We start from the raw sequence: 253,152 nt of genomic DNA, 5'->3' as shown, positions 1-253,152 counted from the left end.
TAAACATTTTCATTTAGGAAATATCAGGGAAAGTCTTTAAACCTGTCTTGCTTTCTAGCTATTTTTTTTTTCTGCCTCATATGTAAAACTATTCATGGAGTTTAAAACAAGTTTCCAAATAGCTGTAATTCCTTTGAAATTGTTTGGTTTTCTGGTGAATAATTTGAGGTGGGATGGAAGGAGGAGTGGGGTAATGTCCTTGGCTATAGCCTGGAAATATTTAAGTTTCCACTTCTTTCAGGTTGATATTAGAGCCTCCAGATTCAATAAGGACCATGCCATACATTCATTATGGCATTGAATTATGTACATCCAGCCTGGAGAAATGGAGAATAAAACTATCTCAGATGCTGCATTGTTTCTTATCCCCCATTGCTTGAGCCCCTCTGGCCTCAAATAGCCGTTCTAGGCCAGATCCCTAGCTCTACCCTCAGGATACTGTGCTCTGCTTACCTACAAGCTCATTGCAGGCAATGTTTGAAGATGGGATGCAAACTCTTCTCTAGTGGTTGCCACCTCCTCTTACTGCTGGCTTCCTGAATAGTATGGTTACCTGCTGTGTATGGTGAGAAAGGGATTTTACATGCTATGCCATATTGTAATAGGGCCACAATAGTTTTGTAGGCAGTCAGTACAGATCATACTGTTCTACATTGAGCTCTGGTCCCAGTGACTTAACTGTACATATTCTTAAAGAGGTTTTCCTACACAGATTTTTTTGTGTGTTTGTGATAAGCGCAAATATGTACCAAGACAGATTGAGAGGGATCAGCTTTGAGTCAGGGATACAAGCATCTGGCCAAGTCAGTGATGAGATGCTGGTCTTTGTCTCTTGTTCTCATCTGGACTTCCTTGCCCCCTCTCTCAAGCCTTGGGAGTTTGCTGCTTCCTCTTACTGCATGAACAGACTGTAGGACGGTTTGAATGAATTACAGAATCACTCAGGTTGGAAAAGGCCTTAAAGATCATCGAGCCCAACCTTGACCTAACCATACTACCTTAACTCTAACCAATCATGTCCCTGAGCACCACATCCAGACAATGTGTTTTTAAACACATCCACGGATGGTGACTCAACCACCTCCCTGGGGAGCCTGTTCCAGTGCTTAACAATCCTTTCAGTAAAGAAGTGTTTTCTGATATCCAACCTAAACTTACCCTGTTGCAACTTGAGGACATTTCCCCTCATCCTGTCATCAGTGAGAACAACCCCACACTTGCTGCAAGCACCTTTCAGGTATTGGAAGAGAGCAATAAGGTCTCCCCTCAGCCTCCTCTTCCCCAGATTAAACAGCCCCAGATCCTTCAGGCTCTCATTGGAGGGCACGTTCTCCAAGCCTTTCACAAGACTTGTTACCCTTCTTTGGACCTGCTCGAGCACCTCAATGTCTTTGAATGTAGTGGGAACAAGTGTTTTCTCCATCTAATTTCAGCCAGATTAAAGCCATGGCACTGAGTTACTGCTGTTACAGTCAGGAGGTGAGGGAATGTGCAATGTGTGGTGCTCCTTCTGACAACTGAGGTATGGCCAGCGACATCCAGTGTTTTTTATCTCCTGTCATGAGTAGCTAACACTGGAAGTGTTATGTATGGGGAGCTCCAGGTGGGATAGAATTGTACATGAGCTCCTTGTTGGAAGTGTATTTTGAAGTTTATATACACATACTTTTAAGGAGGTAGGGGAGAAGGCAGACGGAAAAACCTTACAAAAATTAGAAACTGCTGGTTACCTTAACTTCATGGAGCATGGTTTCTGCCTTTGATCAAGTATCTTTGTTTCTTTTTCATAAGATATCAGCCTCTAAAAGAGGGAACCCAGCTCAGTGACATCATGCACTCTTCTGAGAGACAAATTTCCTCATTCATAATATTTTCTGTTCCCTGACATAGCCAATCTGAGCATTTAAGCTCAGATGCATGTGAGGGTTACCTGGGCTACATTAGGTCTAAGATAAGTGGCTGCATCCCCAATCTGTCATCTGCACAGAAGAAATAAGCTAAAGAAAGATCAGAGATAGCAAGTTCATAGAACTGCAGAATGGTTTAGGTTGGAAGGGACTTCAAAACCCATCTGGTTCTAATCCCCTTCTGTGAGCAGGGCTGCCCCCCACCAGCTCAGGCTGCCAAGGGCCCCATCCAACCTGGCCTTGAGTGCTTCCAGAGATAGGGCACCCACAGCTTCCCTGGGGAGCCTGTGCCAGGACCTCGCCAACCTCTGAGTAAATAATTTCTTCCTAACATCTCACTTAATTTCCTCTTTAAATTTAATAACGTTCCCCCTTGCCCTATCACTATTAGTGTAAAAAAAGTGCATACCAAGTTCCTCTTCATATGCAACACTGTGGAATGGGGAGCATGCATGCTGCTTGTCTTCCACAAATAAAAAGCAAAGTGATTTAAATAATCTCTCTCTCTCAACTGATAAAGTGGCTGGATTATCTTGTCTTTGCAGTGGAAAGTTTTTGCATACAACATCAGCATGGCTCAGAAGACATGTTGGACTGTGCTGGCATGATTATTTGTCCCAAATTTATTGGAACTGACACCTGCTCTAAAAGAATATTTAACAACAGCCCATACCTAAATTTCTTCATTAACATGTATGGAGTCTGCTTAAAAAAGTAAGATATATATCTTCTTGATTTTACTTAACATTAGTAATGCATTACCTTACTTAGAAGACTTTTGTATGTACTTAGTAAGATGTTTTTAAGTTTGATTTCCATGGGAAGATTTGGCTTATCTTTCTTATTGGAGTCACTCTGGGGCAGATTTTTTCTTTTACCAACTTGTCTGCTTTACAATTCTCCAAGTTTAATATTTGAAATGTCTATATCTTTGAAGAAGTTAAATTTCAGACTTGTATCTGGAACTCTCCCAAAGTTCAGTGAGCAGATCACCAGAAATATTTGAAGACTTCCCATCCTCCCGCTTTCTTTTTGACTCTTCACTTCTTCCCTCATTAGAAACAAAGGCAGCTCCTACAGACAAGGCTTTTCCCTTCCTGCTGACAATCTTGGAAGCACCTTTAGTGTTTATTGGTCATTCAGGTGACCATTCCTTACTATGACATGCTGAGCCACTGCTGCATGTCTGCCCAATGGATCAGTAGAACCACCAGCCATCAGCTTCTCTTCAGCCCAGTGTCTTTCTTATGGGGCTTTGCAGCAACTTAGAAATGGTGTTTGAAGCAAGTTATTCTTTTTTTTAAAGTCACCATCTCCCGCTCTGCTGGCGAATGGACAGGCATGTGCAGCCACATATGTATTTGTACCACATCAGATCTAAAATCTGGTACCCAAGCTCCACCACAGAAGAGTTTGGTCTTCCTTGAGGGCATCCTTAAACTTGCTCATCCTTGGCTCCCAGTCAAGGCAGTGTGAAACACATGAGATTGTTCACTTCTGGGAAAGGGCAGTTTATGTGATAATAGGCTTTGAGCTGAGCTCACTGTGCAGTCCAGTGGAAGTTTAAGTGAGTTTTTAAGCTGGACTTCACAGTCCACAGTATGGATATCTTTCTCTTTTTGAGGTCTGGAGAAACAAGGAGGTCTGTATTTCTAGCTTAGTTTTACAGCACCGACTGGCTGGAAAGGAGACGCTTAGAAGGCATCAGTAATAGCCAAAAATGTTATTGGATTACTTGGCAAGCCTCTCAGCATAATCGTAATAAATATTAAGCTTAAGGAATCACATGGAACTTTTTAGCCGCTCTTAGGTTTTTGGGAAAGCTTTCAGCTGTAGAGTCAACCATATGTTGATAGAAGGTAAAGCCCTGGAAGATGATACTTTCTGTTATTGTTTTCTTTCTTTTTTTTTGTTTTATATCCTGATGGCTTTGAGTTTTAAACTGTGACCTGATGCATCAAATGCTTTGTCTTTACTTTTTTTCCAATCTTGCCTTCTATCCCTGCCGAAGGACCCTGAAGACTGGTGAAATCTCTGTCAGGTTATACTATTTTTGAAAGAAAATTGACCTTATTAGCATTTTGAGATGAGTGTTACTTCATACAATCATTAAGGATGGAAAAAGACCTCTAAGACCACCTAGTCCAACCACAAACCCATCACCACCATGCCTACTAACCGTGTCCCTCAGTGTGACATCCACACATTTCTTGAACACCTCCAAGAACAGTGACTCCATCATCTCCCTGAGCAGCCTGTTCCACTACTTCACCACTTCTTCTGGGAAGAAATATTTCTTGATATCCAACATGAACCTCCTCTGGTACAACGTAAGGCCATTCTCTCGCTGTTGTCCGGGACAAGAAGCTGGCCTCCATCTTGCTGCAATCTCCTTTCAGGCAGTTGTAGAGAGCAATAAGATCTCCCCTGTGCCTCCTCTTCTTCACACTAAACAATTCCAGTTCCTTCAACTGTTCTTTGTGCTCCAGACCTTTCCTGGATTGCCATTTATTCCTGGGCTCCCATATGCCTTTCGTCACCCTGGATATGAACAAAGCAGTCCAAATGAAGGTCGTCTTCTTGCTCAATAGTTACTAGCATTGCAAAGGATCTAATTTTTGGAATTTGTCTGCATATCTAAGTTAATTTAATGCTCTCAAATAATCTGCTTTGATACAGTTGATAGAGCTAGAAAATTATTTCCAATATAGAACATGAACTGCTTGAAAGCTTATAAGATAATGCATCATGTTCGGTTTATGTGCTTTTAGTTAGCTATCTTCAGGCACCAAAGAACCTTTGATTTTAGGCCAATTGAATAATCTATGGAACTGTTTGTTCTTTTTGGTTCTCTGGTTTGTCCCTCAAGAGAAAATTCTGTTAGACTTGCAGCAAGCCAGGGAAATGACATTTTCTACACAATGTTATGCGATGCAGTCAAAATATTGTGGTGAAGTCCTTCCAAGAGTAAGAATAAGGGTATTGGTAATTTCTAAAAGTAGGAAGTATAAAATGTTTTCATTATGGATTCCTAAAAACAACTTTAAAAGAATATTTTTGCAGAAATTTCTGGTATTGTTTATGTCAGTGATGTAGAACCAAACTCAAAATAGACTTTGTTTTATATTTTATGCTCATCTTCTCTAGTCTCTCCGATAACTCTTCACTAGTCTTAGGTAAAGTAAAATTAAAGGAATGGAGTGGTAATGGGGTTGTCTGGAACCTTGTGAGGTACACAGCATACAACATCATAAATATTGTGATCCTTTGAATGACAAGCATCAGAAAATCACCTTTGATAAATCATTATCATATCTGTTTTAATCTCAGAGTGGCTGTTTTGCAAAGATTACTGTCAGGACTCATCACCCTGTATAGTAAAAATTTCATTAATTTCAGCGTGATGAATAGTACCTCCTCAAGGGTACTGTGCATGTGCCACCTAGCTATGCATTTGGATCCTGTTCATTGGCTGATGAGGAGAGATTGTCCGACTGCTTTTTGCCCTTGTCAAGTACATTACAAAAAAATAGCAACCTTAAAGAGTAGATAGGATGGGTGAGAGCTATACTTTCAGCAACACCTGTTGAATGTTACTCAATACTTCCTTAAGACGTTCACACAAATAGAATTGGGAATGAATGAAAAGCTGTACAGATTAAAAATAATAAGTCAATGCAAGTGTTAGGGTGACTCAAGTGTGGAAGGGGACAGAGGAGTGGGCAGAAGTGTGAAAAGTGAAATATTGCAAACTGTGTTTATTTTCAGGTTCTATGATTATGGGTTTTTCTTTTCTTTTTTTTTTAACATTTCTTGGCTTTTTTTTTTTTTTAATGCAGGCATCTTCTTTTAGATCTTAGGTGGAAAGAGGAAGTAGATGGACACTGGAAGTGAGGTTGGGTGATGTGGGAGAATTCAGAGATGTTTCTCACCATTGCAGAGAGAAAATTAGCATGACTAAAGCTCAGTTAGAGTTGAGGCTTGCCAGTACTATTGGGAGATGATTAAAATAGCTTTTAAAAATATGTTATCAGCAAGAGGAGGAATAATAGAAATAATATTTCTTGATGAGAATAGTCATCTCACAAATTGGTGTCCAGTTAATGCGTAGATGTTAGTTATTCTTCAACGTTGATAATGGTCCTGCAACTGAAGATTCCTGAGTTGGAGGACTGTGACTGTGGTAAAGATAAACTCACAGCCAATGTCTAACTTGTATAGGATTTGCTGTTCCAGCTGGATTTATTTAGGTCTACAGATCTCAGTGGAATTCATCCCAGGGTTCAAAGATCTGGTTGATGTCATCTTCTCATTTATTTGTCAGTGTTCTGGAGAGGTCCCAGTCAGCTAGCTGAAACTAGCAAATGTTATCCCAGTTTTCAAGGACAAGGAAGAAGATCCTGGTAATTATAGGCCTGTCAGTCTCAATTTGGTGCCTGGAAAAATTATGTATAAGGTTATTCTGGGAGTTATTGAAAAAACCTGAAACACCTGTGTTCTTCTGGGTGCCACAGTGTAAGAAGTAGATAAAGCTATTAAAAAGTATCTAGAGTAGGGATGTAAAGATGGGGTAGGGTCTGGAGGGCAAGGAGGAGTGCCTAAGATCCCTGGGTTTGTTCAGCCCGGAGCAAAGGAGAGGCTTCATGGGGGCTGCAGCTCCTCACAGGGGGCGGATGGTCAGCGCTGAGCTCTGCTCTGTGTGACAGCGACGGGGCCCGAGAGAACGGCATGGAGCTGTGTCAGGGGAGGGGCAGGTTGCACATCAAGAAAAGGTTTTTCACCATGGCACCAAGCTGCTAGTGTTCAGGAAGCGTTTGGACCAGAAATATGGATGAAATTTTGAGTGGTCCTGTGTGGAGCCAGGAGTTGGATGATGATTCCTGTGGGTCCTTTTCAACTTGAGATACTCTATAGTTCCTTTATTTCATGTGACGTTACGCTACAGGTTTTTGTTAGCTGCAGTTTCAATGCAATATACTAGCTTTTATAGTGTGAATCAACTTAGAGCTTAAAAAACTAATTTTATGTCTGACAAATGCATACTATTTGTTCTTCCTATGTGTGACAACATAATCCTCCTCCCTATAGTCACAGAATTGCTGAAAAACTGAAGTGGGGAGGGATCTCCGGAGTTTGTTGGTTTCAGTTCTCTTTGCTGAAGTTGGACAAATAGAGGCAGTTCCCTAGCATCATGTTCCAAATGGCTTTTGAATATCACCAAGGAGGGACAACCCACAAACTCTCTGGGAAACCTGTGTCAGTGCTCAGTCACCTTGCACTTTCACAGTGCTTTCTGATCTTATGGTGATACCTCCTGTATTTCAGTGTGTGTCCCTTGTCCTGTCACTCAGCATCACTGAAAAGATCAGAGCAGTGTCTTCAGCTATTTGTAACTATTGATTATTTTTCCTTGACCCTCCTCTATCTCCATCTGGACGAAGTCAGCTTTCTTAGCCCTTCCTCACCTGTGAAATGCTTCAGTTCCTGTACCTAAATGTATCTTCTGTTTCGTTATATAGATGCCTTCACTTTTCATCCTTTGGCTCAAGAGCGTGGTAACACTTCTGGAGGGTAAGACATAATTGTGAGAGGAGCTCATAAATCTTCTTTTCTCTGGACTTCCCTCAGGTATAAATGTGCTTCAGTCTAAGCTGCACGTGTCCCATGGAAGAGAGTTGTTCCAGGGTCAGTCTTAACTATGAAGAATATAAATCATTAATCTTTATTTTGAAGAATTGTGATACCATGCATCATTGCTTCTGGTGGAACATTGCAACAGAGAGAGGAGAGCAGAGACTTCAGGGCAGACATGTTTAAAGCTTTTGTGTGAGTAGCTGAAGGTTACTAGTATTTTATAGCCTTTGATACTTAAGAGTCCTTCCCCCAACACAGTGTGTAGTATGTCACTAATGGTAAAAGCTAAAACACCTGTGAAGTTTAAGAAAATAAAATATTCAGAGACTAGAAAAAGCTTGTCTTCTCCCGAAGTTAAATTTGTAGTGGCCCTACAACCAAATTCACTTATTTACAAAACAGAGTAACCATACCTGTTTGTAATCTTAGGTAAATCAAGGAGAAGTAAAAGTACTTTGATTTGCAGCTATGAGGAGAGAGGTTGTATCTTCCAGAGACACAGAACGAAGTTCTGGCTCTACAAAAAGAGCAGGGAACTGGTTACTATTCCAGTGGGACCAGTTTTTCACTTTTAGTCTTTAAATATTTTAAAACAAGCTTATCCTTTTAAGCAAATGAGCAATACATTTTTGCAAAACTCTAATGTTTCATGTGCAATGTCTTACTATTCTTTAATTAGTGTTTGTCCTCTTTACCTCTTAATCAGGAAGGCTGGCATGACCTAGCTTTCTGAAAGCACTACTACAGTCCACATATCCCAGGTCAGTACATTTGTGAAGAAGGGGGAAAATATGCAAAAGAAAAGCAAATTAGTAGAGCATAGCTAGGCTAAAAAAAGTTACATTTAAGCAGTATTTGATAAATGCTTTCCTTATATGCTCCAAGGAGAAAATATGTATGCATAATTTCCATGTTTACAAATCTGTAAAGTAAGAAAATCACCCACTCATCTTCCTATAAGGAAGAAAAGAAGTGAAAGAAAAACAAGAGTGAAAATTAGGCAAATAAATTTAATTACAATCTTGGGGAAAAGAAACCACAAGGGTGTATTATTTGCACTCAGTCAGCTCACAAGAAGTTTACAGCAGGTTTTCTCTGATGTTATGTTATGGTCTACATGAAGTTGAAGCTGTTGCCCATCAGCCTGTGGGATATGTCAATAGGAAGACAGATGTAAAAATCACTGAACGGATTCAGTCTAAATCTACTTATCCACATAGACACTTTCACCACTGTGTCTAAATATAAGACTAAGTGCAAAAACACATTCTCAATTTGTGGATGAAAGAGCTTGGTAGGCTTGTGGATTTTTCTGCATGGAATGGAAAGGATTTCTATGCTGTGGTGCTTCCATCTGAAGAATTAGTTAAGGAAATACTAAACCTCAAGAAAATATCTTCATTGAGTTCGAGGAATGTTAAGGTCTGAAATGATCTGTAAGGAGTGAGTTTCTAGAATTTCATTGCCTATAAAATCTTGTGTTTTTCTTCTCAGGTTGGAAGGTCCTGTATTTCTTTGCAGTTGTAGCTTTCTGTATCAAGTTAGGATCATAAAGGGAAGACAAATGTTATAATTGCCTATAATACTTTCTCAATAAATTGTTCTTTGTCTTATTCAGCCGTATGCATTCTCAGTCCATGAAATACTGCTTTTGAATTTTTGGCTGCAACATCGATATTGCATTCAGCTGTCATAGTGTACTGTATGATAGAAAACATTAAGAAAAAGTGTCCTACATACCTTATTCCTTTGCGACTTCTTTCTTCCCACTGAGCACTGTACTGGCTGGGGAGGCTATGACACCTCTGGCATTATTGTAGGAGTCTGTTGAGTAAAAGTATAGTTTTCTTTTTGTGAGTCATCCAAATGATATGGACTCATGAAAGCCACAAGAGGTTTCCTCCATGAAGTACGTACAAGAGTAGACTATAATGTAAGGCGTGTTTGTGGCATTTTTCAGTTACCCACTGATACATCCACTAAAACGTGTACTTTCAGATTGTTGTGCTGTAGAAGAGGATTTTGATCCTGTTTTCCTATAGGTCTCTTTGTCACCTAATCAGATTTGAGGTATTGGTAATAGTGAAGATGAATGTATCTTGCATAACAGTAAAGCTCTTCTCTTAGCTTATTCCATTGTGTCTGAGAAATTGCTCCTGCTGTCCATACCTTTGTAGAAACTTCACTGGACTTCAAGGAATACTAGTATGTATGACTGAATTTATGGTATACCAGAGGCAGAATTAACACCAGTAATCTAAATGTTAAATGGTTACGTTAATCAAATCAGCTGATCATCCTCTATATTCAGGGAAAATAGAGAGACCATATCTAAATAAGCATGCTGAATCACACAGTGCCTATCAGCAGTGCCTATCTCTTGATTTTTTGCACACTGGTGGTAAGTTAGATGGTCAGCATAGACTAGGTTCTCACACCTTTTGAAGAGGTAAAGTCAGATCTCAGCCTTGCAAGTTATGAAGTCAGGATGGAACTGATGCACTTGTTTCTGCTATAGCCTACCAGTATCTGTTACTATACACTTACTCCTTTATCTATTAGCATTTCATGAGTTAGATTAACTCTGAGACTACTTAAAGTAGGTACGAGCTTGTCACTTGGTAACCTACCAAGTAAGCATGTCAGTAAGCTAACTTGAAATCATAATAATAGAAGTACTCTTTGCTTATTTTTGCATTTTGCCAAGCTAATTGATTTGTATCACATACTTGAAGAAAGTCTAGATGTCTATTCCTCTTTGATGCAGAACAGCTCCACACCAAGAGGGACTAGAAACCAGGTCACTATTGTTATCCACTTCACAGATGAAACCCCCTGATACACATGTAGTTGGAAAGACAAACCTTTCCATCTCACAGTAAAACAACAGTGGCACTGTGGACTCTTGTAAAGTTTTTTTCACAGTTTGGAACTTGAGCTATTGCTTTGCTGTGTGCAAATGAGTAGCAAGTTGGACAAGGTGACCTTCCGAAGTTCTTTCTAATCTGAACATTCCATGATCTTTGATACACAAAACTGAGATAACAGCTGAATAATCTTTAGAGTGAAAGAACTAAGAATGGTTAACATTTGGAGAGACATAACACCTTCATTATGTAGGTTCTTTGGAATTTTTTGCTAGGTAAATGATTTCATGTATTAAAATATGGTCTTTAGTTGTTTTTTGTTTGCATTAACTTGCAAATGGGACAGACATTGAAAGTGATCTTTAATGTTTGTTTTTTACCTCTGAAGCTTCAGCTTACTAGAATTTCAGAATTGTACAGTTTGAATGGGACCACTGGAGAAAACTCAGTCCAGTTCCCCTGATAAGGCAGATTCTTTACAGTTGGTCACACAGATATGTGTCCAGGTCTATCTTGAATATGTCTGGAGAAGAAAACTCCATGGCCTCACTGGGCAGCCTGTTCCAGTGTCGTCCTCAAAGTAAAGAAGTTCTTCCTTGTTAGTTAGTATGGAACTTCCTGCATTTTAGTTTCTGCCCACTGCCCCTTGTTCTATTGCTGCCTGCCACCAAAAGAAGTCTGCCCTCATCAACTTGACTCCTGTACTTTAGATATTTATAAACAGTGGCGATATCCCCCTCAGTGTTATTTCTCAGAAAAACCATGCCAAATTTTTTTTGTGAAAGAAAATTCTGACCAACTGGGATTTAGATATCAAACTGCAGTTCCCCTAGGAGTAAGTTTACCTAGAAGTAGACTGTATTTTCAGTGACATGTTGCATTGCAGAAGAAGTTATCTCTGCTTGTATTTTTTTTTAGAAGAGATAAACTGGAATGTCTGTGACAGCTCTAAAATGAATTTGTAGAGGAGATGTGACGTACCTCTAACATGGCAGTTATAGCACTGATGTTTATTTAGCTGAAACCAGTGTTAAGTCTGTACTAGAAATCACTTAGGAGCCACATGTTTCTTATAGACAATTAATTTTCAGAATTAGTGCTGCAGTGCCAAGAGCACAACCTATGTAAGTAGTGGTTTTTATTCTTTTTTTTATTTTCCCCCTACAAAGGATGTAGTTATTTGCTCTTTTACAAAAACACCTCTAGCAAGTTGAGTCCCAACCCTCAGGGAGAGCTTGAAATGCTCAGCCACAGTATAAGGATGTTTCCCCCTCAGAGAGAAACCAGTTTAATGTCTTAGTAATAATATCTGGAACCTGTAGAGCTTGGGTGCATGCCCTACGGTAAGTGTGAGATTGAACCACATACTTGAATTGCAGTTCTTCTTAAAATCATTGGTAAAACTCATAGCTCTCTTACAAAAATGGTAATATTTTTAGTAAACCCCTCTAAGAATATATGCTTATGCATGTTTATGTATCTGAGACTGGAGGGTCCTTCCAACTGAATAAGCTTAAAAAAAAAAATTACACTTATGCTCCTTTCCCTACTTTTTAAAATCATTATTGCAAGCTTGAAAATGTATTAAGAATAGCTGTTAAAAAAAATGAAGTAGAAAATGCTCCTTTACTTTTTAAGTAGAAAGAAAGAAAAGAATTACATTTCTCCGTAGTGGTTAGGAATTATAAATGTGAATGTGGTCTGGAATGCAAGAAGCAAAGATCAACTGGCAGCAAGATGAAACATTCCCAACGCAACCATCTCCCACCATAGGAGAAAGTGACCCAGTGTCTTCTGTGAACACGGATGAAGAGATCCTGGTATTGAACATGGCAGAGATATACTGGTTCTTCATTTGAATTTGTGAAATCAACAGGCCAGTACAAAATCTGAGTATTAGTCTTGCTTTTTTGACCCAATGTCATTGTCAAACAATCATTTTATCTATGTGCAGAGATACTGATAAAGATTGAAATTAAGAAACTTCCAAAAGTTTTAGAAGTGCAAAAGCATATCAGAAAATGGCTTCATCTGAAATTTGGTTTGAGATGTATGGTAATTTATAGGGCCAGCCTTTACTGTCTAGGACTGTTTTAGCTCTTGCTGTGTGGTTACTTACTTTGACATCCTTCTGACAAATGAAACAGTTGACCTTTTCTTCTTGAAAGATAGAAGGGAGAAAGGAGCTGTCAGTTTTTGGAAACACTTTTGGTGCAACGTGACTGAGTTTAATTTTGAATTAAGATGCTGTGGCACTTGAAGACATGCTTGAAATTATGTACATGGTTAAATGCTTTGTTGCCTTTGAGCATAAATGAATACAGATCAATACAATGATGAAAACAGATAACATGATTTAGTGGTTTTCTGACATACTTTTCTTTAAAAGGGGAACAAAACTTAGCATAACAGATTACTTCAGTCATGATTTCTTAAATCCTGAAATTGTGGCAACTTATTCATCCTTCCCGTTATCTTGATGTGTTAGAATGTCAAGGATCTTGTTGCAATTTCAAGGATTTAAGCAATCTCTTATTAAAATTGATTTAAAAAAAAAAAAGTTATTTTGTAGTTGTAATGTATATTGTAACAAGATATGCATGCCTATGTCTTCATATGCTTTCGTAATACATCAGGAGCAACTCCTTATAACCAAGTAGGCCACCCAAGTCCATGGTGCGTAGTAATCTACAATGTGTCTCAGATGTCTGTGTCATACTGCAAAAACTTTTAAGGCACAGTTTTGCCTTGCAGATTATCAATGTCTGAGCATTCTCCCTTGAGACATGAAAATATTTCCATTTGATTTCCATTTAATTTTAAATAGAAGGTTATTCAAATCAGGCTGCTAAACTCAGTGCTGTGCATTGATGTGGGAACCACTGACATGAAAGTTAAAGGAGCTCATCTCAAATGAGCAGGAGTTCCAGTGTGGTAGCTCTAGTGGAAAGTGTGGCCAGATTAAGTTTTGGTCTATTACTTATGTGTTCTGAGAATGAAAAGTTAAACAGAATAAAAATAGAAAGCTAGTGGTAGTGAAATTACTTCCTAGAAGAATCAACACTGTGATGGAGCGGTTTTGCTCTTCCATGGGCCACATCCTTGGCTGTTTGCAGTCTCAGAACAATGCTGTTGCAAATACAGGCTTGGCTGATATGTTGGAGTAATCTTGGAAGGAAGGCATATGTTTCCAACTGCCTTTTAATATAAGCAAAGGGGGGCAAAATCATGGTCCCCTATATCGGTTCTTAAAGAGTCCAACTGGCTTTGGAGGGATTGGTTAAAATACAGCCTGAGTATTTCCATGTTTAAATCTCAGTGAGACTTCTCACATGCTGGTAATCAAGCAGCTTTTCTATACTTTGTTATGCTGTTGCCTGAATGTCTTGAAAGCCAAGACTTATGACTTAATCTACCTTACACTAGAATGAAAAGACAAGAGTCTTTCCCTTATAAGTGATTGTGCAGGCAAGCCCACCTTTAATTATAGGTGATTACAGGGCACAGTAACGGCTGTATTTACATCTTTTCCTTTCTCTCTCTGTTTTTCTTTTTCTAACCTGAAGTTAGAAGAGAAAATACATGTACTTATCTCTTTACATGTAAAATACACAATGCTTCAGTTCTTTTCAATATCACACAGTGTCTAATTTACTGTCATGCTGTTCTGAAGATGCCATAAATGTCAGTTTAATAAGCAGGGCCACATGACACAGAAAGAGATGCCCAGAAGAACACATGATCACTCTAAAATTATATAGCCTACAGTACCCTTTAAGTAAACCTTTTGTACCCTTTAAGTAAACCTTCTTGTAAGATTCTGTCATCAGGATAAATTATTCAAAAAAAACTACACTGTCTTCTAGATTTAATTTTGAGAATATTCAGAGGCTGCTATTTAAACAGGTTTATAACTGTTTAAAAAAAATAACAAAGGAAAAGACAGGTTTCACTATTCCTTTGTACATAACCAGATATAATTTCCCAATTACTGGTCTTTAAAAGTACAAGCCAGGAATGTTCCACATTTGGTAACGGCACCTAACATTTACTCTTTATTGCTGCATCTCTGTCTTCCTTGACTGCCTTTTTCATGATGAAGTGATTTTTTTTTTTTTTTTTTCTTCAAGACAATTTTCTGTCAGATTCTTGTATAGCGACTGCTTCATGCTGATGGCTGTGCTTCCAAATACCTGCTTCCAAAATGCAGACATACCTGAGCCTCTTTCATTCTCTGCTCAGTTCTCTTATTTTCACATGCCCCTCACTGCAACGTGGTCTGTGATTTAACTAGTACATATAACTTTTGGATTTACTACAGAATTCTTTTCAGTAGGAAAAAATGTAAAAACCCATGCAAAGGGAATGTTTGTGTCCTGTTAAAAAGTTGAAATGATAAGTAAAGAGCATTTAACATTCCTAGAATCATTTAAACACAGATTTATTTCAAATATGAAATATTTTCTTTCCCTCATTTTGTTTCATTTTGCAGATATATATGTAAAAAGGTGATGTGTGTTATGGAAAAGCTTCAATATATTTTTCTTCATCGATACTCCTGGTCTCTCCTAAAAGAAAAGTCCTAACTCCACTCATTCCCTTAACTCCAACTACCTCTTTCAACCCACTGCTTTAACCTCTCCTGCTCCACTTTCTTAATTCCTTTCCCTACAACTTTTATAATGATCTGAAATTGTCTTGACAAAGTTCTCTTGCTACCTCTATGGATAAATTCTTCATCTTCTCAGGACCTCACTGCTAGTTTGGCTGTTGGTCATCATCTTTCTTTCTCTCTTGTTGGTTTATTTGTTTTGTACAGCTCATGATGTGAATGTCATTATTTGCAGAATCAGGACTAATATGATGAGAACTTGTACTGTTTATTTGTGCGATGTGGCCAAGAAAGCAGTGCTGTAAAACTCCTTTTTCATACACTCAAACAATTTGAAAAAATGATACTATGTGATCTTTTGACACAGATAAACACAATTGTATGAAATACTACAACAACTTCACTGGAAATGAAAGAAAGCTTTAATTACATGGGCAGACTTGTGGATAAGCTTTAGTTTTAAAATGACTGTTTTGTACACTTGTCTTGTTATTCGTGGTTAATCTTTTTTGGATTAGCAGCAAAGATACTGCTGCTGAAAAGTATGTCCTGATGTGTATTTAGTAAGATAGGAAATATGCAAGGGCTGAAAAGTTAGCATGGGAATTCAATTGTTGTAAGTCATCCTGTTGAAATAATGATGTGCACGTTTTTTCTTTTTTATCGAGAGTAGCAAGACATCAGAAGTGCCAATTGAGTCAGTTCTCAAAACCTTGTCTTGTTGCCAGCTGCACCAGTGCTTGCCTGCCTTGCTTGTCGGCCTGTATCGTGCAGCGCTGTTGGCCATGGCAGCGCGCACTGAGCGCGTTTCCACGGGGCAGCGCGGCTCGGGGAGCTGGTGCTGTCCATGGTGCTGAACCCCGGCGTGGTGCCGGAGCTGCGGGTCCTCACAGGGGTGCGATGGATTCGGTGATCCTGCCACCAGCAAACGAAGCTCACTCGTTCGTAGAGTGTGAAACTGGTTTCTTCGTGATTTATAGCAGCCTATTGCACGTGCCGGATCTGTTGTGAGAATTTCTTGCCCTTGCTTGGCCATTACTTGCCAGGATGATTTTCTTTTGGAAATAGATGTCGCAATTCCTTTTGTCAAGCATGAAATGAGTAAGAAGGGATATCCAGAAAAGGAATATGGCTTGTGCTGAAACTTTTAAGCTACGTGCTTGTCCTTTAACAATCTGATGATATGAACAAAGCTTAAACCAAAGTAGCCTGTTCCTTAGCAGATGCAAAAGAGTTTCACTGAATTTGCCTTTTGTTTCTCACTCAGATTTTGATTAGTCAGAGGATGAGCCATAGCTGTTCACTCCTAGACAAAATTTCTTCATCTACAATGGAACAATTTTTTTTTCTATCAAAGTATTTTCTGATAGACATACTAGTAATTTAAATAGTATTTTAAACAGTGTCTTGTTCAATTTATGTGCTTAAAAATGCAGCGCCTACAGTACTGAACAGACTGCAGTGAAAAGAGTTTGAGATGCAGCTTGGAAAGCAATTTTTAAACTTGGCCACTTATTTTAGAAACAGCCCACAGGTCAGCTGGACACTTTTGTTCCCCCCCCCCCCCCACTCCCTCCTCCCCAACTCTTCTATTTGCAGGGAGGAAGTTAATTCTTTGCTTTCTCTTCATTTAAGTTCTTAATTCTCCTTATAGGAGACATGCAAGAGAGGAGAAAATAAGTATATCAAGTTTCTGTAATTTACCTCTTGCATAAAATGGTTCTTTTGTTCTTGTTTCTTAGATTTTGTGTTTCTTGCATTGTTCTATGTCACCTTCTATTCTTAATTATACTAGTTATTTTCTACTAGCCAAATTCTCATGAAAATCTTTCAGAAGGACAGTGTGCACTGATAAAGTGTACTCTCTGTTATGCACTCTAGATTTTTCTCTTTACAGTTTGGGCAGTCATCTCTGCCCCATGGCCTGCATATGACCTGGCCCAGCTTGCAATGCAGCCACTCCTTGCTCTGCACCATCATGGCAATGGTTCAGCTCCACCAACCAGAATAGAATGGCAATGAAGGAAAGCCTATTTCAAGCTCAGTGTGGAGAAAGCATTGAAATTGGAGCCACTACAGGGGATTAGTAGATAAGGAGACTAGAACTGAGGAGGAAAACGTAAAGATGAATAAGGGCGAAAACAAGTTTACAGCCAAAACTTCCTGTGGCAAAATAGGAATGTTTTGGACAGAGCAAGGCCATCCTGTTGTTTATAGGATTCCTTTTTCTAGCCTTCAATTTGTTGACATGGTAAAGGCCTTATCTTGCAAGTGTTTGAGACAACTTCAGGCATACCACAGATAAAATATTTTCTGCTGCTACAGACCTCACCATTACTGGGTAAAAGGGAAGGATCACCACTTTTGACCTTCTGGGAATACTTTGCCTAATGCAGATCAGGCTAACATTAGCTTTCTTTGCAGAAAGGGCACGCTGCTGAAGGTATACTCTGCCAGTTTGCCTAGACTGTTAATGAAGATGTTAAATAGGACTGATCTCAATACTGATCTGAGGGATACACAGCTATATATTGGTCTCCAAATAGATTGTTACACTGAGCACTGCCCTGTGGGACTGACCACTCAGCCATTTCTCACTTTACCTCACTGTCTGCTCATCCAGCCCATGCAACAATCGCTTGTAAAGATAGTGTGAAAGCATTAGTGAAGTCCAGTTAGACAATAACCACTATTTTCTTCTCATCCATTAGACCATTCATTTCATTTCATTTCATCAAAGAATTGTATCAAATTCTTTGAGAAATATGTGCTTCTCAATTTAACTTCTTTGCTTCTGCTGGTCTTGATGCTAATGAGTCACTTAGAAGTCACAAAAAAGTAGTTTGTTTTTCACTTACTGCATGAGAACCAGTAGAGTCCTGCCTGCCTATGTAAATTGTCATATAGTGATAAATATGCAAAGAGTCATATCCTAGGAACTGCCAGGTAAGCATTCATAATTAATGTTAATAACCTTGGTCTCTCTTTGCCTCCTTTCCCACTTGTAAGATCCCTTTCTCATTTATCATCCATTTACATGGGTATTATGAAAATGCATGATTTATGAAGCACTGAGCTATTTAAGAGATTAAAGCTTTAGAAAATTTAATGAGCAAATTCATATAAAGGTTTAAATAATGTTCAGCAAATAAGGCTAAGTGCCATGTGTTGTATGAGAGTAAACAAAATAATTATCAATATCAAAATACATGACAGTCAGTCAATATATTCTAAGTCAAACAAGACTGGTAATGGAAAGAAACACCACCAGGCTATCATAATGAAATTAAAGACTAGCAGAATTTGTAGGCTCAAAGCAATGGAATTAATGGCTCATGAGTAACCTTAATTTTGGTATTTCCTGACTCAGATACGTTCGGCTAAGTAACCTAAGGAGGTTGTTTTAGGATTTTCTTTTGTATATGATACATAATTTGCCTTCATTTTCAAAAAACCTATCTTTCTTCATATTGGCACAAAAAATTACCCTGGAAAAGGTTAAAAATGCTTCCTTGTTAACAAAAATTCCAAATCCTCATAGACTAAACAGACTGACGCAGTTAACAAGACTTCCATATGCTATCAGAAACGCTAGCTTAGTGGAACAAAGCCTTGTCTGATTCAAGAATAAGGTTATTTTATCTTCCTCTTCTTAACCACAAAGTTCAGAACAGTGAGAAATTTCCCTCAAAGCTTTACACTTACAGTATGTCTTGAGCAACAAAAATGCATAGAGTAATATAGGTACCCCCATGGTACCCATTTTGGCATGGCCTTAAACCCTCAAAATCAACTCCATATGCAGAAAATCCATCCAAAGTTGAGGTCATGCAGCTTTTAAGAGGTTGTATGGATTTTGAGTGTAGTCTTTACAACTGCCTTGAAAACAAAGACGCTCAGAGCCACTAAACCTTGTCTAATCCTACATACTATTCATCCAGAACTCTAAAAAGTAACAGGACTCAGGGACTGATAGTGTCTGCTGACATATTGTTGGAAGGTATTATAGACCTGTTTAGTCAGTGAGTGATGAAAGTGAAAATAAAACTAGAAATTCTGAATCCATGGCCGTGAGATCTGAATACCATCATACGTATCTGGTGGCCTCTGTATTTCAGGTGTTACAAGATTGTATTGGATTTGAAACCCCCTTATAAAAAGGCTTAATAGATCGTTGTTCTCTACTACATTAATAACATACATTCTGATTTGTGGTGAGAAAACAGTAATCATATGTGGCTAATGTAATGGCTGATTACCAACACTTGGTGACATTGTATGTAATGATTATTTTTCACGTAATCATCTACACTGCTGGAGATTTTCAAGACCTCATTCAGTGTGCATGGACACGGTACTGAGTGCTACTAAAATAGGAAAAGAGACTGTCATGTCCCACTGAACTTCTTGCCTAAAACAAGAATTTAGTTTTCTGGATTTTTACAATCGAATTTCTTTGTCTATATTGACTCCAGAAAGAGTGTCTGAGGTGGGATAAAACAGCAGAGAAACACAGAGAATATACTTAAAACATAAGTGTATTTCTGGTCTTATGGCTGAAAAATCTGATGTTTCAGGTAGTTAATGAAATAGGAAAGAGATTGCTGCTTCCACTATGATATTTATCTTATTTGTCATAAAGCGGGGTTATCAGATATCATAATTATCATGCCCATGGTTATAAATTGATGGCCTTGTTCTTCAGAAAGGATGGTGCTATGATCCTGCTACAAAGGAAGGATAAACTTATTTGTTCATTTGCTCTCATTTGTTTTGAATTATTTTTTTAAATCTGCTCCATCAAACTCTTGAAAATATATATTGTTTGGGGAAATCAGTGTATGTCAAGGATAACAGCATGTACTATACAAATTTGCAGTGCACCTTGCCATTGAGGTCTAGATTTGCAGCCAGCTGGGCGCTATGTGCAAAATCATGTTTTGAAGTGCCATCTAGTGGTTCCCTCGGCGGTACATGTCGGAAAGGCAAATTGATCTTTGTGAAAATCAGGGTCTGACTGTGAGCAGTGCTAGTCAAGATGGTCAGCAGTGAGGCCTCAGCTGGTGTTTGCAGCCCACAATAAGCATTGTAAATGCTGCAGTCTGGCCCTGATAAAAGTTATGATTGGAGCATTAAAGCCTGTACAAACGCCTCCAGGAATGTGGATGTGAACCTAGCTGCTGCATCTGGATGTGAAATAAAAGTGCACGCACAGATGTAGAGATGAAGAGCACATAAGGATAACTGATTTTTTTTTTTTTTTTCCTGGAAGACAATCTAATCTTTTTCCAAGAAGAATATGGCTCCTCAATGCCCAGATTAAGCTGATTAGAAATAGAAATGCTTTCCTTAATTGTATTTCTTGAACTTCTTAAAATCACCCTGCAAACCAGAAGGGTCTTCAGAGACAAGGGAAAATTTCGGATACATTAATTTTCTTAGAAATACAGGGACACATTAACTGGGTCAAAATGGATGGGACAGATTCTTTAGCAAATCAGTGGTGGATTTGTTCAGACATAGCCTACAGCTTTGTGACCAGAAAATGAGAGAAAGGAAACCAAACTTTGCTTTCAATCAGATTCTATTGAAGCAAACCCAAAAGCTTTGTAGCTCAATTTCAAAATAAATTCATTGTTTCCTAAGAGCTGCTGAATTCTATATGGGCTCAGGGTGACTTTACTACTGCTATGGTGAAGTATTCTTAGTCTGGCTTTAGTTCCTCACAGAAATCATCACTTTTGACTACTGATCCTTTTCTGCAGCTGACAAAGGAGCAGTAAACCAACATAAATCAGTGTGCTTCTTCATCTTTTTACAACTTCAGAAGACCACAAATCAGCCTCAGAAGTTACAATTTTAATTCACTTTCCTCTAATTTATGACTCAAATTGTCTTCCAGATTGTTCTCTTGTGGTTGGAATAAACGGACCATTCACTCCTGGTTCCATTTATGCATATCTGTCATAATGACTGAAGCTGTGCAGAAGGATACAAACTTTGCAAGAAGCAGTTAGATAAGCTGAAATCTAATTCTCATTTTTAACTTAAAGGAAATGTATAACTGACTTGAAACCGGCTCTGTAATGTATTTTATTCAATAGAAGGTTTTTTTCTTCAGTTCTTTCTTGTGGCTCTAGTAGGTAAACGTCAGATGAAATATATTATTCGTATAAATACCTTGTTTAGCTTCAGATGTGCTTAAGTCTCTCCACTTCAATGTGGTTCATAGAAATGTTTAGTTAAGCATATGCTGAGGTTTTTTTTAATTTTTTTTTTTTTTTAATGGGGGTCACTAATCATTGCACTGTACGTAAAAATAGATGTTGATGTTGTTGCTTGATCTGTTTTTAATAATTTGAGAGACACTCAGGCACCATGGTTTTGGGGCCCAGACGTATTTCTGAACCTTCTAAGACCAAAATAAATGATACAACATATGATAAAAACCCCAGCAGAAAGAAAAATAACCCACAAAGAATCATCAGTACAGGAACCTTAGTGCATATAGTTCTGTTAACTTAGCTCAAGATTATAAATTCCTGATCTTTACAGTTGAAACAAGTTACAACTGGAACATTAAATTTTCATTTTTGATAGACTTTTTAGTATTAAACAGTATGATGTCCCTTCAAATCAGGATGTGAGAGTACTAAGGGGTCATATGGACATAGAGGAACGTTGTTATTTCTTAATTATACCAATACATAAAATGATGCTAACATTTGACACGTTCTTGCTTCTCCCACGTAAGCGTTTTGGTGATTCATTCTCTAATCAGAAGTACTAGTAAATGAAAAGAACTTTTCTAAGAAATTGTTACCAAAAAGCAAAGGGTTTTCCAGAAAGTTTCAAAAAACTCTTCCCCTCACCACAAAACATTTGCAAAAGCAAAATACAGATGCTTCCCCAAGTTCCCGTCATATGACCATTAATTTAAAATGTGTTTCTTTTCAGAACGTGGCCTATAAAGATGCTTAGGGGGGAGCTCAACAAAGTCATTTAAGAAACAGAAACTTTGGACATATGGTTGAAATATGGTGGGAGAAAAATAGAATGCATCCAATTAATAACATTGAGAGCAATTTCAAATGCAGTTTTCCAATTATCTTCTCTTCAAATTGGATTCTGGAGGGCCAGAAGACAAAGGCTAATTAGCCTTGCAGTTTGTCATTTATTGTTTGTATTTAGCTTTAAGTTTGTAACGCAAACTCTTCTGAGATAAAGCACTACGCAGAACAACTCTTTATCTGGTGTTATGATCTACAGGATGACCAGGAAAACGGTGTTTTTTTGTGGAGAATTACTGCCTATATGTGATTAACGCATGAACTGATAGTTTGTTAAATTAGTTGATGTATTACACATGCACACAGAGCAACAAGTACAAAATTTTATACCAAGATATTGCATTTTGAGTCCCTTTTAATTGTTGCACTAATTGTTAGTCTCAACAGAGGAAGGATTAAATGGGTGATAAAGCAGGGCAACATTGAATCTCTTGTTGCTGAAGAGCTGTTTTGTTTAAGGATATATCATTGCCTTTGGCACTGTGGAGAAAAGAAGGGAAAAAAAAAAAAGCTTTTCTAATGGAAGCCTGCTGTCAGTATATCCAACACTGAGAACTGAGAGACAGAAATGTACTATAAAATACATTTTTCTTTAGGTTTTACACAGTTCACGGTTGCCAGTCCGCACTGAGCTGCATGCTTTATGACACGGCTTATCCAGTAGAGCTCTTTAAAACTGCACACACACACACACACAAACAAAAAACCATAATGATGAGGGATAGGTCAAGAAAGCTAACAGGAAGGAGTGAATAAAACTTAGGAGATAGAATTTAAAGTACTGTGGATTCAGAAGAATTTTTTCCTTGTCAAAGAGTATGCGAAGGGATCATAGTGGTTAACACAAGGCACACTTTCTCTGGACCTGAGTTGATATTCCCCAGCTGAAGTATCTGATTAGGAATGTGCCACATTTACACAGAGACTTGACTGGATCTAGCAGGACTTCACATAATATCCTGGGCTGGAAGGAACCTACAAGGATCATTGAGTTCAACTCCTTATCACTTAGCCGTTACATGCTGCAAGAATGTTGAGTCAGGAAAGACATGATTCCTTGGCATACTACCACACAACCACACAAATAGAGATCCTGTTAATGCTCTCTTGGGCACTCCCTGCCTGCTCTGGTTCTGCAAAATGGGAGAGGGACGTATGGACAGAAAACTGTGCTCTTTTCCTACTTAGTCGTTCCCAAAGGGAAGGCATCTGAGGAGCAGATTAATTTCCTCCATGCTGGGGTTGTTATGTTTTCCAGACATAAAAAGCAGGAACAAGGAAAACTTCAGGTTCCATGTTTAGCCTTATTAGCCAGTGGCAGTCTTGCCCTGGGAAGCCTTAGCCAGAAGTGCTCTAAACACTCTGTGTATTGCTCTGTTGTTTGAAAAGGTAGCTGTGTTAATAATTTGGACAGAAGTCCAAGTTTCTGCCCCTACTATTTTCTTAGGATATTTTCTGGGCTTGTATGTCAAAATTTTCTCACTCGCATTTAAAATAAAACACTACTCTATACATCTTTCTTAAATCACTTTCCCAAAGCTCACTATCAATCTAAGTTACATATGCTGCTAGCTCCTTGCTTTCAGAGATCTGCTCTAGGTCATAGCCAAACCCTTGCTAATAAAATTCTTGGTGGTTTTCTGCAGGCAGTAAAGAGAAACTAATGTAGTCATCCTTGTTACTTATCAGTTAATTTACTGAAATCTGGATACTTCTGCAACTGACCAAATATTCTTTCTGGAGTCGCACATTTCCCAAAATAAAATAATAAAAAAGACATTATAATCTGCCAAATAACGCATCCAGGTTTATAGCAAAGGAGAGTATTTTTATTCTTATGTCGTTTAACAAGATTACAAATTCTTCCATAAGGTTACCAAAAGCAGTAGGAAATGACAACAGGTATTTAGTCATGCTGAAGATGAGAACTCTGGATCAAATTTGGGGTATTGAAATGAAGAACATTGTTCCTTCTCTTATTACTTGAAGGACTCATCCTCTTTTGTTTACAGGATAATTTAATTGTATTACAAATTCAGAAGGTGAAGGTAAATTTAAGAAATCTGATATGAAGAATTTTAAGGGATTCTTTTGTGCATTTTGTTCCTCATATATTGATGGAATAAAAGGGCATAGATTCATTGCAACAAGTATGTAGTGTGCTAAAGACAAGAAATGTAGCAGCACTAAGAGTAAGACAAATACGTATTTTACAGCAGATATTGGGACGGTACCTGGAAGTTATATTTGAAATCTAATCCAGACTTGCTACAGAGTGCATATGGATTGCAGAATATACAAGGAAGAGCATTCACTGAAAAAGCAAACAGGAAACCACATTTTAAAAATGATAGCTGAACATATGGAACTTTTCACATGCATGATGTGAAGCGAGGACTGTGCGTGTATACATTAACAGGCGGTGCTATAGCTGACCCTGTATCACAACAGGCTTGTATTCTAACAGACTCTGAAGCACTATCTTAGAATTAAGCGTAGTAAAGAGTACGTGCCTTAGATGAGAGGCTGGTTACGATAGCTGAGGAGCTGCCCTGATACACTGTACAAATACAAGTGTTTTTACCTGCAATGTTTATTACATGGATGCATTTCTTCTACCCAGAAGGAGGCTATGGAGAAAAACCAAGCAGGGGTAATTACACATGGACTAAAGAAGGCCATCTGCCAGCAAACTCTTGAAATTTCATGAAGGAAAACGATGAAAATATTGGCTTTGGGAACTTTTGCTCTTTCACTGGTTGAAAGCAACAGTAACGTGGGTATTTCTGGACCAGAGTTTTTTGAAAGGATCTTTGTTCAGGAGGAGAGGGCTTTGGAAAAAAACAAGCTTAAGGTATCTGTAGAAGGCATAAAATTTTCCTTTGCAGAGACACAGCATTATGTGCTGTCTGCAGCTGCAGATACATCCCTGCTGGGACATCTGAATCGTAGGCTATCTGCCCAAGCTGTTACGCAGAAGTGATAAGAGCGCTAGATCTAGCAGGAGGACACTCTGCAGGCCATTCGGCACCTTGATGACCTAAATGGTTTGCTCGTTCTGGACACCACCAGAAGATACCAAGAAAACAAAGGTATGGATGTGAGGTACAGAACAAGGGTTCTGTAGGGTTGCATAGGGACTGAAGTCAGGATCCCTGGGTTGCCCCCAGCTGGGGCCACTTGCATCTACCAGCCCACCACAGAGGCTGTGGCAGAGGCGGGCGCCCAGTAGGGGGCGCTGCTGAGACGGCGGGCGCTCGTTGAACTCAATCACATTGACGCACAGCATGGCGGCCTCTGGCCTTGGGGAAGTTCTCAGAGGGATGGGGATGGCGCACGGATGTCGTCCATACGACAGAGGATTTCGTGTGGCAGTTTTTCAGCTTGCTACTAATAACTTATAAGAAGAAAGTCTGCCCTTTGTGCAGTTTTGGGGCAGCTGTGAACTGTCACAAGAGTGTTTTATGGAGGCTGATTTTAATTTTGCCACCCAGGAGAGTAATAGTCCCAAGGAAATGAAGTATCTTTCTGCTATTGTTACATATCCGAAGGAAAAAATCCTGGCACATCACTGGCTAAAAAATAGTAGTGTGATGAGTCAATAAATTTCTATTGTGTAGCTTTCTCTGGGTGAACAATACTATGTTCTGGGGTAGTGTTAAACAATTAGTTCACATATCATACAAATAAGCACATCCTAGATGGATGCATCTGGGGGTAGTAGAAATTATTCATCTCTAGCCAATCAGACAGCAGTTTTTATTTATTTCAGTGTTTAAGAAAATACCTCTCTGGGCTCCAGGAGACCTTGCGAGCAATTTAAAATACAATAACTTGAGAAGGAAAGCCAGCAGTTTTTCCTCACTCTCAATCCAGAATAATAATATATGACAAAATATCCTGTTCCCACAACTATTAGTCTTTCTATCCCCAAGTGTGTAAATAGATAGCTATGCAGGATCAACGGACCTCTTCACAGAATATGTCCTGCCATGGGGCTCCCTGTCCTTTTTCCCTGATGGAAGAGTTTTCAGCGTTAATGTTTCCATCATTTGGAGCTCTACCATTGCTAGACAGAGATAGGAGACCATCATGAAACTGCCAGAACTGTGTGAGAAGGCCGGAGCCTGGTTGTATACATCCAGCTTGTTATGTTGAGGAAAATAGGATGAAACAGTTTAAAAATATCTAAAAATCAGCCATATTTTTTAATGAATTTCAGACATTACCTTCCTATACAGTATTATTTAAAGCAAAATTCTGTATTTTCAACTATGTGCAGTAAAAACATTTACAAGGAATGTACCTTTGTCTTCAAATGACACCATTGTGCTTGAGTTGTTTGGAGTAGTTCTGTGTAAATTCCTGCTGTTATTTTTATTGTTTTGTGTTACAATAGTGCCTAGAAATCTAAACCATTTTGCTAGATGCTGTTCAAACACGTACCAAATGACAATTCCTTCCCATAAGGTTTGCAGGCCAGTTACTTTCCCTGAGAACAGAATTTTATTCCTGGACTTCATTTCTTTATAGATTTGAATTCTTGTATCTCACGAAAACTCTGTTTTACTATGTTGTCATTTAATCTTAATCACTGCCTAATTAGACAGTAATGTTTTTGAAGAGGGACTACCTAAAGAGATTTCAAACAACTTGAAATATGCAGAATTGTGTGAATTAAGTCGCAGATGTTACATGTCTGCAGTGCTGACCAAATCTGTCCAAGGCATTAAGGCAAAGTTTAATATCTTTCATTTTGTACAGAGAGATTAGTGGTCCCCAGCTGTGCCTCAGACCATCCATTCTTCACAGCTGGTCTTTCTTATTAATCCCCAGGAAATGGCCTATGTTCTGATTTGTTGATTTTTAAATAGAGGCTGAGCAAAATCCACTTAAATACAGCAGTGTAAAAATTGAAATCATACTTCATGATGGATCATGCTCATGAAGAAGTAACTTCTGGGAGCAGGGGGAGTAATACCTTAGATTCACCTCTGGTGTTTATTTTGAAGTGTCATGGTAAATGTAATAGGAGAAGGTAAGCATCCCAGACACCCTTGTTAATGAACCAAGTGCATTTTTAGTCTGGCTGTTGTGTTTTGTCTTCACATGAGAAGGCAGATATCATCACAGAAAAGCACAGAGCCATTATGGCAGTTGGGATTAACAGACCAGAAGTTAGTAATGCTCTAAACAAAAGAGTTCAGCTTTATTTTTGCTGATGTTCAGTACATTTGAAGTGGATGACTCTGGCTGTATCTTTTAAAATAGGTGAGGTTTCTTATAGCTGTCAACCCTAATATTAATGGTCAGCAGATGGCTACAGTAACTACATTTTAGTGCGTTTTCTAACTCAAATGAATATTCTCCAATTGTACACGCTGTACCCAACCATCTTTGTAGTAATGTAGATCCTAAGGCCTAGAAAGAGATGCTAAATGCCTCCTACTTTCCTCTCTTCTGGTATTTGGCTTTTCCCTGAGTTCTAATGACTTTATCGCTCTTAAATTATCATCCTGCTGGTCAGGAACACATCACAGTAAAAGCAGAAAAGGCATATCATGCAAATGAACTTGCTAAAAGCAGAGACTTTTCTCATGAGCAATATTAAGATGATTACAGATATAACAGAACAAGCAGCAGGGGGATACAATCTCCCAGCCTTGGCCTAGCTACTCCAGAGACTTCTGAGTGCTTTGATCATTGCGTTTGAGAAAAATGCAGAACTGTTCTCATTCCTTTTTCTCCAGCTGCATTACTTCTCACAAGTCCTAGACAACCTCTCTTCCATATATCTGAGACCTCTGTGTAAAAGTGGTACTTCTATGAATGCACTTTGCATTCTGAATCCCTTTCTTCCACTGTGGCAGAGCTGTTCTGTTGGTGCTTACAAATGATTGCTCAATTTTACTTCACTGGATGTAATGGACAAACGATATGACCAGCGTTAGCTGTTAAAACAGTGCTTTAACACAGTGATTTCTGTAATTGTAAATGGTATTTCTCCAGGAAAGGAAAATGAGAGAATTATTCTTGTAAAAGTTATTTTTAATTTTTTGCCAAAAGCAAGATTGCAATTTGGACTTCTCAGTATAAAAAACCTCTGTAACGACACATTCATAATTGGTGCAACGGCTGATACTAGAAAAAAAAAATGAAACAAGCTAATTTTACAACTGCATTTTCTCCTTGTTCTTCCTAAAACATGAGTACTGAAATGAATAATGACATTTGATCTAAATCCTCTTCGTTTTTTTTCACAATTGGATTGTGGATAGCTTAGGTTGTTAGATAGATACTCAACATTTTTATTGGAAGTTCACTAATATTGAAAATAAAATTGAAGATAGGCAAAAGAGTTAGAAACATTGCAATTATTCTTCTTTGTACTTGTTGTAAAACACAATTTTGAATTGTTTTTGAGGAGTAAATCTTATTTTTGTTCTCTTTGAAGATTTGGAGTAGCACGGTAATTGGAAAACTCAGCGTCTCAGATATGATAAAAGAGTGTGGCTTCCTTAATCATATCCAGCAGAGTCTTGTTTCTTAACTGATGTAATTATAGTGATTGGAGTATGTAGTGGAAATGCTAAGTCACTGCTTGTACCAGTGATTGATCTCCTGGTAGGAAAGCAGAGCCAACCCAGGGGAGCAAAGGTGCAAACAGTGAATGGCCAGAAGGGTGGAGCCAGGATCCACCCCTTCCCAGACCTCATTTAAGGGTTGGCAGTGAGGGCAAGGTGCATCTTGCTGCAGATCCCTGTTTACTTGAGGTCTTCTAAGAGTAAGCAGTTTTTCTTTGTTTCTGCATCCATGTCTGCTGCATTTGAATTTATTCTCATTTGTTGCAGCCTAGGTTTGTGGTAATCTGATATTATTGTTATACTTTCTATCATATTCTGATATTACAGCATTACACTGTAAAGTATGACTCAAGAATGTCCCTTATCCTTGCATGGAGACATAGTTTATATGGAGTTGCAGAAAACTGTAGGGCTTATTTCATTTTGTGATAGCGCATCTGTGAGTGTGATCCATAGGGTGCATCTCAATTAATGTGTTAGTTTGGAGCAAAGGGGCACTCCTGAAGCTGAATTCCTGAATATCCTCTGATTCATGCACTTTTTTTCTCATGCTTTGCAGCATTCAAGTTAGGTTGCTTCTATGTGGCAGTGAGCAGGAAGATGCAGTGCAGGAGTGTAGTGGGTGTGCTTTAACCGTGGATTGAAGTTCTTTCCATGGAACCATATAACTAAAGGAACTTGAAAATGCTTTGAAATGTGTATAGTACAGACAATGGATCCTTAGTATGAGTAATTTTGATGTGCACTACTTGCTAATACAGGTACAATAAGAGTCCTGTGAGTATGGCTTCATGGGAGCCTACTCCTCATGAGGGGAGTGAAGGGGCAGCACTGATTGTTACTCTTTGTTGACAGTGGCAGGACCCAAGGAAATGGCATGGAGCTGAGTCAGGGGAGGGTCAGGTTGTAGGTTAGGAAAAGATACTTCACCAGAGGGTGGTCAGGCCCCGGAAGGGCTCCCCTGGGCTGTGGGCATGGCCCCAAGCTGCTGGAGTTCAAGAAGTGTTTGGACACTGCTCTCAGACATACAGTCTGATTTTTGTGTGGTCCTGTGTGGAGCCAGGAGTTGGACTTAATATTCCTCGTGGGTCCCTTCTAACTTGGGATGTTCTATGATTCTATGGTTCTATGAAGCCCCAAATAAGGAAAGAGGGCATGCATGTTATTTAATGCCTGCTTTATCATACTGCATTCGTTTATCTTGAAAGTTAGCTGCTGAATAGTGGGTCGATGCTAAATAAAACCCATGTCTGGAAAATGAAACTCTAAGCCTTTTTTGAAGGATTTATCAAGGAACTTTTGTGAGTTATCAAAAAGAGATAGTAAAACAAGGAGAGACATTATTAACTGTTAATTAGAAGTAAGAGTTCTGCAGTTGTATAGGTGGGAAACATCTGTATTAATTATTTACCATAAAAACATGAAGAAGGCTTGCCTCAGCTCCTACAGTGTCATTTCAAAGGCAGATATTTTACACTTTACAGATGTAAAATATTGAGAATTGCATCTAGCATATACATTTGAATCTTTCTGTGCTTTAAAATACTAGCATATAGATGTGCAGAAACTCAGAACTGTAAAGTATCAAATATTGATTATTAGCTCTTAAATTGTCATTTTAATTTTTTTTTTTAATGAGGTCTGATATAACCTCATTTAATATAACCATTTGAGCCCAACTCATCAACCAATTGTTCACGCATTGCATTATGTTTTCGAGTAGCTATATGCTGGACATTTTGTCCACAGTGATATTGTGAGAAATGATATTGAACGCTTAGCTGAAATCCCAAAAGATTACATTAGCTGGTTTCCCTTGGTCAACACGATAACTAACCTTGCCATAAAAGGATGTTAAGTTTGTTAAACAAGACTTTCTCCTTGCGAACTTTTGTTGACTGTGACCAGTGGCTGCACTGTCTTTCAGATATTTTTCAGTAACTCCCAGAATAACCTCCATAACTTTTCCAGGCTCCAGAAATGAGACTGACAGGCCTGTAATTACCTGGGTGGTCTTGCCCTTCTTGAAAACTGGGACACCTGCCAGCTTCCCATTGACAAAGACCACTCCAGATTCCCAAAGCCATTGAAAAATTATTATTCATCTCACAATATCTTTATCCAGCTATGAATGAATCCCATCAGGCCCCATAGACTTGTAGGCATCCAGTTGGAGCAGCAAATCCTGCACAGTGATAGGCAACAATCCTTTTAAAGGCAGTTTCCCAGGGGACCTTGTTAACTACTTCCCTGAGTGGTGGCAGAGGGCAGGGGATCCTTTAATTCTTGTGCTGTGACTGATGCATCTGTCTCAATGATGGCAAAGTATGATTCCACCATCTGCCATTAGAAGGGACAGAGTGAAAGAGCCCTCCCACTAACTGCTATGTGAAATCCTAGCTGTTTACCCTGGTCATACAACTCCCCAGGTCCCCTTTGTTTTGCTGGCAATGGCTGCCATCACTGCTGGCTCCCCATAACTCATCAGCTGCTCTCTGAACACTGCCATTTTGCAGCAGGTCTCTACACTCCTGTGCCACCATCCTCATACTGCTGAGGGATGTGCCTGCACTGGAAATGGTGGCCTTGGTGATTAGGAGAGATGTATTTTTAGAATGCACTGTCAAAACTCTCAGGAAATAAATTAAATTAAACTTTCAATTCTATGTATGCAATCTTAAAATTCAAGGCATGTGACAATTTCATGCCTGCAGTCTCCTTTTGTATTGTGGTGTACGTGTGACTTTGAGAAGCATGCCCTACTCCCTTGCTTAAAACACACAAATTGCATTTGCCTAACCTCCTTTTGGATATACATCCATCTTGGACCCAGTGATTTCAAAACTTGCTTTGTCTCTGTGCTTATTTCATTTCTAATGACGTATCTTTACAGGGAATAATCAGGGTACAAGAAAAGGTCATGGTGCAGATAATCAGAAAAATCAGTGCAATTCTGATGCTACACAAGAATCTTCACCATCAAGAGGCTAAGCACCTTACTTCATTTAATTGTTATATTTACTTTTTGGGAAGTGATATAAGGATGTGTTGTAGTCTGATCACAGCTCTGATGGCAGCAGCACCAGAACGTGTCTACCTTTCAGAAGCAATGCTTTTTTTGTGAACACTCTACAGTGGCAATTATTTCTTCCCACTGCTTCTTTGGAGGGATAATAGGAATTTCAGACAGAGAAACTTTGTAAGTACTGTAATTCAGATGTATCATATGGTGGGCACAGTCCCTTTGTGCCTTAGACATCTTGTCCTCCTACAGAATTGTTCAAGATACCAACTAGGTGTATTGTCAGTAGAACCGCGACTCCACAGCCATCTTGGAGAGGTTAGGTTTATTCCAGCTCTGTTGTTGCTGTTGGCCTACATCTGGAAGAATATTCTGTCTTTCATGCCACTCTTGGATATCAATTTGTTCTTTAAAATGTGTTTCTGGAGTCCTGCACGTATGCATATTTATGAACTAAGAATTTGGGCCTCGTTTTGTATCATCTGTTATAACCCTCTGGTTTTGAATAGCTGTGGAACAAACGGTGCTGTGGCACTAAGCTATGAATTCTGCAGTGTTAAACACAGATCTAAACTCAAGAATAGAGGTGAGGAGTGCATTGCAGAGAACTACTTTTGACTTTCATTCACAAAGTACTTTGTCTTGGATGACCTCTATGTTTGTTGGCCAAAACACTTTAGACCTCCTTTGGTACATTACATTGTTTTCCCCAGTTCAGACAACTGGGTTTAATTTTCAGCACATAGTTATTCTATGCTTCTTTGTGTATTTCCTCTTCATCTCCCCTAAACTAAATGCACTTTGACAGTTACCACCAAGGAAAAAAAAAAGATTTTCCATTCTGTGCCTCATCGGATGCAATACTGGAAAGTGAACCATTCCCTCCTGCATGAGTACTACTATAATCTGCTGTATTGACTGTTGATTTGGAACATATAATTGCACTTTGTTTGACCCTGTAATTCCCAATGAATCTTTCACAATTTTGGAGGCTCTGGTTAAGTACACGCGTTCTAATGTTACTTGGTCTGGTCCACGAGTGGCATAAGAACCCTAGACCCTATTTCACATACACTCAGAAACAGGTTTTTAAAATCTTCTACCTATAATAGTTGAACCCTATTATATAGCTTTCAAATACAAGGTTTAGTATTCTAGAACAAGAATTTTATCTTTTTTTTTTTTTTTTTTTTCCCTTTTACACTTCTACACCTGATATTTTCTTCACCTTCATCATACTACAAGCTTGAATAAAAAGTTAATTTTGTATCAGCACTTGCCACTACTAGTTAGGGTGAATTTAGCATTTGTGGATGAAAAAAATCGTGCTTATCTTTTAATTTATTTTCAGTTTGAAATGTAGGTATATATTTAGCTTAATACAGCTGTTGTTGACTCAGTGTTCATGAAGTGCTCCTTTTTAATGTCTTCCAATGTCTTTTAATGTCTGATTTTGTGAAAGATTTCATATGCTTTTATTAATCTGCTGGAACCCTGGGACCATCTCATGCCCTGAGATATTTCTATCTTATCTCTAGGTCATTTTGGAGTTCTGTTTTCACCACCTTGAAAATAAAGAAACAGCTCTGCTTGCTTGTGTGTTTCCACTTTCAATTGAAGGATATTGTCCTGTGCTCAGGGGAATACATCCTCATCTTTTGCAACATGTCCAAGAAAGTTTCAGGAGGTAGTCCAAAAGTATGGATTAATCTATTGACAGATAAAACCCCTCACTGGTAGTCAAAATATTGTCTTTCCAGGGGAATTCCTTTTCTGAAGAAGAACATCCTTTGTTTTGGGGGGGGGGAGAAGGGGGATGGACAGCTTTGTGTTTTTTCTGCACTAGCACCAACACCCAAGACTCTGTTTCATCTTCTGTTCTTGATCTCATATATACAATGACATAACTTCTATCTCAACATTCACTTACGCTTTTTGTGCTTTTTTTTTCTTTTTGTTTTAAAGATAGAAATGGCTGTTTGTATCTTCATTTGTAAAGTGGATCTAAAAGCTGATAGCACTTGGAGACAGGCATTCAGACATTCCAGGCTTCCTTCTTTTGACTTGCCTTTATGCATTGGTGTCTTGAGAGGGTGCTTCATTCCTCAGAGGAAGATGAAGTACTTCACTTTCTTCTTTTACTGTGATATATTATCATAGCTGTAGTAGCTGAGCAGTAGATATCCTAACAACTAGAAACAGTGTCATTAATCTGTGAAAGAAGTTCTTTGGATTTTACTATTCCCAGAAGATGCATATTTTTTTTCCATCCTTGCTCCATCCCTCTGTTTTCAGATCATAGATTCAGAGCTGTCAGTTTGCAAAGTATCAACCCAAGTTTTCTGCTGGAATAAATTGGTATGTCCCCTTTGTACCTTAAGGGATATGCTGAATGCTGCTGGGGCAGGGCCTTGTGCTGAACTTCTTAGGCCAATAGATAGGGCTGTTTGTCTGGGGCAAATGCAAAGGTGCTCACTGAAAGGTTTGGGAATTCTGATTCATGAGTCTCACATAATGAGATACATGCTTATCCAGTGATAAAGGCTCTCAGAAGGTGGTGAACATCTGGCCAAAAAAACCTCAAACAAACATTTCTGTCTTGGTGATGGAGCATTGAAATGAGACGTGGAAAGTAGTGCTTTCAGGCTGTGGGTGAGAAGAATTCAGGATGCCTGTACAACTTTCTCCTCTTTTATCACCGTCAATGCTTACAGTTTTCTCAGTTACCTCTCAATAGTTCTACAACAAGATATATAATAAATACACATGAGAAAAAAAACTTAGGAGAGCATCTAATGTGTTGCAGGTGTTGCAGGCTTTAGGAAATGAATGTCACTGAACACATAGTAGTATTAATGAGAAATAGAGTGTTGCTACAAGTTGCTTAGAGTAGCCTATGGTTTTTCCCTACGGTTGTGATGTATGTTATACCCTTGTAAGGACCATTGAATATCCACAGCGATGTAAACAGTCAGTATTTTAAGTAAGAATGATGTACTTTGTTTTCTTTTGCTTGTATTTTATACAGCCAATGATCAAAGTCATTGATAAAGATGTTGAACAGGAGTGGCCCCAGTACTGAGCCCTGGAGGACACCACTTGTGACTGGCTGCCAACTGGGTTTAACTCCATTCACCACAACTCTTTGGGCCTGGACATCCAGCCAGTGTTTCACCTAGCAGGGTGTACACCCATCCAAACCATGGGCAGCCAGCTTTTCCATGAGGATGTTGTGGGGGACAGTGTCAAAGGCTTTAGTGAAGTCCAGATAGACCACATCAACAGCCTTACCTTCATCCACAAGGGTTACCTTGTCACAGAAGAAAATCAGGTTTGTCAAATGGGATCTACCATTCGTAAACCCATGCTGACTGGGCCTGATCCCCTGGTAGACCTTTAATTGATCCATGATGGCTGCTGAGATTATCTGTTCCATAATCTTCCCTGGCACCAAGGTGAGACTGATAGGTCTGTAGCTATCAGGATCATCTTTCTGTCCCTTTTTGAAGATGGGCATCACATTTGTATTTAGGGAACAACTAGTCTTATTATTAAAGACTGAGGGAAAGGAGGCATTAAGTACCTCAGCCTTATCTTCATCCTTGGTCACTGTGTTCCCCTCTGCTTCCAACAGGGGATGAAGATTCTCCTTAGACCTCCTCTTACTGCTGATGTGTTTATAGAAATATTTCTTGTTGTTTTTCACCTTAGTGGCCATGTTCAGTTCTAGCTGGGCTTTGGCCTTTCTAATTTTCTCCCTGTGCAGCTTCCCTACATATCTGTAATCCTCATAAGATGCTTGCTCCTTCTTCCAAAGACCACAAATTTTCCTTTTGTTCCTGAGTTCCAGCCAGTTCCCTGGCTTGTGTAATGTATTTGTGGATTTTTAAAATTGGGAGAGTTTGACTTTCTATGAATTAGCCTTGATATTTCATTATAGATAACAGACGTCGCTGAACTTTTTCTTTTAATTCCCTTTGAAAATAGTGCTTTCCTCATTCTGTGCCACAGAGAGAGCTTGGGTTGAATGGGCTAAAACAATGTGACGATTGCCTAGGATTTATATGTAAAGTTTCTTAAATCCAAAATGGTTACTTAGAATGTTCATACATTTTCTCCTACACCCCCAAGAAATTCTAAGCTTGTCAATCAGGGCAACATGGTTTTCCAAATAAAGGCAAACAGTGTCCCCTCAGCCTTCCTCAGAACTTCTTCAGATGAAATCTGAGAGGAAAAAAAATATTATCAATGTTTAAAGCTGTACTGACCTCCAAAATAAGCTTTCCAAGATTCACTGCTGCATGATCTATCTTTTCTGTGGTGTTTTGTAGGAGGTAATTTCTGAACTGGTTATGATTTGGACGAGTTGGCCCATAAGCCAACCTCAATCAAATTGGAACAACATGTCACCGACGGCCCTCATCCCATGGTATGTACTTGGAAATACAACTTGCCAGTGTGGAGAGGGCTCTGTCAATTCAGTGAAACTAAACTCAATTACCATGGATAGAAATTGCTGCAGGAACTTTTCATTGTGTTGCAGTTGTTTTGCTGTGTATGTTCGTGTGGGTGGTTGGGTGTGCACTTTGCGTGTGTGTGTGTTGCTGCTTTACATTTAAGTTAGAGCAACTCTGACGGTTTGATTTGTGGAGAGAAATGACAGTTTTCTGTTAAATTATTGACACAGAAGGGAAAATACTTTTCTCCTTTGAAGTTAACTAAAACCAAATGGAATTGTTTCCCCAAGGGAAAAGTAGGAGTTTAGTTATGATGCATCCCCTCCCAGAAATCTTTCAAATTATATATACTGTACCCTCTGTTTATATAAATATGAATTACATGATTGTGTGTACAGGGTCATTTGTAGTTCAAATGGAAATGCAGTGCTGCTAGGCAGAGGCTATTGAAAAATAGACAGGGTTCTGAGGTCTGCTACTTAACCCTTTTCTAACATGATCTGTTGTGTGACTTTGCACAGACCTGACAGGAAAATCTGGCCCTGTGTCATGTGGAGATGTCCCAGTTTTGCTGGTAAATCTGTGTTTCCATGAGGCTTGAAATGGATGTAGAGAGGCACGTTGTTTCTCATTTACTTGGTGAGCTCTGCTTGTACATTGTTGTTGACGGTGACAACCAACAGTTTATGCTCTGTATTAAATTTGCTTATGTGTTCTCATCCAGCTGTGAAATTCAAATTTTGCAAGGGATGTTTTTCCCACAAGCAGGATAACAAATTTGTCAGATTGACCTAAGGGTTGTTCTTCTCCAATTTGCCAGTCATTTCTTTTTTATTTCGGCTAACTTAGTAATAGCTATTTTAAATGTCATTAAACCATAAATAAATTGTGTTTTGAAACTTTTTTCTATGTCAGATCATCATGTCTCTGTATGTCAATGGAAATCTATTTTGGCTGAGTGTCTTTCTGTCTTTTAATCTGAGTAAGTGTTTATCAAATTTAATTTTACCACAGGGCATTGAATTACATTTGTACTCTTATTGTCTATATCCTTGGACTTAGTTTCTGCTGCCCTATGTTTCTTGCCAGTTCTCTGTGGAAATGAGACAGAAATGTGGAAAAAAACAGAAGTGATAGAGTTCCTCTTGGTAGCTCTGAGCGGTTCAAATGTGACACACATAAAGTAGGAATGCCACAACTACTGCCTTGTAGACAAAAAAAAAAAAAAAAAAAAAAAAAAAAAAAGTTCCTAATCTGTTGCTCTTCATCTCCCACCTCCCAGATTTCATCACGGTTTTCCCAAAAGCTCTGCAAGCTTTGGGTACTCTGGAACTTGTTTTATCTCTGTGAATGCCTCCTCTGCACAAAATTTTCTTCTGAGATGAACTTTTTTTTACTATAAATGGGGAGTAATCAACACTGAACATGTGTGATGTCGTCTATTGTCAGAATAAGTTTAGCGTGCATGTTCTGTCTTTGTGAGAAAAAGAAGTTGAACTGAAGCCCCTGAGAAGCAGTCCATGTTGTTCTGGAGATACTCTTTAGTCCAGGCAAAGATGACACGGCACTCAGCAAGACCTCTTGAACCAGTTCTTCATATGATTTCTTTTTGCATTGTTGGTAGCAAGCAGAATGCACAGTTTAACAGATGTGTTAAAACACATCTTTTATCCCTCTACTCCTGTTGACTGAAAGCTTTCTGTGGATCTGCTGCAAAGGTGATAGGAGTGCTGCCTCTGTTTCCAGTTGTAGAGTCAAATGCATCATACTGCTCCTAAAAGTAACTTGTATACCAGAGTTGCTGTGGTTGGTGGTTGGGCAGTAGAGTAACTTTGTTTTACTGAAGAGGGTTTAAATAAACTGGTCAAACTCGGACAAATAATGTTAGGCAAGTGACTTTTTCCTCTGTTTCCTGGATTTGGACTTGATTATCCCTATGGGTTCCTTCCAATTTGGGATATTCTATGTTTCTCTGATTCTGACATCTTCACTGCTGTGTGTCCCATCATTGTTCTCAATTCTTTATAAATCATTTTACACAGTATCAAGAGATGTTTACATTTCCATAAGCAGCAAATTTGCAAAAGGTACATCAATAATGGCCTGTTAATAAAAAGCAATGCAAAGGGATACAGTTTCAGAAAGCAAACTGTTGAATTAGATACACGGGTATCAGTATTGGATTCGCAGGTATCACTATCTATCAGCCCAACACTATATCTCTTCTGGTCTCACCTTAGGTAATGCTAGATCCAGTAAGGTCAGTAGGCTTTTCCAGTTGAAATGGAAACAGGGCAGTTGTATCACCTGAAATTTGTAGCAGCTTCTCTCATTTGAAGATTGTTCTTGGTGGTTTGTTTGTTTGTTTGTTTTTGATAGATAAAGCTATGTAAATAATACAGACGTTTTGCTTTCTGAAAGTAAGTTTTCCAGATGCTTTAATCATGCAGTCCTGAGAATTTTAGCTTCACCATACTTCCACTGAGTAAAATATTTCTATTACTCACAGTTGTGCAGTGATCAGTACAAATAGTATCGCACTTTTGGTCTTCCCTGTTTTGCTGAAGGCAATGATAAATCTGCTGCAGCCTTTTAAGGTTTGAGATTGTCTAATGAAAGGCACAGCTTAGGAGCTGCATCTTGTTTTTAAAGTACTGACCTGTTCACAATACAGATTGAATTTTTGTGACTCTTTACTCTCCACCTGCAATCTGTAGCGTCAAGAAATAGCATGAGTATACCCTGACCATTAATAATTTTAGGCTGGTTCCCAGAATCAGAGCTTTGGGCTTTTGGAGAAGCCTTCTAATTGGAGTGGTGGAGTGGGGAAAGAACAAACTGGTTAAGTTCTTTAAAGATGAATCCTGGTAAATAAGTTATTACTCTCTTCCCCTACAACAGTATTATAGGGCTGTATGATATCTAGTCATACCAAAGTGCATACAATATCTTAGTTATATGAATTCATTGAGTAGTCATTAGTGTTATTCAGCATTTTTAGGTCATTCCCTACTAACCTTTGGATTTTATATGATAGCTTTGATCTTCCTCTGCAGCCCAATATCCTGCCCATGCTGAGCCTTCCAACTCGAAACTGTCCTTTCCAAAAATCTTGCCCTCTGATATAAGCTTGAGAAGACATGGCTTGCAGCTTATATCCTCTGGAATCCAATGCTCTTTTTTTCCCCCTGCTGTTTACCTGCAGTCCTTCCTAACCTGCCTGGTTAGCCCAGCAAATCTCACCAGACTCCAGGAGACATTACCCCAATCCTCACGTTCCCCTACCTCTGTAGCATCCATACTGACCCCAGTCCCTCACAGACCTGCTCGTCCTAATGGGTGAGAAATAGTTCCACTACCCTGCCTATGGCACTGCTGATGTCATGGCACAGCCTCTCTTGGCTGTTAGGCATTGCTTGGAGAAGTGGGGAACGAGAAGGCAAGGAAAGACAAGCTGTACCCAGCCTGGAAGTTTCTATGTGTTCACAGGATGTGCTGGGCTCTGAGCTGCTTTTCTGCCCTATCCCTGCTGCTTTGCAAGGGACAGCTTTTCATGAAGGCTTGTCAAAGATGTTGCAAAAATTATAAGATTTACTTTGTGAACAAAGAGATGCTAGGAAAAATGAAGGTAGGTAGGAAACACAGACATAAAGACCCAAATTTTAAAAAATACTATTTGCATATTTTAAAAACTTTTGCATAGCAGCACACTGAATCAACTTGTCTTCTCTTTCATTATTTATCTCTAGAGCATTAAAGGAATACCTTCTTAATGAATCACAACAGAAGAAGTCACTACTTTTGGCTTGGCCTTATTAAGGGTAATTTAATTTGTTCTTTTGTCCTTTGTCAGATTTGCACATTAATTCAAAGCTTGATTCTGTTCTAAGGAGTGAATTATGGAAAAGGCACTGAGGAAAATGTTCACATTTACGGACTTTCTTCTTATGTTTGCAAGTGAGAAAATACATTTTTCTAGATGTTGGCACCTGAAGATGAAGGTTTGTAAAGTTAGACAGGATTCTCTCTGTTGTCTACAGTACTACCATTCACAAAGTCCCCATTGTCCAATCTGTGGTTTGTGCAGCTGCATTTTCTAAAAAAAAGATCTTCAACTTGTGATACTCAGATCCTAGGGGGTGCACACATCTCTTTCAAGACTCTGAGAAGAGTAGCTAAGAAAACCATGTCTGCTAATAACCTTCAATTTGCTTGCAGAGCTGCACTTATCCTACTGGGAAAAGAAATAAACAAAGTAAAAACCCAACCCCCAAAACTTTAAACATTTCCAAATTAAAAAGAATTGAAAGCCACTTGTCTAAAATTTGTCCTATAGTTATGTGAATGTAGAAAGTCAAAATTTACAGAGTTGTTCCTAGGGAGGGAAGTGGGACTGTGGCCATGCACCTAAGGATATGTTTGGGCTTGTTCTATTTAGTCTTTGTAGGGAAGCTGCTAAATCATCCATTAAATCCTGGTGAGTGTTTGTTGGATTGTCTTTTTTTCTGGTACAGTTCTGATTAAGTAGAAATTGCTCTCATTCAGCCTCATTGCACTGATAGATGCTTGGGATGTGGCACATTAGAGCTGTCTCCAATAAGCAAAACAAACTGTACTGATACAAATATGAACTGATCAAAACAAATCCAGCATCAGCTGAAGTGCAATAGCTATAAACAGAATTACTGAAAATTACAAATGTGCAAATATTAATTTTAATTAATTAATTTTCAAGTCTTTTACTGGCATCTTTGCATCCATCATCTGGTTTATCCACTGAAGTGTATTTCTGCAGAATTAGGCCCTGTATAAAGATAGTATAAAAATGTATATGTGTATGTATTTTCTTTTTTTAATTCATTTTTTTAAGTTTTTGTTAGGCATCTTTCCTAGATGAGGTTCCTTTAAGCAGTGGCTGTTTAATTACACTGGTATGCAGTGCTGCTGGACTTGACGAATCTTTTCTTGGCTGACTGACACACTTTGGAGGAAAGAGCATTTTGAATTGTTCTGCACCACTCTGTTGCACTTGTGATGAAATGTCTATAGGAAGATCAGATGCTGAATATCTAAAAAAGTTGTCTGATTTGCTCTTTTCTTTGGATATATGCATACATACAGATTTTATGTTGTTAAAACCTTTATCGTGTTGCAAATTGCATTCCTAAACCCACAGGCATCTTTTTTGTATGTGCTCTGGGTTTACAAATGTAAGGTTACATGTCTGCATGAGAACAAGACCTAATCCCTCATGATTTGCAACACCTATTTTTTCTTTTTCTTCTTTTACAATTGCTGGAGCTTAAAGGCGGATCTGAAAGACAAGACAGCTCACAAAGAGTACAGTTAATTTAGAGTGAAGTGCAAAAAGGCTAAATTTGAATGGACCTTAAACATGTGCCAGCAATTAGCAAGGGATTTTTTTAAATATATATTAATACAGGATGGCTGTAAATTGTAATCAGCCAGAGACTTTCACAGGGAAACGGGGAGCGAAAAAAAAGAGAGGAGATAAAAGACAACACCATTTCGAAATGCAGTTATGCTGGGTTTGGTAGAAGTGAGACTTGTCTGCGGTGGACTGAATGAAGCCATGATGATGCTAAAAAGGCCAAATGTACTCAGAGTGCAGCAACACAGAACCAGTTATTAGGTCAGCTAGACACCCTAAGCTGTTAGTTTAAATATAGTGATAAAAGTGTATTTTCAAGTTTGTAATTTGAACATACCGATTTGCAGTGGCGAGGTGTAAAAAAGACAACTTTGGGAAGCTACATATTTGAAGTGTTTTTTGCATGGAGATATACACATACACATGGAATTCTTTGAAATTAAGTCATCCAATTTCTATTTAAATTAATTAGCATGCCTGACGTGGTTCTGGAAATTCTTTTAGTTGCATCCCAGTATGTTCGGTCCTTAAGTGTGTTTGAAAATCCATACCAAGTGATTGAGCTAATATTATTTCATGCACTTATTTGCCATTGGGGAAAATAACTCATAATTTTCATTTGGATGTTATATTTATGGCTAATACTGATACGATTGCAGTCACTAAACAAATGTCAGGGGCTACCAAGACAGGCATCCTAGTGAAGTAGCAGTCATGAACTCGGGGTAACTTGACCATAGTGTCAAGGGACTGTAGCAGGTGTAAGCTGTGGAGCAAGTTTTTAGAGTCATTTGGAGAGCAGGCTATGATTTCACTGGTTCTACTGAACCAGCTGTAATAGCATCCACTGCATCTGTGCATAGGCACAATTACAGTGGAAACTAAATATGTAAAATGTGTTTAAAGTTTTGGCTCAGTGGATTATGATACCTTATCCACAACTAAACCTATATGTAACATTCAATTTCAATAAGCAAGCAAAGCAAACCCTCTGTCTCAGTGTTCTCCATACCACATCTTTTGAAGACAGAGGTATGAACTAAATCCTGTAAAAGCAGAGTGCCTAAAAGTGTTTTACTAAAGCATTTTCTTTAGCAGTCCTTGTAAAAAAATTAAAAATAAAAATAAAAAAATGCTGTTAGAGGTGAGAGTAGAGATTATTGTAAGATTATAGAGCCTTTACAGATCAAAGTAAAGTTTGAGGAATGGGCTGTGTAGAAGGCATGATGCTCAAGGAAGAGGGCAGAAAGGCTCAGTGCCACAGCCTTGTGCAACTTCCTATGCTGAGGGCAGTACTGTTGCACCATTCAAACTGTAATTTGTAGTAGAAAAGCTCATGTTCCTTTTGGAAGGGGGCTGGGATGATACACAAGGAGCCATATGACAACTGCTGAAAATAATCTGAGAGCAGGGAAGTGGTGGATATCTATCCCTTTATTTCCTGTCTGTTATTTGGAGGAACTTCTTCCTGGCTCATGCCTGGCTTTGATTTTCCCATCAAGCTATGCACTGACAGCTCAAACATATCATCACACATGGAGACATGCTCACCAACAAGTGGAGAGAACTGCTCAGTGATTGTCAGAGTAGCTAACAGATTGTTACCAAGCATGCATTTATCTGTATTTGACCGGTCATTTAGCGAGAAATTTTATGGAGTTTACACCATTTTGAGACACTTGAAGAAAAAATATTTTTTCAAGAGCAAGAAATGTAGGAATTCCTGACTTTTGGAAGTCCTTTGGTGGGAGAAAAAGGGAATTAGTTGTTGTCATTTGCTTAGTGTACCTTAACTGAATTAAATTTACGTATGGCTTGAAAACAGCCATCTTTGGGAATAGCTGTCATGTTGTGGTGAAGTCTGTCTTAAATAGCCCAAAATTTTATTGATGGCATTGTAATGTATTCAAGATAAGGGTCTCTTTGTACAGGAAGCAGCTGAGCAAGGATACATCTAATTCTTCATTTGTTAGCAGCAAGGTTTGTTCCAACACTGTCTTGGATCTGAGTTATGGTCAGATATTGAGGATGATGACAATCTTAGGATGCCTGGAAATACAAAGCACTTTCACCACTGGTTTCAATATGTTGTCATGTTACAATTACAGCCGTTTATTCATTGTCACTAACCTGTTTAAGTATTTGAGAACAAAGTGTTGTGGTTGTATAAAGCTTGATGTGAGAAAACACAGCTCTTAAGATCTCTTCTAAGTGCTGCTGTTGTCATATGCAGTCCTCTTTGATCCCAACCACTTAGCTCCATAGTAGCTCTGGGGATCTGTGAACCATTACTCCCTTCCTCCCTGTTTCAGATTGTGGCTGATGCTCGTTAGAACAGCTCAGAATATCTCTTTGAAGAAATGTGGTGGTGACAGTGGCTGATCAAAAACCAAATACTTAAAAACTTTAATGGAGAAAAGAGTCCCTATGTCAGAATTCCTTTAATCTGTTACTGGAGGGAAAATAGATTAATGTTTAGGACACTAGATGGGATTAGAAACACAAGATTCAGCTCTTAGCTTTCTTTCCTTAAAAGAATTGTACTATGAGACCTGTTCCTTTATTCTTCAGGAGAGAATATTGGATCTTCTCTTTCCTGCAGAGGCCTGTAAGCATGATTTCCTCAAGTGTTGGGACAGTTAGACACGGATGGTGGTAGGAGATCAGATAGGTGCTATTGGAGAGCTGGGGTAGGGATGTCCTTTGGTTCTTCAGAGATTCAGCCCTGAATGACCACCTTACTGTAGAACAGGTGTTGACTATATTTGCTGTTCCTCAGAGCTTTGGTGTCAGAGCAGAGTGTAATCACTTACCAAGTCACAGAGCAACCACATGAACGATAGCACTAATCCCTGGGAATTATTCCTGCCAACATCAACTCATTTCAGCATGTAATTATGGTACAGCCATAATCTGGAGAGTTGTTGTAGGAAATAGATTTCTCCATGGATTTATAAAATACCTAGAAGATATCTAGTAGATCTCTGTTCTGTGCTTCTGAGTTTCATAGAGACAACTAGATGGAGAGGATGTGGGCTGGAAAACTCCTGTTCCTGAACCACTGGACTAACTATTCCCTGAATTACCTCTTCTGTAAAATGCTGCTGATGGCAGCAAGACTACAGAAATGTTTGAAGGCATAATATGAACCAGCAGCAATGTATTTTCAATGATGGAAGCCTGTGGTGAAATGGTAACTGTGTCTAAAAATCCCAGCTGGGTTCATACTACTGGCTAATAACCAGGGAATGAGTATCAGCTATCAATCCTGGGAGGAAAATACAGAAGTCAACCCTGTCATTTTCAGTTTTGTTTCTATAAAATGAACCTGCTATTGACATTTCACAGAACTTTTTTTCTCTTCAAATATGAAAATGAAAGGCAAATATTAAAAAAGCTTTCTAAAATTAGTGTTCAATTGTGTATACCATTCCTGGCATTTATCAAATTCAAAGAGCCTGAAATATTCATACACTTTCTTTCTTGGAAATGGTACCTCTGCCCAGTAGCACTGTCTGACTGCCCAAATGAACTGATTCTGCAGGAGCTTTGGATCTTGGTCCAGGCAGCCATTCTGGAGTCCTCACCTCACCAAGCCATGTTCCCAGTGGCCAAGGTTACTTCTGTGTAACCTTGTGGGAAAACAGATGGTTTTTCTTATAAATCTTTCAACAGTGCCACCTCTAGGGCAGCGCTCTGAAGACTAGCCCATGCAAAAAAACATTGATATGTCTGATGAAAATAAGTTGCCATTTATATTTTTATGGAAGAGTTGAATATTTGTTTGCAGAATCCAGGACATGAATCCAAAACTGAGGCCTCTTGGCCCTTCTGGGATGCAAACAGTAATCTGAAATATACATCTGGCACTGTGCAAAGGGAGAACATCCAACATCTGTCATATCCCATTACGTTGCCTTGCTGCTGTTAAGCTATTATTAGTATTTAAACTAAATATATATTCTAGCGTAATACCTCATTCAAGTTCAAGTACCCATTCCTTTTATTGCCATAAACTGTTCTGAACATCATATAAACAAAGCTGGAACATCACTCGATGGGTAATTATCATCCTTTATTATTTTATATAAGTGGGAGGAAACAAAACTTACCAAGTGTTGTCATATGGTTTGAAGAAAGTGAAAGAGATTTTCCTATCACTTTAGGTGAGAGAAGTGAACAGAAGCTTTTCTAATGCAGTTCAGCTGTAGGTGTTTGATTCCACACTAGCAAGGGCCCATAAGCTGTCAGTGGTGTATCAGTTTTGTCTTTAGGGGATTTAAGACTCTGGAATGACTGATTTCTTTTTTTTAACTGTCTTTTATAATTAATTATCTGCCTCCTCTATCTCTTCAAAGCCAAGTGAAATAAAGACGTTGCAAGATACTAGAATTACTCTAAGTGAGAAGTTAGCTTAGAAATGTCTGTCACAAGTTGGATGCTATGTTTCCACTCAGAGATCTCAGCTGTTAGAAAGACCTAATCAAACTTTAGGGAGCCTTTTGAAATGAGCAGAGTTTTTACAGCATAGATCCAAGAAAAAAAGTACCATCCTTTCCTAACTTGTCACTAGGGGTGTTCATGAAGCAACCCTGCTATCTCAGTTTGGCAGGGTTTTACCTCTGTCCCTGTACATTGAGCAGTGTCCCGTTATGATCATAGGTATTGGATCTGCATAATTGAACATAAGCCTTATTTTGGACAGCTAGTGTCATCAAGGATGCTTCCCTAGATGTGTAAGCACAGACCAGCAGTAGCTCTGAAGAGTAATAGAGTGGACATGAGCTTTCCCTGTCCAGGAAGTTGGTCCCAGAGGGAGGTCTTGGCAGCATTTATTTTAGAAGCAAGAAATATTAGGGTCCTGCAGCCATAAGCATCTTCAGATGCAGCCATAAACATCTTATGATCTTCCCTCCTCAGCTCATGCTGAATGAGCTTGAGAGCAGCCAGAGAACTGGCTAGAAAGCCTAAGCAGAGCATGATGTTAATGCAACTGTATCTGAACAGAGAAGATTCCAGTGTCTAAAAAGTGCCTGGATAAATGACCTTTCTGCTTCTTGTTTCTAAGGCTGTCTTTTGCTGCAAGAGTCCCCTGAGACAAAGAAGAATAATCAGTTCAGAGTTGTCCATGTGTCAGTTTGACAGCCAAGAACCAGTACAGAGCTAAGACCTTTGCTCTGAAAGTTCCTATCTGTGTGGTACAAAAAGGTGGAATGCGGCTTGGGAGCTGTTTTCCCCAAAACTCCATGGAGCTAAGCTGGCTTCTAAGAGCAGGCAAGGTGCTTCTATGCACGAGAGGTACTTGTTTTTAAGCTAATCTTCTAGTTGACATTATTTATTTATTGTTTTACATTATTAATTATAGTACTCTACTTGTTAAATATGAAAAGAGCAACAATACATCACGTGCTGCCCTTTCCACCCCATGCAAGCCACTCTTTTACCTATGGGAAAAGACCCATGTGGATGCAAAGCAGATGACTGCCTGGGTCCCTCAGAAACAGCTTGCAGAAGCTGGAGTTGGGAAGAGGAGGTTTTCATAACTAGGGTTGTAAACCTGCTTTGTACCTCCAGTCGTGCTGTGCCCCAGTTTTGCGCAGGCCTGTGTACGCAGCCTAGCTTGAAGGAATGGCCTTGCTGCACAACAACAGCTCAATGACACCAAGTCAACCCATCCCAATCAGCTGCCATGGCCTCAGCTCCAGCAGCCACAACCTCTTGGCCCACAGTCCCTGGGGATCTACAAGCTTTTTTCCCAGCAGGGATGGAGGCCTCAGAGCTGGTGCGTGAGCTGGCCCAGGCAAAACATGGGAGCTCTGCTGTGGGCCAGCACTGTAACAAAGGCAAGGCTGGCTGTGTTGACATGCTGTTGCTTTGGAAACTTGAAGCCTCTCATAAGCAATGCTGTTAGGAGTTGGTTATCGGTTTTGCTTCACCAAGGAGTAGTTTTTGTTAATTGAGAGAAGGCTAAGAATGTACAAACAGATTTTTTTTGGTAAGGCTTTCTTCAAACAGCCCTTACAGAAGCTACTTCTCTTTCTCTTTGTGATCACTGTAGAACCGACCTCTGGCAGGCAAGTGTATAAAACCTTCCCTAGCAATCTCAAAGCATTTCCTGTAGAAAGCAAAGGAAGACTCTTTCTTCTGAGTTACCTCATCCTGAGCTGGCACAGAAACTGATCTGATGCACAGTAGCAGCTGCTTCTCTTCACTCTAAACTGGCTGTTGCTTACCCCAACTGGTCTCCTAACTTGATCACCAAAACGTTATAGCAGTGTTTACTTCTCATATATGAATGTTAAATGGCATTTGGGACAACAGTTCCCCTTCGTCCTGGCTGAAAACCATTCCTTTAAAAGAACTAATCTGTAAGTTCATCAGACCAACCAAAGTTAGTACAGGTGTTGAAATATATCCTCTGTGGGGGATGAGGGATTGCTAAAATCTTGTATGTTTGTATGAAAAAAAGATAGTAAGTTTTTAAAAGCTCCTCAAGCTTCTAGAGTTCTTAATGCCTGTAAATGCCTTTGCAGACTGGCTGTCCTGCACAGAGTGCCTTCTGAGACCCTGCTTTTTCCAAAATTACATGTATTTAGGTTGGCACTCTATGAGGTGTCTCCTAAAGCAAATGTGAATGAACCCACGCTGTGTTTACTGAATGTCTGTAAGCAGCAAAAAGCTATAGGGAATGTGTTTTATCCTCAAGAGCTTCAGTAGGACACAGGACAAAAACTCCTTGATGGTTGTTCAGAAGCAAGAAGGAAGTGTGCTCCTTGGCAGCCCCAGGGGGGCATTGGAGATGACAGGGAGAAGGTACCAAGCTGTCCTGGCACAGCCCACCTGCTGCTCTGGGACAAAATGTCCCCTTCTACTCCCAGAGCACTGTTTCTGCTGCATGGCAGATGGGCTGTGGGCATGCAGAGAGACATGCCCACTAGGGCCTGGGTGGAATGGGTGCAAGGCTTTCTTGTGTGAAAACAGCTGCTGAGCCTAATGCAGCATAGTGCAGTGATGTCAGGGATTTATTTTTGGAGAGTGTTATGGGACAGTCACCTTCGAAGGCTCACCCCCATGTGCAATAGGTGAGATGAAAGCAGCTCAAGTGCAGCTGCCTCCGCAGCAGGATGCTGCTGGGAACAGATTTTCAGACTGAAATCTGGAGGTCCCTACTATGGCCTCATGCTATTTGGATCTATCCCAATTTTATTGAAAACTGTTGCTGAGAAAACATATTTTGCACACTGGTTGGAGCAGAACTCAACAGAGTTGCTCCAAATAAGATTTCAGAATTCTTCTTTTTTTCTTTTTTTCCTTTTTCTTTTTTTTCTTTTTCTTTTTTCTTTTTTCTTTTTTTCCTTTTCCTTTTTCTCTTTTTCTCTTTTTCTCTTTTTCTCTTTTTCTTTTTTCTTTTTTCTTTTTTCTTTTTTTCTTTTTTTCTTTTTTTCTTTTTTCTTTTTTCTTTTTTCTTTTTTCTTTTTTCTTTCTTTCTTTCTTTCTTTCTTTCTTTCTTTCTTTCTTTCTTTCTTTCTTTCTTTCTTTCTTTCTTTCTTTCTTTCTTTCTTTCTTTCTTTCTTTCTTTCTTTCTTTCTTTCTTTCTCTTTTTTTTTCTGATTCTGTTCTCATCAGGATCTTAGTTCCTGTTCTGCAATATTTGTTAGGAATTTTAACAGCTGTTTTTTCTCTTTCTTTTTCTCTTTCCATCTCTCTTTCTCTTTTTCTCCTTCCCTTCCTTCTCCTTTCTCTTTTTCTCTTCCCTTTCTCCCTCTTCTTTTTCTCTTTCTTCTGTTCTAAAGCAGAAGGTGACGTTCTGGACCTTGTATCTCAAAAATACACTTTTTTCCTATATCTCTATAAAATTGACAACCCTGCCTGCAGCAGATGAGTTAGAAATAGATGGTCTTTGAAGTCTCTTCCAACCAAGGCATTTTATGATTCTAGGTATAAAAATGATTGGGAGAGCACTCCTGAACCTCATCTTTATCACACTGAGAAAAAAATTATTCGCTAATTTGTTAACTGTGCAATGCAGATTAATGCATTGTCTTGAGATTCTTTCCCCTTTCAAGAAAATACGTAGAATTAAAATGGAAATCCAGGTGTTTTGGATATTTGGCTTCACAATGGATAGATTGTTTGTGTTAAAACCTTCCTAAGCCTGTGAAATTTAACTCTCATGTGATAACCTACAGCACATTCTGAGGTTATAAATGGTATTTGAAACCATTTATGTTTCCTCAAATTTCTGGCTTCTTTACTCAATTACAACAGCTTCATGGGATTCACCATATGAAACATCCAGGCACACAAGGGAAGAAATGACTCGACAGGGCCTGTAAGATTTTGCTCACATCACGAGCAAAATCATTGTGGTTTTTTTTCCTGCTTACTACTCCAGACAGTGTAAATGGAGGGACATCAGATGGCATTTTGCCAGCCAGCACTTACAGAGGATTGCACGAAGATGTCTCATTCTCTCATCATCTTTTTTCAGTGCTAAAGAAGCGCTGTCAGTGAGGCACCTGTTTACTGATGCTGATCAGAAGAAATGCAGTACTTTCTCTGAGATGCCACTGGAGGATACAAATACCATGACTTTTATCCAGTACACAAGGCCATGCTGAATGCTGTGTAGGCTGGACACAGCACAGCATATTGTACTCATGGAACAAGTATACAATGGATGTGGGCTGAACTGCATATAGTGTTTGCAACACAGGTACACCTGCAATCCATCTTGTATGGATTACAGGTTCAGCTTTACTGCTGTTGTTTCTTAGGACACCTGAAGTTGTTTCTTAGGACACCTGAAGTAATGGGTGCCCAGTATTGTTAAAATCTTGCCTTTGCTCTATGTAGGCTAAAAGTAGACTCCTTTTGCTGGCTGATGAATTTGTATATATTTTGAGTTTTGTCTTTCAATAACCTCAATTCTTCATAGAACAAGCAACTTTTCTAATTTTCAAAGTCTAATTCATGGCCTATACAGAGAAGATTTTGTTCTTTTCCTTGTACAGTCAACGATTGGACAGTACAAGGACTTATCTCAGCCTTAAGCCTTAAGCAGAAAGTAACTAGTAAAGACGAAATGACAAGTAAAGGTTGACTAGAAAGATGAAATGAAAAACAAATGCCATGAAAAGACTCAGGAAAAAATAGGTTAATGATACAATATAAAATATTAATATTTATTTAATTACTGCTGTCCCAGGACAGTTTCCCTTAATACTTGATACCATTGACTTCAAATAAAGTTTAAGCTATAATTATTAGCGCATAAGTATATTTTTGATAGGGTGTAGGTGATGGATGGGATTAGGACAGAGTTATAATTGTTTGTGAAATGCATACTGTGGTTTATTTCACTTTTAACTGCTTTTTCAAGGACAGCAGTCCAGTTGTGTTATTGAATTAATATTTATAACCACTTTTTATAGTATTCTGGTCTGGGAAATCATCACTACATATTTTTAGCTGAGATTTCTAGGTAAGGAAAGCAGTGGTTTGGTATGTGCAAATAAGATGTTACTATTTTCCAAATGTCCCTACTTGCAGTGGAGAAAGTAAGTTCATCAAGTGAAAGGAAAATTTGAGCTTTCATAGCATGTGCTGTTTTTAGCTTACTTCGATCTTTCAGCTAAGATTATACTAAACCACTCTTTCCCTTTTCACAAGTAGGCCTTGGAAACAGGCATGCTAAAATTAGTAGGCATGTTTGCATTTATGGCCTCTCCAAGCACAGCACTGCAAATAGCCTATTCCAGCTATGTCATTATTGTATAACGTAGTTGCTTTTTTTGGTTCTTTGTTTTGTTTTTAAGAAAGCAAATGCCATTCTTTACTACTTTTTATACATATCTTGAGGGAGGTGGGAGGCAAATGGATGAGGCCATGCTCTTCTCAGTGGTGCGTACTGATAGGACAAGGAGCGATGGCCTAAAACCTGAACATAGGAAGTTCTGTACTAATGTGTGGAAGAGGAAATGGAAGTGGGGAATGGTTTTAAGTTGAGGGAGGGAAGATTTAGGTTGGATGTCAGGGGGAAGTTCTTTACAGAGAGAGTGGTGAGATTCTGGAACAGGCTGCCCAGAGAGGTTGTGGATGCCCCATCCCTAGAGGTGTTCAAGGCCAGATTGGATGCGGCTCTGGGCAGCCTGGTCTAGTATTAAATGGGGAAGTTGGTGGCCCTGCATGTGACAGGGGGTTTGGAGATTCATGATCCTTGAGGTCCCTTCCAACCCTGGCCATTCTGTGATTCTTAGTGGTAAAGTTTATGGAGCACTGGAACAGGTTGCTATGAGGGGTTCTGGATTCTCCTTCTATGGAAATATTTAAGGCCTGGCTGGATGCCTACCTGTGTGACCTGCTGTAGGCAACCTGCTTTAGCAGACATTGCTGGACTCAATGATCTCTTGAGGTCCCTTCCAACCCCTGCAATTCTGTCATTCTGTGACCCCTCGGAGCAGAGGCCTGTCTCGGTGAGGGCACTTTGCTGGCCTGGCTCTTGCTTCAGCTTGCAGGAAAGTGGGAGGGAAGCATTATAAAAGTCAAATGCCTTTTTTACTTAAGTAAGATTGATGAGTGATTTGCTAGATGAAGACATCTGTAAAGCGAATAAATCATTTTCAACTAGAAATAGGTAGCAAGGCTTTAGTTGCATATAGTGTAAACACCAACACTGCAGAAGAAATTAACTGCTGCAGCTAATCCTTGCTGGCCACATGCCATATTCTTGGAACAGGATTCCTGGGGACAAACAGGTCTGCTGGTGGCCACGCTCACAATACTTGACAGACAAAGGACCCAGCAGGTGCAAGGCTTTGAATACAGGTTGAAGTTTGGCTTATGGGCAGAAAATTAAATGAGGATTTTTCTGGAGGATGTAAGAGACGCGTTTGTATTATTAGGGTTTTTGTTGTGTTTGGGGTTTTAAAAAGCATTTATTATTTACTTTCCAACGAGGAAAATCTTCAAGGAGAAGACACGATTTTCTCCCTTCTGCCACCAGATGTCCCTCCTGAGCAGGGAAATCTGCTGATCTGAAAGCAATGGAGGCGCTGTATACACAACGTTTTTTGAAGACAGCAGAGGGAAAGGAAAGTCTGAGTGAAAGCAACAGTTACTGCAGAGTTTTGGATGGAGTAAGTGTCGAGATGTTTCCTTGGCAAGAGAAACATTTTGTCGGTAGCACTGTAACGTATGTTTAATTAACTCCTAAAATGTGTCATAGCTTGCAGCATAATATACAGCTATCCTCCAGAGAACTAGATATTCACTTCTCTTCTGAAGTGGGAACATCTTTGGCAGAAATGTGCACTTTCAGATGGAAGGGATGTCAGAAACCCATAGCTGCAAATGACCAACATAGGAAGACTTAATTCGTTCCTCCCCGAGTTGCTGGGTGCTGCAGTGACTTCTGGGTCTGGTAACGTTAGCTGAAACCCAAAGTGCAGCATTCATGTCTACACGTAAGAGGCATTTCCAGGGATTAGGAATCTACATCTCTGGGAAGCACTGCTGAAGAAAAGCCAAAGACTCAACAAAAAGGGCGATGACTTATGAAGGAGTGTGGTTAGCTTCCTGGAACCACACAGGAACTTACCAAGAAGATAATTTAATGGGGAAGTACTTTAAGGCTCATTGTGTGCCCATGGCCCCAGACTGCACCAAGCTCAGATGCTCAAACGCTGTTATTACACCCAACTGTTATTACAGCTGCTATTTACTTCAGAAACACACATGCAAGTGGAAATGCTCAAAATGTTTTTTCTTTTGGAGGAAAAACATACAGGTGATGCACATTTGCTACTTAGCAGAAACGTGTGACATCTGCCCTGGAGTGTAAAGTCATCTGCCTGACTTCAAGGGGAACTGGGGACAGTCATACTGGAGAGCTTGCTCTTCACAGATAGATACATAATATGGAATGTTCCTTTGTAGCTGTAAAAACAGAAAGCAGCAGCAATGAAGCTTTGCTGGAGAAAGCAGTGTAAGCTACAGCTGAATAGTCATGTCAGCTGGGAAATGAATGGCACAGAAGTGGCTCCTTGCTTCCTTGACCACTCTGGGGTTGAAGTACTCACATGGGAAATCTCCTTGTGACCTCGTGCTGATACCAGAGCTCCTCCACTTCTTCCCTGTCCTCTGAATGCCTCTCACAAAACAGACAGAGAAAAGACCTCTTTGTTTGGTTTAGGAGTGGTGTGGGAAAGTGTGTGCATTGAGTCCTCCTTTGGAGAGATCTTAAAATTGAGTTTTTTTTCGTTCCCCAAAAAGCTTTTAAGTAACAGCAAAGATGTTCCTTGACTGGTGGAGTTAAAACACCCATGCATAACCTAACTTGCATACGAGCAAATGCTCGGTGCAACCTCTTTGTGAACATAACATCTTCTGTCTTGAACATTCTCAGATGTGTTTGTGGGATACTGAATATGAGCTTATTGCCAGATTCTGATTGTAATAAAGCTAATGGAAGTGTTGCCAGTGACTTCAAATGGTCCAGATACTACTCTCAGGGCCAACTCCCATGAAATTCTCCCTGAGCATTTCCACTGATTTTTGTGGGGCTGGCCTGCCTTTACTCATCCACCCGAAGCAAGACCCATGAAGTCAGAGACATGTGGAAGAGCTGTCTCTTGGTATCCCAATGGCCACTAAAGAGTGGTGGTTCCCTTCCCTCTATTTTATGAAGGAGCTGAAATCAGAGCTGTGATCTACCAGCTTTGCTATCAGAACGGGTATGTTCTTACACAGCAGTGCACCTGTGCAGATCAGCACTTTGTTGACCAAGGCAGGAGGGGGTTACCTGTGCTTAGGATGTACCAAGGGTCTGCGATAGGTTGTGTTTGCTATTCTAGGAAAAGGTGATAGCGAACAGCTCATCTATCTATCTTCGTAACGAAGGCTCCACCCTCCCTAAAGGTAGCAGAAGAGATGTGACGGCTCTAACGGCCCAAATCCCGCATTTCATCTCGAAGCCCAAACCGCAGACGACGCAGCCGGGCCGCCCCGCTCAGAAGCAGCGAACTTCTGGCGGCTCACGGGGCCGCCCCTCCGCAACCTGCTGCTGCTGCCGGCACGGCGCTGCGCCCACCGCTCCGCCCCGGGGCTGCGCTACCTGCGCCCTCGGTCGCTCCCCGCCCCGGAGGAGCGGCCCCCGCCCCGCCGAGAGGCGGGCGCGCTGGTGATTTGCCTCCGCCGCCAGCAGCCCGGCTCCGGCCAGCCCGCGGGGACCGGGGCTGCGGCCGCAGGCGGCAGCCGCTCGCTCCCTCGCTCGCAGCCCGGCTGCGCTGGGGAAAAGTTTGCTCCTCGTCCACCTCGTCGTCGTCGTCCCCGTCGCGCAGCAGCAGCCCCCGGGCATGGCGAGCTGAGCTCAGCTCTGCAGCCGGGCCGGGGGCGGCCCCGGCGCACCTGAGCGGCGGCGGCGGGGGGCTCGCAGCGCGCTGCCCCGCGGGCGGCCATGCGCGGCGGGGGCGGGGGCGAGCGCTGAGCCCCGCCGGCCTGGCTGCCCCCCGCCGGCCCATGCGCTAGGAGGGCCGAGGGCGGCGGGGAGCCCCCGGGGAGAGGGGGAAGCGGGGAGCTCGCCCGGCCCAGCGCCATGCCGCGGCGGCTGGCCTGGCTGTGCTGCTGCTGGGCGCTACTGAGCGGCGCCTGCCGCCCCGCCGAGCCGCCGCCCGCCGCCGCCGCCCCGGGCTTCCTCTACCGGCGGCTGAAGTCGCACGAGAAGCGGGAGATGCAGCGGGAGATCCTCTCCGTGCTGGGGCTGCCGCACCGTCCTCGCCCGCCTCCGCGGGAACCGCCGGCTCCGCCGCCGGGACGGCTGCCGGCAGCGCCGCGCTTCATGCTGGACCTGTATCACGCGCTGGCCGAGGGCGCGGAGGGAGCCGCGGGCGCGGAGAGGGGCGGCCGCCCGCAGCCCCCCGCTCCGGCGCCGCCGCTGCCGCCGGTGCCCAGCGCGCAGGACAGCGCCTTCCTCAACGACGCCGACATGGTGATGAGCTTCGTCAACCTGGGTGAGTGCCGAGCGCAAATAAAGCGAAACTCAAAAAGAAAAGGAGTATTTTGGCTGTCCGGGGTTAAGTCCGTGCGAGGTGCGGCCGCCGGTGCTCAGGGAGCGGCCCTCGGCTGTGCCTCGTGTCCCCGCAGCTCCTCTGGGGCCGGCGGAGGCGCCGCGGGGTGGGTACGGGACAGCTCTTCTGGTGTCCGAGCCGGGGAAAGCGGTAGAAATCTTGCAGAAGTTCTGCCAGATGCCAGCCCTGCTCTTCGGGTGAAGCGTGGTCCTGATGCGAAGGGCTCCGTGATGGGAATTTCGGTGGGAAAGCCGCTTAACTTATCACTTGAAGGAGCCTTGAACGCTAGCCCGCAATTAGAAGGGAACAACGTAATTAGATTCAGCCTAATGTGGAGAGGGAAAATATTTCAGTTGGCAAGTGGCAGTTCCTTTTTAAGCGAGTTCCTGTGAAGCTCGAGCGTCTCAGCGCGGCGGCCGAGAGCCGGACAGGGCTGCGCATCGGGCACCTGCATGCAGCTCGCACCGACATTAGTGTGTTGTTTCCTCACACATAGCAGTGGTGTGTTGCTGCAGTGGGAAATGTATCCAGGCTAGCAGGGTGCTAGGTGTATTTGCTAGCTCGGTACTGCCATGTAGGTATTTGGAGCGAAGCTAAATCTGCTCTCTGGGCTGGGAGATTTCGGTATTCAATGGGAATCCCTCTCTCCTGCCGTGCCCTCCGTGAATACGAGCGTTCTTGGGGCAAGCAGAGCTGCTGCTCATGACTCTCTCAATTGCCTTGGGGGCTTTGAGGACTGATGTGAAGTTGATAAGCGCGGTGGCTTTCTGTGAGCCATCCCCATTGTATAACTGTGAGGTGCAGGGCAGCTCCCAGAGGGGCTGATATCAGGGAGAGATGTGGGCATGAAGCGTTTGCTGGTGTGTAGCACCCTGCATAATGGGGCAGCTGGTGAGCAGTATTAGACAGTAGACCTGGAAATATTTGGGTTTTGTTATTATTATTAGGAAACAAAAACATCCATACGACTCAGATCGGTTCTAATAATTTGGGTCTAGACACTTATGTAACAGCAAGGAAAATTATTCCTGTAGCATAGTAGAGCAGCGCAATAGAAACACTGATTCCGAGTCTCAGGAAGTATGAATCAACCGCAGAAATTTCTCATCGACTTCCAAGTTCCGAGTCATAAACCTTCGTGTCATTGAACGCGATTGTTTGTTACCAATGAGTTCACAGATTGACGGATGGAAACCAAACAATGGCTCAGTTGTTCTCTGTTAGGTTCGAATAAGGTTCTGAAGAGCTTCGCCTGTGTCCAGCCTTGAAGAGTTGCCCTTCCATTACTGAGATGACAGCTACCAAAGACATTTTTTCCTTCTTTTTTTCAGTCAGAAGGGTATATCGCCTTCAGTACTGCATCTGCTGCAGCACAGATCTGGCCAGGCGAGTGCTTCACCTGATAGCTGGAGGTTCTGCTTGGTTGTGTGGACTTGTGAGGTGTGGGCAGTGTTTCCCTGAGGAAACGTGGGAAATTCACATTTTCTAGGATGTGCTCAGCACTTTGCTTTGAGAGACACCTGCTAAGTATCAGGTTCTATTACAAGTGAAGAGATGCACGAGATTCAAACCAGGTCAGGTAATTTAAAGAATAAATTTCATTTGCCGAGTTAGATTTAAAAAAAAATTATAATAATAAAAAAAAATTGATACAAAATAGTGGTTACAGCAGGTAAACCTGCTTCCTACTATGGGAAGATAATCTCCAAGGCATCTATTTCAGGCATATTGCCTGGGATAAAGCACTCAGAAAACACATATTTCTGTCAGTTTCCCACTTAAGAGGGCTCAATATTGAACTCAGATAAAAGCACATGTGTTTTTAATCTCTCTCTTTGAGAGATATCAGGCCAGCCAGAGTATCTAAATTCTGTGCTGAGGGTATGGTTGTACATGTTGCCGGGGCAGCACAGTGGATCAGACAATATCCCAGTGAAACTGTTCCTCTTCAGGAGCATCCTTGGATGAATGTAGACACTGGCATGGCTTGACACAGTACTACTGGCGATAACAAACTGTGTTAATGTTTCCCGTTTGTATGATATACCTTCCTCATGGCACTAGCAGGGTTCTCTCCCCTTTATCCTCTTGGAATGGCTTGGTGTAGGCGTGGACATGGCTCTTTGAGGGAGTGACGCTAGGCTGACAGCTAGACTTAGGCTAGTGTCCCCCTGTTTTACTTCTAGGACTGTCTTAGTGAGGGATGTACCAAGCTCCTCACAGCAAACCTACTCTAAGCTCAGGAAGATGAGGGCAAAGGCCTCATGCTTGGACCTGCAGGCTCGAGCTGGGGCTGTGACTGTCCAAACTCCTTTTAGTTTCTTTTGAATCCTCGTGGCTAAAACAGGAAGGAGATGCTCTCCAGACTGTATTTTGCTAGCTGGCGCCTTTAGAGAGTAGTGCATGCCATGTGTAGCAGCAGAAAGAAGACCCTCAAAGGCTCTGTTACTTTAAATGTATCCAGAGTTACTCTCTGTATAATGAGAGGAACAGTGTGGATCAAGACAGGGAAGAATCTTATCTGGTCCCTCATCCATGCAGGTCACTATGCAGGCATCCACAGTGGGAAGAAAATGTGTCCTTCCACTAAGGGAAAAAGGGAATGCAGTAACAATCTTTGTGGATCTCTAGTATGGCCCAAATCTATTGCTATCAACAGCTAAACAACAATGCCAGAAAAATCTGAACTAATACAAATTCCAGTGGCAAGCACTGTAGAAAGTGCACTTTTGAAGCGTGGTGCTGGGTCATTATTGTTATGTATTGTTCCTTCTTGGGCAAACTACCGGCGTGGATTCAGTGTATCTCTTTACTTTGGGGAGAAAAGGCTCTCTGCTTTCTCTCAAAACCCAAATCTTCCCTTACGCTCTTCTGCATGATTTGAGTTGTGACTGTGATGAAAAGTTTCTTGAATGTTTGAATCCTTAAAACCTAGGCAATCACAGTCTTCCCTGTATGGTTTCACATACCTGGGAGCAAGAGAGCTGCGTTTCAGTGCCAGGAAGCCAGTGCATGGCTGGCTGTGCAAATACTCTCTCTCTCCTTGCCTGCAAAGCAGTAGCTTACGGATGTGGTGTCCTCTGAGCCATCTCTTCATCTTTTTTTGGCAGCAGTCTCCTACCAGATTTACTTCTAGGAATGATCTTGCATAAATCCATGGCAAGCAAGCACTTACGCACAGTCACTATGGCTTTTGATAGGAAGGAAGCAGTGCTAAAGCACTCCAAATTCATTTCTAAAGCAGATCTTTTTTTTTTTTTCTTTCTTTCTTTTCTTTTGAAGCATCTGATCAGCCTACCTGCCTTTTTTTTTTTTTTTTTTTTTGTGGTATCACACATGGTGTCAGGGGATGTGGAATTTGGCAACGCAGATGTATCAGGGACATTGTACGATTGTAGCGATGGGACCACACCATTCATACTGTCATCCCATCTGTTTATACTCTTGGCCACATGTTGTAAAGGTCATGACATCTACTCACAGGGAATAACGGGAGTGTGTGATGCTGCATATCTGGCTATGCAGCCAGCTGGCTGTGCAAAGCCTTGCTCTCGGCATGCAAACAGCATCCTCCACGTGTGTCTGGAGCAGGCCAGTATTAGAAATCACAGAGCTGATGATGGGAATGAGTTTACTGATGTCTGCCAAACCTAGTATGCTGGGTTTCGGCGCCAAGACGCATCCCAAGCATCAGAGATCAGCTTTATATTTGCTGCTCAACTGATGCAGACGAAGACCCTTTTGAATGTAATCCCCTTGAAGTTGTTGCTTGCTGGCTGTTGCTGGTGTGGAGCTGAAGGATGGCAGGATGAAAGAAAAGGCAAGCGGTCCTCCATTATCCTTTGATTGCCTTTTTAGAAGCCCTCAGCTTCTTCAGGCAGTGAATTTGAGGTCTTTCTGCTTTGCACAGGAGCCCTGACAGATGTGTGGTTCCAAGAACAGCTGCTGATCAAGATCTGCAGTATTGAAGTTAGTGGAGGGTCATGTTTGAGTGTCATCTAGACTCTCCAGAGCCAGGAACTTTTAATGGATTGAAAGTTTACACTATCCTAAATTTATGTGAGAGGAAGAAAGAAAACAGTGATTGTAATTGGAAAAAGTGTAATTGGAAAAGTTCTTGATTAATTCAAGACAAATTTTTTATGTATAAATTAATAGGAAGTTGTTTGTTGGAATACAAAACTAGGTGTGGATTTGTTTGTTGAAAATCCAAATGCAGCATTTCCCAATTGTTTTCCCTGTGCTAGCAGCCTGCAACCAACCTACTTCTTCTAAAAAGGCGTTCTTTTCAAAGTTTCCGTCAGGTGAATGTCTTGTCAGCAGGTAGATTCCTTGGAGAGCTGCCATGGATGCCCTGTGCTGAGCTCCTGGAGGGCATTTGTGCTGCAGCTTTCGCTGAAGAGCTGCAGGTCTGTGCCAAGCCTGGCTGAGCCCATTGCAGTCTTGATGCTCCCTCTTGCAGTTTTAAATGTAAACTTTTAAGTGGTGTTTGTGATTTAGGAGGAAGGAAGGTGGTGTTTAGACTTTCCATGCTGTGGAGGCATGGTTCTCTTTAAGTCATCTTGCATCATTTCTAACTTGCGTGGCGCTAGAGGGAAGTATGAATTACTTAAGACATAAACAGTCCCATTGTGTGTTTCTGCTGTTTCCCAGCAGTGGCACAGCAATGCTCCTAAGTGGAGTCCACCTACTAACAGTTTAGCATTTCCATTTGACTATTTATATAGTGATGTTAAACAGAGAACAGACAATATACAGATATTCAGTAGCTATCTGGGCATCGTTCTAGGCATCCTGCTGTGGGTGTTGCTGCTAGAGCAAGAGTCAGACTAGCTGGACCCTGAGGGCCCTTCCATCCTCAGCTCTTCTGGGATTCTGTGATCTGTATGGATGGAAAAAATGCTCATGGTTGAGAGATTCCCATTTGCTTTCAAAGGATCAGACCAGTGTATGGGAGACCACAGTTGAGGTCCAGTCTTCTCCATGTGAACAGTTCGGAGGATGACATTGGGTCATACCAAGATTTCCCATTTGATGTGTGGAGAGAGCATTTTGGGCTGTGATTCCGTAGCCAGTGGGTTCTCTTTGAACCTTTCTTGTGCCAGGGAACTCCTTGATTCTGCACCTTGCACTTGGGGCTGGTTCCCTGCGGCTTTGGGGACAGCACAGGGACACAGCTACTGCAGGAACTGTGCAGGGGGAAGAAGGCTTAAATGTACTGAGATGAGCCTTACTGGGATTGCAGGGGTCATGCTGGAGTTTGATTTATAAAACTGACTTCAGACTGCAGCCAGCATTTCCTGAATGCTCAGCTCAGCTCCCAGGGCAGGAGATGTGTAGGGTTGGATGGGTTTTTAGGCCATGTTGGGGGCCGGTATTTTTTTGTTTTCTTGTTTTATTTTTTCTTGTTTTTTTTTTTCCCTTTTTTGAGACATGAGATGATTTTTGTTGTGTTTTTAAGGGCACAAAGATTTTGACAGAGCTGCCTGTAGCTTTTTTTTTTTTTTTTTTTTTAAGGTTGCCGTGTTGATCACAGCACAATGACAGAATTGAATCAGTGGTAGCAACAGTACGAATTTTTTGGCAAAAAAGTATAATGTAGACAGAGCCGAAGTGTTCTGCTAACTAAAACAGTAGCTGTATTTTAAGAGAGCTAGACATGACTGTTTTGATCCAACATGGTGTTAATCACAAGAATACATAACTGCTTTCCTATTCCCCTTAAAAATATCCAGTGATATCACCTGGTGTTTTGCACGAGTATAACCAGAATTTAGAATAGCTGGCTCCATGTAAACTTGGAATATTCATAGGTCAAATATTAGTGTATAAATGAAAACATTTTGAAAATGAAAGCAGAAGCACAGTATTTGAAATATTCTCTGAGTGCAGATGTACTTCATGGCTTGAATAGCTTTACAAATTAATCGGGACACTTAGCACTTGTTCAGAAGAAGTCAAATTTCCTGATCATAAGTGGGAGTGTTTTTCAAGCAGTATTCCAAAGATGTGTTATTTTATATAATTTAATGGTCATTTGCAGTGAGAAAGACTCAGGGATCAGCTGTTTGAAGCTCTCATGTAAACAAGACAAATTTGATCAAACCAAAATCTTAATAGGAGCAAATGGAGAGCCACATTTTTATTTATCAGGTGTGAGCTGTTAAATATGCTGTGTTGCAGAGACAATATTCTTATCTTGTCATTTACTGCATTACGTGTGGCTGGTGTGTATGGTGAAGGTATTAGACACTGTGTTTGTGTAAGGGTGTAAAGGGTGACATAATGTCTATTGAAGCATAGTCATTTTGCTTCACATCAGGCAACAAGGATCATGTAAAAATGAGAACAGATTAAAGCCTGTGGGCAGATTAGGATATCTATACCTGTAAGCAAACAGGTGATGGTGAAAAGGGTCTGTAGTTTTTTTCTGAAATGGAGGTGCCGTATGTCTCCTGATTGCTTGAGATGAATCAGGGAGAGTAGAACTGTCAGCAGTTAGGCCCTGTCATTTTACTGGGAGTAAAATTGTTCAAATGAGCTGGAAAAAATGTTGAACTCTAACAAGCACATACAAAATGCATAGTATTTTTCTGCCTCCATCTTCATAAACTTTGTAATAAAAGCTGTTTAGACGTGAATTCTTACTGTAGTCTAAATTCTGTACTTTTCAAACCTTGATAAAAGAAGGGTAATAAGGGGAATAAGGAAGTGGTTTAGGCTTTAATTCTGCTTAAGCACAGTTGAGATGGATTCTGAGAATGATTTGGGTTGGAAGGGACCTCAGTTCCAGTCCTCCTGCTGTGGACATTGTTGCCACCTGCTAGGTCAGGTTGCTCAGTGCCCCATCTAAGTCCAAGTTGAACAACTCCAGAGATAGGGCATCCTCAACTTCTCTGGGCAACCTGCTCCAGTATCTCACTACCCTACTGTGAAATATTTCTTCCTTATATACAAAGGAGATTTGTGTTAAAAATACCTGTTTTTCCATCATGATGCCAAACCCGGTTCCTCAGGGTGCTTGCATACAAGCAGTGAGAGGCTCCAGCTCCTCTACTAACTTCCCTTTGACCTTGCTTGCCTTTCCAGGGTCTGTTTTGGTTCCCTGGGGATCTTAGATGGAGGTGCCACACACTAAGGGGTATGTGGGGCCTCACACTGCAAAGGGTCAGTGTGCAGGTCCCCTTCTGCACCTGAGAACTAGGGATCAAAACTACGTCTCAGGCATGTCTCTGTGGGTTAGTGAGGGATGCTGAGCAGTGTTTCACCAGGCTGGACTTGCAAAATCTCAATAACAGATGTGGAGATCCAGAAGATCCTGAATCCCAATTATATACACGAGTAAGAAAAGATGCATGCTCATTTCTAAGTATCAGCTTTATAATGAACAGACAAAATTGATTTGGTAGTGGCTCCTATTACTAAATAAGCATTTGTCATGGCAGAGCGCATGTCAGCTGTACACAATTTTTAGTGCTAAATGATGGGAGCATAGTTCTAAAATTTAAGCCGAGTATGTAATTTGTATCTGCGCAAAGATTTGGTCTGCAAGTCCAAAGTCCAGGTGCCTGATTGAAACAATGCAGTCTGGAGAAGAAACCCTTCATTGTAGAAAAGCAGCAATCTCTCTTGCCCACAAACCATCATCCTGAGACCACATTTCAGGCGTGTAGCCCCTTTTACTTCATTACCATAACATCAAACGTTCTCGACATGAAAGGGACCAAGCAGTGGCTATGCAAGATAATGGCTTGTTTATAAAAATAATTTAAACAGCATATGAGAAGGATAAACATGCATGTCCTGCCAAAATTTCACTGTATGTTCTGCAAGCTTTAGTGATTGTGAATCTCTTGGCTTGCCCTTTCAGTGCTTTAAAAAAAAAATTCCTCTCCTCCTCCCCCCCTTCCCCAGCAAAAAGAAGAGAGGGAGTGAAGAAAGACAGGAGGAAAAAAAAAGAAAAAGTTCTCATATGTAAGGAAGTTCCTACTTATGCTATGGAAGATAACTGGAGAGAAAATACATATACTTTACACAGGGCAAGAGATATTTTTGCTTTGAGATGTCTGTGTTTCGTCTCTTGCATATGATGGTTTTTACACTTTAATGACTGTAGCAGCCGTCCTCTCCAAAAATGTTCCATTCTGCAGGATGTGGAGGGCTCCTCGTCTGTTCAACAATGCAAGGATATGACTCTATCTTTTATCCAGGGCCTGAAAACACTTCATAAGCATTGAATTGCTTATGGGGTTTGGAACTAGATGATCCTTAAGGTCCCTTCTAGCCCAAGCCATTTGATGACTCTATGAAATCTCACAGCATGCTCTGACTAAATTTAATGGCCGTTTGAATCATTTTCTGAACGTCTGGACTGAAGCTCAGAGGGCATGACCAGGCCTGGGGACTGTGATGAGGTCTGTGAGGTTATTGCTGTGATCTAACCACAAAACTACATCACTGGCCTGGCAGGCCTCCAAGTGGCTCATACGGTGCACTCTTACTTGGCAAACCGCATCCTACCTCAGGTTCCTTGGGTATCAGTCTGATGGAGACCACAGTTTCTTGCTCTGAGTGCATTTTGTCCCTACCTTACAGTGAAACTTCTTCACTGACTTTGCCTGATTTTCTGTGGGCACCCTTCATTAGGGGCATGGCCTCTCATCTGTGCATGTGTTGGTATCACCTCCTGCCTTTGTGTGTGCTGTTTGAACCCAAATATTCACCATGGCAATTCACCATGTCTACTATTTGCCCTGTCCCGTGGGAGCACATGGGATGTAGCAGAGGTGACCTTATGTGGCAGCTGGGCCACCCTGAACCAAACCGGGAGGGGAAGGATTTGAGGACACCTTGCTCTGAGTTCTCCCTGCTTTTGAGGGCTTTCTCAATGGATGCCAATGTCTGGGGAGCTAAGATTATGTTTGAATGTGGCTCTATTTTATAGTTGTTTTGCAAATAGCTCTGTTTTTATACGTGTCTTGAAGCTCTGCAATTGCATACGCTGGCATCCAAGAAGTGTTGAATGGGGAAGGTGAAAGAGGCCACAGACACACATTTTTCTCTTGAAACTGTTGCAGAGCCAAGAAAAGGTTTGGTTAGCTTTTGGTTACGTGAAGGCAGTGAAAGGCGTGTGCTTGGGTTAAGTGGTATTCATGTTGCGGGGAGGCTAAAAGTATGTGTTCTGAGTTAGCTGATAGTTTTGTTAAGGAACTCTGAAAAAAAATGCACTGCAATGGCTGAAATTCTTATAATGACTCCTTTATGTTGCAGGAGCTATTGGCATTGGGTCCGTCTGATGCTTTTGCTATCACTAGTCTCAGTAAAAACAATTTTATGGGGTCCCAAAACATTCTGTTGCTTCTGGCAGCTGTTGAGCTGGCAGCTTGGCTTCACTGGGGCTTGAAGAGATAGTTCATTAACTCGTGGCACTTTCCAGAATAAACATGGCAAACCTCCTCTGAAATAACAGACGGTAAATCCTCCTTGTCACTCAAGACTGCACGTTTGTCTTCGGAAAGGGGCAGTGAAAGAAGCTGTCCATCTCTTAATGAATGAGAAAATAAATAGCAGATGAATTGTGCATTGTATCATACTTGACATGGCAAGGCTTCGGGTAGAATAACAACAAACTTTCCCTCCTGTGCTTTGCCTGTTAAACATGGACCTAAACTAAGCAGACCCACCAGGCAGTCTATCGGACGGCGCAAATATTGCAGCTCTCTGGCAGATCTCCGGTGGGAACTGCTGCCTGATTAACCTCTGCTGTGGGCTTGCTCTCTTAATCCCCTGTGCTTCAACTCGTTTAGGAGGGTGGATTCCAGCATCTCTTCAGTTTGGGGACCAGGCTCCCTCATTTTTTGACACTACAAGGTTTTGGAGGTTGTTGCAAGGCTGCGTTGCTCGGAGCGCACAGATGTTTTAAGAAGCTTGTTATTTTCTATGTTGGAGGTTATGAGTCAGATTGCTGTTACCAAAATGTTTATGTGAAATCATTTCTGAGTCATATATTTGCATCATATACAACCTGTCTGACAATCAAAACATTCAGTGCTCAGCTAATGATTATACTAAGTTTTCCAATGCTCTGCTCCAACATAACATAATTACACAGCAAAGTGCAATATATTACTTTGACAGGGTTCTTCACATGTCTTGTGATGTCAGAACATCCCGATTGCTATTATTGGAATTATCAGTTAAATATGTACTTTGTTATATGCAGCAAAGTTAAAAATAGTGAGATGCAGTCCCTTAGAAATAAAATGCCCCTCAACTGTTCCCGAAAATGTGCTTTTTCAGTTCCCAAGAAAATAAGAAAATCAAGTTTCATAGTGCTTTAAACTTCTTTCTGTCCAGAGGGGTGCCCTATGAGGGTGGTGGTGAACTAATGAACAGTAGTGAACATTTGCGTGGAGAAATTGTTTGAATACCAGGATTTCAGCAGCTGCTTGGAAGGCTGTTTGGTAGTTTCTGTATAACTCAGTTTATAAGATGGGACTGGAGTGTTTGTAGCAGAGTGGAAGACATAAACAGTCTGTAAACTACAACTTGATGCATGCTGTGTTTATATGTTGTGTAAATTCTAGCGTAAATAGGGGTCACTTGCAAGAATATTCTGAATAATTAGGGCAAAGATTTAAAATTACATTTACCTGCGTGACTCTGAGAGCTAGTGCAGGACTATTCATTTCCACATCAACAGAAATGTATGTCCAGCAACTCCTCTTTAAGTGTTTATTGTGAAATGGGATAGGAGAAAATCTGGTGACCTTCTACCATGAAGTGATGGCATTGGTGGTCAAAAGAAGGGAAAACTGATGTTGTCTACCTGAACGTTTGACATGGTCCCACACTGCATCTGTATCTCTAATTTGCAGCAATATGGGTTAGAATATTGTCTATTCGATGGGTAAGAAATTTGTTGGATTGTCTAGAGGGTTGTGCTCGATGGTTCTGTGTTCAGTCGGACACTCGTAATGAATGGTGTTCCCCAGGGGTCTATCATGGGACCTGTAATCTTTAACTTCTTTATCAGTGACATAGATGATGGGATCAAACGCACCTCAGCAAGTTTGCTGATGACACCGAGCTGAGCAGTGCAGTTAATAGATAGAAGGAAGGGATGCCATCTAAAGGGACTTGAACAAGCTCAAAAAGTGGGTCCATGTGAAGCTAATGAGGTTCAACAAGGTCAAGTGCAAGGTGTTGCACTTGGGCCTGGGCAATCTCAGATATGCATACAGATTGTGAGAAAAACTCCTTGAGAACAGCTCTGTGGAGAAGGACACGGGATTCCTGGTGGATGAAAAGCTGGACATGAGCCAGCAGTGTGTGCTTAGAGACAGGAAGGCCAGCAGTATCCTGGGCTGCATCAGGAGAGCTGGAACTAGATGATCTTTGGGGTCCCCTCCGACCCAAGGCATTATGTGACTAAAGGACTCCCTGAACTCTGTGAGAAGAAAACTGTCAAGGAGATTAAAAATACACAGTGGCTGAGGGCTGCATGTTTATTTGCTTTTAAATAATTTTCTGCTACAAAACATGTGGATTTTGAAATGGGAAATTATTTTAGGACTGTCTCATCTGAAGTTTGGCTTACAGACCTTTGGAAGTGGCTTTGAGAGCTCAGATACTAGTGTGAAGGGCATGGGCAGATCCCTTTAAGTACAAAGTATCATCAGATTTCATCACTCTCACTGAACTGGCTCATTGCATGATGGGTTATGATAACATTCTTTACATTTGCAGTGAAAAAGTACAGACAGTATAGCAGTGGACTTCCTTGGCTACATGTGTCTGAACCATGCTTAGTTGGCAGCTTGCAGTTGGAGCAATAAGGAGCTTCCCCATGCTGTATTTGCGAACAGTTCCTTTGCTTATCCACTCTCCTTGGCTAGCATCAGTGGCAAATACATAATTGGACTGTGAGGACCAATATATTGTGAAGTGTAGTGGAAAATGCAAAAAATAAAAATAAAAAAAAATCAGTTGGATGAAGTCCATTTTCCTGTGTTAATTTCTAGCCCTGTAAACAAACACAGCTGTTGAGTGTAGAATCAGTGCTCAGAGTGGTTAAAGAACAGTGATGCATTGCTAGTGAGATCACAGCAGAAAAAATATGTAACATAAGAGGCTGCAGTAGAGATCAAGACTATCCTCAGCTCTGATTAATTGTTTCTGTTGATGTGTTTTCATCTACTTATGATGCCTTAGGGTAGCTAGAATTTGAAGATGGCTTTTTAGTTGCCAGACTATTTAGCTGAAACTGTCAGAGTATGGAGTATTGATGAGCCAACTGTTGTACACTTCTGCAAAAGGGCCTGAATTGGTGACCGAAGACTTAACAAATCTATGCATACATATTCTACATCACTATTCTTCATAACAATGTCATCAGTTTGGTCACCTGGGCTTTGTTATTATTTGTATATATTTATCACGAATCTGTGCAGGGAGGTTTGTCTGTCATTTTGTCATTATTAAAATGTGCTTAGAAGTCCTGCATTACGGAACAGGGGACATGAGGCTTCAAACATCAGAAACCTTGGGGCCAGGCAAGTGCAGCCGCACTTACACTGTAATTTATCTTCCTGCCCAGTTATATATTTTGACATTCTTGAGCTGACTAATTGCTCTGGGGAAAAAAGAAGTAAGGAGCGGTCTTGGTTAGTCTAGTAGAAAAGACAGCTTCCAATTTCTTCTGTCCATCACATCAGTTATTTTAGTCACATTGCTATGTGTGACACTACGGTCATCCTAAGCACAGTAGGCCTCCTATGGCTTGGAGGACGGATGAAGTGGAATAAAGTTGTTGATGTCATAAAGTGCATCACCTATCCTAAGCAAGGATTAAAGAGATTTCTTTTCCTCCTTGGCTTTGAGAAAAGAGAAGCTAAAGAAGCTGGATAGTTCATGTGAAAAGCGACAGGGTAGATAAGACAACATATGAATCACCAAGTGTTATTTGTTGGAGTTGTTAGTGAATCCTCCAGTGAGATACACTTTTTTGTATATTTTGTGTTGAAGATGTTTGAGTGAACAAGGTCCATGTGCAAATTTTGACAGAGTTCTGGGGGCACCTTTTGTGAGCATTTTGTCAAGAGATCTGCCTGGTGCCTGGCCAACTTGGCTTCACATGTCTTGCCGGGAGGATGTAAATCTGAGATAGAGGTCCTGGCTTCTCCATGATCTGCTTGGGGCTCTGCAATTTGCAAGGCCGGTTTCTGTTAGCCTCTGTCTCTCTGTTGCTTGTTCTTCCTGTCCAGAGAATCTTGGCAAGTAACCTAGAAGACCTGAGAGTGGCAGGTTATCACTTTCTGCAAATCTATGTGAGTTTTGCGTAGCTAAAATGTTATATGAGATAGACTTCTTCCTCTGAACAGCTCCGGTTTGAAAGTTTCAGGCATACTGTAGCCGTCTGGGGTTTTACTTCAAATTGCACAAGGTGTTTCACTGCATACTTTCCCATGACACGTGGTGGTGCTACCTCTCCAGAAGCCTCTTTGCTCTTGAGAAATAATGGGGTGTTTGACTTGACGTGTACTCAACTGTGCTATCTGGAATTTTGTCATGTCTGCAGAATATGACTGAGGCACAGCAGTGGCCCAAGTTCTAGAAATTCCCTTTGCTGTTGCCCCTACGAAACTACATTCTGGCATGAAGAATTTAATTCGTGAACTGTCAGTCCAGCACTTTCCATAAACACTAAATTGACTCAGAGTGGCTAGGTCTAGTGCTATAAAACGGTATGTTCAGGTCTTATTGCCAAGAAAAAAAATTACCTGTAAATAGCAGACTTACAGCATAGGGGCTCATTTCTGCACTTACGCTTTTTACATTTCCATTTTTGCGCCGGCTTGGCAAGAAGTTAACTTAAACGTCAAAACTATTTTTATGTAAATATATGCATTATTGAATCTCTTACTCATAAAGCAAATACCACTTTAAACCCACACAAAACAGCTGAAGCTATATATATTTTCTCACTACTGAATTTGGCTTTTAATAACTTGGAGTTGACTGTCCAAAATAAAGTTAGGAATCAAGGGCACTTTATTTTCCAGCTAGCAACATACGTACTCTTGGCTTTGGATTGCACCAGTCTGAGGTGGAATAAAACCTGAATTTGTACAACAGGTCGTCTTAGCAATTAAAAGAGAGAGATCATGATTAAATAAGCAGATTATTTTCAATTTAGCCAAATTTTCTAAAATTTTACAAAGGTAAAGAAAAATGTGAAGAAATAGTAAGAAATCTTGAAAGCTTTGGCCTGAACAGTGGCTTTCTAATGTGTTTTTCCTGCTGAAAATACTGCCTAGTGCCAGCTTCAGAGGCAGTAGTTATCTCAAATAAAGGCTGTAGTATGCAAATAGTCCCGCAGATTACACTGATGCTATTTGAAGAGTAAGGACAGCAAAACCTGCACTTATCCAATACAAACTAAAACAAAGCCAAGCACAGGGATTGTGCACTAAGCCCAGATCGTAATAACCTAGAAGGACGTCTTGCAGCTCTCCTTCCTGGAATTCATTGCTTTTCTCCACTGCTTGTCCTACTGCCTCCTCTCTTTGGGAAGTCACCTTATGTCAATATCAGTTCCCCACATCAGAAGTGAGTGCAAACAATAACTCATTCCTGAATCCAAGATAGCCACTCACTGGTGCTCTGCCACAGTCTCTTCGTGAGACTCACTGTTACCTCTTTGCAAGTTAATATTAAGGCAGCTATAGCAAAGATGTACGTTGGTTTTGCCTTCTGCTACTGTAAGAGTCTGCCAAGCACCTCCTGTCAGCACCTTCATGCTTGCTGGAATCCAAAGAAACAAGGTGGAGGGTGTAGGGAATCCTTCATAGAACTGCATGTGATCTGCCAATCCAGGCTTGAGTTGAAGGTTTTAAGTTAGTTATCCAGGCAGCCCAGGCAAAGGAATTTCAGTGTAAACTGTTGGAAAATGGTGTCATTGAGTTGCAGAGTATGTGTGCTGTGAAGTGTGTACGTCGCCATTTCTGCTCTTTCTGGTTGAATAAACCCAAGGTGTACTTGAGGAGAAAAGAAATCAGTATGGTTTGAGGCTGAAGGGCTGTGAAAGCAGCCGTAATTGTCTGGGACTGAAGTTATGAGGAGCACAACTGGGAAAAACCCTGCAAAGAAAGCCATAAATCACCTGATAATATCCCAAGAAAAATTTGGAAGACTGCACTGGTGTCAAAGCAAATGCTGCAGTTGGTCATGGTGTCCCTTGTACAGCTTATAATAGGCTGGCCACTCCGTCTGACTACACAGCACAGAGAGGGAGAAGAGATCCTGGGGGCAGGAGGAACAAGCTGGGCAGGGGTGAAGTGGACACACGTGGGTCCTTGCTCTCAAACCTGCAGTCTTGGGGAGGAGCACACAAGTGAGCTTGAAGGATGATGCCTGGCAGAGTCGAGTTTTCTAAAAATAATGTTTCCAGCTGGATGAAACTGCATCTCTAGTTGATGCAGTTTTTGAACATTTTACCTCTTTTTTCATGTCTCCTAGCTTGCATGATTCAGACCTGTGTAAACACTTGTAGCAGCGTCTCATTGCTGTGAAAGTGGAGCAGTAATGGAGGAGACAAGGTTTGTGGGAGCAGGAGGTTTACCTCCTTCACTAGGCCAAACGATGGAGCTAGGAAACAGGCAGGCTCTCCACCACTATTTGCTTGTCACATCCTCTGAGTCTTGTCCCATTTCAGGAGTATTCTCTTCACTCCAGTGTCCATGTGATGTTCAGTCTTTTGGCTGGAAGTGCCTGGGAGGGACATCTGGCAGAGCTGCCAAAGGGGAAGTGAAGTTTATTACGCTTCTCTTGTGGTGTCCTGCTCTAGGAAAACTGATCATAAAGTTCTTTATTCTCCCATTTAAGCATAATGTGTGTTAAGAGGCTTGAGAGTAGGCTGGTCTGAGTTGTCTTTAAAATCAAACCTAAACGAAAAAGTGAAATAAAAGATGAATAAAATGATTGTGGTTTAGCTTACACCATAAATACTTATTTCCTTTTTAAATGCATTTTTGGAAGCGAGGGGAAACTAATTACAATTGAGTTTAAAGCTAGCAGACTTTCCAATGCTTGTCTAAATTGTATGATTCATTGCAACTGGGCCTTTGCTTCATTTTTAAGTGGTTGTGCTTGTGCAACATTAATTCCCTGAGTTTATTTTGTTAAACTTGCCACCTGAACAAATTAAACCCATGTCACTGTTGTGGGGTGTTTCTTTAATTAGGCACCTGCTGGTCACAGTTGGGACATCTAAATTTTCAGCTGCTTTTTTTGTGTGTAGCCAGAAGAGAATTCATCCTGCAGATTTTTTTATTTCAGCCTTTGAAACCTTTTTTGTTCTGTTGTGTAAATTATGTAAATACACTTAGATGCCTCCTTTTCAGTACTTTGGTGCTCATGTGTGTACTTAGAGTGCAGAGCTGGGTATAATAATTGGTACTTTCATTATCAGTGATGGTGCACACAAAAAGCCCAAATCTGGGCAGGAAAGTTAAAATGATTTTTTAGTCAGGGATTCTCAGGGCCAACACAAAGAACTATGTTGTAGCTCCACAGAAATCCTGCCCAATTTCTCACAGGTCTCCTGACCTGGAAAAAAAAAAGAAAAACAAAAATCTAACAGCAAAGAACTAAAAGATCTTTCATCTGCTGAAGGAGATGTGTCTGGGAGCAGGAGAGATCAGTGGTGACACAGACCCTTCCAGATGTGAAACATCTGCTGGATGACATCTCCAGGTGCAGTGTGGATTGTTGTTGGTCTTACAGAGGGAAGTTCGCTGTTTACTTTGCCCATGAGACATTGTCAGTAATTCAGTAATTGGTCCCTACAAGCTCCTTTGCCATGAGAGGTGTTCAGATTCTTTCTCTAGTTGGGATCAGTCCTGATGTTTCACAAGAGGATGGAATAAACTATTGTCCAAAAGAGTGATGATCACATCCCACTTCATTGCACTGGCAGCAGTAACAAATTGAGTGGCTCTGGCCTTGTTTCACAAGTTTCAGTTTCTAGTTTCAGGGGGCTACAGCAATGATGGTCAAGTAGGACAAAACATCTCCCGCATCCTCTCCCAGCTTTTCCTGTGGATATGTAGGTGTATGTATGTGCTCCTATGTTTTTCTCCCTCATTCTCAACATGATCAGCTTTCCTTCAGGAAAATCTAGAATTTGAAGAGGAGAACATTGGGTGTAGCTTGTGAGAGATGCAAAATGCAGGTACCATTGGCTGTGGTAGAAGGATCTGCTTTTGATGAGATTTGTTTTTTTGGACTGACTTGTGATGTCTCTACTGGAATAATGGTATGCATTAATATTTGGAGAAGCCCTCGCCAAATGTTACTGCTCAGTGGTCACCCTTCACATCCTCAGACGTCACCCTTGAAACATTTAGATGAAGTTTGAAATTGTATCTTTATTGCATAACGCTGAAAGTGAACTCAGAAGACCTCCAACTCTTTGCAAAATGATTTCAAATGATATTCAGCCAGTAAGTACCCTTTTTCAAGGTAGTTGGTTTAAATAAGGTTGGCTTTTTTTTTTTTTTTTTCATGAAAATGATTTAGTTTAATGACAAGGATGGAAAATCTAGAGTTTAACTGAAATAGCATAAAGAGATTATTTGTCTCTTGGATTGCAATCAGTGAGTATAAGGGCTGTTAAATAGATACAAACTTTCAGTGTCTGTACTCTTAATAAAGAAGCAGCTAAATAAATATTTCAAGAAAATGGTGAAGTCAAATTGCAATAAATTTTATTATTTAGTGCACTTTTAAGGCCCCAGGGCAGGAGTATATCTATATTCAGGAAAGCACTTAAGCACGCGCTTTCCTGAATAGAGACAGTCTAAGGCTTGCACTTAAGTGCTTTCCTGAACATGGGCCAAAGCCTTCTTCTATGAGTCTGTTTTAACGACACTCTTCCCTCAGTAAAAATACCTGATCAAATTTAACAATTAGTTGTCAATTTTCTTACGGTCATACTACAGTTTTCTGGAATAACAGGCAGTGTTGTTCCAATGAGGCTAGCAAGCAAAGACTGCTTAATCAGTTAACACAAAAAAAGGAAACTTAATTTTATGGGCTACCCAGCAGTTCCCTATGGCAACTACTGGTGGTCTAAAATAAATGGATGAGCTCTGTCAAGATGGCCTAGAACTATTCAGAGGATCTGCTGCCCAAGGAACCAGCCCAAGCTTGAGCTCTTGCCCATTGTAGCTGACTAACACTGCAGCTTCTGCTGATGCCACTAACAGATGTGGTTATTGGGCCATCATGATCCCCACCATATGTTTTGGTCTGTTTATGTAGAGCTTAAAGTTTTTGATCATTCTTCTCTTCTATGGATGGAGGCCAGTTGTACTAATTAAAGATGACTTAGAGAAAGTCAAGTTGCTGTAATGCTACTTTTTACCCTCCACCCCAGGATCCTGGCTGGTCCCTCTTGCTCTGAAATGTAGGACTGGAACATTATTCACTCCTTCTGGCCTTCCCCACGTTTGTTGTTCACAGTTTCCTGCCTGGAGTAGCAAGTTGCTGAAGCATTTGGGAAGTTGCATCACTGGGAAATAGAAGTGGAACATGATCATGCTAATGACAGTGCCTGATGCTATTTACATCAGTATTGATAAAAATTAAGCTCTTCTGGAATGCATTACAAAGAAGTTTTACTCCTCCCTGAAGAAGTGCCCTTCAAGTACCTCTTACCATGTCAGACAAACACAGAGAAATAAAATTTTTGAGCAGTTTGGACAAAAATGAGCAACTTTTATGAGAGAATTTCCTTACAGAGCCCACCCAAGGTCTGGCACTTTTGGCACACCTATCCAAAGGCCATGTTGGAGAAGAGCTGAAAGAGGTAGTAGTTTCTTGTCTTGTACCTCCTTTACTAGATGCATAAGAGGAGATTCAGTCTGGTTTTCATGTGGAGATAGACTTCAAACAAGGTCTGTATGATTGCAAACTCAGTGGTATTTTCTTCCTTTCTTTTTAGGTTCACTGGCCCTGCCCTTTGCCTCATAACTAAAACAGTTCAGTTCCTTCCCCTGTCCTGCTGCTTGAATTGGCTCCATTGCTACAATGGTTGTCATCTGCAGCTCATTTGTATTTTCTTTGTTCCGTAATTTGATATCTGTAATTGTGGCATAGCACATAGCTAAGCCATTGTCTTTGTGTGGGTGTCTTCTAAGTCAAATCTGTGTAGGCTTTTCCTCATGTCAAAATACCACTGCTTTGTAAATCAGCATTTAAGTCCTCAAATTGACAGATGTTAGCTGTGGCCAGCTTTTCAAATGCAACACACCTTGCATTTTCTCCCTTTTGTCATCAAAACAGAGGACTGAGAGGAAAGCAAATCTGTGATGTGTTCAAAACTGCTTCCTTCTCCTGCCTGGCAGACAACATTCACTGCTACCAGGGTTGTCTTTGCCCCAGTGGTTATAAGCTCTTGCCTAAATGGGGGAAAGGGACTGTCCCTTCCGCTATTAGTTTTTAGGGGCACAAAGCTTTTTGTTGTGAACTTGGGAAGACTTGAGGCTGCTCTTGCCATTGGAACACAAGATTATCAGGTCTGTCCAGTTCTCTTGGCAAGGAGATAAGGAACAAAGGAGAAATTGATTTTGAAAAAGGGAAGAAGACTTTAATGTGTGGTAAGCAAAGATTGCCAGTTAGATCCCTGATAAGTTGAATTTTCCATTTTTTTCTGGAAAATGTGTCAAAATACTACAATAAAATACACTATGCATTTCCCCTGCTTTCCCATTGTAAAACTTGAGAGTCATGGTGTACTAACCAGAAGCAGATACATCAATCAAGTTTCCATACTCTGAAGCAGTATAGGGTGGGGTGAAGCTGGTATTAATAGGTCCATTCATCACAATAAATTTTCCTGGTAGATGTGGGTGGTTCAGACTCTGAAGAAATGGCTCAGAAGCCATCAGTCTCCACCCAGATGAGCAGGAATTTTGAGCTGGGAGTGTTCCACATACCGGTAATAAAAAAATGATGGCCAGCTGAAAAGTGTTTTCTTCAAGGGTTATATTTTAATTTCAGGTGAACTGAGATTTGGTTAGCACCAAGATTCATTTTGATTTCACAGCTATTTTCTGCTGTAATTTGCACTGGTTTGTGCCCCATAGGTAAATCTGCATTTGATTAAGAGCTGGCTTCAGGCTGTCATCTTCTCAGTTTTGTCCAAGCGCGCCATAAAAAGCACTGTAAAATATGGAAGTTCTGTAGGGATTTAGCATTTGCAGTTCTGACCAACACGAAACAAGCATTTTTGTGAATTTGTGTCATTATGTAAATTGTACGTTCTCTTCAGAAATTTATCTGTGTAGTTCTGAGCTTAATTGCCGTTGCTTTTACAGCAGTGCTTGGAGTTAGTTATGAGAATTGCTCTGTGCTGGGCGTTGTACCGGTACAGAACAGAGAAGACAAGATCTGCCCTTGACAGCTAAAGAGACATGATGGAATGATGGCAAAGGATAAAGTAACAAAATGTGCAGTGATTAGCAGATAAAGACGTGGCTCTGCACATTAAACAAGTTATTTGAAAAATGGTTTTATGTCCCAGCTATGTGGAAACATTAATTTAATGGTATTTCATATTGAAATATTTTTTCTCTCTAAGGACAAGTAACAATCAGACAAAATTTATTTGTATATACATGCACTGTAGTCTTCTGTACCTAATCTTGCTTCCGTGTCCCTTGGAGGAGTGAAATTGAAACAGAAGATGAAGCATTGGTGATGTCTTGGTTTAGAACTTGGATATTCAATCACAAAATGCAAATGGATGAATGATTTGAACTGTTGGCTTGGTGGAGAGCAGAAGGATTGTTTGTGTTTCTGGACATTTATTGACAGCTATTCTCAGTGTAATATCCAGAATCACCGCATCACTGTGCTACTAGGCAGCTTGCCATTTCCTTCCCACACTGTTTGCTATGGACATCTCAGGAGGTGGCAGATTCTGCTGAGGAGCTTATGGGCTCCCCTACATGAAGAGCACAGCCTTCCTTCGTATGATGGATGGGCTCTCTGGCCTTTCTCCTCTGGAAAGTTGTTTGGATGTCAGCACTGTGAAATCATTGTGTCTAGATAGGCCAAAAAGTACACCAAAGTTATCTGAGGTGATCAGAAAGGATAATGTCCCACTTCTTGCAGTGAAGCTGATGCTAATCTCAGGTCTGCATTTGTCTGCCGTGGGGCATCTGCAGCAATTGAAGGCAATGCAGAATCCAATTGGAGGAATGCTGTCTGTTTGGCTGGGGCATAGCTCATCATCTGGTAAAGTAATTTTGGGACAGGCACATTTTTGTGGATGGGTGTGAGAGGTCACGTGCAGTATAGCACCCTTACTTGTATCATGTTTTACTTTTCAAGTCTCCAGTTTGCTGGTCATGCAAAGGCTGAGGTTTCATTCTTAGGTTTGGGGCCTCATCTTCTTTGCTCCAAAGAAAACATTCAAGATGCATCTTCTAGACTTGCTTTGTACACCCTGTGGTTGGCACAGACAAGTTACTGTCCCTCGCGGGTTAGACTCGTCAGGGTGAGCGTGGATGGTGGTGGACTCTCCCAAAATATGTTCCTCTGATGTGGAAGTGAGGAATTCAGACAGTAAATGAGACCCTTGGTCCCTGGTGGCAACCACAGACCAGCAGTAAGCCAGGCTGGGGTGGAAAGCTGCCAGAGGCTGTGGGTGGGTACCCATGTAGGCCGAGGAGAGATGGGGAGAGATGAATGGGTGGGCAGGGCTGGTAAAATGGGTGAACAAGAGCCCTTCTGCAGCAGTCCCTTGGTGTAGTGAGCCTGGGAGTGAGAGATGTGACTTATGAGAGCTGGAGCAGGTTGGATTTATGCCCCTTATACAAAAGTACTGCTGTGTGTCTGTAGGTAACTGGGGCAGCGCCAGTACGAGGGCTTTCCTGCAAAGAATGGATGAATCATATATATATATGTACACACATGCTTTGAAGAATTATATAGTTCCAGAAATTGAATGCTTTTTGTAAAAAGGCTTAGTAAATTGTGTACCTACCTAATTTTAAAGAGTGTTCTTAAGAGTTGCGAGATGCTGTATTTACTCCAGGAACAGTGTTTTGTGAAAGCAGACAAATTTCAAAAGCAAGTTGCAGTAACTTTGTTGCCATTGACTTTCAGCAGTGCTCCAGCATAAATCTGAAGCACATCTACAAGAAGGAGAAAGAGGCCCTTGGGCTTCGGATGCTGGGATTCCTGCTGTGGGTTGTCTCTCTGTGATTAATTGAGGTTAGCCTCTGTAGCTTTCCTCCCTTTGTCTAGCTGGAGGTTTTAGTTTGCCCTTTTTAGATGTATAGCTGAAGACACCATATGGGAACATTGTACATATCTGCATCTTTTTTGACAGAATTAAAGAATTTGGATTTTTTTCCTCAGTTCTGTACTATTTCTATATATTTTTTTGATTGTAAGGTGTAAGTAAAGTGGGTCAAGTTTCCCAAAAGAAGGAATGTGGGCTGAAATGTTACAGGTAAAATTATGGCATAGTAACTGCTAGCACTGACAAGACATAATTTGGCTCACCTCCATAGGTGAGAAATAGCTTTATGATTCATTCTGTTGAATACTGATTTTGATTTTATTTAAGTTCTTGTGAGTTGCACTGCTGGATGTCGTCATCATTTTTTGTCATTTCTGGGGAAAAATTAACATCTTAGCTTCTTTTTTAACAAAAGAGCTGAAGTGTTAAGATTAGAGCTTTTTAAGGTCATTATTCAATTTCTATTGAAAGGGAAATGAAAACAAGAAAGGTGGGGAAAGAAAATAGAAAAAAATAAGAATGCCTTTGCCATTATGAAATCATTTTTTTCCTATCTTTTTACTGGATTGTGTAGTGGATATTTGTAAAAATTTATTTCATTTTTTCAATAGTCCCCAGCCTTTTTTTTTGTGTGTGTGTGTGCGTGTATGTGGAAAATATTTCAAGTATGAAAAATATCATTTTTCATTTATTGAATTTTGGAATTTTTTTATTGTCATGAGCCCAGTTCACCAGTGAGGTCTATGCAGTTGGTATCTCGAATCTGTTTTTGTCAGTGGATCTCTGCATAGCAGTTGTCCTCTTTGTTGTTGGTGGTTGTTGGGGTTTTTTTTTTTTGTTTGTTTGTTTGTTTTTGGCAAGAGAAGGATTGTAATGAGAGCCATCTGAAAAGTACACAGTGGGCATAAATAAACTATTTAGACCAATACAGATATGCAGAAAATGTGCATCTCATGCATTATGAGAAAAGCCAGGGACAAAGTATCATCTTCTGAAGACTGGTTTGTAGAACACGAAGAAAATAACCAGCTTACTGTAGTTTGGGGGCAAATTTCTTGCTTTTTTGTTGAAAATAATTGGAAAATCAGTTCTTTTTGTAAATTCATGCATAACCATTTCTTTCATAGTGTTTATCTTGCCTTTTCATAACTTCTTGCACAGTACTTCAAAAATTCTATAGCTGTCTTTCTCAGATTTTATCTCCTCACATATGGTTTTCTCATTAATTTTGTTCTTCATTGCATGCATTGTTTTACCAACTTTTGTTTGGCAAATGGTCTGTCTGCATGCTGCCTGTATCTTCTTATCAACCTATGTTTATGTTCAGTTTATCTTGCAAGTGTTATTCCCCCTCTCTTCAGAAAGAATCCATTTGTATGTGCATCAGTGTTATATTATTAAATTCATTACCAAAGGATGTTGGTGAAACCAGAAGTATGAATAGAGTGTAAAAGGGATAGAGAACAATGTATCTATTGGTAGCTGTTAAATGTGATGTTCTGCATCTCCCAGGAAGCTGCTAAGCTTCTCATGGCTGGAAGAATATGTGCTCAGGTCCTACTGCATCTTTTTTTTTCTTATTTTCATTCCTAAGCATATCCTACAGATCAGCCCTGGAAACATTGATGCTGGGCTGTTTGAATCTTTGCTGTAACTCATTGTGGCTACCTCATAATCTTGTGAAACTGGATAATGACATGGTCTTGTTGGTGCTCTCCAGTTCATGGTGCAAGCAACACAAAGCAACGTGAGGATGAAAACCTGTAGGGAGATGCTACTTATCCTTTAATTTATCCAGTGCAAAGTTCACATTTAAAAAAGCTGAAAGAACACAGTCATGGAGTTCCCTCTCTGGAGGTGTTTAAGACATCTGTGGACATGGCAGTAAGGGACATAATTTAGTGATGGCACTTGAAAAGTCAGGTTGGACTTGATGATATTTTGAAGATCTTTTCCAGCCTAAATGATTCTATGATTTTATGAACAGAGGAGCCATCAGTTGAAAAAGAATCGTGGTTTTGAACCTACTGTGGTCTCTGAGATAATGCCTGAGAGAACATTTTGTTGTGTACCAGACTGGTTTTCAGGTGAGCCAGCACAGTTTCTCCAGAGTGAGTTCATTGTGCACCTAAGGGAAGGGTTTCGCTGCTATGTGATGAATCATTCAGAGCTCAACAGAAGTGACAGGTCATTTATGGCTATACACAGCCTTCTATCCAAGGTACTTTACATGCAACCAGAGACCAAGAAGGCCTAAGAGGTAGCAAATTGCTTTGCATGGGTGTAAGCTGAGAGATGCAAGTAAATAAGTATGATTTACTTGGTATAGATTAACAGACTGAAGAATCAGTCTCAGCCTTCAGTGGCTGAATATTTTGATTGAAGTGGGAAGATCCTTTTGTTTTCTAGCTTGTTGTAGAGCAATGTTTGAAGCATATTGGAAGCAGTCCCTTCACACACCTGCTGGTCTCTGTTTCTGGGAAAATTCATTTTGAATTCATGGAGTTTTTGGGCAGTGCTCTCAGGAATATGGTTTGAATGTTGGGTGATCTTGTGTGAGGCCAGGAGTTGGTATTGATGATCCTTGTGGCTCCCTTCCAATTCGGCATATCTACAAGACTCATGATAATACTTCTCAAAGGGACGTGCAACAGAGACGTTGGCAGCACTGTGACTGCAGAAAAGCCCTTCATGTTAGTCAGTTGGGCAGAATCTGCACCAGATAGTCAGAAATATGAGAGGTACTCCAAAAGTAATGCCTTCTATTTTTTTTTTTAATAGTGATCCACAGAGGTGGATGTTGGTGGTATGGGATGGTATTTCTACCAGTATTCTGTTGCATTTTGTGTGTACATTGTATTACAGATGTCAGCACAGGGGCAATTTGACAAAATGGTGTATAATATGGAAGTGCAGATGGAGCAAAGGTGTGGAATCGAATTCCTTCATGTGGAAAAAGTGGTACCTATTGACATTCATTGATGCTTGCCGAATGTTTATGAAGACCAAACGATGGATGTGAGCACAGTGAGGCAGTGGGTGGTGCGTTTCAGCAGTGGTGACTGTGAAGTAAAAGACAAGCCACACTCTGGACAGCTATGCAGAATTTCGTGAGCATGGCATGCAGGCTCTTGTTCATCACTGGTGAAAATGCATAACTAGTGGTGGTGGCTGTGTTGAAAAATAATGATTTGTATCTGAGAATTTGCTCAACAGAATAATGTTATTGTTCTCTTTGTATCTGTTGTAGTTTCCATGGAAATAAATAGGAGGCATTACTTTCAGAGCAACCTATGCATGTAGGTGACAGTAGCAATATTTAATTTCCAGACTTGTTCATCAAAGGTCCATGAGTTTATACCTAAATGGTAGGCTATAGGCCTATAAAAAAGTAAATACACTCTTAATATTGGCTTTAGGTTATGAGAACGCGCACAAACGGTAACCTTTTGAGGCAAGATTGTTTGGTTTGGACATACCTAAACTAGGAAAAAAAAAAGCACAAACAGCTGTTTCAAGGTTTTGTTTTGCTTTGAATAAAATATCCATTCCTAGTTCAAGGTTGCTGTATGCCAAGTTCTGGTCAAGGCTGGAGGGAGACCTTACGACTGATTTAGAAAGTCCTGAAATGACTCTTTAAGCTGGTGCCAGCGCATGTGGGCACTGCTGACCTTTGGGTGCAAGGCCCGAGGTCTTGGTGCCCCAACAGAGCCACAGTCCTGGGACATGGCTGCTTCAGCTGGCCCAAGTCCCCACACGGCACGTTGTGTTTTGGGCGTGACTCTGTGCTTTTGTGTGTTTTTTGGAGCCTGCAAGAATGTGCTTGTTTTGCGGGTTTTTATTTTTTTTTTTTGGTCAAGTGAGTTGACAATTGGGAATCTACTGACAAGAGAGACAAATACTGATGCTTGAGTTGCTGGGACCTGGGTTCCAAATATTTGTCTTGGAAAATGTGAATCATGGTGATGCTAGATACTGCGAATAGGAGTGCCTTTTTAATTATGTTGACTTCAATTAAATAGAAGGGATAAAGAAAAGAAGTTCCACAAGTACTCTCTCGTTCTTACGCAGTACATTTTTTTAACTGTATTTATACCTCCTTCTGTGTTGTTATCCAGAAACAAATGAGTACGTCAGCAGAGGTGTTGGTAAAAGGGGTTAAAACTTGGCTGAATATGAAATAGTGAAAAAGGAATTTTGAATTTTAAGTGTTTGTACTGGAAAACCATTACAGCAAATCAGGAGAAAGAAACATTCCTGTCCGGCAGCCTGCACAAATTTCCATATTGCTGATGCTAAGCGCAAGAGCAGAAGATTTTGGTATGATTGTGCATGTGGATGTTAAAAAGGTGCAGATTTGGCATGCACTAGAAAAACTAGTAGGTCGACCACTGAACAGTAGCTGTGAGCTGTCTGCAGCTGACAGCCCCGGGCAATCAGTTGGAGAAAAAACAGGATGGGTTATACCAACTAACAGCTTTGAGGTGTTTACAAACTGCTGATTTTTGACAATGGCAAGTGGAGGTTGGCAAAAGCAGAAATATATTTTGGCTACATGTAAGGTCAGTAATTCTGAGAACTCTGAGGGGCAGCTCCCTGAGGGATAGCACTTGCCACTAAATATTAGTTCAAGAGATTATTTTTATTTTTTGTCTTTCACAAAGTTCAAAAAGGTATAATTCATGGCTACTTTCAGGAAAAGCAGGTGTGATATGAATTGTCATGGCACTGACCCTAAAAGACAATTTCTAACACTTTTTTTAATGAAATTCCAGTACACACAAGCATCTCTCAGAGATTTTTGGTGGTCTCTGCCTCTGCTGAAGACAGCAAGCAAGCAAAAAATCACACTGAGGTGGAATTGGCTCGCACTGGCCCTCCCCAGTTTACCCATGAGGAATCTGCAACCAAGTACATGTTGCTCCTCTGCTGCCTGGACCAGTGAACTTCCAGGAGGCAGGATCTGCTGCTTCCACCTGCTTCTCTGAGGTGCTTCTGATAGTTTATCTCAGACCTTCGTTTGTCTTGTGGCCATTTATTACTTGCATGTGCTCTTAACAGGCCTGATGAAAGTTTGTTGCCTGAGTGGGGGGCTACAAAAGGCGATGTTAACTTTGGAGAACACCACTGTATATGTCTCCGTACCACGTATGGATAATTCCACTGTAAATCAGGTGCATCATCTGAGGAAATACTCATCAAGAGCAAGTAGGAATGCCAGCAGCTGAGCCTGAATTTTTTCACTGGGAATATATTGGGCTGCTGGCTGTGGACTCAGGAGATGCTGGGAGGACTTTTCAGATCCCGGTGCAGATATAACTGGAGGATACTGACCATCATCCGCAGCCGCAGAATGAGTACATACAACTCAGTCCAAAGCCATACTTGAAAGAAATGAAAATTTCCTGACAAGTGGAAATCCTTTATTTCTGCCAGCTCTATACCTGGCTCTGATTTCGTCTCCTAATGGAAACAACCTGCAAGATCCTAATTACTGGCTGACAGCTTGGGACAGAGGAGGTAATGGCACTGTTAAAAGCAGGAAGCAGATTTCATCAGTGCTTTGTGGACTGTCCGGCTTACTCATTCATGTGAGGCGATGACTCAGCCCAGGACTGCGGTGCTGTCCCAGGTCTCTCACTGGAACAGATCACTTGCCAGTGAGGGTGCAATCTAGATCAGAATAAACAAAGTGGGATTTAACGTTACCTTGGTGCTTCCATGTTGGTGCTGTGTTGCCTGTAGGAGGCACAGGCTGACAGATGACCTGGCTGGGAGCCTGCCAATACAAAGTCAAACTGGTAGCAGAGGGCAAGCTTGAACTACCAAAGGAAATTTTTACCGTATCTTGGTTCTTTGTCACATTTTTTATTTGTAGTAGTAGGTTTTTTAAGCTGGATTCACAGTAACAACAAACCACGGCGTCAGCATTAATACCGATTTTTTTTCAGCCCTGTTCCCTCTTCCTTTATTAGCCTGATCTTTTTGCAGATCTGATGTGGAACTTGGCTCCACAGATTCTTCACTCGGCGCAATGAGGGGCTGATAACAGCCATCAGAGGTGAGGGAATGTCTGGAATGGCATCCTGGAAGCAGACAGGCAGACAAAAGCCTCCACATTGCCTCTGTTACCAGAGGATGTGGGACATGGGCCTCAGAGCCAGGATCTGCTGGTCTTTTTCTTTAGATGGCCTTAGAGGTGCTTCACCTGCTGCTGGCTGGTCCTCTCTTTAAAGTATGGCTTGTCTTTCTTTTTTTTTTTTTTTTTTTTCTTTTGGTGTTTCAAAACAGTTCTACATTTCTGCTGATATTCTTGACCGTTCATGATTAGGGGCACAAATTATATTTTTGTTTTGAAGCTGAGCCTACGAGTTCTCTCTTGTTCTGATGAGCCTGGAAAAGTTAACATAAACTGCTTAGTAATACCATATAGTGCCTTTAAGTGGTTTTTGCAAGACCTTGGCTTTGCAGTGTGTTCACAAAAAGTAACCCCAAGTGTTCTTGATTAAATCTACATCTCAGAAAATGACCAGAAGACATGGCCTACATCTCCCTCTCCCAGAATTTCCCTTCCCTTTTCTGTATGTGTGTGTATACACACCTAGGGGTAGGCTTGCTTTGTGCAGCAGCCAAATTGTTAGGTGATTTTTTAGCAGCTCTTGAAAATGTCTGTCTTTCCTGCTTTCTGCACTGCCAGAAGTCTAGTTGTTTCTTTCATTTTAAGGAAAAATTAAATATAGGTAAACCTAATATAGATATTGCACATACGAAAATGTATGGATATGTATGTAAAAAAAAAAAAAAAAATAGAAGGAATGAAGTAAAGTTGTGTGGAAGGCAGAGTGTTGCTTTTTGTTTTGGGAGATCCACTACTCTGATACATTAAAAAAAAAAAAAAAAAAGCATACACCCTAAGCCTTCTGTGGTTTGAAGACCCTCTGGGCTTTGTTCATCTCTAAGTCTGGGTGAGAAGAGACTTGGAGATTTGTTCTCTCTTAACTTCTTTTAAGAGGGTTTCCTTTAAAAATCTGTTTATGGTTGGGGAGGACATGCCTGAAAAAACATTTGCACATAAAACAGCTGTTAAGTGAATCTCCACACACTGAGATCAAGAGAACGTGAAGAAATATGTACTTCCAAGGACCTCTCTGCCAACTTGGAGCGTCCTTCAGAAAATAAATACAATCTCCCTACAAGTCTCTGGTAACTTAGTTACTGAAAAATAAATTGAGCTACTTAGACCCTTGAACCATCCTTCCTCCCCCCACCCCCCAAGTATGAAGCAAATGCATAAAATTGTGTTGGAATGATGCACGCCGAAGCCAAATAGATTGATTTGAATGTTCTTTGGTATGTTGTCAGCTAGCGGAGTGCAGGCGGTGGTGAAGCTGTCTGTGTGTGAACTAACTGCTCCCAGTAGTGCTGCCATCCTTCCACAGTACACTAAAACCCCACCAAGCCCTCCGTCAACCATCCTTCAGTGCCATTCACGAGACAAAGCTTCAACTGAAGGGACTCTCGCAGGTTCAGGATGATGTTGTTAAGGACTTATGGTTTAATACCTCTTTCCTTCTTTTGCATGGCCCCACACGCAGAAGGGGAGGGCTCACTGCAGGGGCACAGCTTTGTGTCCTCTGATTTCGCTTGTTTAGCTTTAGGGAGCTGGTTGGTGCCAGTGTGTGTTGTGTTGGAGTAGCTGCAAAGCCGTAGTCCCCTGCTGCTGTGCCCCTTTAAAACCCCCCACTGTCACGGCAAAGGAAGATCGGTTGTGCGCTACAGATGTTTTTACAGTTTGTTTCCAAACAGCTGCTTTTCCCTTCTTTCGTCTGTTTTTCCTTTATTTATCAAATCCCTTAGGACAGCTCACAGCTCACAGCCCTGGCAGTGGCTTTCTCTGTGAAAGTCCTCACACGAGGCCCAGGATGGAGCAAGAGGTGGCACCTGCTGTCCCAGCGGGGCTTCAGCTCCACAGGTTGCAGCCCTCACACATGGGGAGGGGATGGACATGGCTCCTCCATGATGGTGGAGCCCCGGGGACATACATTTTAGTAAGCTATGTCTCCCATTTCTGGTGTTTAAATGCATTCAGATCCCCGCATCTGTCGTCCTGGAGCGCACACATTCACCCAGTGCCCTGACGCATCCTGGTACTTCCCAGTGCACAGAAATTTGTGTGGTTTTGGTACTAAATCCCAGGTAGCAGGAAGCGGGAAGAATGAAAGCAAGCCATGGAGCCCTATTTGGCCAGCAGTCAAAAATGTGACGGCAGTTGCGACTCAAGCCTTGGCTCAGGAGCGGGATTTTTTCCCATTCATATACTCCTTCAGCTGACAGATTTCTGTGGACAGTCTAAGGGGGGGAAAAAGCGAAGAGTCAAGAGATGAATCCTTTCTTCACCCACTCTTTACTCAGTTTCTTTGTTCCTCAACTTGTTCATAAAATCAGAAATGAATATGCTTCATCTGCTGCTTTTCTTTTTATTTCTGTGTGGCCGTTCCTTGGCTTTGGAAGAGCGTAGGCAAGCGTGTGCTGCAGGGGGCTGCTGGCTCCTTGCCGCCCTGCCCCTGCTTGCTGTCCTGCAAGGCCAATAAACCTAGGTTTACCTCTTGTCTAAACACAGCTTCCAATTTTCTAGTTCCAGGTTTCAAAGACTGCCTCGGTGGCTGGGTGCTGGGGTTTAGGTCTGGCTGTGTTAGCTTGGAAGGGCTGTCAGCTGTTTCATCATCACATTGTCAAAGCTGGGCAAGTAATTGTTGATGACAAGTTAGCAACTCCAAGAAATAAGGTTAATTTTTCAGCGCAGATAATTGTGGGTAAGGAAACAAGATTAAATGAGATTGCATTTTGTGCAGCTCTTTTGTAGAAGGACTCCATTCGTTGCCCCTCACGCTGAGTTGAATTAACCACATGATCTTGCAAAATCAGGCAGAAGATGCTATAATTTTCTTTTTATGAGCTATCACTGCTCCTGCTTTTCATATGAGTGAAACTAGAGGGTTGTGGAGATTGTTGCTGGGATAGTTGAGGTGGAAGTGTGATCTGGGTTCAGAGAACCTGTAAAAAAGAGGAGGATGTATGTAATCCCCAGGAGACATCATAGAATAATAGAGTTGTAGGAGTTGGAAGGGACCTCTGGAGATCATCCAGTCCAACCGTCCAGCTAAAGCAGGTTCCCTACAATAGGTCACACAGGAAAGCATTCAGGAAAGTCTTGAATATCTCTAGAGAAGACTCCACAACCTCTCTGGGCAGCCAGTTACAGTGCTCTGCCACCCACAAAGTATAGAAGTTCTTTCTCGTGTTCAGATGAAAATTCCTGTGTTCTACTTTCTGTCCATTGCTCCTTGTCCAGTCTCTGGGCTCCACTGAAAAGATCCTGGCTTCATCCGCTTGACTCCCGCCCTTTAGATTTTAATAAGTGTTAGTAAGTTCCCCTCCCAGCCTTCCCTTCTCTGGACTGAACAGCCCCAGATCTCTCTGTCTTTTCTTACAAGGGAGATGCTCCAGGACCCTCATCATCTTTGCAGCCGTCAAGTGGATTCTCTCCAGTAGTTTTCTGTCTTTCTTGAACAGAAGAACTTACAAATGTCTGAGCACCTTTCTTCCACAACGGAGTACCTTTGCCCCTGTATGGTTAAATCTGCCTTGGAGATTTTCCTCTCCCACTTGTGCAGCTTTGCAAGTGGTTGGGAGTCCTAAGGCTTTACAGGGGCTGGTGTTGAATTCCCATTTGAGACCTCTTGTAGCTTAGCTCTTGAAAATAAAACAGTTAAGCAGGTCATAATAACCAGAAGTGGGCTTGGATGGAGCAAGAATGGTTGCATGGAATGCAATCTAGAGCTGAGCAAGATGTTCAGAAACCATTAACTTTGACAGGATTAGTGTATCACAAAATATGTAATCTTGACGAGTTCTCAGATTTAATTTTTCTTTACTTCTGCAACTTATTTTTTTGTTGGCCTTTGAGAAGCTTCACTTCTATTAGGAGTATATTATGTATCAAGTTTTCCTGTTACTTCTTTGAAGATATTGCATTTGTAGCACTAGCATGTGTGACATGAAAGTCACTATAAGGCTAGAAAGGTATATTTGGTTTTCAATATTTGCAGAGGTGTTCTTTAGAACAAAACCACTTGTTGAGGCTTGTTCAGCATTAACATTCAGATTTATTTACATCTTAAAGGCAACTTTTATTCCTGATAAGTGAGTGGTCTAATTTCTTTTTTTCAATTTGTTTAGACCTACAGCTTTGCCTAGATGCTAGCTTGATAAAGGAGCTTTTTTTTTTTTTCTTTAAAACCAACTTGCTTTTGATTTAGCCTTGAATTCCACAAAAGCTCAAACTGATGCTTAAACCTGTTATTGGAAGAAATTCCTTAAAGTTTGGGTGGAATTTGTGTGACTTGAATACCATCTTGCAGGGCTGAGGCATTGATGCATTGACAAAGCAATTTGAAGTTATGTTCAACGTAATGAAAACACTCTTTTCTTTTGTTTAGCTTGGGATGAACAACCGTGAATCTTCCTGATAACTTCTTTCAGCAAACTCCTGTCTTAAAGTTGTTACTGTCTGACTTGAGGGGAGCTCTGCACTAAGGGAGTTTGTCGTCCATGATAGCTGCCTTTCGTGACTGTCAAAAAAGTATTGTACGTAAATGCATCCTTAGAAAAGATGGTGGGAAGGCGATTAATTTCTCTTCTGTTTGGGATTATTTTTTTGCCTGGTTTTTGACCAAAAAGGGCTTAGTTTCTGAATACTAAATGTGAAAATCTGTACTGCATGACTTCATTTATTAACAACAGAAAAACTATCCCATATGTTTTACTGGCAGAGAAAACATATTTTTACATAATAGAATTAGAACAGAAAATATTATTCCCTCTTGGAAACATTATAGTATATTAAAAATGGACTTGGAAGCTATATTTCCAAACAATTTGATTCCAAAAACTTATTAAAATTTGATGTATGCTCCAGTACCTTTTATTTATGTTGGTTGTATGTGTCCTAATTAGCTAGGAAAATGTCAATTGACAGCTGTAAAGCTTTGAATGCGCAAATTGCCACTCCTGGGTCTTCAAGCAATTTGCAGGGATACCATCACTTATTTAAGGTTTACAGCTGCAAGTGCAGAATTTTTTTCATCTGAATATGAGAAGAAAGTGTGCACATGAAAGGCCCTTTACCATTTTGAGAGCTGACTCATCTGCTCGGTCGTAACTTCCATACCAGTACAAATGCTTATATTCGTGAATGTTCTGTTTTGTTTGTGCTATGATGACATCTGGAAGCCTTGATCTGGACTCTTGTTGTGCAAGGCAGTCTGCATAGGGATCAATCTTGTCTTGAGGAGTTTACAGTCTAAGACAAAAAAAAAAAAAGAAGAAAGTTTAATTGCAGTAAGGAGCTGTGCGTAAATGCTAAAAAAGAATGGGAAGAGAGAGAGCATACTGTGTTGCTTCCAGATTCATATTAAAATAACAAAATTCATAGCAAAAGTGTGAAAGGAGTATTTTAAACTATAGACTTGTAGTTTTCCTGGTATGTTTTGTGTTATTTCACACTAAGAATCCGTAGCAGCTATGTTTAGATGAAGGTTCCATTGGTAGGAGGATCTCCTGGTGGGAGTCAAGATAAGTGCAAAGCTAATACAGACACCTCTGCTGGAGTCCTGGGCCTGAATGCTGTGGCCTCCACTGCCATCTGCTTGGTCTGCAGATAAACATAGGCAGGACATTAACAAAGGTCTCTGCACTGGTAACACTCTATTGTGCTTCCTCCAGCAGACATTAAAGACCTTTTCCTGTCAATGATCCCAGGTTAATACTTGCCTCTTACCTCACTGTGACAAAAGGCAAGTTGCAGCTCATGGCAGTGGCAGGAGTGAGCCCTGTTGGAAGAATGAATGTATTTCAAACTAATTCAAGAGAGCTAAACCACTGGCTGATCCTCCTTTGCAGTCCCAAAAAACAGATTTAAGATGGGCACCAGCAATGCACACTTTGCTGCGCTGTGCCACTGGGATCCTCTCTCGGGAGCTTTTCCGCAGAGGTTGTTAGACTCCACCTGGGATGGTTTCCAGATGTTCACATTTCTTCCTAAACCTGTACTGGGAACAAGCATTCCTCTTCTTATCATGTCCCCCTTGAGAATGGTTGCAAACATTTCAACTGGACTTTATTTGTTCAGGGCATGCTTCAATGCTGCAGTGCAGTTAAATAGAAATCGTTGTGAAAACTGATGGAAATGTCCCCTTTTCAGAAGTGCACCTGCATCATAGTACACTTAACTATTGTTATGAAAAGAAAGACATTTCTTGCAACTCTGGATATATATCTAATCATCTTCTTAAAGAAAGAACTTTTAGACATAGGTCAGGAGTAGAGGCAGGAGGAGGAAAGAATTCTTTTCTTTCCAGAGATGCCTTCGGTAATTGGAGATCAGAAAAATATTTAAAGACCAGTATAGGCACTTTTTAACAATACTAGAAGAAACCAAAAGCAAAAACATGGTGTTTCCTTTTTTTTTTTTTTTTTTTTTTTTTTTGGTAGTTGTTGTTGGCATGTGCTCTTTTTTTTTTTCTTTTCTATCATCATGACTGTCTGGTCAGCGGGCTTTCTGTATACACATTCAGTAGGTAGGGCAAGTCCGAATATAACTTTTTTTTAGCCTTTGTGTTGCATTGTGTGTGATGTTCACATGTGCTTTACTGAACATTCAAGCTGGTATCTTGACTTGGACTACAAGTCAGTTAAGATTTGATTTAAGATACTTGACGTGGAACATGAACAGAAGAAGACTAATGAATTCCTGTGTCAGCTGGGATCACAGGACCTCCGTGGCTTCAGGCATTCTTAAAAATCCCACCCATAAATAATTCTGCAAAATGCCTCTTCCCTCTGTACATAGCAGAAATCTAGGAAGCAGAGTGATTTCTCATGAAGCTATTCCAGGCTCCCTGGGTGAGCAGCAAGCTTGCAGGCAGATGGGTGCTCTTTTGCTTTTCTCTTGCGCCGCCCAACACTTACCAAAAGCCAAATGAGACTGTGAGAAGAGTGAATTTAGGAGAATTGGAAAGCCAGCCTGTCTGGCTCAACTTGAGGTTGATCTGGGCTCCTACAGCCATCCTTGGCATGGGTAGGGCTTATGTGCAGCACTGCTGCTCGGGATACGCCCCAGTATTTGTAATGAAGCCCTTGCTGAGGCTGTGAACGGGATCTTTGGCCAATGATGGAAAAGCTTCCACTCGTTTTGTTGGCCTTTGGGTTAGACCCTGTGTTTTGCAGCTGTTCCTTAATCATACTCTCACTGAAGAACAGTCTGTTTGTTCTTACCAGTCTTCCCATTACTACCCTTGTTTATGGACTGGTGGCAAATGCATTCGTCGGCTAGCTGCCTCATTATGCCCACGCCATCTTCATCACCAAATATTTCCGTAGCAGAAAAGAGGATTAGTCACAGGAGGAAGCAGGTGTGTCAGATGTATAGGAAAGAGCATGATTAAACAGCGGTATTTTCTGCTTAACTCTTCTCCAGTGTAATGACAGAGTCATCCTTAGTACAGCATCCCCTGCGGTTCAGCTGCCAAGCTCAGGAAAATGACTAGCCCTCAGGCTAACACCTGATGGACCATCAGCTGCATTCTTTTTACAGAAAAAAGCAGCCTTTAATTGCCCTGGAGGAGATTTTCTCCTTCCTGTATATGAGCCTTCAGAAAAGGGGGGAAAAAATAAGACCTCTTCAATGACTGTCATTTCCCATGAAACGCTTTTTTTTTTTCTTTCTTTTTTTTGGGGGGGAGGCTAACTTTTTCCCATGATGGGTTCTGGCCACTCATTTTGTTGTGACTATAAGTGGGTTCAGCAGCATTTTTCCTCATAGATTGGACTGCCAAAGCTTGCAGAGAAGTGTGTATCTTGCCTAAAGTTGCACCTTAGAATCCTATTTACCTCTGAATAAATCAGAATGACCAGAAATTTGTGCTTTTCAAACCTGCCTTGCAATTGCTATGGGACAGTTAATTTTGTTTTCTTAACCCTCTAAAAAGTATTATCATATGATTTTATCGTATGTTGCTAGACCTAATTTGAGCTCTTCATCATAGCTCTTTGATACTTTGACACCTGGCAGAGAGATACCTTTGATATCTGACATTGAAATTGAATTTTGCCTGTTTGGATCTGAGTGCTGCTTAAGGGAAGGAATGAAAATTGTTTTCCCTTTATCAACATTTAGTCACACCTATTGTGACTAAATACCGAGTCAGGGTAGAAACGATTTCTGCCAAGTCATGTGTTGCTTACATATTTGTTTTTCTAAAATCATTGCAAATAATTTTAAGCGGTGGCTGAAAACACTGGGCATGAAGACAGAATGGTTTCAGTTTATTGTTATGCTGCTTTTCACACAATTTAGAGTAAAATCTATGTATATTTTGGAGGAGACAAAATAGGCGATAAGGACTTTGTGTCTTACTCCCCTTCTGCAGTTACTCTGCATACAGCCTGCAGCAGTAAAGAAATAAAACCTACAGTTATCCACTTTCGTGCTCTGGTTTCCAACACACAAACAGAATTCATGGAGGTACCTTGCTCAGGGAACTATTTTCTCCATAGCAGGTACCACAGCTAAGCTACAGAATAGTAATGTGTTGCTAAAAATAATCCCCATGTGTTTTGACAACAGCTTCAGAAAAACCCTATCTAGTCAGGGGATTATCTTAATCTAGGTCAAGAGATACTGCTGAAAATTTGCAGGAGTCAAAAGCATTTGGGGTGGCATTATTTACTTCAAGCAGTTACAGAGAGGTCACAGACAAATTCCGTAGATAGTCTAATTACAGAGGAAAGTCAGTATATCCAAAATGGGCAAGTACAGATGCTGTGTTTAATGTATGCACTGTCTTCTGATGTGAACAGACTTTTGCTAGCAAAGTAGCTCTTCTGTCTGGTGGTCACCCTGGAAGGACTCTGTCACACACCTGGAGAAAGAAAATGGTGATATAAGCATCAGGGGTTTTGCATTTGGGGATGGAATTAAGAGCTGACAGCACTGTTCAGAGGAGGCAGGGGAAGGTGATGGTGAGCTTAGTGACCTGTTTCTAAATCCCACAGTTTGGACACTAATATCATGAAGAGTTGGCCAAAATTTTAAGTCATTGACAAATGGAAGATGATTAGGAAAAGCGTGAGAAGACAGAGATCATCTGGTGACATCTGAATTGAGTGGTCTTTCACATGTTAGTGCAAACTGAGTAATTTTGTTCATAAACAGAGTGGTGAGGCATAACTGGTCAGATAGTAGGATGCACAGTATTCAAAGATGAACATGAAGTAATTTTATATTCTTTCTGTTATAGGCAGAATTACTTTGGTCTTATCTGTCAGTAAACATTTTTTTTTTAATAGAGATTTCATCCAGCTGGTGAGAGGGCCAGCACTATCCTTTAAGTAATTGTATCCACTAAAAATCTTTTTTTTGTGTCAGAGGATTCATCAGATGGCTGAGGGGCTTCTTTAATTGGCCTGAAATGATGATTTCAATGATAGACATGGATAGCAATGATGTTAGGCTTGGCTAATTACAGGCTTTCTGAGTAGCAATTAACATGTCAGAAGCGTCGTTATGCTTAAGGGAAATGCTGAAACTTTCCTTGCCTCCTATTAAAAAGCACAAATGGAAGTCTCCTGTAAACTAATGAAAACAATCTGGCAGTGCTTGGGGAAACATTTTGAGAGAACCTGTTTGTCACTAGTGTGACCTGATCCTTGCCTGTGATGGTTTTAAAGAGGGCTGCCAGCAGCTGTAGGTTTGCTGAAAACAAAGGAGATAATGCTGTGTGTATGAGGCTCATTAATGCCCCTGGCAGCTGTAAGAGTTTCCAAGACTGTAAAAGCAGCTTATCTCTTGAGAAGGACAGCCCTATCCCCTCCTGTCCCTGTACCCATCCCAATTAACCCTCCCAGCCCCCCAAATTAGATTAACTTCCTAAGAAATGGAGAGTTATTCCATCCTAAAGTGATGCTGCTCACTCAAGCTAATCTCTGGAGGGCTGAAAGGCCTCTAGTCTGTGATTGGAATCATATGATAAAGCCCTGCTTGCTTTCTGTTTTATTGTGCCAAAAAGTTTGTCTTGCTTTTTGATCTAGCTGAGAGCTAAAGCAGCTTTTAATGCATATGTCATATGGAGCATTTTGAGACAGGGTCTTGGACTTGTCTTGCTGTCCTCCTGGCTTAGTATGTCGACGTGTCAAACGTGGTGCTCTCCTCAGGCCTCTACCATACCTTCTCCTTCTTATTGACAGTTAATAGCACCTCTGATGGGGCCTCTTCATGGACAGAGGGAGATTTTCAGACCCTTTGCAGAGTACTGGCAACAGGCCTTTTTAACCCTGGTCAAATAATGCAAGGCCTGGTTGAACAGCCTTGTCACGTGGGCTCCTGCAGTGCTTCCAGGCTTTGCAACCAGCTGGAGTCTCAAGTCAGCTGTACTGAGGATTCAATTTAAGAGGCTGTTATGTCCTCTTAAAGCAGTGATGGCTTGAGAAGATTGCGTCCTCGTCCCTAGAGGTTGGGAAAAATGAAGCCATGCCACCAAGCTCCACAAGAAAAGCTTCTGCAGAGAGAGGAGTAGGATGGCAACCAGATGCAGGATGATGGCTGAAATAAATTCAGAAGCCATAGTAAAGAGGCAGAAAATGTCACATCTTGATATAAAATAATAGCTTACATTTAATCACCCATAGGTTCCTTCTGCTCCTGCATAGAGGTGGACTGAATAGGAATTAAAGCTGCCATCTTAATTTGCAGATTGTATTTTGAAGGCTGGAGAGAAGAGAATGCTGCAGGCCAGCAAAGTCATGTCTGCCCTCCTGCATTATGGTCCCAGACTGGGGATGGCCCTCAAATTCACCACTGCTGTCCTTCACAGCTGTACTCAGGCATGACCTGTAGAAAGTACGAGTGACAAGCACTGCTTTGGGCTACCTACATAGTAATCAATAGATGTGATGGATAATCTTTGCTCTGCCCTTCCCTGTAATCCACTAATCCTCACCTGATGGATGCTGATTTTAATTCTGAAGAAGAGGTCTGGCTTTGGTGTATGCACTGTTGAAGGCTATACATAATGTTGGTTTTGGTGTTTGTTTGTTTCAAAAAAAAAAAAAAAAAAAGAGAGACTGATTTTTCCACTTTATTAAACATTCAGTAGCGTCTTACATTAAAAATTTCTCACAGTACTTTTTCCAAATTGCAAGCAGTCTTTCCTCCTCTGACCCCCAAAAAAGTCCCAAGTTAAAAAAGAAGTCTTTCCAGTGTTCAATACATCAGGGTTGTAAAACTGCAACTAACCATTGGCACAGAGGTAAAGTTTGTGCTCCCCAGAACTGAATCCCCACGGCTCTGCAGAGCTAAAGCATGTAGGCTTTGCTTGGATAGGGAAAGATGGCATTTAAGAAGGGGGAGTAGTACTTCTTCCACACCATATTTTCAGAGCTGATGCTGATGTTGAGGTATCCTCTGCACTGCTGCTGCTGTAGGTGGTCGTTGTGGGAACAGTCTTCCCATTTTAGCATGAGGAGCCAGGCTGGTGGGCTTATGACACAGCATGGGAGTGCTAATGCCAGGCTAGTGCTAGTGGAAGCTTATGGAAATTGTGTGGATTACAGAGGGACCCCCAGATGGTAATTCTGTGCTTTCCCATGGTGCATAGATTGATACCACTCCCACTTTATTTATTGCTGGCTGGGATTGAGAGTCCTGGGAAAAAACTTGTCCCTGAAAGCCCTGAAGGGAGGAGGAAAAGAGGAATTGCAGGGCATGTGGTTAGCTGAGCACTCTTTAATTTGGAAACGCCAAGGCAGGCTCCCAAGCTCTCTACTGATAAGATGAAACTTTCCAATCCGTGTCAAAAAATGAGGCTTCCAAAAACATCTGAATTCAAATCACAGCTCAGACTGTGGCTCCCTTTCGACCTAATGTAAATCATGTAATCTCCCCTAAGAAGCATAAGGGGCCTTGCCCTTTGAAACAGTTCTTGGCTCATCCCCTTTGTGTCTTTCCTGTTAAAACTTCTGGAAGCCATTCTTGTTTGCGTTCGAGTTATGAAGCTGACTGCTCTGTCTTCAGAATGTTTCTCAGAACAATGGGGAAAGATTCATTCATTCACTCAAAAGATATATCTTGTTTCTGTCACAACTCATATTTTGAGTTCTTCATTTTCTGTCTGTTTTGCTGAAGTCTATGAGTGAGTGACAATTCAGTCACAGTCTATTTAGTTTCTGTCATGCGTAGAATAAAACATTTGGATGATATTGATAGGGAGGTTTGGTATTGTTTTCTTGCACCTTGGGAAAATGTGATGCAGGGGAGCCTGCATCCCCCACTGGACATCCCAATGCTCCTCTCCATACCAGGAGACAAATGCAAGAGAGCATAGTATGGGCTTCATCATTTGAAAGAAACAAAAACAGAATGGAAAACAGGTAGCACATAGTCTGTGCCACACACACCTAGTTATATTCTGTGGTTTTTAGTTTGGTAGATTTTGATTGTTTGTTTGTTTGTTCATTTTTAACTTCGCCAGTTTGCATTCACTGGACAGAGATTTGATAACCAGTTTCACTTACTGGCTTTTGCATCCTCCATCCATTCTGCAGGGGTCAACATGGATGTTATGAAGACTGCTGAAGTGGAAGCGGTCACTGAGGGCTTCTCTTTATTTTCTCTTTCTGTGATGATCATAAAAACTTCATGTTTGTTAAAACATCTGTGGCATTTAATGCCTCACTGTTTTACTGCTTTACCATCAGGAAGAGAGAAATGTGTATTTTTCTTTATAACACACCAGCCTTTGTCAGTTGCTGACTTTCTTGATCTTGTACTGAACCACTATAAGTGACTTCATTGTAAATGCTTAACAATGTGTGGCTCAGGCCTCTAGTTTTTGGGAATATGAAATCATATACTGATATACAGGTATGTGAATGCCTCTGCATCCATTCAACACAGGTAAGATTGTTATCTGGGGCTGTGATTAGCTTGAATAGAAGATTGGATTTAACTGTTTCCCTATGATAACTTCAAGACATTCAGATGCTAATATTTTTTTCACATTCACAGGTTCCTTTTTTTCTCGTAGCTTATTTCTCTTTTAAGTGGTTCGAAATACATGGCATTTTAATTGTGCAGATGCAGCAGCTACTCTAGAATGAAACCAGAAGTTTCCTTCTAGAAACATCTAGGGCCATGCAGTTCTCTTGTAATGCGAATCACTATGAATCAATTACATGATACTTCGTTATGATGAAAGAAAACAAACATGGATTCAGCAGTCTTTGTTTCAAAAGAGAACTTGCAGAACCATTTAAGGCAAAATAAAATCCTAGAGAAGATCACCAAGGAGCTCAAATGAGAGCATAAAGTACTATACAACGAAAAATGTCACAAAGGCTTCAATGTCTTAGACATGTATGTGAAAAATTTCAGGCTGAGCCTTCCCACACTATGGGAGGTCATCAAGTAATAGCAGAGCTAGCACTGTTTATCGCCAGTCAAAACGACACATGACTTCGTTTGGGTCTTAGTCTCATTACTGCTGAAGTGTGAAGTGTCAAGTTAAAAAGACTACACGCTTTTTACCCATAGGGATTGGTCTGTTTTAATGGGTCAGGTCAGTGCAGTGGCTCAAAGCATTGCAAACAGTTAATGTGTAATACATTTACAACATAAGTCCTTGAGAATACCAAGTTAACCCTGTGAATGCCTATGAATAGGACTTGTAAATATTCCCCTTGTTTCAAGGATGACTGTGTGTGCCACAACTGCTGGCAGTGGAAAACTGAAATAAAATCAGAAGAACATCTTTTTTTTTTCTCTCAAATCCTATTGTTCTTCACAAAGTGGCCCTGGTAATCATTGCTCTTCCATCTTTGCACATTGCCAGGGTGAATTACATTATGCAAACATGTCTTGGGCAAGTCTTGGAGCAAGTGACTAGTTTAGGTCAAGCAGGAAAGAACTGACCTTTTTTTTTCCTTTTCTTTCCCCAACACTTTTCCTTTTCTGACTCTACTTTCAACATCTCTCATATTGCATACCAAAGCTTTGGGAGAGGGAAGGGGGAGGGGAAAACAACTTGTCCAGAAGAGAGGAGATATTTACAGCATATTCTTAAAATTTTTGTGGAGAAAGTTAGCAAGCAGAATGCTCTTGTAATGCCCACATGTTTAAAAAAAAAAAGTTCTATTTGTTAAGAAAACATTGATGAGACTTTCCAACATACCACACGATACTTCTGATGGCTTGTGACATTCTGACTATAGTGGTAGATGTCTAAAATGAATAACTAAGAAGAAATTGGTACATTTTTGTATCTTGCAGGATTGTTGCTTTTGTGGTGTTTTATCATGCCTTGATGTGTGAGAATGATTGAGAAAAGAAATAACTTACTACACTGTCTTTTTTGGATTTGCATGAGGACAATTTTCCTTCGTCACGACTTTAAAGGAATGCAATAGTTAATGCACTATAATATTGAAAAGGAGCAAATTTGTATGGTGGTAGCATTGTTCACTTGGACCTTTTTCTAACCTAGAGCAATGGGGAAATTTATTTCAGGAAGATATAGATAACATCAGTGTTGAGTTCTGTGGCTGTATAAAACAGTGGGATGATGAGTTAAATTAGTGTATATTGATTTGTGGCTTGGTTTTTATATGGCTTAGTAAAAGGAAGCACGATTAAATGAATGTCTTAAAATTGAATCAATGTTGGTCTTCTGAATGCATGATCTGTCAAGGTCCTCTTATGGCTCTTGTCATTCATATGTTGAGTGCGAAAGAAAGTATTTGATCAGGAAGGCCTAATGGAAGGATCTTTCTAAAGCTGGATTATGAATCTCAAAAATCTTCATTTCTGAGATCTTTTCAGTGTCTTGAAGCTGAAGCCAGCATGTCACAATCTGTTACTCTGAACAAATAGCTCTGTTAAGGTTCTAGTTTTGATTTTGTTTTGTTTTGTTTTGAGTTGAACATTTGTTCTGAGGAAACTGAAAGGGTAAGAATCACGCTGATATTTCCCCCTCACCACTGGCACTGGAGTTGTCTATTTTTATTTACTTTGAGAGACGAGGAGGATTGGACAATTGGCTGAACCACAGTAACCAGTGTCATCCGCTTCTCATTAATTCTGATGCTTCCTTAAACTTCTGAAATCTTGAGACCATAAAGAAAGCCTACAGTCATTTCTTTTGAAAACCACACAAAATCTGGCAAAAATTCCAGTGCTTTCAAACAATGGCAGGATATACACTGTCGTCTTTGATGCATACATTGGAAAGGGCTTTACCCCCTGCCCCATGCCCACCCTCCTTCTCTTTGCAGTTTAAATTGGACTGTCAGAAGTAGTTTCAGTGTGTAACCCTTGGCAGACAGAAATATATCAGCATCCCCATAAGTGTTAATTTGGCTGGCAGTCCCCCAAAAAAATGTCGGCAGTCCTGATGTTCGTATCCCAGCTTATCTTTCTTTGCTGTGTAATGAAGCTCTTTATAGGCGATTAGCTGTCCTGAAGATCAGTTGAAAAGCATTTCTGGAGTTGGGAAAAGAATGCACAGCATGGATGTTATTTTTCTTTGTGGTTGGGTGCAGGCAGAAAAGGATGAAAATGTGGTTCAGAAATCAAATGCAGACAACCACTGTTCCCCTAAGAGGACTGTGCAGAAAACGTGTATGTGCAGGAGACACTGCTGACCACTCTCCACATCCCACTCACCATCCATTGGGGATTTTCAGAACCCTAAAGGAAGCCAATGGCAAGATATTTTTATATTTTTCCGGAGGGGCGATTTATTGTGAGTATCTCCTTTAAGCTTTTGCAGCTGCTGAATTGGTTTACATCTGAAGTTGAGGTTTCATCTGGACTGGAGGCTAGAATATTAAGAAAAGGTTCAGTAGACAAAGAATGGGGAGTTTATGCTGGGCAACTGCAAGTTCTTCCTGGGGATTTAAACTATTTGTAGATACAAGGTCATCTGAATCCAAGGTTTATGGAAGGGGCTTTGTCTTTTGTATTTTCACTCCACCCCCAACTCTTTGAGCACAGCGGAATGAAGTTTTGGAAATACTACACTGAATATTCTTAGTCTTAAACGGCATTATTTCAAAGTGTTGTTGGCTATGGCTAGGCAATGGCTTAAAACTCTTCAACTCTAACATATCATACATAGCAGTTTCTATCTGGCTTAAAACTTGTGTTCAGTATGTGAGCTCTTACCCCTGGGAACTCCCAGTCCATGTCCCAAAGTACTGTAGGGTATATGGGGCTGACAGAGTTCAAGCATCTACTCTTCATCCTATGCTTGTGTGAGCACTGGTGCAACCAGTCAAACTGGAAAAGGATTCTTCCATCACAGCTCTCATTTGCGTCACTATGTAAGAGAGGCCAACATTCCCACATCCGCTTGCAGAAGCTTTTCACAGCTCCACGTATTCTGTATGGTGTGCTTTTACAACTAGCTTATATAAGACTCAAAAAACCTTCTTCTCCTTGTTCAACTATTCAGAAATAATTCTGAAAAGCAGAAGTTCATGCTTCCAAACTTGTCAGCTCCTTAATGACCTCTCTGCTTGGTAACTTACAGCAGGAGCTTACTACCACTGTCCTGATGTGGCAGGTGAGTGTGATGGTGGGGGACTGGGGAATGTGATTCCCTCTTGCACAAAGGAGCTGTGGATGCCCCATCCCTGGAGTCATTCAAGGCCAGGTTGGGTGGGGCCCTGAGCAGCCTGAGCTGGTGTGTGGCAGCCCTGCCCACAGCAGGGAGATTGGAATTAATGATCTCTTCCAACCCAAGCCATTCTATGATTATAGAATTCTGTTATCTTGAAATACTGGGAAGAGCACAGTGTCTGCTCAGGATCTCACCTGTGATCTGTGAGAATGAAGTATGCAAATGATCTGATGCTTGAAATGAAGAGGAAGGGAAGATTTAATTTTATGTTAATTTCATTTTTAAAAAATTGTCTTAATTTCTTATTTGAGGAGCTAAGGGAAATGAATAAGTGTATCTGCTATGGAGACTCTTCTTCCTTCCTGACGGAGACAAGTCTTGATTGCCTGGAATTAGTACAGCACTGTGTATATCAGCTGTGTGCAAAGCCATTTCCCTCTCTAGATAATAGCTGCTGGTATAGCAAAAATAAGAGTTTCATGATGTGAATGCAAACTCAGCTCGTAAGAAGAGAGTTGGAAAACTGCATGGTATGTCTGTGTAGAGGTACTTGTTAACCAGTTCCTCATCAGCAAAATGAACATAAGCATTTAACAGGGCTGCCCAGAGAGGTGAATGAGTCACTGTCCCTGGAGGTGTTCAAGAAATGTTTAGGTGCTGTACTCAGGGACATGGTTTAGTGGGGAAATATTGGCGGTAGGTGAATAGTTGGACTGGATGATATTGGAGGTCTTTTCCAATCTTGGTGATTCTGTCTATGATTCATTTACATACCAACTCACTGTTGCTGGTTTACCGCATCTAAGAGCATGAGCTATGATACACGTGATAAGAAACAGCTCAGCTGGAGGGTGCAGGAACTGCATGCATGTCCCTTTCCTGATTATAAAATGGTTATGTCTGTAGCAAAAATTGGAAATGAAAAAAAAAAAAAAAAAGCCAAATACAACCAGATTTTTTTATAGTTAAATTTGTAATGTAGATAAAACTTAGCAAGTGCATGCGCGTGTGGTGAATGATCAGTATAAAGAGCAGATTTTTTTTAAAGGTTAAATAGGCAATGAGACTAAAAGGATTAGGTAGTATTTGATCACGAGCTGTGATTTTTATTTGCTAATCTCTCTGAATGTCTACCACTGTCCCTTGCGATCTGAATGCTATTTCCTGCAAGTGCAAAATGTTGTTACAGTTTCCTACTATCTATAGAAATGCACAATGAAGTTTAAATAACTGGAAACTTTCTATTGCCGACACAGATGAAAAAGCAGATGTCAGCCTTTAGCTGATAATGGTGAACGGCCAAATAAAGGTCAGCCAATTCTATTGGGAAATAAGGAAAATCAAGGAGAGTATTTTCAAGCATTAAATTGCCTTGCTTGTCCGGCATGACATTGGTGTTAAAAATACAGATTTGTTACAGATTCTAGCAAAATATTTGATCTTTTAGATAGAAAAGGATTGAGGGAAGCTGAAAAATAACTTACATTCTGATTTCTGTGGCATTTTTTTAATAAGAAAAGCAAATGCACTTCCATTTGTTTTTATGTAAGAAGCAAATAGCTGCAATTGCTAAAATATTGGAAAGTGGAAGTGGTTTTTCAGATAACTCAACAATGCTCTGATAAACATGTACCTGCCACAGGCATGTGAAGGATGTGGCTGTTAGATCAGTTAATAAAATTACTTCTCCTGCAGAACTTTTAGTTGAGGGACACTGTTAGCAACAGTAGTACATGCATTGCTTTTGGTGTTTCAGTGCCCTGAAAGCACTACACAGCCTGGTGCTGTTCCTCTTCTTGGAAGAGGGATGAGTGCTGCTTCAGAGGAATTTTGCTAGGTTTTTGTTTTTTCCCTCATGTTCCCATGGTGGTCTGACCTTCCTCTTAGTGGAGGTGGCAGCCCCAGAAAGCACCCAGCACTGCTGCTGTGGTTGTACTTAGAATAAGTAATGTTTCTCAGGAGCCTGCTGATTTCATTAAAAAAAAAAAATGGATTAAACATGTTCATAACTATGTGAAATGAGGCTGTTTATATCTCTTCATCTAGTGATTTCTGTTTTCTTGCAAGTTTGAATTTTCATATACTGTTAAGCATAAAACCTCATGCTTCAGCAAGACATAAGCTTTTTTTCAAAACTTTCTTTTCAGTATTTCAAGTCAGAGATATTCTGGTCCCAATCTAATGTTAAACACCATCCCCTCAGGGATGTTTAAGTTTTGGATGAATTATGGATTCCAGGACTTGTTGCTTTCCTTGATGCTTCAAAGTAGAAAGTGAGTGGCAGTTGCAGCCACTGAACAGTTTTGCAAACTCAGAGCACCTAAGACTGAGTGTTAGGACATTGGAAAATCTCATTTGTGGTATGGAAGAGATGCTTGGCTTCTTAATCAAGGCATTGCTGAGTCTAGTTTACAGTTACCTGTGAGATATCTAAGCTGCAGTGGTGTTTCCATAAGGTTTGTTAGTAATATCTAGTACAAATAGTAAAATATCCATAATGTTCTGTGTTGAAGCTTTATTTTCCAATAATGTGGAAGTTAAACTACATAAACTTTGTTAACAAAGGCAGCTGAATGGAAAAGATTCTTTAAAGGAGGTGTCTTGCCACTGCTTAATGATGGTAAGGTTGAGCCTGAAGTGTGCGTGTTTTTGGATAAGGCATTTAATAAGGTGAAGAGTAATAAGTGCTGTTTTCTGAGTATGACTTGCATCTGCACCTGAGAATTTTGATTCAGCCCAGATTAGTTATTCAAGAGTGTGCAGCTTTCAAGGACATTCAGTTTGAAGAAAAAAAAAAACTAATCTGTATCAGGAAATGCAGTGTGTACAAGAAGCAGACATCTTTGAAGATGAGAAAGGGGACACACTCTTTAACATGGTCTGGACTGTGATAGCTCAAGGGGAAATGGTTTCAAATTAGAACAAGAGAGACTGAGACTGGGTATAAGGAAAAAAAAGTTTACTATGAGGGAATAGTGAAGCACTGGAAAAGGTTGTCCAGTGAAATGATGGATGGAGACATTCGTGGTCAGGCTGGATGGGGCTCTGAGCACCCTCACCTATCTGTAGGTGTTCCTGCTTGCTGTAGGGGAGTTGGACTCGATGACCTTTAAGGGTCTCTTCCAACTCAAATGATTCTATGATTTACAAAGATATTTTGTTTTACACTGGTGAAAATACAACTGATTGGAACTAAAACAACTTGTATTTGATTCTGGCATGTATATGCATTAATTTGGGAAGTTTATTAGTGCACATTTTGCCTGAAGTAACATAACTAAAATAAGAGGGCCCTGGCAAATCCTTCTAGTCTTTTATTTGTTTATTAGTAGAGTAATTCATTAACTTTTTCTTTCTCTGTCTCATCCATTCTGAAAGCAATGACTTTTAAAATGGGTTTTAACAGGGAGGAGGGGGGAAAAACCCAGTTTCTTTTAAAGATATCTTGAAAAGTTTATCAGGAAAAGTGTCAGAGTGAGCCTTCAAAGATGCCCAGAGAACGTGTACTTTCACAGCAATGTGAATGGCATCTGCATGGTCAGAGATGGCCGTTTCACTGACCATGCCCCACATCTTGTCAGATGAGATGCAACTTGTGTGGGGCCTATGGCAAACAACGCATGTTAACAGTCCCAGCTGTTATTGCGGCATCAGTGCTGCTCTTGCTACACAAAGCAGCTGTAAAAGAGCAGCAGAAAGATTATGAAAGAGGAAAAAAGATTTTCCTACAATTGAATCAGAAATATGAATTTAAAATGGATACATGGGAAGTCTTGTATCAGTTTTGCTGTTGCTGAGCATCAGCTTTTTTTTTGTATTTGCAATCATAGAATCATAGAATCACTCAGGTTGGAAAAGAACTTAAAGATCATTGAGTCCAACCATGACCTAACCATACTACCCTAACTAACAATCCTCTGCTAAATCATGTCCCTGAGCACCACATCCAAACAGTTTTCAAACACATACAGGGATGGTGACTCAACCACCTCCCCGGGGAGCCTGTTCTAGTGCTTAACAACCCTTTTTGTAAAGAAGTGTCCTAATATTCAACCTAAACTTACCCTGGCACAACTTGAGGCCATTTCCCCTCATCCTGCCACCAGTGAGAAGAGACCAGCCCTGCTCTTGCTGTAAGCACCGTTCAGATATTGGAAGAGAGCAATAAGGTTTCCCCTCAGCATCCTTTTCCTCAGACTAAACAGCCCCAGTTCCTTCCGTCTCTCCTCATCGAGCATATTCACCAAGCCCTTCACAAGCCTTGTTGCCCTTCTTTGGACCTGCTCCAGCACCTCAATGTCCTTTCTGTATGGAGATGCCCAAAACTGAACACAGTACTTGAGGTGAGACCTCATCAGTGCTGAGTACAGGGGCAGGATGACTTCCCTAGTCCTGCTCACCACACCATTCCTGATCCAAGCCAGGATGCCATTGGCCTTCTTGGCCACCTGGGCACACTGCTGGCTCATGTTCAGCCGACTGTCCATCGGTACACCAAGGTCCCTTTCCATCAGGCAGATTTCCAGCCACTCCTTCCCAAGCCTGTAGGGTTCCCTGGGGTTGTTGTGACCAAAATGCAGGACCCAACACTTGGCTCTATTGAAACTCATATCTTGGTCCATCGATCCAGTCTATCCAGGTCCCACTGTAGTGCCCCTCTCTCCTCAGGCAGATCAACACTCCCTCCCAACTCGGTGTCGCCTGCAAACTTTCTGAGGGTGCACTCAATCTCCTCATCAAGATCATTAATAAAGATGTTGAACAGGAGTGGCCCCAATACCAAGCCTTGGGGGACACCGGCAGCCAACTGGATTTAACTCCATTGACCACAACTCTTTGGGCCCAGCCATCCAGCCAGTGTTTCACCCAGCGGAGCGTACACCCATCCAAACCATGGGCAGCCAGCTTCTCCACGAGAATGTTAATAAAATAATAATGTAATAATGTCTTTGAACAGAGATTGCTTTTCCCACTAAACATATTTCATTGTGAGTTTTTTTCCCTAATTAAAAAAAAATAATCCAAAGTATTAAGAGCATGATTACAAGAAAATCATTTATTATGGAAGTACTTGTTAGTAAATCTATTGTTTCTACCATTGTTTTTTGTATGCCCTGCCTTACCTCAATGCCTACAGCAAGATCCGAGAGTTTTCTTTCACCCAGACTTTTTCTGGCTCACCCTGAAGCAAGGTTGCTCAAACTTTTGATTTTTTCCACATGGTAAAAACAGAAATGTTGTCTTTGTCTCACAGAAAATGTTTTCTAACTCTGAATGGAAAGATCTTCTAACACTTTGAATGAATGCTATCTCCAGTAAGTTTAACCCTCTGTCTTACATATTTTCCAGCTCAGATTTTCATCTGATGAAAACATATCATCTAGTGATTCTTTCCATGCATTTAGCTGACAGGAAAGGAAATAATGCTGCTAGAAACTCTTTGGGATCTTGAAATACAAAGATGCCATTATTCAGACTTTTTTTTAAAATGGCCTTGGATGAAAAGCGTGGGTCAGAAGTAGTCTGAGAGATTGTATATGTCAACACCTCGCTGAGACATCACCAATCTGGAATTCTATATTGGGGTGACGACACTTTAAAGAATGCCCAGAAGGATTCTCTTAGGCTACTCAGACGAGTGCATGTAAATCAGGTATTCACAGATCTTCAGAAAACAAACAGAAAAGTCCACTGAAAAAGCCTCCTTGGAGTTGGCCTGTTTCCTGTGATTTTCTAAATAGTGTCAAGTAGCCAAAATCTGTGGTCTAGACTGGTTTGTTCTGCTGCATTTTTTTTTCTTGGGGATTTACAAACCACAGAGAGTTGGAATGGATCAGGACAAATATTTGCTCATGCACCTACTGACAAGAGCTTTCAAAATCCCCCATCTCGTTACAACACACACGTGAGCATTAGCACTCACATGGGTTAGGTAAATACAAGGAGTTTCCTCCCTACCCTGACCCCTCTGCCTCAATTTTGATTTAATGGAGACAACACTTTAAACGTGGCGTGTTTTCCTTTGGTCTCCTGTGGTGTTTTCTGCCTGGTAAATCTCTAAGAGATTGTTATTGTACCAGAGAGTGCATTTTTTAGAAGCCTTTTTATCCCCCTCCTTTCATATCAAGCATCTCATTACTCATCTTGGAGCGCTTCATCACTGCTGTTTCTGGGTTGGAGGTTTCTCCAAGTATGATAGCAGCTGCAGCTAATAACATAAAGTACACAACGTTGATGTTCCTGTGCTCTTATTTCAACTGGAGTTTACTAAGACGTGCAATATCACTGCTGGTCGCTTTTCTCCATACAGACATCACACACAGCTTTAGCCTTGTTGCATGTATGTGAGGACTGCAGTAAAAGCACCTGTTCATGCAGGCAAGAACCTCACTTCTTAGGGTGGTTTAATGAGCAGAGGTAAAAACAATTCAATACATGTGCATTAAAAATGTTTTGGCTTGTCAGATCACCCTAACGTATGTGTGTTTGTAAAGAGAATGTGTTGAGAAGCTCGCCTGATCCAAGCTTTCTAATGATTGATGGTTTTCTTATTAAAACCCAACCAAAAATTGACCAGATGTGGCAGATGTCAGATCCGTAGCATTGCCATGTTGCAGTAACTTGAAAAAAAGATGTTAAAAGTCTTCTAAAATAGCTGATTTTTTAATATCCAATGTGCTTGCCACTGAGTCATAAACTAAATTCAGTGTTTGATCAGTTTGGCTGTTGACAACGTTAAAAACACTTAAAGCACAATAAAAGATAAAGACCAATATTAAGACCAACATTTGAAATTGGTTTGAGATTCTTATTCAAATATTCCTCTCTCTGTACATTTATTTACTAGAAATGGTCAGGGTCCTGATGGTTTTCTCCAACCACGGCATATGAGTGGTCAAAGTAAGAGAGGAGGGCATTACTGAGGGAGAGGGAGTGGAAAAATAAAATCAGTGATGACAAGGCTGCATTGGGTGGGGCAGAGAACTTCTCAAATCACGAATCGCACAGAGCAAAGACGTAGAAGCCAAATGTCTGAAAATTAATTTGTGGGCAAGCAGCTCTGCTGGGAATTTTAACACATTCCCTTTTGTTCTTTCTTAACTGCTGTCTCCAGGACCCAGATAACTTAAAAGGAAATACTTTCACTGAAAGCTAGAGATGCCTATGTCCTGGCTGCTTTTTAAACTGTAGAGGTTTATTAATTTCTTGTTTGTTAACCTGAGGACTTCTCGAGGTCAATTTGTGTGCTGTTTCTTTAATACCATGTGTACGTAACATTGATTTTAAATGCCTAGATCGTAAGGGTTGCCTTACCTATCTGGTGAAATTGAGATGAGGGAATAGAAAAAAGTAAAAAAAAAAAAAAGCAAAGAGAAAGAATTTGGCAGAGTCTGTGCTTCTTCCTGCTGGATTTTTCTCAGGTGAACTACTCAGCTATGCTACTGTGCTAAAGTCAGGCCAACTCTGGAACTAAGGATTATTCCACAAATCCCACTTTAATAGTTCTTTTAATGGTGGTTTTCTGCAAGTCTTACTTTTTCCAAGCATTTCCCAACCTGACCAGAATCCTCCCACCTTCCATAAAGCATTGTATCTCGTGGGGCTTTTGGTCACACTGGGAGCTACAGCCAAATGCTGAAGCTGTGTCCCACAGGTCCTCACCCGATGCAAGGCTGCAGCCTCCAATCTCTTTATCAGATGGACAGAAGCATTCCAAGTATGCTTCTGGTCACCAGGGGATGTGGGGATGTAAAAAGTAATGGAAAAGGAAGGCTTAGAGAAAAGCTGCTAGACAAAGTGGGGCTTTTTATTAAGAGCTTTTGCTTTATTAATTTTCTTTTAGGGATTTTTATTATTATTATTATTTTTTTAAGGGTGAAATTCTTTACCTTTACACAGGTCATTAAAGCAGTGTGATGTCGTTTTCTTTTCCTGAAGACAGACTTTGAGAAACTGAAAGGCTGCAGGTTAGGTAAAACTATTAATGACCGCTTAATGACCTCTGCTCCAACTGCCCACAGTGGCCACAGCTTTCTGTGTCTGACTGCTGCTTGGCTCTTACCAGTATTGTGTTGGTCAGCAGCAGGCGAGACTTCAGAGAAAAATAGCCACCTCAGGAATCTTTGTTTGCCAATGGGAGACGAGATGTGTTCACTCCAGGGTCAGGAAGATGCTTTGTCCATTTGGCTCAGCATTGGATATCCATGCTCTGTTTTTCTGCATTTCTGCAGGTGTCTGCCCTGGGACCTATCACAGAGGTTAGAGCAGCCACAGGGCCTGTTGCAGGAGTTGATGTGAGGTTTTTATTTCGCTCAGCTGTGCGGCATTGCCTTATGTTATGATAAAACTGGCAGCTGAGAAACTAATGTTTTGTGTGTACTTAGCACTGCAGTCATCTTTGGGTTTTGGAAGGCACGTTGTCATAATTACGCTCTTTGCTTTGTCCTCTTGGAGAGCCTGGCTGTGGAGGAGACAGGGGAGGACACTTCCCAGCAGTTCCTCAGTCTCCCTTTCACTTCTTCACTTTCTCCCTAGAGCTCAAGAGCTAGTGCCAGTGTGAGAATTTTGAATATCCATGGGGTGTTCAAACCAGCATTCTCTTGTTGCTATGTGTTGTGAATGTGCTTCAGATTGTGTTTAAGATTAAACAATTATTTAAGAGTATCACCCAGAGATCTGCCCCGAGATGGGACAGTTCTGACTGGCAGGGAGTCTAGGCAGGTGTCTGAAGTGATGGGCACCCACAGTGGCTTGGAACTTTACCTCTGAACAACTGTAGAATCCTGAAAAACTAGTAGAAGATTTGGAAAGGTCTGCTGTCACCTTGGCAGTTCTAACGAGGCATAAACCTCTGCAGCATGCTGGGGGCTGGCCTATGCCTATCGAGCTCTACTCAATGCTATTCAGCATCCTCAGGGGTAAGAGAATACTTCTGGATTTGATGACAATGAAATGTACCATCCGACTCCTGCAACGAGCCCTGTGGTCCTTCCAACCCCTTCAGTGAGCACCACAGTCATCCCTGCCCCTCCAAAAAAATAAACAATTTGCAGAAATGAAAGCCATCCAGCTGTCCATTACTCCAAACTCTGGACATGCCACAGGCAGAAGGACTGAAAGACTCTCAGTTGAGAGACCTCCTGTCACTGCCCACAGATAACTGGCCAGGTCAGAATTGACTGTTGTGGTTTCACCTGGCAAGTGGCTCAGCACCACACAGTTGTTTTCTCACTCTTCTGCCTTCTCAGTGAGATGGGAGAGAGAATTAAAAAAAAAAAACAAGAACAGCCAAAAGAAAACAACAAAAAATGAAATAGAATCTTCAAACACATCACGCATTCTCTGTCCTCAGTCTTCAGAGCTGCATCATCTTTTCACCTTGCTTTGGCCAGACTGCTTCATGCAGTCGTTGGAACTGCAATCCTGTGTAAAATACTAAACTATAATGCTCAGCGACACAACTCAGTGTCTGTGGGATTCACAAGTCACGTCAATGACACTGCTGTCACAGCTTGGTTGTGTAGCCTTTGGAGCAGCACTGCTATTTCTGAAGCACAGATGATTTTCTCTGTGTATTAGCATTCAAAGGACTTTTCTTGAGTGCTGGGTTAAACATTTTCAGAGATTTATAAAATCTTAAATGCTTTGGGCAGAATTTTTACAGGGAGTGACTGCACTGTGTTGAGGAGGTACCTTTTTCAGTTGGGGCTATTAAAAGGAAAGCTGCCTATGATGCAGAGATGAGCGCTCAACAAAACAAAAGCAGATAAGGTAGCTTGCAAACATTGTTACATTACCTGCTTTCCTAATTGCTGTTGGTTGATTTTCAGTCTTGCTGATCAACATTAAGTCTGATGAAAAAAAAGGGAAAGAGAAATGTAATGAAGCTTTAAATGTTTTCCACTTTGCACAACTTCAAATTTGAAATTTAGTTCCAAGTGTGCAAGTGAATTGGTTGGGACTGCTGTAAATTCCTACAGAAGGGCAGATAATTTAGTGAGAGGATGTGAGATAAGCCAGGTAACTGCCACACCATTTAAAAAACCCTGAAAACATTTCAAGATTCAGTGGATTCACCCTGGGCAGCTGTTTGACTGCAGGGAGCTGCCACGTGAGCAGCAATTTCAGCGGTAAATGCAGCATAACTTGTATCCATCCCGAAGCGTAGGACATGCAGCCATGGGTGCTAGCAAAAAGATGAGGGTTAGAAGAGGAACAGGACAGGGATGTCCCCATCCCTTCTTGTGTGGTGGCAGAGCGCTGCCAGTTGCTTATGGCTGTTCCCACAAATGCTGGCCTGGCTGTGATGTGTGCACGGGGATCGAAAAGCATAATGTTATTTTAATCATAAATTATTTGGAAACTCAATACAGAAGTAGCTGCAGATCACTTATTCAAGAGGGGTGATTTTTTTTTTTTTCTTTTTTTTTTTTTTTTCAGTCAGGGTCTTTATCAGCTTCTCAGTGGGAACTGCATTAATATTGCCACAAAAATGCAAACAGTAGTGCCTTTGCTAAAAACAATTTGGCATTGCTAAGCAGAAAGATGTTTTGTTTTCCTAAGATACAACACTGTTTCCAGTGGAGGGACCTGCCATGTGTGCCAACATATGGAAAGAAAATACTGGTTTTGTTAATGTCAGTGTTCAGAAGCTTTCAGAAGGGGTTGTAGGAGGAGGCTGTCTTTGCCGCTACAAGGAGGGGAAAAGCCCAGGAAAACTCCAAAGTTAATGCCATGGATGAGATGCCCATGGTCTGCAGTGAGCCTCCTGGACTTAACCCACTGAAGCACCCCACAGATGTCTCCTTTCCACTGCATGTGCTGGTGCAAGCTGGCCTCCTGCACTGCCTGCTGGCCAGGGCAGTGGGAACGCCTTGCTGACCATACAGTAGGCGTCATGGTGGATAGCGTGGAAATGCCCTTTAATACTTTCCGGTGTCCCGTGGGTATTTTATGTTTGGCTAGTGCATTATTTTGATTTTTAAATGGCTTTTTGATTCAGGAATCCTGAAAGGAAGCTGTTGTGCAACTGTTTTAATCTGATTTTACAAGTCGGTTCCAGCTTGATTCCCAGCACAAAGAGGAGCTCAGTTGTATTTTTCAGCCAAAAGAAGAAAGCCCTCCTCTTTTGAAGCTTTAGAATGCTATGTTTAGAGAGTGATTTGCTATTGTTTAAATTTAATCTCCATAATTACATTGGGGTTGGATTAATGATGGATTATTTTTCCGAATCATTCTTTTCTGGCACACACAACTGTGGAGCATAAAGCCAGGTTTTCATCGGACATAAGCTGGCGTTGCTCCACAGAAGTTAGTGGAGTAATTCCACTTTATATTGTGGTGGCCCAGATGTGATATTATAGCTGTTTCTAAGAAAGTGCCCTTTTGGAGTTCGTTGGCCTTGACTCTTATATTATTATTTTTAAGCTGTGTAGGCATTAACTTCCAATTGCATTACATTCATCTTAACAGAGCTAGACCACCTCAGCTGAACCCAGAGGGATAAACAGCAGGTGCAATATGAAATTCCACCTTGAGTATCTTGGCTTCTTGCTGCTGAAAAGCTGCTTTTATCGTGAAGTATGCAAGCAGTTGTAAATGTGAAAGTTTCACTATTTATACCCAGAGAGCTTCAGCTGGCTTCAGAATGAAGCTTGGTCTGTTCATGCTGTACTGCAGATCCAGGGGAGGTGTCTGAGAGGCTGAGGGCCCAGAGGAGGAAGGATCAGACTTTTGGAAGCCTGCAGTGTATGAGACTATCATTTGGAAGTGTGGGGAACACACGTGACATGGAGGATGGATCTGCCACCATGATCATGGCCATTGGAGCCTGATGTCCATCTGACATTGGTGTACATTGTGGTTTAGTGCAAGAGAGACAGCAGCAATCCTTTATCTCACTATTTCCAGCAGCTGTCTGTTCCTGTTGCTGCTTTACTGTTGCACCTGTGGTGCACTTGGTATGACTCAAGTCCTGTTCCCTGTTATCAAACAGAAAGTACTTGTGAAGCCTTTTACATTTCTAATCTTCCCATTGTAATAAGCTGAATGGGTATGTTGTACACTTTGGGCTGTACTGATCATTCTTCTTGTTCTATTTTACATAATATTGAGGAAATATTTCGTATCTTAGTAATAAAAGTCACTTTTAATCTGTCAGTTGGACTGTAGAAGCTGTGGTAATGCTTCAAGTATTTGTGACCTACCCTACAGCTTCATTGCTCCAGATATGATAAACGTTGTTTGCTTAATGTAGAAAGGGGTGAAATAAAATGGAGAAATTTTCTCTGATCTTTTTATGTTGCTATGGTGGCAAATCTCCTGTTAGTGGCTTTTCAGGGGCTTTCTTTACTAAAAAAGGGGTCATGGAGGCTGAGAAGAAATGGCAAGTAATATCTTTGTACTCAAATTTAATTCATGAATACTTGTGCAAAACTCATTGTGAAAAGTGATGAATGCTTGTTGCTTTTGCTGGATTGTGGTTCCAGTGGGCCTACAAAGCCAAGTCATAGTGAAGCACTTCGGGTGCAAAAGATTGTTCAGATATTTAATGGACGCAGAATGTTCCATCCCAAATAGTTGTATCTTGTTCAGTTGTGACCCCTCTCTTTCTTTTTCCCCCTCCAAAGAGCCAGGTTGCCACTGAAATTATAATTATTTAGCAGATGATATATTATAAAAATGTTTGCTTTTGGAGCTGTATGTTTTATTATTTTTGGTTTGAGCTCCTAGAACAGGAGCTAAAGACTTTCTTAGGCCACCGTTGAGATTGTCACCTGAATACCTTACTTAACACTTCCTCAACATCTAAGAACTTAAAAAAAATACCAAATATTGTAATTCTTAGTACTGTTGTTCTGAAAGAAAACTGTGTTTACTCAGGAATGACAGTTGTCCTTTGTTTCTGCATTCTATTTACTTAAGAAAAGCAGAAAATTCCTACATGTGAGAAAAGTTTATCTCAATGACTGCCATCAGAATTAGATTTACTTTGGTCCAAGGTGTATGCAACTCATACAGTTGGAAGCAGGATGGCATCGTAACCAAAATAGATACATTGTGTTTTGTTTTTTTTTAATTATTATTGTTATTCTTGTGCACTGCTTTTAAAGTAACTAGTACTCTAAGCAGTGTGTTATTTTTAAACCAAGAACATTTTGTTCTGAAATTGACTATTGCAAAACTAATTCAGAATATACAAAATTCAAAACCACAGTAACCCTAATTTTGACATTCTTGTCTTTCTAACTGCTCAACAATAGTGTTCTGTTTGTATAGGATTTAAAAATATTTGTAAAGGGGGATGTAAAGAGCTACTGGCAGGCTTCTCTGTTAACGCTTTGTGTGCACACATCCATTCTGCTTGGAATGACTTGTAACGAAAACTCCTAGGGTGCGTAGCTCAGACCCAACTCTGCTTGCAGTGTGTCTGCCTGAATCTGTAGCCTTTAAGGATCTTTTTCTACAGGAGAGTAAGAATGCTCAGAATAATAGCGTGAACCTGAGGTTTATATCACCCAGTTTATATCATGACCTGTTTTTGTCCCTATTTTTTGCCTGGCTTGTTCCTAATGTGCTGGCTGACAATGCGGATAGGTTATGGAATGCTCCTTGCATTCAGCCTGCAGGGCTTTGTGAAGCTGAGACTTGCATGCGTCCATTTTCAGCCAGAAATCAGCTTTGGATTTACCATCTCTCTGGTCAGACCAACCTGAACAAATTTGCGTGGAAAAAGATTGGAAAGAAGCTTGAGAAATGATTCCTTCTTTTTGCTGTGGTCTTGCACTTTGGCATGCGCTATCTGCATTTTGAATAATAGGTCATCTGATGTGATGTAATGCGATAGCAATACAAACCGGGTAATCCTGGGAACCAGCAGCTTGGATCTTCCCTTTCCAAAATTTACTGTTCTAAAACTTGACTTCTTTGTTAAAAATGAACTGTTTCCAGGGAATAAAAAGCCCCCAGAGAAGAACTGTTGGCATTTTATATTTTTAAGCTGTCTTGCTGAATGAAAACACTTGATTATGAACTTGATGGGGTGACAATGAGTATATAGAACTTAAATATCTCACCACTCCCACAAGGGAAAAAAAAAAGCACTCTCCATTGTATCATGGGAAGATACATAGCCAAAAAAACTTTCCAACTCATTAAACTTTTATACTCCCTTCATACAAACTTAATGTAGGTTTTATTTTTCCATCCCGTGATGATGTAGGGACACTTCTGAACATAGTTGAGAAAGACACCATCCACTTAGAGCCGTTCTGAATGTGCCTTTACTGTAACAGAAGAAGCTAAAATACTTAATCTGAAGGATTAAAAAAAGGCTTACTTGTTTGTGTGTTTCAGGTTGTTTATTCTGCCAGTCCTGATAACAAAATCAGTCTGAATGCTTCCTCTGTAATCAGTGTGGTCAGCTTCTCTGATTGTCAGAGGTGCTCACGCAAGGACGGGGGAAAGGAAGAAAGTTTTAAAAAAAACAGGAAAATACTATTGTAAACATATCACACAAGTTATAATCTGGGAAAGGGTACTCAGAGTCAAACACCATACCTGCAGCTACTCTAGATGCTCTGCGGTGGGTGATTTGAGTGTTTTTTTGCCCCTTTTGTGGCTTGTGTTTGACTTTTGAGTAGAGGGGCAGATCTATATCCCATTTAAACTGCAATTTTAGAGCCTGCTGCCAGTACTGACAGTGTTCTTCCTTCCCCTTGTCCTCGTAGGTCTTTCTTTACCGTGTGTGGTGAGGTTGTTGCCCACTGTTCTTAGCCATGAGTCTGGGGAAAAGCAGCCTTTCTGTGATGCATTGTGCCCTTTCCTGCTGGCCATATGAAAAGGGACAAGGGTTTCAGCAGGTTGTTACACCCGCAAGCAAGGATGTTGTGAGTTCTAAATCGAGACTGGTTGCTTCATCCCTCCGTCTCTCCAAAACAGCTGGTGTAGACGTTCTCTCACCATTAATTACATCCTCTCATGTTGTAGCTGCAAGCAAGAGGCCAGGCTGGGCATGTTGTTCTGCTGTGGACAGCCAAACATGGCATCTGAATGGTTGGACCCTGGCAAGTTTCTGAAAATAAGTGACTACTCTCTTTCAGAATGCGTGCCCTGCATCGAGTCGTGGGGTCAACAGGCAGCTCTCCTTCCCCACAGTGGCCACATGAGTGACACCAACCAGTCCAACATTTCTAGGGTCACTACTGGCTAAAAGTGGCAGCAGATGCTCCCAGTGGCGGGTGAATTAATTGCTTGATGGTGTTGCGTCATTTGATTTGATGCAGTGACTGAGTATTACCACCTCCTTTCTGGAAGTCACAGAGTCCAGTCACCCACATCTTTCAGTCTTTTGACATCCAAACTGCCCAGATAACATTGTGAGAGTGCCAAAATTGGCATCGGGATCTGACTTGGCCAGTAATTTGTTTCACCCTGTGGCAGCTGCTAAGGCAGCACCTTGAGGCACGATGTCCCACAAAGTGCTTAGCAGAAGCCATGCGGAGGTGAAAGGATTTCCAGGCGAGCTTCAAAGAGAAGGATGTGACTAAGTGTCTCAGATGGAGCCAGGACGCTTGTCCAGCCAGATGAGGCAGCTCACACGAAAGGGCTGCCAGAGGAAAGGGAGAGGACACTGACGAAACTGAGACTGGGGGATGAAGAGGAACAGGCAGTTGGGAAAGGTAGAGAGGAAAATCTCTGTGGGCCACTTCCAGCAGCCAGTAGATACATCTGCTCTCAAGAAGGTCACCCATGAATAAAGCAATGAACGTCAAGTGCGTAGGCCATCATTCCTGGCCCCGCCACAAGCGGGATACGTCGATCTGCTTGTGACTCAGTATGCTGTCTGTAAAATGGGGACTGCAGCTTACCTCATAGGGTGTTGTGAGGGTAGTCTTAGGAACACTATTGCACTTTGATGCATCAAAGAGGAAAAGAAAGCAACAAAAAGTGAGCACAACACTGAAGTGAAAAGGAATCTATGCTTCCATCACTGCCTTCCCTGAGTTTGATCATGTTCCTAGTGACAGTGTAATGGTGACTTATTCATCACTGATGTATAATGCCTCAGTTACATGGGTGGGAATGATTTTTTGGGTTTAGTTTTTCTTTTCCCTTGGGCCCTCAAAGATATAGTTATGTGTGTTTATATAATGTGTTAATGTTTTAAGCAATTTCTAACAGAAAACTAGAAGAAATATTGAGCAATTAATCGAATTCAATCTATAACTAGTTGCAGTCAAATGATACAAGCTTGGGATGAGAAGTAGAATTTGCAAAGGGCACCCAAAACAGAGAAAATGCAAATCCTCAGACCAGGAGAAGGAGGGTTTCTGGTTTGCACCTGAAACTCTGTACGTGACAGCTTATCCGAGGAGGTCTGAGGCCAGGGAGGATGACTGCAGAAAAGATGATCCCTCCTTGGTTCTCTCAGGCTCAAATAAGCTCCTGCAAAAGGAAGGGGCACCCAAGTGTTTGGTTGGCCTTAGCCCTTAAGAGGAATGCCACATTAATCATACTCAAATCACAAGGAGGTCTCATGTCTAAAGCACAAACCTGGGAGATCATAGCTTCAGAGTTCTTGTGGATTTAATCAGGAGAAAAATGCATGGTCATATTTCACTAATCAAAGAAAGAAAAGCAGAAATCTCAAACAGGCTAGATTCATCTTTTCCAAGTCTGTGTTTGAAAGGCCTTAGTTGCATAATCTTTCCTGGCACATACCAAGGCTGTGTGTGGAGAATAAATATGATTCCTGTTTTCTTGAAGGAACAGGTGGCAGCTTGTGGAGTCCATTTTTTGTTAAGTTTTATTCACGGTTCATTTTTGTCTTTCCTTTCCCATCTGCAGTTGAGTACGACAAGGAGTTCACCCCTCACCAGCAGCACCACAAGGAGTTCAAGTTCAATTTGTCTCAGATTCCTGAAGGCGAGGCTGTCACAGCTGCCGAGTTTCGGATCTACAAGGACTGCGTTGTGGAGAGCTTTAAAAACCAAACTTTCCTTATCAGCATCTACCAAGTGCTGCAGGAACATCCAAACAGGTAGGCCATCACCTCCTGTCCTGGGGAGGGATGATGCCAGAAGGAACGCTCAATGGGACTAAGTTTTGTGCACATGAAAAGGATGTGTTGCTGCACAGTACTTCCCTTGTGGGAAATGGGCATACTAGGTTACAAAATGGGCCTCAGCCGAGAAAGTCCATGGTGTGACCTTTTTGATAGCAGTACCAAGAGCAAGAATCTGGTGCGAGGCCGCAGAATTTTAAACCACAGACATTATGTTCTGGCATTGCTCATGCATACTGAAATACATGTATCCCATTTCATCTTGATACTACCTGAATAAAAATCATAGCCATTTTACAAATTACAAGTGATTAGTGCAATCTTGACCTACTCTCCACTAGACCAACTCTAAAACAAATAAGGCAAAAGAAGGTTCAACATGCTGACCACAAGTACAAAACCACTCATGGGCTTTCAGTGGTGATGTGATAGGCAAAAGTGAGAGGTAGAAAGAGTGACACAAAAATCCAAAGAAGAGTAAACTGGTTGATTAATTTTAAAATGGTAATATTTCCGATGAAGGAACTATGCAAGGTAAAGAAAGATGGAGATGCGTGGTCAATGGTGTCAGTGCTGTGGTACAAAGATATTTCACTAGTACTGGTGAAGCATGTCAGGACTATAACTGTTACTCTACTGCAGAGTTAAAAAAAAAAAATCAGGGACAGCAGTGTTTAAAATAAATCTCCATCTCTTTTCTGTGAAGGTTTTCTAGATGTTTTCCTTTCTGGTCCATCTTTTTCTAGCCTTGCCAGTGGATTTAGGGGATTTGTTTTTGATGAAGAGCTGTTATGAGGGCAACATCAAGCAGCTAACTGTTATTCTGTGGGGGGTGTGGCCTTTGGGAAAACAGAGAGAAATATTACACGTGTTAGTGAAGAACGTGTTTTGAGGGACACTGTTCCCTTTGTGAGTAGGCTGGAGTGTTTTCTGGGGTAACATTACCTCAGTGCCACTTGAAGAAGAGAAGGAAGTCAGATGGTCATGCACATTCCATAGATGTTATCTGCATTGTTCATCCATGGGGAAAAAAAATAATTGTGAATGTTGGCTTGTTTTAGATTTCACGTAGACAGACCCCATCTCTGGATCTGGGGAAAAATCTCTGCCAAGTGTTGATGGAAGTGGTAGATAAGCTGTTTAGTGATGATCAGCAAAGTAGAGCACAGAGTAGGTCAGGCCTGTCTCCTTTAAAGAGAAATGATGACTTTTATGTGTTCATAGCAATATTTTAGAGTAACCTGAACAAGCAAGTAATACACTGCAAGAAAGAGAATAAATCACAGGATAGACAAACCTTACTAACAAATTCATGACATCTTTGTTAGGAAGTTAGCTCTTAGTTCTGTATACAGGAATGATGCTGGCACCATTGAGCAACATGCCATAAACTTGCAAAAAGCACATTGTGCAGTGAAGTTGCAGTTCATGTCCCTTGGAAAGAAGTGCTTCAGCCTTCATGTGTGCTGGGCAGAGCTGGCTGCGAAAGACCTTTGCATGTAATGAGCAGCTTCTTGGATGCTGGTCTCCAAACTAGACTCAGTGGGAAGCTGGTGAGTGTATCATTTCTTTCATGATAAATAAACTGATCCTCCTTCCTCCTGCTGTTTGACATGCTATTGGGACTGGAAATAGTGAGGTAGCTTCGTCTAGGTCCAGACTGCCAGCAGCTCACCATCCTTCCTGCCATGGGCACACTATGAACTGCTGACCTAGAGATGAGTGTCTGTAGTTCATTACTGACCTCTGACTCATCCAGTCTCTCCAGGCTCCCTTTTTGTTTCTCTTTCTCCTTTATTTATTTATTTTTGCTGGTGGGAAGGAGGGATTTATTTGGCTGAAGGAACTCGTGATTTGGGTGAGTCTGCAGGACTTGTCACACCATCTGTGAATCAAGAGTGGCAAAATGCGGCTCGTTGATTCATGCAGTTGTGAAAAGGAGGTGACCTTCTTCACATGTTATCCTTTCAGCCCAAAGGACCGTATCGTGTTTATATTAAAGATACAAACACATGTGAAAACATGCTTGTGTATAAATGTGTACACACATAGGAATTCTCTGTACGTATCTGTAAATAGAAGTATATATATTAATCAACCTCTCAGTATTAAAATATGCAGGTGGTAAAAGACATCTAGGGTATTAGAAGCAGCTTACCCTCAGCGTTGCCTTCAGTGTAAGTTCTGACTCTGTTAGCTGCTGTTCCTGCTGGAGATTCAAATATACAGCCACACTGGTGATGTGGGTAGGCTATGGATGATAAACATTCTTGAGAACAAATAGTAAAAAATCATAGTTGTTTGCTAATAGCTTTTAGTAAGGGGAAAAAATCTTTTCGGTGGTTTGTTTTGCCTCAGATTCTTCTAGGATGCCTAAAAGAGTTGTATTCTATGAGTAGCTTTTGTTTTTCTCATCAGTTCACTTGCTTTTACTGGGGAAGTGAACTAATTTGGTATGTAGGGTTTTCTTTTCCTGCTGAAAGCTGTAGAAGGTTAAAAAAAAAACCCTAACACTATTTTTTGAAGGAACTTGCTAAATATTTGTAAGGCTTCTGTTGCATTTTAGTGGACATCTTATGAGCCAAAAAATAACAGCTGCCTTTGACTTAAAAAAAATATTGTGTCACACTTCCTTTAGACTAATAGTTTGAATAACAGCCTGATATTTCCTGACATACGATGATATTTTATTGCATAAAGAAGAGTCTGTACTGATCTTGAAGTTTAACTCGTGAGCTAGCAGGTGACATATAAGGAGTTGAAGTAGCAACTTCCTTCATCTTGTTCTGTTGGCAAATATTCCTTCTGCTTAGGAAAGTTCACCTCTGAAGGCCACAGAAAATGGTGTTCAGACAGTGTTGACAGTCTCAACAGAAAGTTCAAAGGCACCATCGTAATCGTGGCTTTTATGAGGTTAACAGTTGCCTGTGACAATTATTTGTAGATACTAAAATACTTTTGGTTGCAAACAACTCTTACCAGGGCATCTGGTATAAATGGATTTTAACCTCCTCATAAAGGTAGTGTGCACCACTGAGGGAAAAAAATGTAAATGAAAAAAACTTTTCCATTCCTCTCAAAGAAATGAGTTTGCAAGGGTAGGAGATCTGTAAAGAGGAAGATTCAGTATATCCAAATTATCACCTGAGCATGGAAGTATCCCTTTGCTTAGATGAAGTTTAAGGGAGTGGCTGAGTTCAGAATTCCTTAAACAAAAAAACCAAGAAGATAATCTGGGGAATAACAGCGTCAGCGTATGACTCCAATCCAAATGTGGGCTCTGTTTAGCAGAATCACAGGGCATTGCTGGTAACTCCCTAGGGCACAGCATGTTGGCTACAAGCAAAGCAAAACCTGAGACTTAAAATCTCTACCTTCTGCTGAATTATCAAACTTATTTTTGCCAGCATAGGCAAGGCTAAAAGAAAAGATTATATGCAGCCATTTGAGACGGTCTCCTAGGTAGGGGTGTGTACAGAAAGAGTGTGGATGCTCAGAGATCAATGCTTATTGAAACAGCAGGAAACCTTCAGGGAGCAACTTGGCACTCTCCATGTTAAAAGCAATCAGAAATATGAAAGCGATACTCACGGAGTCTCCAGGCAATGAAACACACATTGTGGACAGTGTGGTCTGAGCACATTCTCTCTTCAAAAAGAAAACATTTTTAATACTGACTCACTTGTGTCAGTAATATTTTCATCTCCCCATTCCTTCCACCCTTTCGTAAGGTTAAAAAAAATAGTGCCTGGAAACTAAGCTTTTGTTTTATAACCAAGCCACGGCTCGCAGCCGCATTCTGTCGTAGCACAAACTGCTGGAGATGCCAGTGGGATGTTGCAGAGAGATGAATGAAACCTTCAGGATAGGTCAGCTGTTGGTTGTGTGGATTTCTGACTGCGGAGTGGAGATGAGCATGGCAGTGCTGGGGTGGCTTCTGGTTTACTCTGAGTGGGATGGCTTTGGGGATCGAGATAGACTGTGGCCTCTTTGAAAGCTGGGGTGCGATTTTTTCTTCTTCTCCCTATTTTTTTTTTTCCTTCCGTTGGCATGCGTAGAAAGTGGGGACATGATGCTTGTCCCTCTTGGGCTAAGCACGGCCTTGTTTCTGAGGTGAAGAACTGGTTTTGTGGAAGACCAGCAAAGCCCTCTGTGACTTTCAATAGCTTTTGGATTGGATTGCTATGTAAGTGAGACCTTTGCAAGGGAAAGGAGGAAATTAGTTTGTCTCTGGAAACAGATCATTAATTTTTTCTCCTTTCTCGATTTTTCCTCGCTCTCACTCAGCGAGGTGTCAGGTCAGGAGCAGGGAGGGAAGGCACTCTGTGGCTGATCAAAGATGTTAGTCCTCAGATTGGATCATCAGTGTGTTTTCAAGTGTAAATATCCTGTTAATGCAGACCTCGCAACACTCCCCCACTGTCTAAACAACCGATCTATGAAAAACACAGAGGCCTGTGCTAGTGATCAAAGGCAGATACCATACCTTAATGGCCAGCGTTTATTAAACAGTTTCATTTGCACCTGGAATGAAATATGAGAACTTGAGAAAGATTCCTCCGATGTGATGAGACACATGTGGACGTCAGGGTGCCCTCCCCAGCCAGTGTCTCAAGAGCACGTTCTTCTGCTGAGCACAGCTCTGGAAGGGTTAAGGTTGTCATCACTTTTTAGCTGCCTGTTACGGCGGTAATAAAGTCTTCCTCTTTGCAACAGGATATTTATACAAATATGATCCGAGCTTCTAATCTAAAGGGCAAAATGATTTGCCGGCAGTGTTTATAGTTTAAAAAATAAATAACTGTCCTCAACTGGATTTGGGACTGGGTTGTGTAACACAGATGACAAAGCCAGCATCAATCTGTTTCAAGTTAGGGTCAGGTTTGTATACAGTGTGCATATATTTGTATATGATAGAGCTGTTTCCATGATGCTATAGAGAAGTGTCTGTCAGCATTTCAGTTCAACTCCCACTGTGTGTATGCAATTTGTTGTGTTGTCGGGTAGTTGTTTTTAGTAGTTCAAAAGTCACAGTTATTCTGGATGAGACTTAACAGTTCCATAACCAGATGGCTTTTTCTGCTAAAACTAAAGAATGCTACGTAAGCGCCTTGTTTCTCTTACATACATTTACACTCTCCTCCATGGCTCAGAAATGCTGAGTAGTAGTACTGTTAACCATCATTACAACTAGAATGTCCCTCTAGCGTCCGTAAATCATTGTCAAGGAAATAAGAAATATGTGTCCTTTCCATCTGATCTGGGCTGATTTCTTTTTTTTCACTGTTGTTGTGGGTAAAGTGTTCATTCCTGAGAGCTGTGAAGGTCACAACCTGAATACGCTGGATGTGAGGAAACACCTTTGAACTCAAATATCAGTGCTGGCTTTGCTGGGATTGGTCACGGACATGTAGACTGAGCTTTCCCCACTATTGGGCTGGGGGAGCCACGTCCAGCAGCCAGCTCAAGGTTTCTCACCTCTTTGCCAGGTGCAGCCTTAAAACCCCTCTGCTCTTCCAGTGAGTCTACAGAAGTTAACCCCACACCCCTGCAGACTTTACCTGCAGGGGCAATTGCAGTGACACAGGACAGCCTTTTCAGCTCTTGGGAGCTTTTATCAGACAAAGCAGTGGTGGTATGAGCAGTGTGAAGCCCAGCTGACCTGCCTGTCCCTTCAGACGCGTTCCTGCACTCCGTTCTGTGCATTTCCCTTCAAATTAGTACCCAGTTGTTGGCTTCCTATTTAGTTCTGGAAGTAGCTTCATTTCTAGGCTGAAACCATCTAATATTTTCTTTCTCATTTCTAAAAACTTTTTATAGGATGGGCACATCCTTTCCCCTGGCCCAGAGGTGGCATAGCTTCTTCAAGTCAGTTAAACAGAGTCTTTCTTCTTTTTCCTATAACGATAGAGACTGCCTTTGCTTTCCATGACAGCTTGTTGCAGGTGCAGGCATTTCCTTGCCTGAAGCTCTGTGCATGAATGAGCGTTGATGGATGAGATTTTCTATGGTGCTTTTAAATCTCTGGAGTAATGATCATTTAAACATGCAAAGTTGTTAGGACTTTATATAGTATCTGTTGGCAGTGCCTTATGCTGTATGAGCTTCACATACAACTTGTTCTATAAATAATAACATTTTTTAAGAGCTTATGGACTTGCATCTTTTGAAAGATGGTGGATCTACAGTTTTGGAAGGGCTGTGATTTCCAGGTTTGATTCTATTTAGAGCTCCATTCAACTCTGTAAGAACTGTAAGAGTGCAGTTATTTGTCGCTAGTTGATAAGAGCAAATAATCTTCATAGTTTGCTATGTGCAGAATCATTTTTATAGAGAGGCAGTGTCTGTTCAAACTAAAGACTCATATCCAGAGGGAGTCAGAAGAAAATAGTATTTACTAAGTGTGTTAATTAAAATGTAAATCCCATACATTTCTGTTCAAAATGCCCTTTTGAGAAACTGCTGTTAGGCAGTCTAGACTATTATGTCAACTTGTCTTTGAAGAAAAGTAAACAAAAAGGTTCAGATGAGGAAAGTTTTAGAGATTTAAAGTAATTAATGCTTTGGTAAATGGCTGTTGATGCGTAACAATCCTTTAAACACCTGTGTAATTGCTAGCTTTGAAGTTGGGCCAAAAATGTTGTTCTGAGCTCTGTAATTAAAATAAGAGATCTTTAACTTGGTCATTTTGAAGGTGAGAGTTCTGTTTATTCTCACTGTCTCCCTGGTAAAACTCCTGCCTTCTCAGAGAAAAAAGGCCAGGGAGGGTGGGAAAGTAGAAAATTTAGCTCAACATATGCGTCTTTATAGTTAGCTTTTTATAGCTTTGGTGTTTTTGGTGTAGCAAAGTTCCATGTTGTAATGTGCAGCCAAAACAGAGAAATTACTTTAATGGGAATGTTTCACTAAGTATAGTTACTTAGATTAATCACTTGACCTGGTTACTAATTTGACTAAATTCTAATCTAATTAGTGTTCAATTAAAGAGAATTAACACCCAGAGACGTTTTCTTGAAAGGTTTACACAGAGGTTTAAGTTAACAAAATATTTTTCTTATGGGGGGAAAAAGCACTGAAATTAAATGCAAGCTGTTTCTCCTGTAAGTGCCCTGAGTGCATGGTTGGGATGCCAGTTTTAAGAATAGTAGCAATATCTGATATTTATATCTGACAAATCATATTACTCTCTGTGGACACTGGAGCTAAATCCTGCCTTCTGAATCACACAGGTTCCGTTTCTACAGTAAACTGTGTACTTCCTTCTGTTTATTGCAGCCACTTGTGATTGCTTTGTTGACCTTAGCTTCTCAGTCCTCCTCCAGAGTCTTCTGAAGGCCATGGAAAGACTTCCATTTCTTTCCTGGGACTTGAGACAGTATCTTGGGTCCTGATCCTGGACAGAATGATCCTAGTTTGAGTTAGGAATCCTTAGCTTGCATCTTCCTCTGTGGAGACCACAGTTGCAGCTTGTCAGCACTTGAAGGGATTACAGGAGGGGGACTGACTTTAAATGGCTTTAAACTAAAAGAGACAAAATTAGGCGAGATGATAGGAAGAAATTCTTTACACAGAGCATGGTGAGGTGCTGGCGCAGCTGCCCAGAGAAGTGTGGTGCCCCATCCCTGGAGGCTCAAGGCCAGGTTGGATGGCACCCTGAGCAGCCTGAGCTGGTGGGGAGCAGCCCTGCCCATGGCACAGAATGGGAGCTGGGTGGGCTTTAAGGTCCCTCCCAACCAAAGCCGTTCTATGATTAATGTCTCCTGTCTTGTCTCAGGAAGGTTTTTCAGCTCATAGGCTTAGTTCCTTTTGTTTGTCTTTAATAATATATATCATGCCTGCAGCACCCTCATAATGGAAGTCGTTAATTAAACTTATCCAGATGGTTAGGCAGACTGAAAATATAAGTGAGACTGTTGAGCACTGTAGTAACAGTAAAATGTAACAATAGTTGCCTAAAAACCCTGAGGCAGGTTTAGGCAGAGAAGATTTACCTTCTCGTCCACTCTTAAGATTTTGCCTTGAATATGGACATTTGCTTGTGTACAGCACTCTTCAACATGGTGTCTGCATTCTTCCCAAACTATTTTCTTCTTGACCTGGCTATAAGGGGAAATTTGTGGCATTGTTTAGTGCAGACAAGAAGCTGATGCATATACCAGTGGGGGCAGACTGTCTCCACTAGGTTTAGTTGCCATTTTCAGATGTTGTTTTTCCTTTATCCAGCAGCATCCTTCACTTGCAGGAGACCTCTGCTTGTCTGCTGTGTGTGGGCTCCAACTTTTGAAACTGGTAAGGTCAGAGTATGGACCCAGTAAGCAAAAACAAGAGAACAAAAGTGGTCCCTGCCAAAGTCAGCCTAGAGACCAGAATCAGGAATGGGAGTAAGGCTATGCAGCAGCAATAGCTCTTACACTTCCCTCCCTTCTTTTGCAGTCCTAGTAGGAGAGGTGGAATAAAATGTTCTCTGTGGTCTTTAGAAAGCAGAATTTGAGGAAAAAAAACAGGGAAAAAAAAAAAAAAAAAAAAGATGAGCAAAGGCAGTTAGGTGGCTGCATTTCCATGTGAATGTATTAGGAGCAAGATGAGGAGTATGGGATTCACATCACTGAAGCCTGCCTTTCTGTTGGCAGCTATGTTGCCACAAATGGCAGCAGTTGCAGGTTGTTCCCCTCTGTAAGCCATCCCTACGGGAAGGTTCCAGTGGTTTCCCACATAATTCTAGAAGCAGAGGAATGCCAAGTCACAATGTTTTGTTGATGAGGTTCAAGTAACAAACATTAACTGAAAAAAGACTGAGGCAGAAAATATGAGCATGTTACATGCTAATATCTATCCGGTATGCGTGGTATCTGCAGTACCTGAATCTGCATGGCTTCATCCAGCCAAGCAGGGCAAAAGACAGCTGAATGGAGGAACTGACTAAAAAACAGTCCTGTATTTATTAACTCTTTATTTTTAAAAATTATTAACTGGATTGGAAAGACCACTTGTCCCTTTTTCTGCATTTAATGAATGAATTTAAATTTGCCCAGAGACAGTGTGAAATACTGGGCTGAAGTGGAGCATTCTCATTTGGTAGCACTGTACCTTGGTCAGACGGTTTGCTTATTGTATTTTTGGAGGACACTGAGATGGAGAAGACCCAATGGAAGACAAATCTGTAATGATGGAGGAAAAAAAGTGTGATTTGGTAGAAAGAAGAGCTACATTTAGGCATGAGAATTCATTGATGTAAATACACCCGAGGAAGTGACTGGGTACTCTGCAGTTCAGCAGCATGAATATAAGGATTATAGTGAATCACAAGGCGGTCATGAGTTAACAGCGTGGGTTTTGTGAAAAAGCCAAAATACTATTCTGTGGTATGCAAGTAGAAGTACAGTCTCTGAGGCACGTGAAGATTATCCCTCCACTGTGCTCTGGATCCGTCGGACCTTGATCAAAGCTGGGTTTATAAAATAGCAATGAGAATAGTTGAGTCTAGAAAACATGACTTGCAAGGAGAGACTGGAGACTTGATATTGTTATGAGAAAAGATTTTTATGTCGTTTTAGTTAGAAATTGTAGATAAAATAGCGAACAAAACAGAAGCATATTGGACTTCCTGGAAAGATGGTAAAGTTCTAGAGACTAGAAATCTGTGAGATCAGGTCAGGCAAATATCTCACAGGAGTGACGTGGATGTAGTTGATCCTGCTGGAAGTTCAGTGGATGAATGACATTTGGTCTTCTCTGGCTTTATAGGTCTGTGATAGCCAAGTACCTTTACAAACTGCAAGGCAATGGGAATTTGCCCAAGGAGGTTGTGGATGCTCCCTCCATGGAGGCATTCAGTGCCAGGCTGGATGGGGCTTTGAGCAATCTGATCTAGAGGGAAGTGTCCCTGCCTATAGCAGGGAGATGGAACTAGTTGATTTTAAGGGTTCCTTCCAATCCAAACCATTCTGTGATTGTGTGTGTGTTTCTGTGAATTAAGGTCTAAGCCTCCTCTTTACATTTTTGCAGAGTTGACTAATTCCATACGCTTGAGTATTCGTGAAGGCCTATATAGGGTTTGATCTTACAGGCAGCTTTGCAGCCAGAGCTGTTTGATTTGGGATAGATGCCCTGACCACTCGCTGCAGTTGGAGGGGAAGGTCAGAGTTATCCCTGAACCCTCTTTCCATTAGAGGAGCGGTGGCAAAGACTCCTGTGGGAAAGGCTGCTGAGTCAACCACAGAGTGCGGCTACCAGCAAGGCAGAGGAAGGCCTCCACGTTGTAAAAATAGCCGCACGAGGAGCCCTAATATACTTAAGTGCTTATTTTTCCATGTGTGATGTCATGTAAACCAAGCTGCTGGGCAGTATGACATAGCAGTTGGCCAAAAATAAAATGTAACTCAATCAAAACTTCTTTTTTTCTGAAGTTAACCTTTGATGAGTGGAAGGGATAGGTACTCTGTTTTTTCAGTGAGTTATTGTTAGAAAAAAAATTCCACAGGGGCATAAGCAAGTGAAGATGAGACTGGTGCCTTATATCTACTTTGTGATGCTGATCCCCTGTTAAGGACAGGAATCATTACTTTCTTATACAGAAAAGTCATGCGTGTAATATGTATACAGGATTTCTCTGGGTCCTTCTACAGTTGATTTCATTGAGCTGAATTTTTGGGCTTGCTTGATCCTGCAGAAAAGGCATTGATAGCATTTGAAGCTGAAACCCAGGAAGGAGAGCCAGTACCAATATCCTTGGAACAACCCTCTCTAATCCATGTTTCTAAACCATAGCAAAAAGTTTTTATGGGCCATATGTTTCATCTTGTTTCAGTTTTTGATGCTTGGCGTATTGCTTGATTTTTTTAATTTTTATTTTTGTCAATTGTGGTAGATCTGCTTTGTGGAAGTTGGGCTGAAACCACTAAAACCCTTTCAAAAAAGTTATTGAATGCCTGGAAGTGCTGGTAATTTGACTGCTATCCTGCCAGGGCTAGAATTACTCTCTTCAGGAAGAAGAGTGGCTTATGAATATCTTGCTGATGGAGAAACGCCCAGACCTAAGGACTGAGATTCCTTTTCTTCCAGCCTAGAAAACAGTGGAAAAAACTTTGCAATCTTGTTTCACATGCAGAAGCATGTGCATGGTGTGGAAGAACTCTGGATACAAACAGGCAGAGTTTGGGGGTTGTTTTTCAATAGCTGTAAATATTTCTTTTAATGATTTCTGCTTTTGTTTTCCCCAGCACTATAAGAGCAAAAGCTAGTGGAGAAAAACCCAGATATCACTATCTTGTCATTACTCATCTTTGCAGAGCCTCTGACCTGTTTCTGCTGGATACACGGGCAGTATGGGCTTCGGAGGAGGGCTGGTTGGAGTTTGATGTCACTGCCACCAGTAACATGTGGGTGATGAATCCTCAGCACAACATGGGACTCCAGCTGAGCGTGGTGACCCGCGACGGTAGGTCATGGATCAGTTAATGCAAGTTCATCTCACAAGCCTTTTGGATGCTGTCTGGAAGTGGTGTTAACGGCGTCCAGTTGTAATGTTGGGAATGAGCAACCAACCTGCCTTTGTGGGCTGGTGAAGGCAGCTGAAATGATAGCATTTCACAGAAAATTTGAAAGGTGGAAAAGGAGAGAAGAGTCTGCAAGGGAATATGAAATTGGGTTTTAGAGGATAAGCAGTGGGGACAGAGAAGATCTAGGTGAGCACAAGATGACAAAAAAAGACAACAACATCTTATTTCTACAGGAACAAACCTCTAATTATGTTTTCTTTTTGTCACTTCATCTTAGAGTTTGGTATGCTTGTGGGGTCAAATGAGACCAGAAGGATTGTCCACTCTATTCCCTGAGGAAATGTTAGTGGCTCCCCAAATGTGCTGAGGGCCCGTTCCTGAGCTCTGACCAATACACCTTGTTTCTTTGCCCTCTGCTTTCTTCAAAGATCTCCTAAACCCATTTCTGCACCTTGTATTTCACCGGCAGCAGAATAATGTCCTGAGACAATCAGGCTTTGTGTTTTATGTATCTTTCTCTATACCTATTTAAGGCCTAAAATGGAGTAGAAGTACCACAAGAGTCCAAAGAGCTGAGTGCCACGATGGAGCCTCTTGTCTTGGGTGGACAGGTTGCTGTTGTAAAAGTGTCAGTAGGTTATAGTGGCAGAAGGGAAGCAATAGAAGAGAAACAGCATGATCAAGAAGAGAAGAAATAGTGCTTCTGGGGATGCCACAGCTCTGGAAATAGCAATCCAACTGCACAATTTCTCTAACTCTCCTGTTTGATTTGAAGGTTTCAGTGTAAACCCTAGAGAAGCAGGCCTTATAGGGCGAGATGGCCCTTATGACAAGCAGCCTTTCATGGTGGCGTTCTTCAAAGTGAGTGAAGTCCACGTCCGGACTACGAGGTCAGCGACAAACAGGCGCAGGCAGCAAAATCGAAACCGCTCCACTCAGGCTCAGGATGTTTCCAGGGTGTCAACTGTCACAGGTAATCACGGAAAGCCCTTTCTGGCTGGGAACTGGGGTCGCTTCTTAGGATGTTTCTTTTTGCATTGATGTACAAAAGCAAGAAAGGAGATCTGAAGTGGGATGCTGCTCTTTGAGGGTGCAGGTTGCATCTGCAGTATAATGGGAGAAGGAATCTCATGTAAGGAGTCTTTCAGGAGTCCTCAAATCTAGGCTGGAATGCAGACCATCTGTGAAATCACAGACACTGAATTCAGTTTTTGCCTAGAATCACACCATGCGAAATACCAAATTTACAAGACTCGATCTTGGTGTACACTGAGATCTAGCATACTGCACATATGCATTTCCAGCAGGATCTTCTCTTGGTTTTCTTTGGAAAAGCTAGTAGAATAACACAAGATTTATTTTTTTCCCCCCAAAGGGAACAGCCATGTAAATGGTGATGTATGTTTTCAAGTGTGCAAGCAGACTTGCTTGTTTGCTGTGGAAAGTTTGCACATTGCAGGTGTTGTACAACAACCTTAGGAGTGCTGTTACGTGATGGTGGGACAGCTCTGAAATTCTGACAGAAACTGAGAAAGTCCTGCTGTGTACGTCTTGTCTGCTTTCCAGCTGCTCTGCCTTATATCACAGTGCTGCAGTCCTTCATTCATCGTGTACCTTCTTTCCTCTCAAACATTTCAGCTCATTCCAAGCTACTTGATTAATTTGCCTATGCTGCCCCCTTCTTTTCTAATAGAATCTCTGCTTTTCCAGCACCTATAAATGACTATACCCCCAGGAAGAGAGGTGATTGCCTTTTGTCGGTGTACCTTCAGACCCAGCATGGGGAGATGAGCCAGCATGGCCAAAACTGCAGTGAGAATCCTTTGGCTGTGTTAGAATCATAGAATCATAGAATCACCAAGGTTGGAAAAGACCTAAAAGATCATCCAGTCCAACCGTTCACCTATTACCAATAGCTCCCACTAAACCTTCTCTAGCATGCTTGGACAGTGGGCAGGCTGCACCCATTGTGGCACTGCACATGCTGGCAGGGTGCAGGTATGGCTGCCAGCGGTGCTGTGCTGGAGGCTTTGTCCTCTGGGGCTGGCAGGAGAGCTGGGGAAAGTGGGCTGGGAGGAGACACAGGGAGCCAGCATCCATCTGCCATGCTATCCCATTGCATTTTGTTGGGGTTAGTGGCTGAGTAACCTCCCTGCCCAGAGCATAGGTACTGTTTATCCATGTAGGCACTCGCTTCAGAGTTAGAATAGGCTCCAGTTTCTCCTTAACTCCATAAGCTTTGCAGTGCTGAAAACAAATTTTGAGTACTATTAAATTAAAAGATATAGCTCAAAGCTCCAGAGGGAAAATATATATTGGGCCAAAGGGCCATTTTTACATTGCTGCCTTCTTTACTACACCAGGCATCAGATTATAAAAGTATAAAAAGACAAAAAGGGAAAAAACGTAGCTGGCTGTTCTGTGGTCTCAAGTGCTTTTTTGAGCTCTCATGGCTCAAAGAAGCTTTAATTTAAAACTTGGAATTTGGCAGTTCAGTCATCAACAAGGTATAGTTGAGCCTCTGTGGATTTAAGGCGGGGAAAAGGAGGAGAATTTGATGTTAAGATGTATGTTTGTTTGGTTTCTGTGTTTAGAAAAGAGAGACTGTCAGCTTATTTTCCTTTCTAAGTGTGACACTCTCAGAGTCTGTTCTCCTTAAAAAGTGGTCAATTTAATAGTTTGAGAGGCACCGGGCATCCTGAGCAGGGATGACTCCATGAACTAATGTGCATTTTTAGCATTGATGAGAAGATCCACTCTTTTTTAGTTGAGTGGATTCCTGTGTCCATGCTCCACCAATGCAAGCAGGACAGGGGAAGCATTTGCAATGGGACAAAGAAGGATATGGGTCCAGAAGTTACCCTGACAGTCATTTCACTCCTGGGGGTGCACAGATGCATTAGGATCCAAGGCAGGCACAGTACCATGTGCACAACTTCCTCTTCCCTTGCATCTTGCATTTCATCAGATGTTTGGTGCATGCTTGTCCTTCAGCAGGGATTGACACCATCTATCAGGGCTTGAAGGCAGTTTCTCTCCTGGACAGTCTAGCAGCTGGCTGGAGCTGGTGCTTTTTTGTGGATTGAACCTTCCCTCCGTTAGTGAACACTTGGTTTGTTGGTTGGGTTTTTTTTTGCTTCATTCCAAAAGTGAACCCCTTTTCCAAACGATGCTGTAATTTAGGTCATGGTAGTACTTAAAAAAAAAGAAAAAAAAATCCAAAATGATCTAAAAATGGAAAGAATTCTAAGTCTCACTGTTAGGAGCCCTTGAAATATACTGCTGGATTTGGCACTGGATCTGGTGAGCCAAGGACTGTGCAAAGGCACGCTGCTGCCTGCAGAGCTGGGATCCTGCTGTGTCCCCAGTGATGTGCAGTTCTTGTCCTGCAGTCAGTACCAAGCACTTAGAAGCTAAGGTTATGGCTGTGGCATAAGAATCCAAATACTCTGTAGTTTTTCGCCAAGAACACTTATTTCCCTGAATTACAAACACGTAGTTACAACTGGAGCCGGCTTATATAACGCAGAACTGAGTAACCCCCATGGCTATGAACTGCTTTGACATCGAGTCCTGCGTCAATGCATTCCTGGATCTGAACTCTGCTCATCTGCAGAAGGAGGATGAGCAGGATAAAAGAAAAAGTGGTTTTGGTTGTTGAGGCAGAAAATCATGCATCAGCTCAGGCCCAGGACATGGAGGCACGAGGTGGCTGGGAGGAGAGTGCAGGTGTTTCTCTGTTTCTTGTGAGGTCTGGAGGCCATTGCCAAACCATTTTTGCAGTAGGTTCAGCCCATGGCCCCAGGCTCTGGGCTGACCATGTTGTTACCAGAAGAGCTGGAGAATCTTCAACTCAAAAGGCAGCAGCCGCTGAGTGCTAAAGCATTGCTACTCCATGGTCAGCTCCTCCATGACTGATTTTACGTGGTTCTGTGTGGAGCCAGGAATCAAACTCAGAGATCCTTGTGGGACCCTTTCAATTCAGGATGCTCTGTGATTCATAAAACACTCCCTTCCTGGGTCCTTCTCTTCAGCGTCAGAGGCTCCAGGGTGAATAATATGAGGTGCTCCATCAAAGCAGGGGGCCCTCAAGGCAGCACTTCCATGCGAAGATTCATATGCTGTGTAGTGCTTCAGGCAGGTTATCCTGTGCATGTGGGAGATCAGTGCCACAAAGGGCAGTGCATGCAAAAACTAAAGGTAAATGAGGCCAAATGATCCCACAGTGGTAGGGATGTTGTTCATAAATGCTGTCTTGCAACAAATCTTCCATTTAGAGGCCCACTAAAGGTGCAGCATGGCCAATCCTCCTATGTGTGCTGCCACGTACATGTCCTCTCCAGCCTGACATCTCCCCTTGTTCCCCCACAGCAGGCTGCTTTCATGTAAAGTGGGCTGTTGTTATCCACATGATCGGTTTACACTGGCTTCATCTGGACTGATCACCAAAGTCAAACACCAAGGAGAAGTGGTTGGCCTCAGAGACCTCTGTCAGAGCTATCTGGGACTACAGAGGCAATTAATTACCCTGTGGAATTTGGTAAACTGGCACCTTGGGAGCAGTGAGGGTATTCTCAGGCAGCTCAATCTCAGTAAATATTTATATCTCCTTTGCCAGCACTTAACATGGGAGAGGTTGTAGGAAATCTGAGGTTGGTGTGTACCTATCAGTAGGAGGAAGATCATTAGGGTCAAACTATTCCCTCTCCTTTTTCAGTGATGTAAATGCCAGTGTCCAGCCTTAAGAGAAACATCTGTGCTGGCAGAGGAGCAGGCTTGCATTGTGGTGAGACCTCACTGAGGGCAGGCACAACAGAGAAGAGCCACCTACTTATGCTGCTGGGACTGCCCTTACATATAAGAAGCCTTGAGACTAATTTTAAGTGCAGAACAAGAGGTTGATAGCTGTTTTCTTTGTTGCTGCTGATTTTTTTTAGTCTTGCAGCCTCTTGCAAGTGCCAAGCTGGTGTACCCAACCAGAAAATGCACTAAATCTACAGTGAGTTTATAGGAACTCTAGCAGCTCTGTGGACTCTCAGAAGTTGTGGATGCCTCTGGCACTAAGCATGGCAATTTGGGCTAAAACAGTTGAGCACACTGGTCTGGAGCAGCTGACACTGCTTTCCAGGGACTGGGGATAATGTGTCATGGAGGCCAGGTTCACTAGTTCAGTGAGCTTGAGCTCTTGATCAAAAACTCTTTTTTGACTCATAATTATGTGGCTGTAGGGCATGTGCCAAGCCCCAAACCATCAGGAATGGATCATTATGTGTGATGATGTCCACCTGGGATGGACAGTAGCTGGTGAGCAATGAAGGGTATGAATTTGGTGACATGCAGGATTTTTTAGGGCCAGTTTCACACAGTGTGAGAACAGACTGATAGTATGTTCTGTTTGTTAAGCAGTAATTTTTTTCCTCTGTTTTCTTAAACTTTTGATTGCTCACAGTCTTCCTTCCCACACCTGTTTTCTCTACTTCCCTCACCTTCTTCCCTTTCCCACAGGTAATTGGAGTAACTCATATTTGGGAAATACTGTAGTTCTGCCTCCTTGGTTAGGAGTAGAGTCATAGAATCATTAAGGTTGGAAGAGACCACTAAGATCATCTAGTCCAACCCATCTCCACCATGCCCACCAACCACATCCCTCAGTGGCACATCTAAACGTCTCTTGGACACCTCCAGCGACAGTGACTCCACCACCTCCCTGGGCAGGCCATTCCAGTGTGTCACCACTCCTTCTGAGAATAATTTTTCCTAATATCCAACCTGAACCTCCCCTGGTGTGACATGAGAGCATTTCCTCTTGTCCTATCGCTTTTACTTGGGAGAAGAAGCCGATTCCCACTTCACTGCAGCCCTCCCTTCAGGAAGTTGCTGGGAGTGATAAGGTCTCCCTTGAGCCTCCTCTTCTCCTTAAATATTACCTACCAAATACCATGTTTCTCATAGAATAATTAAGTAGTGTTTTCAAGTACTAACCTTTGACCACCAAAAGTAGCTTCTCATTTTTTCCCCCTCATTATGACCAGATCCTTTAGAAACATCTCATGATAGGAATTTCAAGGACCAAAAAGCTTCTTTAAAAACAAAACAAAAAAAAAAAACAAACAACCCAAGCGACAAAACAAACCAACCCACACCCTGGTTACGGCTTGGTAGGTCTGGTTTGCAAATGGAAAGGTTGAACAGAAAAAGCCTGAGCTACTGGGCATGGCTGAAATAGCACATGTTTATGCTGCAGCAGCCTGAGAGCCAGCTCTGCTCACCTGGTTACGTTTGTGATTGAAGCAAAGCTATTGAAAGCCTGAAATGCAATCCCAAATGTTTAAAACCCAAACTGCTTCTAAAAACAGCTCCCTAATCTGTGGTGGTTTGGAGGCTGGGTTTGTTTTGAGGTGTGGGTCTTTTTTCAGACCTCGGTGTTAACTGTACCCAGCTGTGTTACTGGGCTGCCCTTAATGTCAGTTGGATGTGCTTTTAGTATTATAGTTTTCTTTTGAATAAATATTTGCATTTGTAGTTCCCCAACTTAGGGTTGGTGGGATGGGGGGGCGGGGTGGGGGAAGAAAAAGAAAGGCTTATTCAGAGCCAAGGAAAAAGTCACTAAAAATATTTTTCTATCCCAGCTGCCACGTTTGTGGAAAGCTGTGCTGGGACCGTGCCCTTTCACGCAGCGTTAGGGGCACTGGGGGCTGCTTGGCCAAAATGAGGCCTCGGCATCCTCATGTGGCATCCACCTTTGTATGTCAGCCTGCCGAGCCGCAGGAGTGGAGGCCCCATTGGTAGAGAGCTGGGAGGCCAGGCCCCAGGCCCTGCCTATGGGACAAACGTTGGTGTCCCCATCCATGCTGAAGGCTGGCTCTTTTGTTTCCTGCCACAGGTGCTGTGTTTTCTTTGCCCTGCCATGAGTCTTGGGCATGGCTGCTGGGCCACACAGCTCAGCTGGATCTGGGCAGCAATGGGGAAGTGAAAGGCCCCTCTGTCACAGCATGAGTCCTCCCTTCACCATGGTCCCAGGTGCTCGTGCGTGGAGCCGCCTCACTTTCCAAATATAGAGAGGAAATTTCATTTACAGTCAAAAGCTGCATTTTATAGGCATGTCTGAGCAACTTCTGCATGGTCAGAACTTCACTGTATGCTATGGCAAGGGTCAGAGCTGAGCATCCTGTGCTACTCTGTGCAATGGTGGCAACACAGATCAAGTTAATGGTGAGAGCTTGTCAACTCTTGTGTCATCTGCAGATCAACGTGTGGTGGTGGGCTGTGGGAAGTTTTGCAAAGTATGGTTAATACAGGTCTGAGAAGCACCTCTGTGCAATGTGGAGACACCAACTGGGCAAGCTCGGGGAAAGGCACATGGCTTTTTTGGCTGCAGGACATCAGAGCTGTGCAAGGACTTCTGCTAACCAGCACAGGGCAACAAGGAACCTCCGAGGCTTGTGATGCCCTCAGGAACTGTGTGTGTTGTGAATGTACCCTGGGGAAGTGTGCATTGGAAGCATGAGCGGCAGCAGAGACGTGGCATGTGCTGGGTGATGGAGCAGAGATTTATTTTTAAGAAATTATTTTAGTGGAGGTGTTTTATGAGCACTGCTCATCAGGTTTTTAAGGGAGGATGAAGGAGTTCTAAGCCAGTCACTGTTACTTGGGTGCCATCATTCCCATAGGTATCTTAAAAATCTCAGCCCTGCTTTGGCTGTCCAAAGCACTCTTCTCTGCAGTGCACACATCTGCCCAGCTGTGTGCTGCAGTGATGCTCTGCCTCTTTAACTTTCTAAATTCCTGTTTTGTTCTTTTTTATCCTAACAGATTACAACAGCAGTGACTTAAAAACAGCGTGCAGAAAGCATGAACTTTACGTTAGCTTCCAAGACTTGGGATGGCAGGTGTGTGATGTTTCTCACTGGATAAACTAGACATTTTGTTATGAAATGTTAGCTAAACAGTGTCATGGTAATTCCACTCAAGGTTGCCATTATGCTTTAAAATGTCCCTTGTGTCTCCCTGCTAAAACCAGTCACGGGGAAGAGCAAATAAATATTGATAGTTGTGACATTTGACAGAATCCAGAGGAAGCGTGATATTTTATGAGATACAGATATACAGCCATCCTCTGTCACTCATGGGAGTCACTGCAAGGACTTGTATCTGCATACCTCTAATGATAAGGAAAAACAAATGGTTTAAGTTCCAGTTTTAACAAAACCAAGTCTTTCTAGTCATCAACCCAATATTAACCTTCCCCTTATGTTAAAATCCCTAACTGGTGCCCCCAGAAGTTAGCACTGGTTGCAGTGGGAAGACCAAAGATTGGTTTTAGTTGCAACACTGCAAGGCTAGGGAGGTGTCTCAGGCAAGCTATTTAGGGCCCAGACTCTAGCGCATTAAATGTCACATTTCAGTCAATGTCCTCTTCTTTTTTTAATTCAGCACCTTTTTGTGTGCAGAGCTTGAAAAACCTTGCCCCTCCACACCCTTTGCAGTGCTTCCCTTATACAGCACTAAACCACAAATGTATTTACTTAATCAGCGCTTGCTTGTGTATCAGGAGAGTGCCTGCTTTACAAAAAGCAGCTTGCTTAACCAGGAGCAAATTATGGCTGAATGAGTATGTCAAATGATGGAGTAGTTCTGGTGTGCCCTGGAATCCTTGTGTCAGCAATCACGCCACAAGCTTAGTTAGAAAGCTATGGCAACAGTTGCTGGCTGCTTAGTTACTGCTGTGGCAAAATTCATGCTAACCCAGATGTGTGTTGACACCTGATGCCAAGGGAGAAGTGTCTCCTGATAATTGGCGACGATGACTCTTTAAAAACACCTTTCTGCACTGTTAACACAAGGACCATTTTTTGGTTTTAATTTACTCTTGGCTCATTTGTAGCAGCAGGAGAAAAGCTGTAATTTTCTTGGTGTTATCCCTATGGGGAAACATCACTTTTTTTTCCTATGGCATTGTGTTCCTTGCTGGGAGAGCCTTGCCACCTGCAGCTCAAGGAGGCCGTTCTTCCCCATGTGTAGAGAATTTAGACAGATGAAACTTCCTCCAGTGGCCCTAGCGGTAGTTCAGCCAGAGGACCTAACCTGCAGGAAACATTGGAGCATAAACGCGTCCAAACCACAATCCTCACAAAGTGCCACAGCAGCAGTTTTGGAAATAAAACTGTTTTCATTTGTGGCAGCGAAGCGCGTAGCAATGCACCATTCTTTGGACACGAACATCGGTGTCCATGGAAAAGTCACAGCTTACAAAAAAAAACAAAAAACAAAACCTTCAGTGAAAACACATTTTCCCCCTCAAGAAAAAGTTAGTGGAAAATTTTCAGCTGGTCTTAATTGGGTGCAGTTGTCTGTAGAAGCTGGCAACTTTTTAATTTAAATCACGTTCCATTTGTTTCCTAAAAAGGACTGGATAATCGCTCCAAAGGGCTATGCAGCCAACTACTGTGATGGGGAGTGCTCCTTTCCACTCAACGCACATATGAACGCAACCAACCATGCCATCGTACAAACTCTGGTAAGTCTCCAGAAAGACCTGTGCTAAAGCCATAGGTGAGTTTGTAAGTGAGTGAGTTACCATCATATCAATTATGTTTTCTTTTCAACAACAGGTTCATCTTATGAATCCTGATTACGTTCCCAAACCATGCTGTGCACCTACCAAACTAAATGCCATATCAGTTCTTTATTTTGATGATAATTCTAATGTAATCTTGAAGAAATACAGGAATATGGTAGTAAGAGCCTGTGGATGTCACTGACAAACAGTCTTCATGTGGACTCTGTGATTCTACCATGAACTTCCATACTACCTTCCATACTTCCATGAACTACCTGACAGTGGAAAAAAAAAAAAAAAAAAAAGTTGATGAATCACCTTTCAAAACACCATTTATGTGCCTTGTGCGAGGAAAGGGCTTGTGGAACCACATGGTGTGGTGTGAGCAAAGAGCTGGAATTCTTAAAATGCGACCCTAAGCTGCAGTGGCTGCTCAGCTCTGCAACTGGAGCTCGCAAAGCAGCAATATGCCCGCACACGTGCTTACTTGGCTGGGATGGTCTTAATCTCACCTAGCAGCTTGGCCTTATCAGTTGCTTGGATGTGTGCTACAGTTTAAGCAGATGGACATCCAACACCCAAAACCAGTGAGTTTTTTTGAGGGGAGAGGGTCGCTAAAGAAAGCATTGTTACTACATCAGACTTAGTATATACCATGTGTACAATAGCAATATGAAATTTCTAAGAGTAGGAATTGCCTTTTGTCTATAAGGATCAGCTGTTACACCTCTCCTGTTAGTCTTCTCTGAAACTTGTCATGATAGTATGCATTGTGCCAAAGCAAATCTTTTGGGTCCCTTGGTCTCTGAGCACAGTTTAATCTGATGCTATAAGAGTAAGATGGCTTGGCTGCACCCTGTGTTAGAAATACTAGATGAACTTACATCGTGGCTGATCTTTCCTGATCAGTGTTTGACTGTGAGTAGTGTAACTTCACATATTTGTTCTTACATGACTTCCTTCCACTCCCTGAGTGGAGCTGCCTCATCTTACTACCATTTGCCCAGGAAGGAAGTCTGGACACTTCTCCAGCTGTAACTCAGACGTAAAAGTTTAGGGGCCATTCATTCTCTAGTTGGACAATTTATTTACAGGAAGACAAAATGTCAGCAACTTACTTATTCAAATATTTGGCCAACCTTTCCCCTTCAACTCACGCAACTAACAAACTGGTATAAAGGATACATTCACACGGTAGCCACGGTTTGTCTAGCAGAAGCTAACAGCAAATTGTTTTGATCAATATTAAACTTGTATTAAATGCACTTACCTCTTGATTCTTGCATTTAAAAGGCTTCTTGTAAATACAAGCTATAATTTATTGCACTTTTCACTGTATATTCATTGTGCTGTATCATTTATAGAAAGACTGCTTTTTAAAAAAGTTTTTATTTAGAAAAATCTCAGTGTAAACAATTGTATCACTTCGATTTTATACAAGAAACTCATGAGATTGTGCTTCACTAGAAAGTTGTTAAAAACATGATAATAAAGGCTTCCTTTAAGGCAGAAGTACGTACATTGATCTAACACATCTGCCAGTACAACACTTAGCTTCCATTGTGGATTTTTCACCCTTGCACATTTTTAAATTGAACAGAACCACAAGGTTCTTGACAGACAGTGAAGTGAAGTACCAGGAGCTACCCACTGATTTCAAAGTTCATTACTGTTTTGCTTTTTTTTTTTTTTTTTAAATGAAAACAAACCTACTCCATATGATGGATAAAATCAGCATTTTGACAGATTAGTCAAATTAGCCTGTAGTTTGTCATACTCATTCCATGAGTTTCTGTGCACACACACGGGATGGCAGAATTCAGTCCTTGGTTTGCTGCTGTCATTGTACTGTGACAGTACCTGCAGTGTACATTCTTTGGCTTTCAACTGTCAAACATGGAGCATCTTATGCACCAAAGAATAGATCCGTATCATAATTGAAGGCAACAGGGAGTGCTTGGGCCTAACATTCAAACTTAGCAACACTTACACCTGGAAAAAAGGTTAAGGCTCAAATAGAGTGGGGAACTATTTTAGATAACTGTCGAACAGAATGGAAAAATTACTTATATTGTACTACTTGTTCTCCAAGTGCTCTGACTAAAGAGCAGGTCAACACAAAGTCTGGATTCAGGTGAAGGTAGGAAATGCATGTAATCAGCTGTGAGGTGTAACTGATCATTTAATATTAACGAAGTTGCTATAATAGAGCCAGTTTGCTTTGACTCTATATAAGTAGAGCATAGTTACTCCTCTGGATGTAAAAAGAAGGAGTCTACAACAAAAAACATCCACCTGACACGTACACTATGGCATCAGTAATGTTCAGGCACATGTTACAGTACCATTGCTTTCATTATGGCTGACCTCTCATGCAGAGAGGATTAACAGGAAACAGCTCATGGTGGCCTGGTATCTTCCAAATGTGTGTTTTCAGCCTCCTGTGACTTTTCATTTCTTAACCAACAGCCATATTAAGACAAACAGGTTGGAAGTACCATCGTAGAGGCAGTAGTTATTTAATACAGCTGCAGCTTTTAGCTTTCTAGCAATAGTGTGCAGTTTGGAAGGATTACTTTTTTTAACCAAATCTAACCTGAAGACAAAAATATTCTGCTGGTGCCCTTAATTTGATTTTCTTAATATATTTTAGTCTCAATGGAATCCATTTACACTTGATTGCGGGAATGCAGAAATGTAGCAATACTACTGATACTGAAAATATTCTCCGTTTGCACAGTAACTACTTGTTAGTTTTCCTTCACAAGTAGGGTAACTTTAACACACACAGAGGGAAGATACCAATGTTCAGTACATTCCATTTCCTAAAAACAAACCAGTAAACAAAAAAGCCCCAATTCCCACCCACCCCCCAACATACTATTTGAAAATTAGCAATGCCTTAAATCCCTCAACTACCGTACAGAGACAGCCAGGGACAGAGCATTGAGACTTTTATTACAATTCATCCCTTGCCTGACGCAAAACAAAGCTATGCAGTGATTCCAGATCTCTCGTTCCGTTGTGTTCACTGACTTTCTTTCCACCTCGGAAAAGCAGAAGCGTAGGATATCCACGTACCTTCAAAAGACACACACACAAACAAAACTTGTTACTGATTTCTAGACTCACTGGTATTAGTATCTGACTCTGAAAAGCTACCAAACCACTCTAAACAAATAAGTCAATTTAAAACTGCAATTTCTAAAAATTGTTAAGTGGGAAAATACATGGTACTCTAGGCTCTTCCATCAGCAACTTGAATGCCAGCTTTATCTTCCATTGTGTGGCCACCAGATCCACAAGCCAACCTTTATTTTCTAGGAAGAGAACATTTCAGTGGCTGAAGAAACCACAAGACTGGTGGTTTCACAGAGGGCTGCTGCTTCTCAAAGCAGGGACTCCTTCACCTTTTTCCAGTAATGAGAATGACCAAGTCTGAGGAGCAAACTATCAATGAAAGAAACCGTGCCATCAGGTGCATTTCTGAGCTACATTTTTGTTTGTTTTTGCTAATGAAGAACACGGTTGTGCTGTCACCAGGCACCCACAACACAGTAACCAGCTGGGCTGCATGCTGGAGCTTCTAGCTTTGGTACACAATACTATCCAGTTCATTACAGCTCTTTCACACTTACAGAAAATCTGTTGCAGACGTTACGTTCTACAGTGCAGTCTACTTCTGCTATTTTGACATCAGTCAAACCTGGAAATTGCTCTTTGGCAAGGCTCTCCCAAGTCGGAGCCAAGTTCTTACAGTGACCACACCTAGAAACAAAGAAAGAGATTTGTTTAGCAGATACACCTTCCCGTTTATCTCTGTCTTACTGCAATATCTGCAAGTTTAACAAGCTGCCTTTCCTATCCCCTAATGATTTAGGCCTCCAACTCCCTTGCACTGTTATGTCAGTCAAATGAGCTACAGAAACAGAAGTGAATGGTATCCTCTAAGTACAACACTGAGGTAGTTTTCACTCTCTTCTTCTGGAATGGTATTCTGGTTGTCAGCACTTCACAGAGGAAAACAAAACCAAATAAAGATGAGTACAGAGAATTTTTAAATGAAAAACACAGTCACGTAGATATGAATGTGTTTTGAACAAGATAAAGAATGTTTGCACTACTAATTAAGCTTTTCAAACAATGAATTAATTAATAATAGTTCATCAGGTAGTATATGCCATTTATGTTTAGTTTAAATGGCCTGAGTTTAATTACCTAAATGAGATTTTGATTTCCCTACTGAATTTCCTCCAGTTCCTAATTGCCTCCTTGAGTAAAGTAGCAACTCCTGGTGATGGAAATTCAATTTTAATAGACACCTTTCTCAGCACAGATTCTCTGAGATACACACTGAGTTGAATGCACTTTTCCATTTAGAGTGCATAAACTTTCTGGGAAAAACTTTACTTTGAAGTTTAATACTATCACTCTGCTTTCAGATACAGCCACAGTGGAGTGGTGTGGCAGTCAATAAGTTTCACTTAGCAGAAGGAATATCAGACCCTATTCTGATTTGCATTACATATAGAATAGTTCCAGTAACATCATCAATATAAAAAGCCTATTTCAACTTTATTCCCCTTACGTTCTGGGACAAGGGTATATATTCCCTCTGTAGTAACATGAGAATGCAGTCCACAGGGTACACACTGAAGGACTAGTGTCAGAAGAAAAAAAATGATGTTGTAAAATGGCAGGAATTATAGTAAAGTATTAATGTTGTTGATAGTTTGAACAGGGCTTGGCCAAGTTAATAAACCGAACTTCTTATTGCTTTCAAAAAGAACTCCCAAAGTGCTTCAGACTTTAAGGCTGTGCTCATTCTATTCTAACCAGCTGCACCTTAATTGGGTAATTAGAACAGCCCTTTAATTGCCCCGAAGCTACATCAGGGCATTCACAAAAACAATGAAAGATATCTCTGCTAAAGTTCACTTAACACAAACCTACATACGTTTAAACCACCTTGTTAATGTACAACAGTATAAAAGCACTGCACAAAACTATGCACAAAACCTAACAGAAACAGGATGATTTTTATGCTTATTATGCAAGTTAGCATGAATATTTATCCAAAACTAACTGAAGGACACAACTAGCAAGCAATATAATAGTGTTTGCTGAGCCCAGTGAAAGTTAATTCACTTGGAAGAGAAAAAGGTGATTTATAGTCAGTGCACTGTAACTGTATACATAAGCATGACTTTGAGAGCTAAAACTGGATATCAGCTACATAAATATAAGCAGTATTTTCCTAAATGGTGGCTTCCTGAACTTTACAGCCAGGGAGAGCATACTGATTAAGAACATGATTCTTTCCAGCAACACCCCATCAGATTATCACAAGTTGGCTAAATTGCCATGCTATTAGGAAAATGTAAATCTAAATTCTCAGTTGTTTTTAGTTATCTGTGATTTTTCCATAAGATTCTCAGATGGCCAATTCCTACATCTGCCAACAAGCTCTAGGTTCCAACTAGAATCTTTCTACTTTGTGCACAGGTGTCAACTGAATACTGAATTGAACAATGAGTTCTGCTGGTGGCATAGCAGAATGGGCACAGAATCAATCTCAGTCTCCCACAGTGCACAGAAAGGATAAAGGAAGTGAAGAGAGAGCAGTAAACAGAGCAAACGTGAAGGTGTGTGGAGTGGGGGCTGTTTCTTAACACAGTGGTGTCAGATACATTCCCACATCCAAAAGCAGATCTAGACATAAAACAGGCAGCAAATCACACTGCAGTAAAAAGAGTGACAACGCTGGAAAAAACTGCATCATTTAGACTATACAGAAGTGAAAGTTTTCCTAGTACTTCTTTCTTACAATCAGAAACACAGTCACACCTACTGGCAAAGTTAAGAAGCAATATTTTGATACTCCTGAGTACATCTTAAAATAGGTTGCATTTGCCTGTGTTGCTTTGCAATAGTTATGATCTACTGCCACAAATAAAAGATCTTTCTATATCCCTCGTGGGATGGCAGGTCTGAAATCAGAGATGCATTATCTTTCACACAGTGAAATTCAACTTAATTTTCTTCTGTCCTCCCACACGAGGTTTCTTCTTCTTCATCATCCAGGAAATGGATGAGAAAGATAGCAAACAAATTTCCTGAAATTCCATCAGATATATATAGGATGAAGTCCAAAAACCAGAGAGACAAACTTAAATAATTCTTTTAGTCTCAGAAAGGAAAATATTCTGTGCTTTTGTATCACTAGGGTCTTATCCCAGTTTGAATGCTAGACTCTGTTGGATATGCTAGAAATGGCAGAGGCCAGATAGGAAGGACATCATTACTTTTTTTCCCCAATGCTTTCAACTCAGCGTGCACCTACACCAAAATCTGCATCAATCATTTCTACCACAGGTTGCTGTAAGAATATATTACACAGAGCATTTAATAAAGGGTTAAAGTTGTCACTTGTGCCAATTAGTTTTCTAATCAGATATTTGAAGAGTGGCAGCCCATTATCCAAAGCTCTACAGTCTGTACCAATTTTCAGGTGCTCAAGTAACGCTTCCCAGAGAGGCTGGTTGTGGCACAGAGATCCCAATGGCTGGCATGTTCTCCTTTCTCAACCAGCACTGCCGACAGCCTTCCTTCAGCTTACCCTAATCAAGGCATAGGAGCAAGCTAAGCCTGTGAAGAAAGCTTTGCTCTCCTTGTTACCTGACATTAGCTGCAGGTAAAGCCTCTCTGTCAGCCTTTCCACAGAGAGGAATCCCAGGAAAGCTAAAAGAGACCAAATCTTTGGCTGCAACTCTTGCCAAGGCATTCATTTTTCAGTTAATTGGCACTTTAGATTGAGACAACAAATGCAGTACTACAGAGGAACTCAAAGGCCTACAACAACTAATGCACAAATTAAAATAATAACTCTGAAAAGGAGATACAAACTACTTACCATGGAGCATAGAATTTAATAAAGGTGATTCCCCTAGCAATGGTTTCATCAAAGTCTTTTTCAGAGAGAGAAAGCACTGTAGCCTGCTAAAAAAGGAAAGTAAAATCATTGTTGTATGTTTAACACTGGCCAAATGAGCATTTAGCTACCTGAGAGGGAAACCTCAAACTGGGAAAGACAGCATTACTGATGGTATGAACAAGATTAAAAGCAATATACTTCACATTTACCCCTTAGCTGCTATCCATCCTTAGAGAGATCCGTATCTGAAGAAATAAAACATGCCCATTTTCAGGGGACTTTACTGACAGGCAAACTTATATCTGCTCAAAAAAAAAAAAAATAAATAAATCACCTTCACTTCAACAGGCTGTCATGCAAGCCTTTCAAGAACAATGATTTGAGCAGTTGGCATAAAACCTGTGATGGCTGATGGAGAGTTTGTTCCATGAGGAACTTATGGCATACTAGAATTGTCCTGCCAGCTGATCTCCTTCTGCTATATCCCTGTGTTGCAAACACAGGGAAAGCTGTTACCAGAAACACATATCTGGCTGCCAGGAGAACATCACCACATCACACTCACATGGATACCATGAAGAATTTTTCCTCCTGATAACATCAGAAGCAATGGCACAGGAGAGAAGGGAGGACTGCACACTGCTTAAAGACAGCCTCACACATTGTATGAGAGCACAGAACCATAACTAACTGGATTTTTGTGTGACACCTTTACAGATGGGAGGGATTCAAAATAAATAAATGAGTGAATCTCATGCCTATAAAGGTTTCAAATTCAAATGAAAGCAAAACAAACACAAGAGTGCAGCTGCCAGGATTATCAATTCTGCAGTGGAGGTTTTATGAAGAGAAGCCAAAAAGAGACTTGAATGCAGACAATGACAGCAGCTGTGTTGGTCATTCTGCCTTAACACATCTGGATCATTTTTGAGTAATTTGGGTAAGTGTGGCTGCTCTGAAGCCTGACAGATATAAAAGTTCAACTTTTGTGAAATGACTGACATGTAGTACGTCCATATAAGATAAGAACCCACACAGGGTTGGAACACAATACTGGAACACAGATTTGGAGTCAGAACTCATGGCTTTTGCTGTCTGTGGTACCAGCTGTGGCTGCTAATCACAGTCAGTGCTTTCCGGCTACACGGGCTAGAATCCTGTAGACTCATGAGAAGAAAATCAGAACCAAGGTGTTTGAAGGTGAACAACCAAGAAATTGTGGCAATACTGGGTTGAGATGTAAACTTGCAAAGAAAAAAGTTTAGTTCTACACCGTATCTACTATTATTTAGCAAAAAAACCCTGCCTCCCCATAGTCTTTTCCCTTTTGCATGTGCAGTGGTGCAGTCAAGGTGTAAGTGGGAATTTGCATCATATGTAGTTTATGTTATTTCTCTAAAAATAGAAAGTGAAGACTAATTACTTTCTGCATTGTACTAACACCAGCTTGTTAATACCTCATACCTAAATATGAGGTCAATTTAAAAAGTTGAGAAAGATGAAAATTGCATCTAACATCACTATTTGGAAGCCACCTTATGAAAGATGAGCAACCCAACTGGAAGAAGCCAAATAGGAAGGGTAATATTCTCTTGTGAGAAGCTGCATATAAGCTGTATTTGCATTAATAATATAAACATTTTTAATTATGTAAGTATGATGTACATCACAAAGGAGAGTAAATCACCATCCCTTACTTTTTGGGCAGAGTTGTGTTTTCCATGTTTGCTAACACAGAACGCTTAAAAATTATCCCTAATTATTCTATCATACCAATTTTATGTTCAGCTGCAAGAAAAATGGCAGATGAAATGCAGAAGTGATGAAAAAAGACAGAGAATTACATGACGTGAAGCACAGCTATGCAAAGATGAAGATATTCCTGACAGTCCTTGGCAATATTCATAAACTCTCCAGCTGCTACAACCAGGATTAAGCCTCAAAACCCAAGGAGTTTTATTGCCACAGTGCACACTGCCCTAAGACATTTAGATCAACCTTCAATGTCTTTGCTTGTTTGCTGTTTCTGCAGATAGTCTGTAAGAATGGAAATTTGGCTTTTTTTCAATGGCTCACCACTGTATGCCATCTCCTTGGGTTAAAGTAAGAATCTTGCAAGTGACATAGTATGCTGTCACACACATGGAGGTGCCAGCAGTTCAGCACACCAAAAAAGACCACACTTACAACACTGTCTAAATCACTTACTGCAACCATTAAAATAAAAGGAGGTAGTTGTTCATTACATTCTCTAACTCAGGTTAGTAAAGTATCAGTAAGATTTATGGTTCAATTCCCCTCGCTAATTGCTGAAAAGAAAATTAAGAAAATACTTGGCCCAGCTCACATCTAGAAATTGTGGGTCTAACAGAGAGAGAAACACATGGAAAACTTGGACAGGCTGCTGAAACTCTGTTAATACAGTAGCAGAGTGCAGGAGCACCTACCTCAGTCTGGGTGGGTTCTGCAGGTGGCTGTGGAGCTTCTGTGGGTTTACTTGCTGGTGGTTCTTTCCCAGAGCTCTGTAGTTGGGCATCCACATACTCCTTCAAGGAATCAAAGTCCCTCTTCCCTTTGTACTGGTCACCCTACAATTATCAAATAGCTTGTGTGAGTGTGTGTGAGCAGTTTAGCTAGCACAGGTGTAGGTCGCTCCAAAAGTAACGTCTCCTATTTGTTCCCATGGAAATGATAACAGCTACGAAGAGCACAATAATACCATTTGATACAGCAACTTCCCAGTTCCAAAACAATGACTATTAGCTCTGCATTTTCACCAGCGATGAACAAGAGCCTGCATGCCATGCTCATAAAAATCTGCACCAACGGTGGTGACCCACTGGCACTGCTGCCACTGCTGAAAAGCCCTACCCACCAGCTCACTGTGCTACCTTGTTCATATCCATTATAGCAGGACAGGGTCAATCCACATTCATTCCTCACAGGGCTTCTGCTACCTCTAACCAATATGGGTGTTGTGATGCCAGTCAGTTATGACAGAATGGGTGACAGCATTATGGACAACAATGCTGGACGGCTGAACCAGCAGCCCTCCTCTTCCCCCATGTTACTGAACAGTACAACAGTGGCTAGAAGGACTTCCAGGAATCTCTGTGTTACATTATTGGAAAGTTGCTGTTTTTGTGGGTTTTTTTACTGTTAAATATATTGTATCAGCTCACAAATAAACACGTGATTATGATGGCAGAAAGTCACCAGGGAATATCAACACTGCCAGTGGAGACAGGCCAGTTTAATGTCAAGAGAAATACATTGTTCAGACAAATGGCTGAGATTCATATTGACCAAATACAATAGCAATGATCTGAGTTCTTTCACTGCACCCTTTATTCACTGCAACTTAAACTTCAATAATTATGGAAAAAAAAAAAGTCTGGCTTTTGAGAAAAAACACAGCTAACTTTTCAACGCTGAGCCATTACAGTTCTGGCAAGTTATCTTGCCCTTTGTAGCCATGTTAAAAATAAAACAGTTGGAAAATCATGCTGGAGCAACGGCAGAACATTTCCTGTTCTTCAAACTAAATCCATGAACAGACCAAATTCTTGCTAACTGAAAATGCTTCTAGCCTTGGGTGTGCCATTTTGTCCAATTCGAGCTCTCTTTCAGTTACACGTGATAAGCAACACTACAATTCACAGCACGTTTGCTGCTGCTCACGCATGCAGCATTAAAACATGCAGTATATAAATATTTTACTTTCCCCAGACTTCAGAACATGGTATCTCTGAATTTCTACAAGGGAAACATCAGCTGGGTGCACAAGACTCTCATTCACAGAGTCTGTATGAAGATTTCTATGAAGGAAAATGTTCATTCTCAGACATCACTCATTAGACTGGCATCACTTACAGATAAGAACCCTTTGATATATATTATAAAAATTGAATATATTTTTATTATTTCTATTTCATTTAGTGTTCTATAGGAGGTAGAGTCTTAAGATAAAGAGAGAATTCCTCTCACATTAGCACACTTCAAGATACTGCTTTCAGATTTATGAACACCGTTCAGTTGTTTGCAAAAAACACTGAGCAAAACGTTTTAACTTTTACCTGTGGATCAAATATCTCTCTTCTAGTACTGGTTTAAACCTGCAACATCTTTTGTGTCACAATTGGACTCTCATATACAACCATTTGATCTTTTTTCCCAGGATCCAAGCGTAGTCCATGTATTATTCAGGAAAAAACAGCCTGATCTTTTGCTGAGCTTGCAGACTCACCTTTTCACCATTCCTAAACCAGAGGAGTGTAGGATAGCCACGAACTTGATTTTCAGAGCAGACCTCATAATGCTGGGTACAGTCAACCTACGTTTTGAAAAAGAAAATTATAAACCATTCAGTGTGTAAAATAAACACACAATAAGTATTAGAGCCTCCGTCATATTCAAAAATCCCAGAAAAATACATGAACAGTCAATACATAGCTTGGCAAAAGCCAGTGCCAAGTATTTTCTTGAGAACAGTTATTTCAGCCTTCCAAATAGTGTTTTGGTTGTGTCATTGGGAGGCGATGTGTGTTTTTGCTTTTATTTCAAGAGGAACAACAGAGGGAGGGAGGGAGGGAGGGATGGATAAAAAGGAGAAGAAACAGCAGCAAAGAACAATGGGAACATAAGTATTCTAGTTAAATACTGGAATACTAACATGCAAGAGCTTTTAAAAAATGGATAAGCCAATATATCTTCACCTAAAAGTAAGACTACTCTTTGAAATCAGAAGATATGTCAACAGCTAGGAAGTTAACTTGACTCCAAAGGAAATTCCAAGTGCGTAGCACCATTCAATTCTAATTTGTCATAAACCAATCTAATAAAGTTACCTGCTCATAATCTTTTCTGAAGCAAAGCAAACAGATAACTTAGGCACTTAAGTCTTTGCTCTACACTCGGATTTTGAATTTTACATTAGAAATACTTTGATCCAGATGACTGAAGATCAATCTAAACATTAAACACAACCATGCCAGCAGATAGCATTGCTGCTAAGACACTATTTCCCCACATTACACAAAGGTCATGGTTGAATCTTCTTAGAAACAGCTGTATTTCCTGTTTAATTACAGAACCTACAATCTTAGCCAACACATTTCAAACAGTTTCATAATGTATACAGTTAAACAAAACTGACTAAGCATGGAGACAAATCTCGGTGGCTTCATTAGAGAGCAAATATCAGTAACGGACAACTGTGAACACAACAGACAACTGAATATGACTTCTGAAAATTTTTGGTTTATACTCTTCTGGATAACAGAATGGTAACTTCAAGAAGATAGTTAAGCTAAGCAATGATTTTATCAGGCACTCCACGTTCTCAAAAGTTAATCAGCATTTACAAATGTGGCGCAAAGGGTATCAAAGCAACATTAGTTGCCTACTTTATTCTCAGAGGGGAGTGTATTTTATATCAACTTGGTCTCAAAAGTAGATACATGTCTTCTCTAGAGTTTAACCATGCTGATCTGCTCTCTGCATCTGTGGCATATCTGAATTAGCAATTATCAAAGCATTTCATAGGGAAAAAAAAAGTGAAGTTCATCACCCCTAGTAACAGCTGAAAATACTATGAGAGCAGAGACATGAGATTGCTGGTTTCTTGTCTCTCTGCAGGACAGACAGCACTGCTAAGTGTCATGGAAGCTTTCAGACCAGTGAGCCTATCTGAAAGCTTAAGGATATGGAAATTGAGCCCTGTCAGCTTTCCATTAGTGACAAATACAGGGAGATTCACATCATTAGTGACCTGAACTTAGGTATGGGTCAGCAAATAAAGCCAGTAACTAGAATTGCCAGACCACCTCCATACCTCTGCACAGAAGTCACTCCATGTACAAATATCAAACTCCCATGGTAAATACACCACAGAATCTGGTTATCATCCCTAAGGGAAATAGTAAAGCAGGACAAGGTATCAGTTTTTAGGGTGGGAGACCCCCTGAAAACTTTAGAATGCTCAATGGGGATAAACAGGAAAAATTTTAAAAGTATTTAGACTTATTCCCAAATCTCTCTGAAACACAGGGAGGATTATGTAATGTTTCTAATAAGTTCTTGCTTAAAATTAGGGAGTCCTGTTAATTGTAACTAAACAACCATCTCTTCCAACATAAAGTAGAATACTGAATGTGCGAGAAGAAAATAACCACCATAAAATTAAAATAGGAACTATGAATATGAAGAGAATTTAAAAGCTATTATTTGCAAATCACAGGTAGTTGATTGAAACACCTGTATGCACAAAACAGCTTCAAATTAAGAAAAGGTACATCACCTACCTTGCCAATCTTTACAGTTTCTGAATGTTCAAAGGCTAGAGCCAGCTGTTCCCAAGTTGGGGCCAAAGCCTTGCAGTGACCACACCAAGGGGCAAAGAATTTGATGAAGTGATTACCTTTGAAGTCAAAGAAAAAGATTTAACTCTTTTGGAATTAATTTGGCTGCCATTAAAGGCTAGGCATTAATCTCTGTCTGCAAATTTATCATGGTATTTCCTGGGTTAAAGATAGGAAACACTGTGAATAAAAAGCCATGGCAGAATATTTCAGCAATTAGGTTTTCAAAACTGTATGCAGTCCCTCAGTGTTGCCAATTTCCCTGAAGATCCAAGCAGCTTTACAACCTCAAGCCAACAAATGAAGCATTAGAACTACTACTAAACCTAACAGTTTTCTAGAATATCTAATTCTACTATGTCGATCACTTGCCTTATTACAGAGTAGAAAGAACCAAGGCATGTGTATTTATAACAGCATAAAGCAAAGTATAAATTAGACTTCAACTTACAAATTTCTAGGCAAACACCACTGCTCTGTGTCCATGAGCTGCCTAAATAATTTTCTTCATCTTGCAATTCTCTCTGTTTCTACTTTGCAAAAACTGCTGCCTTTGTAGAATTTCATGGCATTTTACAGAGAGGAGAGTCTCTCTACTGCCTCACACTAATATATTGTTTAAAATTATTATCCTAATTGCAGATTACCAGAATATGTAATATCCTTTAATTAGAATTACTATTAATTCAAGTTGCTGCCTGCTTTTGCACACATCAAAGCAATGCTCTCTTAATACAAAATAAAAATGAATTTAATTAAACCAAAAAAAAAAAACCAACGTAATTTGGAGGGGAAAAAAAAAAGTGATTGTGGGAAAACTTTTTTAAACAGAATTACAATCCTTTGAGAACCACTGTGGGGGCTAGAATTTCTAGAATTTCTGGTTTTGGGGGTTGTTCACAGAAGGAGGTCAGACTAGAGATACCACAAAAATCACTAGGAAATGTAAGCTGCGAAAGTACTTTAGTCTTAACTTGCTTATTCTGCATCAGGAATACCTTCAAAATGATTGACTAGCTCTGCTTTGATCAAGTAAAGACCATACTGAAATTTCTCATGAATTAATTAAGAACATACAATCAAAAGCAGCTATTCTGTATCATTTACTCTGTGATACTCTCTCCTCTGATTGAAAGAAAATAAATGTATCTTTTAAGCCCTAGAGCACAAAAAAGGTAGACAGATAGTATTTTTAAGAACCAAAGTCAACCTTCCAAGTGGAACTCCTAAGCCTTCAGCTAAATTTAAGCACTCTTGAAGTCAAGAGAGGACAACAGCTTTACTGTTCATGAAATGATGATCATAAAGCTGCTCGACTATCAGATATCACCATGAGAATACCTCCTCCAATGGTTTATGAAAGCCAATGGATACATCTTAAAACATTCATGCACACACTAAACTTAACACTGACAGAACCCACTCAAACTGTTTAATGCTTAGTGTTTTCCTGATGGCTGAATGAAGAATCTACTGTCATTTCCATGTAATTCTCTGATAAGGCACACATACAGGGAAATCTGCTGCAGAAAATCCTCCTTTACATTTAACACGTTTCTAATTAATTAATTGGTTTCTTCAGGAAGCTTTAGTGTCTGTTTCATTCATGTTATCACATGGGCACAGACAGTTAATTTAATCTGGCCTTAACTCTACTGTCTTCTGGTTGGAGTGCTGTTCTTTTGGTGTGCAAAGTGTAAGTAAATAAACTACAGCATTTTTACACAGCATGTAGATTCATCCTCTTTACTGAGGCATTACTGGAAAATTAACTGGGAAGGAGGTACATTAAGAACTAATATTTCTGCTTCCCACTTCCCACTAGGCAAGTCTCTGTAAACAAGTATCTCATGCTTATGAAAGAGGTTACCTTCTGCTATGTGTGTCTTGAAATTGTCTGCTGAGAGTTCATACATTCCCTGCTTACGTTCGGGGGCTTTTGGTGGTTCCACAGTAGATTCTGAATCCTATTCAAGAGGGAAGTACATTTCATGAATTAGTTAAGCATTTAATGTAAACTTATTAAAAATATCACTGTTTGTGTATAATCATTTTTTAATTGTGCTCAGCATGTAGTTTTATCTTGATTAGCAACAGCAATTAAAAATGTAGTTTTAGGCAAGGCTTGTCTAATACATGTAAGTGCTAACCCAATGGTTCTCCTAGAGATGATATTAGTTCAACTTATTTAACCAATTAGTTTAATCCCTTTCTGTACACTACAACATTATCAGCTAATAAGCAAGCTAAAGATAGCATCCCACATTGTTAAGAGGAAATTATGCAATTTATCCTGTATTACAGACAAGTCACTTTTCTTACTCCAGAGATATTATAGCCTAAAGGTGTTAAATGAATCGACATAAAGAATTCAATCTTCAAATATCAAAATGCTAAACACTAAAAACTGCACTATGTACTTCCTGTAGTTTTAAATTCAGGAACAAAAGGTAGCTCATAGAATAATAATAAAATCTGATATCCTAACTTATGTGGAAGCTGCTCCACATCGTTTTCTCACCTGACTTTTATTCTCAGGAGCAGATTTTCTGCCAGAGAGTGAAACCTAACCTATAGATAGAACAGCAAGTCTGCAGAAGGAAATATTTCCTTTTCCTATTCCATTTCCACTTACAGATGGTTCCCCATTTAGTTTTTCCAACATCCAGTTTTCCAGTGTCTGGAAGTCTCTAGGGCCTTGGTATTTCAGAGGTTCTTGTCCTGGCTTAAGCAGCTTTAAACTAAAGGATTAAAATGTAGAAAAGAGTGAGGTAAAAATTTACACATGTGAAACATTCCAAGGAAGTTAAGACGCTTTATTAATTCACAGCAATTCAGCTCAGGCTGCAGCAACAGCTCTCTTGATTATTCCCAATTACTCATTTCAACATCACACACCTCCCTCAACTTGAAGGATAACTTCTAGAACTTAAGACGTTTTTTTCATTCCCATATCAATTTTTACAGGGGATTTAATAAAGGCCAGTTTTTCTTTTTTCCTTTACATGTTTTTCTTTCTCTTCTCATTCCGCAAGTTGTAAAGAAATGAACATATGAAAGTGATGAAAAACAACACAATACAAGTGATACTACATATCTCAAGACAATAGATAACCATTCAAATCTTCCTTAATCAGAGTCTCTGCCATTCTTTCTATTTTTGTAAGGAACGGTGCCACAACATAAACTATACAAATATACAAGTGCAACCAGTGTTTGTTTCTGGGGATACTAAAATAAAGTTGTAAAATTCATTGTTTCTTGGTATTTCTAGTGGAACTAAGCCACAGACTGCCCTTAAGGACAATTCCTATTTCAATGAGGACGTCGCTATTTATAACTCTCAGCTTCTAATCAGTGGCACTCATCTGGGTCAAAGCAAGTATAGCCACGGGTGGATGTCATGTTCAGTCTGTTGCTGAGGTCAGCAGCAACACCAGACAAAGAAAGCCCAGGGAAGGAAACTGAAAAGCATGGGCTGTGGAAGGTGCTTGAAAACAGGGTACTGTGAGAGAGAGGAGGACAATTCTGGACTTTATTTAAATAAACAGTCATCTCCAAGACATAACACAGTTTCTTTGGAAGAAAGAAGAGTAAGAGTAGCATATATCACATCATACTTGGCAAGACAGTAAAAGGATTAAATGGAATATAAGAGATTCACAGGGCTACAGAGAAAACTACCAAAACACAGAGCTTAGAAGTTAGCTTCAACAAGTTGGCAGAAGATCATGGAAAACTAAAACAGAATGACACAGGACCAGACCTCCTTCTATACTTACGTAGGGTATCCTCGGACGCCAAATTCAGAGCACAGAGGAGTGTCTGTAGTACAATCCACTTTAACAACATAGACCTGTGGGTTTTCCATGTTGTTGTATTTATCTCCCAGCTCATTCCAAGTTGGCTGGAGACGCTGGCAATGTCCACACCTGCAACAGAATGAACAAAATATTTCCTTACAGTTGTTCTCTTTAGAAGGGAATGAATCCTTGGAAAAGCCATACGCAAAATAATCAGAGATGTTGATACATTTAAAAATAACTAAGCTGGACATCTTCCATACTCAAACACTGCTACAGTAAGTAACAGTGAATAGTACCGTGTATCGTGTGACAACATTGCAAATGCCTTCCTTGTAAAAACCATCAAAGAAAGCCTATTGAGCACCTTCTGAACCTAGAGATGCTATTAAGAAAAGAGTCTGCATTTTCCAGCTGCCCAGAATTAAAATCACACGAGGCTGACCAGCTTTCTATACTCTCCAACATTTGAAAATACTGTGTCTTTTATGCAGCAGGAAAGAAGTCTTTCCAGAAGGATTTCCATTTCTCTTTAATGGCTGCTTTTGCCAATCCTTCCGTACATCTAGAAATACACAACTGGATCAACCAAAAAACTTTTTGACCAGTATGAAAGCTGGTTTTGCCCTTGACATGACCTAGAAGGTCTACTTTTTAACAATTAAAACAGCATTAGGATGTCAGAGGAAATTGTTTCTTATTCCCTTCCGATCTTCCATTTAAAACAATTTCACTCACACAACTGGCTTTGAGCCCACTCATAGAAAACCTGCATAGATTCACACCTTTCCAGCTTCTCTGATTCAATAAGACAAAAAAACCTCACCATCTTTTAATCTTGATAAGAACCTGCTGCAGTTGGTCACACTGGGGGGGCATATATTCCCACCACATAGAGGAATATAACCTCATTCTGAATTATAATGGTGAAGGAATCCAATGTGCTATTACTAAACTTAAATAATTCTTAAATATTTAATTTCAGACTGAACACTCTCAATTCTTCATGAATGGAGCTCCAAGAGGATGACTTGGGATTCTCAGTGAATACTGGTGCTCAATAACTGGGAATGGAAATCTGTGAAAGGAAATCTCAAGTAATTCACACTTTTTTTTTTTTTAAAGTACACAATAGAACTACCTTATTCATATTTAACACCGTGATCTCTGCTCTATACAGTTCACCATTCCCTTCCTTCTTCAGATTATATGAGCTGAAATTGAAAATAAAGCAAGAAAAAGGCCCACATCTGAATCAGAAACAAACTAGTAAGTTATTCTCGGCTTTCATAAAAATTCAGCTTATATTTAAAGAAAAAAAGGCAAGACTGTCCCTGAAATACTTCCTTCTAGAATGCCTAAGACATAACTGGACACTATATAAAAACTGAGAATTCAAAACCAAAGACAGCAAGCCTGTATAACATTATGCATCTCTCATAGTCCCATGCACCTACACTGTTATCAGAGGAACTGGAAGAGAAGAGCAGCCAACAAGGATGGTAGAGAGCAATCAACAAGCAGCTCTGCCTTTCCTTCCCTACATAATCTCTGTTTATAAAGATAAATCAACATGCAAAAGAGATGCTATAGAAAAGATTCAGATTGCTGAGAACAAAACAAAACAAAAATCCTTCTTGTACACTACTAACATCAAGACATAAGGAGAGAACTTTTTTTTGTAAAAGTCTGCAGATAGGTTGCTCATTTGAACTCTAAGCAATGTGGGCCCCAAGTGCTTGTGCCTGGACATTATTTTGCTGTGGCAGTATCTAGGGAATACCATGCATGCTGCTTTACCTCACACTGATAGATCAATGCTCCTCTTACAGTATCAGTGCTTCTCCCCTGGAAGACTTGATTGTGGTCTTCCTAGGCTAGGAGTGGCTAGTGAGGAACAAAGACATTTTTGGATGTCACCAATACATCCACAGTTCTGTACTTAGCTAGGGTAACTCCAAGCAAGACATGATGCAAATCATCACCTAACTTAAAAACACCCACAACCCTAGGTTAGGTATAATGGTGCAAGCATCTTAGCACCAGCCCCCTCTGGACAAAAGAGTCCAGCCAAGATCAATTCCAGTCAAGAGATTTCACACAACAAACTCTGGCAATCCATCATGCTAATGCTTCAGTTCAGTGGACTTCTAGAACATGCTAAAAGACATAGTGGTCAAAATAAAGCAATTAAACTGCTCATATGAGAGTCCTTCCAACTAAGGAATTGGGAAACTTCCCTTTTTTGTAAGCACACAACTGGCTAGGCCAAAATCTTACGCTATTTAGTATCATTGAGAGTCAAACCTGTTCAAACGTAGATACCAAGGAAGACAAGCTGATGATCAAAAATCTGATGGCAAATGACCTTTTTATTTTATGTATTTGTTTGTATTGGCCCACAGTACTTGAAGCAAATGTGAGAACTTATTGGTACTGCTGCTGTAAGAATAGGAAGAGGGAGGCCCATGGCAATGTTTGTTTGAAGAATTCTGCAGAAGAGGTTGGTCCTGTCTATCTCAACTTATTGTCAGCCTTCATTAACTAACATTACCAGCATCTGTAACAATTCGAAAGAAAATTCAACTGAACATTGTAGAGTTTGCTAGGCTTCTCCCTCACTAAGTAAAAGGAGCAGTGTCAAAATGCCTGCATCAGTGAGAAGCACAAGGAGATTAGCACATTAGAACCAACTAGCAGTATGGCTGTAGGTTCTAATAGAAGAGTCTACAATCTATTCTGGGGCTGTTAGACTGCCATCTGATATTACCAATGATAAAACTACTAGTGTATATAAGCATCTCACTCAAGCATCTGTTCCCCTCGCTTCCCCTTGAACATAAAACCTGGACCTGTTGCTGCCTGTCAGGAGCCAGAAGTCCAGACAAAGGACCTGGAGTTGAGACCCAGGAATTTGGATTAGGCACGTTAAGTGCGAGAGTAACGTTCAGAGAAGCTGGAGCAAGTTTGGGAAAGAACACAGCTTCCTCACACGCATGCTGTGCAGAAATCATCAACCCTCCCAAGGGCACAGAGTGGTCCGAGTTTGCAAGGCCAGAGCTCTATCTGATGCACAGTGAAGATGTGAAGCATATGCTGGACTCTGCAATGGCCTTTTTTGCACAGGGTCTCCTATAACTGTGATCCAAGACAAAAATCCATATGGCTTCAGAGATGCCTGTGAAACAGTCAGTTGAAGCTTGAAGAGATGCAAATATTACCTCCTGAGCACTTCTGCTCTGCACAGGAATTTCTTTGACCTTACTCTCAAAGATCCTTCACCAGCAAGTTGGGCTTCCTCCGTTTTGTAACTTTCAGAGAGCAAAGGAAAATATCTGCTCTTTCAAGCTTTTACTTAACGACTCTGTATGTCATAAACAAGTTGATGGCAGTAACAAAAAAAACAACAAAGTAATTCTTCATTTTTTAAAGGAAATACTTTTCTAGCTTTGATTTCAGAGTATCATGATATACATATGCCTCAATGGCACTAGGTACCAGAAGTCTTCAGTAGGCATGTTTCGGTCCAAAGCTAAGGCATCATTCCATTATCTCAACCTAAGAAAACTTGGGAAGGAAAAAAAGCAACCCTGACAACAAAACTTGCAATAACACTACTGGATAAGTCAGAGATGGATAAAAAAAGGAGAGAGTGAAGCAGGAAAGCAGAATAAGAGCAACAACTGGAGAGGCCCAGAGATGAGAAGTACTGTCCCACTGACTGCTGTAATGCCCATCCAAGTCCTGTTCTCAGACTCTACCTGACTATTCTCGTCTCAAACATGCCAGTCTAGAACAAGCACCTAGTAAATATCTTGCAGATGTGGGAGCTCCCCAGCTCTGCTACCACTACCTGTGGCCTTAGGGACTTCCATTTATATTGCTTGGAGGCTTTCATTTCTATTACTTTTGCAGCAAACTTATCCTCACATTTGCAACAGCAAAGAGGACTAAACTTCTTCAAGAAAGTATCTACAAGGCCGGGGACTAAACTTCTTCAAGAAAGTATCTACAAGGCCGGGGACGCGGGGACGTGAAAGTCAGCAAAGCCTCCATTTCGTTAGTACAACAAAAGCCCTCGGTCTGCGTGCAAAGCTGCTGCAGGCTCCCTGCACGGGCTCCCCGTCCCATCGCCCTGAAGGGCTGCTCCGCGCCATCCCCATCCACCCCAGGTGCCTCCCCTCGGCGGAGGGTCCCATTTTAGGGCCGGAGGTTTCGGGCGCGGCGATTCGCACCAAGCTTCACCTCGTCCCCGGCCCGGCCCTCCGCGGCCGCCATTCACCACGCGTGCCGCCCCTGGCCCGGCGGAAGGCGCACGGAGCGACCCCGCGGCCTCCCCGGCCCGGCCGCCTCCCGGCGCCACGTCAACGGGGGAAGAGGCGGGCTGGGAGACGCCGCGCAGGGCCAGGCCGAGCCGAGCCGAGCCGTGCCGGCCCTCCCGGCGCTCCGATACCCACCACGGGGCGAAGAACATGACGAAGTGCGGGGCGGCGGCGGCGCCGTGCCGCAGCATCTCGGCGCTGTAGAGGTGCCGCGCGTGCGGGTCCGCCTCCGGCTCCGCGCTCGGCTCCGGCTCGGCCCGCACAGACCTTCCGCAAAGCACGGGACCGAGCGCGGCCCAGGCGAGCAGGCGGCACCAGGCCGGGCCGGAGCGCAGCGAAGCCATGGCAGCGACGAGGCAGCGAGCGGCGAAAAGCCCCGGGCGGCCGCCGCCTCCCTCCCTGTCCGCCCGCCGCCTCCCTCCCTGTCCGCCCGCCGCCGGCCCCGCCCTCTGTGCTGCCCGCCCCGCAACCCTTCGCTCCGGCACCGGGCTGCGTGGGGAAATCAAGTGGGTAAAAAGGGACGCGTTCGCGAGGGCCGACGCTAGAGCACACAGGAATCGCAGAGAGGGCTAAAAATGAAAGCTACGCCTAATTTTATTTCAAACGTTCAAACTAGCTTTGAAAGATACGGCGTCTTCCAAAAATCATTGTAAGTGAAGCGATTGCAAAATACTGGTACTATATTTACCACCAAGCTTGAAAAACAAGCCAGCTGGGATAGTCCAGCGCTGTACAGATTAACCTGTACCAGATTAAGTACAAATCTAGTAACTTTCTCTTCAAACAAGTTTATCTTCCCTTATTTCCGTACTAACCAACTTCAGTGACTGAATAATCATTAATTTGAAAAGGAAAAAAGAAAAAGGAGAAATGTAGATTATCCCTCCTCTTTAGCATATGAAAAAGTACCAACAAAACCCCGTAAGCAAAAATAGCAATATAGAGAGGGTGAGAATGAGTAATTCTAAGTCTTTGAAGAGCCGTGTCCCGATACCAACAGGTGAGCTCTCCAACCACACACACAGCACCTTCTCAAGTTATTTTTCATGCGAGGGTATTTTTGTTGTTCCACTCTGTACTTCTAGCACATTTAGAAATAGACTTTTTCATTAAATTAAGCGTTTCTATGACCTTAATTAAATAATAGGTTACTGAAAAGCCATTTTAAAATCATTTTTAATAAATTTGTAAATCCCCCGCAGTGCAGTAAGATATAGATCACATAAAAATGACAGAAATAAATACAGTATTACTTTCAGATGTAGTAGAAATAGAAGTGCGGTTCACAATTCCCAGGGTGAGCAGGGGAACTGAGGCAGGTCACAGCTGAGCTCTCTTTAATCAGCAAGAAGTGCTGCTAGGTCAGAACTGCCAATAAGAATTAATCTGCCTTTACAATTACCTCATTCCTCTCTGTAAAATGCTAATAAAATTAATATTGATAATGTAAATCAGTGTTTCCAGCTTGCTGATTTAGAAGTTGATTAAAATCAAATTGCTCTACCTGTCCCCCTCGCTCCAGCCCTCTGCTCCCTCTGCCTCTGGAGCTGATGAACTTTATTTTCAGCTCTTGTCCTCCTTCCATTAACTGCATTAGTACCGTGGCAGAGCTGGGGGAGGATAGCAGCTGCAGTTTTGTAGTTCTTCATAGGTCCCCCACAGAGGTCTCACCCATCCCAAACCGTAATCACATCCCATCACGCAAGGTAAAGGTGTGCCAGATCAGCATGAATAAGACTTCAGCCAGTCAACAACATCCGTTTCTCTCTCCGTTTTTGCCATCTCCTTGCTGCATCACCTCTGAAGGCAGCACACAGTACCACCTCACCTCTTGCTCCTCCAGCCCCCACCTCCTGTGCTTCAGGCATTCTCCAAGGATAATCCATTAGCTGCAAGTTACTGACACCCGGGAGCTGTTCTTCACAGACATGATCCCACCATGGAGCAGCTGAGCCGGCAGGACCTGGGAGAAGGGTCCTAAAGACAGAATGATAGAACCACAGAATGGCCTGGGTTGGAAGGGACCCCAAGGATCATGAGTCTACAACCCCCCTGCCACAAGCAGGGCCACCAACCTCCCCTTTTAATACTAGACCAGACAAAGAGTTGCCAGTAGCTGTTACCTCTTCTTAGGGAGAGATTAGCAGCAAGGTTATGCTTGCTGCAATTGCTCCTTGCTCATCAGCAGTTAGCAGTGTCTAATCTTTGGATGCAAACAGTTATTGCTGGCTCTGACTCTCATAGCCTCCTATAAGCCCTGCACATGCACCTCAGTCCCAATCTCCTAACGTTTTCTCACACCTGGAAACACAACTCATAGAATATCCTTCAGTGGTACGTGGAGACAGGACAAGGGGAAACGGACATAAGCTGCAGCATAGGAAGTTTTGCACGAATGTGCGTAAGAACTTCTTCACGGTGAGGGTGACGGAGCACTGGAACAGGCTGCCCAGGGAGGTTGTGGAGTCTCCTTCTCTGGAGATATTCAAGTCTCGCCTGGACGCCTACCTGTGCGACCTGGTGTAGGGAACCTGCTTTGGCAGGGGGGTTGGTCTCGATGATCTCTAGAGGTCCTTTCCAACCCCTACAATTCTGTGATTCTGTGATTCTGTGATCCTGAGTTAGAAGGAGTCCCCCAGCGTCACTGAATCCATCTTCTGGCTTTGCAGTGGACCACCTAAAATCCAAACCGTGTCTGATAGCATTGTGCAAATGCTTCCTGAACTCCAGCAGCCTGTTCCATACCTACTGCCCTCTGGTGAAAAACCATTTCCTAACCCCCAGCTGCCCCTCCCCTGACACAGCTCCATGCTGTTCCCTCAGGCCCCGTCGCTGTCACACAGAGTGGAGCTCAGCGCTGCCTCTCCGCACCCTGTGAGGAGCTGCAGCCGCCATCAGGCCTCCCCTCAGCTCTGCTCTAGGGAATTCACTTTGCGATCTCTGTAGGCTGCACGATGTGCAGAGGAGCAGTCCTTATACAGCTCACTCCTGCCTGCTGCTTTGCCCTGCAGAGGTAGCACGCTACCAACAAGTTATTTATCCACATGTGGAGGTTGGCCAGGAGGGCCTTGGTGGGCAGCATGTAGTCAGAGAGAATGTACATGGCATAGAAGTGGAACCTGGGCCTGGAAAGGAGCTCAGAAGTCACAGGAATTGGTCCTTGTAACACCATCCTATGAGCCTGTTTCTTAGCTTGATTTTAAGATGACTGAAAGATTTTTGCCTACGCTACTCTGAAAGTTAATTCCTTGCCTAGGATTACGAACATTTTTCAAAGGCAGCCTTTATTTATTGTTGACTTGTACCAGATCATTCCTATGCCAACATTGGCTATTAGACAAAATACTCTTTGCCTCTCACTGATAGTGTCTGGAAGTAGAGATGGCATCCTTTCTCAGCTTTCTTTCTGCTAGACTAAACAAGCCAATATCTCCCACACATTCACAAATACTGTCCCAGAGATCTTCTGCACAAACCAGACCAGCAAATAAAGAATAAACCATCCTTTCTTCCATTCCATGCTTTGTAACACCTGTACATCTTAGTCTCCTTATCCCTGATGTTAAATGTATCCCTAAAATGTGATTAGTATCTTATCTAAGAATTCGTCTATCTTGCAGATGTTTCCCCTTCCATTCGTGTCACAGACAACTAGTTCCATGTTACGGTCGTCACATAAAAAGATGATGTTATGTATGCATCCACTTTATGTGTGTTTTTCGTTTGTTTTGGTTTGGTATGTTTTATTTTAATGTATTTTCTTGCTGGCAACCTAAGCAACCTAGAGCAAGTGACTGGCTTGCTTGCCAGAGTCCAGAAATAGGTGCTCTGCAAACCAAAGTTTGATTCACTCATATGTGTGGCACACTTTTTCCTGTTCTGTGTTACTCAGTATAGATTTTTTTACACCTAATGTAGAGTTCTCCCCTTATTTGCAGGTGGGACAAAATGACCCCTTAGAAGCAGTATTGTTGATCTATTTTTCTTACACTTCTTCTTCGTCACATCAATTTTCTCCAATTTCAAGGACTTTGATACTACCACGCTTGTTTTTTTTTAAGATCTTCCTGTTTCTGCAGTACATTTTACAATAGGAACTGAAGTTGTGTGAGCAGGGAATACTCTGTGTTGAGAAATAGTGAGGGAAAACAAGAATCTGCCTGAGACCCACAGGAAAGAAATGCCATAGGTGTCACCAGGTCCAGTTAATGAGTCATTTGAGCAGGAAAAGCTGAGCCTCAGGGTTTAAGATCTGCATTGGCCTAGCTTAGATTTGCTGCCTTCTGTTATTTGGAAAGGTTTTAATTTCTTTTTTTTTCTTTTTTTTTTTTTTTAATGAAAATGACATATACAAAGTTCTTTGTTATACTCAGCTTTAAAGGAAATAAAAGTCACTTTATAGAGCCTCTCTGACTCCTCAAAAACAGTCCTGTTCAATTCCTTCAGACAAAAATATGGCTCCGTGTTTTTTTGCCTAAACCAAGATACTTTTTCTGGCATTTCTCCTCTTTTATTTTTTTTTTCTTTTATTCTTCTTTCCTCTTTCTGTTGTGGGAAGTGTTCTAAAACTATTGGAGTTTTTTTCCTCCCAATCACAGTGGAAGACTAGACTGAATTTCCTTGATGTAGTGCTTCTTCACAGCAATTGGCAGCAGTGGACAGTATTACAGCACAGCTGATTTCAAGATATCAGGGAACACCTAGAAAATCAGAGCAGCTTTTACTACACGTTGTACAGCTTAATAGCATACAAAATAAAGAGAAAAGTCAGTTTCAGTGTAGGCTACCAAACTGCACTGAGTCAGTGCACTGCTGCCATTTAATTTCACCTGTGACCTCCGTGATTTACAGCAAACACAAGTTATTTTAGTGTGTCATCATATCTCAGGTGTTTCACTTAATTGCCACATAAATGTCATTTTCTAATTTACATTCCACTGTTAATTCTATCTATGATCCACACGAGAAAAGAAAAAGCCAAACTCATCTGTGCAACCCCCTAAGAGACTTCCAACGCCCAGAATAGAGCATGTTGTATTTTGACAGCTGTCCTTTGAATCCTAAAGCATAACCTCTCAGGGGAAAGAGCGTTACGTAATTTTAGTGACAGCACAATTGTCATTCAGCTAGAAAGAAGGATATTGTGATCTCAATGGAAAAGAAAAGCGACACTGCCATCTGTAAGCTGATAGCCCTTTTTCTTTGGTAATTTGTACCTCTTGTGAAGGGTTGGGAGTGGAAATTATTACAAGCTGTTGAAGAAGATGACATCATTTTGCCACCCACAAAACACTCAGAGTTTGACAACCCAGAAAATGACAGCAGAAAGGAAAGAGCAATCCAATTGTATGAAAGATCTCTTGCTTCTGGAGGACATGTGTTCTCACTGTGATGGCTGTCCACCATCTCTGTGGGACTCTGACCACTACGGCCACAGTACCCAGCTTCAATAGCTCCAGCAGCTGCAGGAAAGGAGGACATAATTGATGGAAACGCTACTCTTTCCATGGTCTTCAGATTTCTTTGGTTTGGTCAAATGAACTGGATTTTTCTTTTGGGCAATCTACTTTCAATTGTAAGTCACAACACTACAAAATTAATAAACAGGGAAATTCAGTTAAGCAATTAGAAGTTGCTGGGAAGAATAGCATAATATAGATTGAAGATTTCATGGATCATAAAGAAAGAATTTCCTGTCTGTTAATTTTGCAGCTGCTTTAATGCATTCCCCTTAACGATGGAATTCTGGAGGCTATTTTTTTCCATGGTTGAATTCTCTTCCATTACATGGCACACACCCTCTTAAGTAACCTGCAGCTGCTTTTATCTGCCACTACTAATATTGGTCCATTGTAATGCCTGACACATTACAGAGCCCCTGTGATTTCTCAGTATACCCTGAATGAAACCAGCCTGAAGCACAAGAAATGGGGGCTGCATGCAGGAGCAGAATTTTGGATACTTGAGATATCCAGAAGGTGAACAAAGTTTTGAAGGAAAACATACTTGTGTAGACCATTACTCATTTGTGGTTTCTGGCCAGTTCCACATGCAATACAGTAAGAAAACTGTTTTTAATTATTTTTTAATCAGCACTTTCTCCCTGATTTGTTTTCTACCCGTTTGGTGGCTCGTAACCAGGACCAGCATACTCTAATATCCACCAAAGGAAAAGCTGGACTCTGAGGTTGTTCTTTTGAACCCGGATGCAATTTAGGGGACAAATAAGGGCAATTTCTTTTCCTTCATTTTCTTTTCTGAACTGTAGCACCACCTTTCTTTAGAAAAGAAGACTCAAAGGCATGGAGGACTATAATTCTAACTGACAGAGTTACCATTACTTAACATTCAGTTTATGCTTTCAGTGTGTCGTAATCTAATCTGGAAGTTTGGGAACAGTAATCAACTTCTTTCTCCCCTCACAGCTGATGTCAAATGCAATATTTATGGTTTCACAGAAGCAGAGTGTCCAGAGAATCAAGAATAAAACAAACAGCCAAGCTTTCAATGGGAGCGAGTCAATTAGGATTTAAACAAGAGTGCCTTCTTTATGCATTTCACTCACTCCAAACTTGTCTCTTTGGTTTCTGCAATCTACAGTTTTGCACCTTTGGTGCAAGTAAGTTTTTCTCTCTAGCCAGCTTCGTTCTTTTTTTTTTTTTAGCTCTTTGTCATACTTCTTTATATTTCTGTTTCTAACTATTTCTCTTCTCTTGCTATGGAAGTCTTGTCCTTCAAAATTTCATTGACTTTCTGGATATCTCAGATTAATTGAGAAGCTGCTGTATACCACATTATTTTATGGCTTAGAATATTAATTCTCTAGATACATTATCTAGATAAATTTAAAAATAAAAATTAAAAAAAGCAGCCACCATAGTTAATACTGATTGTGTTTCTTTCCACAGCAGGCTAACATTCAATTCCCTTTCTACTTCACAAAATGATTTCACAAAGCCATTCTAGACATTCAGATACATGACCTACTGGCCACATTCTCTTTCAATTCACAAAAGACAAAGGTGTCCAACAGGGTTTTACTTCACATCACCAGAGGAACAGCATTACGCTGGAAGGAAGAAAGTTTGGAGATAGTTAAATTGTTACTAAGAGAGAAAAGAGGAAGAGGAAAGGGAAGAAAAGATGGAACAGATATTAATATTTCCCTAAAAACATGAGAGAGAGAACTCATTGAAAAATAGGGGCAGCAAAAGAGAGAGGAAGCTGGTAATAACAATGATAATAGTGTTCAAAACAAAAGCAAAAACAAGTGAAAATCAAGAAAATCTTGTTTGAAAACAAGATGGAGCAAGTCAAAGCTAGCAGAGGAGCATGTCATCATTCCTCTGAACACAGAAAGTTATCTAGGAAATCTTTAGAAGTGAGTATATATAGTGAATTCTATTTCTGAACAGAATTTAAAAGGTGGAACAGCTGTGGGTAATGGTGATTACATATAAATAATTTAGCTATGCAATGATTTAACCAGATTAGCTTTTTTTAGCTCACCCCAAGCAATTTGTTCAAGTCCAGCTTTTTAGCAAAGTACATCAAAACACTGAGCACGTTAAGAACTGTGATCAACACAGGGTCACAGGATGGCCAGGGTTGGAAGGGACCTCAAGGATCATGAATCTCCAACCCCCCTGCCACATTACAACCACTCTTTCATGAAATGGGAAAGGGGCTGTGACGGGATCTTGGGAGGTTGTTGTGAACACCTGGAGGTATCGTAGCTTCTTTTTTCTGCTTGTTCTTTTGTTTTCTGTTGTTCCCCTTTGGCGTCCAAATGGTTCCCAAGCAGAGAGCTTGAAGAGCAGCAAGCATGGCCCTTCTGCACTGCTCTCCAATGCATTGGCAATGGGCATCAGTTATTGTAATGAGAAATATTAAACTGCTCTTTCCGTAGAGAGCATTTAGTCTTATCTAGTGAAACATGAGTGTGTTTCTAGTATATTTAGTATGCCAGAAAAGTATGAGATACCTATGTTTCTGATCTAAAGTTTCAGTAAATATGACCAAATCAGTGACTGTAGCTTTAGGCATTCAGCCAGAGCAAAACTAATTTTCCATGCTGATGTTCTTGATCAAAAACTCAGATATCTCAGTTTAACAAATCTAAACATGTTATTTTTCCGTGAAGGCTCAATTTGTGTGATAAAAACCAAACTACCTTTTCTTTGACTGCCGTCTTGCCAAAACCTATTGACTGTATGCATGCCTACTACAAACAAATATTAAATCAAATATTTTTTCTTTGCTGTGAATTTGAATGCAATTTGATAAAGCAATTTCTTCATGCAGAAAAAAAAAAAAAAAATAATATAATTAAGCAGTTCTAGCTCGACACATTTTGAACAATTTACTTTTTATAGAAACTCTAAGCTACTAGCTACTACTCCGGAATAGCATATTTGTCTTATTTTACTCTTTTAGACTGATCTACAGCAATTCATTCTTCTTCAAGAAGCATGAAAGGTGTTCTGAAAGCAAAGAACAGACAGCCAATCCCCTAGGTACAATGCAGGTTCTCACTGTGTCTGTACACTAGCGTGGCATCCTGCAGTCACTTTCACAGAGGCTGAAGGAGTGACATCACCACTGACTCAGAGTGTTGTGCCTCTGACCTCTGAACAGCTTGCCCTAAGCTCAGTCTACTTCCTACCTCCATGTCACACAGAAGACAATGCTCTATGAACTTATGGCTGTGAAAAATTATCCAGGGAATCTTTAGCCAGTATGATACTTAGAACGAGAGGTAATGGCCTCAAGTTGTGGCAGGGGAGGATCAGGTTGAATATTAGGAAACATTTCTTCTCAGAAGGAGTGATGAGACACTGGCACAGGCTGCCCAGGGAGGTGGTGGAGTCACTGTACCTGGAGGTGTCCAAGAAACATGTGGATGTGGCACTGAGGAACATGGTTAGTGGCTGTGGTGGGGATGGGCTGGTGGTTGGACTGAATGATCTTAGTGGTGTTTTCTAACCTTAATGATTCTGTGTTCATATCCCACCACAGCTCCTGTCTCTAGCAGACAGAGAATAAATTAAAAGCATTTGCCAGTGGGCTGCCATCATCTTCTCATCATCTTCTGGAGGTCCTAAGGTTGCTCATAAATGCAGCCGGTCAACAACAAACACCCTCAAAAGCATCATGCTTTTGCATACTGCCAGATAAATAGAATGCCTTTTATTCAATGTGTTCTGCTGCTCACTTTCCTGTTTAAGGTGGTGCAACAGGCAGAGTCTTACTCCATATGATATTTAAAATGCATTTACCCTCACATTTCACACAGCATTTGTACTGTTGATGCTGATCCATGATGCACGTACTCAGAACCAGCAGTTAGTTCAGGGTCCAGATTTCTTTTACAGAAGAGGTCCCTTATCTTCTACACATGAAAGAAGCTGAGCCATAACTATTTGCTTTGCATGCATACAAAGCACTGTACCGAGTCTGTGATGGCAAGCAGATCACATCACTGTAATAACAAATATAATAATACAATAAAGGCATTTAGTAGTCATTGGCACTGCAGAATGCACGTTAGTCAACGTGAGCTAGGCACGTATCTCACTCTCTAAAAGAAAAGGAGAGAGCCTTTTCTCTGATACCAGCCAAAGAGCCTGCAAAGTGGTTGTGATTTTATCTAAGTTACAGTGTTAACTTCAAGAAATCTGAAGTTCTCTGGAAAGGCTGACAATGTTCAAACAGCATCTTGGAGTTTTATATGTTACTCTACAAGCACCAGGATGAGAATGATGAGTGTAATAATGACAGTAGTAACAGTAATGGACAAGTAAGTTTTGGATAATGGGGGCAGCAGAGAAGTGAAGCTCAGGGTTAACAAGTGGCTCTTGTTCACTTGGCATTTAGTCAGTGTGACACAATTCAAATTTAATGAATCTATTCTGCATATATTTTATTCAAATGCTAGTGTGATTTTGAAATAATTCAAGCAAAGAACAGAACTGGGTCTCCTGCCTACAGAATAACCATTTTAAAATCTTCTAAGAAGTTATAAACATTTGCCTTCTATTGCAAGGCATATTTCTGCTTAAAGATCCAAGAAACATCCTTCCTTTTCTTCCATTGTTTGGAAATACATACCAGGTTCTGGGCTCTGCAGAAGCTTTCAGCAAAAAGCCATCTCAGACTTTGAACTAACCACATTCAAACAAAAAGGCATGAAAACAATCAGTAGAACAGCCTTTTTCCTCCATGAGTGAATGAATGAGGTGGGTTTGTCTGGAGGCTGCCTGGAACAATTGTTTTGGCCATAACATCAGCAGGCTGAAATAACTGCCAGAAGAGTTGGGAAATGTTCTGATGTTACCTCAGGCAATGCACCGGCCACTGATCCTGTACAGATTGGGATCCTGTTTGCCATGTGGCAGATCCGCCTTGAGCAGGTGGCACTGCAATGCAGGCACTTGGCTCATTCACCAAGGTGTGCTGCTGGCAGCTGTGCCCTTCTCTATCTCCACGTGGATAGGGAAATGCAGCCTATCTAGATTAGACTGTGTACATGCTGAACGCAGAAACAGAAGCTGTTTTTTCAGGGAAGATTTGCTTTTAGAGTAGACCTTTTGTTGTCTGCATACTGTGCTGGAATATATATAATGATTTCTGTTAGGCTGGAGTGTCCAGCACCTTCAGTGGACAGGCACTGCCAGCCTGAGCCTGCTTCAACGACCGTCATCTCCAGTAGCCCAGCTGAAGCCTCTGATGCTCCCAGGTTTAGAGGGACACAAGAACCACAAAACCTTGCTGCTGGGTCACTGCACAATGACAATCCTGCACTTCTGCTTTGCTGGCCCATTTTCCCTCTGGAAAAGAAATATTCGCATCGTTTGCAAGTGACTACTGTTCTAATACGTGCCAACTACTGCAGAAAAAAAGAACATACCATACATAGTAAACATATTCTTCTGAGCACTCTAACTAGCAAATATACGAACAATGTATAGCATATAGTTAGCTTTTAATTTGCTTTATTGTCCCTTTACGGTTGTTATTTCCTGTTCATTATGGCTCATTCACTCCATCACTACAGTGATGCTACAGCTGTCTCCGTAGCCCTCACGACATTTCAAAGATAGATCAAAACAGGGATATTAAAAATATAACAGTGAAAAATAATCGCTGAAAAATAATATTTTTAAAATCTATTATTACTATTAACGTCTGTTGTCACAATGACATCTGGTTTGGGAGCACTATTTGCTCATACAGTTCAGGTACAGAAGGAAGTAGAGTTCCTTGATACAACTCCACAAGTCAGTACAAGTCAATGACTTTATTACACTGAGTCATTCGTTAACCTTTGTACACTCAGCATCTGATGGTGAAAGCAAAAGCATCATCCTGAGCATTCTATTTGAACAAGTACTACTGTTGGACAGTAATGGAAACATGAGTCATAAATCTGAGATGCAAATTCAAACTTCTACAATGTTGGAGGACACAGCAAAATAAAAGGCTTTTTGTCCCTCCCACCTCTAGAAGTGCCACACCTCCTCCAGACCTCCACACCTCCAGATCCTTATGTCTTCATGAGTTATTCAAAATGAGATACTTAAAAGATGGGCTCAGGTATTCCTCTTTTCTCATACTGGCTTGCCTGGAGTCCCACTGAAGCAAATGGACCTGACGTTAGGATATAAACCATCAATTTTGCATGGTAATGCTGTGCAATATTGTGAGTTTACAGCCGTTTTTACAAGGCACTTCTCTGATAAACCAGACCCCTTGAGACACTGCTTTTCCAATCAGCGACCTTCACTCAAGTAGTAGGTGGGAAGTTGAGATGGAAGAACATCTTTATAACTTTTTCAAAGAAACAGGGAGGAAAAGGAGAGATTAATTAGTTCGTAAAATATTCTTGCAGTTTGTAAGAGGCTTAGACAGAAAGCACACAGTGCAGTAGGAAAGACACTAGCCACAGATAGAATAAGAAGAAAAATACTGTCCTGAATTACAAATGATCAAAGATGGGAAAAAATCGAAGACACAATTGGAAGAAATAAATGGTCAGTGGACAAATGTCCTCCTTATGTTCTGTGTACGTTCATCATGTGGCACAGAAGTGACATGCTGGTGACATGGAGGTGGAGAAATCATTCTCCATTTATGTCCTGGGACAGTGAAGTGAAGGCTAAGGATGGTGTGTTGAGTTACAGGCTGATCTAGTGAAAGCTCCATCAGACATCATATGCTACAGCAGAGTTCCAGAGGAACACCTGCAGAAAAATCAGAGTTGTACCTTCTCCTTCACTCCTCGTGGCCCAGCTCCCATCCTCCCTGCTAGCCATCAGAGAAGGAGCATACAGCCCTGACAACTGTATAGGACACACTGTCACATACAGAGACATTGCCATGTGTGGGGCACTGCCACTTCCGCCTATGGTGACATTGCTGTCACTGTGTGTGCTGATACTGCCACCTCTATGTATGGGGACACGGTCACCTCCATGTAGGGGGACACAGCACCCCCACGAATGGAAACAATGCCATCCCCATATATGGGACATTGCCTCCGTCATGTATAGAGACGTTCCCATATGGAGGCATTGTCACCATCATATAGGGATACTCCCACATGCAGGGAGATGGTCACCACTGTCTGTGGGGACATGCCACCTCCATGTAGGGAGACATTATCATCATCCTATACAGGGACATTGCCACTGTCATATATAGGGACGTTCCCATGTGTGTGACCCCTGGTCACCCCCATGTATGGAGACACTGCCATCCTCAAACCCATGATGAGCATTTTCAAGTGTATCATGTAAATACAGCCCTGGCAGTCAGTATCTCCTCTATTCAGAGGAAAACATTTTTCTTGCATGCTCACATGCTACTGAACAGCAGCAACTTGCTTTATTCCAGTATCAGAAATTCAACTGCAACATTTGCCTCTCAACCATATTCTCAGGGCTTGTGCTACTTCTCAGAACATTACGACAACGTAGACATGTCATTCTTGTGCTGAGCTCTGTGTAACCAATGATAGTGGTACTTCCTAATGCTTTAAAGCTGTATCCTTCCAGTGCCTGCCTGCTCATATTTAATGAACAGGAACTACAGACAAAGCTCAGTGAGACAAAGCCCAGTGCCAGCTGACCTTTCAGCTGCCCAACCACTGTTGGGCTGTTCTGGTGCTGTGTATGTACTCTGTCTGAAACTTTGTGCTCTGGGAAACCTTCAGCATGCTCTTCATCAAGAAAGAGAATTGCTTCTTCATATGTGTAATTAATTATTAATACATTTTAGGAGGAAGACAACATGCTTAGAGAGCTTGGAAAGCTGTGTTTGTGGAAAAGTCAAGAGATTGCTAGCTCTCTGTGTCTCTAATCTGCTTAGATGCATCAGGGGACAGATTCCAGCAAACCCACTGAGCTAGATTATATTAGGGCAGGTCTCAGCTTGCATATTGTTAGAGGGTTATTTGCCTTTGCCACTTTCAAATGCTATTTTAAAATAGCATCAGGTGCTCTTTTTCAAGCAGGACACCAAGCACGTTCAGTACTCAGCCCATGCTCAGGCTCCTCAGCCTCAGCAACGTGTGCCAGGTGCACTTGCTGAGTGTTAGCTGATTGATGCACAGGGAGGGGAGAAAAACCACAAACAGCTGCATCTGTCTATGTGGAAAGGAAGTGAGAAGGCAGTTGTCAGCATTACACAACTTCTAGTGCTCCTTTACTCAGAGAAAAGTTCTCACTGGTGTGGCTACTAGATACAGATTTTGGGTGGAGTCTCAACCCATCTGTGGTGGGAAGGAGCTCAGGAAAAGCTGATCTGACTGCTCAAAGTCCTTTCTGAGCCAATGTTACTGCTGTACACGAAGGAGTAATCCTTACAGAAGAGTGATGGGAAGAGCAGGAGGATGAAAGTCCAAGAGGAAGACTCACTGGTAGTATCCACCCAAAGCCAGCTCATGTCAGTAATGGTAGGAAGTGTTCCTCAAACTCCTTGAGAAAACTGCGTTGCTGGGTGTGTGAATATAATACCGTAATCAGTATGAGGATAAAAAGTGCTATCAGCTGCCAAATGCATCCTGAGGGTATAGATGGATAGAGAACATTCTTAATGATAAGTTACAGTCTAATATGTCTGTTAACCCTGACAGCAGTGGAAAAAACTGAGTCTTGGCAGCACATTACAGACTCTTGCACCTCCTGAAACATAACTTCTGTACTTTTCTAAGCTACTACTCAAGTCCAGCCAGTATTCCTTGGGCTTTCCAGGTCAGTTACCAAGTTACCAAGTTACCAAGTTACCAAGAGCTGTCAGGAGCTCCAAGCTCACTCCTACACAGAGAAGTCGCACTGCACCCAAAGTGGCCACACAGCTTGGTCTCCTTTTAGAAGAGCAGTTCTAACAGTGCTCCCTTCTTATCCCATCAGAAGGTGTTTAACATCCTCATTCCCTGGATTTCTCTTGTATATACAACACAATTTGTGTTCCTTTTCCATACCACCTTACCACTAGACAAGAGATCTACAGCTCATTAAATATTAAATAATGTCCAGCTTTGTATTTCCTAGAGTTCCAAATGGCTGGAGAAACACGTTCCAGCATCATCACATCCTTGTATGAAGAATGAAAAGAACTAAAATCCAGTTGAAAAACAGAACTGAATCATAGGTAAAATTGCTACACAGCCACAAAAAGGATGCCAGAAGACAACCAAATGCCAAATGTCCAGGCCTCACCTGGAGTTTTGACAGCCTGTGGAGCATCTAATGCTTTACCCCTGCAGCCACTGCCTGCAGCAAACAGCTCCCCAGTCAGGTCACTTAGGTGTCCAAATGTCCTTTCATAGCCTGATAGTCTCTTTAGTGGGGAACAGGGGTGCTAAAGCAAAGACAGATTTCATTCACATAGTAGGGAAGAGTTATTTCTCATAATAAGTGACTACATTTTATAAGAAAATGATTTATTTTGCACTCTGATCTAATGTAGCATTTTCCTTTCCTTCCCTGGCACCACACTGGTTATTATTTATTTATAGAGCCCATAAAAATGGGCAAAACATTAAAAAAAAAAAAAAGATATGGGAAAGGTGTGGTCTCCTCCTCTAGTGCTGACAGTCTAACTTTAGATGTGACGAGATAAAGTGGGAGTGAGAGGGGAGGAGGCTGACATGGGCTCCTGGGCATAGATTATAGCCCAAGTACATTTTAGATGTTCAAATTCTATAATAACATTGTTGATTCACAGGAAATCATTACTTGGCCACTCTAAACTCAGATATAGCTTGGAAATCAGTAACTTTCTCATCTCTTTTTCCAGCAGTTCTGAAAAATTTTATTGCAAGCCATCTTCATGTCGGTTTTTGCTCCTCGCCTGTGAAACAAAAAATAATGTTAATGGTTCATTAAATCCTACCTGTAGAATTCAAAATACCAGGAAAGGCAAATTTCAGAAAGCAAAGTAATTTTGTGTCCCTCTGTTGCCAGACTCAGAGTTTTAAACACAACGTAATGTGACACGGAAGCCAGCTCTGAAATCAGAAGTGAGAAGAACGATCAGACAAATAAAAGCAAAATTTAAACTTAACACCTGGCTTTTCTGGGAGAAAAGCATGCATCTCTGTGACGCTTACAAAGAGAATGTTGCAAGAGCTGAAGAGCAGCACATGGTACAGTAAAAGTTCAAACGAGAGATTTAGATGAAGTTATGGGATAGACAAAACTGCAGGCAAAGAAATTGAAGAATCTTAATAAGATCTAGCTGTGCAGACCAAAGAGAGAAAAGGATAACAAAAAGTAATCTCTACCAAGACAGACTGGAAAGATGGTTTCTGACATTGAGTCAAACAATGAAGAAAATTTGGGTAAGGCATAGAAAGAAGTGCAGAACAAATTAGCACGCTCCAGTTTCTCCTTAATCTGAAGGGGGTTTAATTATATGAAGGCTAGCTGCAGTAAACAACCCACAGTATACCACTTCATGCTGCTTACCACCCTAACCACACAAATTTGCCATATTTTTTGTTAAATTAAATACATCGAGTCATATTTCACTGTCCACAACAAGCTTTGCGTCACATGAATTCCATCTTTATTGTCTTTTTAATTAGCTTAATTACTACTTATAAAGATGTCTGCTTTGTCCAAAAAGCCATGCAAATAATTGCTGTGCAGCTGTGAGAGTGACTCTTATTGTATTTGTGTAATATGAATTGATTTGACTCATAGCAGGGGGATTTATCCCAGAGAGAACCACAATGTGGTTTCAAGGTAAAATTTTGACAGTGCTTCTCAAAAAGAATTTACCTATGGCTTCCTTCTTGGACACACTCAAGGTTAGGCTGGATGGGGTTCTGAGCAACCTGATGTAGATGTAGGTGTCCCTTCATTGCAGGGTTGTTGAACTATATGGCCTTTAAAAGTCACTTCCAGCCAAAATGATTCTGTGATTCTTATTCTTTTTCTTTCCAGCAAGTGAGTCATCATCTTCAAGCAGAGCTGACTTGACTTGAGCAGGTACCCAACATTTTGCAAGAGAAGCAGATGCCAAAGAGCAAATATATACTGCTGTGAGTGGCTCTCACATCGCTTGTACTGCAGAATGTGACAACTTGCTCACACTCAAAAACCACAGCACTTCGTATGAGAAGATCCCAGCTAATTAAATGATATGTCCAGATTAATGAACAAACCATACCTGAGCATCGAGCTATCCTCAGGTTTTTGTTGTGTGGATTCAGCTCTTGGGAATCACCTGCTGCATTATTCCACCATGCCACCAGCTACAAGAGCGGCTGGGTTATCGCAGGGCCCTACATTGCCAGTATGGCCTTCATGCCTACTTCTGCCTCCCGCCAGGCAAGGCCTACCATGCTGGCTCAGCTCTAAGCTGCATCCTGCTGTTTGTCTGTGGCAGGCAAGCAGCAGCACTGCTTAGGAGCCATCCAGCGTGCTGGTGATAAGTGGTTCGCCGAGTCCTTTCTGCCAGTTGTTCTTGGCAAATAGAGTGGGGAAGACTATTGTTGTTGCTGGCTGTTATCTCTGCCTCTGAGACCACTTGGCAGAGGCACAAATCCGTCTCTCTGGTGTGGAAACAAGCTGCTGGACGCTAGATGAGTCAACTCATTAATAAACAAAGAGTTACAAAGGAAACGGGTATCGGTCTTAGCAAAATAAATGCATAAAAAGTTTATTGGATGCTGTGGTGTTTGTCCTCCTCAGCATGACACTGTTTTATCTCGGGCCCCAGCCTTCCTATTAAAAAATGGGGAAGTTAGTACTTTATCAAATATTAATCAGCTTAAATGTTGATATATTACTTACATAGCATGGAAAGTATTTTCTGTATTGTTACTGGTGAAGGTGGGTTATTTTTAGTTGTTACTTTTATATCTTCTCTGTTTCTAAAGCTTCTGTGCAGAATGCACTGTTGGTATGAAAAACCTACCGTGTTCTGTTGCTTACCCTATTCCCATTGAGGAATCCAAGCCAGATGCTCTGCAGGAAGCTCGGTACTGAAGTATTAAACTCTCATACTTACACTTTTCTTACAGCAGCACTGGTGCAGCCTCACAGATTAAGTTCTTCAAAAAGCAAAGCTTATTTACAGTCAACATCTATTAAGCAAGAGCAAGTAAGTACTACAAGTTTGGCAGAGGAGCCACCTTGTCTTTCAATAGCTTTGCAAGAAAAATTTATTCCAAGTCCCTAGAAAGTCTGTCTAATTGTATTGATCTATTTGCTCCACAGAAAAAGTGGGATTCTTTGCATCTTCCCAGCAGACTCTCTCTCTGTCTCCCAGATCATCCCAGCTCATGGTTACCCCCCTACCACTGTGCAAAGGCATGCAAGATGCAAAGCCACCTCACCTCCCACAGGGTGTTTCTGACAAACAACATTGTCTTGGGTTGTTCTTTCTGCCTAATATTCACCAACAAGTTTAACTCTGGAAGTAAATCACATTCTCACAGGAGAATGCATTCTCCTGATATAGCATGTTATGAAATACATCTGTATCTGCATCTACCTAGAAAAACAGCTAGCAGGAAGAGGAGGGGAATTCTTAAAGAAAAAAAGAATGCAGCAGCTGAGTTTTGCTAAAACATTTTTTTTTTTTTAATGCATTCCTATTCCAATTAGTTACCTAACTAATTGTGAGTAACCTAGCAACCGTTACATAAGCACATTTAAACAGTGTCTTTCACACCATAAGTAAAATCCACGTACCTAAAGCTGAGTCTGATGAGATGCCCTCATCTGCATGATGAGACGTTGTTGTGCAGAGAAGGGTACTCAAAAATTAGGAAAGGTCATGATCAAAAAAGCTAGAGGAAAGTTTGCTAAATGGAGCCTTTCAAATGAAGGGTGGGCAATTTTCCCAGAACATTTCACCTGGTCATTAGCAGCCAGTAGAATGGATTGATAGATTGCATGTTACGTAAAAATCAATTCCTTTAATCAGTTTCAAAACAGATATAGTTTTTTCTCTTGATTCTTGAATAATAAAGAAATGTGAATGGACATGATTTATTTTCTCTACACCATTTGCTATATTAAAGACTCATTCTTAACTCTCCAACTTAGACCTCCCAAGGTTTCCCCGTACATACTTCACACTTCTATTTATTTTCACTGTCGTTTTCTTTTCCCATCTCAACCCTATCCCTTCTAAGATCAAACAACCTGTGTGCAGTAGTCTATGTGAGTACACACTACGTATCGTGAGTACACACTACGTATCATGTTGTTTTATTTTAGTATTGTTCTCTGATTTTGTCTTAGTGCTACCTAATTCCTCATAAAATTATTTGCCCTCCAGCCAAGAACTGAAGAGATGTTTTCACTCAGTTTTCCGCAGCAGCATGCATATCTTTTTTCCTGGCTGATTTCAATAAATTTAAATTCCGGTAGGTATAAATAGTCAAAATTGTTCTCCCAGTCGCTTTACTCCACGATCAGAGGTCCAATATCATGCCTTTGTTAGGTCCTCCTCATCCTTTCTAAATGCAACTGAGCAATTTTTTGTCATGTGTTGATTTTGCCACCCTCTCGTGTGTGTGCCTTTCCTCCAAATCAAATATTAGACAGCACCAGCACCAGTACAAGACTTGGGGAAGTCTTCTTGACCTTACTTAAACTTTCATTCAAGTCTGAGACCTCCTACCATAAAGTAAATCAAACTGACCTTTTCAAATTCATAAACAAACAAATAAATAAATACATAGAACTCAGCTCTGCCACCCCTGGCTTATCCTCTGAGAAAAAACACAGGATGAGGGGAGTGAAAGAGGAATGCTAGAGAACACTTCTCTACAGTGTCCAACAAAGGAGAGGAGAGCAAGGTGGGAAATAGGAAGAGAGAATGTGCCCCTATTTCTTGGCTCTACCACTGCCACACTGCGTGGCGTCAGAGGGGACTGACCACTGCTGTAAGTACACATATCCTAGAGATCTCCTTTCCACTACGTGCAAACATACCCACTGCCAAGGAGCTCATGTGAAACGCAAAAAACAAGTCATAAAAATGAAAAGAAATTAAAAATAAGTGGGGGGGAAAAAAAAAGGCTCAAATGCTCCAATCCTCCCAGGTATAATTACAGAAAATAACAACAAAAATGAGGTGGCTTCTGGCATTTTTGGTGTTCTGAGGCATTTACTGTTTTGAGTCTCGACTGCGGTAACGCGTAGGACGCATAAACAACCAAGTTGGCCAACCAGATGGGCACACAATCTGCTAATTGGGGAAAGTCTGCCCTGGGATCCGGCCACGGTTGATTGCAAAACAGCCCCCAGAAAGTCAATTTTTATTTCCTTTTTTTATTATTTTAAAATACTGGCTGAACCAGTCATCTAGAAAATTAAACTAATATGCATTTGATAGGGCAAAAGAAAATTCCTTTCTGAATATATATTACCTTTCATCACGTCTCTACAGCATTTAACAGCAAGAACCACAGGGAGAGAATCTACAGGTTTGGTTTTAGACTTAGAAGCAGTATTAGAGATTATAGAGATCCTAGGAGTAAGATGTTATACTTATCATAAAACGCAGCCTATCCAGTGAGGTATTCAGGGAACAAACAAACAAACAAACCCACCAACTTGGGAGGCAGAACACAGTTACGTGTTAGAAAGAAGTATGATTTCACACCTTTCCTTTTCTGTTGAACAGTACAGAAAACAAATTTTCAGACTTCTTGACTCAATTATGTGTAGTGTAAGAGTGTAATTATTTGTAGATGAAGATTCTGTTTTCCACTAACATTAAAATATCCTGAACAGATAATAAATTCCACTGTAATAAGCTGTACAATTGCTTTAAGAAATAGATTGCTCATGATTTCAGAACTGTATATCCTACAGCATATTTATTTCCAGGTAAGTTAACACTCAAGTCAACAATCTCATTTTTTGTTGTTTATTTTAAGTTCAGTCAAAGATTTAGCAAAACATCTACACAGGTATTACTTATTGAGCTCTCTGGCTATGCTTCTTCTTCTGTCTTCTGTAATGGAAGGAGGCTCTGATTTGCAGTCTGGGTTTAACTTTGTGCATGTCTAATTGCACACGTAGAGGATTATGTAGATATAACTGCATACTTGTAATTGTGAAAGGCGGTAAGTGAAATCATGTTCCACATTGTAAATTATGACTTTTTGATTAAACATCTGTTACCAGCTTAATGGCCACCAGAGGTGTGTTAGTAATAGAAATTGTTTATTACTGCTTTCTCCTGTCAAATTTGGATTGCCAGCTCAGGAAGGAGCTACAAGGAAGTAAAAGAATAGTAGCTGAGAAGCAGACCATGCAGCCCTACAGAAGGGTGGCATCCCATCAGTCTGAGGTCATTTGACAAGAATGGGGCTGAAGCCTGTTGGGCTCCACCAATACAGCTGTGGAAGCTATTAGCCAGGCTGAGTATAGAAACCAAAGCAAAAATAGCAGTGACACCTTCATATATCCCTATTTCTGCATCCAGGGCTGGCAGGTAGGAAAGGAAAAGAGTGGACTTATTTTAGCTTTAGTTTAGTTTTTTTTTTTTTTTTTTCTTTTTTTTTTTCTGAACATGTGAAAGTCACTGTACTTCCTCAAAATGGGTAAGCCTCCTGTGGTGTTTAGGTCGTTCTATGAGCTGCACTTCACAGGTAGTTCACCCTGTCCAAATGATCCCTTGTAGATGCTGAGTCCACCTGAAGATGCCGAGTACAAAGCGGAGCAGTGCAATGTCAGGGCGTGCTGCTGGGGCTTGAACAGCTGCCCCAAGAGGGAGTGGAGTGACTTGGGCACCTTCTCTCAAAAGAGTAACAAAAGAAAAACATAGAAAAGCTATATAATACATGTATCTTCTCATTAAATCAGAATGATCACCTTTCAAATTAATTAAATATAGTTTCTATATTTCCCACTTAAGGCCGCTTTCTTCAAACTTCATCCAGAAGAAAGAATGAGAGCAGGTGCCATTAGGAGCTTCTGGATTTAATGGTATTTGGATTTGGATGCGCACAGTGTTGCACAATTTTGTAGATGTAGGACAAATATAACAGACAAAGTTTGACTGTGCTACCTTGCTAAATCATAATCATAGAACCAAAGAATGGCCTGGGTTGAAAAGAACCTGAAAGATTATCTAGTTTCAATCTCCCTGCTGTGTGCAGGGTTGCCAACCACCAGACCTAAAAGGCTTCCCTTTGGATCAAAAGGCACATTTCTTCATTTCCACCTGCTTGGTTTTTAAACACCAAAAGTGAGCTCTTCAAGAGCATCAAGAGCATCAGCTCCCCTCCCAAGAGCAGCACTACACTTTCCTGTATACCTATACAATATCTATTATGGGGTTCAAGTTTGCAATCCTACCTACGAACTACTCCTACTGAATTAGGTGATGAGTAAGCTGAGAGTTACATTTGACAAAGAATCTGCACAAGCAGTATCTGAGCGCATATTTACTTTTTTCCCTTACACTGACCAAAAAGTGCATGAAATAACTGCAGACAGTAGATGTAACCAGACATTTCAGACTGAAAACATACCAAGATAATATCAGTAATAACCACTTGCATTGAGATGCAAGATAGGTGAGGATGCTTTTTCACTGCTCAATTATTTCAGTTTATTTTCATGTTACGGTGTAGTTCACATACTATTTCCTGTTTTATTTCACAGAGGTAAATTGGCAAAAGAATAATATATGTTTACACATATACATCTTTATTACGGTTTCCTACCTCTGAATAAGTTCAGTTCAGGGTGCTTTGCAGTCAGGTTCCTGTTCCTCCTCATGCAATTGATGTAGTTGCTGCTGAAAGCTCATTAAGAAAGAAACTCTGCCTGTCGCCCGACAAAGGAGGATGTAAAAGTGCTCCATTGTTCCCGCTCTGTAGAAAAACAATATGCCACAGCCAGACCCCGCTCCCAGCCGTGCCAAGTGCGTGCTAATTTATTACCTCTGGATGTCTGATTCCAAGTGAAGGAAACTGGAATGTCATACCTTCATTCAGAACACCATCTCATGGAATTATTTTTTCCGGATTCCTGGGAAGTTAAAATATTTGAGAAGAATATCAGGAACTGTTGTTTTAGCCTGTTTGGTGAGTAGATAATTGCCTTCCAACTCCACTCTTTCAGGAAATGATGTGAGTGTCGCATTGTTCCTAGACGGGGGCAGCAATGTTTTTTAACAAGACACATACATATATATTTTTAAAAGAAACAAAACACAACAAAAACATGCAGCCTAAGCCACTGCACCGGCCCAGACTGATTGAAGCTGGAGCAGATAAGAGGTTGGCCCAGACGACTTGTCCGCATTTCACTTAACTAAGAGCATTCTTTAGCGGGGATGTAAGCAATGCTTTTTGTTGAAGGAGAAAAATGTCCAAAACAAAACCCTTTATGATGTGGGAGTAAAAAGCTCATTCTGTTAAGTGATATCAAACATGACCAGAAAAGGCCCTAGGGAGAAATTACACTTTTTTATTGGATTCTGTGGAACAAACTAGCCTGGGAACTTGAAAGCACAGGGAACGTGCACGTGGAAATCACGTCATAAATGAAGAATAATTTCTTAGCGTGTGAAAATTATTTGGAAATAGTTTTCAGCTGAAGTTTCTCTTTATGGCAGCTATTTCAAAAGGAGCATACTGAGGCAATGACCCACGGTAGCACTAATACAATAGCTGCTGGATAACCTCCTTGCACAGTTCTGTGGTCTTAGTCCAGCCCTGTGTTTACAGGGAAAAAATAATCAGCAGTGAAACTCAGAACCAGAGGCTAAGGCTGAGCATCTTACTTGATTTTTATTGAAGACAATTTCAAAATTCCAACCCAGTTTTCAAGTTCCAGTTTAACTTTTGCTAATAGTAAAATCAAGAAAGCATAAAGAGGAGACCACTATTTTGCTTTTAGGAAAGGCTGCAAAGGGCAAAAAGAGTGGCATACAGAAACTCTGTCTTGACTTTTCATGCCCTGCTTTTACCATGGCACTTCTCTGCAACTTGCTTCTTTTAAATACTAGCAAACTGGTTTTTACATTTTGTGATCCTTTGGTGATGGTGACCACCACCTCAAGCGAAGAATACCAACCACTACCAGGTGGTGTTCCAGACCCCTCCTCTTTGTGGCCCTCTGTTGGACTCCCTCTAGGCGATCCCTATCTATCTTGAATGGAGGAGCCCAGAACTGGACACAGGACTCCAGATGCAGCCACACCAGGGCAGAGTAGAGTGGGAAGATTGCCTCCCTTGACCTGCTGGCCATGCTCTTTTTGATGCACCCCAGGATACCATTGGCCTTCTAGGACACAAGGGCACACTGCTGGCTCATCATCAACCTGTTGTCCACGAGGACCCCCAGGTCATTCTCTGCAGAGCTCCTTTCCAGCAGGTCAGCCCATAACCTGTACTGATGCGTGCAGTTCTTCCTCCCAAGGTGCAAGACACTGCATTTGCTCCTGCTGAATCTCATCGCGTTCCTCTCCGCCCAACCTTCCTCTCTATCCAGGTCTCCATCATTCATTTCCTCCCTTCTTCAGCATCTGGCCAAGAAATAAAAAAAATCAATAATTAAGCAGCCCTGGCATGTAAAATTTTGTTAATGGATGTCTTAAAGGAAATTACTTTTGCTGTACCACCTGCAAGTTGCAGCTGCACAGAAAATTTGTAAACATGAAACATCCCTGTCATCCCTCACATTTACAGATATTTTTATGATGAGAAACAGCAGCCTGTTTTTGTGCCCTCTTCTTCTGGATACGTGGGTGTGAAGAAAGCCTTTCACACACAGAATGAGCCAAAGGTACTGTGCTACACTAGCTCTCTGAACAGCATTTGTTTTCTATGCAGAGAGCATCCCAAATGATACATTTGACACACACACCCCTAATGCAGTGAGCACTTCTCAACTTGCTCAGGACACAAATACTGAAGTCTTGCTATCTCTGAGTGCTCTTTGACGACAGAAAACCAATTCAGTCTTGCAATGTATTGCTGGCTCATTACTCTGAAGAATTTCTTTGACCATTTAGACTTCGATAGTTTAAAGGAAGATTCCTCGTTAGGATTCCAGGCAGTAATTAGTTGTTCAAAGACCACACTGCTAACTAAGTGTACTACTGTAATGCTTTCCTACGATTTTTAACCTTGCTTGAAGAACATTGTCTACGTTTGGAAGAATTCTTTCAAATCAGTACACTGGAGCAGTGCACAGTATTTCCTATTTATGTAATTCAGGTTAGAAGCTTTCTAGATGACATAGCAAATATTGGAACAGGTTTAGAGACATCTGGAGAGGGGATTTTCAGGAACCGGAATTTCTTTAATGAGGGCTAAAAACATCTGGAAAGGACAAACTTGGGTCCACTCACAAAGGGCTTCCTATGACCTCAAGCAGTCTGGAACTAACTTTCCAGAAGCTAAAGCTACCGAAAAATGCAGTGCACGGACTAGGACACACGTTGCAGCAAGAGGCACTTTTGTATACCGTGGTTTGGGAGAGCACTGGCTATGTGCCATCCTACAAGCTTTGCAAGGCGTGCTTGCAAATTTATTTTATAATTAACTCAAAGACAATTAACAATGCTTACCCGGGTCCTGCAGCGCAAAAACTAAAGTTTTTTCCTCTGATTACAGGGACCACATGATATAAAATGCTGGGTAAATGTATAGATTGTGCCCCTGCCAGAATGTTAGTAATGAGCAACACACAGAGTTACCAACAGTGCTTTGGTTCTCATCCAGTGCCATTACAAGAACATCCCGAGCTGGAAGAGCCCCACAAGGATCACTGAGGCTAACTCCCAGCTTCACACAGGACCGCCCAAAATTCAAACCATACGTTAAATACGACATCTGTTTAAAAATAAATACATAATAAAAGCAAAACAATGATACGCAGAGGCAGGTCTCCCTGTGTCCACCCAGTGAGTCACTGGGGAAGAGGACTGAAATACAAGGCTTTACTAAAAATTAGATTAAAAGCTTCATTTTAAAGTACGGCGTTATCCATTATTCACTGTAATTTTCTTGAAAGATCATACAGAGGAGTATGATCATTCAAAGGGGTCAGCTTTTTCTTCACTATCTATAAAATTATATTAAAAATTATATCTGAAAGTTCAGATTTAACCCTAATAAAGTGTTTCAGAAGGCACTCTGATACCTCTACAAGAATCCTAAATCAGGAAGCACAAATCTGAGCCCTGAATTTTCAAAGGCTAAGTTGCCAGGACTTCTGCAAAACTTTCTTCATTGCTACTTGGATTACCGGGCTCTTCCTGAACACAAGGGATGTCTTCCAAATCTCTGCACTCCTGGGACATTTCATTTTTCTATATTTCAAGCAGGTTTCTTATTTCCTCCTTCAGAAACTTCAAGAATGGTGGGACTCTGGCTTAAGTAGACAGACACAAACACAGTTTATGATGGCTCTTACTCCAAGTGCAGTCTAATTAACGGAATACAAGACAGAAAAAGTCTGCAGTGGCCGCTTGCTTTTCTTTCTGCTTCTTTCTACACAAAAGATTGTCCTATTTCAGACTAACAATGTAGGTAAGTGCATGCCCAGTTAATTCACACAGACTTAGTAGAGACTTAACAAAGCAAGATGACATTTTGAGCAACATAAAACACTCTATAGTGGTGATGTAGCAAATAAGCTCAGCATTATTTTGAAGAAGTGTGTTTCTACATTGCTCACAACTATACAGAAAATTGCCACCCAGAAAACTGCAAAGGTGTGCAGCTTTGTGCACTGCTCAGAATTGGAAGTTACCTACACGCACAGTATTGCATTTCTGTGGGTTGAAAGAAATCTCTTATAAAGCTCCCTTTGTGTTCATTTCCCCCAAACTGATTTAAAGCCCTCCTGACTTCTCCTTTCTCTTTTAAATGTCTGATATTTGGAATTTCTGAAGAATCTTACGAGAGAACTACTTATGAAAGCCAATTACACTACTCAAATTCAGCTGAAACAGCTGCACCTGTATCTTCCTCGAGATTATGCCACATCTTGTCCAACATAACATAAGCTGTAATAACAGCACTGAGTGTTCAGTATCTCTGTTCCTTTGAGAAGTTACTTTACTTGTACACAACTCAAGCAAGTGGCATATTTATAAGTACATGCTATGATAACTCTGTTCACAACAATTTCGTAGCAGTCCTCTTTTTAAAAGACTAAAGTAAAAAAATGATGGCATCATCTCTATCAATAAAGTTATTTTCGGAAAATCAGAGCCACTACACCAGGGAGCAGGGTTAAGAATGTAACTTTTGCAAGTTTTCATCTCTGACAGCCTAATTTAATTTCTAATATATTTTAGCTAGAACACACAGCTACTGTGGTCAACACTGTTCAAACAAGCGTATCTTACATAAATCACTTGAAGAGTGACAAATTACAAGATTTTTGAAGAGTAATGGAGCAAAATGCTCCTGATAGTGTCTTTTTTTCTTGCCTTCTTTCTCTCCTTCCTTCTTCCTTCCTTTCTCTCTCTGTTTCTTTCTTTCTTTCTTCCTTCTTTAAAAAAAAAAAATAAATAAAGCACATGGTTTCATTCACTGAATATCTCATACTTACACAATATACTGAACTGCAATGGAACACAAGTATTTACACACTCTACTTCATACAGTGACAGGCTTCAAACCTTCCTTGTCAGGCTTGCACTGACACCTGCTGGAGAATATTTGTAAATCAAAATCCAAAGCCCTCAGACACGGAAAGCTTTTCAGCTCAGGAGGAAACACTGGTTCATTATTTGGCTTATTTATAATTTAATTTGACTACTCAGAAGAGCCATGGTTTTCAAGAAAAGACTTAGAAAGCCATAAATTAAAATGTCACAAGATGTGCCAGCTGTCAGGATGGAATTCATCCTCAAGAAGTATTTCTTACCTTTGATTAGCATAGAAAGAAGCTGAATAAGAGCAGGTAAGTTAGCTTTCTCCCTCCCCTGCTAACATTAAAATATGTGACAGACTTTGAATATAGAACATTCCAAGGAGAACCATCTTTAGATTTATTTAAACACTGAGGATCCATCCCAGCTCCTACTGGAATCCCGTGCAAATTTGTAACAAGTTTGAAAAGCGTTAAAGCCACCCTCAACACTTCTAAACCTGTTCTTCAATTTAATCATGTAAATACTGCAAGTATAAGTGAAAACACTTTCTTCATGCATCAGCAATACAAAACAACTTTCAAACCATTCCTTTTTCTGTTTCTATTTCTTCCAAATGGTAGAGACTACTGAGTAAGTATTTGAATTTTACCAAGTCCCATTGTATAGCACAATTGTGTCCAGTCTCACTACGCTAGAAAATGGTCAGATATGTTCTGTTTCCAACACTAATAATTAGAAGAAGCTTTTCAAAGAATCTGTAGCATAAATCCCAGAAATTTTTGGAAATACTTCTTTATTTTCCAGTGGACATTCAACTTGCAACTTGTATCATTGCTTAAGAGCCCTCAAATTGACAAAGTACTAAAAGGTACAGCTCCAGTGCAGTTAATTAGGTATTGAAGTCGTAATAAAAACGATCAGTGCAAAAATAAAATGAATTCAGTATACAATTAAATGCATTTTGTTATAAAGATATTTGGGCTTTGAGCACAGTTAAGGAATCTGGTAAGAGAGAAGCCTTTTTGAGATTGTTCTTAGAACAAGAAAAACGATTCCGCACCCAATTCTAAAGACAGGCAGGGGATTTTTAAATAGAAGAGCTTAGTTATAACAATCATAAGCAGGTGCATAAGCTGAGAAATATCACAGAGATCACTTTCTGTTCAAAGAGGGGTTGTTCTTAAGGAAACCTCTCTGTTTTTCAGGTGGGAGATACCTGTGAGACATCTGTGTTTTTCCCATCCACAGCAGAGAATTAACAACATTCCAGCACACCCCACTGTCGACAAGTTCTCTCTTCAGTCCAGACGCACGATGATGATTGATGAATCTGTCGTGCCTACAGTAGTGGGCAGAGCTTCTTGGCAGGAATTCAGTGTTATTGAAAGAAATCTCAAATACTTATTCCATCTCCTCTGCTAACTTTAATCACGCTATCAACGTGCTGCCAGGAATGGAGCCTTGACACCGAGCCATAAAATTAGACAAGCAACCGTTGTTGGCATATTACTATTGCAATACAGGTAAAGGGTAAATTCTGTTTATTTTTACCTATTTCCATTCTATATTGGACACCAGTTAAATTACGGAAAGATATTTCCTGTATTACCGGTTAGCTTGCAGCAAATTTCATTAAAGTACTATGTCTCATTTTGCTTAGTTAATGAACTGATTATGTTAACTTCTTCAGTTACACTGCTGTTAAATGCAAGTTTTAAATAAAGCAAAGCAGTGAAGGAGCTTCATATGCTCCTTATGAATAAAGGTTAGTAAGGAGAAAGATCAGGACTACAAGCATTTTACCAATAACCTGCTCATGTTTGCTAGGCAGAAAAACACACAAAAAATCTTTTCTCAATTGCTTTATAAAGTTCTCAAAATTTTATCTTAAGTAAATGAACAGCATGTCAAATATTTAAGGTAGATACTGTATTAGCTAAAAAGCTAATACAAAGATATGTTTCTTGTGATTAGTACTGAGCTTGTTTTGGCTTTGCTTAGAACAGTAGAGTTGATAAGAGGTCTGAAATTCTTACAGGGACAGAAGATTTCTTGTTCAAGCTCATTTACCATTTCTACGTTAGCAAAAAACATTTAAATCTCAATTCTACTTCAAAATAATGACCACAGAAAACATGAGTTGGAATTGTAGCTGGATTTAGAACTGTGCTGAGATTTTTCACCACTGAAATTTCAAAGTCTATACTTTAAAACAAGTTGGTTTTCCTGAAATTTATAAAAAGAACTTACAGTTTTCCCAGTGAATTCTCAGCTAACTATGGACGGAACCTACTACACCTACTTTTTGGGAAAGGGCTGTGGCAGCACAGCAGTATAGTTAACATGACATTAGGCTCTATTTTCCCAAATGATATGATATACTATGCAAATTGAAGAGAATTCCAATTTGCAACTCCCTGAGCTGATGTAGTCACACAATGTAATTTCCAGTTCCACCTTCCAAACACTGGCATTCCACTTGCCCTTAACAAAGATAGGCACTTAAGTTGAAAGTATGCAAAACTTTTCTTCCCATACCAAACATGTGGAGGAGATTCTCCTTTTATCTTACTTGGTTCAGCTTTCTGAAAGAATCTCAACTTAATTCAGAAGCAATTGAATATTGGCACAAAACCAGCAATACAAGAACAGAAAGGTCTTAGAAAGAAACATATTTGGCCAGTTCCTTCTCCATCTCAGAATATTGCTCTCTGAGGCGCTCCGTGGCTTTTCTGTGCTCTTCATCCACCTCTTCTCTCTTGTTCTGTTGTTCTTTCAGGAACGTCTCCCGCTGAGCGACGCGCTTCTCTTCAGCAGCTATGAGCTTGTCAGCCTGAATCTGAGAGGAGAAAAACGGAAGTTTTAGCAGTCATTTCTAGATCAATACAGAGGATTTAAAGGAGGTCATGAGATCTAATCTTAAAGCATCAGAGGAACTGGGCTTTCACCACAGTGGAGGAATTAGAAAACAAACAAACAAACAAAAACCAAACCAACAAATCATACAAAGAAGTGAAACAAAAATCATAAAGCACAGTCAATGCAAAAGAATGCTAAAATGTTTATGAGACTTTTAATCACAGCAACAGTGATACCTTTCCTGAAGCCTGGTAGTTAGTTGAAAACTAACAAAATAAGTGGAAAGACACTTTAAAGTTACTAGCTGACTTCTGTCAGACTCCAGCCTTTTACTTCCTGCATTTACACCTCTGACTACTGACAAAGTTGTAAGTAGTGTAGGCAGCTGATACCGAACCAGGTTATCCCACAAAGACTTTCTTTTAAGACGAAGCATGTTTTTACCTCCTTCAGTATGAACACTCCCCACCACCCCATTCACACTACAAGAAGCTGCCTTCTGGACTCACTGAGAGGTTCACTGTTGTGAGAGTGCTTCTATCTTAGAAACCAAAAGAGAAACAATACAAAACTAGCTGCACTTCATTTCTACTAAGTGATCTTAACAAACGACAAGTCCTTATCTAGTATGGTGAGTATAGGGAGGTCTCTGCTGCATATGGTATAGACTAAAAATGCACTAGAAGTTTTACCTAGCTGATTCTAGGAAAATAAAAACATCAGGCCCACTATGTTTCATATTGGCAAGTGGTAACAAAATAAAATTTCAGAAACTTACATACAGTCATTATTTAGGTACATGTACATCAGAGACTAACAGATCCACATCGGTATTCGAGATGTGAGTTTTTGTCAAATATGTGTCAATAAAAGAATGATTCTACGTTTCATGACAAATTTATGGTGGTTAATGAAAGCATATATGAATTATGTCAGCCAATCCTTCAACATACCGCTCCACTTTTCTTGATATTTACTAGTTTCCTCTCAAATGTCTCATTTGTCTCTGCTGAGTATTTCACGCAATCAATTTGTAGCTTACATACTGATAGATTGGCAAAACACTTGTTTTCTAGAAAACAATACAGACAGAATTTGATAATGTGCCTGGCAAATGAATTTCCAAGGTGATTTCATAAGGGAGAAGAAAATACCATTTTTATTTAAGTTAACAGAACTTCAGGTTCTTTTTCCATCAACTTGATACCTAGGGAGCTTTCCGTCTTTGTATTACATTTCTCACACCTCAAATTCTGATTACTCAAAACTGAAGAAATAATCTAAGTTTAAACATTAACATAAATAGATGCTATCTCCTTAAGCTGCAGAATCCCCAGATGTGATGCATTAACTCAATGCGCATTCAAACTCATGCTAAGTAGAAAAGAACAAGAAAATTACAGTGAGCATCACATGAGGGGTACAAGCCTTGAAATACATACCATTCTTTTGCTAAAGATGGATTGAAAAAGTAAACAAAATTAAGGCCCTAGTATCTCCTGCATTTGCTAATGTCTGACAACAGTAAGAAGAACGATGGGTCTCTGGAGATTTGTATCATCTCAGAGATACTGACTCATTAATTTCCAAGAATTCTTTCTTGAGTTAGAAATGAAATTTCATCGTGACTGAAATAACTGTTAACAATTCACACTCCTGCTTCTGCATGTTGTCACCAATTCTGCACTCAGCAAATTTTTAATAGAATTCTGAGCAGCCTCCAACTTACTGGCCTTACTGCCATAGCTTTAAGAGGAAAGAAAAATTCACTCCTAATACAATAAATACATTCCAGTGAGTTATGATTCTTTCAAAACTGCATACATGAGGTAAAGATGCCAGTCACACAAAGAGTAGTCTGTGTTTTGAGATGTTGGAATTCTGTGATTTTCCTTTCAGTATCATTTTACTTACAGAATCTAATTCACATAACCCAGCTCACAAGACAGGCTTGATATTACAGAGCTGCAGAATGTTTCAGCTTTAATTTCTATGGTTTCCTTAACTAGGAGGAAGTTTTCCACACAGAGGGTGATGAAGCACTGGAACAGGTGGCCCAAGGAAGTTGTGGATGCCCCATCCCTGCAGGCATTCAAGGCCAGGCTGGATGTGGCTCTGGGCAGCCTGGTCTGGTGGTTGCGACCCTGCACACAGCAGGGGGGTTGGAACTAGATGGTCTTTGAGATCCTTTTCAACCCAGGCCATTCTGTGATGTGATTCTGTGATGTGATTCTAAAAAAGTGCTGGGCAGCTTCTAGCACATGCTTGCATCCTTCCAAGTAAGATTATTGAAATAAATAAAAGAATACAATACCCTAAAAAATGTTTACAACATTTCTTGAATTCTTCCCTGGTTTCCCTTAGAAGCCTCATACAGCTTGAACTACTCACTAAATAGTACTGATATGAGCAGGAAGACCAAACAAGACAGAGGATTCCATGAATGCTCCTCTGAGCGACACTCCTGTAATCACAGATTATTTCACACCTTAAGTGAGAACATGGTAGGGAAAATCATCAGCATCCTTCTGTCACTTGACTGATACTACTAACAGAAAAGAGTTGTATAAAAAGATAACAAATAAAGGCAATCTTGAAATTCATTCCATTCTAAACTGTTTTTTTTTTTTTTTTTTCCAAACCAAATTATTTCAGAAAGAAAAGTAAGGAGAAAATATTTATCCTTGAATGGTTGAATTGCAGTGACAACTTATCAATAATTCAAAAAGATTCCTACCTGTTACTACCCACATTTGGAAAGTTTCAAAGCCAAAAAGTCTTTCTATACAAGCTGAAAGAAATATTACATATCCTGAATAGCTATTAGCATTGCTCCAGCACATATAAATTTTTTGAATGGAAAAAGAGCCAATATTCTCAAAAAGAATAGTTTCCATTCTCACTAAATGAGTTCATTTTATAAGTCATAAAACTTCTTTGCAAACGCTTACTTCAAACAAGCAGTAGCAGAACTACAAGATGAATTTCCTACTTCAGCCTTCTACCAATATCTACAGTAGTGCTGGACACAGGCAAACTTTGTCAGGGTTGAGCAGCGCACTATTCACACAGTACTGGTATTCAACTGCAACTGGACTGGCCCATCTTCATTGATTACAAAAAGGAAAGAAAAACACAGCTATCGGCTTACATAAATCAATGCACAGCCTATTTTGTGTGATGGCCACAGAAATGTCTTCAGTTTTCCTAAACTACTACCTGATTCTAAATAAAACCGCCAGGAAAAAGATAACATTGAAATACAATCATGAAGGACTAATGGGAAAACATGAAACTAATTTCTTGTATAATTTTCCAAATTTTAGATTCGGAGCACATGTATTTCAAATGAGCAAAGTGTAGCCAGCTGAAAAGATTCCAATGATTCGCATGTTCCTATAATATAGCCCTTCATTAAACAACCCATCCACAAGTGAAAAAAAAAATCTACGCTTCCTTTTCAACAAGCAATACATATAATATACTCAATGTTCTCAGCTAACTAGGAAAGATTTACATTTCCATTCTGCTAGATTAGTAGGTGTTTTTTGTTCCACAGAAAATAACTTTTCTTATTTAAGCTTTTCCTCTATGTGACAAATATTATAGTCTGAGCAAGGAGGAGAAATAAAGCAAAGGAAATAAATGAAAAAAAAAAAAGTTTCCACACATTAGGAGATTGCGACCCATTCAGATTAGCCCTAAAACATATACACTGCTTTATGAATTCTATAATTGCAAAAATCACTTCAAAACTTTTACTGTAAGTATACAGGATATAGAATAGTTTTTAAGATTTGCTATAGTGAAGGCAGGTGGACTTGCTGTAGAAGCATGCGAGACTTTTCCTTAAATCACATGACAGAAATCTATCCATCCATCCTTTACCTTCCTCTGTTCATGCTCCTTCTCTTGTACTTTGTGGATCATATCATTGGCAGCTTGCACTGAAATAACAAATTGCAGTAATCAGTCTGCTGTTTTAAATCACGGAGAACCTTGCCCAAGAGACTTAAGAGACACAAGGCTGCTGTATGTCAAATATTGTATCCCACTGTGTCATTTACCTCTGAGAAGACAAAAAACCCCCGATTGATTTAATCCATACCTACATAAACTGTTCTGTACTGCCAACTGCATGTAGGCATATCACAAATATCAACCCTTGCGTGTTCTAGAAGCTGAAAATAGAAAGGCAGCCAAGTCTTCATGTGCCCATATTCCTTAATGTTGCAGACAAGCTGGTGCTTGTTACTCAGCACATCACAAGAAAAAACTTATAAGTCAGTATACAGAAACAGATGACCAAGCACTGTGTTTAAGTTCTTCATTTTTTTTCCCCCCTCACCAAATGTAAGAATTAACTTAGTAAAAACAATCTGCACAGAGAACATCTTTATGCTGGACCCAGCCTCTTCTACTGAGACTGCGTCTAGGAAAGCAGTGGAAATAAGGACTGTATTTCTATGTAGATTTCTCCCTCACTAAAATGATAAAATAATTAATGCCAAATTAAATTAACTAATTCCTCAAAAGCAGTCATCTTCCTCACTAACACAGCCTAGTATTGAAAAATATGTTACTCATTTATCATCAACTTAAAGACATATTAGCTGCTGACTTCTCACTCTAGGAGGAAAGCTCCTGCCCTCCTAGGACTTGCAGTTACAGAACAGATTCACTGCCCTTGTGAACTGACATTAACTGGAGAGCCACAAAATGGAGCGTTGCTCGTGGAAATGGCTGAGACACTGAGGCCCACTGCAATAAAGCAGCAAGTGAGAGTGGTGAGAGACTCCCTGCTGCCCATCCAATCTGTCCTGACATCTGTTTACTGCTTGCTGGGGGCTTACACTTGGGATGCTGTGAAGAGGTTAGCAAGGTTCATCTTCTGCCAGGATGATGTAGATGCCAATGACACTGCAGAAGTGACTTCAGAAGTACCAAGCATGATAACAGGACTCTGGAAACAATGGTACAGGAGTTTTGGTAGCATTCTCCTAAACTTTCTGGTGGCAGAGATTCAATAGACCCTGTGGGCTTACAGCTGGAATCACTCCAAAGTGATTCCACTAAAGAAGGGAGCTCCTTAAAGAAAAAGCTCTCAAGACTGTTCCAGGGGATATCAACAAGCTGAAATGCCACTACACCTGCAAGTAGTGTGAGGAACAAAGAGGAGCAGCCTGAAGTCTGTGTGCAGGGCTACCACTTCACTGGGATCACAGAGGCACGTGACTCACACAAAGGACGGAGGAAGAAGAGGAGTGGAAGGGAAGCTGCCCATTAAGAGAACGAGCAGCTGGTACACATGGAACTCTGTCCCATATTAGGGCAGGAGTAAGCCCAGAGTTTCATTTTCAAGGATTGTCTACTTCAGGTTCAGGAAAGGTCCAACCCAATGAATAGGAAATCAAGCAAAGGTGGCAGGACACTTGCGCAGATGAACAAGGAGCTCCTTACCTGAATTCAGATATAAGAAGGATGTGATAGGAGGTGGAAGCAGGGGCATGTGGCCAAAGAAGAGTATGTGGTTGCTGCTTGATCTTCTAGGGACATGGCTAGGAAAGCCAAGACTGACCTGGAGTCAAATCTGCTGAGGGATATGAAGGCAAAAAAAAAAGCATACTCAAAGGAAAAACAGAAAAGTGAAGGCTAGGGAAAATGCAAGCCCTCTGCTGAATAAAGGAAAGGCCAAGGTACTCAGTGCTTCCTTTGCTTTAGTTTTCACTGGTAAGACTAAGGCCTTTAAGCATCCCACGTGCCCTAAAACCAAAGGGAAAGTCTGAAGCAACGAAGACTTATCCTCATTGGAGGAGAACCAGGTTAAACAAATTGGAACTAAGTCCAATAGGACATGGCAGGTTGTTGTGTAAAGGAGTGCTGAGAGCTGGCTGATGACACCGTGAGGCCACTATCTTTGAAAGGTCACTTCAACTGGGAGAGATTCCTGAGGACTAGAAGAGAGATATGGAGAACTACTGGCCAGGCAGCCTCACCTCAGTGAAGATGATGGAGAAAATCCTCCTGAAAGCATTTCCAAATAACAGAAAGGACAAAAAGGTAACAGCAATAGTCAGCATGGATTTACGAAAGAGAAATCACACTTAACCAACCAAACCAACTTTTATAACGCAACAACTGGCTTGTTGGGTGAGGGTTGAGACAGAGTTGTTTATCTCAATGTCAACAATGCCTTTGACAGTATCTCCTACAATATCCTCATCAACAAGTTCAGAAAGTATGGGTTAAGTAAGCAGACAGTGAGGTGGCTCAAATACTGGCTGAATGGGCAAGGCTAGAGGCTGTGATCAGCAGCACAAAATTGAATTGGAGGCAAGTCTCTAGTGGAATACCCCTGGGATCAACACTGTGGCCAGTAGTGCTTAACAATATCCATCAGCAAGCCAGATGATGGAGCAGAGTGCAGACTCAGCAGGTTTGTGTATGATACAGAACTGGGAGGAATAGCTGACAGCCAATATGGTTGTGCTTCCATTCAGAGGGACCTCGATGGGCTGGAAAATTTGACTGAGGGGGAATCTCAAAGTTCAAAAAGGTGAAAATGACAAGTCCTTCATCCGGGATAGAATAACACGAGGTATGTCTGTCTCTCACTGGTAACACAATGCTTGTGGTATTCTCCACTTCAGAGCTCCCCAATGTAAGAAAGATACAGACTTACTGGAGCAAGCCCAGCGAGGGGCTAGAGCATTCCTCATGAGGACAGGCTGGGAAAGCTGGGACTGTTCAGTTTCAAGAAGAGAAGGCTCAGAGAGGATCTCAGCAACATGAATAAATATATGATGGAAGGAATGAAGGTGAGAGAGCAATATTCTTTTCTATAAAAACATATGAGACTCCCCGTTTTTCGCAAGAGGATGTTTAAAATTGGAACAGCTTAACAGCTTGCCCAGAGAGGCTGCTGAGTCTCCAAGTGTAGATATATGCAAAACTCAACTGGACACAGCCCTGGGCAACCTACAGTAGCTGACCCTGCTTGAGCAGACACAACATGCCACACAAAATGCAAAAGTCACAATGACATGTTTCAACTGCATAAATTTGTCACTTAAAGCTTCAAAGCCATATTCCCTTAGAATGTCTTTGAGAAACTATCTTGGTGAACGAGCAACAAAACAGATGCTGAAAAATTACTACAATAAATTTTAAACTTTCTTTTAAAAATTTAAGTATATTATTACAATGTATGGTTATAACTGAAAGTAGGGTTAGCATATAAGAATTACTACTACTACTCTATTTGAGACTAAAGATAAGAGCAAAAACATATTTCACATCTACCCATCAGCAAGTTTTGTTTTAAATTAAGTGAGAGGGGTGGTCAGTATTCTGTTTTCCCATAGAAAAATTAAGAAACTTGAAGGTCACACCACAGTGTGCTTGCAACAAATCAGAAAACTGAAATTCTGTCTATGGATTTAGCCAACAGGAGCAAACACTGCCTTGCTTTAACATTTGACCAGAAATAGCTTCTAACAAGTCAGCCAAAAGCTTTAATATAATCTTAGTTGGCTGGACCAATATATTTTTTTGTTTCATTTTTTTCCTGTCATTGCCCTTTTAAAATTTCAGAAAAATGAGAACAAAGCACATAAGTGTAAAAAGATTTACCTGAGGGTGATAATTTGCCCCCAAATTATATCTTGAATCCAAACTATTTATACCATCCCTCAAAATGATGCAACAAAGCCCATAAGAAGTAACTTGCTTACATCTCTGGAATACTTCATTGAGACTGTCATGCATTGACTGCTCGCACTTAGGAAGAATGTTTTCATTTGTTTCAAAGATGGTTTTCTTTAGGTTTTCAAGTACTCGTAGTTCTCGGAGGCCACGTTTCTCCTGCCAGAAGAATTAAAAGAGACTGAGTGGCTAAGGAGAAATTTCCACTTCCCATAATCAAACACTTTCTCAGCTTTATTTATTATTTTTAAATTATATTTTTAAATATTTATTTACTTTTAAATTAATAGCTTTATCTCAAAAGATCATACCATTGCATATTAAAGCGTTATTCTGCTTGTTCAGTGCAATTGATAAAATTAGTTTTATGTATGTAAGTGATGCTCTGTTCTTCACACTACATGAAATACAGGAATACTCTGACTGGTACTGCTAGTCCTTATGGGAAAAGTTGGTATTTACAAATAAAAAGCATTGCGTGGAAAAATTCACTGTTTTGCTTTGATAATTTATGGCATATTAAAACCAACACAGCTAAGAGCTTGAAAACAGTGAATATCCGTAACTCACTTGTTACAGAAAAATAACACAGCAGTGATTTTGCTTTCTTGATACCTGATGCTCTAAATTCAGTATGTGATAATGTCAACATAATTGCTTTTACAGAAACAAACCAGCAGAGACTAAAAGATAACACAACACAGTAGCTCATGATTAGCTGGAAGAACAAGCTCTTACTTTACCATTTACACTTTGAAAATCTCATTTATTGAAGCCAGAGCACGACTTCCACTTTGAATTTCACCAGTACTTTCCACGAGGCAAAGGAAAAGATTCTGGATCTGTTGGAACTTGCCCTCACCCAACCTTTTCCCCTCCTCAGAGCTGTTAGGTGAGTTGCACAGAAGCATGCCAGCACTCAAAGCTGCTGATCGTAACGGGGCTCTTAACAATCAAAAAAAAATACTGCAGCACACGAGGTGAAGAACTGGATCACTGTGCTGATTTTAAAACTTCGGAAACAGAAATACAGACAAACAAAGTAGCTCAGTTAATCAGATCCCAGGTTTCTTTAATGCAAATCTCCACGCTTTACATACTGGATGCTAATCATTGTAATGAAAAGCATGTGTTCAATTAGAATAAAAAAAATCTGACATCTCATAGTTATTAACAAGGGTAATTTTTAGAAGAAATTCTAAGCTGAAAAAATGTAAATAATCCTCTGCTTTGCTATTTTGCCCCAAAAGTATACATCAGAAATTAAATGTCAAGCGAAGATTGAAAAATATATAACATCTGTGTAAGAAATAGATGTAGTAAGATAAATGAATGAATTGCAATATAATTGCAATTCTGTAACTGGGTTTAAAAATTTCCTTCCTATGAGAAGCCACATAAAACTATTTACAGTATCTATAATCTGTTTACAAAAGTCAAAGAAAAAATCGTTTTGTGACTTTCAAATCTACACAATAAAGATCTGAAGAAAGTTTACTTGTTTTACTAAACCAGTACAGATAGAAATAAGATCTGGCTGAAATAACAGCAACAATCTAGAAGAAAAAAAGAAAAATTTGTGTCTTTTTTTTTCTTTATAAATCAGTCCTGCAGACAAGAATCCTGAAGTATAGCTCTATTTTCTGGACTACTGATAAGATTTTAAATCTCACATTCTTTATGACTACTCTTACTCTTTGTAAGAGTAATTCGCTCTTACAAACAGCCTTTTGTGACACAAGAATCTGCTTTCCTAAGGTTTTGCTGCCACCTTGTGGAAGCTGTATTACACATCCAAAACAAAGATGTACATAAAAACAACTTTTAGACCTAGAATATTTCAGCTTTATTTGCAGACAATCAGATAGCATTCATTCATTTTTTAATGATCTTCTCAACTGGTGTGAGGTGGTGTTACTCTTCTCTTCCAGGAATACTATTTTGTTCCATGGCACAAAAATGAAAACAAAATTCATTTCCAACTGATCTAGCTGACTCCATCGGAAGCACAAAACCTGCTTTTTCATCAGATGTAAGCCTATACCTGCCAGCAACAACTGCATTTTAGGTTCAAACATTAGAAACTGCTCTAAAGTATTAGGACTACATCATTCTCCTACACCTATATTCATAGAATCATTTGAGTTGGAAGGGATCTTTAACGGTCACCTCGTCCGACTCCCCTGTGATGAACAGGAACACCTACAGCTACAACAGGTTGCTCAGAGCCCTGTCCAGCCTGATCTTGAGCATCTCCAGGGACAGGGCTTCCACCACCTCTCCGGGCAACCTGCTAGTCTTCAGGAAGAAATAATATTAAGTCTCCTTCAAAACTTTTTAAGCGGCAACCCAAATGACTGTCTTGTCTACAGAGGATGCAAACATATACTCCAGGTGCTCTAATTATTTTGGGTAATAAATGCACATTAAATCTTTCTGAAGCATGTGCATGACAACTTCTAAAAAGATGTTACAACTGTGTGAGGCCTCAGACTCCTTAAAGGTAGGTACCATGAATAACACTTACTTCAAATTCTTTAACAAAGTAACGTATTTCTCCTTGAATTACAGGTCTGTGATCCAGGAGTCTTGAATAGATTTCCCCAACATCTGGAAGATTAATGAAAGTCAGTTTTGCTCTCACACTCCAAATTTGGCTATGCAACACGAGGCAGTACACCACACTTAACTGCAAGAGACACTCCTGTTTATCAAACACACACAAAATCAAAAGAACAGCAGACAGATACTCGTTGGCCATTGTACTTGTGCAGCAAACCTTAGACTCCAATAAAACACAGTGAATCATTATTCCAGGTGCCAGACACCCTGCTGCGAAGATGCTTCTTGGCCCCTGTGTTTCAGTCCTCCTCCTCAGCACACAGCTTCCATACCTGGCTGCTAACAGCCACAAACACTTGATGCAGAGGAAAGCTGATGTCTGTGGTTCAGCAGAGATTCACAGCTTAAGGCTGGGAGTCTTCTACAGCAAGAGGCAAATGGAAAGCTCGCTGCAAAACAGAACTGCGATTTCTTCCTCCTGATTTCTTCAGGGCTGAGGATTTGAAACTCAATTCGTGTTTACAATACATACGAGTATGGAAAATAGGCTTGATTCTCCAATGAAACAAAGCCCCGCTTCACTGAAAGGCACCTCGGTGAGACGGCCAACGACGGCTGTTTGATGAACACTCCCACCCCACTGCACCCACACCGTTTGCTCTAGAAGTCCCACCTCCGAACAACGATTATTTCAAGTACGGGGCATTCCGACCGATAAAGCAAAACCACTTCAAACGCTTCCAAGCACCATCCTGACACCACTCCTCCCGCCCCACTGCCAACGCCCATACATCCCCGCTGTTCGCCTACCCTTGATGATGGGCTGAAGCAAGGTGCCCGCCGCCGGCACCTCCCGCTTCCTGTCGCCACTCAGCGACAGAGACAGGGGTAAGGGCAGCTGCAGGGCAGACCCGCTCCGGCCGGGGGACGCGGGGCTTGCCCCGCTCATGGCGCCCGGCCCGCCCCGGCGCGCCGCGTGACGCCATCACCGTGTGACGCCATCGCCGTGCGACGGCGGCCGTTGCTATGGCAACCCGGTGCGGCCTGCTCCAGGCACGGTCCTCAGGGACTGGGAGAAGCCCACGTGCGTTTATTTTAGCCGGCAGAATATTTTCAGTACACTTCCCCTCCCTCCTTTACGACGATGATTTTTATTATTTTCTTCCCTTGTGCTGTCTAATCTCAATAAATTTTAAAATAACGCGATCCTTGTTTCTTACATACCCCCTTCTATCTGCAGCACTTACACCACTGCAGAGATAATCCTATCCTGCACAGCTTTTATAGGGTAGCAGCAATAGTCTGAGGTGGGGAACAGGATTTTTCCCGTGTTAAGCTATTTCAAGAGACAAGAAAAAAACAAAAACAACAACAACAACAACAACAACAAAAAAAACCACTAACACTCATTACTAAATTGAATCCCATCATCAGAGTTCAACTGCATGCTGAAAAAATGCGTATTTTTAGATTTGGCTTTATATGTAATCTTCTAAACCCATCCTTGATCATGAGTGAATCCGTTTTTTTAATCATTCTCCTCAAACATCAGTCACAACCTGGGTAAAATCTGTTCAAATAATAACACTGTTGTTACATGGAGAAGTGTTGAATACTTCAGCTAAATTTACCACCACGTTTAACATGAATATATAAAATAGTTTTTCCTGCATTCACTGTTTCACAGTGTGTAAGTATTACACATTAATTAGTCGATGACTAACAGGGATAAGTATCACTGCAAAATTCCTACCATTCTTGTTTCCCCTCCCCCAATGTAACCATCAGTTGCTAACCTATAGACTAGTATTTGTATTTTTTTCTGCTTGGATCCAAAGCACTTCAGTACTTGACAGTCACCAACAAATGATATTAGTGCTTGTATGGGAATCTGCTGAATCACGGCCTGAACCTCTGCACCTCTATCCAGTACTGAAAGCAAACCAGGCATATACCATCAAGGCACTCACTAAACTGATGTCTGCTTACGGCACACCTCAAGTCATCAAGAACGACCAAGGGACTCATTTTACTGGTGCAACGATACAGCGCTGGGCAGAAGAAAATAACATCAAATGGTGAGTCCACCTGCCATATAATCCAATGGGAGCAGGCCTTATTGAACATTATAATGGTATTATGGCTGCCCTGAAGACAGACTCCCAGTCCCTGCAGGGGTGGACAAAAAGACTGAAACCTTGTGGGACCTGAATGAAAGACCCTGAAACGGCAGACCCAGTGCCCTGAGAATGTTGCAGACATTTCCGATCCAAATTACAGGCACTGATAATCAGGTAAGACCCGAGATTGTTAATGAAAATAATCTTCCACTCCCTGCCCCTGAGAATTTAGATCCAGGTACCCATAAAATAAAATGGCCTTGGAAGGTGCAAGTAGGACTGAAGTGCTGTGGCCTACTTGCACCTTGGGGGAGATTGTTGGAGATGGGAGACTCAATAGTTCCTTCAGTAATAGGTACGTGGCCTACTGATATTGTGGTCAACACTCCGATCTTCATTGCTAAAGGGACTCCCATCATGTCCCTATGGCAGATCAGGACACTCCCTTTGGTGCCTGGTATAGTTATGCAGCCGCAGACATCTGGCCAGAAGGTGTGGTACAGGCAGCCGGGACATGCCCCAGTACAAGCTGAAGCGTTGACCCAGGATAGAAATACGGCCTGTATCTTGCCCTGGAGAGCAGACCTTCCCCTCTTGGTACCTCTGAAACATCTGTATTACTCCCTGTGAGTTTTTGAGCCTTCAGGATCACCAGAAGGAACGAAATGCCATCAAAGCGTTCCAGTGTTACTGTCAGATCATGGGCAACACCTGGTGATGGTCTATGTGGGACTGATGGAACATAGGACGGATCTGCACCTCATGATCACATGCCTCCAGTAACATCATCGACCACTGGCCCATAAAAGAATATCAACGTTCACCGATTGTCACTCATCTTGAAGTGTACCAACATGCATCGCGACGAAAACTGTATAAATGTCGTGATGTATCAGATCTCTGTATTAGAGATAGCTTACCTTTAGTCAACTCAGTCATTGGTTCATGCTGTGAAGGGGTGGAGCGTATGGGAACTTTTGAATCATGGCCTGAACCTCTGATTGACCACCTGAGGCGAGCAACGAGTCAGCCACAGGAGCACAGGTGAAGGCAATTCAACTGTGCTGCCGGAAGGGGTGGAACCTGGCTGCACCTCTCCTAGACCCCATTTTAAGAGCTGACTACCAGGGGGGAAGGATCTCTTTCAGAGATTGCTCCTCTTGGAGTCTTCTTTGTGAGCCTAGGACAAGGGTAAGCTTTCCAACCATTCTTCTTTAGTGTGATAACTTGTCTAGCATAACTTTCCTGTATATTCCTTAATTATAACATCTCTATTTTCATTGGTTATACAGTGCTTATATTTTAATAGCATCTGTTGAATATTCCTCCTGGCTTAGTGATCACCAACAATTGGGGTAGAATTGTTTGGAAATTATTTATTTTATTGCTGTCCAGGCAAGCTGTAGTGCTCCTCAAGCACTAGTCCGTCCTTCAGACAAGATATTTCCCCCTCTGAGCCATATGTTCTAGCTGTCTCTTATTTACTAAGAAGGAAATCCTGTAGTTAACAGGATATATAATTACTGCACTTCTAGGAAAGACTTTTTTCTTCCTATCGCAAATAATGTCAGTTTTCAAATTTAGGGACTGCAAGAAGAGTAAGTCCAGTGACAGATGAATGCTTTGTTTTCTAGGATTACTATCCTGAAACCACTTCTCCTCTTTGTTTGAATACTCCTTGTTGCTATTATCATAGGAAACGCTTTATTTCCTGTATTTATGCCTGTAGTCTTCTTTTTTTTTTTCTTGCTCTCACTGTGCTGTCAAGCTTATTCTCAAAAAATATTTAAAAAAAAAAAAAAAAAGGAGGACTTAAAAGAGGTGATGACTATAAAAAGACAATACTTGTGGAGCTCCTAACCTGTCAGTTTGTAGGCAGTAGCCATCAAGTCACAAAAATATGGAAATATCTATGGCTGGGAGCATGAAAATCAACATATGTAGTCATCATGTGTTTTTTGGAGGATAGGCTAAACAAACTCTGTCACTTCTGCCTTGTACTGGAACCCGCTTTCTCTTTTAGGGATCACTCTGCCGTTTCCTATTAGCATTAGCAGTGCTCTGAATTGCAAAACCTTCAGATTAACGTGCCGAATCCTGTCATTTTTCCCACAGGCTGTCTGGCAATGATAATCCACTAAAGGATTGTTTCATCCGAGTGGCGGTGTCCAAGTCAAATGCTGGCAACAGGCAGGGGAACCCAAACCTGTTGAGGCAGACTTCTGCCGCCATGTGAGGAATCGGAGCGACAGGCTGCAGGGACGGGAGGCAAGGGACACGCTATGCCCAAGCAGGGCGAGTCCATGGGCTGTGCCCGTGATGGAAGACCGCGACTGCCATCATGATAGCTGGAAGTTTGTGGGCCATGATGCCGATCCTGGTCAGAGCGGGCCTGGGGCTGCGCTTGTTGGAGCAGTGCCTTGTCAGATTAGCCATACGGCTGCTGTGTGCGATTCTCAACCTGGACAGACAGGCCTGCCAGGCAGAAACTGCTCAGGCAGATGATGCTGGGGAGGACAAAAATTATCCACTGCAAGACTAAGAAGACAGATGACACCCAGCAGGAATGGCGAGCCAAATCTGCAGAATCCACAATACAGCTGGCTAGCCCTAGGCTACCTGCCTCTTTGAAGTGGAAGAGACATCACCGATGAGCTGTCAAATTAGATCACCAGCCTGGAAACGCTGAAAGAGATTTAGTTCTTCCAGCAGAGAAAGGGAATTGTAATAGATGAAAATCTTCCTAAAGGGGCCAAGGTAATATGGGAGGGGAAGGGGGAATCCTGAGCATACAACAACAATGAAAAATTACTAGCCTCTCTCCTGCCTGCATTGGAAAGATGAAGTTGGCTGCGTTACGTGGCAGCAGGAATCACTGTAGTCACTACCAGCATGGGAAATAAGGGCGATGCCTGCAGGAATGTGCACATAGCAGCAACAAGTAAGCGTTTCTATAAAATCAAATTCCTTCCCAAATCGGTGATGTCTTTATATGTCACCCCAAGCTGGGATCTAGAGTAGTATAAATCTAATATTCAAAACATGCAACAGAGGGATGCAAAGACCCCAGTCTAAAAGCTCAGTGCAGCAGAGGCACATGATGGCAACTCCCCCTGCATTCTTCAATAGCACTTGCTAGTATTTGTGCACAGAAGATGCAAGGAATGCAATTCAGTTTTGATGGATCTAAACCAAAAATTAAGATTGTCAAGTGCCCAAGCATACATTGAGGTGCATAGTGAACGTGAAACCTAACACTTCCATTAGGGTAGGGATGGCAACAGCATGATCTAATTGTAGATTCAAGGAAGAAATACTGCTCTTGGTGAGGGAAAAATATTAAATGTAGTAATCCATTAAACCACTCCATCACTGCAAATATACTTTGAACTTAAAAGACCGTGAGACACGCTAAAGATTAAAAGTAATGATAAAACTGAAAGCCAAAAGGAAAAAAATTAAATAAGCCTACAAAATCCCTCCTCCTAATTTCAACTGTAGCAAAACAACAACAAAATTCCTTAATGGGTGTAAACATACAATTTTAAAATCAATATACAGTCACATTAAGACAAACTTACTTGGAGAAAAGTTACAAAAACCTATTCCCTGCTTGAGCATTCATGTAGCAGATAAACCATAATTCAACTGCAGAGATTCAAAAAGAAGATGCTACCAGATCAGAGAATATTATACAAACTAGACCTCTGGATACAAGAGCTTACAAAGGATTTTTTTTTTTTAATATATAACAATTTTTATAGATGTTTCCCTTCATTTTTATTTCTTTCAACGAATCCCTTTCTAAGTACCTTGCTTTACTCTTCTGCAAAGCCACAGCACCAAGGAACAGAGTTGTGGTTATCTATTGCATTTTAACCAAGAGGAGATTAAAGAAGCTCAAGTTCTAGAGCAATCTTTATCTCTGGCATTACTTGAGTGTATTGTATTTCAAGGATAGAACCACATTAACACTTCAAAGTTATATTTTCATATAAAATAGTTAATATACATGAGCGTCTTTGAATGACAGAATACTCCTGTCTGTTTTAAACCTGTCTCAACTCACTGCTGACAACTTGGGATCCACACCCATGCTTACTAATCTGTTACTCTTCCATCAGCTGTAAATATAGTAAACTTTCTCAGTATGTGCGTGAAGAGAGAAAGAGAATAATTATTTTGTCAAGGTACTCCAATAAGCTATGACATCTGCTGGGAAGGTTAGGATGCATCTTAAACAATAAGTCTCCCATTTTTAGGGCTGTATTCTTCCAAAGTATCGGAAATTAGCAAATTCCTGGGAGAGGAGATTTCAATTTCGAAATACTTAGAGAGTGGCATAGGCTATGGAGGACTACAAGAGAAAAAGGATTAAAAGGATGTAAAAATACTACCTCTTACAGGCTACCAGCTAGGATATGTCAGCATCCAGGTTTTATGCATTTTACCTGAAGAATCACTGACAACTCAGTTGATTCCAAGAGGTTTGCACCTACTCAGAGTGGGCAGTGAAGACAAGTAACAAAACTTGTTTGACTCAACCACTTCTGCTGTTAACCTCAAGCAATACCTATATTACCTGTCTGCCTCGTAGGTAAACCACTGATAATACAAAGAACTTAAAAAAGAAAACAAACATATTACACATTAAAACTAGTATCAAAATTTTCTTTAGTTTTGATTCTGAAAAATGTAGATTTCAGTTTATCTGAATGGCCAGGTTTTTTGTTTGCTTGTTTTGTACCTGATCTAAACTGGAACTATTTCATTTGTTTAGTGTAGCACAGACCCTCTTGAATTGCTCATTCCTACCAACTTTTCTATAGAGCCTTCCTATATTAAGTCCAAATTCTTCTGTAAGTCACTGTTGCCCAATTGCCCAGTCTATGCAAGAACTGCTCTTAGAGACTTCTGAAGTTTAGCTGAACTCTGACTTCTCACTTAAAGTTACTCATGGAAAGACAGGTAACAATCATCAGTCTGTTTCTGATCTATCCAACACAACACTTGAAAGTCTGTTTGAACGTGGCTTGCTTGCAAGTGATGGCCATCCTGGTATTAGGTTTAAAAGACAAGCCAAAGAGGGATAAGTGTAAGATTCCACTGAACACTTACAATTATCATATTTATTTCACTGTTGAATTCTTCTGTTGCTGAAAGGTTGTCATGCAGTACTATCTCACCATATGGCAACAACCTCAAGTCCTAGAGGCACATACTTAAAAGACCATAACATGTCAGGCCCCTTGAATAAATTAAATAGAACAATTATGCAAAATAATAATACTGCAGTGATGAGATGCATTAATAAATGAGACTGTCACTGTTTGTGAAATGCCATGAAAATAAATTCCACACATCACTGTGGCCATCATCATCATCAAACTGTGAAGCAACAGAAGTAAAACAACATCACAGTATTTACTGTGCCCTTCAGCAACAGAAATTTTCAGAAAAAAGAAGAGGTTACAAAGGAGGAAAGTCACTTCTAGTAATAGTCAATAAGAGTATAACAAACTATTACAGAAATAGACTAGCAAGGTTTTTGTTGTTGTTGTTGAAGAAAGCAAAACAAAAACCCCACAACAGCATGAGTGCTTACCCACGCTCTCTTTAAGTAGTGTCAGCGTTCATCTGACAGAGCTGAAGTACGTTACAACTCAGTGCTAAACAACACGAAGTTTCATCTTAAAAACGTACCTCAAACAATTTTAGACCAGGGTACATTTTCATATTTAGTTTCATTGATTTTATTAAACACTAAGTATGTAACGATCAAAAGGTATTAGACAGAAAGAGATAGCATGGAGGAAATCAATACCATCTGTTTTTTTCAGTGTTCTCTCTGAAGCAAAACATCTCAATTCATCTTTCTTTACTTTTAACTCTCTATTCCTCTTATCAACTTATCTACATAGGAGAGTGAAAATTGAAATGCTCGAGCCAGCATATGACAATCACCAAATGTACTTCTGTCAGTACAGATCTAAATTTTACTAATCCCTTCTAACCATTTCATGCTTGGTTTTTATGCTTTATTTAATTATTTCAGCAGCAATCTACACTTCTTTTTTACATCAGAGAAAATAAGAGGCTAGGATACTGCGGCCAGAGCATGTAGCAACCTAGAGAAATCCTGACACTTCAACACAGCAGCTGTGTGGGCAAACACCCCAACACCAAAACAAATACTTTATGCCCAGCATATTCTATGGCAAAGTGACCTGACAACGCGTTTCATTTGACAACAGTCTTCTTGGTTTTAAAGCAAACTTTTAAAAGCAAGAAGTGAGAGTGGAATAGCAGCTCATTATTATCTCAAGTACCTCCTTCCCCATCTTTTTTTTTTTTTTTTTTTTTTTTTTTTTTTTTAGGACTCTGAAATGTGCAATCTATCTTCTGTGGAAATAACATGAAATGACAGCATATGCAGAATCTCCATAAATGCTAATATTGTTGACTAATGTGAAAAAAAAATGCTTCTGGAGTCTACATCAAAGTCCGTAAAATGAAGTAGCATGTGAACTAACTTTTAATTTTTTTTTTTTAATAAACTACGGACTTCCACAGCCAAATTAAGACTACAGTTTTAAAATAATTTATTCAGTCACATAAATACTTTGTAACATTTTCATGTTCCCTTTTTCACATCATTGGCACACAATATAGCTCTTAACTTTTACAAAACTAGCGTAAACATTCATGGAAAATAAAATGAAAAGAGGGAGACATACGCAGAAACTCAATAAATAGTAACATGAGTGTGTAGTCAAAAGAAAATAAGAAATTCTCTCCCACAAAGACCACTTAATTACAGTTGAATGCTTAACTAAAAGAACATTTCATCTTTAAAAAATAGTGAATTAAAACTCAATTCCCATCTTTCTGTCACTGTTGCATTTAATCAGATACACGATAAAATTCTGTAGCTAGTTCAAATTCTTGAACAAACAATAACAATTCAATGGAACTGTATTACTTGAGGCATCACCAGTTTTGGTTCACATAGAGAAGCTTACAAACCAGTATTTGCAAGGCAGTGGTTTTGGACAATGTAACCTCTAGACTCCCAAATACCACTCTGACACAGCATTAAAATTCTCCTTAATGAGCATTAGTATATAATCTGTTCTTGATAAAGATGACATTAGTCAGATGTTGTCGGACACCTGGATAATGCTGAATGTGGTTGAACCAGCGAGATACATTAAGGTAAGTCTCCTTTTCTTGCACAGTGAGGTCCACCTGCGTGGGAAAAAAATAAAAGTACCAATAAATTGCATTGTTAATATTATGAAACGTGGTGAAAAAAAGGAAGTGCAAAGCTTTACGGCTGATTTAAACTTGCAAAAGAGTTGTTACTGTCCAGCAGTGTTCTACCTTCATTTCACAGATAAAAATTCAGCCCAAAACATATGTTTATTTCCTCAAATGAACACATCTGCAGAATGGAATATACATTTGTATGACATACTTGGAGGTGAGGGAAAGGATGTTAGCTTGCTTGAATTTAACCAGTCTACAAATCCATATAACAGGGAGGAGCAGGAGAGAGTTCCTGAACTTGCATAAGTCTTGTGCACTCCTCTCATTCAGCAGGTGGTCTCACCTCACTGGCCAAGGGCAAAGTGTATTAAAAGTTCAGGAATACATTTTTTCCAGGCCATTTCATACTGCATAGGAAAGAGGAATGTTGTTTTCCTCTTTGAGCAATTGTTCTACAATAGTTACCAAGAAACAGCACAGCACAGGACTTCACAGTACAGGAAGGATGTGGAGCTCTTGGAGCGGGTCCAGAGGAGGGCCACTAAGGTGATCAGAGGGCTGGAGCACCTCTCCTGTGAGGAAAGGTTGAGGGAACTGGGCTTGTTTAGCCTGGAGAAGAGAAGGCTCCAGGGAGACCTCATTGTGGCTTTCCAGTACTTGAAGGGAACGTATAAACAGGAGGGGGAACGGCTGTTTATGAGGGCAGGTAGTGACAGGACAAGGGGGAATGGTGACAGGACAAGGGGGAACTGAGATAGGGGAGGATTAGGTTAGATGTTAGTAGGAAGTTTTTCATTCAGAGGATGGTGAAGCTGGAACAGGTTGCCCAAGGAGGCTGTGGATGCCCCATCCCTGGAGGCATTCAAGGCCAGGCTGGATGTGGCTCTGGGCAGCCTGGTCTGGTGGTTCAACCCCACACAGCAGGGGGTTGAAACTAGATGATCACTGTGATCCTTTTCAACCCAGGCCATTCTATGGTACTGTGATTCACTGTTCAAATGTGCTATCTAGCTTTATTAGGAAGGCAATGACACAGTTCAGATTATTATGCTAAAATAAACTGAAAGTTGTCTGTATTTCATAAAAGTATTAAAATCTTTATCCCTTACTCCTATGTTAAGTTCTATCATTCCCAAATTTTCAAGTCAGTATCTGTCGTGTGTTCAGTGTAACTCAGAGTTAAACAGCCACAAGAAGAGCTGGGATTATACAGCTACTCCAACAGCTCCTTGCCACTGCAATACTGGGTAACAATTATGAAGAGCTTCCAGTCTACTTTTATCATAGTACTGACCAAGCAAAGTCATTTATGATTACATGTAATCTATACTACTCAGTCTTCTAAATTATAACAAGCAATATCCTTAAGATCCTCTTTTAAGACTTATTACTTCAGTTTATTTCAACCAAGCAGCAGAACTAACTACTTCCATACTGTATCACCTGTATTACCTTGCCTTGATTACTAATTCCAGATCTCATTCCTCTGGAACCAAGTTACTGTATCAATTTAGACAACAATCTGCTTTTCATGTTAACTTACTATACTGAGTAAGCTTCAAAGCTATAAAACTATTGGGAACAAAACATGATCTTCATGTGAACTACCCTACCTTGTCTCCCTACACAGCCAGATAGTATGGGATTCACCTCACTTCAGTCAGATATCAAGATGCACTGATTCACCTTAGTGCCTGCAGTCCCTAGCTGAGCTAGAAACTTAACAGAGCTTTATTAGGAAAAGAACAATACTGGTAAGATGAACAACTTGTTGTTACAGACAGAGGCATTACAAACAAAAAGTGGAAGTATTAAAATGTAACACTGAATGCTTTTTTAATTAAGATACTTAATAAGCTGCCTGAGGTTCTTCAAGTATGCTACATTCAGGACAAAATAAACATGCACTACCATTTAGAGGGAGATGCTTCTCATCACATGCAGTTTGTTGTAATTAATGACAGTGTGAAGCCGGTGCTTGCTATGAAGCTGTAGAAGCATTTACAAATCAACACAGAGTATGAAAAGAGCAATACACAGCCAAAAAAATCATCTAAAACTAATACTTATCCTCATTTGTAGTAAAGTATGAGCAGAGACTAAAAACACTAAGTTCAGTGATTGCGGTACACTAAGTATTACAATGAGTATTATAATTAGAATACCCTATTTCCAACATCCATAGTGGGTAAGCACTTGGTTATAAGAGAACTGAAAATAAACTTGAGATTTGGCAGGAGATACATTTCTTCTCCTCAAGATTTTATACTTCTAACTCTCCATCCTCACATTTCTTTGATATTATTCAAAAATAGTCTTATGAAAATAGTCCTCCCCCATTCTGTAAGTATAGTGAAAAAACATCTGAAGGGCTTCACAGACAGGTTCTCTAAAAGTAAAACCCGTTTCTGTACTTCGTGCACAGCATTCAAGATATCTTTGCTTATTTACATAATGTATTCTCAGTGAAATATATTAAAAAGCACTCTGTGGCACGCTCTATTTTTTACTCAGGACATAACTCTTAGGTTAATTGTTTAGAGATCAGTTCCATGGCATTTTTACAACATTTTGTTAGATGGGTATTTTCTATTCTTCCTCATTAAATTAGATAATTCCCCCAAGTTAAGAAAGGCTGCTATTCTGCTGTTAAAATAATTATTTGCTATTAAAGCAATTATTTCAATAGCAAAGAAGCAGACACTCAATTTGATGATTTTTTTTTTTCTTAATTATGGGGAGAAAAAATAAAAAGCCTTACTCTTCTGCCACAAAGCTCACAAGGAATAATGAAAATGGGCATCACACAATGCAAACAGAAGAGTTTCTAGAAGGAGTGTAACTATACCAGCTTTAATTATATTTGCTTTCAGTAGCATTGGGGATGCAGACATAAACTCCCACGCCTTTACCCTGCATGTGCATGGGAAGTCTAAAAATACCTGTGTATTAGAGTTCTTCTGCATAAAGAGAAGGACAGATACTACCAGTATCTATCTAGCCTTTAGATATGGAAATAGAGGTGAAAGTAGAAAACAAAACAGCCAAATCCAGAATTCTGTAAGATACATTTCACATGGTTTTAACTCATTTTCTGCTGTCAGAGGAAAAGCTAAAAATTAAGGTACCTTTAAAGTTTTTATTATTTTTTGTAAATTAAGGACTGTTAGCATAATTCTTCAGAACAAAAGCCTGTTATCCAGGTTCTAAGATAAGTGGTGTATCAATGAATATTAAAAAAAATTTATGGCAATCCATTAAATACTGGAAATTGTCCCAGAATCATCCTAGAATGGCCTGGGTTGAAAAGGACCACAATGATCATCTAGTTTCAGCCTCCCTGATACACGCAGGGTTGCCAACCACAACCTCCTTGGGCAATCTGTTCCAGCTTCACCACCCTCTGAACGAAAAACTTCCTCCTAATATCTAACCTAAACCTCCCCTGTCTCAGTTTAAAACCATTCCCCCTTGTCCTGTCACTGCCCACCCTCGTAAACAGCTGTTCCCCCTCTTGTTTATACGTTCCCTTCAAGTACTGGAAAGCCACAATGAGGTCTCCCTGGAGCCTTCTCTTCTCCAGGCTAAACAAGCCCAGTTCCCTCAACCTTTCCTCATAGGAGAGGTGCTCCAGCCCTCTGATCATCTTAGTGGCCCTCCTCTGGACCCAATCCAAGAGCTCCACATCTTTCTTGTCCTTGAGGCTCCAGCAAATATTATCATGAAAAAGATAACAGGAAAAGAAACTACTAATGCAGTCTCATTATATTTCTATATTAGTAGTTGTGACTTGAGGAGCATAACTCACTTGGTTTGGTAATAGATTGTACTGGAATTGACCCCAAACTTTTGACTGCGGCTTCTATTTGAAGATGTATAAATTTCACCCCAAGTTATTTTCCAGCACTCATTAAATAAATTTTAAATTCAGACATACAGATCTGATATGACTACTTTGGTTCTTCCTGAATTTACAAAGTATAAAAAAAAGTAAGTCAGATCAGCCTCTGTATTGATAATTTCTCTTAAACATTTTTAAACAACACTTCACAAGTTTGGTTCTATTTACAAATTAAAACATAGGGAAAACTTTAAGAACAAGTTCATCACCACAGGGGAATTTAATGCTTACTGACTGCCTGAGTTATCTTCAAGCAACGTTTCCTAATTCATATTTTCTTTGCAATCTGAGCTTTAACCTAGCAGAACTTCACTGTTGATCATATTCATCTACATAAACATTTGAGTAACCTGTATGCCTAAAAAAACAAAAAGAGTGTTTATACATACTAAGGTACATGGTTCAGAGGGAATATACTGAGGGTAGGTAGATGGTTGGACTGCATGGTCTTGGAGGTCCTTTTCAACCTTGTTGATTCTGATTCTACATTAGACACACGGAGACATGGAATTACATATGACAGTGTAAAAGTCACACCAATTTAAAAGAACGCATCTGAGAGCTAGCACCAAGCATTACACTTTTGGGGTACTTGTGACCTATATCATGATGCAGAACAGTGTACACAGTTTACTTACTGCCTCTTTATTACCAGTGTATATTTCTAATTAAGGGACTTATTTTTTTTTCCTCTACTAGTCTGCATGAAGAACAAAAAGATTCCCTTAGTGACCTTCACTCACTAAAATCCTAATTCCTTCATCACTGCATGGATTTCTAGACATCTATTATTGTGCTTATTAAACTAAATAGAAAAGAAGAAAAGAGAGGCATGCAACTGCAAGACTAGAAGTTGCTGTTAGTTGATTTGAATCAGGAATCAGTTTTTCTTACTGATTCTTCACTGACAAAAATACAGTTTCCAGAACCCCACCTGGACAACGAGGGGTGCAAAGCAAAAGTGGAAGTGGGGAGGATTACAGAGATGTATTATCTATACACAGAAACACTAATACAAGAGGATGGAGAAGTCAGTAGTAAAAGCAGGTGGTCTTAGTTAAAACTGCTTCCAATACTACGTGCATGAGATGGTTTCAAAACTTTTAATAATGCTCAGCTCACGCAGCACAATCGCAGTACGTCACAAGTACGTAGAGTATTTTGATAGGGCTATCTGTTATCCCATCAAAGGCAGGGAGATTAACCCTAAGGATCTTTATCAGCAACTCCTTCAGATCCATAGACAACAAGAACATGTCTTATTTTAAGGGATTATAGAAGACAAAGTATTTTGCACAAGGCTTAGCTCAAACAGCAGTGGATATGAGGAACTGCTTCCTTGGAATGCACCATATTAAAAAGTGGAGCAGCTTTCCCCTCCACCTAAGGCTTGAGGCACAGAAGCAGTTCTGAAAGTACTCTCTTCTCATTACAGGGAAAAAAAAAATAATTACAGGATTCTACAAGTCAAGATATCTTACTCCCATTAACTACTTAGTTAGTTAGCTACTAACATTAATCAATTTTAAAGCCTTAAAAACATACACAATCTAGCTAATCCCTGGCAAGCAGCTTCTGATATTCCTCTACTGGATAGCAACCCCATTATTTGCCCTTTATACTTCCTGAGTCACAAAATTATCATTTTCTACAAAATCAAGCACTTCAGAAGCAGATGTTGTACTATAAACTTGTCCCAACTAGCGTCTGCATGGTTGCAGGCACCCAGGAGCACTAAGTCATTTGTTTTTACCATCTGCTCTATTTCCCAAAGCAATAACTTGTATCTTTTCTTCTTGATTAGGTGGTCTACTCTAGAGCAAACTCTAAATATAAAATATGCTTGATTTTCCCCAGCCTAAGGTTTTTTGTTTTTTTTTTAAATGTCTCATTTGAGTTTGTATTCTCTTACACTACACAGTCGTATTTTTAAAAGAATTCTTATACATCTATACTGACATATAATATGTGAAAGGTAAACATCTGACGTATAAGTTAACACATCTATCCTTTAGAAGGAAAATATGACTCAAGTATAACTTCAACATAAGATCACTTTCAATTTTGGTTATATTTCATTACCTGATCTCTTCCCCCGCCTCCTCTCTTCAAAATCCCTTCTGAAACACAGCATTCCAGTACTCTGCCTTTAATTGTGTAAACCAACAATTTAACTAGTTGAACCCTTCCCCCTGTTTCCTGATGTAAAATTCCCTGACTTGATCCTCTCAAGACTTTGGTAGACTGGTTTGATTTGTTTAGCAGTGTTCACTCAAGAAAAGGAGCGCTCACAGTCACATTCCAGTTGCTCAAATACAACTAACTTCTATTTCTTCATTTTCAAATTACCTCTTGAGGTTCAGAAGTGAGGTGGAACAGTTTTTAAGCACTTCACAGTAAACCCCAAGCTACATATGAAGAACCTCTACATCATTTTCATTCAGTAAAACCCCTTGCTCCCCACTCCAAGTACCAGCTCCTCATGTTATTTCCATATTCAATAAGTTATCAAGCCTTATCACTAAGTCTTGAAACACAAATGACCTTTTATCATGGCTGACACTTGTATGCATTCATCCTTCAGGAACTTGATTAATGTGCATCTTCCACAGCACCAGTAGTACTTCTAACAGTTTTAGTACTTTCAGTTCTGACACCTTTGAGTTTCATTTATCAACTACCATACTGGGGTTGTGGATGCCCCATCCCTGGAGGTGTACAAGGCCAGGTTGGATGGGGCTCTGGACAGCCTGATCTAGTATTAAATGGGGAGGTTGGTGGCCCTGCCAGTGGTGAGGGGGATGGAGCTTCATGATCCTTGAGGTCCCTTCCAACCTGGGCCATTCTGTGATTCTATGATTACCCCCACAGTTCTGCAAACAGATCTGTTTCAGACCTGAACACATAAGATTTCTCATAGGTAGAAACAGAGGCACAGGTATCATTCTCATGTTATATATAGGAAACTAAAGCAGTACAGACACTACAGATAAAACTTACTTTGACAGATCTATGGCTAAATGTAAAAAAGATTTAAAAATGAACATTATAGACAAATTATATTTGAAGATATTTGTAAGAAATTTCATTTTTCCCCCCCCCCATAATTGTCATTGATTAATTCAGTAGATCACTTGCACAGCAATAAATTGCCCTTCAAATAAACAAGCAATTACTGTACACACGTAAAAGTAATGCAAACAGTACTTACCATAACATGATGCAAGCCGTAGTACATCAAAATATCTGCTAAGGTAAAACTGTTTCCTGCAAGGTAGACTTTATCTTCAAGGTGTGCATTAAGATCCTAAAAATAATAATTGAAAGAAATTATTATAGTGCTGATATGGTTAGATAAAACACTAAAAAGAATCCATAAGAATACCAGTGCTTTAAAGAAACTCTTAAATTACAAATATGCAACAAGTGAGGAAAACAAAGGTATGACGGGGTAGGAGGGATCTTTCAAGCTCATGCCTGGAACTTGAAGCTAATTAGCTGCTTCCATTTGACCCCTGCTTTTATTGATGTTGAAATCACTGATAGCAATTCACAGTTGATACTGTCAATTCAGTCACTACAGAAGCCCAAACAAAGGAGCACTGCTTCTGAACTTAAAGTGTATCTCTCTTGCTCAGCAACTCCGCATTAGATGTTACAAGGCTGTGTAGCAGAGGGCTTCTATTTCAGTTCAACAAGTAAATAGTTCAAATCTGTATTACTTAAGGACTCCTTCACACATGCAATCATTCTCTGCTGGAAAACAGAAGGCTGATGTTTACTGTTGTTCAACTGCATTGTTTCTGAAATTCAGGTACTGCCTGCCAGCTCTCTCTTCATCCATCCAGATGTAGTACCCTCCATTTCACCATACCTTATCCACTTCTCATCTAAGTCACACATCTTTGTGCCTTCTACTTCTGAAGAAAACGTAACAGCCAACAGATTTACTTAGCTCTAATCCTAAGGGCAAACTGGTTTTTATGATGTTCTTTCCTGAAAAGTAGGAAAACAGTTTCCCATCTTTTCCTTGTATGTGGAAATTTCCTGCTAATATTCCTCTGCTGGTTGGATAACAAATAAGAAAAACAAACAAACAAGCCTCTAGTAAATGCACTCCTTTTGCACAGAGGATTCCTGCCAGTTTTCTTAGTCCATATTAACTTCCTCCTGGAAATACAGGCAAGAAGCTTAAACAATGTTTTTCAAAGATCACGCTAAAAGACTTATCAGTCTCAACTACAGCTTGTTTCAAGGGAAGAACATGGGATTTATTCATTACTGTAGGTATATATAACAAAAATAGATTTAGTCTGAATTGCAATTCTAGCTCCATAATTCTGCTTTCTCAAACATGCAGACATATCCTACAGTGCATACATATATAAAAAAAAAAAAAAAAAAAAGGGGAAACACTTTATAACATCTGACCACACATTTAAGTATGGTAAGTTGGACTCCATTATGCAATGCTCTTTGGCAGCCTCTTTATGACAGGAGTCCTGTGCTTCCTAATATTTAAACATCCACATGTCTGCTTTGATTTACTTTTATTAGAGCAAATCAAGGAAAAATATTAACCCCTGCGTAGTTCAAACTCTGTATGGTCATCTGCCTCCAGCTACGTAGCTATTTATGTTTTTTTAAGACTGGTTTGCTGCTTTGTTCTTTGTTAGTTAGGTCTCAAATTACTTTAAACGTGTAATTACAGTTCTGTTGAATTTTATTCATGTAACAGAAACAAATGCTATGTTAAAAAGAAAGAAGCTCACATGAGAAAATCTGCAAGTCAGTACATATGCTCCACGACATATTTGTAAATACTCAAAGTATGTATCAGTAAGAAATAACTCAAACTTCAAAGTAAAGTGACCCACTGAAGCGTTAACAATTATTTATTTTAATTAAAATTTTATCAAGTCACTTAACTGGCAGCTTGACAAATGTGGTTTAGTCTTGGATACATCAGCATTAGTCTGCAATTTTCTTTTGGAATACACACATTCTTCTCATAAGATACAGAAAAATACTGATTTCATACTGTCAAAGTCAAGTTAATTTAGAAACACCACAGAACATTCTTTTCCATGTGCACTAGGAACATTTAATCAATCCTGCCTCAAATGTTGCATTTCCCACAGATTATTACATTACTGGCTAATTGCCAGCTGTGTTAGAATTCCTGAAAGCCAAGCCTTCTTAACTGTCCTCAGTATTAAATTGAAACAGCTTTCCTGTCACGGAGAGATTAATGAAAATATGAATGCAAGACTCTATTTGAATTTCTATTACCATCTAGAAATTCAGGTCTGTTAGCTGTTATTTGTGTCACTGCCTTTCATGTACTTGATGTCTACTTAAGTCAATTATGTATTTACAACTCTAATAGCAAGTGATTGACAGAGTCTTGCAAAACGCTCGTAGCTAAATTAACTTATTGGTGCAATCCTGCAGGAGCCCCTTCTCAAGTTTTAGATACATTTAAAGTATAACAGCAGTTTACTGTAATAATATGCATTGAACAACTGCAGCAATTTCAATCTCAGTTTTGGGTATGAATAAGGAAAAAGCAAGAGAAAAAATCTAAGATGTTGTATTATTTACGGACTTACTGATGCATTTCTGAACTGATATCTATGATACAAAATATCCTGATGTACAGTGACAGCTCAACACATCCCATACACATCCCATTTTTAATGTGGTTTACTTTAGCTACGAAGCACAATTGTCTGTAACCTAGTTCATCCACGAAGATAACAAAACCCCTCCCAGACCACAAGTTGAGACAGAGTCCATCAATGCATCTCAGGTAAGAGCTGCCTCTTACAATGACTCAATAACTTATAAGGGATCTAATCATAACTCTAATTACATTTTAGATATTTAGCCCATAGAAATGCTCTGCTGGTATACGAACTTTCTTCCAACATTCCTTCAGTCAGCAATAGGCACAGGGTCACTTCCCGCCTAAATGCCTTCACATGGCACTACACAAAAAGAGGGTTAAGCACTTACATGTCCCCAAGCAAATCCTGGACAACACAGAAGCCAAGAAAAGGATTCTAGAGCCCTATCCAAGAAAGGCACAACTTCATGGTTAAGGGTATATCCTTACTTTTAGTTCTGATGCAAGACATCTACCTAAAAGTGAGCTAAGCCTGGTCTGGAAGAATATTACGTTCATAATGTGATTTCTGCAAAGGACAGAAGAAAGATAGCTCTCTTAACAACTGCTGCTCAAATAATCAAAACACAATCTTTTATGCCTTCAAGCAAACAATTTCACTCTTAGAAAAAGGAGAGGAGTGAGAACAGGCACAGAGTTCCAATAAAGCTTTCTGGACAAGCTTGTTGAAGTGGTTAGGCAACCCACTGAAAAACAGCATACGAGAACCATGGATTAATGCCACAGAAGGCAAATGCAATGGATTAACCTATGTACACAGTGATAGAAACAGCAATTTTTCAAACAAGTACAACAAACAATAACTGAAGCTTGTAACAATTTATTTAGATTTCTAATTGAACTTCATGACTGGAGCCAGAAAACACAAGAAGTTAGGACAGAATTCACTGTAATCATGGAATTCTATACGAGATGCTGCAAGTAGTACACAAATTCTTGGTTTTAACTACTTTTCAGAAAAAGTAAATTCAGAGTTAAAACTTTCTACAACTCCACAGAAGCTTTTCTGTGAAATCCAGTAGAAACTCCCAGCTACATTTTGAATAGATGGTATTTTCCCCCCCCAGATATCAAATTTTCAATACATAAAATTGACAAATGAAAGACATTCAAGTCTCATGAATGGAATTTATTAATATTCGAGCAGAAATTTGGTGGCATGAGCATTCCTCAGAAGTTCTCAGTTCTTCAGCAGAGGAGCAGAATCCCCACTCGGTATCAAGAAAAACTCAAGAATTCAGATATTCCCCCCACTCCTCACATGTAATTCAATTTCCCACTAATTAAAAATCATTCCATTGTTCAGAAGCAAAGGAAATACTGTCTCACCCTGTGGAAACTGAAGTTAACATAACATACTGGACACGATATCATCACCACCACTGACAGTAATCATTTCTACACGTCTGTAGAACAGCCCACAGGCTTTGCTTTTGTTTATTTTGTCCAGCACAGGGGCTCTACCCAATTTGGACAGAACTATTAAACACTTGCACTGAAAGTTTCTGAAAGGCTTTTGCTCCAAATAAATTAAAAATTCTTCTTGAGATGGCCTACTACTTGACAATTGTTTTCATGTCAGGTAAGAGCTGTAGTCAACATGTCAGTAAGAACAAGCTTACAAACGTTTTCTTAAGGCTAACAAAGAAAACCTCCCTCTCTTCAAATTAGCAAACACTACAGCAGTTATTAACTGATGTTTTTCAGAACCACATCAGCTCATTTAAGGGTTAACCAGTGGCAGCCTAAAGTTTACAACAGAAGCAACTGAACTGTTTTTGGCACAGCTTATTATAAATTGTGGCTCTAGGCTGCAACTGTCCCAAGACTGCCATTGATTATTCCAGACACGTTGTAAAACTACAGTCTCAGACTTGCCTCCCTATTTTAGTCCCCCCTCTCCTTGCTTTTCCCTTCTCATACTCCCTTTTGGCATAGTATACTTTAATGGTAGGCTGCCTCTTGTTCTGATTAATCATGGTAGCAAGAGAACAAATTAAAAAAAAAAAAAGTTAATTGCTATCCTGCTAAATTATTAGAGCTGGAGCAATTCCACAGCATCAAGATAAACTCTGGCCATTCAGCATCTGCTATGAAAAAAAAGCTGCAGAAAAAATTTTAAGTGCTATTTAAAATCTTTCTTTCTCTCCACACACACACACACACACACACACACACACACACACACAGGCAGTCAGTGTAACTTCAGGGAGACTCTCAATAATGAAGTTTAGTTTGGAAATAATTTATCCACGTATCTGTTTTAGGAAACTGCATTTTCTGAACTGTCAGCGTTGCTAAGGGTAAAACTGAAAAAGAAAAAAAATACCAGCTTCAGAATGAAAATGCATCTGGTGTTCCCACCCAATCAATTCTACAAAATACTTGTGGGTGCAATGACAAAGCAGGTATCATTGTTTAAGCCACTCAGACCTTAAGTCTTTAATTTTTGTGAATTAGAACAAGGGCAAATCCTTGCGAGATGCCAATTCATTTGTTTGGATGTTGCCTAGAATACTAGGAATGTAATTTGCGACTGGTGTGATGAAGCTCAACGTAGCTGAACAGTCTTCTATCAAATTATATATATATAAAAAAAGGTAGGAAGGGATCTCCAACAGCCACCTCACCTTGTCATACCTCCTGTTCAAAGTATAGCTAAACTTTAAGTTAAATCATAATTAATCCATCCACCATCAGTTGAATTCTTAAGTCTTGAGGAATAGACAGCACTTTCAAAGAGTAGCTCTGACTGTAAAGGTTTTGATATCATCTACATAGAAGATAAAACTAGTGCTATTACAAAAAAAAAAAAAAAAGCAAGCTTGCGCTTATCCCATAGATAAAAATGAGATCAAGACAACTCAGATTATCTGAGGTGTAAGTGAAAGAAGTGTTTCTTTAGGATGCTCTCCAACTCGGTCTTTTTACCAGCTACGATATCCCACGTCCTTAAGATTTAGGGTGCTGTCACTTAGAGAAGGATAATGAATTATTAACAACATACTGTTTTGCACTACTCCCAAAATGTAACACTTCCTTTGATTTCAAGCAATGCAGAAAGTTACATCTAGAAAAAACACTGGAGCAGCAGTCTATATTTGGCTTGCTGCAATTTTGACTCAGATCTGCCACACCCAATAAAAATCAGAAGCATCAAAACTCTGCTATCATGAAATAGTCAATCTAATGCCTAGCAACTCACAAAGCTACATCCTAACCTAGACTGATTAAGTAGCATTTGGGTCTTTCTATTTAAAATTGGTATGTGTTTCATATACACTTGGTAAACAGTCCCTCAGTACTTAAAAGCATAAAGCAATTTTTCTCTTCAAGCTCTGTTCCCAAAAGATTGCAAAGATTCCAATTATCAGTCACAAGGAGCAAGCAGCAAAATAGAATAAGCTTTTCAATCCACTTCTTGCCATCTGGCTGCTTAAATAATGGGGTTACCCCTGAGATTTTTTTTGTTTCCACCTGTCTTAGAGGAAGAAAGCTTCAGACTACAAGAAAAAACTGAGTACAGTTGAATGAAGGTTCCATACAAAGCAGCTTAATTTGGAGATTGGTTTTGCAGATTGGTTTTGTTTTTCACTGTTTCACATATCAACTGAGACAACATCATGTATGGACTATATTCCAATTACTAAATCAGGAGGAAAAAAAAAAAAACCTATATCTGCACAGAGTTATCTTGAAATACAGCACAGCTTGTTTGTAACTGAGATTTTATGATGATAGAAAAAAACCAGAGCATCACAAGACAGAACTATTAAACAATCTCTATCTGGAATGTTCTAAGCAGTTCACAGCATTACAGCCATAAAACACGGTAAGAGATCGGCTTCGTGTATTTTTGAGTTTGTTTTCAGGTCTCTTTTATTTTGCTAATCAAAAAGCAGAAGAAAAGCCAGCACAGAAAGATACTCTCAAGTCTTCAGTTACTAATCACTTACTTGTTTTTGCTCATGTTAGCACACTGATATTTTTCAAGGCCTAATCTCTCCAAAATGCATTGGCAAGGTAGAACTAAGCACTCCTCACCTTCAGAACTGTTCTGGTATCTTCTTTACTAGATTGTCTGCCTACTTGAGTCACTCTGTATTCCAACCACTGATGAACCACAGCTTTCTCCTCTGCAGAACTTCCAAGCAGTTGCTCTTTCTTAGCCTGTTTAACTAAGTATGAAGCTATGGTAATTAATCCTGTCAGACCAGGACCGTTGTTTGTCTGCAGAACAGGAACCTAGAAAAAGGAAGAAATGTTGCAACATTATAAAACTCATTCAAAAAAAAAAAAAAAGCAGAAGCAGACACTTTGTGAGCTGAACTATTATTTCTTTGTAGTCTCTTAGAAGACTCTTAAAAACGATGTATCATTTTGTAAGCATTCAAGCTAAAGGTAATAACAAAGTGAAATATGCATGTTTCATTTCTACTTCCTGGGGTGGTTTATTTTCAGTTTTTACAGATTACATATTCAGTGTGCACGTGGACAACCCAGAACTCCTTTAGCTCAGTGCACGTTTATCACAAAATAATCAAGCTGCACTAATTAAGTAGTAGTGCTGTCCTGACACTGTCAGGAGGCACCAACTGAACCACGATTTGTTTTCAGGTTCCAAGCTCCAACTTTAGTTTCCAGTTTCCATCATAACAGCCTGACTTCATGCAATACTGATACACACTGTTCTATTGCCAAGCTATTAGTTGGAGAGGACAACACAACACAAACCTCTAGCTTGAATTGCATATCTGTTAGTGATATTACCACGTGCAAGTGATTTTAATTAATTGTCTCTGAGAAAAGGCATTAATAATGTTTATAATAATAAAGCATAATATGTCTTTAATAAAAAGGAGCATAACATAAACATTTCAATATTTTTAACTACAGCAAATTAAAGATCCCTATTATTGTAAGAACTGATTATATTTAAGTTGTGAAATTAATTATATTTTATGAAGAAGCAGAAGAGAATTAGTGGCACAGAATTTTTAAAGGCAACGCACTGGAATTACAAAACCACTGTTCAAGAGCATAACTTCACAAAATGGTCCTCAGCACTGTTTCACAAGCACTGCTTCAAAGAGAAGCATCAAAACACATAAATCACTTGAAATTGAACACATTATAGGCTTTGGGTGTATAGAAAAAATGAGTAGCAAGTTTGACTTGAGAAGCTCCTTTGGAACATACAATTAATAGAGCAACTATTAACAATCTTTTAGGGCAGGAAAGGAAACTCAATCACAAAGAATCAAAAATGAAACGAATGCAACTTCACTGCAACAGCCTGAAGTTTATTCACTCATTCATGGCATCACATGGTGGAAACTTATTGTTATTTCTTAAGAGTACCTTACCACACAAAGGACACTGTCTGTCTTCAGATTTAGTCAGTGTAATAAGATGCAAGTTTAATATACAGTATTTAATTTGCAGTTCTGCCTGGAGTCCTTGACTATGCATTTTTTTTTTTCACTGAACATGTAATCAGGAAAGTGACGGACAGCCAGATTTCATGACTCACATCTTCAGACCAATGCCAGTCATGGCACTGAAACCTCATTTGAATTGTTAACTAAGGAAGCTTACTACATTCGAAACCAAGGAATGCACATGTGGATACTGAGCACTGTAATCATAAACAGTAAATTAAGTGAAGGAAAAACAACACGACAAAAGCAGAAGGGAACTGCACAGTTGCTTTTCTCTGGTATCTTCTCAAAGAGGAGCCTACAAAGGCTCCCACATATCTGCCCTTCCCCTGCTCCCCACACTATTTCCCTCAAGCCCCCGTTGCCTTTCAAGCTGCAGAACATAACCCTTTGCTGCAAGTTTCAAGATTCTGAGACATCGACTTTAAAACGAGCAGAGTTTTAACGCGTAAATCCCTTTGCCTCAAATGCATTTCTAACACTGAAACCCTACCCTTTATCTCACCACGTCAGCACAAATATAACCGCACTGACACCAGAGAAATGCAGGCATAAGGAGAGCGCCGCATGCGTTCAGCCGACGTGTCTCCAACGAGGCACAACGAGCCCTTTAACAGAGGGAGAAGCTCCCTGGACGTGCGGGCGACAGCGATCCGCCACAGCTAGAGGAGAGCGGTGGAAAAAGGCGAAGGAGCGGAGATGAAGGCGCAGGACGGGGATAGCTGAGGGAAAGGACACCCGCGCGCCGCTGCCCGCTCCCAACCCCGTCCCCTCCTGGCTCCCTTCACCTGCCGCTCCCCCTGGGCGCCGTACTTGTTCCCGCTCTGCAGGCCCAGCGCCTTCTCCAGTAAGGCCAGTTCATCCACTACCGGCCCCAGCCGCGCGGCGGCCGCCATCTTTCTCGGAGAAGCACCTGGTCGGAAAGGACCAGCCGCAGCCGCCACCTGCCAACAACCGCTAATCCCATTGGAGAACACGCCACCACACCTCCTCAACAACCATCTTTGCCATTGGGCTGAAGGACTCAGCCGGCCAATCAGATGCCCTGCTCAGTCCACGCTTGCGAGGAGCCAATCCGCGTTTTGAAACCTCGGGAGAAACGAGGGAGGTTCCGCAGCTCCCTGAGTGCGCATGTGCAAAGGACGACAGCGCGCAGAGGTGGGCACGCCTCATTTTGTAGATTGCGCATGCGTGGGGGCGGGGTGGGACACGCTGTCTGGGTGTGACGTCTGGTGCTGGGCGTGGTGGTGGTCGTGCGTGGGGCTGGAAGACGGGGTGGGCAGGTTAGAGGGTGCTGCGCAGAGCCGGGCTTGGCGTTAGTCTGTCCTGTACGGGTGCGCGTTCAGTGGGGCACGAGATGTAGCCTCGTCCTTAAGCGAGAGTGAGAGAGGCAAATAAATGGAGAAAAACAAGTAGCGCTGAAACATTCATAGGGTCACAGGATCATAGAATGGCCTGGGTTGAAAAGGATCTCAATGATCATCTAGTTTCAAATCCCCTGCTGTGTGCAGGGTCACCAACCGGCAGACCAGGCTGCCCAGAGCCACATCCAGCCTGGCCTTGAATGCCTCCAGGGATGGGGCATCCACAGCCTCTTTGGGCAACCTGTTCCAGTGTTCAGACCATCGTCATCAGCTGGCCATGCAGCATCTCAATATAATGGCAATACCAGCTCGGAGAATCCCATTTTCAGAATCGTGTCAGCCCAGTACATTGCTGTGGTCTCTTAGTCAAGCTGTGGTGTCTGTCCGGGAAATATCATGAGATTAACTAGACAGAACACGTCTCTCAGTCTGGCTTCGTAGAAATACAAAGCTGATGAGGTGGCACTGCCTGCCCCTCTGTATATAGGGCCTGCCTTCCGCCCTGGAACTTGCAAACCTGTTCTTGAGCTGCAGCCAAATTTACTGGAAAAGCTGACATTTCAGCTACATTACTAAAGATTTTGTGAGGTGAATGCAGGGAGATCACTTGGCCACTGTGCATGCTGGTCAAGGGCATCCAAAGAAGAAGATGCAGAGCTTGTCACCACCTGGCCTGATTAAATACCATATTTAAGATTCGTTAAAGGTGTGATTTAATCACCTTTCTAACTGAAGATATTCTGCTGCAAATACCACGTCTCCATATCTGATCATAGATGTTAGAAATTAAAACAATTTTTAATTGACAGAAATATTTGTCCAGCGTACCAAAGTACCATTCTTGTTAGAAGACTTAGATACCAAGCCGATGTTTTTACTGAAAACAATGAACTGATCTTGTCCTGCTATAGAGAATTTCAAAGTACAGGCTCAGGGCGATCGCTGTGTTCGTCATCTTGAGTAAGATGATCCTGACAAGTGCCCTGGTTCCTCACGGAAATGCTTGTCTTGATACAAGGCGACATTTAGATCTGTACCTTCTGTTGCAGAAAAAGTCCGCAAGTGGCCACGGAGCCTTCATCTGAGTGAGGAGCAGTTCTGAATGCATGGGTAGACTTTTTTACTTTTGTAGAAATTTGCCTGCTCTTTTATATTAATGTTTGCAAAGCACTTCAAGATTAAAAAAAAAAAAAAAAAAAAAAAGTTGTGCTGCCTTGATCACGGCATTGCTTTTTGGTGTAGTTCTTCAGCTTATTTCCTGGAACTATATTTTACAGTGCCAGAGTTCCAGCTGTGTTCCAGTCAGCAAATGATCAAAAATTGTATAGAATACCTTAATTTTAGTGGTAATTTGATCTAGACAGTTCATCGATTCTTTAAAAAGCCAGTTGATCGGTTGAGACTCCCAAAATCCGCAAAGAAGAAAACATTTCATTTTCCAACATCTGCAAATTAACCATCAATCTTTGTATGTATTTACCATCTTTACACATATTTACCATCTACTTTGCGTACTTATAATTTTTAAATTATTATAACAAAAGTTAAGGTATTACTTCAGTGTGAAATATATCAGTGGGTTGAAATATCTATCAGTAGCCATAAAAAGCAGGCTTCCATTTTGGTCAGATTAAAAGATAAAGCTATTTTTTTCAGCTTTCATACCACTTCAGAGTTTTAATGTCCTTGGAAAGGGAGACTTAAATTAGGTAGAGGAGATAAACCGCTTATGGTTTCGTAGCATTTTTCCCTTGATAAAACCATTTAGCAGCGTCTGTATTCCTTTTTCTCTACAATTCTCTCCTCGCTCCATTAGGTGGAGCTTTGTGATTAAGACTGGGGAAGAAACTTGCTTCCAAGTGCAAAATAATTCACCATAGAAAGGCTGGGGGAGGAGGCGAATGAAGTGTACTTTGCTTAGAGGTATCAATGTCCTGTATGCAGGCTTGATACACAAAAATCTGAATCAGACCCTTGCTCACAAGGAAAATAACTTGAAAGATCGATTCTGTCAAATGAAACGCAGCTCTAATCTGCTGTTATCATAGTCAAGTTCTAAATCTAAAATACCCTAGGTTATAAATTAAATGTCAAATATAATTAATTTGGCACTTGAAACATGAAGTGGATGACTGTCCTTTAGAGGAAGCCTGACAGCTTTATGTATGTCACATTGGTATCTGTTAAAATGAGCTTTACATGCCAGATGATCCTTGTGTGAATCATATTGCTGTTGGCTGTACCAGAATTTTGTCAATGTAATAAGTCTCAGAATAGCGTTCCCCCTAATTGTCTTAAGCTTTTGCAAGACAATATAAATCAAGTGTCATCTGCCTCTTCTGTGCAAAATAATGGTTTTATCATACATGAAATAAGCGATTTATTCCTTATTCATTACTAGAGAAGACACTCTTCAATATTTACATATGAATCTATTTTTTATACAAACAGAGAATGTTTTCTGCCCTGTGCTTCAGACCCACTGCAATTACAATTTGATTACATTCCCTCCACCCACTGACATTTGGCAGCTGCGGTGGTAGTCCCAGATACCTTTCAACATGCAGATTCCAGCAATGGCTACATGCTCTGCTCCCTCCCCAGCCCCTGCCCCTTGTACAGCTTTCTCTCTGTGCCTCAGACCAGAAGTGAAAACTTCTTTCCTCACTTCTTGCATTTTCTGTTCCTGCTTTGCACAATGAACCATGTGCATCTTAATGCTTATTTATTTACAGGTATCCCTGGGGAAGAGGAGAAAGCAGGTTTGCCCTATGGACACTTATACACAGTTGTTGAAATAAAAATATTGATAAACCACATTATTTCCCACTTAATATGACTGGTAGGACCTTTCTAATCCAAACCTCATAAAAATTCTGTAAGCAAAGATTTTATAGCAGAGTGCTGCAGTGAGGTTTCGTTACTGTAGTTTCACTATTAATTTTTAAATACAAATGGGCTAAATGTTTGTGACTGATACCCTTTATACTGCTGGATCTACAGCCTATGCAAGCTCTATTCCTTTAGATGAAGTGCAAAGTAGAGGCTGAGAACTCAGTACTGTTTTTCCACTAGTGGAAAAGAGGGGAACATGTGCAGCGCAACTAAAAGTTCCACACTTGTTCCTGGTCCCTGTGGCAGCCGTATGAAGCCAAACGAAAATGGATATTTGTAAAGTACTCTTGGAAAACCAAACGCATGAAAAGAATGATTCATGCAATAGCTACCTCTCCTTTTAGTCTCTTTTCACAACCCTGTGCTGTACAACAGAAACATGAGCCCTGGGTCCATGTTAAAATGTAGCCGATGTTGTATGTTTCAGGGAGGAAAAAAAAAACCAACAAAACTTAGAAGTAATATTTGAAACCTAAAAAGCGCCATAATTTTATCTTTTTGTCTCATTTCTACTAGGTTACACTGACACAGGGACTTCTAGTCCAAAGCTTTTTTGCAGGCAGTGACTCAGAGCTGTGTGTGTTCCAGCAGCCAGCAGTTGATTTCAGCCAAGGTGCGTACTGGGAACAGGGGAAGTTGCCATGATATTGCTGCTGTGAGAATGCAGCACCAAAAGTAGGGCAAGGGAGATTTGTCATACTCCTGAGAAGACTGATCAGATGCACGTGTGTCTTAATTTAGTGAAAAATGCATATGTTTCTATTCATTGAAGTTGAAGTGACAACAAGATCCATCACCATTACAAAATTGACTTAATTATTTTTGTCTTCTTTTTAGTGGAAGATGACTCGTTTGTGCCCAGCCAGTGCAGGACACTGCAGGGTTTTAAGAGTGTTGTCTTAGTTGCAAGGCAATGCCAGATCCAGAGTCTGTACAGCTGCATCACTGCAGTACTGCATAAAAGCTAATTAGCCCAGGTACGAGGCAATTAGCTCCACGCTGCTGAGCCTGTTTTTATTGTGTTCCCAGAGCTGACTCAGTCATTCACAGCTCAGGGACCTCTGTCCTTTGTCTGCTATAGGCATGTCTTTGAGTGGATCTCAGAAGTGTTGTGACTTGGCTTCGAGGTTAACTGTTGAATGTGGGTGTGAGTTTGGGTTTGATAATTCCAAAATAATTCTTAATAGTTTCTGTGGTTTGGAGACAAGTCAATGAAGAATATGTATATAGGTATATACTGTATTTATATATAAAAAAGATAAATTATTTAAAAAGTCATTGAAGTATTTTTGTCAGAAAGTAATTTGATTGCTCAGTAAGGAGAGAGTCAACTCTTATGCAGCAAGTATCACAAATTTCCACAAGACAAAAAATATGGACCAATGTGTAAAATTTACTCTGAGGTCTGTAGAGGTGGATTCTTCTATCAGTTCAGTCCCACAAATTTTTATTACTCACTTGTCTTCTAAATTAGAAGATTTTATTGAAGAAAAACAATCTTGAAATTGGTGGTTGTACCAAAGTGGAGGGTTATGGAAAATGGTTGACTGTTTGGCACAGAATTGTGCAAATTAATGTCTGATAAACAGATATGTATACACTGAAACTCTGTGTGGCATAGGACCAGTTTTGTTCAGTGTCTGTGCATATTAAGTGTGAGCAGCTCTGCTCCAGATAGATTGCTAACCAGATGAAAGAGGTAAAAGTTAAAAGCAGTGGACCTAGAACTCAAGTTTTCTGTGGCTTGTCTTGTGTTAACGAGGTACAATTGGTTGTGGAGAATGTAAACTGCTTCTTTTGCAGCTAAAAGAAGTAAGCTGGGTTTTGTCTGTTGTGTTTTTAAAAGCAAATGCAATCACTGCAACCAAATGGCTGCTGTTTTTAGGATATACCCTATTGCCAAAAAGCAGAACCTCACAATGAAAATGTGAAGCTGTTTTCAGCATGGGCCCTTGATAATGTGCCACATTCACTCAGATTAATTCTGTTCTTTGTTCTCCTGCTGGAAGTATGCTCTGAACATACACTAGATGGCAGGCGGGTCAGGTGTCTGAATCCAAGCATCGCCAATTGATCACACAACCTTCCCTGCTGCTTCCTAAAGATCAATGGGGCTTCCTTGGGCCCATCCAAAAGCACCTTTGGATCATTGTACTGGGCATGAGTGTGCAGTCAGCAGGCTGGAGCTGATCTAGCCCTCTGTCCACAAGATGCTAGGCCACGTTGTTTCTGACAGATTTGCTTTTGCCTGTTAGCCGACAAGGAGAAGATGCCCGATCAGTAACAGCTCGATCAGTAGCAGCTGTTGTTGAGAATAAGGCTTGTGCTAGAGAAGCTGATGTGTTAAAGAAGTGCTGTCAGCACCTGAGGCAGGCTCTGATGGCTTGTCTTCAGCAGTAGACTCCTGTATTTGCCCTGCAGGAGATGATGGCAGCTTGTCGCAAAATTTTTGTAGCAGAACATCTTTCTGATGCTCTGTGCTTGCCCCAGGATGAAAGATGCCCTCGACATTGCCCTTAACGTGGAGATCTGGTTGTGATGCCAGCATGCACAGCCTTGAATACATCAGTGCTCACTGTAGGATCCTTTGGGAGTTGTAGAGACACAAGGTCAGCTTCAGCCCTCACATAAACTGGTGTGATGCCCGCTTGACCCAAAGCTCTGTTAGTGTAAAACAGAGCTGTCAGCTTTCACCTCTCTTGATGTCCTTGAGGAAAGGATGGATTTGAAAGATGTCACATCACTCTCAGATTATGCTAATGCCATAGGTGAGTCTCACAAGGCTCTAAGAGTAAACCACATTAAAAAAATAGTTTTTACAATTTTTTTTTTCTTATTGGTGATATTCCTAAGAATACCACAAGTGGTGATCAGTGCTTTTTGTTTTTCTTTTTTTTTCTTCTTTTTCTCCCTGAAACAAAAAGTTTTCTTAGGGTTGAGTTGCCATTATCAATGGCAAGATTTTAATTATCAGCAAATCTTCAGTATATAGTGCCTTACTCTACAGTAAGACACATGCCCATGTAGTAGTCAGCATAAATAAAACAAGAATGTACTGAGAAAATTAGGGCGTTTGTTTTATCTGTTATAAGACTAGAGCATTTACACAGAAGCAAGGTAGTTCTTATTTCTTGACTAAAGAAATAAAAGATGCAGAGGGTCCTTCAATGAAAGGCAACCTTCAAAAGAAAACTTACGAAACCCTTTTTCCTGCAAACCGCACAGGAGATATTGCGTGGAGACAACTGGAGCAAATATCAAGACAAAACCAGACAAATGAAAATACGGAGCAAATGATTCATCATAGTTTGAGCTTTCTTTTGTTGTTCAAGTCATCAGCAGATTTATCTGCAGCAAAGCCCAGCGAAGCCAACATTGCTAGTGAAAATGTTCCTTCATTTTTATTTGGCTTCTCTTTACTCAGTCTCTTTCACCTGCAGACAGAAATCTAGAAAGTAAGCAAACATACTCAGAATATAAAGCTGTGATTAAAACAGTACAACATATAACTTTTTAATGTTTCTTTTTTCCATTAAAGCAACTTTCTTAAAGCTAAAATATGTTTGGAGTATATTATAGTCCTATGCAGCTTCCAGCTCTGCCTTTGCGAGAAGAAATTTACATTTAGCTTCTGGCAAGTGTGTGTGTTTGATGTTAGCACAAATCTGTGCTAGCATGGAGATACCACGTGATGCTCTGCTCCAAAGATGCACGGTGGCTCATTCAGGACTGCAGGAAGAATTACACACCAAACTTACGAGTTTAAGAATTCCAAGTCATGTTGCACCATAATTCATGAGCTTGATAATTGATCCACTGGAAGAAAACTGAGACACAAAGAGAAAATTATCCTGTCCTCCAGCACCTCTGCAAAATCAAACAGTTCCAACTTTTTCTATTTTTTTAAGAGGTATTTACTTCTTATAACAAACTTTCTTTTTTTCCCCCATTGCTCCCTGTGGTGACCTTAGAATCATAGAATTGCTCAGGTTGGAAAAGACCTTAAAGAAGTCCAACCATGACCGAACCATACTACCCTAACTCTAACAACCCTCTGCTAAATCATGTCCCTAAGCACCACAACCAAATGATTTTTAAACACATCCAGGAATGGTGACTCAACCACCTCCCTGGGGAGCCTGTTCGAGTGCTTAACAACCCTTTCTGTAAAGAAGTGTTTTCTGATATCCAACCTAAACTTATCCTGGCACAACTTGAGGCCATTTTCCCTTATTCTGTCACCTGTCACCAGTGAGAAGAGACCAACCCCACTCTTGCAGCGATCACCTCTGAGGTATTTGAAGAGAGCCTTTGAATAAGGTTTCCCCTCAGCCTCCTATTCCTCAGAGTAAACAGCCCCAGACTAAACAGGAGCTGCCCGCCTCCCTCCAAAACCTATCAAAACCATACCCAACAATGCAGCCTTTCTTTATATCAGCTGTTTATTTGCTGCTGTGTTTTCGAAAGCATTTTGTGCAGGTGAGGATTGAAGCTTATGTGATGATGGGTATTTGAATTGGTTGCAGCAAGGAAGTATAATGCAGAAGAAGGAGGTTATGATTACAAGCTTCTGAGTGTTGTTCAACACATCAACAACATTGTGAAAAATCTGGTTGGAATTATTTGAGCATGCAATTGGATGGACCATAATTGGGTTTGATTCCACAGGAGTTCACATAGGTTCAGGCAATCATTCGTTAAAATATAGACAGAGATCGAAGTGGTTTAAAATTCAGACTGATTTTCTATCTTTTTTTTTTTTTTTTTTTTTTTTTTTTTTTTGGTTTGGTTTGGGAAAATGAATAAACCCTGAAAACACTTTCATTTAAGTCCAGTTCCTGCCAGCAAGGGAAATTTAATCCACTCAAGCCACCAAATCATTGAGTACATTTATTCATTAAAGTAATCAATCAGTGGAAATAGGTTTTTCTTTTTATATATTAAATGGCAAAAATGATGAGTTCATAAAAATGTCAAGAAATTTTCATCTCTGCTATCTCTTTTCTTAGGTCTGCTGTCTTCAAATGTATTATCCCATTTGTAGGAATCATATTCTGTCTTTCTTGTAGAAAGCTGAGTATTGAGTATTACACAGAGATTAAAATTGAGTAGAAACCATAGAAAATGTCAAACATAGCAGAAATCATGACACCTGCTCTTTTGACTAGTCAGGAAAGCATCAACAGTTGTTAACTTTTGAAGCCAGTACTCTGCCAGTGTTACATTAATGCATCCGTCACTGCAACTTTTTTTGTTTACATTTTTGCTAGCATCTACAAGTTTGTCAAGATAGATTGTCTCTTTCCCTTATGCAGTTGGCTTCTTTTATTTTGACAAATGAACCCTTGCCAAGAAGTTATGTATGTGCCTTGCACATCATCATTTGGAAGCAGGAGACAACCTTGCGATTATCATTTTTCTCTACTATTTATAATGCAGGCCATTTCTTTGAGATCTTTTAGAGGAAGAGACTTGGTAAAGAAAAACATCAACTGTCCATTTGCTAAAGTAAATAAAATTACATGTGTTGTTTGTCTCACGTACTTTAAACCTAGAACATACACTCCTTTCGGTTTGGGAAAGATGACATTCTTCCCAGGTTCTCCTTTGAGCTCATGTTCATTTAGGAGACTGGGAATATGAAGGGACCAACCGTGCTTCATGAAATTCAGTGTCATAAAATTGCAGGCAATCCTGGAATACAGGGTAATCAAAATTTATAAAAACCTCACAAGACCTTTGAAGGGAAGACATAACAATTGCTATAAAGGTTCTAACCTTCAGAAATGGTATTATGGGTAAGGAAGAGATGAAATAAAGGGCATTGCCAATGTTTTGGTCAGAGCATGGATTTCTTAGGTGACATTCCCAGATAATCTCAGGAAGCCGGCCATGCTCCAAACTCTGGAAGGGGAGTAAGATTCCCAACTAATTTCCTAATGGGAATTTCCTTCTGAAATATGTTGTTATCAAACCATCAGTTTGTTACCATCAGGTGTGGTGGCAGGTTTAACCCAGAGAGTGTTAAGAAGACACTCTAAAGGAACACCCGAGCTTTCTCAGTAATGCTAGGAACATCAGCAACCTCCCCCAACACCGCAGCTCCATCTGTGGCCAGTCTTCAGAGAAAACTGATTGACAGCAGCACTGAAGTATGGACTAATTAAATATATCATAAGTAGGTTGCAGTGAGCACAGATCAGCTTGACCCAAAAAATTTTGGTTCCCAGATGTCAGCAAGACTTTCTGTTTAGCTTTTCAATATGGCCAGAGCTCAGAAGTAGTCTCTGTAAATAACAGGACACCTGCAGGTTGGTACTCCTTGCAGTTTTAAAGTTGATCAGCAAATCTCTTGAAGTGAGCAGTCTTTAAAGGACAGACAAAGGCCTGTTTATATGGGAAAAGCAGCATGTGGTGAGGTAAGATGAAAACTGCTGGTACAGGAGCTGTCTGCACTTATTCTTCATGGGGACAGCGGTGAGCCTTAAGAGCTTTCTCAGATGGTCTCTGCCAGTGCTCACTGAGGTAGGTTAAGGCATCACTGTCCATGGATATGGGCCTTGCCCACTTGCTGGAGGTTATCACCCCCGTTCCAGTGCTGACAGCTAAGAGCACACCTCCATTGTCCTTCACAGCCTGGTGTGTTCACTCAAATTACTAAAGAACACTGATTTGTGTTAACGAGCCAAATTGCTATTGATGAGGGCTGATGAAATGAACCCCCATCCTGGCATCCTGGTTTGTTGCCCCATCTAATGGACAGAAGACTGCTGTCAAGATGGACAGGTGTCATTACTAGGATAACTTTTCAAAATGTGCTGAAAACTTCAGAACATTTCTTTGTGACTGGAGTGAAATAAATATTATGTTTAATGATGAAAAGCACCCTCACAGGCAAGCAGGGCAGAATATCTAAACGTTTGCATATTTGCAGTGTACTTATCAGTGTCTATACAGTCTTATGGTAGCTTATTTGGCATTTTGGCAGATAAAACTGTAGATTTCAGTTATTCAAAAACATAATGAAACTGTTCCATTTGGAAATAGCAACACTGTACTGTTTTATCAGAACTCAACTGTTCTCACATTCTGGATAACATTAAACAGAGCAGAACTTAGTCTGAATACAATGGTATTATGCTACAATGCAGCTATCATAGACTTATGTCTCTAAATGGGATCACAAAATCCCTTTCAATCCTGCTGAGTATTTCCTTAAGTGCCCCCATTTAAAAAAAAAAAAATTATTATTATTATTTTTTTAGATTTTAATATGGGTCTGCCAGTTTTAATACATATCCTTTAAGGCCTTAGGATGGTGTACCATCATCCTTAGGTAAAGAGAACAATGAATAGACTGAGAATGTATATGCAACCTGGAGACCATGTTTTCAGTGAATAATACGTTGAACACCTAACAGAGAGCTAACAGAATGTGATTGATTCCTTTGCATTATTAAAGGAATTCAGGTAGTTTAAGAGTATGTAGAAAACACAGTTAAGTTTCAAGCTACTATAGGTCAGGCTGATAGTCTTATAGCTCACAGGCTTAAAATGATTGATCTTTAGTCCTCATTAGGAATCTCTCCAGATGAAGAATAAACAACACTAATGTGAATACTATTTCATACTTGCAAACTAAGCTTGTCTTCTGATGAGCAACAAACCCAGTTTTGGAGTAATGGAGTATACACAGACAAGACTGCTATTTATCTGACTGATACATGTTCACCTCTGTTCTAAGTACCCAGGTCTTGGACTATGTATAAGTGATATACCTAATAGCAGGAACAACCCATGAGGCTGAATTCAAGGTAACATACTACATAACACTGAGACTCTCTGCCACAGGAGCCATGGCATTGCTGAAACCTTCATAACAATTTCATCTGCTCTTGGTTAGGACTAGGAAGGTGGAAAATTTCAGGAATGCCAGGCATCTTTTTCAGCCAGTCTCCTTGTGTCAGAAAAATACCTTTCCCTAATATGAATTGTTTTATGGGCACCGTGAATTCCCACCTTTAGAGCAGCCACCCAGTTCAGTATTAATATAAATGAGGAAAAACCTAAAGACTTGTATGTACCTTCATGTTCTTTCATGTACCATTGCTGATACTGAAGAACAGCTGTTTGCCATCCAGCATATACACTTTGCTGTAGCAAAGACATCTTCCTCTGCTGGTACTGGCAGTATTGCTTTACATCCTCCACTGACACTGGTGTCAAATGCTCTATTCCAATACATCAGATTGATGTTTGTTTGATGTGCAAAAAATATGAAAAGGTCCTTAGGGGAAGAGAAACTCAGGATCTTCAGAATGTTTTGTCTATTTCTATTCCACGGCTTGCCTTGCTTCTGTATTTTATAACATTTGGACTCTGTATGGTCAACACAGTGCATTCTGGTTCAGTCTTGTGCTTTCTGCCTTGGAGCAAAAGCAAGTGCTGCTGGTCAAAGAATCTTATTTTGCAGGTCTACCAAAGAGAGATTGTAAGTGGAAAACACATGGAAGAAAAGCACTAGTGCTGCAGGAAAGCATTCCTTTCCTATTATAATATTTGGAGTTTTCTACTTAACATTACCATATCAACTGGAAATACTTAGTGATTGCACAGAATCCCATGGAACAAGAAATCCTAAGAAAATGCACTGCTACAGGCCCAGACCTCCACCCTACACCAGATCCATTTGCCACTGGTTCAAATGAGAACTCCTGGAGCATGATCCAAAGCCTTCTGAAATCACTGATTCTTCTTCTCTTCTAGTTCTGATTCATACAAATAACAAACCACACTAAAAAAAAACAACAGAAGAAGTGCTTAGAGCTGTCTGAGGAAACACGGGACAGGTCCTCAGGTAATTAAATTACCACAGTCTGCAATAGTTCTTATTGTAGTCACTGAAGTTATGCCAGTTTTTCCTAGCTGAGGCTTAGTTAGGCTTTCAGTGTTTGAACACACTGTTCCACAGTCTGCTGCTTCACTGTACCTCTGGGTGGGATAGAAATCGGATTGCAAATACAGTCCTTATGTGACTTCAGGAGTGCTGTGGATGACTATATGGCATTTTGTACATAAAATAAATTAGTGAATTTTACTCATTTTATAGAGATGTGTAGTTGCAGTGGGGGACTCCATGTACTAGCTATACTACACAGCTGAGGTGAGGATCTAGTCCCTTGAAGGCCTTGTAGCTATGGCTAATCAGTCTCTGAGGCAGGAGACACAATGGCTTTCACCCACCTACTTTACCTCACTCAGATACGCCTTGCCGTCAGTCAGAACCCCCGAATCCCTTTCCATGGGGCTGTTCTCCAGCCTCTTGCCCCTCAGTCTGTACGTATAGCTAAGGTTGTCCTGTCCCATATTTGCCCCATATGAACAAATACATGCTGCATTTGTATGCTAACAATCATGAAGGTATTCTAAAACAACCAAAATGGAAGCATAAAATAGGGACATACAGTGTGAAGTGTGTCAGAGGTAAAGCTCCATTTCCAGAGGCTGCTGACAGCTGCCTTGTGGCAGAGGGAGAAGTGCTTCTTTCTACAGTGCATGGAGCCAGCGATACCAGTGCCTTGGCAGAGCAGACTGGGGAAATCTCATCAGGCAACAAACTTGCACCACGGAGCTTGATGCCTGATTAGTCATTTGTTTTATTTATACCTTGCATGGCCGTTAAGTAGTCAGATGGTTTCCTCCTAAGACTAATGGCATTTCAATTAGCACTGCACCATTTGGTGCATTATTCCTAGGCCTTTTCCAGCCTGAACCTGAATTCACATCTCTGCTTCCCCTCCTGAAGATGCAAAACTACAAAGCGACAAGCCCAGCTGAAGGGGCTTGAGTCAGTAATTCCTCCAGGGATTAAGGGGACAGAATATTTATAGGCAGTCTAATGTTTTAGGTACTTCAAGTTTGAAATCTAGCAATTAGTTTTTAATATAAAAAGCACTAAACACTTAACTTACTGAAAGGTCATGTTTACATAATATATGCTGACCACTAGGCATGCAAAGAAAAAAGTCATACATTTAATTTTACTTTGAGCTTTCTGCCTTTGATAAATTTAAGATTATTGTTGTATTAAAGCAATTTTTTTGTCCTCTGTGGGAGTTATTGCACTCAGCACTTGCAAGTTTGGGTCTGAAGTAATGATGGGAGCAGTAATGTGACCACTCTTGAAACATACTGCCTAACATGTAAGAAGGATCAGAAAGACAATCCTTAGCCCTGAGCATTATATACAAATGAAATAGGGGTTATCTGGGGGCAGCGTAATTCATTAAATGTTCCTTCTAAATGTAAAACACCAAATTCCCTTGACACAGTCTGCCTTTCGATCTGCAGTCTAGTTGTGACATAAAAATGATATTACAATAAGCAAACTTAAATTCAGGAAAGCTAGGACACAGCTAAAGCACATTTTATTGTTACAACTTGTAATGAATAAGCGAGGAAAACATGGTAGATATCATAGTCCATTGAAAAAGCACTAAGAAATATCTGGTACCTGATTTTAGTAGATAGGTCTGGATTGTCAGCTGGTGTCAATCAGAAGATTTACATTAACTGTAATGCAGTTACCCTGTAGCTCTGTCGGCTGAGAATCTAATTCAGGAGCTGTGACAGTCGGTTAGGAATGCATCTATGTATATTTTCACCTTCCTCTTCTACATCCTTCTCTTTTATTTCAGATAAATGCTGAGGGAGTATCAAACCAATATTATGAAGATGATAAAATTACATTGTGCTTGAAAAACAGTTTATTTCAAGTGAGAGCGTGAGGCGATCAAAACTCATGAAGTTCAAAAAGCCCTCTTGCAACAGTAACTGTACTGCAAGTTGTGTACATCACCCCTGAATGTAAAATCTTCACATCCTTGATGCATTTATCCATTCTTTAAAGTTTCTTACCAAACACAGAATGAATATTTGTCCAGTTTTGCCAAACAGGACACCACAGGGCTGTTATTTTCTTAAGGCTGCATGAGACATGTTTATCAGAAAAAGGTGAGTTTTTCTCATGCTGACCTAACTCCACAGTCCCTGGATCACTTTTACTGTCTAGTTTACCTTCTGTCGTTTAATTATTGCAAACTGTATTGAAAATCTTTGGAAACTTAGTTACTTGAACTCCAACTTAACCAGCAAAGAACAGCTGGACCTTCTGCCTCATGAGCTGACAAATGGAAGGTTCTCTGTAGAGGCAATGGTTAGTGATTTTAAAAATATTATCTGTTACTGTGCCATGAAGGAGGCCATTCCAAAGACAAGGATGACTTAAAGATGCTCCCTCCCTCTCTGCTGACGCTTCCCTGCTCATATATTTTGTCATGTGAAGCAGAGGGACCGAGGCTGAGGGTCTGAAAAAAGGTTGTGTCCGCTGCTGACCTCAGTGGAGATTCAGTTTTGCTGAATAATGCTCTTTTTCCAGATAGACTGCCAGTAAAATGTGAAGGAAAATTAGACAAGTTAATGTTAAGGTCCTGCATAAAAGTTTTGTAGGAAGCCACTCAAGTGAGAATATGAAAATAATTGTGGAGAGAAGAAGAAAGGAAAATCCTTAAAGGTAAAAGTTTGTGCTTCCTTTGCTTTCCATCATTGTGTTTTTAAATTTAAAAGCTGACTCATGTTTGAAAAATGCATTATCTACCTGTTCAGCTTCTCTCAGGCTTGGACCATCCTGCTTCAGTTTCACTGAACTAAACAGCTTTACTTCTTTATCTGCCGAATTTCATCCAGTGGTTTTGAAACAATAATGGAAATACACTTGTAGGATCCTTCTACAACTCAGATTACATTTTAACTAAGGATATTGCTTACATCCTTTAAGACAGAGAAAATAAAATACTGTTACAATCACTTCCTAGAAGAATTTGGTTCCTTTTAGGCCTACCTTTGACTGTGTAGCACTGTAAAGAAGCCAACAGGAGAAACAGTTGTCTGGCCCCTTCTAGCATTTTATTACTTCTCTCTGAGTGATTCCCTTTTTAAATTCAAACTCTATGAAGGCTTACCTTAAAAATATACAATTCTACTGAGTTCAGCAAGTTGCATGATTTATGAAACCAGGGCCACCATTTCTTGCTGTGAATTGTATGCCATCAATTATTGCGAGCACCTTTCACTCATTAGATATGGAATTATTGGAGTCTAGAGATATTCTCTTAGAAGACTTTCACACATGCGGATATTGGGGTACGGTACCCAAGAGCTGCTTTTCAGCTAGCCACTGAAAGAAACATTTCAGGTCACGTCCTCGGGTGGTAGGAATCATTGTAGCTCTTTGCTTTTCTGATTTACATCAGCTCTGAGAATCTGGCCCGTTATCAGTGACCTCGTAACCAACCATTTTTGGCAGTTTTGCTCTGGAACGGTGTAGCAACACTGAGACATTGTCCCAGACAAATACAAATTGTTATACACCAACTCACATCAGGTATTCTGTACCTCACATTGGTGGAACAAAGCATGTTATTTCCACTTAGTGGAAGAAACCAACATTGTTATTTCCACTGCTCTAGTGTCAGGACTTTTTATTTCCACTGCAGTGGTTGTTCAGGCTCTCATAACCAATAAGCCAACATCCACCCTGCCAAAAAAAACCAACAAAACAGCAACCCAACAAAAAAATTTGGTTAGTCTGAAACACATTAGAGCACACAAAATAAAACTGACTCCAGGCTGCAGACAGAATGGAAATGTCTGTTCTCCTGATAGCAGTGAGTGGAATTTGACTAAAAAATGATATTTTTCTGACACATCAGCAACCTTTGGATTCTTTCCAGTTCTCCAGATGATGCAAATGGGAAAAGAAAAAAAACAAAACCACAAAAAACAAACAAACAAACAAACAAAACCCCCACACACCATAAAACAGCAATCAGAGGGCATATATGGATTCCACACGAGCTTCGAAGAGAGGAATGGAAACACGTACTGCTTGCTTACAGTGTTTAAAGTAAATACCACTCAGGTTTAAAACTTCTGGATACAACTTGTCAGATATAAATATGCCATGGTGGGAAATAAGACGTCTTGTTTTTATTGCTAATCAGTGGAAAAAACAGGCCTGCAACTAAAACTCATTCACTCGTGTTTATATGGCTTTATTAGCACCTGATGCACTGTTAAAATGAGGGAGAATTCAAGAAGAAAATGCCAAGATGTTATTTTCTTGTGGAAAAATAATTCTATTATTTGTGAAAGCAATGATTTTATCTATTTGATAAATTGGCACAAAATATGAAAGTGAGCTTATACATAGAGATTATCACCTTCCACCATGGAATGTGTTTGTAAATGCTCTTTACAACACTTTTTTTTTTTTTCCAAGAGGCTTTACTTACTCCAGACTGACTTGAGAATTCACAGTGTAAGAAAATGATATGGAAAACTGTGTTGTACAGCAGATTTTATAAGACAAAACACATGATTTTCAGTAAAATCCTCTATGAAATAAATTCAAGTCAACACAGCCATGAAATCTGAGGATGATATGAGCATAAGATGTGTGCAGCTTATATTATTGAGTGTTGGTGGCACTACTTCAAAACATCTCCTACAAGTGCCTGCAATAAAACTTGATAACTTAGAATGAACCCTTCTGACCAGTACCAGCTAATATCTGCCCAGGTACATCATACATCCTCACCCAGTGGCATCAGAGCACAGGACCACCCTGATCCCTATTTCTCATCGAAGATAAGAATATCAAGTTGGAATAGACCTCAGTTCAGTTTGGGTCACTCTGGATTTGTAACAGTGAGCAAAAGGATGCAGGGAAACAATACTGCAATTCAGCAGAACAGGAAAACGCTAAGTATCCTCAGGTTGGAAGCTGCGGTTACTCACCTCAATGACTTCACCTGGCCCCGTGTGCAAGGAGTGCAAGAGCAGCAAGTTGTCCATCTGTGCAAGCAGGAGATCAGAGCAAGGAGAGCAAGCATTCTTCTGCACCAGGAAAAGCTGTCAGATCTGCACCAAGGCAGGACTGGCCGGCGGAGGTCACTGTGACTCCACACTGCCTGTCCTTGGGCTGCTTTGGAAAAGAGCTCTCCTGCTGCTGGAATAAAGGAAATAGCAACATTTTTAGTTTTTTTTTCTCCCTCCCCCGGCACGTATAGTTTATAAAAATGGAGACTAACTGATGGCTGTAATTTTGATGGAGATTTACCTGTAGGCAAGATGGCAATCAAACCCACACTATTAACAGAAGGCTGATTGAGTTAATGAATATAATTGTCAACTCTACAAACTGATTCAGTCTGTCTAATAATCTATCAGTTTGTCTTTCCTCTTGCAGTTTGTCCCCATTTGTGTCTTGCTGTATGGTAACTGCAGGTGAATAGCTAAAATCCCTATAAATATAAAATTGTTTGAGTGAGGACTGATGGATGCCTGGGAAAAAGAAAAGGAGATCTGCTATGCAGCGTAGTGTAATTTATCACTGTACAATTAAAAGAGGTAAATTCGGGGCTAGGCAGCTGAACTAGTAGGTAATGTTACCCTTTGTGTTTATCATAGGGTCATGGAGCAAATTCAGGTCCTTCAGTGGAGTAAGTCATGATTCAATGATTCATCCTTAAATGATTTACAGTTTGATGGATGAGTTGGCATACAGAAAGCACTCATAAAGTTACTGGAGACTGATTCTGCAAAATAGCATTAATATCTTTAAGAGAGTGAGAGAGAGAAGGAGTTGGGTGGACAGGGGCAGGAATACCTCCTGGGGTCAGAGCTTTGGGACACAGCTGGCTTGGTGAGCCTGCAGCAGCACTGCAAAGCCCACCTCCTGGTCTGCAGGTTGCCTGCCTGATAGGGCACCCTGAGGGTCTGCACAGAAAAGCTTTCCATCCTCCCCATCGGTCAGTCTCAGGTTTCAGAGAGAAGAGCATGAGAAGATGAGGGATTACACTGAGAAGTCAGAATAGCCTCAGGCCAGGGTCAAACTAAATACAGAAGTGCCCTATCCAGATCACACAGCCCTTCTAGGAGCAGTAAGTAAAAGTGACCTTGACAGGTGTATCAGAAGAAGCTTACATACATGGAACTTTTGAAAGAGGCATGCACATTCCTCCTCCTTTGTAGAGCCTGACTGCAGTGCTCAGGGCTGCCATTGCTGCAGGGTGAAGGAAAGCAAACAGCAAGAGTAACCTGCATCTTCCCTGGGGTCAGACTGAAAAACACAAGAAACAGCTACTAATAATGTAAAGAAGTTACAGCATGAGATAGTAAGACTTAAACCTTTTACATGGGAAAAATCTGTATTTGCTAGGAAGCTGCTTGTAAATGGTACCAGCAAATGTGAAAGGAAAGAGTGTGAACTCATGGCAAATGAGGTCAGAATTACACAAAGAGCATGTCACTTTTGCTCTTTTTCATGCGGAGCAACAGATCTCCCTCAACTGTTCCATGAGAATCATAGAATCATCAAGTTTGGAAAAGACCTCTAAGATCATCCAGTCCAACCTTCCACTTATCACCAATATTTCCCCACTAAACCACGTCCCTCAGTACAACATCTAAATGTTTCTTGAACATCTCCAGGGACAGTGATTCCACCTCTCCCTGGGCAGCCCATTCCAGTGCCTGACCACTCTCTCAGAGAAGTATTTTTTAGCATCCAACCTGAATTTCCCCTAGCACAACTTGTGGACATTCCATCTAGTCCTATTGTCAGTTACATGGGAGAAGAGGCTGACACCCACCTCACCACAAGCTCCTTTCAGGCAGTTGTAGAGAGCAATGAGGTCTCCCCGGAGCCTCCACTTCTCCAGGCTGAACAATCCCAGCTCCCTCAGCCACTCCTCATAAGGCCTGTGCTGCAGGCCCCTCACAGCTTTGTTTCCACTCTGCCCCAAGCCCATGGCACTGCCTGGGGTTGTTGTAGCAAAAGTATAGGACCTAGCATTTGGTCTTGTTGAATTTCCTCCCATTTGTCTCAGCCCAAACAAAAGATCAGGTGGTGTCACCTAAGGAATTAGATTAATTCCTGCAGTATTTTCACTGTCTGCAAGTAGTCATTTTGGCCACTAAATGAAAAAGACAAAGATATGCATGGATCTGACATATCAGCATCTTAACAGAAGGTGGGAGGCAGTGGCATGGACCTCCTCTGCACAATCTCATGGAAAGAAACACAAAATATATTTGCAGTATGATTCACTAATGGATATAGTGTGAGTGATGTATTGCCTCGTGGAGCTGCACGGGTGGGCAGAGTTGTGTAATTAAAAAAATAGAGGTATAACTGGGAAGATTTACATGAATCTCCTAATAAAAAGGCAAGCAACTCTTCGGAAACACAGTCTTATATATAGCTGTATGCAGGCAATGCTATGCTTTGCCATCTTCTCTTCATCTACAACTTTTTAAAACATGCGTGATACCATCATATCTATCTATGTTCTGACGTGAATCTTCATTCTCAAAGCCTTACATGTATGAGAAGAAATAAGATTTATAACCTATTGGCTCCTATTTCAGCTGTTCCTTAGCTGTCTCTTACATATCATTTGTTTTAATAGAAGAACACTTTGCTTGTCTGGTCTTGCACTGTTACAAGAGCAAAGAGTCCTCCTCCTCCCAAATTTCCTTGCTCTTTTTCACCATGTGTCTCACAGCTTGTACCTGGTTAATACACACTGTCTGAACAACAGCAACTTTATTCCCCAGTCAGCTGGATTAGACAGCAGGTTCCAGAGGCTACACTGCCACTGAATACACTTACATCAAATTTAACATGAAGGGTAATCAATAAAAATATAAGCAATACATTTGTCTCATTCTGCTTTTTTTTTTTTTTTTTTTTTTTTTTTAAACTTGTACAAATGCCCAAGTACAGCTGGCTTTCAGCTGTTTCATAAGTGGTATCATTGTCATTTATGGAGCACTTTGGGCTTCACAATTTCTATCATAATGTCACAACTTAAATGTGCCGTGTCCCAGTGTTCTTGCAGTGCTATCTGATGGGAAAGGAAGTTGCTTTTCGTGCTTGCATGTAGATATTACCTGAATCAGCAGAGTCTGTAAGTTATCTGCATATGCAAGTAGTCAAAAAAAAAAAAAAAAAGTGAAAATATTGAAAAAAAAAAGAATAGAATGGAATTGTGTTAGCAACCCTAATGAAAAAGTCAACATCTCTTGCTCAAAAAATGAAACTAGCTGAAAGTTAAATTAACTGAGTAAGCACACTAATTGAAATTTTAATCACAACCCATAATAATAAAATAGGATTCTTTTCTGTTTTTTCATGCATTCGAAGACTGTTTGATTGGCATTTTTCAAAGGTGGTGAGAGGAAAGCAGGGATTTCATGTGCGCTGCTCAAGTCCTGTCATGCCTGTCTGCCTGTGGGAACTGAAGAACTATATAAATTATCAGAAGAGTCAAGAGCAAAAGTGTCATTTAGGAGAGAAAGAGTTTTTAGTTAAACTGCTCTGAGCTTTCCTGTTTGTTTAATTTTAGTGGCTAAAAAGAAGTTGGAAAGAGGATGTTGTGTTTTAGATTCAGCATCCGTAATACCTATATTAGGGTGTGAAAGTTGCACTGGATGAGTGATATCTTGGCAGCCCTCCCAGCAATTTAAGTGGGGCAGGATTTTACCCATCATTTTTAAAGCAAACAAATACAGGAGAAAAAGAAAACAAACCAGAAGAAAAATACTCTCATTTCTCAGTGTAATAATGAAAGAAAAAGAACACCACCTTAGATTTTAGACAGACCTGTGGCATACCAGTCTTTCACAGAAAGGCTTTTGCCAGGGCATTGGATCAGGACTTTTGTTAATGTATCTAAATATCTGCCCTAAGTATAATTCAGGAATAAATACTAATCTCTTATTTTATTTTATTTTTGGAAGGTGTGGGGAGGTGAATGGGAGGGTTTTGTTTTTTTTTTGGTTTAGTGATACAACAGAAATTTGTCCTCTCATTTTACCTGAAGAATTAAGATTCCAAATTGGAAGTAGTAGCTCAAATTCAGACACATGTACAGTACTATGTCAGAGTTAATCTCTGGAAAGAACAAAAAACCTTTCCACTTACTTTTAATACGAATTTTGTGATTTTTGTGCCACACCAATAATGTTATTATCTCAGCATTGAGAGCGTGAATGTAAACGGTACATTCTCTTCTTTGAAAGATTTAAACCTTTGATGGATAAAATGCTAACAAATGTGAAAATAATTAAGAAATAATCCTGCACAATAATGAAAGACATTAGATCTTCATGAGTAAATGGAATATCTCAATTTTTAATATTTTTAAATCTGTGGTAGGCATAGGATAATGTTATTAATTTGTTACTTTTTAATTGAAGATCAAAGGGCATTATAAATTGATTTGGACAGTACTTATTTTCTTCATGTACTCTGTGCCTGGGATATTCTGAAGTTATCAGTAACCTTTGGGTGGGTTGGTGAAGCAACGTGCACTCCTTTGCTAGTAAGTGTAAATATTTTTATCTTAAAATCTGATATCAGATGTTTGAATTGGATTTCCAAATGTACTCAGGTGCTATGATGATGGGCAAAGCATGACATTCGAAGTGAGGAGGTCGTGTTGGAGGAACGCTGTTCAACACAAGCCTGGCTGCTTTAATTTACAGCTCCCCACTGGCAGCAGTTTTGTGTAGAAGAGTTCTTCCTCCTCAGCCATTCAAAAGTACGTCTTCAGGAAGCTTATTTCATGTCCCTGGAGTTGGGCTTATTGATCACTCACATACTTAAACATGTGCTTAACTTTAACAACTTTGTTAAACTGGGGACTAAATCAATTGCAGCAAGTATCGGTCTTGTGCAAAAGGGATATACACTAAAAATAAGAGATCAAAAGATAAAAATCAAAATGGATGGATGACCTTAGAAAAGGCATTAGGCAGATTTGAGGCATTCAATCCACTGTTGAATCTCACCCATTGATGTTTCTGCGCCTTTTCTTTGAGCTGAAGCTGCTTTTCCTCCAAAACATGAACATTAATCACTAAAGACAGCGCTAACAGTGTCAGTATCTGAAAGATGTTAGTAGTGAGAGAAAAATTGGCTATGTAAATGCAATACCTTATTCATACTACTTTAGCACAACTGTTGTCTTGGAGGGATGAAAGGTATATTTTGGAATGTAGGATGCAGAATGACTCCTGACCTAAATTATGCCATTACCTCTCAGAGATTTTAAAAATAATTTAACAGAAAATTTCATCACGCAATTCCATCTGTTCCATTTCAATTCCATTCCAATTTTTAATTGTACGGTGTTTCACAGGTTGACATCAAGTAAAATCGGCTAATCCTCCTCACAGATGTGTTTCACTCCAGTAATACAGAGGATAAATGTACCCATTAGAAAGCAGAAAATAGAGGAGACAGACAAAACTGCAAATATTATTTCAGTTTCAGCTAATTAATTACAGGAGAAGAAAGATTCTCTCAATACCACTATCTGCAAATGCTGTTACTGGTTTGAGTACCCCAGAGCACAGCCCTCAGAAACGGCTCCTTTGGACTAGTTGCATTTAGAGGGTGAACAGAGAACAACCTTATTGCTCTTAAAGTAGTTTTCTGAATAAAAATAAAGCTTCTTATTTTTGGAGACAGTTAGTCTCCAACCAAACTTTAAAAGTCAGTTGTTTCCCACTCTCTTATTTCTCACCTCTTTATTATTATTATTATTTCTTTCTGCTTGCAAACACATGTTCTCTCCTAGCACAACCTACCTGTATCCCAGAGTGGAACACTAAACCTTGAAGAGCTTTGAGTTTACAAAAACCTGTTACATTCCATTTTCTGACTGTGGAAAAGTGATTCTTAGGGAAGGGAAAATGGCTTGTCTAAATTCACACAGTGAGATTAATGATGGAGCCAAGCATTGAGCATTTAGGCTGTGGTCAGATGATCACTAAGATTGGATTTATGCACTACTGGATCACCTGGAAATACAAAGCTGGTACAGACAGTCATGCATCTTGTCGAATTATTTACAGCACACAGGATAGCACTTGTGTCAGCTGGTGCCATGAAATAACCCAGACTACATGAATCCTGTATGTCATTCATTCTGATCTCTCAAGTCTGTTTTGGGATGATGGCCTGTTGCACTGTGGTAGAAAAGTTAGCTCCTACTTATGAGGAAAAAAACCCAAAACACTAGAAACTCATCGTGTCACAAGATGCTTTCTACATGTTCCAAGTCAAGAGTTTCCAGAATGCAATGGAAGTCAAGATGCAGCAGCTGATGGCTAGGCTCCTGAAAGGCACCCTCTCCTGCTAGTGATTGGTTATAGAAATGAGCAGATAACTGAGAGTAGTTTTCCAGGCTGCATCAGCAAGGAAGGAGGAACGGGACAGAACTGCATTTTGTAAACTCATTTTTGGTTGCTCAGGCTCCTCTTCCAGGAGGAATGTGGGTCTGCGAGAAGACGTCTGGCTACCAGCAGAAGGTTTTACTTCAGATATAGGCAGGTCAGTAATACTGGGAGAACTCTAGAAGAGGGAAGTTTCCAAATATCTGCTTGCAGTTGTTTCTCAGGATGGTTCCCACTCAACCAGCAATGTTTAATGAACACTGAGGAGAAAATTTCCTTGGTTTTCTGAGAGGTGTAGCTGTTTGCTCTTAGCATTTGATTCCTAATCAGTTTGATGCAGAAACGTGAGCAAGACAGTGCTGAAGTACAGGATGCTCTTTGGAAGCCCCCTTGGCCCATGATGCGATAAGCAGGAAGTCAAAAAAAGCATTTCTCAACTGAAAATGAATAATCTCTTTCTGTCCTCTGACTTTTCCTGAGCATTTATGAACATCTTGGGGCACTGCAACACTGTGCTGGGGTCATTTTCAGCTGGTTTCACAGTTTTCATTAAGCTTATGTTTTTCATGCCCCTCATCTGATAGATGACCTGGAGACAGGAGAGTCAGCTGTTGTGGTCAACCACTCATGTAATTGGATGTTTCCAAAAACATCCCACGCCACACTTGCTTGAATCCTAGTACACTGCTTGCATCTGGTTGGGGTTGTCTTTCTGGGGTTTGTAGGCTGCAATCTTTAAGCATGGTCTGCAAGGGTGTGAGCTAGCCATCACGTGGGAGACGCCGTTGGTCAGGAAATAAGGGTGTAGTCAGATTTACTACTGCAAATGCATCAGGAGAAGTTTAAGAAGCTAACTCTCCCAGCTCTTTCTGGCTACTTCTCAGTTTTATGACAGAGCCGCAAGCGTGATCTGCCTTCAGTTCATCCAGCTCAACCTAAACCAGAGATGAAGGTGATTTGAGAAGCCCTGGCTGATTAGGCATTGAATCTAGGAGGATTTACATAATCTGTTCTGGTGGCTCAACTGTGGGCTGGTAATCACCAGCTGAAAGATGGCAAATGACAACTGTGGACAGTAATGAATAGTTAGAGGTTGTAATATCTTGAAGGCTCCAATTACTGCCATTGTAACTGTAACTATGCCTGAAGATAGAGTGTGGGAGTGACTTGACTCTGCCAGTCACCGAGCAATTAGCCCCAAAGGCAGCATGGCACATATCTCTGTGCCTCCATTTCCCATCTGTGAAAGAGGGACAGAACTGCACATTCATTTTCGTTTAGTATATTCTGCTTTGACACTAAGTGTAAGGATTCAACCTTAAATAGGACTTTCTCAAATGCATCATGAGAGAACTAGGCACCCACTGAAATAAAAGAGTAGTTAGAAATTACTGGAGAAGCAGTCCTCTCCTTGCAATAATAACAGTTATGTTTAATATCTGTCATATTCTCTTTTTCATATAGAGATACCAGACAGCCCTTATTTCCTCGTATCACACGGCAAACCTTTTCTTGGAGCAAAATGCCTGCTAAAACATTTTGGTTTATGTAAAGGCACAAAGTGGTATTACCTATGGGGCTTCAGGCTGCAGGGGCCTGCAGGCAAAATACTCAACATGCTGAAGAGGAAATGCAGTTACTGAAGTCAAGTTTATGTTTTTTAGCCTATTTTTCTTGAGATAACTTTGTCAGATTGTCAAACAAACTCTCCAAAGGGATTTGAGTCACAACCACATTAAACTGGAATCCAATCTTGTTATGCTGGCCTCAGCTAGTGGATATTCCCTCTGAGCGAGCCTGCACTGTATTAAGCTGCCTTCTGTTTCTTCAACCTAAGCTGTGAATGTATAATCATATTTCCTTTTGAAAATGACTTTTTCTTCATTACAGAAACAGGATTGATTTTCCTACAGAGTGTAACACTTGTCGAAGCAGCCATAATCAAATTTCAGAATAATGTCTCTACACAAATAATTCCCACAATTAAACTGGAACCCTTCTGAATACCTGTTGGGCTGGATTCTAATCTCTGTATATCCACTGAGAACACAGGCTAAATCCACAGCTTGTACACATCAAGCCCATCTGTGGATACCAGTTGTGGATATAACTCCCTACTTGCAGTGAAGTGAACAGTCACTCATTAACACTGGTATGACAAAAGGAAAAGAACTGGTCCAATAAATCAAAATAAGCTCCCTTTCACATCAGTGAATTAAATAATTTGCATATATCTTTTAATTTTCCCGATATCCCAAATATTCCCTCATCTCACTCTAAATAAAATTAAGAGGAGATGGATACAAAGATAGTAATGTTGTGATAGTTAGTTTAGGAGAAGCTTTAGTGGCCTGAGGACTCTCGCACTAAGCCACGGTATGAGCATATTATGTCAACAGGCTCTATTTTTTGTGAAGAGCCTTCCAACTTAATGAAGACATTTAGGAAAGCCATGAACAAATCATGGGCAAACGTTGCAGACATTTGTGTGACTCTCAAGTGCTGCCTGTGCTGCCTTCTCAGCAAATTCATGTCTTCTTTCTTAAATCTTGTGATCAAACTGCCATACTTCCTTAAATTGGTTATGGTGCCCATCCGAACTAGGCAAAATTCATTTCTGAAATAAAAAGTTTTAAAATACCTTTTCTATTGCTTTCCATTTTACCAAAATTCTTCCCATCCTCCTCCACAATATCCTGTTTCTGCTGTGCTCTGCACCTTTGAAGAATTTACTTCTTTATCCTCCTCTCTGGAAAAGTCCTGACCAAAAGTACTTCCAGCATTGCTGGAAAATATCTCTTTGATTCATCTTTCCTAGATAAAACATATGAGGGGAGGCAAACAGGCTGCCTTCCCAAGAACATCCCACCTTTCTGTGCACCAGTTACCAATGAGGCAGGCTCAACACTCCTTCAACTGATAGGTGTTCATCATTCATGTGCTCTGAGGCTCCCTCTTTTCTCTCATTCACACATTAACATGTGCACATGCACTCATACACACATGTAAAATGTGGAGAACCTAAATCAAGAAAATAATTAAGGCAAAATCCATTTTAAATATAAAGTGGAATCCCAGCTCATACTGCTTGGCAGCAGTTAGGTGATATAAAGCCAGCTATCAACTTGCCTTAAAGGGCAGCTCTAGATTTCCCCTGTTATGGAGAGATGAATGTTTAAAAGAAAATGAGGACTTTTTTTTTGTGTGCAAATGAATTTGCAGCTCCACCTATTTTCTGAATGTCAAGTAGCCTGATCTTCTTACAGACACATGTACGGCAATAAGTGAAAGTAAAGTGTTTGCCAGCAAACCTTTTGCTAGCGTCCACTTAGTATTATCTATTGTAGTCATTCCATTGGAGAACATCATGTTATTAAGGGAGGCCAGCCCTGCCAAGTGTTAGTCCCCCAGAGGGGACTCACCCATGTGTTAAACATTTTAGCTCTTGTAATAGAAGGCTATGCTCTATATTTCAATGACAATTCACTTAGTGTTTACAGATGAAATACTTGGGAGTGCATCCCAGCGAGCAGTGTTTGCTTTTGATGCTGAAAGAATCATGGAGTGCATACTGTTTGTGAGACAGACGCGTCTTGTTGCAGTCAGCATACCAGGCACTCAAGTTCAACTTGGGCACCTAATATGTGCATCAGCCTTGCTGAGTTGTGGAGAGCCCTAAGCACACTGTGCTTCCAGAGGCTACTAGGATATGAATACTATGAGAGTAGGGTGGCTGGAAAGCT

The 253,152-nt window shown here is 40.6% G+C and overlaps 4 protein-coding genes across 7 annotated transcripts; 1 reads left to right on the top strand and 3 right to left on the bottom strand.

Annotated features, from left to right (window-relative positions):
* The first annotated feature begins 54,680 nt into the window (after window positions 1–54,680).
* Window positions 54,681–140,474, top strand: BMP6 (bone morphogenetic protein 6). The gene is made up of 7 exons (XM_010708455.3): window positions 54,681–55,554; window positions 117,508–117,700; window positions 129,013–129,161; window positions 129,998–130,195; window positions 137,035–137,111; window positions 138,629–138,739; window positions 138,834–140,474. Exons 1-7 carry the CDS (start codon window positions 55,140–55,142, stop codon window positions 138,981–138,983), a joined length of 1,293 nt encoding a protein of 430 aa, XP_010706757.3. The 5' UTR covers window positions 54,681–55,139; the 3' UTR covers window positions 138,984–140,474.
* TXNDC5 (thioredoxin domain containing 5) lies at window positions 140,155–160,613 on the bottom strand. Of its 2 annotated transcripts, none has more exons than XM_085220253.1 (10): window positions 160,335–160,613; window positions 155,857–156,006; window positions 154,710–154,815; window positions 153,945–154,041; window positions 152,018–152,133; window positions 149,962–150,048; window positions 148,163–148,303; window positions 145,695–145,780; window positions 142,420–142,549; window positions 140,155–141,862 (listed from the first exon to the last, which is right to left on the bottom strand). In XM_085220253.1, the coding sequence occupies exons 1-10, from the start codon at window positions 160,541–160,543 to the stop codon at window positions 141,740–141,742; spliced, it is 1,245 nt and encodes a 414-aa protein (XP_085076379.1). In that variant the 5' UTR covers window positions 160,544–160,613; the 3' UTR covers window positions 140,155–141,739. The 2 variants fall into 2 exon arrangements, with proteins under 2 accessions (XP_085076379.1, XP_085076380.1); XM_085220254.1 differs by having other exon boundaries at window positions 145,695–145,777.
* A 27,461-nt stretch (window positions 160,614–188,074) lies between these two features.
* BLOC1S5 (biogenesis of lysosomal organelles complex 1 subunit 5) lies at window positions 188,075–201,432 on the bottom strand. Of its 3 annotated transcripts, none has more exons than XM_010708373.4 (5): window positions 201,234–201,430; window positions 200,389–200,471; window positions 197,891–198,020; window positions 194,046–194,104; window positions 188,075–190,137 (listed from the first exon to the last, which is right to left on the bottom strand). In XM_010708373.4, exons 1-5 carry the CDS (start codon window positions 201,370–201,372, stop codon window positions 189,958–189,960), a joined length of 591 nt encoding a protein of 196 aa, XP_010706675.1. In that variant the 5' UTR covers window positions 201,373–201,430; the 3' UTR covers window positions 188,075–189,957. The 3 variants fall into 3 exon arrangements, with proteins under 3 accessions (XP_010706675.1, XP_010706676.1, XP_085076377.1); XM_010708374.4 differs by having other exon boundaries at window positions 188,075–190,131; XM_085220251.1 differs by having other exon boundaries at window positions 190,073–190,131; window positions 197,790–198,020; window positions 201,234–201,432.
* A 7,696-nt stretch (window positions 201,433–209,128) lies between these two features.
* Window positions 209,129–225,793, bottom strand: EEF1E1 (eukaryotic translation elongation factor 1 epsilon 1). The gene is made up of 4 exons (XM_003204763.5): window positions 225,632–225,793; window positions 223,447–223,647; window positions 216,925–217,020; window positions 209,129–209,791 (listed from the first exon to the last, which is right to left on the bottom strand). The coding sequence occupies exons 1-4, from the start codon at window positions 225,737–225,739 to the stop codon at window positions 209,651–209,653; spliced, it is 546 nt and encodes a 181-aa protein (XP_003204811.1). The 5' UTR covers window positions 225,740–225,793; the 3' UTR covers window positions 209,129–209,650.
* Window positions 225,794–253,152: the final 27,359 nt, after the last annotated feature.

Source organism: Meleagris gallopavo, chromosome 3, assembly GCF_905368555.1.
Source record: "Meleagris gallopavo chromosome 3, MGAL_WU_HG_1.1, whole genome shotgun sequence".
NCBI classification, from domain to species: domain Eukaryota; kingdom Metazoa; phylum Chordata; class Aves; order Galliformes; family Phasianidae; genus Meleagris; species Meleagris gallopavo.
The sequence above is the reverse complement of the archived record's forward strand: the minus strand, read 5'-3'. Positions and strand labels throughout refer to the sequence as shown.

Excerpts from the sequence above, each read along its gene's own strand:
- BLOC1S5 (XM_010708373.4), bottom strand. The coding sequence starts at position 201,372 with ATGAGCGGGGCAAGCCCCGCGTCCCCCGGCCGGAGCGGGTCTGCCCTG. Across the intron at positions 198,021-200,388 it reads ACTTTGTTAAAGAATTTGAA|GAGAAACGTGGCCTCCGAGA; the intron begins GTAAGTGTTATT and ends TTCTTCTGGCAG. Across the intron at positions 194,105-197,890 it reads CAATGAAGTATTCCAGAGAT|TGCAAGCTGCCAATGATATG; the intron begins GTAAGCAAGTTA and ends TTGTTATTTCAG.
- BMP6 (XM_010708455.3), top strand. The coding sequence starts at position 55,140 with ATGCCGCGGCGGCTGGCCTGGCTGTGCTGCTGCTGGGCGCTACTGAGC. Across the intron at positions 129,162-129,997 it reads GAGCGTGGTGACCCGCGACG|GTTTCAGTGTAAACCCTAGA; the intron begins GTAGGTCATGGA and ends TTTGATTTGAAG. Across the intron at positions 137,112-138,628 it reads TCCAAGACTTGGGATGGCAG|GACTGGATAATCGCTCCAAA; the intron begins GTGTGTGATGTT and ends TTTCCTAAAAAG.
- TXNDC5 (XM_085220253.1), bottom strand. The coding sequence starts at position 160,543 with ATGGCTTCGCTGCGCTCCGGCCCGGCCTGGTGCCGCCTGCTCGCCTGG. Across the intron at positions 154,042-154,709 it reads AACTAAATGGGGAACCATCT|GATTCAGAATCTACTGTGGA; the intron begins GTAAGTGGAAAT and ends CCTCTTGAATAG. Across the intron at positions 141,863-142,419 it reads ACGTCTGCAACAGATTTTCT|GTACGTGGATATCCTACGCT; the intron begins GTAAGTGTGAAA and ends TGTCTTTTGAAG.
- EEF1E1 (XM_003204763.5), bottom strand. The coding sequence starts at position 225,739 with ATGGCGGCCGCCGCGCGGCTGGGGCCGGTAGTGGATGAACTGGCCTTA. Across the intron at positions 217,021-223,446 it reads ATACCAGAACAGTTCTGAAG|GATCTTAATGCACACCTTGA; the intron begins GTGAGGAGTGCT and ends TATTATTTTTAG. Across the intron at positions 209,792-216,924 it reads ACGGCTTGCATCATGTTATG|GTGGACCTCACTGTGCAAGA; the intron begins GTAAGTACTGTT and ends TTTCCCACGCAG.